Source organism: Notamacropus eugenii, chromosome 2 (genome assembly GCF_028372415.1).
Source record: "Notamacropus eugenii isolate mMacEug1 chromosome 2, mMacEug1.pri_v2, whole genome shotgun sequence".
Classification (NCBI taxonomy): domain Eukaryota; kingdom Metazoa; phylum Chordata; class Mammalia; order Diprotodontia; family Macropodidae; genus Notamacropus; species Notamacropus eugenii.
This window is the reverse complement of record NC_092873.1, coordinates 236,300,325-236,548,866: the sequence shown is the minus strand read 5'-3', so window position 1 is coordinate 236,548,866 and position 248,542 is coordinate 236,300,325. Positions and strand designations below refer to the sequence as shown.

Sequence of the window (248,542 nt, the reverse complement as noted above, 5' to 3'; positions counted from 1 at the left end):
AATTGCAACTCTATTGTGTACAACATGCTATTCCTTGTAGATACATGATCAAGTACCACATAAATTGGTTTCTTTCTTTCTTCCTCCCTCCGCCATTAAACACAAATATGTGTATATTTGTAAAATCAATCTTTATATACTGTGCTCTTTCTCTGAATGAAGATAGTATCTTCATACGTCTTTCACAGTATGGGTATCAAAGTAATCTTTCAAAAGCACAAGTCTGACCATATCACTCCCTTTCTCAAAACTCCAAAAGCGTCCTCTTGTCTCTAGGTTAAAATAATCTTTGGTGTTTGTGCTATGAGCTATGGCAATGAAGGGGATGGGGTGGGGGGTAAGTTAGGTGGAAGTGGGGAACACACAGGGCCTGGAGTCAGGAAGATTGAAGTTCCAATATGGCCTTAGCCACTTACTAGCTGTGTGACCCTGGGCAAGTCACTTGACCTTGTTTGCCTCGGTTTCCTCAGCTGTAAAATGACCTGGAGAAGAAAATGCCAAGCCACTCTAGTATATTTGTCAAGAAATCTCCAAATGGGGTCATGAAGAGTTGGATACAACTGAGACAACTTAACAACTGTTTGGCATTTGAAACACAGGCTTACTGTACAATTCTTTCATATATTCCGTCTTCCATACAAAACATTCCATCATTCCATCTTTGTACAGACTGTCCCCTATACCTGGATGTACTCCTCTCCTTATTTCTCCCTGTCTTCTTTTAAAGTTCTGCTCAGGTGAAACTTTCTACAGCTCAAGTGCCCTCCTTTCACATAACACTATATGCACATACATGCATACACATACACAAATACATACATATATACATATATAAGTATATATTTGATTACAGCTTCTGTTTTACACATTATTCTCCCCTCCCCCAATAAAACGTCCCCAAGGACCCATCATAGATCTTGCCAGATCTGGTTGAATGAATATTAGTATTATGATTCTTTGCCATCATTTTTCTAGGTCGTTTCCTACAATTTCCCAGGGGATGACATCTGGGACACATTCTCTGCTGAGTCACAGAGATGGTCACCTACCTACCTACATTGTTCCTTACCATGTCATGGGGGAATACACAGCAGGGACACATTCCCCAATTCCTCTCTCTTGTCTGGAGATTTGATTCTATCTGTGGGAACACATCTTACTCAAAGAAAGTTATATTTTATTTACTATGAATAGGTACAGGATTTAACTCATGCAAGATGGTATATCATATCTTTTAGGGTTGAGAGGAGGAAATGGATATGGAGGGAAAAAAGATGGGAAGAGGAGAATTTAGCATTATTTAGAAAGGTTCTCATAATTGACTAAAGGGGATATTTGAAATGTATTGTCTTTAAAAATAGATATTGTGATGTTGAAGGGAATGTAGGGAAAAATGAGACTTTAATGCACTGTTGGAGGAGTTGTAAACTGATTCAACCATTCTGTAGACCAATTTGGAACTATGCCCAAAGGGCTATAGTACCATGTATGTCCTTTGACTTAGCAATACCAGTAGTCAGTCTGTATTCCAAAAAAGATTTTTTAAAAAAGGAAAAGGACCTATATCCAGAAAAAATATTTATTGCAGCTATTTTCTGGAGATAAAGAATTAAAAGTTGAGGGGATGTCCATCAATTGGGGAATGACTGAACAATTTGTGGTATGCCATTATGATAAAATACTATTGTACTAAAAGAAATGATGAACAGGATGCTCCCAGAAAAATCTGGAAAGACATGTATGAGCTGATACAAAGTGAAAGATGATTAGCCATGAATGACTTAACTATTCTCAGCAATGCAACAATCCAAGACAGCTCCAAAGGACTTATGATGAAAAATGCTCTCCATCCCCAAAGAAAGAATTGATGGCATCTGAATACAGATTGAAGCATACTTTTAAACTTTATTTTTCTTGAGTTTTTTCTTTGTCTATGTTTTTTTTCATAACATGACTATTATGAATGTCTTGCATGACTGCACATGTATAACCTATATCAAATTGCTTGTCTTATCAATGAGTGACAGGGGAAAGGAGAAAATTTAGAACTCAAGGTTTTAAAAATGAATGTTAAAAATTGCTAGGGGAAAACAAAATATTAAATAAAAACTTAAAATAAAAGTAGTTATTGTGTAATGCAAATTAATGGAAATCCCTTGTGTATGATGAATCATACATTTCCACCACAGGGATCTATAGTCACTTTGCTTTTTCAGGTAGTTTCTTTTTAATCTCTGTTAGGATCTCTCAGATATCTTTAGAGTTATATTGTAGCAGATTTAAGCTTCCAAACCCCATTCTCTGAAAAACCAGACATTGGTTCCTGATACAACAGGAACAGAATTCCTCTTCAAAGCAGGCTATGACTAAGTATCAAGGTCCTCTTGTCCTGATGAGTTTTGATATATTTTATTCTTTTGACTATTTCTGTGGCTTTTTCTCACTGGCCTCTCATGGCCTCCAACTTCTGCAGGGTTCCCTAAGTTTCCAACTCCTTGGTCAGCTTTGACTTTCAGCTCTTTTTTTGAACTGCCCTATTTTATATCCTTCCTGGCTAAAAGCTGTATAAATCCTGAAGTTCTATAATGCTGTGGTTCCAGAGGGCTTTCTCAAGCTTCATTCTCAACCTCTGAATTGTCTGTCCTGATCCCAGTTTCTAGCTCAGCGATCTCAATTGACCCCTGTCAGTCATGTGGCCTGACATTCACAACGCCACCAAAAAGTTTCTTTTTCCCTTTTTGATTTTTCCTTCTTTGTAAGATACAACCTGTTCTGAAAGGAACTCTCAGATCCTCCAAGGATAAAGACAAATCAATATACAAAAGGCAGAACATCATGTAATAAATCCTAACTTTCATATTATTTGACTATCTTGCAATATGAGAGTTGGACAAGAACTTGGAATTCAACTAGCCCATATTTGCCCCATTCCTATTTTCTCTTGTGAAAAAACACTTACTCATCTGAGGTCACACAGTTACTTAATGGCAAAGGAAGGGAACGAAATAAGCATTTACACAGCACCTACCATATGTAGGTACTATGCTAAAAGCTTTGCAAATATGACTTCATTTTATCCTCATAACAACCCTATGAGGTAGGTGCTATTAATGTGCCCATTTTATAGTTAAGGAAACTAAGGCAAAAAGGTTAGGTGACTTGCCTAGGGTCACACAGCTAATAAGCGTTGAGGTCAGATATAAATTAAGGGCTTTTTTGACTTCGATGATTTATGACTCTTAATTTTCCCCAAAGCTATGAATGTGACAGGTCATAGTATTAAGCTCTGAGAGAGTCCTTGGAGCTCATCTAAGGAAGGGTGCTACAACGGAAACATAGAGTCAGAAGTGGTTATTGTTGTTGAGTCATGCCCAACTCTTTGTGACCCCATTTGGGGTTTTCTTGGCAAAGATACTGGAATGGTTTTACCATTTTCTTCCTCAGATTATTTTTACAGATAAGGAAACTGAGGCAGAGTCAAATGACTTGTATAGGGTCACATAGCTAGTAAATGCCTGAGGCCAGTTTGAATTTAGGAAGATGAGTCTTCCTGGCTCCAGGTCTGGTGCCCTATCCACTTTGCCACCTAGACCCCAGCTGTTCTGCTTATTAGCTGTGTAACCTTGGGCAAGCTATTTAATCTCTCTACACCTCCTTTTCTCCATCAGTAAAATGAGAGAATTGAGCTAGTTAATCTCTGAGATACCTCATGGCTGTGAACCTATAATCCCATGACTTAATACAACTTGCTCATTTTCAGGAAAACTGAGGCCCAGAGAAGTTCTATGAATTGCTTGAGGCAATAAAGGAATTATTATGAAGTACAGGATGATAACTGAGGTCCTCTTCCTCCAAATCCAATGCTCTTTCCACTCTAGAACACTGTCCCTACATAATCTGACTCTTAAAAAGCTCCATGAGCAACATAAAAGTGCATTCTTTTGGTTTCCATCTTACAGAGCAGAAAATTAAGGCTCAGAAAGTTTAAATGACTTAAGGTCAAAGTAAATGACAGAGTAGAGACATAAACCTAGGTTATATGATTACAAATTCAATACTATCTCCATTAGGTCTCAAAAAGAATCTTTGTACCAGGAGCAAGGTTTAGACTCACGAGGGCATGTGTCTATTGATTTTAAATTAAACTTCTTAGTATCCCCACTCATTATAGCTATTCTATTGTAGCTTGTATGGCCTGAGTCTATGTTATGAGTTCATTGTAACAATTTAATCAGCAAAGAAAGAACTGTAGGGAGTTAAATGAATCAAAATCAAATGACTTATTTGGAATATCAATATAAAGAGTGTGATGATAAAGTAAGGAGACTTGTTTTCAAAGCCAACCTACTTGAAGTTATCCCTCAAAGTCGTTGCTGTCCATCTTTCATTTTCTGAGAGGACCAGTGGTATGACAAGGGTGATGTCTTGACTAGCTTGTGAATTAGATTTAAGTGAGACAGACTCTTCCAGAGTCATCGAAGTCCAGTGACAAGACAACAGTGAAGACAACCGGGGATGGACTAGGATGCAGTGGATGACCTTGGAATCTCTGATGTCTGACCAAGCTCTAAGCATTGCATAACACCTGCTTTACCCACTTTCACCATTCTCATTTGCCCATCGCACTGGTGGAAGTCTTCCCATGCTACCCCCAAAGTAGTTGTCCTGGGGAGATGTACAGTTACCCCTCCCGGTGGTGTTATTATTACTCAGGACACAACCAGCTGAAAAGTCACACAGAAAAATGGTCTTAAAATTTTCCCCTGAAGGACAAAGTCCTTTGATATCACTAACACAACTGCTGAAGGTTATTCTAATAAAGAAGTTACAAAAACATTATGAGAGGCAAAATAATATGCTGGGAAGAAAATTGGACAAGTAGTTACTGACTCTATGACTTAGTTATATAATTATGGGCAAGAAACTTAACCTCCTTCAGTCTCAATTTACTCATCCATAAAACGGGAATAATAATTACTTGGATCATATACCATACAGAGCCACAGGAGGAAAATGATGCTTTGAAAACTGTTTAGCCATATAAGTTATTTTTGTCGTTCTAAATAAGTAAAAGCCTCCAAGGGAACACTACTCATTTGGCCATGTAAGCATCTGGTGTGTAATTTAAAAAATCAATATTGTTACCTTAGTCACCCCTCCAATGTACGTTCCACTAGTTTAGAACTTCTTGGCTTGATTTGGGAAACCAAAGATAGCCATGGACTTGCATATTTCAAAATAGAATTGGAAGCAACACTTCCTCTTGGATTCTGTCTTCTCTTGGTCTGAAGCTAAAATTAGATAAAGAGTATAGACCTATTAGAATTTCTGAAGATTTAGGAAAAAGCATTTCACAATAAGTGAACACTTAGAGATGAAAGTAATTAGATACTGCCAAGAATTCTGACTAGAGAGGGGCATTAATGAAAACATGACTCATAACTTGTTGGAAAATATTGCCCACGGATAAAGATGCAAAATAGGATGCTCAGTATAATGCCATGGGACTAGATTTTCAAAATATAGAAATAACAAAATCTCTCTCGGGTGGGTTAGCTAAATATAGCACGGGCATGATAAAAGTGAGCTGAGTGAATGAAGGACAGTACATAGTTGTGGTGCCTCCAGGGCTGCATTAAGATGTCTGTAGGCCCCAGGCACTTCTGTGCCCTAAGCATATTGGTGGTTTCTAAGTGTCTCTGATTTTGTAATAAGAAAAATCCTCTGGAGTTCATCTCCAGGATTACTAAATTTCATTCTAAGAAGGCAGTAATCAATTGAGATATCCTTGAACACTTGAGTTCAAGGTCTAGGCCGCTGGCATGTAATGGCTAGATGTCCCATAGAAAGCCATCTAACCTATTGGTGCTTTGGGGGGGTTTCTAAGAATCTAACAGTCACTTGTGGAAATATGTTGAATTTGATTGCACTTGTATAACCTCTTCAGATCGCATGCTGGGAGGGGAAAAGATTTAGAACTCAAAATCTTATAAAAGCGAATGTTGAAAACTAAAACTAAATAAATAAATGAATAAAAAATTTTTAAAAGAAACTAAATTAGCTTATTTGGCAAAAAAAAGAATCTAAGAGTCAAATATGGAAATATGTTTAATATGATTGTTCATGTATAGCCAAATCAGATTGCACTCTGGGAGGGAGAAAAATTTAGAACTTAAAATCTTTTAAAAGGAAATGTTGAAAACTAAAAATAAATAGGTATATTTAATTAAGAAAAGAAACTAGTTTATTTGCACAAAAAAAAGAATCAGAGTCAAATTGTTGACTTGAATTGGGAGAGGGAATTTCGTCACCTAGGAATATCAATGACATCATTGGCCTCTATGTTTCCCTTAACCATTTTATGAAACAGAAAAGATGACGATGATATGTCTCTGCTTCTTTATGTGCATACTGTTCCATTTATATGACTAGGAATACACCCCCCCAACACATACACACATATCTACATAACTTTATAATCCTCACATCCGTATATGCATCTATGTATGTATGCATGTATATTATATATATATATATATATACACACACACACAAATATGTACTCATATATTCAAGAAGACATCCTGGTTATTGTTTTTGGGATAATTTTTTCATTGTCAAAAGACCTGCAAATGCATAGGCCCTTTATTTTTTGAAGGCCTATTCACAGTGCCGATTATACTGATTGACTAAGATGGTCCTGGGTACCTCAGGTATCAAGGATGATCAAAATAAGGCAAAGAAGAAAAAAGGTCATGAGCTTGGCACGAGAACCCTCTGCACCCCTGACAGGTGGACTAAGGTTTGTCTGTAAGAGACAAGGTCGACATTTGCAAGTCAGTATATGTATAGATCTATGGCTTCCATGTAAAAAAAATATTTCTAATTTTTATAATCCTTAAATCAACAGGTATTTCTCCAAGGAGACAAATGAATACTATATATATGTGTGTGTGTGTGTGTATGTATGTATGTATGTATGTATATATGTATGTATATATGTGTGTATATGTGTATATGTATATATGTGTGCATGTATGTGTATGTATGTAAATGTGTGTATGTATGCATATATATGTGTGTATATATATATGTAAGAAAAAGATAGTTATAGGATCTTAAATAGGATCTTAAAAATAAAAAAACTATATTCCATATCAAGCATATGGAATATGCTTGGAGAAACATTTTAAACAATTGGTAAATGACACAAAAATTGAGTGTCCAGAAGGCGTATGAATACATACATCACTACATGTCAAGGCGCAAGTTTATGTACTATATATAATCTTGTAAATCTTGAAAAGCACATTACATACATCACTTCATTTTCTCCCCCTCGCAACGTCCCTGAGAGGCAGATGTAATTGTTGTCTTCATCTTTATGATGAGCAAACTGAGATTAAATGATTTGCCCAGGGCCACAGATCTGAACTCAGATCATCTTGGCTCCAACTCCAGTCCTCTCCCTAGGGTCACAAGCACACATGTTGTCAGTTCTGAATTCTCAATTTTCTTAAAAAGAAAAATACAGTTACATTTTAGATAGAGAAAGTTCCTGAGAGAGAATAGACAGTCAACTCTAAATGAGAAATGAAGAAGATGACTTTCTTTTTCCCATAAGCCTCTTTCTTTGATGAACCTCCAGGAGTAATGTCCCCATATGAAAATTAGGTCTCAAATTGGCTCATTTATTTCCATTTTATTGCTTGTTCCCTAAAAGAAAAATGGAAATGCAATAAATGATCTCTCCCTCAGTGTTGGCAATTTGTATTCACTGTATTTTACATCTTTTATTCAGACACAGTGATGTCCTGACCTTTTAATGTCATTATAACATTTTTTTAATCATTCTATCTCGTGTCTAGAACTTTCTGGGGCATGTTTTCTGATTGGTTATGAACACATGCATATATATTCCAGATTCCACACAGAAGGATCTAATAATGATGGCAATTAAAATTCATGCTACAGAATTGGGAGGGACTTGAGATCATTTAGGTACACACGCAATTTATACGACCACATACATAATCATAATTTCAGAATAAAATATACTCAGGACACAAGCCCCTCAATTCATAGGGAAGAAAATTGAAGATCTTACATGTGGTAAGCAGCAGAGGCAGGATTCTACACCAGATCCTCTGAATCCAAATGTAACACTTTTTACCCCACATTAGCCTGTTTTCACTGATATTCCTCATTATTAATTTGGACTTCCCAAAGTGGAGACACAGGCAGGGCAAACAAAACACAATTGTGTTGAGTTAATCTAATATGATGTTGTGCAATGAATGTTGAACAACTAACTCTGTGGAAGAAAACAAGTACACACAACACACTTTAAAGTTTAATTTACACGATTAACATCGTCTCCACCAATTTCTTAAGTCTAGAGAATGAGCAAAACAATAAACAAAACTCCAATTTGTAATGATGAACAATTTTTGAGGTATAAATGTTTACATTAAAAATTTAACAGTCAGCTCTCTGAAACTGATGTGAACTGGTTTCAGCATCCCCATTTTGCAGATAAGGAAACTGAGGGACAGAGAGGTTAAATGACTTGGCCAGAGTGACGCAGAAAGTTGTTATCTATTACAAAATTTTAACATAAGTTCTCCTGGTTCCAAACCCTGTATCCTATTCACTGTATCACCTATTTGGCTTGAAAATTATACAAAATATGGGCTTTGTTATCAAGAAACATAGAGCCCTATCCATGGTGATAAAGTCCTAGTAATTGGATGGCCCCCTCAACTTATAAGATCCTTCTCTTTCATTTGTCACCAAGTCCTAATGATTTTGTTTCCAAAATATCTGTCAAATTCTTCTCTCTGCCTCACCCTGTTCTTCAGTACCCATCTGGATTACTCCAACACAACCCTGATTGAACTGGTTCCTTTTTCCATTCAAGCTACTCTTGACTTATCAAACTTCCTCAAACAATACTTTCTCATATCATTCATTTATTCAAAACCCTATAATGACTCCTTATTGCCTAATGTGTCAAGTCAGGCTTAATCTCATTTGTCTGGCATTCAAGATCTTCCATAGTTAAACTCCAAATTATATAGCTACCCTAAGTTTCTACTACTCTCTAAAATGAATCTGATGTTTTTTCCAGGCCAGTCTCCTCAAGCTTCCTGTATAGTATAATGCTTTTTGCCTCTCCTTTGTCTTGCTATGTTTTATTTTGTTAAAATGGAATACCATCTCCTCTCCTGAACATCTATCCAAATTCTACCTCTCTTTTAAGGCCCAGCTCAAGATCTATATTTAGTTAAAACCTATATGTCAAGGCTTCCTGTAGCATTTTGGGAGACATAAATATCTCCCTCCCATAACTTCCAAACATTCGTCAACACCACAAAGCTCATTACTTTGCTATTCCCTGACTTGTGTTGTTTCTACTTGTTTGTCTCTTAATCTTATTTTCCTAGTTATATCAAAAGCTTTCTGAGGTCAGAAAATTATCATTAAGGTTTTAAAATGTGTATATATATGTATAGGTGTGTATATGCACACCTATACACACCACAAAGTTCAGCACAGAGTCAAAATTTAACCAAAACTTGTTGGTGTATCAGCAAGGACCCTAGCATGCATAGGAGGGCCTGCTGTACAGATTCTTAGATCTGATTTTCTAAAAGGAAAGCAACTTTTGAGGGGTCAACAAGCAATTTAATCAAGCACATAGATCATTGACTTAGTTCAGGGGAAAAAGTCAGCACCCTGAACTTCACAGAAAATACCAACAGAGAAATAAAGATCAACCAATAGACAGGGCTTCCAACTGTCTGCCTGAAAGCAATACATACTTCATAGATCAATAGATAGATCCAGCTGTCTGACCATTACATACATACATAGTTACCAGAGAAAGAAGCACCAACATCTGGGTTTTCAAAGGTGGGTGGGGAAGAGAGGGTGTCTTAGCGGCAGGCCAGATTCTCATCCAAGCAAGCAAACACTTCCAATGAGTAAACCCCAAAGTAAAACCTCACCTCAGAGTATTCATACACTTTTCAGAGCCAGAGGGCATCACAGTCCTTGAGAACCAGTACCTCATTAGAAATTAACAAAAGGTGTGGGCCTCCCCTAATCAAGCATCCCTTAATGGGCAAGCCCATGAATGGGTAGGGAAGATCTTTAACTCTCATCGGCATTGCAGTTGGTAATCAATCAAATTTACAAAGGACAAAACTGCAAAGCAGAAGCTCTAGTTTACCAACCAACATTGGGTTATCCAATTAAATAACTACTCATTTACACAGTAAACACATGTAGCTAAAGCATTGTAAAAGGCTGAATGAAGAAGCTAAATGAGCTATGTCGGTTCTCTACAGGAGAGATTTAATAGCTACGGTTCTCAGCAGTGGATAGTAGAGCTAGATGGAAGAACTAGTTAATAGCTCCTCTTAAATGGAGAGTTTTACTAACCACAGCTTCTTTAGTGGATGCTGGACAAAGTATTAGGTGACCGTAAAGATACCTGGATAAATGTGGGATATGATGCCAGATAATGAACCAAGGAGGACATTTGGAGGAGGGTTGGTCCTGCTGAGATCAGCATGACAGCTACATCATCATAAGAAACTCCTTCAAGTAGGTGCCATGGTGAGGATTACTAGCCACTACACCATCAGCAGATGGTAGCAAAGAATAGTAGGAGGCATCCAAAAGGGTCTGAAATATCAGCATGTGGTAGCAGAGAGTACCTTCACTACCAGAGGACATGTGGAGATGCCTAGCAGAAAAAACCAATGTGTCAAACTCTATAGGAAGTCATAGATAACTTGGTGGTTATACTGCCAGAGGACATCAGTGGCTCTGAAAGATTGAAGCTGCAAGTTGCCCTGGCTAGAAATGCATGCTGTCCATGGGTGCCTATGGAAATGCCTTCTGCTTATGTGTCATGGCCATGCTGTTTTTTGACATGTATACTTTTTTACAAGTTCCATGATCTTTTGTGTTTTATCGATGCATGTTCGCTGAACAAACAGTTTTGTGCCTTCCTTTGTAGGTATCATACCATTTTGTGGGAGAGCAGATTCCTCATTTCATCTTTCTGGGTCTCAGTTTCTGCATCTATAAAATAAGGGAATTGGAAAAGATGATCTCTGAGGTCCAGTTGGGCTCTCAATCTATGTTATTTATCCTCCCTTTAATGAGAATTAAAACCTTAATCAATCTCCTGCTTTGTCAAATGAGAGGGTTTTACTAAAGGATCATGTCTTTTTCTTTCACCTCAAAATCATACAAACTACAGCAATGAAGCTGTGAAGGAGAATTCTAGATATCAGTTAATAAGAGGAAAAGTGTGGTTCTAGAGAGCAGAGGGGGCAAATCATTCAAACCAAGTGGACTGGTTTAAAAGGAAGAATACTATAATGAATATGACCCTGGATTGGAGTCAGGAGGACCTGAGTTCAAATCCTGCCTCAAACTTGCTGCCTAAATGACCCTAGGTAAGTCACCTATTTTGTACCTCAGTTTTATCATCTGTAAAATGGGGGTGGGGTGGACTCAATCTCTCTAAGGAACTCTAAGGTCTTGCAGCTCTGAAACCATGATCCTTTCATCTACTAATCTTAGTTGGAAGGATAGCTAAACCTGAGTTTAGCCTTTATTGACCTAAAGAAAAAAGAAACAATGACTGCTATCTAATTTTTATGTTTCATTTATTATTCATTTATTAGCTGAATTATTTCAGCTAATAGGTTCATCTTTACCAGTCCCATCTTGCCTCATAAGTCAAGAAAGAAGTCTATCTATAGACATAAACTAATGGAATAGTGTGTCAAATCTGAAAATATCTCCATAGCTTCATTTGCATTTCATGTGCCTCAGCTGGATCAGAACATTTTGCATTTGCTATAGCTCTTCTCTCCTCAGGATAAAAGGTTTTTCCTGCTTGAGAAGAATATTAATTGGATATGAAGTAAAACACTCCATTATAATTAGATGTGTTACTACATCACCACTGGTGATAAGACCAACTTATCCGGTGACACTTAAGAAGTCCATATGCTGAGGAACATGTGTTTCTGCAGAGCCCAGAATGCAATGACCATTCCCAGTGTGAATCTGCATAGCACCAGAAAAATTATTTGCTAAATGTAAAATTCATAATAACATTCTTAATGTTAATGACAATCATATTATCTTTCCTAGAGGCCTATAAATATTAAAATGAGAAAATGGGAAACATTAGAGACAATACAATTTAAAATACACATTTAGTTTTAAACACATTTTTAATATCCACTATTTAGATTGATGCCACATATTGCTTTAAAGTAATTTCTCACAACTTCTAATGCTTTTTCAACTATCAAGTGAAATATATCGAGTAATATAGATTCTAAGAGAAATATGTGATTTCCATTAATAGTAGTTCTGGATTTTTTTTTACAGATACAGATTTTTCAGGCAATGCTTCATAGTCTTCAGCAGTCATTCTGTAACAAAGTGGTTGGAGATTGGTTTATTTTTTAATCTACAATGACACAAGTCTTAGCCTCTGCTGACCCAAGAATAAAGGGACCAATTTCTGATACCTTATTTTTATCATTCATTGATAAAATGAGACCTTCATCAGACCTCAGCTTGCCATGGTCCTCCATTTTCTTCTATAGAGCTAACCAGGAATAGAAAATTTTTTAAAAGAAAGAAAAAAGTTGAAACTAAATATCAAGGTTAAGGACATCTACTATATTTAAGCACACTGGGGAACATGAATGCCTTGGCCCATTTGAAGATTCTGTTTCTCTAAGGATGTAGAATCAAAATTTCAGAAATGAAATTGACCTCAGTGGCCATCTAGTCAAACCCTAAGGATAGCTAGGTGGCACAGCAGACAGAGTGCTAGGCCTAAAGACAAAAAGACTCATCTTTGTGAGTTCAAATCCAACTTCAGGCACTTACTAGATGTATGACCCTGGGCAAATCACTTAACCCTAATTACCTCAGTTTCCTCCTATGTTAAATGAGCAGGAGAAGCAAATGGCAAACCACTTCAGTATATTTACTGAGAAAACCCCAAATGGGTTCACAGAGAGCCAGAGAAGACTGGACAAAAGTCCAATCTATACATGATAAAGAGTTGGTATGGCATAAAGGACAGAAAGCTGGCTTCGCAGTCAGAAAGACCTGAGTTCCTGTTCAACCTCTGATATTCTGACTGTGTGCCTCTGAGTAACTCCAGTAACTTCTTGGTGCTTAGACAACTTGCTAAGACTACCAATCACAGAACTCATCTGAATTTGCAGATAGCTTCTCGCTGAGGGTTTCCTATATGGGTACACTTTAAAATATATGGGCCCCATTAGCACAAAATGTCTACAAATAATCCTAGACTCACACTATCCTCTCATAAATTTATAGCTGGAAGGGATCTTAAAAGTCCTCTTATCCAACCCAGTTGTTTTACAGATGAGGAAAATGAGTCCCAGAAAAGTTAAATAATTAGCCCAAGATCCCACAGGCAGTAAGTGGCAGAGAAGGGATTTGAACTCTGCCATAGGCATATAGATACTACTTACAGTGTTTGTGTTACCTAGTATATAAATGTGTTCACATCCATGTAAATACCAATATGACATATAGACATTAGGAAACAAGGACAACATTGACTTCCTTAATCTTCCATATTAGAGTTAGAAAGATTTACTGTCCATCATTATTGGAGCATGTTTTAACCCCCACTATTGACAAAGTGATGATATCATGGTAAGCTTTATGGTGAGTGCCTTCTATATGCTAGGCACTGTGATTAGCGCTGGGGATACAAGGAAAGATGAAAGTCCCTACTCTCAAGGATCCCCCAGTCTAATGTAGAAGACAACACACAAATAACTATGAAGAAACACTGGATCTACGCTGGATAAATTGGACATAATCGAGAGATGGGGGAGTGGTGAGCAGGGCATCAGAATTAAGTGGCTTCAGTAAAGGCTTCCTGTATAAGGCAAGATTGTAGGTGGGACCTGAAGAAAGCTGGGGAAACCAGGAAGTATAGATGAGGAGAGAGAATATTCTAGGTATCCCTGATAACATTCATCTGAATACTTTACTTTACTTTCACTTTATATTCACTCTCCAGTAGATAACACTCGTGACTTGAGGCTATCTCAAGAAAATACCATCCCGTGGTTACCAACTAACCTTCTTATCATGAGCTTTCTGAGATATATATATACATATGTATATATATAACTAGAATAGTCCTTTCATAGCAGATATAAAATCTATTGACAAGACCAAACTTCAAGCTTTTCCAGACTGGTACACTTTCCAGAGTTTGCACTAGATAGGTATAACTTTCAAGAACTCTTGATCCCTTGAAGGTCACAATGAGATATCTGAGGAGAACTTTTATGGAAGTTAGTGTATCAAACTTCCTTAAAATTTCACCTCCTATCAGTTAAGAGGGGCGTCATATGTATGAAAGAGGAAAACAAATAATACATTGGGAGTACTGAATACAACTTGACTCACATCAGCTAGAGTTGGAGCCAAGATGGCAGATGGTAAAAAGAGTACAGTGGAATTCCCTTCCACAAAACTCCTTCACACAGATCTAGAAAATGTACCAGGCTAAATAGTGGTGGGGAAATCCATAAAAAGTCACAGTGAGTCATTCTTCCAGCCCAGGGAGACGGATGTGGAGGTCTATAGTCAGAAGGGATAGGGTCAGGCCAGGAGCATGTCATACAGTGCTCCAACACCAAGAAAAAATCTGGACGCCGGGACAAGAGGAGGTCCAGAACCAGATTGGAACATCCCAAAATCCATACTAAACTACTGTGATGGGAAAAGGTGCCAAGTGGTAGTTTTTGCCACCTACTTGGCTTCAGATCACAGATTCAGAATTAACTGAGAAGTGCACATGATGTTCTGGGTAAGAAGGTCTTGCACAGTATACTAAGAAAAGTGAAAGTTCAGAAGACAGTAGCAAAGGTGGGGTTCAGAGCTCAGGGGCAGAACAGGATCTAATTTTCAGCATCTAGTCTGTACAGGAATAACCAGGAGAGAAATCCCAGACCAAGGGGAGGCACAAAAATGCCACTCTGAACCAACAGAGATTTTCTGGGGTTACACGTAAGGGCAGAATTCAGCATCAGCATTATTCCTGCTCAGATCCAAATGCAGTCAGGAACTTGCAAAGCTCAAACAAAAGGTGACAATAATCATATTTTGCCCTAAATTAGAGCATTCTAAGAGTACTAAAATCTTTCAGGTCTTCAGTCTGTCCCTGAGATCCTTGAACAACACAATACTCAGTACTCCAGGAAAGTATTAATCAGACCAGCCTACACCTTCCCTCCAAAAGTATGAAAGAGGCCAGCTGTAAATCAAGTGCGAAACCAAGAAGCAAACAAATGAAGGATCTCATCGTAAAGAGCTATCAAAGGGGCAGGGAGGCTTCTGGTTCTTAATGCATTTTTAAAAATAAGAAAATAACAGCAGCTATGACTTCCCTTGATGCCACACGTCAAATAAAAGGATGTTGCCGTTTTTTAGAAGCTAAGAATAAGAGAAGTGATGGATTCTAGAAGCAGAATGAGACATAAATATTGGGGCATGGACAACATGAGAATTTGTTTTGCTTAACTTCTTTGTTTTTGTTTTTTGATAAAGGATAGTGAAATGGAGAGAAAAATGCTTGCAAATTGAACAGTTTGAATACTTTAAAAATAAATTGAATATAGGAATAGCTTATCTAGATTTATGTTTTGGGAAGCCAGTTTAGAAGGCCTATTTCTAGTCAGATATTAGCTGCCTAGAAAATTCACAAGTATAACTAATTTGAGATAGTAAAGTGAGCATACAGTTATGAGCATTTGGGTTAAAACAATGTGAGCATACTCTCCAAACTTAATTTGATTTTACTAAAGAATTATAAAATTCCTTAAGAATCCTTTAAGAACTACCTTAATATGTTATCTCTCTCTTTCCAAAGTCACTTTCCTTCTCTAACCCTCTCTTCTAAAAACCAGAAGTAGGTGGGGTGGGGGAGAGAGGAAAGAATTGCGGTGAACTCACATAACTCATTTTCTGGACTGAAGCCATAACTACTATCAAATTAGCTTCTAAAGAATTTGGCATCTTAAAACTGTCTCTATTTCAAAGCATGCTGACTCAGAGTGTGTCAAGTGACAAAGGTCAATGCAGGGGATAGGAATCGAGTTGTTATTTACAGGCCAAGAAAGGTTTATGAAAACACAGTATATTCACAAGGCCAATGCATCTGAGCATGATTTTGCACAGCCACCTAAGAGGTGCCAATTCAGGAACTGGAAAGCAGCCACTGTTCCATAGGTCAGCCAAACCTGGAATCTATTTGGAAATTCTATGTGATTTAATCCCTGGTGATGATGACAGGGTAGCAAAGTAAAGGAAGTTTGATGCAATGTCAAGCTTATCTCTGGCTAATCTTGGACCATCTCAGTCAGAAGTTCAATGGCCTAACATTCACTCCTTCTTAGCTGAAGGTAAGGTAATCTGGTGCTTTTGTGGAGAGTTTTAGTAACATGTAGACTTGCGAGTTCTCTTTGAAGACATTATTCCCCCAACTGCATCTCGATCTCTTCTTGTCTCCCAGAAATCCACCTGCATACCTCACTAGTCATAGATAAAGTCTATTTTTGTGGTAGTTTTGGTGAATTCAGGGTTTCAGGATGAAAATAAAATAATTGTTTTCATTCAGTGAAATTCTGTGAAAAAGTCAAGCAGATCATTCACCTAAAAGAGTAAGTCAAATGGAGTTTAGACTGCACTGACTGACCAAAAGTTCAATTTGACTAAAATGGTCAATTAGTCCCATATCTTGAGGGGGCCTGCATGCTTTGAGTAGGGTAATTGATTGAGTGGTGAGAATATTTATACACAAAATGAAGTCTGGATGACAGGAAATTAAGTGTTTTTTTTCAGTTACAATAAATAAGTGATCCTATAGGTTCAAAGGCTAATGGAATCATAGATTGAGATTGGAAGGAATTTTAGTCATCTAATCCTAGCCCCTCATTTTTACAGATGAGGTTTTGAGGCCAAGACAAATGAAGTCAGTTGTCCAAGGTTGTACCACAGTTCAAGCTCAGGTTGCTTAACTCCAAATCGTGTTCTAAAATTAGAAGTCCAGTAAGATTCAGAGATGTACAAAAAAAGACTGAAATGGTCAAGCAAAAGTGAAACCTTATGCTTTAGCCGGGGATTGTTGAAAGGTCAAATATCAGTTTCCCTATTACAAAAACAATCTCCATCTTAATTCAAATCAACCTCTGAACCTGTTTTTAGCAGCTGCCCTCACACTTTGAGTGATTTGGCCCTAAATACCACTCATTTTTTTTCATCTATGTCATCATTTTATCTATGTCAGCAAGTGCAATGAATTATGTTTTCCATTAGACACTTGTATATTGTCAACATTCATTTGGATTCTAAGTATATTATGATACTTATATATTAAGTATATATGTTAACCTTGATGTTAACATATAGAACTGCATGTTAATTTAGCTTTAAATTTCATGAGAGAGCTTAAGGATCAATTCCAATAAACTTTTAATTCTTCTTTGTCTTTTCTGAACATATTTATGTCTAGTGGTATGTGAAAAACCTCCAAATTTTCCTGCAACTTGTTTAAACAGATGTTAAGAAATGTCCTCCAGGCATCTTCTTATATAAAACTATTGTGCAATCCTGGGAATCGGGGATCTATTATTTGAAATATTGAGCTATAAGGAAAACACTGGGTAAAGTGAAAATATAATGATATCAGCATCTGTTTAAAGAACCTAAGGATGAATCAGCAGACTGAGGGACAATCTGCCATTGGGCCAACATTTTCCCTAATGAGAAACAGTATGATTCATACTCTTCTTTAGATCTATGACCTTCTTTCTTTTCACAGTTTTACTGCCAATGGTAACAAATATGCTCTCATGTCTAGAAAACCTCAGATGAGTTCTGAAGATTACCACCATTAAGACATTTAATAAGTTTCCTCATCTGTAAAATAGAATAATGAGAGTTGGTTGCAAACTCCAAAGAATACATATAGGATAAAGATACACACACACAAATATATATATACAGAGAGAGACAGAGAAAGACAGAGAGAGACAGAGACAGAGAGACAGAGAGACAGAGAGAGACAGAGAGAGACAGAGACAGAGACAGAGACAGAGACAGAGACAGAGAGAGAGAGAGAGAGAGAGAGAGAGAGAGAGAGGAAGTACTTGTAAAAGATCAAATGTGTGAATGTGAACTAGTCTTATTAATACTATTATTAGGTAAGGGTGAGCAAGAGTAATAAGCATTTATTAAATACTTAGTGTGTGCCATGCATTGTCCTAAGCACCAGTGATACAAAAAAGAGCAAAGGACAGGGGCTGCCCCCAAGGAGTTTATGTTCTAATGGGGGAGACAACACACAAACAAATATAGACAAAGCAAGTTACATACAATTGTTTTAGTTTAGTTATTTCCATCATGTTCAACTCATCATGACCCCTTTTTGAGGTTCTCTTGGCAGATATATTGGAGGGGTTTGCCATCTCTTTCTACAGCTTGTTATACAGATGAAGAAACTGAGGCAAACAGCGTTAAGTGATTTGCCCAGGGTCATATAAGCTAGTGAGTTTCAGAGGCCAGATTTGGACTTGGGTCATCCTGACTCCAGGCACAGCCCTCTGGTCACCACACCACGTAACTGCCCATTATTTACAAGATAAATAGGAAATAATTAAAAGAGGGAAAGGCACTGAAATAAGAGGGTTTGGGGGAGGTTTCCTGTAGATAGTAGGATTTAAGTCAAGACTTAAAGGAAGCCAGGGATGATCTTATTTTATATTTGCTTGGTGCCTTTCCTGCCAAATAACCAAAAGAGTGCAAATCCTCCTCATTTCAAATAATTGCCTTAGATGATATTTCAAATTTATGTAATGTTAGAGTAGGAAACTCATTCTGTTTATATAACCTCAAGCTCTGAACTTAAGAATTATCAGCCTAAGGTAAGTACACCTTGGACCTGCCACTTACTACCTATTTGACCTTGGGGATATATAGCAACTTAGACATACTCTGTTAGAAGATCTTTATTAGTAGCTTGGCTAAAAAAACAATAAAAATAAATTTTAAAAACTCATCAGCTAGTGAACAACCTGCTCCAAAATGATCTAGGTTGATTCTTGAATGAAATACTCACTGTCTGTCACAGACCTATGCTTGAAACTTTTCCAACTTAGTAATAACTGCCAGAGCCTGGGCTCAGCTACCAAAACCTTCATACCTCAATGAGGCATGGGAAAAAAACTTTAATGGGTGATCAAAATATCATCAACACAAACGATCATAACTCTGCAAAAGTTTAGCCAAATGTAAAGCCATTGCTGTTATAGACAGGAGGTACAGAGCACTGAACTTTGACTTAGCAAGACCTGAGTTCAAATCCTACCTCAAATATTGACTCTGGGTAAGTCATTTAACCTCACTCAACCTGTTTCCCCATTGGCAAAAGAGGAATAAAAATAGCCGCTACTTCACAGAGTCGTTGTGAGAATCAAGTGACATAATAAATATAAAGTACTCTGAAAACCTTTACTCAATATATACAGTGAATGTTAACGATTTTCATTACTATCTTTGTAAAACCAAAAGAACTATGTGCCCTTTAACTTCTCTGAGGTTTGACTTTCTTAACTGTAAAATGAAAGGACTGGATAAGATGGCCTTCAAGGTCTTTTCCATAATACCCACCTTGCAGGGCTGTAGTGAGGCTCAAGTGAGAAGTATATGTGAAATATTTTACGACCCTTAAAGTGATATATAAATGTTAGCTATTATTATCAGCTATTACGATGCTATGATCTTATGTGTTTGCCTACCGGAAAACTAGCCTTCTTAGATATCTTTTTGAAATTACAAATTTATTATAAGAATGAGAAAGAAAAGAAAAAATTTCTGGGAGCTATGAATTTATAGTCTTCCCAATTATGGGAAGATTTCTAAAGTCATGGAGAGACAATAATCCACCTAAGAGCAGAGAGAAGACTGAAAAAAACCACTAAAAATACAAGGTAAAATGAACCAAGGAAGACTTATAACCATCTAGTACAAAATGACACATAATCCATTCAGCTGAGTTCTAACTATAACTCTCTCATTAAAAGTTTTTATATCTCACTCTGTTAAAGGATTTCAACCCAATCCTACACTCATGGGAATATATTTCCATTCTTATAATGGACATCAACTGGAATCTGTTTATGGCAACTTACTTTAGACAATTTGTTTTTTTAAGTCAAATTTTACATTTAATGAACAGCAGAACAAACAGCTAGATGTTGCAGTATTTAGAGCTTTACACTGTGTTTCAGGAAGATCTGAATTCAAATCTGGCCTCAGACACTTATTAATTGTGTGACCCTAAGCATCTCACTTAAATCTTTATTCACCTCAGTTTCCCCAAGTGTAAAACAGGGATAATAATGGTACTTACCTTCCAGGGCTGTTGAAAGGATGCTGTGCAAATTACGAAGTACTTAGTACATAGGAAGTGCTATTTAAATGCTAACTAATGTTATTACTATTATTATAAATCTATTTTCTCTCCTTCCAACCTCATGCCTTATTAGAGAAAAAAAGAAAAACAAAATATTTACCTAGTATATACCTAGTAAAGCAAAACAAATCCCCTCATTGGCTATGGTCATAAAACATCTTTTATATACACATATTTATGTGTGTGTATATATATGTATGCATGTGCATATATGTATGCATGTGCATATATGCATCTATATGTTTGCATGTATATATATCTAGATCCATATACATCTTATTCTGTACCCTGAGTCCACTATTTCTCCATCAGGAGGAGACTAGCAGGAGTCCACGATGGTCCTTAGGAACACTGGATGGTCACGACATTGAACAGAGTTCTGACAGCTTTCAAAATCTGTTCCTTTCATACTGTCGATGTTATAGCTTAAATAGCATCTCTGGTTCTCTTTACTTGGCTTAGCATCACTTCAAATAAACATTTCTGCGTTTCTCTGAAATGATCAACTTCCTCATTTCTTACAGTACTATAGTATTCCATTAGATTCACACACCATAAATGGTTGTCATTCCCCAGTTTTCCTGAAACAGGGTACTGTGGTGGGAAGGGCATTAGATTGAAGAAGAGCTGCACTGGACACCTGCTTCCATGCCTCAAACCTTTCTGACACTGACCAAGTCATTTAAGCCTGTACATTTTATATTTCCTCATCTGTAAAATGAGAGGATTTGACTAAATGAGCTCTAAGGTCCCTTACGGATCTAAATCTCATGAACATTTATCCCGGAAGTTAAGTGACAACTATAGAGTTTTAAGCTATTAAAGTTTGAAACTGTACTTTTGGGACATGTCATATAAATGGTATATATTCAGCTTTCCTTTAATAACAATTCCACCCATGGATAAGAGTGGTGAATGCAAATAGAAGCTATAATCCAGCACATGATTCAATTCAATTGGATCAGTATTTGTCAACTCCTATGGCATGGGGTATGTGTGTGTGTGTGTGTGTGTGTGTGTGTGTGTGTGTGTGTGTGTGTATGTGTGTGTGTGTGTGAGAGAGAGAGAGAGAGAGAGAGAGAGAGAGAGAGAGAGAGAGAGAGAGAGAGAGAGAGAGAGAGAATAAGATTTTTAATAAAATCTCTAGGGAAAGCCATTTCTCAATAAAAAATGCACACCTTGCTGTCTGAAGCCAGACATAGCCACAGCCCTGTCTTTCCATCTCTTTGCATTCAAGTTCAGTGACATATGGGGGTGGGGGAGAAGTTTATTACTAGAGGCCCTGACAATCACTGAGAAAATTTACTACAGAAAATTACCTCATAGTATTTCAGCAGGAGTCAGGAATTACCAACCCAAGATTCAGGGGCCTGAGGTAACACATCAGCTCATTTATTCAAATGCATAAGGTAGATGAAATGATGATAAAGCAGGGAACCACCTATATCTTGCTCAGTTTGACAAGTAATACTTTTTCAAAGCTCGGTGCTAAATGATTGTGTAGGGCCAGCTCTTAATCCAAGAGAAATAGATTACTATTGATTTTGGATGACATTACATACAAGTGTATATCTTAAGTTATTATTTATATTAGGGATACCAAAATCTGATCCTATAATGCCCAAGGAGGGAATGAAGATGCTGTGACTCAATTCCATTCAGTGATCTTTAAATCAAACTAGTAAAAAGCCATGCAATCAATGACACCATTAATGGCAAGAATTTGTGGCACACAAATATGCCCATGACTATGTTCTAGCAAATATGACCAAATCTGTCACAAGGTTAAATACCAAGCTAATAAGAAAGCACATACCTATGACTCATAGTCAGTGCTACTTCAGTATGTCCACAAACCTTCTCCTGTCTTCTATCATCCTTCTGTAGCCTCCTGAAGCTGATGCTAGTCACAGTAAAATCTCTCACATAGAAACCACACCTACAGACCTGTTGGCAAGCCCTTGCCCTTCTGAGCAATGCTTTATACCTGATGCCCACATTGTTGGTGTTATTATCAATCAATCAACAAGAATTTATCAAGCTCTAACTGTGTGTGAGATACTAGGTAGTAGGAATAGAAAGATAAAAATTAATCAGTTCTTGTCCTCAATTTGAAACTGCCAGGTTTGTGTCCTCATGAAAATGACTACTTCTCTCGCAGATTTTAGGCTAGCCTATAGGTGCAGACTCCTCCTAGTCCTATAGTGCGTGAGCCCCCACCAACTGGATTCTCCCAAATAGTCTGCCGAAAGATATATTAGCTCAAAGCGAACGCATTTAAAGTTTAATACCTTGTTATCTATTCTTTACTCAATATGATTACGTTTTGGGCTTTCTGGACTGGAAGATCAGTTAAAATCAATTGGTCAGAGTTTCTTAGCATACAATCCAACAAATATTTATTAAACACCTACTATATGTAAGGCACTATGGTGGGTTCAAGAGATAGAAAGACAAAAATGGAGTAATCCCTTAACTTCACTAAGCTTATTCTAATTGGAAGGGGGAATTACATAAAACAGTACATATGGGAAATTGAGGGGGAAGAATACACAAAAAGAGAAGGGAATTGGATATCAGGAGTCAGGGAAGGAAGAGTAGTAGAAGAGGACAAGAATGAGGAGAGAGAGAGAGAGAGAGAGAGAGAGAGAGAGAGAGAACAGAATGGCAGTCAAGCTGATTCTATGGTGCAGAAGGTATGCTCTTTAAATATATTGCTAAGTAAGGAGACAGTGACAGCTAATACAGAGTTAGAAAGAACAACAAAAAACAACAGTCGTCACTGAAGTACTCAAGGGTGGGGGCATTGCTGACACTGTTGACATCTTGTACTAATCCAAGTCCTGGAGCTTCACAATTACTTTTCTGTGTCATCTGTCAGGCTATTTTGAACCTACTTTACATCCAAGTGTTTCCATCATATTTAGAATTTATTCTCATCAGAAAATTTCACTTAGCCTCTTGCAAAAGTGGTAAACACTTTAGCAGTGTGAAACATGTTACATTTCCTTGCAAATATTTGGTAACACCATGAGAGCAGAATACATCCTTTGAGCAATTATCTTGTTTCCATGGTGACAGTATATCTGTCCATCCCTTAGTGGGATTCAGGGAAGCAACCAAAGAAGCTATTTAGTGATGCTAGGGAGAAAGCAGTAAATGACAAGAGTGTGCAAATTGAATGCCAGCGAGGTCACAGAAAAGAACTATTTGTGCTATTTAATTATTATTTCATAAAGTTATGCAGGATGACCACTGAAGCAAGAATCCCATTGTCAGAAAACAGCAAAAATAAAGGAAAATATGGAGAAAAATTGAAAAGGGAGAATATAGTAAACAATAAACTGAAATGTTGATAACTCTAGTCCAGTTTCTATCTCAAATGGTCCTCTGAAATGTACCAAATCTCTACTGCCTCTCAGAACCAAATCTACCAGGGGTCCTTAGATGTAGAGAATACAATAAGAAGCCTTAACGTAGAGATAGCTACTCAAATACCATAATATCCTTTCTTGGATGCTGTTACGTGACTAGCCAGAGCCTTGTTGAATTTCACATCAGGGGCCAATTCTGAGGGGGGTGTGGTGGTGAGGAATGGTTTTAGTGGGCACAGAATCATAGAACCACAGAGCTGAAAGTTGACCTCAAAGGTCAGTCAGTTCAAAAATGAATCCCCAGTTACAGCATATCTGACAAGTGGTCTTTCAACCTGTGTGGGAAGGCCATAGATGAAGTCAACTTTACTACCTCCTCAAGATAGAACATCACATTTTTGGATGACTGTAATTGGCAGGAGGTTTTTTGAGCCTAAATTTTCTTCACTGACACGTTTAATGATTGCTCCTAGTTCTGCCTTCTGGGGCCAGAAAGAGCAATCTGAAGTCCTCTTCCACATAACAGCCTTTCAGAAGAGTTCAAAATATATGACCTTGGCAACAGTGGGAAAGAGGATGCTATAACCCTGTTCTTCTGGCCAATAAAGTCTCCTTTTCAACCTAAAAAACTCAAAGGAAAATAAATCTGAAAAATAATGTCATGGACACTAAGAAACATAAAATAAACATAAACTAAACAAAAGCTAGAGTAAAGCAGAAATTTCAGGTTCACAAAAAAATATAGTAATTAAATCAAAAGTAGAAATTAATGATATATGGTTCTCAGGTAAGGGCCATGATTAAAATGACTATCTATTTTCATTACGCTTTCAGAATATCTAAAGCAAACGAATATGTTTTCAAGAAAGTCCCGTACAGGAAGGAAGAAGGAAATGGAAACTTACAAACTCAGGAGAGTAAGTAAAATTAAAATATGAAAACCAAAATACGCAAGGAATTTTCCTAATTTAGGGATTACCCTGAGAAAAATGTTTATCTTAGTCAAAATCAGCAAAAAATTCATTTGTAACAATAAGAAAGAAGCCACTGTCAAAGAAATGAATAAACAAACCTCTATACATAAATTTCAAAATATGAACTCATAATTTTGTTTACAAGAAGAAATATGGAGCAATTGATAGAGGACTGACTTCAGAGACAGGGAGACCTAAGTTAAAGCTCTGTTTCTGTCACATATGTTATCATGACTGAGTTGTTCAACATGTCAGTACCCTCCAAGCAGCTCTCTAATTAGAACATGAATCATATAACATAATATAATAATTAATATTAACAATAAACACATTACATATAAAAATAAGTATATTGTAGATAGTAACATATATTTAATAATGAATAATAAATTGTAATATAATATAGAATAATATAAAGTTATAGGGAATGTGTCCATCTGAATTAGTGAGAAGAGATTTTACACCAGAGGTTTTCTACACAAATGAAATCACAAGTCCAGAAGCCACCTTCCCTTCCAAAAGATATTACTCACAGACTCATGATCATGTTCACATTTTGTTCTATGAAAAAAACTATTAAATATTATATTGGTTTATAACAAGTCATTCAAGTTTTCAGATTAATTATGTATAAAGCTGTTACTTTGAAGAACCATGTTTTCATTGTTGCAATCACAATTCAATTCTTCATTTTACAGACAGATGTGAAGGGATTTGCCAAAGGCCACTTTGTAACAGGTGGAATAGCCAGGATTTGAAACAAGGTCTTAGGACTTCAAGAACAGTCTTCTTTTCACTTTACAAGGTGACCCAGATTTCACACCTCTGAGAATGTCATTGCTGAAAAAAAGTAATTACTTGGTGTCCCATCTGCCAGTGATGAGACTCTGAGCACTTGATAAGGCTTGTCCTTTGGAGCGTGTTGCCTCTGCCCTCACAGGACCCACACTCTGTTTTTTTGAGCTTACAAGTAGCAATTCCTCTGCCTTCCAAAGAATGGGATTTTAATGGATGGAAAAGTGATGTTCAAAGAAAATAAAAATACCCTTTTCCTATATTTATAAAACTATGTCCCTCAGAGTGTTTTTTAAAATAAATTTGTTAGGTTTTATTTAATATGTACTCACAATTTCTGGTCCAGTGCCCCAAACTCTGGGCTTACATGAATTGAATTCACTCCTCTTTTTTTTCCAGTCAGTATAGTAGGAGTTCAATAAATGATATTGTCTACATGGGAAAAAATTGGAAGCTGCCATATCCTGTTCTTTATTATCTTGGAGTTTTCTCTCTCTCCCTCCCTCCCTCTCTCCCTTCCTCTCTCTGTCTCTGTCTCCGTCTCTGTCTCTCTCTCTCTCTGTCTCTCTCTCTCTCTGTCTTCCTCCCTCCCTCCCTCTGTCTCTGTCTCTGTCTCTCTCTCCCTCTCTTTCCTTTCTTTAATTCACCCCCTCCCAAAGTTGTTTTAACCCTATCAGAGAAAAAAGAACAAAAGTGCAATAAATCGGGACTTTTTACTTGCCTAAAATAAAACATATGTAGAAATGCGTTTCCTCTGTTTACGTATACATCTCTTTATTAAATGTAAGTAATAGAGTATTTGATCTTAGAACATACAAGAGGGAAAAAAGAATTGCTCTTTTCCCCTATGCATAAAAAGGAGAAAAGGAGCATCCAAGCGATCTTCTTAAAAGTGGAAACAAACCAGTATCTGTAATTTCTTGGTAAAGTGACAATTGTTAAGGATTAACAGGAAAATTTCAAACTCACAAATGCAGTAGGATCTGCTACCCTGGCATTGTAGCCAAATAATAACTATCATTTATGTGACACTTTGAGGTTTATCAAACGCCTTACCCACAATGCATCATGGGATTCTCTGTGTAGCCATGTGATGTACTTGGTGCAAGTATTATATCTATTTTCCACATAAGAAGGCAGATATCCAGAGATTAGCTATAATGTGGCTGCACAGCTGGGAGACATAAGAGGCTGAATTCAATTCTGGTGTTTCCCGATTCTGCCATTAGAAAGCACTCTTTCCATCATACCACACTGCCACCCAAGATAATCATAATTCTAATAGAGGATTTCCACTATACCATACTGCCTCTTGAGATAAGCATAACTCTGATGGCTGCCTTCAGAGGTTGAATGGTATAGTAGATGGGGTACTGGACTTGGAGTCAGGAAAAAAATGAGTTCAAATCTCACTTTAGACAACTGCTAACTGTGATTCTGGGGAAATCACTTAACCTCTCTGAGCTTCAATATTGTTATTTGTAAATTATTTTAGGTTATTTGTATATTAAGGGGGTTAGATTGGATGGCCTCTAAGGTGTCACTTTCAGCTCTGACACGCATACAAGAAAGAGTGTTAGATGTTTATCTTGAGAGTATTACAACGGATGACAGTTGATTAAAAAGATAAACTCCATCACTGTAAGATGATGTGATTCCTATCAATAGGAAATAAAATAGCTGGAAAGCTTGGAATAGTCCAAATCCTAAAGAGCTCATGAATTTGCAAGTTAATGAACAGTGCTTGCTGGATTTATTGCAGGACTAAACTTTAGGGATTTGATGGCAAACACCCATTCCTCTGACTCCTGGGAAGTTTCACATAAGTACACATGGCCCAATTTTCCCATTCATTTGAAACTTGTAATCTGGTCCAGAATCAAATCAGTTTTCAGATCCCAGGTTTATTGCCTATACATGTTGCCAAAGCTTGTAATTGTAATTAGGAAGTGAAGTTTAACCAAAAAGAATTTATTAAGTACTAACTATCTTCCATGAGTTGACATATAAAAAAGGCAAAAACCATTCCTGACCTTAAGGAGTTAATATTTTAATGAGACAGCAATTAAGTACATACAAGATCATACACACACACACACGCATATATATAACATATATATTCATGTATGTTATATATATAAATATATATTTATATATGGATACACCCACCCCCCCACCCCCATATATATATGTACAGTCAATGGGAGATAATTGCAGAGGACAAGTATCTTGTGAGGCAGTGTGGTATGGTGGAAAGATTGCTTTCTAATGATAGAATCAAGAAACACCAAATTTGAATTCAGCCTCTTATGTTTGCCAGCTGTGTGGCCATATGGTAGCTAACCACTCTGAATATCAGTTTTCTCATCTGGAAAATAGATGTAATACCTTTAATAATACCTCCTATAGAAGATGAGATTTGACTGAAACCTGAAGGAATTATGGGAAGATAGGAGCCTTGGAGGGAGGAGGCAGGGCATTCCAGGCATAAACAGCATCTAGAAAAAGGCACAGAATCAGGAGATGGAAGCGTCAAATTAAGAGCAGCAAGGAGGCCAGTGTGGGTGTGGTATGTAAGAAAAGACTGGGAAATTTGAAGGAGTCAAGTTGTCAAGGACTTTCAGAGCCAAACAGAGGATTTTATATTTGACCCAGCCATGTTTTATATTAAGCCCAGCGTCACTTACTAGAATGGTGGTGACAAGACATTTATATATCATAGGCAAGGTTCAAAAATTGTACACAAACCACCTCTCCCACCTTAATATGCACAACAGGACATCACAAAATAAATACCTCCATGCGTTGGAGAGCAAAAGTAGCTGGCATTTCAAATATGTACATTTATGGAAAGTATCCCTGGTGATATTCCTGGCAAACCATACCTTTGGTACCTGCCTGCCTCACTTCCTCCCAGACCCAGCCCAAGTTGTGAGAATGGTTCTGGGACTTACGTAGTGAGATAGATGAGTTCTAATAAACAGATCATTAAGAGTGATAGAAAAGATCACAGATACCTCTGAGCTTTCTCTATCAAAACTTTTCGCAACCCTTTCCCCTTGTTAAACCAAAAAGAAAAAAGTATTAGACCTAAAGATCTTGTGAAATGTTCGAATTTCAACCTTCTCTAAATGAACAGTATACTTGTCTATTATGATCTACCTATCTGCTCTACTTATTTCAGAAGAATTCTATGAAGATGAATTTGATGTCACTGAAGTGTACTGAGCATATAAGAGAAAAGTTCTCTGAAAACACTAGGTATTTTTGGAAATTGAATTGAATCATTTTTTAGAAGTACAGACACTAAGGAATCCAAATTAATAAACTGTTGTACTGCAGACACTGCAGAGCAATATTTAGATATCTTCCTTTAGCCAACTTCTGAGCAGACCCAGAAATGAAAGACTAGTCTAACAGAAGTTTATTCATATACTGACTCCCTCACTTCATTCAATCAATTAAAATATCTTTAGTGCAGGAATTAACTGTTTCATACACCACGGACACCATTGGCGGTCTAGTGAAACCTACAGAACCCTTCTCAGAATGTTTTTAAATTCATAAAACAAAATACAAAGGCTACAAATGAAACCATTTAAATTGAAATACAGTTAAGAAAATATTTTTAAAAAACAATTTTAGGGACATCAGATTAAGAATCCCCGCACAGCCTAAAGTGTACATGTCTGTTTCTCTGTGCTTGTTGACTGGGATTTCTATGGAAAGATTCCCTGTACCTACCACCAGAAACATAAATTTCTATTTTTATCTGGAGATATCTATTTGGGAAAAATAATTTCTTTATTCTAATTCACTGTATTTCTCCTGTATGAAATGAGGAAAGTACCTGACTTCCATACATTGGGTCAGATTGATTTTCCTAATCTTTGCTGAAATCTTCAGCACCATGACAGCCTCTCTGCAGTAGCACATTCTCTATTTCATCAACAGTAATTAATTCCATCAAAATAATCCTCTACTCTTCATTAAATTGTTGTAGGGACGTAGGAAATAAAATATTAAAAAGTGTATGCAGAGTTTGAAGATAGTTGCACGCTTATTTTTAAATTATGACAATGTCTAATTAATATGATTAATTAGCAAAATGAAGATTTGAAATGTTACCAGAATCTCTACTTTGCTAATCCAAATAACCTTTCATACCACAAATATTCCTACTATTAAGATATGCCCATCTACAAAGTCATAACTGGAATGGTGACAAAGGTTTTGCCCTAGGGTGTTGAAATTTATTGGGTGTTTCTTGCACTTATAGTTTTTCAGAAATGTAGAAACATCTGAGTCTAACACCTAGTTATCTATAATAGCTGGTTTAAAAAAAGAAGTTATTTTTGTAGTCAACATTCAATATTGAGCCACATCATTAATTTATCATCTCACAATTTACTGAAAGATGTAGAGAATACAGGATAGTTATGCTTATTATGTGTTGATTACCAAAACAAAACAAAAATAGCATTTCATTCAGTAAAACAAAACACCACTTTGCAAACTCTTTTGCAACAAGATCCATATATCAAAATCATTCAAGATTCCTTTAAAGATGTTCCAGAAAAATCCCTGTTTAATGACTCTGATAATAAATATAAGCCAAGACATTTCCACCGTGATGGAGGAAACCAAGTACAGAGTACATATGCAGGAGGGACTGCCTGTAGATGGTGAGATCTACCAGATGCTCTTGTTTGCAGATGACATTTTGTTGACTGCACCAAGCCCTGAGATATTGAAGGACCTCCTGGAAGAAATCTGTAATCACTCAAAGGAGTCTGACATATTCATCAACACAGGAAAAAACAAATTGATGAAGAATATCTATTGCCCAGACTTTAAAATGCATTGAACATGTCCATTCAGACACCCTGTAGACTGTAGCGTATCCAATGGCTGTATATCAGAGACAGATAATAAAGAAAGACAATGTGCTGAGCCCAGAATTTAAAAAAGGCAGGAATGGACTAGATTTCTTTCAGGATGTTGCTATGGATTTTACCTGGCACAGAGCTTCCCATAAAAGCAAAGGCCTATCATTTCAATACAAATATTTTACTAATGTTGCTGCATAAATACCTGAACTAAAGGTAACAGAGGATAATGGAAAAGTGCATAATAGATGTGGGCCAACATATCATCAATGGGGCTCTATGAAAAGAACGGAAATAATGGATGTTATCTAAGAATCATGTGAGAGAAAGATAAATTGTTCACGTGGTGAGAGTAAGGCATGGCAAGCAGATAACCAGAAAGTTCCAATGTCAAACTTGCAATGAAGGAAGAAATTGAGGAAGGCACCCATCACATAGCGTGAACCCTTTGTGGCTAATTTTTGGGAAACATATCAACAAGAGTCACACAAGTTGGTACACAAATGGATAGTGTGTGATCTGTACTATTGGCAAAACTCCAAATTGGATGAGATCAAAGATTTATTTGATTATATGACTAAGTAAGTATCACATTATTTCCTTACCTTGTTAGTCACATCGCATATGAGCTCCTCACTAAATCCATTCTTGATCTTTCTTCCCTGGCAGCCTCCTCAGCAACAGTCTTGTCCCTCCTCAACTGAATTGAAGGTTTATTTTATGCCACTTGACTCAGGCACAAAAAAATGCTTTTTCCATAATGCCTTGGTCTCACTTTACTCATGCTTTTTTGTCATTCCAACTTCCTGCCTATCTGTTTCCTATATAGCTTTTCTTGTCACTCTCTTAATGTAGTCAGTCTTAGAGAAGCACACACAAAAAAAGGTTCATCTGAGAGACTTTAAAAAATAATGAATCAGTTACCCATTTGTAAATTAGAACAGACACACACATTCCCCTCATCCCCAAAGGAAACCAGCTTGACTCCTTGAAGATGCTCTAAGTTCAGTTACAGCCCTGGGTTTAGCATTGATAAGGATTGATCATTTGTCCTCAAGTGTAATATGGAGCAGTCACAGTGACCTGAGATACTACTGTGCTGCTAACTTCAGAGCCTCTCCATTACCCTCTTATCACAGAGACAGAGAGAGATTAAAGTTGTAGTAGAGACTGGTTTCAAAGCAGAAACAATGCAAAGGAATTCTGTAGAGGATACTCTAAAGCTCCTTCAAATGGCTATTTCTTACTCTTGTAAAGGGATTTTTTTAGAGAAAAGCCCTGGGACTGTGCTGGCAAGTTGGGGAGGGAGGAGGGATATGCCATTTACTGGAAGTGGTTGGACTTGTTTGGGGTGAGAAAGCACTGCAAGTCACCAATAAGCTTATTCTAGCGCTGCTCAAAAGGAAGTATGGCTCTAACAATGCTTTTGTAGTAGAGCAAAATTTCACAATGAACAGATGAGCTTTACACCAGATATTTTCTCTAGAAAGGAAACCAAGACTTATCATTTAACCCAATTCCCCATATAGAGCTAAAAGATCAGATGTTCATGTGATTTGGCCCTCTTTAGGCCCAAATGTGAAGTGATATTTGTCTTTTACCCCTCCTGTCTTTCTTTTCAACCTATTCTTTCCACTCTTTCTCCCCTTCAAATACCTCTCTTCTGCTAGAAGCCTCTACTTTGCATAGAGAATCAAATCTTTGTCCCAACTTAGCAACCAGTTTTGCATTTTATTTTAACCAAACCCTTTATTTCCTCATTATAGGAAACTTCCAAAATGTGGAAATTGCCTCTACTTAAACCAGTTTTGCAGCTTATAATCTTAGAGACCTAACCTGGTTGGCAAGAATAAATAGTTAAAAATAAAAGAAATAATTAGTTTTTAAAAGTTTGAAATACTGATACCAATATCAAATACTAGACTGGGGTGAGCCCCTTGACTAACCACTACTTTCTATTTCTTGGCCCAGGTAGAGCTTATGGTATTTATCCCAGGTACCAACATTATCATGTCATTTCTGAGCTACAATTTCATAGAGTCATTGTAGGTTAACTCTACCCTTTCCCACAGGTATTAACTGATTAAGTGCTACGGTGTTATTCTTTTCCTGAATACTTAAATGTTGTATGTTTTTGATTGAAAAGCTATCAAAACCAAAAGGAATAATGAATCCATAAAGGGTAGGATTTCAAGTAAAATGAACCTTAGTAGAGAAAGTATTCTGAGAGAGAAAATTCTTCCTCAAATTATACAACATAACTGGCCACCAATGTTATGATATTTCTAGGGGCACTGATAAATGAAATATATATATATGATCTTATGAATTTCTTTTTGCACTTAATTTTTCTTGCTTGGAATGCTTGGTAAGCTTTGCTAGATTATTTGCTAGGTTATCATGCTCTTTCCCTAGACAGTGACAGTTGGCAATAAATTTCCACATCCTTCATGTTTGCAAATCAAACTGAAAAGTATGCTTGATTCATAGGTCTAAAATAGCAGCCATTTTAAATCAATGAGACATCAAATTGCAAAAAGTTATAGCAATCTTACAACCCCAACTGACAAAACTATTCTTGGTCTCATGCATGAGAAATAAACATTCAAAAGGTTTTTGAACAATCCTTGTATAATTAAATAGAGAGTATCTTTGAAAAGTGGTGAGAAATAAAATTGGTCAGGTAGGGTAGGATTCCTACTTTAAATGGGCAATCCTCTCTTCAAGGCATTGGTACCAGTATAAAGGACTAGGTCTTTGAAATCCCAGAATCTAATCACAGAAAAGGGGCATATAAGGATGTGTTAAATTTTTAAAATGCAGGGCAAGTGGAGTAGAAGGACAGACCTCTAGAAGACCTCTCCCCATAGCCCATAAAAATCTCTGTTAAAAATGACTCTAAACAGAGCATCAGAGGCCACAAAATGACAGAGTGAAAGAGATTTCCAGCCCAAGACAGCATGGAAGGCCTACAGGAAAGGTCTATTATACCAGGCTTGGAGCAGAGTGCAGCACAGCCTTGGCTGGGGTGTGTGGCAGGGACAGGACTGGAGTAGTCTGGGACACTGAATCCCAGGCAGCAGCTGCATTTTCCAGATCCCCACAAACACCAAAGACAGCTTCAAAGGTGAGTGAGAAATCTTTTTCACCTGGGTGAGAAGGGAGTAGGCACAGGCAACCCCAGGAGTCATAGTTTCCATTTTTGGAGCCCTTGGCATAAACACCCTAGGGGAAATGAGCCACTGATATGAATCTCAGCCCTGAGTGGCAGCCCTGGGGTGAGGAGGAGCCTGATTGGGGAGCTGGAGGTAGTTGTGAAAGGGGAATCCTACTTGCAGATCTTGGGCAGAAAAGGTTGTGGTTGCTCCCAGACCACAGTACAAGCCAGGAGAGGAGTAAAGTCCTCTCTTGTGCCACCTTGGAGGAACTGAGAACTTATAGGTCTCAAGAGTATATCCTCTTCTTGACAAAGGACTCAAAAGTCAAGTAACTGGATGGGAAAATGCCTAAAAAAGGGAAAAAAATAACACTATAGCAGGCGACTTTCTTGGTGAACAAGTATTTTCTTCCATCCTTTCATGTGAGGAAGAACAATGCATACCATCAGAGGAAGACATAAAATTCAAGGCTTCTTCATCCAAAACCTTCAATATAAATACACAATGGTCTCAGGCCATGGAAGAGCTCAAAAAGGATTTTGAAAATCAAGTAAGAGAAGTGGAGAAAAAATTGGGAATAGAAATGAGAGTGATGTAAGAAAATCATGAAAAGTGAGTCAACAGCTTGCTAAAGGAGACCCAAAAAAATGCTGAAGAAAATAATACCTTTAAAAATAGACTAACTCAAACAGCAAAAGAAGTCCAAAAAGTCAATGAGGAGAAGAATGTTTTAAAAAGCAGAATCAGTCAAATGGAAAAGGAAGTTCAAAAGCTCAAGACAATAGTCCTTTAAAAATTAGAATGGAGCAGATGGAAGCTAATGACTTTATGAGAAACCAAGATATTACAAAACAAAAGCAAAAGAATGAAAAAATAAAAGACAAGGTGAAATATCTCATTGGAAAGACAACAGACCTGGAAAATAGATCCAGGAGGGACAATTTAAAAATTACAGGACTACCTGAAAGCCATAATCAAAAAAAGAGCCTAGACATCCTCTTTCATGAGATTATCAAGGAAAACTGCCCTGATATTCTAGAACCAGAGGGTAAAATAAATATTGAAAGAATCCACTGATCACCTCCTGAAAGAGATCTGAAAAGACAAACTCCTAGGAATATTGTAGCCAAATTCCAGAGTTTCTGGGTTAAAGAGAAAATATTGCAAGCAGCTAGAAAGAAACAATTTGAGTATTGTGGAAAAACAATCAGGATAACACAAGATCTAGCAGCTTCTACATTAAGGGATTGAAAGGCTTAGAATGCGATATTCCAAAAGTCAAAGGAAGTATGATTAAAACCAAGAATTACATACCCAGCAAAACTGAGTATAATACTTCATGGGGAAAAATGGTTATTCTATGAAATAGAGGAGTTTCAAGCATTGTTGATGAAAAGACCAGAGCTGAATAGAAAATTTGACTTTCAAACACAAGAATCAAGAGAAGCATGAAAAAGTAAACAGGAAAGAAAAATCATAAGGGACTTACTAAAGCTAAACTGTTTACATTCCCACATGGAAAGATAATATTTGTAACTCTTGAAACTTTTCTCAATATTTGGGTAGTTGGAGGGATTATACACATATACACAGACAGAGGGCATAGGGTGAGTTGAATACGAAGGGATGATATTTAAAAAAATAAATCTAAGGGATAAGAGAGGAGTATATTCAGAGGAGAAAGGGAGAAATGGAATGGGACAAATTATCTCTCATAAAAGAGGCATGAAAAGGCTTTTTCAATGGAAAGGGAAAGGAGGGAGGTGAGAGGGAAAAAGTGAAGCTAATCTCACCACATTTGGCTTAAAGAGTGAACAACATGCACACTCAATTTGGTATGAAAATCTATCTTAAACTACAGAAAAGTAGGAGAGAAGGAGATTAATGGGGTGGAGGATGATAGAATGGAGAGCAAATGGGAGGAGGGAGTAATTAAAAGTAAACACTTTAGGGGAGGGACAAGGACAAAGGAGAGAACAGAATAAATGGGACACAGGATAGGATGGAGGGAAATATGGTGAGTCTTTCATAGCATGACTATTATGGAAGTCTTTTGCAAAACTACCTGTATTGAACTGCTTGTATTCTCAGTGAGAATGGATGGGGAGGAAGGAAGGGAGAGAAGTTGGAACTCAAAGTTTTAGGAATGAATGTTGAGAATTGTTTTTACATGCAGCTGTGAAATAAGAAATACAGGTAAAGGGGTATAGAAATCTATCTTGCCCTACAAGAAAAGAGAGAAGATGGAGATAAGGGAAGGGAGGGGTGTGATAGAAGGGTGGACAGATTAGGGGAAGGACTAATCAGAATGCAAAGTGTTTTGGGGTGGGGGAGGGGAGAGATGGGGAGAAAATTTGAAACTCAAAATCTTGTGGAAATTAATGTTCAAAACTAAAAATAAATAAATAATTTAAAGAAATTGGCCATGATCAAAATGATTAAACATATAACCTCATGCACAAAAATGAACTATACCCTCCCAAAAAATCAAAGAACAAAAGAATCCATATGCTAAAACAAAATAAAACAAAACACTACTAATATCAGCTTTTATTTTTGGTAACAAAGTCCTCAAAGGGGTCAGGGGGTTAGGATGGTGCATTTGGGCAACGAGTGAGTGAAACATGATATATGAATGTCATGAAATATTATTGTGTTATAAGATATGATGAAAGGAAAGGTTTCAGAGGAAACAAGGAAGACATCAATCAACTTATGTAGAGTGAAGTAAGCAAAACCTGGAAGAAAAATTATAAAATAACAAAAATACTATATGAAGATTATACAACTTTGAATGATATAATGAATGGAAATCATGCAGTGAATATGTTTCAAGAGGACTGAAAATGATACATGTTCTGAATATTTTGATAAAAATATAATAGTTTCAAGAAACTAAGTAAAACCTACATTTTTTGAATTAAGAATTTGTTGCTTGACTTTGAATATTAGTTAATAAACCTTTTGTGGTGGGGAAGAGGTGGAGTCTATATGGCTGATGGCAGGGACTCTCCTAAGTACTCCTCAAAACCCTACAAGGGCCTGTAAACAAAGACTGTAAACAAATTCTAGAGTGGCATTGAATAAAGAGAGATGGAAACAATTTTCCAGCCCAAGAAAACTTGAAGGGTCTGCAGAAAAAGTCTGCTGCCCCAAGGTGATAGAAAAGTGCAGTCCAGTACAGGTTGTGCCAGTACAGCCTCAGCCTAAGCAAACCAGGACCAGGCCTTGAGAGCTAATCAGCAGCAGCAGCAGTAGGCTGTGAAGGTCAAGCAGCAGCAGCAGCAGCAGTAGGCTGTGAAGGTCAAGCAGCAGCAGCAGCAGCAGTAACAGCATCAATAGTAGCAGAATTCTGTTGCGTTGCTCATACTGGGATCTGGGTCTCAGTACTGGGTGGCAGTCCTTGGGTGAGGAGGAACACTAGCTCACTAGAGCTTGGGGCTGTAGTAGAACTGGGACTCTGGTTACAGCTCTAGGGCAGAAAAGAGTGCTTGTGGTCAGTCACTCATAGACTGGAGCACCAACTAGGAGATTAGCAAACATGTCTCTCCTTAGATCTTGCCACCTTGGAGAAACTGAACCCTTACAGGTCTCTATAGTTCTGTAAATAACCGCAAAAACTGCACAGGTTTGGGACAGTGCACCCTCCTTGCTAGAAGCAGAGCTCTCCTTAATTTTTTTATTTAAATATTATTGTATTTTTCATTAATTACATATCAAGAAAATTTCTAGCATTCACATTTACGAGATTTTAAGTTCCAATATTTTCTCCATCCCCTCTCCTCTTCTCAAAATGGTAAGCAGGTTAATATAGTTTTCACATGTGCTATTATGTAAAACATATTTCCTTGTTTGTCACAGTTGTAGAAAAAGAAACAGATCAAAAGGAAATAAAACCATGAGTACAAATAAAGTAAGTGAAAAAAATTTTTTTAAATGCAGCCTTTCAAAGTGATCACTTTGGCTAGCCCTTAAGAGCTACCACACAGATAATTTGAGGTAATTTAGGCAGGAGTCAATAGCTAGGGAAGATTCTGGGAGGAGGGAGAGATTTTTCTCTCATTATATTTTCTCCCATCCCTCATTGGCCATGGCATCTAGCAGGGTAAGTACTAACCCAGAAGGAGACAGCCTGTCCAACAGTTGTACTCTCAGTTCCAGAGAGTTTGAGGCAAAGTAAATGAAGCACAGGCACACTCCAGACAGACACCAATGTAGGGAAGCAGTCACTTGAGTCTGGAAACATATTCAAGGAGTCGGGTCTTGGACAACAAAAAGTAACTGGCTATGTACAAAAGACAGAATTAGACCCACAAGCAAAACTCAAGCTGTGAAGATGAGCAGACCATGCTGCTCACAAGGAGCCCAGCTGAGCAAATCACTCACAAAGATGCTTCTCTCAGGGGCCAACATTATGAGGACTCCACAGGAGAGAAAGGACTTCAAAGCCCTGCAGTGCCAGAGCAATGAGTTGCTTTAGCTACATGTGTTCCTTACATGTGTACTCTACTACTAATATAAGCCTATGTCTGCTCTTTCCTCAGATGTAATGTGTTTGTAGGAGAATATGCCTTAGGTTCATGAGAGGAATGTTTTGCAGTTACTGTTTTTAATATGCCAATTAGTAAATGTCTTTGCCATAATCCGGGTCTTTGTAAAGAGGAAATACATTTGTGAAGGGGTCCAGGAGTCATAATTTTAGAGATACATATCTATAAGGTATATCCTACAACTTTAAGTGGCTAAAGTAGTAGCCACTTTCTGGAGAACCAACTCATGTGTGTTGGGAACGTCCCAGAGCACCCAGTGCCATACAAAAACGTATTAAAAGTTTAGTCTCCGCTCTCAAATAGCATGCAGTTTATTAGAGGAAAGGGAAGGGAATAAGCCTTTATGTAGCACCTAATATATGTCAGGCACTCTAATTGGCTTTTTTTTTAAAACACATATCTTCACATTTGATCCTCACAATAACATTAGGAGAAATAAGACGGACACAGACACACACAAAAAAATTGTATTATAATTTAAGAAAATAGAATCAGTCACAGGGAGAAATTCAAAGGGTATTATGTTGTGAGATTATTTTTAATTAGTCAATTAGACCTATTTACACAGTTGTAAGGTTTGGAATTCCTCTCGTTGGGGAACTCTCTACTTTCCCTATAACCATTGGGTGTTCCTTTGATACCAAAAGAGAAGGTCAAGTGTCTCCAGATTGATTATAGTTTAACCAATCATTATGAATACTTAAAAACAGGGGCAATCTTCAGTCTGGGTTGGTGGCCATACCATTTAGTGGAACCTCACTAAAGAACCCCCAAAATCCCTACAGTATTTATGGAAAACAAAGGGAGTAGGATCAAGAGAGTGCATCACTACTTATTGGTGGATATATTTGGTTTTCTGCTTAGTAATGAGCTTGGGCATTAAGTCAGTGTTATGCCAGAATATGTTTATGTGTTGATCATGTCCTGGTTACATATACATCACAATATTCTTGTTACGGCTTTCATAGGTCATAGTATCTTAAGTTATGACTCAGTGTCTAAAATAAAATTCAGTATCTAAGTTATGATTGTTAACAGGTCACCATGCTCAGGCTTCTGTCTTTCACAGAATTTAAGTTTTTATGACTTTTCACTTATTACTGTATTTTATGGCTTTTTCCCAATAAGAACCCTACAGCAGTCTACGTACAGAATCATCAATTAAGCCTCAGGTGGAACTTGGAGATCATCCTGTCTTACCCTCTCATTTTTTTTTTATCAGGAAAGAGGGAAGAGGTCCAAACAAGTGAACAACAAAATGAAAACAAACACGTCGCCACTACCCACCCCCCACCACCAATTCATCTTGGAAATTCTTTCAAATATTTAGATCATAGATGTCAATTTTGGACAAGTTGGCCTTTACAATTTTCTGATGAGTCCTAGGATGAGAAACATATGATCCAAGGTCTAGCTAAAAGGTGTAAACAAATAATCCATTGCCTAAGGTAACCTTCCACAAGTTCAAAGGATTCAATAAGGATTTATCAAATGCCTCTCTGTAAAGAGTGTGGCACTAGATTAAATTAAAGGTTCAACTATCGTGGTGGACACTGAAAATGCCAACACTGACTTATAATTAATATTTAATAAATGTTTGTTGACTTGATCTGAGTGATGATGCTACATTGTAATTTCCTTATGTTGTTGAAGAAGAAATTTTTAGTGGTTGATGTGACTGCACAACTTGCAGGTAACATCTTTGATAAGGAAATAGCTAATCAATTTGAAAACTGCAACCCCTTGAGTAGTATGTTCTTCTATCACCATATCTAGGTTATTAGAATGGAAATTCCATTAGAGAAGGGATCACTTTATTTATTTTTTTGCTTTGACAGTGCCTGGCAGAGTACCTGGCATGCAGTAAGCACTTAATAAATGCTTAGAGGGACAGTATGGTATAGCAGATAGAATACCAGCCATGCAGTCAAAAAGAAGTGAGTGCAAATCTTGCCCTGATACATACTCTCTGTGACACCCTAACAAAATCACAAAAAAACTTTGTTTTTAATATTCCTTGGATGATTAAGTAGATAGTGTCTTTGAAGAGTGATGAGAAATAAAATTAGTTAGGGTCACTAAAAAGATAGGCATGTATGAATTTTGCTTCCCTGACTAGACTGTAAGTTCATTGAGGGAAGATGCTCTATCTTATCATGGTATCATATAAAGAGTATTGGACTTGGAGTTGAAAGAACTAAGATCGAATTTTAGCACTTGCTGGTTGGGAAGAGCTCTCAGTCTGAGAGTTTCCTCACCTGTAAAATGAGGACAAAAATACTTTGGCTCTCTACCTCATGGCTTGTTAAGAAAACATTCTGCAAATTTTAAATATGAGATATTATCTCCCATGTACCTATTTCATTATCTGGCACATGGGAGGTACTCAGTAATTGTTGATTCAGGAAAATATTTCCATAAATTTCTCTCTAATTCCAAAATGCCAACTGGACACAAAATAGTGATTTGAGGAAAAACTACAAAAGAGACAAAGCTCCAAGTGCTATTATAGAATGGAACTTCTAGCTTAGGATGTTTACTATTGCTTATCTTAGTTTAGTTGCTTAGCTTAGCATGGTTGCTTAATTTGAAATTAAAAGGAATGAAAATCACAAGTGGCAACTAGAAAAAATTGTCAACTCTTTCATAGGAAAAGCTATCTCAAAATTGTTAAATGGTGGACTATTCTGCTTTCCAAGGAAAAGTGTTGAAAAACATGAATCTTACAAAAGTTGACACTTCCCACAAAAGTAGGTATATTTTGGAAAACAAGTAAGGAAAGATCTGAATGCTCTCCCATGCATTCAATAAATATTTATTAAGCACAAACTGGGGAATAGTATGCCATACTTAGCACTGAGGAGATGCAATGAGGAGTAAGACAATCCATGCCCTCAGTGGACTTACAGACCTTTCTTTCTTCTGTCTTCTACCCAAGTCTTCTAGTAATCTTCTATATTTATAAAATATTCCTGGAGAAAGGAACTGATTCTAAATGTCTCCTAACAGTGAAATAAAGGTATTTGAGAGGACAAAATGACTCCTAATGACTGGGTTTTAATGAAGGCCTACTCATTGTAAAGAACTTCTTTTCTCATGTTCTCATCTATAGTATTTCAGTCATGGTACTTATTTCATGCACTGTTGTTATTGGTAAGTCATCAGAATCAAGCTCTGAAGCATTCACAGTTCTGGCTGAATAAAATTCTAGTGGGAAACAGAAAATGCACCATATTGGCAGTTGTGTCCTTTCTCTGATCCTACACCTGAGTAGGGGCAGGGTCTCACTACTATGTGTAGTTGGGACATTTGACACTCCAGCTCTCAAAGTCAATATGCAAAATGATCTAGTCCTCAACAACAAGGTGGTTGGGTGCAGTGGCCAACCTGTTTCCACTCAGTGGACTGGGAGGGATCTCTGCCTACTGCCTACAAAGTCACAAGACATACTCTAATTCATTTATGTAGGATATCACCAGATTATAAATCTGGAATCTCTTCCACATAATGAGCTGGCTTCAGAGTCAGGAAGACCTGGGTTCAAGTCTATGTCCTTACACATATTGGTTGTGTGGCCCTAGGAGAGTCACTTGACTTCTCAGTGCTCAAGACAACTTTATAGGATTATAAATTGCAGAGAACATGCTAACATGTATTAGGAGGAGTTCCCTTATTTGAGAGGTCTCTAGACCAATGAAGCCACAGATTGAGTATGTATCCCTATCTGTTTAAATACGATAAATGACAGGATTTCACAAGGCAGTCCATTCCATTTCCAGATTTTTCTAATTTTGTAAATCCATTAATTAATCCAATAATCATTTATTAAGTGCTTATTATGTCCATAGCACTGTGCTAGGCACTGGGGAAGATACAAAGATAATTAAGCAATGGCTCTTTACTTCAGTTTACAATTTACCCCCTGGCAAAAGGTCGCCTTTCAATTCAATCTAGTCAAACTTGATTCTGATAACTTTCAACAAAAAAGAATAAATGTATTAATTGTATGATGCGTCAATTTTCTTGGCACATTATGTCAAGAAAAAAGCTTTTTATATTGAGATAAAAGCTATTTTCCTGTTACTTCCACCCACCCAAACTAGCTCTACCCTTACAAAATACAAGACACAATAGCAACAAAAGAAAATATCAATTCCTTTCCCAGCGAGTGTCCATTCAAATACTTGCAGATATCTGCCATGTCTTTTTCTTTTGCAGGTTAAATATTCCCCCTTCTTCTAATGGTTCCCAAACAATTATTGCTTCTTCTTGCACATTGCCAATAGAAAGATTTGGAGATTCCTGCACCTCATGTCTCCTCTTTTGCACAACTTGATGTGAACATCAGACTCTTTCTCCTTCCTATCCATGTAGTCCTTGAAGACCATTGTTTATCTTCTGGACCAAGATGCAATTTGCCAAATTCTTGGACTTCATCTCTGCTATTCTAGACTGAGTGGACAATCCAGAGACAGATTATCCAGAGGAAGGCAATCAAGATCATGCATATTGTTCCCTATTAAGATTTGTTGAATTTACGGGAAATTTTCAGCTTGGAGAAAACAAAAGACTTAATGGAAGAACATGGTAGACTTCAAGAATTTGAATAGTTGCTGTGTACAAGAAGAATTAGTATGGTTCTACTTGGTCAGAGAGGGCAGAACTAGCAGAAAATTTGGTTTTGAAATCAAGAGAAACTTCCCAATGACTAAAGCTATTCAAAAGTAGATTGAGTTGATAGAGAAAGAAGTAGATTACTCCCAATGGAAATGTTCCAACAGGGAAAGTAGCATGACTATCTATGAGCTATATTGTACTAGGGATTCTTGTTCAGATAGTGATTGAATGTCAGGGTCTCTGAAGTCCTTTCTAGAGCTCATATTCTGTGATTCCATGAAATGCTTATACCTATGTGATCTCCAACACTTCAACTACAAGAGGTCAAACACAATCCATTGCTTTTAGTGCCTGACTATAGAGCAATCTTTATCCTTTGTCTGAATTCAGCATGCTCATGCTCTGAGCCTATAGCACAAATTAATCCTAAACCCAATTCCCTAACTTTGAAGAGGCTAGTATTGATTGACACAAAATGCAGGGAGCAACTGACTCACCTGCTCTTACTGTGGGAAAGAAAGCCTCATAGAGTAGTATGAATGGAATCATTAGCTTCAAATCTTTTTCTCTTTTGGTAACTTTCTCAGCTAGGTGAGCTTATACAACTGCCTTCAGGGAAACTTAAAATACTATTGTGGTGGTTAAAGTGGAGAAAGGAACTGATTTTAAATGTCTCCTAATAGTGAAATAAAAGAAAAGTTTGAGAGGACAAAAAGACTCCTAATGACTAGATTCTAAAAGATGAGCTTCCCACCTATTCATTGGAAAGGTCAAAGGGTTTGGTTTTCATTTTTTATTGGTTTTGTGATTGCATCTGGGGAGGGAATGTCTGGTGAATATTTTCCTCTACTAGTATGGCTTAGCAACTGCTCTTTAATTTAGTCTTAGAGAGTTGCCTAGACCACTCAGAGGTTAAATAACTTGGCCAACACCACATAGCCGGTATGTGTTAGAGATGGGACTTGAACCCATGGTATTCCTGTTCCCCAAGACCAATTCTCTATACACTTTGGCAAAAAAATCTATAAAGTATCATCCTGAACTTTTTAATGTTCCTCACCTCCCATATCCAGTCTGCTGCAACATCTCTCAAATACAACTTTCTCTCCTTTGACACTGCCACCACTCTGGTGCAAGCCCTCATCACTTCATGCCTCAAGTCTCTCCCCATTCCCATCCATTTTCCAGCCAGTCACCAAAGTGATTTTCCTATCATGCAGGTCCAACCATGTCACTGCCCTTATCAATAAACTTCATTGGCTCCCTGCTGACTCTAGGACAAATACAAAATGCTCTGTTTGCACTTTACTCCTTGACACATGATCTTTGATTCGGTGACTTTGGCCTCCATGCTAACACTTCATCTTGGCTTTGAGCAATCTGTCTGGCTGTCCCTCATGCCTGGATTGCCCTCCCTCCTCATCTTCATGTGTCACCTTCCTTGGCCTCTCTCAATGCATCTTAATTTCTTATGCCTTCCCTCTCTTTATCATTTCCTGCTCATCCTGTAAATAACTTGTGTATATATATGTGCATGTATGTGTATATGTGAATGTGTGTTCATGTGTATGTGTATGTTTGTTGCCTGCCCCATTAAACTGTGAGCTCCTTGAGGGAAGAGATTAGTTTTTGCCTTGTTTAATAACCCCAACCCTTAGCACAAAGCCTGGCACATAGCAGGTGTTTAATAAATACTGTTGATAAATTAATTAATAAATATTACTGACTGGAAAGGCTTCTATTTTTCACATTGTTAGTATTCATCTCATGACTTGCTTAAAAAATATCAATTATGAGGAAAAAATAAAGGCTATGAGATATTATAATTACTCAGCGTTTAGGCCCACTTATGCACATGTCCTAATTTGCTTACATAAGGGCAGTTTTAAGATTATTCCTTCACACATGGATGATACTTTGTGTTAATCTCCAAACCTCAAGCAAGAATTCAAGCTTTGGTTCTGGCTCCTGCCATATTATCAAATGAGTTTTAGGAGCAAAAGCACTGCTTGGTCATTTTGTACTATCTTTCATATAACCCTCGAAACATTTAAAATGATAAAATCTTCACATACTGTTTTCTCCCAGTTTGTCTTGAGTGGTAAAGTCCTTAAAATGGCAGGGTTCTAGGCTTCCTGCAGAGGATAGAGAGGTTGGGCAGCATCTGCATCAAGGGTATAAACAGGAGCCTCATGAATATTGATCAAAACTTTACTTCTTCTGGTGTCACGTCAGATAAATCAGTTCCTTTGCAGATGACAGTGATATCAACGATAAAATATCTTCTCATCTCTATGCAAAACTAAGGAATTAACAAGCTAAGTAAAATAGGTCTTTGAAAGCTAAATGGCAAGAGTTATACAATATTTCAGGAAGATGATGGTAAAGGGGCAAGAACTGTTTTAAGAGGAATTTCCCACGATCATCTTCTCTGTCTTGTCCTTTACACAGCCTTTCTTCTTGGTTTTCTCCTCTAAAACCTGTATCGTCTGCATTATTATGGTATGAGAACCATGTAGACCACTGACTTCTACTTATGAGCATTTGCTCATTTCCTCAGTTCAAGCATTTCTAACAAGGTTCATGAGAGGTGTGGATGATGCCCTGCATAAAAGCTGATTTATTTCCTCTGAGTAAGATGTAAACTCATTGAGGGAAGGAGATGTTAAGTTTTGTTAACGAAGTTAAATTCATAACAAAGTTATGGCGAGGTTATAGCTTTCTACCCCCAGAACCTAGCACAGTGCCTAGAACATAGTATGTGTTTATATTATATATTGTTTATTATTTTATAGTTATTTAATATTAATACAAGGTTATTGAACGCATTAAGATTGAAGGTTAACAGATCAGCTATCTGATATCATATATATGTGTGCGTGTGTGCATGTATGTAAATATATGTGTATATATATAGATATGTGTGTGTGTATGTGAGTATATGAACCAAAAGTTATCAGATGTGATCCAAGTTACCAGTTTCTTTGGACCCCATTTCATCACGTATAAAATGAAGAGTCTGAAATCTAGCTCTAAATCTCTGACCCAATGACCCTAAGATATTAGGTGGATATCCCATGGAGGAGACAAGAACAAGACATAAGCAAGAATCATACAGGGTGAGAAGATGTGACTGAGTTGTGATTTGTACAAGTTTAGGACAAACCCATGCTGATGAGATCACAGATCCATTTTAACATTAAAATAAGAGAAATACATGAAACCAAAGAACCCTAATATCATAGAAAAAGGAGCTCTAAATACCTGATGATTAAAATAAGGCCCCATAGAACCTTCTATTTTTATATGTCATAAAAAGTTATTTTAAAACTACCCTTAAGTTAGAAGCATTTCCCAGTGGAGTAGTGTGCCACCTACCTCTTACAATCTGCCCTCTATTGCTCTCTCTGGATTTCTAGTTCAGCAGAATGTGAACCAATCTAATAAGAGGTAATGTCCCAACTTTTACATCTTTTATTTTTAAGACTGAGGGAAGTTCTGGATCCTGGGTACTAATGAGCCAGCCTACCTAAAAAAGACCAAAAATTTTACTTAAATAAAAATACTGATTTTCAAAATACTCAGACAAATTCATAAATTGATTCTTCATTCTGTAATCATCTTAAATGAGTCATATGATGGAAGACAGACATTATGGTAGAGTGGAAAGTATGCAGGATTTGGGTTCAATTGACCTAGATCTGAATCCCAGCTCTACTGTTTAATATCTGTGTTAGTTTGGACAAGTCACTTAATCTCTCTAGGCTTCAATTTATTTTCTGTAAAATGAAGGGGTTGGATTTGACTTTTAAGGTCTCTTCCAGCTCTAAATCTGTGATCCTGTGATCTATGACTTATTCTTTACCAAGTTTACTTGATCTTACAAGTTTACTACTGAACCTATTCAGAATAAATTAGGAGTGTCAGCTTCCTCAGTTTTTTATGATGGGTCCCAAAACACTGTCCTACTAGATCCCTGAAAAGTACTCATTTTAATCACATTTACCCTTCTTTCTATCTTATGCAAAAGTAGTGGCACAATGTACAAAAACACAAAGAGAACACATGGTATGGCAGGAAGAACGTTGAAATTCGAGTCAGAGAACATGGGTAAAAACATCAGATTTCCCATCAACTATCTAACCTTGAGCAACTCACTTAACCTATATGGATTTCCCTTTGTTTTCTCATCTGTAAAATGGGGCAGAGGAATACAGAGTGGAAGTATTTGGGCTTGATCTTCTAAGTCCTATGGCCTCATGTATATGGCATGAAATCTTTCTATTATAAAATCTTAAAGCTAAGAATAAAACTGGTTCCCCCAGACTTGTAAAAGGTGAGCCCTGCTCCAGTAGAGTCAGAGGGCCTTGGCAGGCCTGCAATTGAAGGTTATATGGATAACACTAGTGAGAGTTTGAGCCTGGATCATAAATGTTATGACTACATTGTCATACTCCTTATATCCCTAGTGCCTGTCTGACATATAGTAGGTGCTCTATAGGGCAAGAGAACAAGCTTTTAAGTGCTTATATCCTAAGAACTGTGCTAAATGCTGCTATCTCATTTGATCTTCACAAGAAGCCTAGAAAGTTAGGCTCTTATCTCTATTCTTAGAGATGAGAAACCTTCAGGAAACAGAATTTAAGTGATTTTACCAGTTATACAAGAAGCAAGTGTCTGAAGCTAGATTTGAACTCAGATCTTCTTGACTCCAGGACCAGTATTCTATTCACTGACACCTAGATGCCTCTAAAACGCTTGTTGATTAATTGACCAATTAGTATGGGGTTTGGGCAAATGAGCTAGAGGTCAACATGGTTGGTAGAGGCAGGTATGTGTGTATGGAAGTTGGGGCTTGTAAAAAGGGAAAGATTCACCTTATAACAGAATAAAGAAAGGTCAATGACTGAACAGATTGAAATGGAATGAGATGGGGACCAGAATTTCTCTAAATCAAGCAAAAACTAAGCAGAAAAAAAGCAGGAGCTCACAGACAAAAATTGAAGGCATAGAGGTATTTTCAATGAGCCAAGTCACCATTGGAGACATCAAAGATCTTGGGCAAGCACAGAACAAACACTGAAATGTCTACAAGGTGGTCTTGGGAAGGAGAGGAGGGTAGAGGAGTCTTGCCAATGATCTCCCTGTGAAAATATCTTCTTTTAACAAGTAGTTCAGGATTTTCTTAGTAGCCCTATTTCAGCATTCTTTGCTGTTCTTAAAGACTCGACCTTCCAGCATCTTCTAACTGGAAAGTGGGAGACAATGCTATGGCTTCAAGATAGATAGGAAGCTATTCCAGGATCATGCAGGTTAGTACCTTTCTTTAGTTCTTGGGGCCCTTCAGGTTGGATTCATTTCCCAAGAGCAGAATAGGAGAGTTGAGAAGTGATGTTAATATGCTAAATGAACAACAAAGATATGTCTATTGCCTGTTAACTCTTCATCAAGTGTGAATGAGATTTCCCTGATGGAATGGGAGGATTAGTTGCCACTGGTTGCTTAAAGACAGCCAAGCTCCTTATGGCCGAAGGAAGAAATCAGCATGATGCTTCTGAACAGTCAGGGCAGGAAGTAGTTTCAAGGGGTAGAGTCAGGGGACAGCACCAAATGTAGCTAACTATGGATTCAGGAGAGAATTGGCATCGGCAGCTGGGAGTCAAACCACTGAGATAAGGAGTTTCAGGGAGACATATTGCATGAGGAGGACTAGAATGAGGATGCTATGAGAAGGGAAAGGACATCACTTCCCTGCAGTATTACTCATTTTCTGTGATTATATCAGCTAGACTGGGCAGAAATTGAGTGGGAGTATCTCGACCATCAACCCCACTCCCATGAAATAACCTTTAACTTCTATTACACTTTTCTAGGAGGTTGATTAATCATTAATCATTAAAACTTGGAATTTTCTGTAGGACTGTTGACCAGACATTTCACCTTCACCTTGGTTCTGCATTGTCCAAACAATTCCCGAGGGGAATATCTCAGCGCAGCCAGGTCCTGTCAGTGCTCATCTCCTCTTCTAAATATTTTAGTAGCTGCAGGGAGAACCTCCCAAAGCACTTCTAGCACCAAGTGAGGAACACAGGAAGTTCCAAAAGTAGTCACCAGGTTTGAAAAGTGTGTCTCTCAGGATCACTGTTGACTCACCTGTGCTCACAGGATGCTCAGGTATTGAGAACCAAATCACCCAGGCTAATACATGTGCTCATTGACATTTGTAAACAACGACCATTTCTGCTAGGAGGAAGGGAAGGTGAAATCACTTGTCACAGGAGAAAGCTGTATCCCAATCCATATTATTGGCAAAGAGGAAGAAGAGAGTGACTGTAAAAGTTCCCTTTAAAGTCTATGGCAGCTCTTTCTGTTTACTACCCAATCCACTTTGGGGAAAAAAAGCAAGGGAGTAGGGAGACTCACAGGGGACCAATCAAAAGTTTCTGGTTCCATATTCTTTTAACAAAGAATTGAAGCCCTTGTCCCATCTCCTATCAAGCCAAAGCACATGCTCCAATGACACCACCCATGTTAAAAACTTAACTGAATAAGGAAAAAATACTAGCAGTAGCAGCTAAGAGGTTGAGAGGCAAGAAGAATGGACCAGGAGAGGGTTTGTGCATACATACATATATCAGTTCTTGAATTGAGTCTTGAGGAAACCAACCAGGAATTGGGAATAGCCAGGACAAAGACACAGAGACACACAAGAGTTCCATAGTTAGTCCCCATTTATATCTTAATTGTCTTCAATTTTCTTTAGAAAGGCATCAGTGAAAAATATTTAATAATTCAGTTTGGTTACCATTTGGTAATGCTTTTTAAGATAGTTTAGCTAGAAAAGCTGAGAAAAAGGCATCAATGAATATTGAAATAAGTGATTTCTTTAAATTTTAACTGAGTTAAGGAAGAATCTGTTTGTTTTCCCTTCTCCATGGCAATAGCACAGATAATGATTTTCACAAGTTTGTATCATGGTTCTGAGTATTTTTTAAGTAACAAGTTTCAAAGAAAGGTAAGTACCCAGCATATTTTGTACATATCTCTCATTCCTAAGAATTCCTCTAGCTTCTTCCTATCACATCTTCTCAGAACCTGCCTGCAGTTCCTAGATGTAATGTTCAATTTTCAAGTTCATACTTGATTAAAAAAAAATCCTCAATCAACTTGCCTGAAGAAACCGAACAACTTATTTAATATTGGTTTTACATCCTGTGATTCCAGGCTGTCTATGTTGAAAAAGATAATGCTTAGCTAAGAGATCTCTTCGGGGGTTGTTGATCTTTTCTCAGCAATTTCACATTTTGCCTTTGGGTGTTCAGTGGAATAAATACGGTGATTATATTTCATCAGCAAGTTGTTTACTCATGTTTGTACCTTTAGTTGTTCCTTTATAATGAAAGATTCACTTTGTATAAAAAGTTATGGCTTGGGCATGTTGCACATACTCCACATAATGGAAACATTTAGTTTTATTTTAAATGTGGCTGATTTTGTTCGAAAGGGTAAGATAGCATCAATAGTGAAAACTGTAAGTAAAGAAAACCTTACTCTCATTATCATCTAGTTCTAGTAAGTGATACCAGGTTTAACAGGACTGAGATACTGTCTTTTTTGTCTTTCTCCATCCCTCCCTCCCCGCTCCTCTCTTCCCTGGCATAAATTTCACTGGACATAAACATAATGGTCCAGATTGGATTAAGCCTGACCACCTTATGTTCTTTTTCTTATACTCTTTGACCCTTTATACCCCTACCCTGGCACCCAGGGTGGAAATTGTAGCTTAGGTCTGGTTCATATCTAAAGTATGTTCATATCTAAAGAAGGGGGTGGGGTGGAGTGAGTAGAGAGTCACTTAGGGTGCAATATAAATAAGGTATGAGACAGATATTTATTTCCTACTCTGGAAAAAAAACATGCTTAATTAAAAAGCTTCTCACAAGCACACATTAATATAGTCTCAGAACAGGAAACAATGATTTATAACTTATAATACTATTATACTTTTCAAATATTTGATGTATAAATATCAAATCATAAAGCAGTTTATGGGAATTCTGAATGGCTATGGCTATGTATCATCTTGGCTCTCTACTCTCCCCTTCAAAGTGGATGTTTTCTGGCAACCATGCCAGGATTAAGGTTTATTCTCTAGCTGGTGGTGAACTTCTCCATGACTACTATAATAGTTACCAGGGACTCTTCTCAACATGTGGCTGATATCAACTGAGACCATCACCAGTCATCCTAATGACCCAGATGGCTCCGGAAGAGAAAGGGAGCCTGGTGTTGTTGCACAGCCCTCTCTCACTTAAATCCAATTCACTTGTATATCACTGCATCACCTCCCTGATGTCATGGTCCTCTTCAAAAACAAAGGACTAACAACACCACCATCACCAACTGAGAACTCATAGAAGAATAACTTGTTATGTCTATGGATAGGGGGATATTTCATGATGAAATGAGAGATAGAGGTCCAGAGGAAAAAAAATGAAAAATTTTGATTATATAAAATTTAAAAGTTTTTGAACAAAACTAATGCAGCTAAAATTCTAAGATTAGAAGAGAAATAGAAAACTGGGGAAAAATCTTTGCAGCAATTTTTTTCTGATGAAGGTCTCATTTCTAAGACATATAGCGAACTAATTCAAATTTATAAGAATAAGAGTCATTCTCTAATTTATAAGTGATCTAAGGATAGGAATAGGCAGTTTTTAGAGGAAGAAATTCAAACTATTAATAGTCATATAAAAAAACATTCTAAATCACTAATTAGAAAAATACAAGTTAAGTGAGTACAGTGAGGTACTACCCAATACCTATAATATTGGCAAAGTAAGTAAAGAAAGAAAATGACAAATTCTAGAGGGACCATAGGAAAATAAACACATTAATTCACTGTTGGTGGAGCTGTGAACTGGTCCTGCCTTTGTGGAAAGTAACCTGGAACTATGTTCAAAAAGATATTTAATTGTGAATATCTTTTGACCCAGTGATACAATCAATTGTTAAGCACATATATTCCAAAGAGACCAAAGAAAGAAGAATCTATATATATAAAAATATATAAAGTAGTTCTTTTGATGGTGAAACAGAATTGGAAACAGAAGGAATGTCTGTTAATTAGGGAATAGCCGAACAAGTTAGGATACACGTATGTAACGAAACACTACAGTGCTATAAGCAATGATGAAGGGAGTGGTTTTAGAAAAACCTGAGAAGACTTCTATGAATTAATGCAAAGGGAAATGAGCAAAACCAGGAGAACAATTTATACAATAAGAATAATACTGAAAAGACAAACAACCTAGAAAGATTTAGGAACTCTGATGACTCAATGGAACTGATAATAGTTCCAGAGGACTCATGATTAAATGTGCTATCTACCTCCAGATATAAAGGGGATGAACTCAGAGTGCAGACTGAAGTGTATACTTTTGATACAACTAACATGGGAATTTGTTTTGCTAGACTATACATATTTGTAGTGGGTTTTCCTTACTTGCTTTTTCAGTGAGTGGAGGAGGGTAATGTGGGTGGGAAAGAATTCAGAACTGAAAATGAAATAAAATTGAATTTAAAAAGGAATGTAATTTCCTCATTTGTCTCTCTCAACATTATCCATTTTAAATATTCCCTTATCTAAAATTATGATCAAAATTCATGCTTTTAAAAAGAATCATTTCAAACAGAACAGATTTTGTTCTATCTTCAATTTATATGTGCTTTTATGTTATAAATATATTTCTTGTTGTGAAATGAATTATTGGGCTAAGGGAACATCAGTTCTTCCATTTTAATTGGGAAATTTAATCCACATTTAGGACTATAAGGAACAAATTGTTTTCTTCTCTTATATTCTTTTGTTGCTTTATTTTTTCTCTTCTCTTATGTCAACACTTACTCTCTACTTGTTTTTCTCATAGTAATCTATAATTGACTATTGACTGACTCCCTGCCTACTCCAATAGCCAGTTGTCTATTCTAGTCAGATCTCCAGAGTTAGATAGACTCTAAGAGACTCAAGAGGTGAATGTGATCATTTGGGTTTGGTTGCAGAGAAACTCAAAGATTATTGCAGCTGTGACTATTCTCTTCTTTTTCCTCACTCCAGCCTCTTCTCAAAAGCCAATATTCTTCTATTCCTAAACCAGCAGTTGTTAGGGGATAGTCAGATTTATTGGCACAGATCTAAGAATGAGAAAGAGAATGGTTCTACAGAATAGGTCCTATCTCCACCTTTCTCTCAGTCCTTCCAACTTCTGGATTTCTCCTCTATTGCATTACATATATTTCTAATATAGTTACTCTTTTTGCCTCCTACACATTTGCCAACTTTTTCCAACGGCAGAAGAAAGTAGTCCTCTTTTCTGCCTGTGTTCTGCCCTTATTCATGGCTTTAGCCTACCTAGAAGTTGGTAAGCCTACCAAGTAAACCTTAGTAGGTATACTACCAAGAGCCTAACTCCAAAAGCTGATACATGAAACTGCAGCACTATGAGAGGCTCTGATACTGGGCACCAGTCATGAATTATTTGTGGCAGTTAAAAAGGTTTAATAGATATAATTTCTGGTAATTTAATCATTTTATTAATAATGCTAGCATTTTAATAAAAGGATGGTCATTTGTCCATCTCTCTCAGAACAAAATATAGTCATGGTCGCAAGCTCACAGGTTACACACCCTTCAAAGAGTAGGTGTTCCCCAGGGTGGGAATAACCCCTGATTGGTTAAATTAATGAGACTATTACAATGAGGGGTTAAGAGTGACATCATGTGACCCTTGGACAGAGTGATTATCTCTATACTCAGATCACCCCCAGCCTTGGGCAATTTAGAAAAAAGGTCTGTCTCCACCCAAGCTTGATTGAATGGAATTCATTAAGGACTAGAGATTCCTTATAAGGTTGAATAGGGCCAGGGAGAGAAAGATTAACTCAACTTTCAGAGACTGAGATCTTGAAAACAGAAACAGGGGGAACGCTGAACCTCCCCAAATCATTAGTTATTAATCATCATTTCTCTCATATTATAAGGGGAGTACTGGGAAGGCAAAGTGATCAATTAATTTTTCTAAAAGGATTACCTTAGGGTTAGTAGTTTCATTTCTTCTCATTGCTAATTTTGTTGCATTGCTACATTCTTTTCTTGTTTATTTGATGCGGTAAGGTAGAGGATAAGATTTGAGGTAGGGCATGGGAACTCTAGGCTACCCAGCATTCCTTCAGGACCAATTCTTTGTGAAACAGCTGCCACTTTGTGATGATTGCTTCCGTTCCTATATTTTCATTATCCATCCCTATACCCAATACCCATAATATTGGCAAAGTAAGTAAAGAAAGAAAATGACAAATACTAGAGGGACCATAGGAAAATAAACACATTAATTCACTGTTGGTGGAGCTGTGAACTGGTCCTGCCTTTGTGGAAAGTAACCTGGCACTATGTTCAAAAAGATATTTAATTGTGAATATCTTTTGACCCAGTATTTTGCTGGGAAAAAATGTCAAATTCACTGTTCCACGGTTTATACATTCCATTCTCTTCTCTCATTGGAAAATCATAACATTTTTTTCCTTTTTCCATCCTGTGGTACCTCTCCCATTCTCTGTCATCTTTCAGAGATTATCGAGTTCTCAGCAATGACATCAACCAATTTTTTGGGGGGGAGGGAAGAATGGTACCTAGGAATTCTTTTCATTTGGGGGAGGTGATATGGATACATCATGAGCAGTCAAGGTACTCTTTTACTATCTTATTTATATCAAGTATAAAAAATATCAACTTCCAATTTTCCATATTTATTCCATCATTTCCAGTCTCCATATCTTCATGCGTGGCAGAGGAAGCAGAAGTAGAATGATATTTGAGGGTCTTTTCTCTACCACCAATTATCAATGTTCCTTTCATTCCACTGTCAGCGGTCCTTTCTCTTCATTTATCCTTTTCTTTTCCCTAAATATACTGTAGTTAAGAAAACAAATAACTTTAGACTCTTTCCTACCTTTGAACCTTCATATCCACATAGACAGATCTGTCAATGTGACCTTCACAACATCTCTGACATCTCCCTGTTCCTCACTCTTCACTCACATAACCACTACCATGAGCCAGGTTCTTATGACTTCTTGGTAGACTCCAGATTTAACTTCTTAATTTGTTTCTCTTCCTCCTATATCTGATTACTTCAATCCATCAATCACATAGTTTCCTAGGTAATCTTCTTAATGCTCAGGACCGAATAAAGATAAAACAGAAATTCCATAGTCTAGCATTTAACACCTTCCACAACCTGGCTCCAACCTTCTATTCAAATATTCTTTCCCATTGCTACTCCTCCCACATTTTGCATTCTAGTCATACAGCAATACCAGCTCTCTCCCACTCCCAGCATCATGTCTCACTTCTCTACACACTTGTACAGATTGTCCTCCGTGTGGTGAATTCAGCAAGCACTTGAGCATTTTCTCCTCATCTGTCTTTCATAGTTCTTTTTTTCCTGCTTCTCTCAGCACAGATTTCCACCTGCTGCATGAAACCTTCTCTGATCCAGCTAAAAGTGTTCTTCCTCTCCTCAAATTGTTCCAGGGTTCATTTTCTATATTTAGAAATATTTCTATATATATATTTCTACATTAACCTATAATAACATTTTTGAGACTGTCCAGAGGAGGACAACCAGGAAGGGTAAAGAGCTTGAAATTTGTGCCTTGAAAGGACAGGTCAAATTTATTAGGAGATGGCGATGACAGAGATAATGATGATGATAAGCTAGCACTTACATAATGCTATAAGGTTTTAAAAACACTTTATACCCATGACTTCATTTGGTTCTCACAATACCCCTATGAAGTAGGTGCAAGTATTATGCCCATTTTGCAGATAAGCTATCTGAGGCTGAGTGATTCCCTTAAGTTCACATAGCTAATAACATCTGAGAGAGGATTGGGACTCAGATATAACTTCAAGATCAATTGCCTTAAACCTCGTCACAATCTTCCTTGAATTATAATCACCTATTAGAAACCTGTTTGCTGGCTTTAGTACCTAGGACAACGCTCTGCACAAGAAAGGCACTTAATTAGCTATTTGGGGGAATGTCCAGAAGACAACCAGGACTGTTAAGAGCCTTAAGTTCATACCTGAAATGTTTAGAATGAAGAAAAGAAACCATAATAATTGCCTTCAGGTACCTGGAGGGTTGTCATGTGGAATGGGAAATGTTTTATTTGGCCCTAGAGGGCAAAACCAGGAGCAATGATTAGACCTTGCAAAGACGCAAATTTCAGAGGAATGTCAGGGGAAAAGTTCCAAACCAATGAATCTCTGTAAAACTGAATGGGCTGCCCAGGGGTGCTGTATATCACTATGGACTTGAGATCCATCAAAGGCTGTATAACCACATGCTAGAAATGTTGAAGAAGGGATTGTTTTTCCAGTAAGGACTAGACTAGCTAGCCCCTGGGATCCCTTCCAGTTGAGATTCTGTGATTTCCTGAATTGCATGTTGTCTCTGCCCTTAGACTGAGAATAACGTAATAGGAGGAAATGCCTTTTGCCTTTCTTTCTATCTCCAGGCCTTAGCAGAGTGCCTTGCACATGGTAGGTGCTTAATAAATATCTGTAGACTTGTCTTGTGACTAGTATCACTCTTGATATGCTCCCACAGAATTGAAGATTATTGTTCCCAAAACCTTCCCCCTTGTTGTAGCTTTCTGGAATTGGAAGTAATTTAGGGGAAACTTGGATTTTTATGTCAGGAAAACATTCTAAAACATACTCTAAAAAAACTATAATCTGATTAACCATAGTAGTCATAAAGTAACATTTTAGGGACAGAAATTTAGGGCATCCAACCAAATATTTTGAAAATGGAGAATTATGTAGTAAAAAAATTACATAATTATCTGTCAAAGTTCATCCAGTATTGTCCAAGAAAGTTTCTTTGACTCCTAAATTCAAGGAAGTTTATTTAAAATGGTCTAGGACAGAGCATGCTCTAGTTGATAAGGTTATGGGCAAACCCACTACTCTGAATATTTCAGAGAGGTAACTAATGAAGATGCCTACAACACAAGAAGTTCCAGTTGGGTAATGAATAAATTGGTAGAAGAGCTATGGACTTACATGCCCCAATCTTAAACCAGCTTCTGCCCATGTAGCCTTCAACGGTAGCCAGTTAAATGAAGGCACTTGTGCATCTCGATCCTTCTTTCTCCTAACATCAAACTCTTGCAATCCAGACTTGCAACAAAGACGTTGCTTCTTGACCTCCTCCTGCTTGGATGTAGTTGTTGACTTCTGGTTTGTGTCTAACTTCTGCCCTTGGCACTACTTTCTGCCTCTGATTATTATTTCTATGTACTCAGCCTACTCCCCCCAATTCATGGTATTTACATTTTGCTTCTTGTCCTCAACCTTTATCTGCAATGGCCTTCCACCCTCCCAATAACTCTTACAACAGTATAGGGTTCAATGGAATCTATTCAGTTACAGTCCACCCAAAGCCTTAGCATTAGCCTACTAGGGTTTGGACTATATGAACCAGTAGAGAGACACTGAATCTGGCAGAGAAATGTTCCACTCACTAGAAAGAGTCTACAGTTTAACAAGGGAAAATCTCCAGGCTTTCCCCAAACCTATATGAAACATCCCAAGAGACCATCTACCTCCCTTTCCTCTGATTAGAACCTACAATCTCTGGTTACTAATTAGGTTTCCTTGATAACTTAATTTACATACAACAATGCCTTAGAGAGTCAGTGTAAGAATTCTGTCACCAGAGAATAATATTCTTCGTTATAAATTATTGAAAAAAAATCCTGGTTTATCAATCAGCCACTTCTGACTTTGATTAGTGAAAGCCAATTCAGCAGAGCCTCATCACCACTGAGTACATAGATACCATTAAATTTCTCTCCCAGCAAAGCTCTGGATAAGAGCTAGAAAACTTGCAGCTCCCAGAGCTGTAGATTGTTGTTCCCAGACCCTTCCACCCAGCCGTGGTCTTTTAGGAGTAGAAGTAATATAGATGAAACTTGGATTTTTTTCAGTGCTTCACTGATATTGACCTTGTTGAAGGCTATGGGGAAATATATTCTTTATACATGTCTTGCCTGAATATAATTTTCCCTTTGGAAACAGACCTGCTTTGCTAATAGGCCACAGCCTACTTGCCTCTCCACCCAAAGAAGCCTTTTTTCCCTTTGCCCTTCCCCACATATCACTTAGAGGTGAGTCATTCAATGTTCCACTTATACTGCTTTTCGTAATATCACTGGCATGTATTACCATAGTCCTACATGTGCTCAATACAAGCTCTTGTACATATATTGTAGGAGGTAGTTTCCTCCATTTGGAAGCAGCTAAATAGTAAAATGTATAGGAGTCAGAAAGATCTGAGTTCAAATCCCACCATAGACACTCACTGCATGACTTTGGGCAAATCACTTAACCTCTATTAAATAGAGGTAATGAAAACCCAGAGATGTTGTGATATGTCCCAAGTCACATAATGATGGGTCACATACCCAGTGCCTCAGTTAGCTCATCTGTAAAATAGAGATAACAATAACAGCAGCTACCTCAATAACAACTTGGGGTTGTTGTGAGGATTAAATGAGTTAAATACGTATAGCGCTTAGCACAACGCCTATCGTGTAGCAGGCCTCTGTTCATCACCAGAGACAGCTGAGAGCACTGAATGCCCAATGCTCCCCACTTTTAACAGCTGCGACTTGATGCCTGAGATGGCATTGCATTTCTCCTCCCTTGTTGGCACTACTTGGCACCTGGGAGCCCTACAAGTCATATCCTCTGCGTAGCCGGCTATATGAGCCGACCCTAGCCTAGGAAGACTTTTCTAATTCTCCTCTCCCCGGTTCTTCCATCTGATTCTTGATCTCTTCAGGCCCACAATGAGAATTTTACGAGCTACATTGCGACTTTTGGCCCAGCTCCCCTCTTCAAAGTGTGATTACAGGATTCTCCTCAAATAAAGCTCAGCCTGAAATCTACTCTGATGGATACCTTCTTGTCCTTCTCAGCAAGCCCAGTTGCTTTGGCTCTCTTCCATGGAGGTCATTCTCTGTCATCTGACTATTAACAGAAATGTTTTTAACATTAGGCTTTATCTGTACTAGAACCCCTTGAAATCCATATTTCAATTTGGAAAATAAAGACTCAATTTCTCCAAACAGAGAAAAAAAATGATTTCAGTTGCAGTGACATATGAGGACACCTACTTCATACCCTTAAAAACAAACAAACCTAAGAATGATCTTCACAAAATAAAAATTGCAAAGAACTCTGGAATGAGAAGGCTTTGTTTCTAGTTTCACTTATGGAACTGAATAGCTATGGGAATGGAAGAAATCCATTTAGGATTTAGTTTCTTCCTCTGTAAAGTGGAGAGGTTTGGATTAGGTCATCTCCATAGCACCTCTAAGCTCCAGTATTCTGTGACTGTCATTCTGAATCATTCCTCCCTTTGGGAGTTTACATGTAGAAGGTTTGATGCTTTAGTACATAGGGATGGATGTCCCTTAATCCATACTCTACAGATGGGGACAGTTTCAAGATTCTGGGAACACTTAGAGCTGAGTTAGATACTTAGATCAGGACTAGGGCCACCATCACAACATACACAAAAGGGAGAAAGAAAAGTATTGCACTTCAAGACCAGGAGCTTGAGTTCATCTTGCAGCCCTGGAAGATTGAAATCCCATAAGCCAATCCCTAAGTTTTAAAGTGAATCAAATAAAACCCAGAGATGTTGTGATATGTCCCAAGTCACACAATAATGTGTCGCATACCAGAATCAGGATTCAAACCGAAAACTTCTGAAAAACAAAATCAGTGCTTTGGCAGTCAACTAGGTAGCCTAGTGGATAGTGCACTTGATCTGGAATAAGGCAGTTGCTGCTGTTCAATTGTTTCAGTCATGCATGACTCTTCCAGGGTTTTCTTGGCAAAATACTGGAGTCGTTGCAAAATATTGGAATGGTTTGCCATATCTTTCTCCAGCTCAATTTACAGGTGAGGAAACTGAGGCAAACAGGGTGAAGTGACTTACCTGGGGTCACATAGTTAGTAAGTATCTGACAGATCTGAACTCAGGTCTTCCAGATTCCAAGCCCAGCACTGTATCTACTGTACCACCTGGCTGCCTGGAGCAAGGGAGGCCGAAGTACAATTCCAGCCTCAGATACTTCATAACTCTGTGACACCAGGCAAGTCAATTAAGCTCTGTCAGCTTCAGTTCCCCCAAGGGTAAATGTGGATAATAACAGCCCCTACCTTCCAAGCTTGTTGTGTAGATCAAAGGAAATAATGTTTGTAAAGTACTTAGCACATAGTAGATGCTTAATAAATGCTTATTTCTAGTCCCCAGCGCACCAAAGCTGTCAGCCTTTGCTGAGTTACTTTAGACAATTCACTTACCCTCTTCTAGGCCTCAGAATACTCCTCTATAAAATGTGGAGGGTTGGGGAATGCCGATATGTACATTATCTGTTTCATAGAACTATTGTGAAAAAAAGAGCTGGGTTAAGTCTTACAAAAGCATCATACTGCAACATCATATACTTAGAAAGGTCTAGGGCTAGAGTTCATGTTTCCTATACTAGTACACTTTCTTTTTCACCACACTAGAAGTTTCAAAATTATTCTTATGTGCTTATCTAATTGGGCAGTTGCTCCAAGGGTCTGGAGAAAGTGAAAGAATTAAAAAACCATTTCATAAGCACTTACTGTGTCTAAAACTACAGCCGCTGATCTTGAGGAGCTTACATTCTAATGGCAGGGCAGTCCCCTGTACATACAGGGCAGCAGTGGCCAGAGAAGGGAAGTCACAGGAATGGTCAACTAGACTAGACCATAGGCAATCAATTACCACAATGTTTCCAGAGACAATGGTAGTGTCAATTAGATGAGGAGATATTTAGAAGAACAGGGTAAAAAATTGTTTAGAGTGAAGAATTTTGGTCCCAAGCATGTTTCCAATATTTCTGGCCCTTTGCTTGAGCAAATTAATTATGATTCAATGAGCTAACATAGAGAATATATTTAGATACTCATTGTACAATTTCTACTCAGTAGATTAGGAACAGCATTATATTACTCATGTTGCATTTGATGAAAATAAACACAGAATTTAAGGACTCTGCTATTTTCACATGACTTTTATTTTGTATTTGTATCCCCAGCACGCAATACTGCTAGGCCATAGAAACTGCTCAATAAATGTTTGTTTAAGAGGGATGCAAGAACAGCTTAGAAGCTGGGGTTACATATTTTGCCATCTATATATAAACCAAAGTGACTTGTTCTGGATACTTTGTAAAATGACAAGAGAATTAGAGAATAAAACTCAGTCCTCTTGACTCTCATTTTATTTGGCAATACTGCCTTCATATCCCTATGTGTTTCTCAAAGGAACCTAGTTATTTCCCTAAAGTAATAAATCCCAAATCACAATTGCTTCCTAACACTGATAATTTCCCTAAATAATTGCATCATTTAATAATCACTTTAATGAAAGTGTACACACCTCTATCCTGCTGACTGATGAATTTATTTCATTCCCCTTTGACACAAAATGAATAATAATTATAGTAGAAAATGCCCTCCTTAAAAACATTCAAAAATACCATTTAAATTTCTAATGCATGAAGAAAATTTAATATTAGACTATTTATCCTTGTGCAGTTTTCTCAAAAGGAACCATCTATTTCATGACAATGGTCTGGAGTAGGCACAACTCAGATATGGTATCTCAAAGCTAAGAAGGATGGCCTAAATCTATTGCTTTCTTATAACTGAAGAACTTTCTTTATAGAACCTGAAGAAGCAATAAATGATCTCAAGCTCAGGTGTTCCTAAAAGAACAAAGTCTCGAAAGCAGATCCAGCATTTCCTCTACCATAAGTCAGCAGACACAAGTTCTCTTTGCTCTCTCTATACATACAGTACGGCAGAGCAGAGGTGGTAATGGTTATTGAACCCACTTAGGAGGCTAAATGTGGCTGAGACTGTACAGCCCTAATCTCAACTGGCCAGCTGACAGATGCATGGCATCTGATCAAAGGCAGATAAGACAAGAACACTGACCTAGTAATCAGGTGATATGAGTTCTTGTGTGAAACACTGCTGTTAACTATCCGAGTAATCTCAGAAAATGACAAAATGTTGCCAGGTTTTACTTTCATTATCTAGGTAACCCTTTGCCAACTCATTGCCAAAACAACTCGTTGGAGAATAGAGGCCCAATGCAGATATTACCCAATTAGGGAGTTCAACTACATGCTAGCTAAAGTTTTGCCCAACTCTGCATTGAAAGTAACCAAAGAATCTTAAAATTAGAAGAGACTTCCAAGATACTTTGATGCAGTGGATAGTGCAGAGCCTGAGTCAGGAAGACTCATCTTCATAAGTTCAAATCTTGCCTCAGACACTTGCTAGCTGTGAGATCCTGGGCAAGTCACTTAATCCTGCCTGCCTCAGCTTCCTCATTTGTAAAATGAGCTGGAGAAGGAAATGGCAAACTAGTCAAGTAAATTTGCTAACAAAACCCCCATATGGGTCACAGAGTCAGGACTAAAAATGACTGAACAACAACTAGAATCATGAATACCTTCTCCATTATTCTTAAAAAGAAGTTGTCCCATTTTTACATCAATGATCCCATTATGTTTCACTTCTTTAGACAGTGAAATAAAGTTGAAATCTGCTTTTCTGGAACTTCTGTTTTTTGTTTTAAATTCTCATGCTCTTATAATTTTTCAACTATCTAAAGGCAACTATCATCCCTCTCATCAATCTAGTGTTGTCTTCTAAAGATTAAAGATTTCCATTTCCTTCCACTGCCATGGAATTGAGTCTACTTACCACTGTAGGAACCCTTCTCTGGATTTATTCAAACTTCTCAGCACCCTCCTGGAAATAAGATGCCCCAGACTAAACACAAAGCTTCAAACCTTGTCTGACCTATGCAGAACACAATGAAATTCTCATTGCCTTGATTTTGAATACTATATTTCAATTTATGCCTGCTGAAATGACATTAGTTATGGAGTAATCAGGAGCTTTTTCTGGGTGCTACATCACAGAGCTGATTCATGTTTGGTTAAATCCCCAAGGCCTTTTTCATAGGACTACTTTCATGACACATCTCTCTCATCCTGTAATTGTGCAGTTGGTTTTTTGAGTCTATATGAAGAACTTTACAACTATTTTTTTCATGTTTCATTTTACTACATTTATTCTTTTGGCTTGTCAAGATTTTTCTAGACCTCTGTTTTATCATCCCGTATTCTAGCTACCCCTTCCAGTCATAGCATCTAAAACTTTGGTAAGTATGTCATCTTTGTTTTCAGCTAAAGTCATCATTAAAAAAACAAGTTGACCAGAATAGGGCCAAGGATCCTTGTGGTACCTAGGAAATCTCCCTTGAAGTTGCAAACAAGCAACATTTTGTGGGCTCAGTCAGCCAACCAATTCTAAATCCATCCAACTTTGATATCATCTAATTAATCTTTTTTCTAATTTTCCCACAAAGATTTTTGGAAAACCATACAGATGCTTTGCTGATGTCCAGGTAAATTAGACCCTTATTCCCATATTCTACAAGTCTGGTAATTTTTTTTTTTATAAAGAGTTTTTAAGATAACTTCTCAAGTTAAGCCATTCTGTCTTATGTATAGTATCCATGGCCCTCTATTCTGTCTGCTCCTAAACTATTATTTTAATAGTATGTTCTAATAAGGTAAGAACTTGCATTAAACTCAATAGCTGATCATTTGGAGAATCATCACAAATGTTTCCCTTCTATTAGGAAAACACTTCAAAATACATTTTCCACTTGTAAGATTAGGACCACCATCTTTAAAGATATTATTGTCATAATCATTGCCATCAGCAGAAACTAAAGAGATGCTATAGTGTTCTTAATAATGCAGAGTAATGATTTCTATTACAGAATAACTAGGATTAATTTTTTTTATTAATTAGCTAATAGAAACATATGGAATAACCACAATCTATTGTGTTCTTTTAATTTTGATTCATAGTTGGATCTTTATTTTTAAAGAAGGTAAACTATTATTTGTTGTTTCATTTTCTACTTGTCAGTCTTGGTTTGGAAATGATGAGGCCTGGAGAGATAGAGGTACAGGAACTCCAAGGCTGGAGTTCCCTGCATGGGCTGTCTGGGAAAGAATTCATGGACTCAAGCATTGGTGAAGGTAAGGTGGTAAAGATTTATTACACTTTTCAGTGGGCAAGAGTTCTTAGGGAATCTGTGATTTGAATGGGGTACAGGTAAAGTTTATATATGATATTCTACAATATAACATGTGCAAAATATGCTAACTAGGTGATTCAGCGAGGAAATTAGGGAGTGGATAAGGAGTGGTTAGTTCTTAAAGGAACACACACTTTTAATATCTTCTGTACAAGTATTTTAATCAGAGTTCATTGGGAAGTAGCTCAGGGGGGAGGGGTTACCTGGATGTGTCATTTTAGGCCTGAAATGTCACTAAGTCAACTAGCAGTCAGGGCTGACTGAAGAATACCAGGCTGCTCTCATCAATGTTTTGTTAGACAAGAAGAGAGTATATGTATGTCTAAGTCTAGGATACATATGATTGATCAGTGAGTAGTAAATATTGTTATGACAGTGCACAGCTGGTTCAGATTAATAAATTCTACGGGTGCAGCTGGCTACTGCATCAGGAAAAGAGATAATGGTTGCTACCGGGTCAGGCTGACCTTGTGCTGTGAAGAAATTGCCTGGGATAGTGTTTTGAGGCTAGGGAGAAATGTGATTTTTAAAGAGAAACGTGATTTTAGAATTGGGGTCCAGCCAAATATACTCAAGCACCCCATCAGAAACACAGGGCTTATTTATTCATTTTAATCATTTTTGACTGTATCATATTTCTAGTCTAAATTTGTCCCGTTTTCTCAAAATTCTTTCCTTTCGTTCATGCCCATCCCCAGTCGTATTACCCACCCAGGTGAAGCATCAGAGATTCGTTTTTTTTGTAGTGAATGTCAAGGTCACTATAATTTCTATTTTTAAACTTTGGTAAAATTTCGTTTTGCTTTACTTTGAAAAAAATAGCAGAATCCTCTATAATTTTAAATATATTGCTTTTTAGTTCAAGAATCAATTTTTTTTGGAACCAAGAACATGCTTTTCCATAAAAACCCCATTCTACATGCTCATTTAGTTCCCAAAGTAGCTTATAAATACCTATTCAAACTGAATTTGCAGCAAAAAGACCTGGAGTTGAGTCCTAGACTAGTTGCTGAAACTTTCTGAGTCTCAAATTCCTCCAATGGAGGTAAATGCACCACTTGTTACTTGAAATAAACTTTTGTAAGCATTAAAACACTTGATAAATGTGCTATTTTCGTTAATATTAATGACTATCATTTTTAATTATTAAAGAGGCAATGTGTCGTAGTGGACAAAAAGATAACCTTGTTGTCAAAAAGTCTTTGTGACATAATTGCAACTGGGCCCTCACTGTAGCAAGGCAATCTTTTTATACCTCGTATTTTAACAAAGAAACTGAAACCACACTACAAAAGTTTCATCTTCTTTCCTTTTCTTCTCACATCATTCAGATATACCTCCACTATCTTCTCCTCCTCACTTAGTCAAATAATCCTCACAGGGGATAGTATTATATCTCTCCTCTCCTTCATGGCTAAGCCCCTTGAGAAAGCTACCTCCACTTGGTACATTCACTTCTCTTGTTTGCATCAAATCACCCTTCAGTCTGGCTCCTGACTTCACGGGTCAACAAAAAATGGTCCTTCCAAACTAACCAATGATCTCTTAATTTCCAAATTTAATGACCTTCTCTCAATCCTCACCTTCAGTGACCTCTTTGCAACCTCTGACACAATCAGCCTCTTCTCTCAGTTTAGAAGTTTTTGTTTTCTCAATCCTTGTTCTCTTCCAACCTATCTGATAGGTCCTTTGGAGTTTTCTTTAGGGGAACCATCATCCACAATCCCACCCAAGTATATCCGAAGGTTGTGTACTGGACCCTCTTCTCTTTTTTCTTTTCCACACAGGTGGACTAGGGCACAGTTTTGGAGGTGACACAATTTTGAGACCATTGGGGGATCTATTCCCTAGGTATCCGAAAAGATGAAAGCTTCTAAACACGAGAAAAATCATGAACATCATTACTAATTTTTTTTTAGAAAAAGGTAATCAAGATAATATCAATCACTGACCCATATTTTTATTCCACATCACCAAAAAGTCTTTATGAGGTTTATCAATAGAGGCATCTAAGACATCTTTTATGAAAACATAAGAATGGACTATACACGTTTCTACAAACTATTGCCTGCAAGAGAGTGCACTTTTATAGCCATACAGATGAAAAATATAGAAAATACAAGGTCTTAATACATTTGTTTTGTTTTGTTTAATTAAAAATAATTTGGTTTGGTAGAGTGAAATGTCAACTTAAACATGCTTTTCTTTAAGAAAGGTAGCACACATGCATGTTAAAATCATGAAGGATTATTTAAAAATATTGTTCCTACTATTGTCAAGTAATATATAAAGAAGAGAGATGTGTACTTTGCAAAGGTGTTCATCTGGACCATGGAGAATGTCTGCACAGAACCAAGATTAGAGGAGGAATTTACTATAGATAATGATGTCCCATAAATGCTCCAGTTTGGAGATGATATGATGCTGATTATATTAATCTGTAAAGCATTTAAGACTTCTAACTTAGAAACTGTGAGACAATGTAAAGAAGGTTGTCGTTCACTTGTTTCAGTTGTGTCTCTTTGTGACCCCATTTGGGGTTTTCTTGGCAAAGATACTGGAGTGGTTTGCCACTTCCTGTTCAAGCTCATTTTACAGATGAGGAAACTGAGGCAGATAGGGTTAAGTGACTTGCTCAGGGTCACACAGCTAATAAGAGTCTGAGGCAAGATTTAAACTTGGGAAAATGAGTCTTCCTACCTTCAGGCCAGGAGCACTATCCATAGTACCACCTAGCTGTTGACTTTGGAGTAAATATCACTTGTGTCCAAGTCTCTCTTTTGAAATATACTAGTCATATGACCCTGGGCAAGTCATTTAGCTTCCCATTCCCCCAGACAACTCTCTAAGAGTATGCATTGCAGCACAGTTGTTCATCTGCATTTATAGAAGCAGTTTTTCTCATCAGGACTGACCAATGCCAATGAAATCACAGGTTCAATTTATTTTTTAAATCATAGGAAACAAGCGAAGTGCCATAGGAAAAACCAAGTCGATGAAAAATTACTGGTGTCCAAATGAGATATAAAGTTAGATGAATGGACAGCCCACAGAACTTTCCTTTAGTACATATATCTTGTACTTGGAAAGCAGAATGAACTGGAGTTTGAACTTAAAAGAAGGAAAAGAGATAGCTATTTTGCTTTTGAGAAATATCCAACTGCCTTTAATGATCCCATACTTTTCCCCTGAAACAAAGACCTATCTTTAAAAAAAAAAATCAATATTTTCCTAGAGATACTGTATGACTATGAGTCATAAAATACTGTAATCTTAGAATAAAGTTGAATATCACCTAAAGTACAATTATGAGGTACATAGTGGATACAAATAGGTTCTAACACATAGCTAACAAAGAATTGTGTAGCAGTGGCATGAAAATGTCATCAAAGAAATATATGGCCATTAAAGAATATGGGTTGGTCACATGAGATTGGGGTATAACTAAAAGGTAGTTCATGTGATCTAGTAGTAACAAAGCAACATCAGGAAGACCCTGAAGGTGTCAAGTGTTCTCCCTCCCATGGATGATTTACAAGAGGATGTAGACAAGAGTCATATAAGAAAATGAGTGTCTAGTTCAGTCTTGTAAGGGGTACTCACATTGATGAAATCATAAATTCATCAGTAAGTGAAATATAACAATTAAATAGACCCAGTCTACAAGGATGTTACATTTTACCAGGGTTATAAAACATATATGTAAATTCACAAACCCGTAAGTAGATATAAGGAGAGGGGGCCAAAAAGGGTTTCATGGAGGAAATCACAACAGAGAAGAGTGAGGAAAGAAGGCAAAGATTCTGAGATGCTGAAATGAGAAGGGAGAACATTCCAAAGTGGTAGAGGTATGTCTTGTGCAAAGGTACAGAGATGGGAAATGAAATGTCAGCCTAAGGGAATAGCTAATAATCCAGTTAGGATGAAAGATAGAGCTCTTGAAGGAAAAGAGCATGAAATTAGACTACAGAGACAAGATTGTGAGTCTATTTGCCTTAAGTATTTTTAAGCACCAAAATTTGCCTTTGGACCAAGCTTGTCACAATATCCAAAAAAACTATTTGAGTTTAAGAAGGACCAAGGCACTGGGATTATCTTTGGTATTCATGAAAAGTCCTTCCAGCTGGAAACAGTCTCTAAATCAACATTCTGGACAGTAGCTAGCAATTATTGATTCCCAGAGAAGGCTTATTATTATAATCATAGCTTTCAGAAATAATAATAATCTTGCTGATAAAATGTGTATAAGGGTTCATGTAAAATAATACTTTTCATTTATTGTATTTCAGAACATTTTACAAATGGAAATTTTATACATCTTACATAGAGGACTATGAGCCCAATAGAAGGAAATGGAGGAAAAGGAAATGGAAAACACAAACACTTAGTAATAGATCTCATCTTTACCATCTCAACTGCAAATATTCTTGTACACTACAAAGGTTTGGGACTCAATGGATCTGTGGTCAGAAATAGGAAACTTAAAAAAAATTATAAACATAAATTGAACAATCTATAAATGAACTCACAAAGAATTTTTCAAAGGGATTATATGGATTCACAGGCAAGTTCTATCAAACGTTTCGACAAAAGAGTTTTAAGTGCAGTCCTGACTGAACCAGTGTCTAACCTGTGAGTAGCCAGAGACAAACAAAGCAGGCCAGAAGCAGATGAGTCAGGAATCATATAGTGGTTTAATTAATTTCAAAAAGAAGTAAGCAGGCTTGTAGATGGAAGTCCTCCTGAGGAGGGCTTGACATGCTGAGGCAGAAGTAAGGCTTATAAGCATGAAAACCGCAAAAGGTTGGAACCCAATGCAGTCAGCCTTAGGTCTTAAATAAACAGTTCCCATGGCAGGTCCACAAGCGCAGGTATTTTGGGGACAATGCAGGTGTTCTTGAGTTCTATTGGAATAGTCCTTAAGTCATTAGAATTGTTGCATAAGGGTTGTTGAGCCTTGCGATCATTTGGTTTGATACAGAACCAGAGTTAGTGTGGAGGGAACAGGAGCACAGCATCTGGTTAGGTTCACTTAACAGTTACACAAACACAGTCAGAGTGTCTGAAGTTTTGATTTATCACTTTCTGTTGCAGTATGCTGGCTATCTCTGGCTCTCAGGTCCCTGGGAAATTATTGATTAATATGAAAATCATAAATCCCTTAAAGAATGCCTGGTGATGGTCAAAGCAATACATTTGCCAAAAGCTGAGTGCAAAGGATTGTTGTTATGCCAAGTTCAGGGCACAGACTGTGTGTTAGGCCTTAGCTCTGGAAAACATGGCATCTCTAAATATTTTGACAATTAAAGATTAATGAATTTCTATATTACATTAATTATAATAATAGAATGAATTTCTATATTACAATAATTATTTACCATAATAGAATGTGTTTCTATGAGACAATATAATCCTAGGTCTCATACTAAGGAGAACTAAAAATAAGAAATAAAAGTACAGACCAAGATTCCTTAACCTGGGCTCCATTAACTTGTTTTTTTATTTTAGATAATCATTTTAATATAATTGATTTCCTTTGTAATCCTATGTATTTTATATATTTTAAAAACATGATTCTGATAAGGGGTACATAGATTTCTTCAGACTTTCAAAGGTGTTTATGACACAAAAAAGGTTAAGAACTGCCACAACTTAATTTTACTAATGAATATTGATGAAAATATTGAATAAAATATTTATAGAAACATTCAAAAACTCTCCACTATGATCAGTTTAGGCAGGACTCATTGGAAAGTTGGGAAAGACTGAAAGCAAAAGGATAAGGCAATTACCAAGGATGAGTTGGATAGATAGTGTCATGGAATCAATGAATATAAACTTGGACAGATTTTGGGAGATAGTGTAAGATGGAAGGGACTGGTGTGCAATGGTCCAAGGGGTCATGAAGAGTTAGACATGAAGGAATGCACAACAACAACAAAATCTGGTTGGACTTATACCAAGAAGGAAATTGTGGTTCAATACTAGGAAAACTGGAAATGTAATAGATCATATTAACAAACAAACAAACTACTCAATAATTGTAACAGCAGATAATGCAAAAATGTTTTGACAAAATAAAATGCTTATTAATTAAAAAAATTAAAAGCATAGAAATAAACTCTTCTATAATATAATATAATTTTTAAAATCTCACTAAAACCAAGACCCAGCCTCATTTGTACCTTTGAAATGTCAATGGTCTTTCCGATAACATATGTTCAAGTTTTCCTAATTGTACGTAGCCCCCATACAATGGAGCAAACATCCATAATAAATTCACAGGGGTTCCACAGGAAATCTTAAATTTTGGGGGAAACACAGCAATATAAAATCTTAAGTATTTCTTTTGACCTATGGACAGCATGAAAAAAAAATTACTGAGATGGTAATGGTGCCATGAACAGAGAAACTTCTGAGATAAATAGTAAAATGATGATGTTCATTATCATCCCAATTTTTATACAGTTTCAGGAATACTAGCAACAGCAAGAAAAAGAAAATAAAGGAACAAACATGGGCAAAAGGTAAGCAAAATTATTTTACTTAAACATGAGTGGTTTACTGAGAAAATGCTGAAGATTCAATGAAATAAAAATAATAAATAAAAATAGTCATATGCAAAATAAACCAACAGTATAGTCCATTCTTGTGGATTACAGTCCTCATAGTTGCCTCTTGAGAAATTACACAAGTTGCAAAATTGCAATTAAAAAGTTGCAAAAATTGAAAAACTGACCAAAAGACTGTAGATAAAAAGACCTGGGAACAATTTGACATAGCAGCCTAGTGGTCAGTAACCTTATGTATATAAACAAAAGAACTGCTGGGGATACTAGAAAGCAGTTTGTCAGAAATTAAGAATGTCTGAACAAGCTGGGGTATTTGATTGTGATGGAACGCTCCTATGCTATAAGAGATGATGAGCTCAATGATCTTAGAAAAACATGGAAAGACTTACATGAACTGATGGTAAGTGAAATGATCAAAACCAAGAGAATGCTGCATGCAGTAACAGCAATATTGTTTTGAGAACCACTTTGAGTGAATAAGTTATTTTTACTATTATAAACACCCAAATTAACTATAAAGGACATATGAAAGAGATACTATCTACATCCAGAGAAAGAATTGATAAATAGAAGTATGTATAGAAAAATATTACATACATATATATACCTATTTGTGTCTAATGGTAGCCATCTCTACCTGGGGGGTAAAAGATGGGGGGAGAGAAAAAAAGAGAAATTTACATAATAATTTTGTTGTGTATTTGAAAGGAATATCAAGTTGTGCACAGTAGGTTTGCAGTTTCATGTGCAATCATCTTTTTTTATTGTACTATGTTATGGAAATGCTCATTTTATTCCACAAATTAAAAATAAAATAAGTTAAAATAACACTTCAAAGCATATAGCACAATAAAACCTAGATGGATTCAAAATTCAAATATAAACCTCATTTTAAAAAAATAGAGTAGAAGGAAAGGGACTACCTTGCATGGGAATGGCAAGAAGGAAAATTTATAACCAAATAAGGGATAGATTATGAAAGATAAACTAGATCATTTTGATTAAATAAAATTTAAAACCTCTACCATATACAAAATGAATTCAACTCGAACAGGGGAAAAAAAACCCTGTGCATTCTGAAAATATCTCCACAGCAAATATCTCTGATAAAGATCAAATAGCCGAGATACATGAGGAAGTAATACAAATATATTACAAAAGCTGTCCTCTTCCAATAGCTAAGTGACCAAAGTACTGAATAGGCAGTTTTCACAAGAAGATATGTAAATTGCCAACAACAATTTTAAAAAAAGTCTCAATCTTTCATAAAGAGAAATGAAGCATTGATTTTTCACCTCACCTTTATCAGATTATAAAAAATAACAAAAGACAAAATGGTAGATGTTAGTGAGGATATGGGAATATGGACACACTAAAGCACAATAGATAGAACTATGAACTGTTTCAGACATGTTGCAAGGCAATATATAATTATACTAGAAAAATCTCTAAAATCCATCTCTCTTTACAAAAGGATACTACTGTTAGACATATGCTTTCCCCAAGGAAGTTAGAAGTAGATGAAAAGGTCCAATATTTATTAAAAATAATCATAGTAGAACTATTTCATATTAAAAACCTAGAGGCAAAATAGGGACCAATCAACTGGGAAATAATTTCGTTTTCTTTGAATATAACTGAATGTGATTGCACTGTATGAGAAGACAAATATAAAGAAATCAGAGAAACTTCACCTGATACAGGGCAAAGTAAAAGTAATTGTGAACCATCTATACAATAACATAAGGAAAGCATGACTATACACAGAACTCGGATAGACTGTGACCTATATTTACTTTCAAGAGCCGATAATGATGCCTTCCTTTTCTTGGCAAAGAGGTAACAGACTAAGTTCATAGTTTAGGTTCAAATTGTCAGACATAGTGTGTAAGTTTGTTTGCTCAACTGGTTTCTTGGTTACAAAGGAGAGTTCAATGGGAACCAAGGGTGATGAGGAAAGGAAATGATTGAGAAGTTACTTTATCGAATGAAAGAAAAAAAATCAATAAAACATTTGTTTAAAGGAAAAGCAGGTAATGGGAAAATGCCCTTCAATTATCTAAGAAAGAACAAAAGGAGCACGGAAACTGATTAGGCTCACCTCCAATCCATCAAGACACAGAGAGAAATCTGGAGCTAGATAACTGCAAAAAAGTGCAGTGCTCCTCGCTGATCTTTGTCAAAGCCATAAAAGTTTAATGATGACCGTCTGACCATTATGAAGATAAACTAGAAGAGGGAAAAAAATTATTGAATACCATGTCTTGAGCTTAGTCTAATTTAAATGCTAGCCCACGTGAACTCATGTTCATCTGTGTGGCTGACTTTAACCAATGCCCTCGGGAAAACTAGTCTCATTGGGAGGTTTTAATGCTTTCCCTCTGGTTTGGGCTCTAGAGCTCTGGAACACTCCAGCAGATGGCAGTGGCTGCACCTCGCTTGCCCTGAAAATGCAAACACCTGCTCATTTATGCAAAACTGAGGTCCACATGCTGTGTAGAATTCAAAAATTGTGGACAGAGCTGGGAATGAATTACAGCAAGAAGCAGCTCAAATATATTATGTGCTAAATAAATTAAAGCATTCAGTCCTAGGACCAATGACAGAGAAGAGGGATATTGAAAAAATACAGCCAAAATAGAAACCTATAAATGTGTATCTATAGCTATGTGTATGGAGATATACATAACACATGTATATAGAGAGAGACAGAGTCTTTTCCTAAATAACCTCACAGAGAACAAGAGATAGAAGCAAAGTGCAAGTCAGCCTCATTTTGCATATATTCATCTGTTCCGCTTTTTGCTTATTCATGGGCAGATTCATGAATTCACAAGGATTTCATTATTATCCCAACCCTGCCATGCCAAGTTTATACACATTTAACATATCTTGAAAATGTGGTATAGTCAGTGAGGGGCTGGCTTTAGAGTTAGAACAGCTGAATTCAAATCCTGCTTCTCACAATACTGTACTGACTGTGTGACCCTGGGCAAATCAATAACACTGTGAGGGCCCCCTGCTGTTCTCCAAGACTATGTCTGCATTGGTGAAGGGAATTTTCACCCTGGGAGTTTCCCCACACTGATGAAATTGTAGATGAAGGCTTTTTTTTTTTTTAAGATGGCATGATTACCTTAAAAGGAGTAATGTAGAAAAGCCCTAGATTCAGTATAAAAGGTGTGAATCGGCTTTCTTTACCACCTGTATTATATTAGGCAAATCACTCAACCTCTCCTCACTTGTCAAATCAGGGAATTTGGACTAGATCTTTAAAGATCTCTTCCAGCTCTAAGTCCTATGAAATATAAGATATGAATGTGCTCTCACAGCCATCCCCTTTCTTTCTCCAAGTTTCTCTCTGTTCCCTCGTCTTCCCCAAGAGCCAAAGACCAACTCAATCAACAGCTATGTAAATTGATTCAAAGGAGTTAACAATGGGGAACCTTGGCTTAATTGTGACAGTCTTTTAAAGAGGCTCTCACACCTCTACTTGTTACTCTGTATGTTTGACAAATTATGCATTCCTTCGTGGCTTTAATAACTAGGCAACACAGGATGCTGTGGAACAGCCAGTAGAACTATCCTACCAGTGAGAAACCAGGGGGGACTCACAAGGCAATGGGAATTAATTATGTGGAGTATTTTGATACATGCTGCTTTTAAATGAGAATGCAAAGCTCTATGTGAATTGTCTATTTAACTACCGGGGTTTTATGGGAGAAGTTTCCAATAACAGATCTTTTATCAATAAAGGCTAAAATGCTCTTTTAAATAACTAAATCCTAATACATCAAATCAAAGGATTCTCAGAGGGGTTAGAGATCAATATTTCCTTCTGGAACAAGGCAGGTAAACAATAATCATTTGTTAAGTGTGAGCTGAGGCACTACATAAGGAACTGGAGATGTAAATTCAAGCAAAAAGACAATCCCTACCCTCAGAGTGCTCACAGTCCCACAAAATGGAGCTCAAAAGCTGCAAAGGGAAGGAATGAAGTTACCTGAGTGGGAGCATTGTGATGGAAGTCCAGAAAGTCAGACACACAGCTGGAGGGAAATGAAGGTTGACCAGCTTGGGCCCCTCCCCAAAATGGAGGCCTGGAGAGGAATTCACCAAAGGATCAAGAAGGAAAACATAGAAAGAGACCAGGTTCAGTGAGGAGGCCTTGTGTGCTGAAGGAGGTTCCAGGGATATACTACAACTGAAGCACAGAGTTAAAGTCAAGAAAGTCAGAGAAGGCAGGAGGAGAATGCACATCACTGTGCATGGTGACCCACTGAAATCTACTTTCACTATATTCCTAATTTAATCTAACATTGGCATTACCGATTTATTTTCTGAAATATACCTGAACTATATAAAGGTTGCATGGCATGGTGGAATGAGGGCCAGCTGCAGAGTCAAGAGGTGTTGCCTTTTACCCGTATTAGTTGAAGGACGATGGTTAAGTTCCTTAAATTCTCAGTGTCCCCAGAAAATACTCCAAGTTACAGAGGAGAGAGTTTCCACACTAGGAGTTTCTTAAAGTAACGAAATCACAGTACTACCCTCTACCTCACCACCAAAAACAGCAGTAAAGTATTGAGTAAGGTGAAACTGCATTTGAAATCTTTCTGGATATCACTATCTGCTAAAGAGGAGACATCACAATGAAAGCTGAGCCAGAATTTTTACAGAACAGCAACACTGATAATAGCATTTATGTAGATCCTACTGTATGCCAGTGTAAGCAGATAAAAGCACACAGGAGGGCTGCTGGCACAGTTTCACTCTTGATTTGGTTGGGCAGGAAAGACACTTAGAAGGGATTAATAATTCATTCTAGTCTAGTTTTGCTAGAAGAGGATTGCTGATAATGAGCACAAACTTCTTCAGCATTCCCTAATCACCTTCTCCCAGGGGCTGGCAAGCAGTGGGGGAGCAGCTATTCCATGTCTCCATAGGGTCAGCTGAGACAAACACAACTTGTGCATCCCCTAAATCCCCTCAAGTCTCAATGTGGGCCAATTGAGGCAAACACAGATTCCCCCCAAGCCTTGATGGGGGCTAATCAAGGCACAGCACTCCAGCTTATGCATTCCACCCTAAGATTCCACCTTCTATCCTCAGTGGGGACCAGTTGAGGCACACACAGCATTTGTGCATTCAACCCTCAGTGTTGCCCATTTGCTGACTAGTGACCATCTGCTTTAGAGGCCAACAGACAAAGAGGGCATATTGCCATCAATAGCTTCACCAGTTTACATCACCTCATCCTTGTATCTCACTGCACAGCTGCAGCGGTTGTTTGTATTATTTACCGTTATATAATGCTGTGTAAGCATGGTGGAGATGTTTTGAACCATAATTGTGGGAACTCATATCTAGTACCTGGAAACAGGAGATTGTTATGGCTATAGATCTTGGGAAACTGAACTCTAAGAAATAATAACAAAAATTCACTTTACACACACTAAAATCCACCTTACTCAGTAAAATTCATCTTACATAAAGCCAGTTTCCATGCTAAGCACTTTACAAATATTATCTCATTTGACCCTCATAAAAACTCTGTGAGGTAGGTGGCTGTTGTTCCCACTTTACATATAAAAAAACTGAGGCAAACAGAGGTTAAATGACTTTTGCCAGGGTTATGCAGTAAGTGCCTGAGGTTGGAGTTGAACTCAGATCTTGCTGTTTCTAGGTCTTGCACTCTTCCCATTGTGCCACCTAGATACCTCTTTAAAGGATGTACAAATTCTTCACAATGTAATTTTTAAAGCATGCAATTTGAAAGAGCATACAAGTCATCCTGTTGCTGTAAGGTCAGCAATCACTGACAAAGTTATTCATTCATGAGTAAAGATTCTGCAGGTAAGCTAAGTTTGGGCAAGGTGTCAAGCAGAACCACAATGTGTTTTCAATGCAATTTTACCATAAGGGAATGGATACACAGACTGAATCAGAAGCAAAGTTGGAAAGAAGATTTAGGGATGCTGGTCCTTTATTTATCAAAAGGATAAATGCTTTCTCTCATGCCTCTAGAAATATCGCCTTTCTTCCCTGGGTTTTGTTTTGGTATCTTTTTAGGAGAGGACAGGGAAAAGAGATGCTTCAATATTGCCTCCAAGTTTAGAGAATGAGACGAGAAAGGAGCCTAAAGAAGCTTTGAGTACAGTCTCAATATGGGAAATGTCAGGATGGTGTTACTGCTGCCTAAGTGTGTCTGGGAAGGGTACTGATGGAGGAGGGGGCACTTGCTGAGACATGCACGAGCAGGATGGAGAACAATGGCTTTAAACAAGGAAAATGAAATGTTTAGACCAAACAGCAAGAAAATGTAACAGTTCAAGGACTGTCAATTTGAGGCAGGTACTGAAAGAAAATACTTCCAAATCTGAAGTAGGCGTTCTTGAGCAGAACACTGTGTAAGAGTTTTTGGATTTGTTTTGAGGTGGTTTTTAGTAGAGGGGAGTTTTACAAGGGCACAAGAGAGAAGGAAATGCAAAGAGGAATTAAGTAATCAAAATATGTCTATTTCTACATTATTTTCAAAAAGTTTATATATTTATATTTTAATGGAGGAAAGATTCAGAGGGGTGTTATAATTTTACCCACACATTTTAATTTCACCCAAAGAATGATTGGAATTAATAAAAACCAGAAATGGAAAAAAAATAGTTTATCAGGTTCTGATAAGTAATTTAAGAAAAAGTATGTTTAATTAGGATTCTGTAATTTCTATTTATTGGCTCTACTCACTATTAATTTTGCAATCTTTTTTCAAGTACAATTTGATATTTTGATGAACGTGTGATCTCTTGGCTATGGTTACTCCCCTTTTCTTGATACAAGATGAAGATAGAGAGATAGCAAAATTGTAGGAAGAAGTACAGCTGAGTTCCTTCCTCCTGCCACCCAAAAAGAACTGTACCAAACAGATCTAAAAAATGAGCCTGATTGAATTATGATCAAGAAATTCAAGAAAAAGTAGAATCATTTTTCTAGCCCAGGTCAGCACAGGGAGACAGAGAGGACTTTAGTCACTGGGGATGATTTCTGATCAAGACTACATTGTGTGGAACTTTCCAACTCAGAGAGAGGTTACGCACCAGGACAAGAGGAGGTCCTGGATTCAGAACAGAGAGGCTTAAACTTGCATGTGGGCAACTATGTGGCACAGCGGATAGCACTGGGCTTGGAATCAGGAAAACTCATCTTCCTGAGTTCAAATCTGACCTCAGACACTTACTAGCTATGTGACCTTTGGCAAGTCACTTAAACTCTGTTTGCCTCAGTTTCCTTATCTGGAAAAGGAAATGGCAAACCGCTCCAACATTTTTGCCAAGAAAACTACAAAATAGGGTCACAAAGAGTCAGGCACAAAAGAAACAACCAAACAACAACAAACTTGTTACATAGTGTAGGAACTGCCAACTAGACCCAGTTCCAAGTTACAGATTCAGGGCAGATTGAGGAGGCGACCTGCACTTACAGATGACATTCTAGGGTAAGGAACAGTTGTGAACTCTAGATTGTGTGGAAAGAAAGGAACACATTCAGAAGCAAGCAGCAGTTGTGTGGCTCTAATGCTAGGAGCAAAGAATGGTCTCAGTTCCACCCTTTCAGCCCAATCTGAAGCCTGCAGTAGAATAACCAGGGAAAGAATCTCAGACCAAAGAGGAACCCTGCAGTTCTTTTGCTGTGAACTTGTGAAGCTTTCCAGCTGAGAGTGACTAAGAGACTGAATGACTGAGAGTGGATAAGTCTGCTGAAACTCTAAATAGGGTGAATCCACAGTCTCTGACCAAGACCATGTCAGGAACTTGTAGAACTCAAAAAAGGAGGGCAGTAATCAGACTTTGTTCTTGGATTAGACAACTTTGGCAGCAGTGAAAGCCTGCAGGTTCCCAGGTTGTCCCTAAAATCCTGTAACAACATAAGACTCAATACCCCCAATGAAACAAGAGCAGGTGGTGCAGTGGATAGATTGCCAGACCTCAAATCAGGAAGGCTTATCTTCCTGAGTCCAAATCTGGCCTCACACACTCACTAGCTATGTGACCCATGGACTTAACCATGTTTGCCTCAGTTTCCCCATCTGTAAAATAAACTAGTGAAGGAAATGGCAGACCATCCAAAGTATCTTTGTCAAGAAAAACCCATATGGAGTCATGAAGAATCGGATACGACTGAAAATGACTGAACAATAATCCAAGTACTTCATTTTACAGATGAAATTGAAATTCAGAGAGATTAAGGGTGTACCCTAAGTAACAGAACTGGATTCAATGTTGTCTCAGCTTCTCTGACTTCTTCTTACTTGGAATTCGAAATTTCATGGCTATTCCCCAACATTCCTCACTGTTATTATGTATTTACTATCTGATTCAAAGATGAAGTGATTCCTGAAAGTATATTTTCAATTGATCCCCTGCCATTCAATTATCCATTCAATCATTTAATTTTATCATATATGATTAAAGTTACAATATGTAATATATATATATTTATACACTATATAATAATATTTAATGTATAAGTCATTAACTTGATTAAATATCTTACAGAAAAGAAGAACACAATATTTAACCCCAAAAAGTTCATGGTATTAAAAAAAGTGTCAATAATATGCTTTGGTCACTTCTGCTCTGGTACTGGAGACAAACATTTATTTAGCATTCTCTCTATTTCATTATCTCTTTTTTAAAGTTAGATTTTATTTTTTAATCAGCAAAAATCTACCATCTCTTTCCCATCTCCCAACTGAAAATGAAAAAAGAACAAAACCTCTATTACAAACATGCATGGTTGCACAAAACAAATTTCCCCACTGACATTGTTTTTTTCAAAATGCATCTCATTCTGCAATCTGAATCTTTTATGTTTAGGGAGGTGGTTAACATGTTTCATCATTAGTTCTCCAGAATCATGGGTGATCATTATGATGATCAATATTACCAAGTCTTCCAAAATTGTTTGTCTCTACAAATTGTTGACAGTATATGATCTGTTCTCCTGGTTCTACTCATTTCACTCTGTATCAATTCATATAATTCTTTGCAGTTTCTCTGAAACTATCCATTTCGTCAATTGTTACAGCACTGTAGTATTCCATCACATTTATATACTATACCATACTATGACTTGTTCATCCATTCCCCAGTTTATGGGCACCCTCCCAGTTTTACATTCTTTGTCAATGCAAAAAGAACTATGAATATCTTTACATGTGCCTCTTTAGAGTTTGTTGTGCTTAAGACTAATCTCTCCCTCAATCTACTATCCACCCAATTCCTTTTTCTTCCTTTTCCTTTTTTCTTCTTCTATTCCTATTGAATGGAATGTATTTCTGTATGCCACTCTGTGTGTGTTTGTGTCCTTGAGACAAATCTACAATTTAATGTGATCAGAGGATGAATGAATGCTTTTAATGTTATTTGAATGGGATGGTAGGGTTGGCTGGCACTCCATGTATTTTTTAAAAGTCTTAAAACACAAATAAGTTAATTTCCTTGAAATATATTATGTCTTCCTCTTGTGCCCATATAAACCTCTCCTCTAGTCCAAAAAACAAATCCAAAAAACTCTTACATGGCATTCTGCTCATTTTGTATGTTCCTGTATTTTTTCCTCCTTTGACCAATTCAGATAAGAGTGAGGTTCATCAGATGCTCTTTCCCAACCCTTTGCTCTTTCTGTATAGTTTTCTCCTTGCACACCTTGATGATGTGTGATAATTTTCCTTAACTTCCCTTTTCCATAGCATATCCCTCATTCCATTCCTTTCCATTCTTAAGACCATCAAGGCATAACAAACTTTTCTACCTAGACCTTCTATCTAATAAAGCTCCTGATGAAGGAAGGCATCAGAGAGGAAAGATGTATCATTTCCCTGTATTAGAATGCAAGCTGTTCATCTTTGTTTAAGCCTTTAGCAGTGTTTGTTCAGTTTTACCTTTCTAGGTTTCTTTTAAATCCTTTGAACTTGACATTTCTACATAGCTCTGGTCTTTTCCTCAAGAATGCTGATTTCATTAAAGTCCATTTTTTCTCCTATAGGATATTCAGTTTTGATAGGTAAGGTATTTTTGGTTGTATGCCTATATCCTTTGCCTTCTGAAATATCACATTCCAGGCTTTCTGCTCCTTTATAGTGGTGACTGCTAAATTATGTGAAATTTTGACTGTGACTCCTCAGCAGTTTAATTATTTTTTTTTTGTAATATTATATCTTTTTCTGGAAGCTCTTGGTTTTGACTATAATATTATTTGGAAGTTTTTCTTTTGTGGTATCTTTCAGTAAGTGACCAGTAGATTATTTCTATGTCTACTGTGCTCTCTGATTTTCAAAGATATGGAGAGTTTTCTTGAAATACGATATCTAGGCTTTTGGGGGCAGTGATGATATTCAGGCTGTCTCAATGACTCTTAAATTTTTCTCCTCACTCATTGTTTTTGCAAGGAGATATCTTATATTTTCTTCTGTTTTTCAGTCTTTTGACTTTGTAATATCCCTTGTCTCACAGAGGCATTAGATTTTATTTGGTCCATTCTATTTTTAGATAGTTTGTTGCTTAGGCAAGATTTTGTACTTCTTGTGCCAAGCTGTCAATTCTCTTTCTGATTTTTTCTTCTACAGCACTCATTTCTATTCTAATTTCTTTTCTCTGGTGCTCTCATTTCATTTTAAAAATTATTTTTAACTTTTTAAACTCTTGCTTTGTTTTATTCCAGAACTTTGTACCTAACTGGTGTTTTTATATGAAGCTCTGTTTATAGATACTTTGAAGTCATTCTCTTATTTTGGGTTTGTGAGTTAATCATCCCTATCACCATAAAGACTTTTATGATGAGATTCATTCTTTTATTATTTGTTGTTTTTTTCTTGATTTGTTTGCTTGTTCTTCCAATTGGACTTTTCAGGCTCTATGTTAGGGCTCAACTATATACTTCTGGGAGAATGTCTGCCTTGTGCCTCTCTTCTGTAGAATGGGGATAATGCTATTTGCTCTCATAGCTATGGCTAGCAATTTCCACTCAGAGTTGGGAAGTGAGGTACAATGGAAAGAACATTGGCTCAAGGATCAGAGGATCTGGGTTCAAATAGAACTTTGATGCTTACTCTCCTTAGACAAGTCCCTTTAATTATCAGGGAATCAGTTTCCTCTGGTGTAACATGAGAGGTTGTTCTAGATGGTCTCTGAGGTCCATTCCAGCTTTAGATCTATGATTCTGTGAAGTATTCAGTAATATCAAGCACCTTAAGCCTTTTAAACTTCTCTGGAGGAAGTGGTCCCAGAATGAAACTACCACCCATAACGCTGGAGAAGGGAAGAAAGAAGTACCTTCTAGGTTCGTGCTGTCTATATGTTCTCAGTTTTCAATCCTCAGCCTTCCTACCTTAAATAAGACTGAGATTGCATCGCTTACTTCATATGACCATCATTAATAAAACACTTTGTAAATTATAAAATTCTACATTGTGAACTTATCATCATCATCATCATGATTCATATTATGAATTCAGGGCAGCCAGTTGTCTTCTGCCTCTAAAAATAATAATCATTTCCATCACAATCCAAAAGGATGAAGAGCTCTGAACCACTTAAATAACAGGCTTCACATGTATCACCAGAGAACAGACCCTATAATAACTGACCCCTCCCTCCAGAAACATTGATTTATTTCCTCTAAGGCCTTCTAGCTTGCTGATTTTCTGCTTCTCCTTACTGGTACACAAAACCGAAAAGGAAAACTAATGGCATAAAACTACGAGAGCTTCACAGAACACTAATTAAGTACCCTTTGGCTCAGTCACAGGCAGAAGAGCACAGGTGTAGGGATGCTCCAGGAGCCATCAGAAGCTGGCTGCTGGGAGAAAAACTGACTGCTGTAATTCAAGAGTAATTGGCATACAAGGAAGCATGTATAGTGGGAGCTGAGAAATTCAAAATGCTCTTTGAATCTCCACTGGCTGGAAAGTTGGGATCAAAGACCATATACCACTTGTGTTCCTGACCCTGTGTGGTTGAATGGACTCAGCTCAATTAATTCGACATTTTCTTCTTTCTCTTACTGCCTGTAAATGGAGATGTCTAAAGAAAGGCATTCTTTGCATATCATTTCTTTAGGAAATTAAATCTTTAAAATGAATGGGCATCATACTTGAACATTTTTGTTGTCCTATGAAGGACAAGTTGAAGTTAGCTTTATGAGTTTCACAAGATTAAATAGGGACAAGCTTCCTTAAAATGGCAGAAGTAGAGAAGTCTTTCTGCCTCCTCATCCAATATGCACATAATCTTTTCCCATTGAATCAGGTGTGATGCTTTCCAGAATCATTCTTGGTTTCTTCCCAGAGAAGATAGAATTCTAATAAGGACCCAACAGAACCTTACTTTGGCTAACTTGACCGTGACAAAGAAAACATTACATCAACATTCCAAGTTCATCGTGCACATTTTTCTCTCACCTATAGGCAAGCATGGGCTTAGAAAATTTGCTCATGAGAATCCCAGAGCAACTGTTTGGTGTTATGACTATCTTTGGGCTAGATTCACTTATGTTAGAGAGGTCTAAATGGATATAATTGGAATCCAGGTTTTCTAAGAGTAGATCACCAGACTCATTAGCAAGGAATAGACAAGAGATTAGTTAGCATCACAGAGACAATATGTCTACATGTCTGATTGCCTGAGCTGCCACTAGTTTCATTTCATGGATATAAAAGCCTCTTCGTCCTAGATATTGCCTGGAAATTAAGAATTTATGTAAATTCAAAACATATTGGAAATCCTAAAAGATGGCTCCCTGTGTATAGACTGACCCTCTAGCCAGAGGCTGCTTCTAGCTTAGCTCATAAATGTATTATCATTATTACTGAAGCATGACAGGGTTATTCTGTGTTATTATCCTCAGAATAGAAGACACTATTGCACCAAAGATTTACAAAATTCCATTATTAACTAAATATTTCATTTTTGTGTGCATGACACTGTAGTGCTACAAATACAGCAGTGACACAGTCCCTACCTCTCCATTTCCAGGTAACCCTCTGGTGTACACCACTAGAGTATACCTAATTGCTCCAGCTTCCTGTTTCCTTTATGTTTTCTTACCCTATTAAAATATAAGGAAGCTAGGTGCCTCAGTGCATAGAGTGCTGAGCTTGAAGCCAAAAAGGCCTGAGTTTAAATCTGGTGTCAGACACTATGTGATCCTGGGCAAGTCACTTAACCTCTGTTTGCTTTAATCCCTGGAGAAGGAAATGGAAAACCACATCAGTATTTTGCCAATGGATAATGTAGTCTATGGGGTCATGAAAAGCCGAACATGACTGAGCAACAACAACAAAATGAAATATATTCTCCTTAAGAGTAGGGATTGTCTTTCTTTCTTGTTTTTGTATACCCAGTGCTTAGTGCAGAGCCTGGCACATACTAGATAATAAATGCACTCTCTCTCATTCTGTTATTCTCCATCTATGCATTGCCCACTTTGGGATAGTTCATCCCTTAATGAGGCACACTGGATCATACAGCATATATCCTAACACCCTCCTAATTGGTTTCCTTGCCTCTAGTCTCTTCTTGACTAAACTTATAACTAGTTGTTATTCCTAAAACACAGATCTGACCTTATTTTTAATATTTTTTAATACTTAACTAATAGAACAGTATTATATAACAGTTACTACAGAACAGTAACTTACTAGGCTGAAAAATCTTATATGCAAGTTTTAGTTCATCAAATTTCTTTATCACTTTTGTTTGGAAGTCTCTGTTGGTATCAGGAATAAAGCGTACATTTTTTTAATCAGTTCTATACATGCCATTGGTTGAAAAAAATGACTGTGTACACTGACATTTCTATGGACATTCATCAAACTTATAGTACTTTGCTGGGGACTGCATCTGGGGTAGAGATAAGAGAGACAGGGAGAGGGTAAGGAGTGTGGAATATATGATATAAAAGAAATATAAATTAATGTTCTTGGCCTCATGGAGCTTAGAATTAAATGTATTGTAGTTCAATTCAATAAAAAATTTTTTAAATGACTTTTATTTGCAGGTATTATGCTAAGTCTTGGACAAAAATGAACCCGTCTCTGCTTTCCTTACATTTTACTTGTGTTCATCAAGTAGATACAAAGCCATTCCAACTCAGAGAAAATGCTAACAGGTGATTGACAGATAAATAGTATATTCATGATGGATGATTGATAGTTGATAAATAGTAGATAAATGATGAATGATTGATAGATGGATAATAGATCAGAGATAGATGAGAGATGAGGATAGGCAATATAGATAAATGATAAATAGATGATAGATAGTTATTTATCCTTCATTTTCAAAGAGAATTAATGACATGATGGGGTGATGTCTTGAATTGCAATTAAATTGGATTTAAGTAAGGTAGAGTTGCACAAAGTCATCAGCCTGACTCTATCTTCCAGAGTTTTTGAAGTCCAGTGGAAAGACAACAGTCAAAATGAGCAGCAATGGCCTGGAACATGGTGGACAACCTTGGTGTCTTTAATGCCTGACAAAGCTCTAAGCACTCCACAGCACTTGCTTCAGCTGCCTTCGTGGTTATTGGTACAAATTGTTCTCATCTGCCCATTCTGCTGGAAGAAGTCTTCACACGCTTGAAGTAGACATCCCCCTAACTCACTGATGGGTTTAAGACCTCTCAGTTATCCTCAACCTGGTTTGGCCTGTCTACCAAGAAAGTTTTAAAAGTGTGTGACTGCTGCACATGATCCAACTTCTTGGAGACCCACGTGACAGTTAGGTGAAATGTGGATATCAAAGATGGATAAGCAGACCTTAAAAGATCTTGACAAACCTTCCCACCAGAGGTGCTAATCATCTTGGAACACTTCATACAGATAGATAGATAGATAGATAGATAGATAGATAGATAGATAGATAGATAGATAGACAGACAGATCAATCATTGATCATTAGACTCATTACTGAGTAAGAGATGTTCTCTGACCTATGCCTACAGGTTCTGTATTGATCAGCTACTCATTTTCCCCTCACTAACAGTGAAAGTGGTGTGGGGTGCGATTTTTGTACACATACAGATACATACTATGTAATGCCTAGAATTTGTATAGTGCTTACTATATGCTAAGCACTTTACAAATATTACCTCATATGAGTCATTCAACAGTCCTTCCTAACTCTATGACCAGAATTCTGTTTACTGAGCTACCTAGCTACCTCTATGTATATGGGCCCATTATACACATGTGCATATACATTCTAATATGTCCCTAAATGAAAGGCCATTCTTAATTATAAAGAGGAAGCCTAAAATTGTGGGAAGTAGTCTTGGAATCAGAAGCACTGACTGCTATTCAGAAATCAAAGATTTGTTGACTGTTTACTTACAAAAAAGGAAAAGATGAATTAGGAGTAGCGCTATGTTACATTTTAGCTGTTATTAATATTGGTCTCTCTCTTAGTACCAAAGTTCCCAAAGAGCTTATTTATAATAGTTACCAGAAGCTCATTATCAGTCCTTCTAATATTTCTTATTGTCTCATGGAGTCATTGATATGTTTGATAAGACATAATTATAAAGGAGGTTGCTAGATAAATAAGGTTTTGTATCCCTGCTTAGGGTCCTTCCAATCCTTTCCTCTATATGTTTCATTTCCTTTTCCATTCTTTCCTCTAGTGCTCTCATTTAAATTATATGACTATTAAAAACAATACTCTTTCTTCATTTCTTTCAGGAATTCTAGTAGAGCTTTTGACCTATCAGAGAGGGTCTTTTTCAGACTTTGCTGCAGACTTTTTTCTTCTTTCAGTTTTGTGTCTTGAATGTTCCTAGCCATATAATAGTTTTTTCATCACTGTTTTCTTATATCTACTCATTTTTCTAGCCGTACTTGTTGTATTGGAATGTTGTGTAAGGACCAGGTTCTGCACACTCTTGGAAGAAATGGGAAAGTCTTCTTTGGTATTGATCTATAGTATATACATATAGCTATTCTCAATTAAAAAAAAAGAAAGCCTGAGTAAGGTCTGATTTAAGGGTAATGATCCTTCATCACGTGGCTTCCATCTGGCAGTTAAGAGAGACATAGTTGCAGGATCTGGGCTCCCATTTCCCTGGCATACAAGTGCAGACTTCAGGCTTCCTTGGTTCACCTCTAATTTGTGAGCTAGAAGGCTTCCATGCACTATCCTTCCAGGCCAAGATTTTCAGGCTATAACCTCTCCCGAGAGCCAGCAGACTACCAGTTGTATCTTTGTGCAGATCTGGAAGGAAAAATGCACTTACTGTTGTTTCTTCTTTTATTCTTGATCATTTTTTGGTCAAGGGTTTGTGTTCTCTGTCTCTCTGTCTTGGTCTCTGTCTGTCTGTCTTTCTCTCTGTGTGTGTTTCCCCTCCTCTTTTGCTGGAAAAAGTTGCCAAAGAGCTGTGCTTTTCTGCTTTTTTTTTTCTACTCTACTATCTTGAAGACAATTCTCAAAGTCCATCATCATTTGAACCTTACACATTTAAAAGTTAGTAAGAATATGTTCAAACAGGAAACACACTAGACTGAGAAACATGAAAACTAAGTTTTGCGTCTAGCTCAGTGCAGTGCCAATGAGATATTCACAGTGCCTATAGTGGCCATTAATATCCCGGCACAATTCTGAATTATGAAATACCACAAACTCTTCACGTGGAAGACAAAACCCAAACATTTATTCATTCACCAGAAAACCAAATCCATCATAGTAACAAAAATCTATACACAATAACAATGCAGAAAACGACACCAGCCCCAAGACTTCCTTCTGTTAGGCTTCCCACAAACCAGGTCCCTTAAACAAATCACAAACAGGCTTTCTTTGAAAAAAAAAATGCTATTCTCACACTCATAGTTAGCTGCCTGCTTTTCTCTCTCTCAGTTCTGACTGCTCTCTCACTAATTTCCTCTGAGCTCTGCCTCTTCCTGTTCCACCCATTCAACAAACTCTTCCCAACACAGGCTCCATGTGACCCAGGAAGGTCATATGAGCCTATTAATCAGTGAGAAAAATCTCCCCATTTAAATTACCACTACACTCAGTTAACTGACAATCTAAACAATAAATATATGTTGAATAAATGAATTTTAGTCACTGAGCCTAGGGTATTTGAGCTTCTTTTTCTTAAAAAGAGGTAACGATGGCTACTTCTTCCAGCCCTTATGTAAAGGTTGTGGGGACAAATGAGCTAATATACAAGAAAACATATAAGACACTTCAGAAGTTGCTGAACAAATACTAGACACTCCGGCATTATTGGTTTTGTAAAATTCCATGGTCTATGGCCAGTCCTTCATGTTAGTGTTAAATCTGCCCTATAGGCTTCATGTCTCCTGACCTTTCTCATATGGATATGCTTCTAATATAGCTAGAGAACAATCATGTTACAAAAATATTTTACTATTCTCAAAAAGCTCAGTATAATATACCAAAAACAATATGACCTTCCAGCTCTAATAAAAGCAAGAGAAAAGGCCATTTTTATAGGGCAGTAGAAACACAATGTCACAAATTTATGAGTAATGAAAGAATTCAAGGACATTTTATTTTCAGTGGCACAGTGTACTCTTTCTCTCTGCTCTAGCAAAGACCTACCACTTATCACTCTAATAGAGTAAGTGAATTATTCCCTAAGATTGGACTTCAGATCGACAGCCCCAGAGGCTGCAAAATGCACAGACTTAAAAAAAAACAAAAACAGGGAAGGTCCTCCTTTCCAGGGAGTTTGGCATCACAATTTACTTTAGGGCTTGTTCTAAAAGCCACCTTGACAATAATTGTAAGATATATTTAGGAACCTAATGTAGCCTCTATCATGTTTTTCATTTTATCAAGATTCCCCCTGTCTCTTCCACCCCCGAAAAGAGCATCATTCTTGTAATTTTTTAAAGTATTCAGTTTTGAAAAGTCTCTCATTCTCAAAGGATAATGCGTATTTTTTTAAGGGCTAAGTAATGCATACCTGTTTTTAGAGCAAGAGGGCAGCACTGGCCCAGAACTTTAAACAGGAAAGTTTGTGCCTGGGGCAAGCTGAATGAAATATATGGGATTGTGAGTGTGATGGAGAAACACAGAATGGGACCAACATCACTGAGAGAGGTAGAGTAGAACTGAGGAGGAGATCACTAGGTAATCAATGCTGGGCAGGGGCAGAAGGAAGAAAGCGTACTCCAGAATCCTACAAGTTTCCTCTGCTCCTGAAGGACTACGATTCAGTTTACCAACTTCTCCTATTAACAGTCATTTCATCTATCTCTATTCCTTCCTATTTGTCTGCAAAATTTCAAGAAACATATTTTCCCATCTAGTTCCCATGTCTGCTCCCAGGAAAGATGAACATTTTCAAATAAATTTCCATTACAGCATAGCGATTGTTCATCAATCCTAAGGCAAAGTCTTGGCTACCCAGATTTAGTAATGACTCTGTATTGGCTCCATCATTAGAACCAAGAAAATGTTATACACAGTATAACTTTTATACAGTTATATATGTTATATATGTATATATAAAACTGCATGTGTTATATAGAGTAACAGCAATAACTTTGAGTGACTAAGTTTTTTATAAGTATTACAGATACCCAAATTAACTACAAAGAATATATAAAAGAAGATGCTTTCTCCATCCAGAGAAAGAATTGATAAATAGAAATATATATTGAATGGTTTTACACACACACACACACACACACACACACACACACACACATATTTGTGTCTAATGGTAGTCATCTCTAGGGGGGAGGAAAGAAAAAAAGGAAAAAGGGTATGTTACATGATACCTTTATCATATATTAAAAAGGAATATCAAGTTGAATATAATAGTTTTGCAGTTGCATGTCCAATCATCTTTTTTCTTTTCTGTTATGGAAATACTTGTTTTATTTCTTAAATTCAGAATAAAATAAATAATATTTTTAAAAGAAATTTTATTGTTGTTATTATTTTTAAAAAGCAAAGTTAGCATTCATTAGATGTAAAACAAGCCATACAGAAGAAGTAATGGAACTTTCAGTGCATAACAGTGCAAGATCACTATGAACAATCATGGTAAATGATCAGAACCTCTTTCTATCCCATAGGAACAGAAGTTAGCATATATGAACTATTTCTAATTCCACCTCAATGAAGAAAAAAATGGAATAAAAACTGTAAAGCAAATAAATTGAGGGGACCATTCTAAAAAGAGGATATTGGAAGCAAATCAATCTCATGAATCTGAGCTACCTAAGACCACAATGCTCACATAAACTAAAGGGTCCTAAGACAGAAATTGATCACTCAGGGGAAAAGAGTAAGAAGACAGATTACTAATCAGCCAAGTCTATGAAGTAGAGTAATTCAATTGAGGAAAAGGAGAGATAAAATTTAAGTAACTGAAACCCAGATAAATGATACCTCTGCCAAGAATATGTTACTTTCCATATCAGCAAACCCACAATGTAGAAAAGAAACCCATACCGATCAACAACAAAATAAGTAAGGATGGAATGAGATCAAATTCTACCTGCTCCCTAGTACTAAAACAAATTGAAGAGAACAAGCATTTAGAGAAAGTTTATTTTTCTTCTGATAAAACCAAAAGGGTTAATAAGAGTCAAACTATGAAAACTTTGGTTGACAATCCAAGGGCATACTATAAACAAAAATTTTCTACCCAGTAGGAAAGAATTTTTTTTTAAAGTCCATACCACTGATTCAATCTGCATCTAAAGAAACAGCACAAATAAGACTGCCTCATAGCTGTTTGCAAAGTTTTCTCCATGATGCATGGCACTTACAAAATCATTATTCTTCTGGCAAGAAACCGAATCTGATTATATATCTTTTACCTTGCTTCTGTCTGGAGGTATCCTAATTACATACATAGTCTAATGCAATCACTCAATTTCCTAACCACAAATAATTAGACCATTTAAGACCTATTTTGGATCTGTGTAAACTTTAATAATTTTGGTCCTGAAATACTTCATTTTTGGTTAACGGAATTTGCATCAAATTATATTTAGAAAGGAAGGGAGTACTTTATCTCAGTCAAATATTAGAAGCACATCTACTTGTTATTTTTTAAAACGGTGACAGCAAAATCAATTCTGAGGGGGAAAAAGAAAATGAGATTGTGAATTCTTCACTACACCTATCAGTTCCTCTTGACACACCAATTAGTCCCCATTGTCTTTTCTCCTGCTCATAGAATGTATACAGGATGCAAAAAAAAATGAAACTGGCATAACAGAAAAGTAACAGAGACTAATGAAAAGGACAATAAAGTAGTGACATTTTCTTTGAGTAGAGCCATTAGTTACATGCTGTTTTCATGTCTCTAGGCCTCTGACATGCTAGTAATTTCTCTTGTCTATAATAATTCCTATGGTGAACTGAATACTGTATGTGGTTTCCCCACTCACTGAGGGTGTAGTGTTTATATAGTTTGTTTTAGTATTTCCTGTATTCTATTTTCCCTTTCTAGATCATTATTAATTACCCTCTCATTGAGTATCAATGTGAGATTGTTGAAACAGCCACTGAATCAACTCACTGGCTAGAAGAAAATCTTTCAAAAATTTGAATATAATCTATAGAATAATTTATGTAAGTCATTAAAGACTTTGAAAAAAATAGGCATTTGCAAAGAGATGAATTATTTGAGTTTCTGAAATGAAAGGGGTTTTATGTGAAATACATAGTTTTGAAGGGGAAAATGGATGGAAAATTATTATAATGTACATTAAAATATTTGATCTGAACATCCCAATTCTTCTGTTCTCTGTAGAGAATGATATTCCTTCAATAGGAGTCTCCTAACTTTAAGATGTCTGTGATTTTAACTAGCCCTCATGAAACTGAAAAAACTAGTCCATGAGAAATGAGAAAACTGTCTCATTGGGTGACGATTTTATTTCAAGCACATTTATAGCATGAATTTTTATTTGAAAGGGGTCTGTTCTACCCTTGAAAAAGAAAAGGGGAAAAAAGATAAAGATGTAATAGAAAAAACAACTAAGCAATTGTCCTTCAAGCTCCTCATTTTTATCTTCTGCAGCATCCTCTAAAGTTGATTGAAGACCTAATCATTTATTTATGTTTTCATGGCAATGAGGTCTGCGGCTATTTATGCTGCTTAGAATACTGAAAAAGTTATAAATGTTATTAGCATTATCTAAGATATGATTTTAGAGTTTGAGTTATGCCTTCATATTGGCATTATTGGACTTAAAGTCAAGAAAATATTCTGTTGCTGTGGAAACCAGTATAGTTGAAGCCTCTAAAGACCCTCCTCATCTTTGCATCTAAAGGACAGAATTTGATTCAGACTATTGAAAGTCTATATGTCTATGTATGTAGATGTACATATATACACAAATGCATGTACACACACCTGCTCATTAGTAATATATACAGATACAGTGCTTTGAACAAAATATTAAGGATATGGATGTTGAATGGATTGAGCAAACCATTATCAATCCATCTGTCTCCATATCTAAATTTTCTTTTTCTAGAAACATTCTACCAAAAACCTCAGTACCTGAGTTACTTTGCACATTTAAAATGGTCTAAAATCATCACTCAAATGGATCAGAGACTGTGAATACAGTTTTTAGCTCTCTCTGTCTCTTCCTTTTATGTATCTCTCATCAGGAAGGATTTATTGCAGTAGAATTAGTTGTGGTGGTAAAGGAAAGATCAGTGCCCACCTGAACCACTGCTTGAACTTTCCCTTGCTCTTTTCCTATGCCCTGTTCCTTGGCTCTGGGAAGCAGAGGATCAGGTGAGCAGTAGGCAGAAAGCAATTCCATGTGTGATCAAGGAGGCTGAGGGCAAAAACTAATAATAGAATCCAACTTCCATGAGAGCAGTGAGTGGCAGGTGAGCTCATTATGCGACTCAATTTACCAACTTCTCCTATTAATAGTCACTTCATCTCTCTGTTCCTCCCTATTTGTCTGCAAAATTTGGAGAAACATATTTTCCCACCTAGTTCCCATGTCTGCTCCCAGGAAAGATGAATATTTTAAAATAAATTTCCATCACAGCATAGAGATTGCTTATTAAAATCAGTACTAGTTACAAATAATTCTATATTACAGCAGCTGAGGCAGCTGAAGCTTAAGCATCCTTTTTCTTTACTTGAGGAAATGTCTGGAGATTAAGTAAATCAATAATTATTAAGTAACTATTTTGATTTTGAAATATTAAATTGAAAGTATTTTTTGGATTGATAAAATGCTTTTTATTCTGTGTTTAAGGTATCTTTCTACCTCAATAAATCCCAAGCTTTATTCCCTTAAGCTTACCTTTTCAGACTATTCACATTTTTTTCTCTTTGGATTGTCTATATCAAGTCCAACCCATCTACTTGCCTTTCCCAGAACTCCTCAGTGCCCACATCACATAGGCTACAGCCTATTTATAACTGGAATGTACTCCCTCCTCATGTCTATTTTTTAAACATTTTATTTATTTCATTTTTAATTTCTTAAATTAAACAAGCATTTCCAAAGCACAGTAGAATAAAAAAAAGATGATTACATGTGAAAGTACAAATCAGTTATGTACCACTTGCTATTCCCTTTAAATGTATAATAGTCATCATGAAAATGCCTTTTTTCTTCCTTTCCCCAGCCTACCCTAGAGATGGCTGCCATTAGACACAAATATGTATATGTGTGTATATATGTGTATATGTATGTATGTGTATGTGTGTGTGTGTGTATATACATATATAAAATCATTCTATACACATCTATTTATCAGTTCTTTCTCTGGATGCAAAAAATATCTTCGTTCATATGCTCTTTGTAGTTAATTTGCCATAAAGGCAGATGAAGCAGGCGATGTGGAGTGCTTAGAGTTTGGTTAGATACCTAAGACACCAAGGTCATCCGCTGCATCCTGAGCCATTGCCAGCCATCTTGACTCTGTCTAGCCACTGGACTATGATGACTCTGGAGGAGAGAGTGAGACTGACGACTTCATGCAACTCTGCCTCACTTAAATTCAATTTAAGCACGAATCAAAAGACATCACCTGTACCATTTCATTATTGTGCCTCAAAGTCCTGTGGCAACAGGCAAGTGATGAAGCAGCAGGTGTGGATACACTGGGAGCTGTAGGCACAACTCTGCCCACAGGCAGCCTAGGACATAGGGTCGTTTCTCACTGGAAGCAGCAGTGAAACTCAGCAGCCCCCTGGGTGTCTGAGCAGCCTTTTAAGAATCAGATGGCTCACCTCCTGGTGTGAGGAAGGGGGCTAGAAAAGGTGCCCTAAACATTGTCTGCTTACCCAACCCTGGCCTGATTACCGTGGCAGGCAGACAATCCCACTATGTGGTTGAAACACAAGAAAAATGTACAAAATGTACAAAAACATCTGCAAATATGGTTCCACTTACTATTGGCACATGAAACGTGCATACGCTAATAGAAAATACAAAATTCAGTAGACCTGAAAGAAGAACTCCTCTTGTTGCAAGAGAAATCAACAGGTATTGCATCCAAATAGCAGCCCTGAGTGAAACAAGGTTGGCAAATAAAGGTCAGCCTACTGAAGTGGGAGCTGGATACACATATTTCTGGAGTGGCCAGAGTGAAGGGAGGTGCCATGAAGTTGGTGTGGGTTTTGCAATCAAAACTATTCTAGTCAGCAAGCTGGTATGCCTACCAAAAGGAGTGAACATGATGAAACCTGATGAGGTCAAAGAAAAATTTTATGAAGACCTAGAGACACTTACCATCAATGTGCCAAAAGAGGACAAGCTTATAATTCTGGGTGATTTTAATGGTAGAGTAGGCTCAGACTACCAGACTTGGCAGGGAGTCCTTGGGAGGAATGGAGTTGGAAACAGCAACAGCAATGGTCATTTACTGCTGAAGACTTGTGTATTTCATGACCTTCTCATCACCAACACTGTTTTCCGTTTACCTAAATGCAATACAACATCATGGATGCACCCTTGCAGCAAACATTGGCATCTAATAGATTATGTGATTATAAGGAGAAGAAACAGACAAGATGTGAGAGTGACAAAGGCAATGTGTGGTGCAGAGTGCTGGACTGATCATAGACCTATCCTTTCCAAGCTAAATATTCACATTCATCAAAAGTGTCGCCCTCAAGGCAAAATGACGACCAGAAGAATTAACATCAACAAATTAGAGCTCTTCTCTGAGCATGAACTGTTTGTTGCTAACTTGGAGGGAAACTTGAACCAACACACAGCTGGCAACAGTGGAGCAGAAAAGGAGTGGGCAGCTTTCAGAGATTTGGTATACAGCACTACATTTGCTCATCTGGGTCAAAACACTCACAAACACCAAGACTGGTTTGATGAAAATGATGGGGAAATTCAGAAGCTGCTAAATGAAAATGAGAACTCCATAGGATTTACCAGCAGGATAGTTCATCCACCTCTAAGAAGGCAGCATTTAATTCCACCAAAAGCAAAGTACAAGCAAAGCACAAGCAAAGCTTGGAAAGATGCAGGATTCCTGGCTCAGTAAGAAGGCAGATGAAATTCAGTTTCATGCTAATAGTAACAATCCAAAGTGCTTTTATGATTCCCTCAAAATGCGTTATGCACCAAAAACCTATGGTGCTTCACAAATACTCAGTGCTGATGGAGTCACATTGATTAGTGATAAGGACATGATCCTAGGGAGATAGACTGAACACTTTCATAATATTCTCAACAGACCATCATCAATCAATGATGAGGTCACTGACTGTTTACCTCAGGTTGAAGTCAGTCCCTCCTTAGCTGAACTTCCAATGAAGAAGAGGTTTTGAGGGCCACTAGGCTCCTTTAATGTGGCAAAGCACCTAGTGCTGATTTTATTCCAGCTGAGATTTACAAGGTAGGGGGACCACTGGTCATACAAAAGGTGACTGAAATTTTCCAGATTCTATGGCAAGAGGAGGTTATCCCCCAGGAGTTCAAGGATGCCTTCATTATCCATTTCTATAAGGGTAAAGGTAATAGATTGTCCTGTGACAATCATGGCGGGGAGGGGGGGGTCTCTCTCTTACTCATTGCTGGCAAAATTCTTGCTAGAGTTCTCCTTAATAGGCTGATCCTTCACCTGGAAAATGGTCATATACCTGAGAGTCAGTATGGCTTCAGAAAGGGCCCAGGAATAGTCAATATGGTGTTTGCTGCCCAACAACTCCAGGACAAATGTCAGGAGCAGAACAGAGGTCTGTTTTGTAGATCTGGCCAAGAACTTTGACACTGTTAGTATGAGGACTTATGGAAAATTATGTCAAAATGTGGTTGCCCAGAGAAGTTCATCAATATTGTAGGTTAATTTCATGATGACATGTTTGCTTGGGTTCTGGATAATGGACAGAGCTCTCACGCCTTCCCAGTCACCAGTAGAGTGAAACAGTGCTGTGTGCTTGCTCTCATGCTTTTTATTGTGATGTTTTTAGCCATATTATCAAATGCTTTCAAAGAAGATGGACATGGCATCAAGGTCAACTACTGTACTAATGGTAAGTTCTTCAATTTGAAAAGGCTACAAGCCAAGACCAAAGTGGAGGGAGTGTTAGTGCATGATTTTCTGTTTGCAGATGATTGTGCACTCAATGCAGTCTCTGAAGCTGAGATACAACAAAGTATGGAGCAATTCTCTGCTGCCTGTGCTAATTTTGGTCTAATAATTAATACCAAGAAAACACAGGTGCTCCATCAGCCACCACCATATCATCCATACATGGAACCATCAGTTACAACAAATGGAAAAGTTTTGAATGCTGTGGATAAGTTCAACTACCTTGGTAGTATACTTTCCAGGGATGTACACATTGACAATGAGATTGATGCACACATTGCCAGAGCTAGCTCAGTGTTTGGGAGGCTCCGAAGAAAAGTATGGGAGAGAAGAGGTATTAGACTGACTACCAAACTGAAGGTCTACAGAGTTGGTGTGCTGATCTCATTGTTATATGCCTGGGAAACATGGACAGTCTACCAGCACCATGCCAGGACATTGAATCGCTTCCATTTGAACTGTCTTAGGAAGATTCTGAGAATCACCTGGCAGGATAAGGTACCAGACACTGAAATCCTAGCCTGAGCTGACCTGCCAAGTATTCAAACTATGCTTCAGGGAGTGCAACTTCGATGGACTGGCCACATTGTTCAAATTCAAAATGTATGCTTGCCAAAAGGGATATTTTATGGAGAACTTGCATGGGGCAGGTGATCGCATGGTGGCCAGAGGAAGCAATACAAGGATACCCTCAAGGTCTCTCTCAATAACTTTGGATTTGACTGTGCAACATGGGAGACACTGGCACAGGACTGCTCAGCATGGTGTGCCCACATCAGAAAGGGTGCTGTGCTCTATGAGCAAAGCAGAATTGAGACAGCACAAAGTAAACGCAGGATGTGTAAATTTTGGATATCCACCCAAATATTCAAATGGACTATCTGTGCCCAACCTGTGGTAGAGCACTCTGAGCTCATATTGGTCTGATCAGCCACAGTCGTACACACTGAAATTTCACTTTATCATGGTGATGTCATTTTGGTTCTCTTCAAAGACAAAGGACAACAACCAACCAATCAAACAATAGCTAATTTGGATATTTGTAATAATCAAAATTACTTAGTCACTCAAAGTCATTCTTAAAGCAATATCGGTGTTACTATAAACATTATTTTCTTGGTCCTCCTCATTTTACTCCATTATTTCATGCAAACCTATCCCTGTTTTTCTAAGATCATTGAGTTCATCATTTCTTATTGCATAGTAGTATTCCATCACAACTGTATATCACAGCTTGCTCAGTCATTCCCCAAATGATATGGCATCCCTGCAAATTTCAGTTCTTTGTCACCACAAAGAGAGTTGCTATAAATATTTTAGAACATATAGATTCTTTTCCTCTTTTTCTCTAGTCATCTTTGGAAATAAACATATAGTGCTATTTCTTAAAATCTTAGCATCCCTTAATTAAAGCTCAATTCAGTTTCTAGCTCATACTTTCCCACAGCCTCTACCAATCCTCCTAGTAATTAGTGCTCTCTCCTTCTTCAAATTTTCTATTTACATGTTTCATTCCTCCAATAGAAGGTAAGTTCCTTGAATTTCCTTCCCTTGTTTGTTCCTTGAACTGATTTTAGTTTCTGCCTTCAATTTCCCCAACACTTACAATGGTACTATGCACATGATGAGTATGTAAGTAATGGGTTTTTTCATTGCAGCTGAAAGCCATTGCTTCAATATATGAACATTGGTTTATCCTATTAAAAATTACTCAACAGAGCCATACCTCTTAACCTCTCAATATCCAAATTTCCAAATATATCTGTAAGAAGGAAGTGAATACTCAAATGTTTTGATTCAGTTAGATTCTGATTTTATCCATTCCTTTTTCTTCTTTTGAACCTTGGTTATATTTTATTTATCAGTGTTTTTTGGATAGCCCTTGAACCAACAGAATATTTAAAGTCTTTAAAAAAGGTGTTTAGGACAATAGTTCTGAAAATATATGTAGGGAATTCCAGGAAAAGAATCATTTGGGAGGAGAAGGTATAGAAGGGTTATGATCTGCACCAATCAAAAGAACTGATTAGGTTTTGGTATATGATTGTGATGGAACACTATTGCGTTATAAGAAATGATGAGCTCATTGATTTTAGAAAAAACATGGTAGACTTGCATGAAATAAGGAACAGTGAAATGAACAGAACCAGGAGAACACTGTATACAGTAACTGCAACATTGTGTTAAAAACAACTTTGAGTGTTTCGTGTCATTTTGACTATTATAACTACCCAAATTAATTACAAAGGACTTATGAAGGAAGAGGCTTTCCATATCCAGAGAAAGAACTAAAACATAGAAATATGCATAAAATTTTACACATGTATGTATATATTTTTTGTGTCTAATGGTAACCATCTCTAGAACTGGGGGGAGGGGAATTGACAAAAAAGAAAAAAGTTATATGATAACTTTATTATATTTTATAAAGGAATAAGAGGTTGCACATAATAGATTTGCAGTTTCATGTGCAATCATCTTTTTAAAATTCTACTATGTTATGGAAATGCTTGTTTAATTCCATAAATTAAAAATAAAATAAAAAAGAACGACCACATGTATGAGACAAACTATTAAAACAACAATTCTCAAAATGCGGTCTCCAAGAGCCTTTCAAGGGGTCCATAAGGTCAAAACTAGTCTCATAATAAGAATTTCTAATTTCTAATTCAGTAAGTATCAATATATACAAGTCACATAAAGGTTCTTTGTGGAGTTCTCAATAATTTTTAAGAGGACAAAGGGATCTAGAGAGCAAGTAGTTTGAGAACTACTGAATTTAAATATTCTAGTATGTCTTCTTGCCTGTCTATTTTTCTAAAGAATGAAAGAAGATAGACATACTTTAAAAAATAATCATAACAATCTTCATTTTAATACATTTTGGTAGTTTTTTTCATTTTTTTCCATTTTGGTACAGTTGCTAATTATTGTCACTCAGTGACTTAAACATTCACATTTCAAAAAATGAGTTTTATTACTCTCTGTGCTAACTGGAGACAATATTATCAGCCTGTCACTAGTATGATCTGTTCTTTGAAGAATTTTTCCCAGCAATGATAAAGCAGTGTGTTTAGTTGTATACATTTATTTGCCTAATCACATTTGTGACTCATATTTATAGGATAATAGAATTAAAACTGGAAGGATCTTAGAGATCACTAGCCCAACTCCCTCATTTTATAGATGAGAAAACAAGATCTAGAGGAGTGAAGTTTCTTGCTCAATATCACATGTGTAGTAAGTATAAGAAGTGGAATTTGAACTCATGTTTTCTGGCACCAAATCCAGTGTTCATTCCATTAGACCACACTTTTCATTTGTGTGACTTTTAGAAAAGAAAACATTAATTCACTAACGGCGACTGGTCCATGAGTAGACTGAACCTCTAATATCGTCATTATGCTTTTACCAATGGACTTAATTGATAGGTAGACTTACCATAGCAATTGCCATCTGTTTGGCCATTTTCACCTTTAATTGCTCTGATAATCAGTGTCAATCATGAAGATGATAGAAATGACCTTTTTGACCAAGCCGTGGTCCAATTTGGAAGCCCACAATAAATAGCAACCTGTCTTAGATTTTTAGATTTAGCATACTAATTTACTGGTAAAAAATTAACGGAAGTATAGGAGGTAAAATAGTTTGGGTAGGACTTAATGGAGTCAATAGGACTTTAAATGAGCCTAGAAGAACAAACAAAAAATTAAGCTGGCATTCTAGGCTGTGGCACAGTGTGAACAAAAATAAAGAGGAAGCAATAAAAATGTTAAATAATGTGAGTAATGGCCAACTAAAGTTTAGGATTCATATTTGAGGGTAGTTTGATCAATAATGTCAGAAAAAGTTTTGTAGGGGCTTATCAATCAATCAATCGAGAACTATTTATTAAGCATGTACTAAGTGCCAGGCATTGTGCTTGATGCTGGGCCACCAGCACAAAGAATAAAATAATTCCTACTGGCAATAAGATGACATTCTAATGGAAGCAATAATAAGAATGTGTAAAAATATATACTCCACAAATTTAAAGTTAGTGTATAGGTATATATAAGTATATATTAAATGTTTAACATATATTCAGGCACTACACTAAGCATTCAGAATATGAAGAAAAGTGAAAACAAAAGCTGTTGCCTTCAAGGAGCTCACCTTCTAATAAGGGAGGTAATATATAGATAACTATTTACATATAAGATAAATGCAATGCACGAAATGCTGTTTGACATTCAAAGCTCTTTATGCCCAGCTGCCGCCTACCTTTCCAGTCTTCATATACCTTGCTCCATCTTTTACAGGAAGCCTTTGCCCACCTTTCCCTTTCCCTTTCTTAGTTACAAATACTTTGTCTGCTAATTATTTCCTTTATTTCCTGTATGTATTTTTTTGTGTATATTGTTCTTAGCTTGTTGTTCCACCCTTTAGACCGTGAGCTGCTCCAGAGCAGGGCCTGTGTTTTGCTTCTCTTTATTTCACCCGTACTTAGCACAATGCCTGGCACATAATGTTGTTGTTATGTCATGTCTACCTTTTTAAATCCCATTTAGGGTTTTCTTGGAAAAGATATTGGAGTGATTTGCCATTTCCTTCTCCAGCTCATTCCACACACAACAAAACTGAGGCAAACTAGACTAAGTGGCTTACCCAGGATTACACAGATAGAAATGTCTGAAGCCAGATTTGAAGTCTTCCTGACTATTGGTCCAATGTTGCCCCATAGCTGGCACATAGTAGGTGCTTAATAAATATGTGTTGATTGATTTATAGAAGGCCTTTGTTAAACTTATATCTTTCATTAAAATTTTGACTGTACAAGGTGTAAAGATTTCTGTTCTTATATGTCTTTCTTTGGGAAAAGCTCATTTGTCACTTCACTTTTTCTATGCCATCGTCATCGATCCCTTATTCCCTCAGGACAGTATGGACAGGAGGACACCAGCTTTTTCTTCATTATTGTCTTTGTCCTATAGATGAATCCTAGATTATTCAAATAGGCTCATTTCATCATGGTTCTGTTGTATTTTTTAATAGGGAAGAAATTTTTCCCTAGAATTAAAACTGAATGGTTTTTCAGTGTGTTTTAACAAAAAAAAATAAAATATACATTTACACTTAAAAAACAATCCCTCTTTATATTAGCTCCAGTTACTAAAATGCAATGAGAGAAAAAAAAAGCTATGGATTTATTTTTAGATTCTAGTTTCTATTTTTAAAATACACATTCATGTTTCATAAATCAATTAGGTAATTTTGTATTCCACATTTGATGGAAATTCTGCATTGGTAATGTTCATCTATGTATAGTTTGTATTGACAAGATTGATATGCACAGATGGGCCTGTGGCAAAATGTGGGACATTGGTGGCTCAGAATCTCCAAGGTAACTAAGTAGTGAGGAAGTTAATAAAATACTGATACTTTTTCCCACAGTAGCACAACACGAAGCCTAGACAACTGGGGGGAAAATTGTGTCATTGATTCCTCATCAATCAAAGTGTAAGTTGGAGACTAAAATCGAACCTATGTGCAGCTTTTGTTTACCAACAACAAATCATGTCCAAATTGCAATTGCAATAAAACAAAATGGTTTGGGGTAGAATAACAGAGAGAAATTGTGAGACTGGTCATGTCAGACAGAGGGATAAATATCAATTGAATGTTCTATTTACTTCAGCTTGCTTTGTGTTCTTATACTTCTGAGCATTTATTTCTGTCTTTGCTAGTGAAAGTATAGTTCAGGTTCAGTGGTCTCAGTTTCATAGGATCTCTAGGTCAACAATCGCCCTGAACTTCAACTCTTTTAGAATTTTTGAGCACATTTTTACAGGTCATCTGCTGCAAGGTATGAAGTTCAATTGTTTCTTGACAGAACTAGTCTTTTTTTTCTTCATTAAAGTCAAATTCTGAAAACCTTTAGGACTGTCTCCTTTCCCAACAAATAAAAGAAAATATTAGGTCTTTTGTAAGTAGAGATGCTACCCTTGACCCAATAACACTTTGCCTTTGTTGTTTTTCTTATGTAAATCCATCCTCATGGATTTACACTGTTGGGAGTTATCCACAGAGAGGTGATAGTTGAAGCCTAGATAGCAGATGAAATCACTGAGGTGAAAAGTGGTATCAATAAAAGAGAAGGCCATGACGTGAGTCTTGGGGAATGTCAATATTTACACAGTGAGAGCAGAAAGAGGGATCGGTAAAGGAAACAGAGGAGAAGTGGGGGAAGACTTAGAGAAGGATACTGGATTGATGATTACAAAATAATTTATAACTGATGGGACATGTACAGATGGAGGTGGGGGAGAGGAGAGGAGGAGAAGCAAAACTGCAATTATCTGACGAGTGAAAAATAATGGTAGTGAGTGTATCAGCTCAGTTTTTTCTGAGAAAAGAAGGAAAGGGGAAAAAAGTTTGGAGGGAAAGGATGTGTGTGTGTGTGTGTGTGTGTGTGTGTGTGTGTGTGTGTGTGTGTGTGGTGGTGGTGGTGGTGGTGCTCTTACCTATCTGAAACCTGAGCACAGTGATTGAAGATTCATGAGAGTTAGAGGAAAATTAATGAAGCGAAGTACTGAAGGAGGCAAGATTACAAGGAAGGAGGCAAGAAGCACATAGGAAGAGGAATTAATTAGCCTTGGAAAGAATAAAAAAGATGCTTCCTGCTCTGAAACAGCAGAGAAGGGAGAGATAGGACGGGTGAAAATGTGGAGAAGTTTGGAAGTGAAAATTGAGGATCAAAAGACCACAGATTAGAGCCAGAAGGGACCCCAAAAGTCATTGAGCCTGTACTCCTCATTTTACAGATAGGGAAATGGAGACCTAGAGCCTTAAGTGATATGTGCTAGGTCACACAACTAGAAAGTTCTTGAAGCAGGATTCAAATTCAGGTCTTCAACTAGTTCTCTATCTACTCCACCATGAGGCAGCTCAAAGGATTTTGGAGGGAGAGAGGCAGTTTGAGCTGGTTGGATTTGATATTGTCAATAAAGATCAATAGGAGGCAAACTCGTATGTTTGGAATAAGAAGGGTAGGGGTAAGGGTCTTTGCTTGTGTTTTTGTTTTTAGCAATTACATCAAAACTAAATGTAGTTTCCAATTTTCCAAAGCCAAGAAATACGCAGCTACATGGACGCAGATGCCTGGGTTTAGATGTAGAGAAGACAAACCTGGACTCATTTGGGATGACAAGAAAACCTATAATTGGCATATAAATCCGCTTAATGGATTTTTTATCTCTTATATGGAGATACTGTAGCTAGGAAGTCTGCCACTGAGAGGAAAGGTTGATGGCTTAAAATATCCTGATAGGAATTCAATATCCTGCACTGACAATTTCACTTCTTACAAGACTCCCTGCAGTGAGATCTGCATTTTATACTAAGCCTGTTCCAAAATTTGAGCTCAGTTTTCCTCTCCTATCAGGGAAGATTTTGGTGACATAACTTTTTGGACATAAATAAGAAGGATAGGGGAATGGGCAGAGGAGATAATTTTCCTGTGGCCCTCTCCTCTGCTATAGTCGTGCCTGAAGATAAAACCTGCCACTGGAAGAGAGGAACATTTCTGCCTCCATGTCTAACACTCCCCCCAACCCCCCAGTGCTAACACCACCACCATCCATCAATTAATTCCTAAGAGCAAAATAATCAGGCTTCCAAATAAAGTGTGATGCATATTTCTGAAACTTGGAGAAAAATTTCATTGTCTGGGTTATTAGCACGTATAACACAGCTGGAAACTTACATTAGTACGTAGTCATTATGAAACTTTAGGGGGGAATTTTACTAGCACAACATTACTACTATTGAAGATAAAGTATTGGAGCAGAAACTTTCATTAATTATTGGAGAAATTTCATGTTAGTAATTATTCAGCAAATCCTGTATGAGATTATGTTGTCTATATATAAATTGAAGTCAGAGTGAAAATAGAAGTAGAAGGCCTACCTCATTCATAACTTCCAAAAAATGAACCTACCCTATTTGGCCTCAGAAAACTGGAGAACCATGTGTAGAAAAAGTCATTTTAGCATCTTTCACTAATAAGAACAATCCATTTGAACGCATTTAATAAAATGTAGCAATGATCTAATTAGCATGACTGCCTGCTAGCTTGAGAGGAACCAGTTCAAAAGCTTCATTGACTTGATAGCCATCACTAGAACTTGGAGATGCTGGAGAGATTTGCTGATAAACATTTTTTACTTCTCTAGGTGGTAGCAGCAACCCCAGAAAGCTCTGTCTCATAGTAACATCAAAGCCAGCCTTGATTTGGTTAAGAGGAGCAGAAAGGGAGAATTTTAGTACCCTCTCCAGTGGAAGGAATTGCCCACATCCACATCTGAGTCATTGGCCTTTGATTCTATTGTGTTAGTTTATTTCAGTTATTTATTATTATTATAATCATTGGTGAGGCCTTTGTTGTTTAGTGAACAGTTCACTGCAAGCTGATTTCTATGTATCCAGTGATTGTGGAGGTAACCATGTGTTTTCAAAAGCTCCTCCAGTAGATTGTCAGTTTTGTGAAATCCTCCTAATTGGTAAGAGCTTTGAGTACAGGCCATAGAGCTTGTGTGTCTGTCATGAAAGTGCCTGTCTAACCTAAATTGGCACAACAGCATCCTACAAGATGCTAGTCATTGGAGCGTTAGTTATCAGGTGATGAATATTTTTGGTCACAATAGCTGATGAAGACTTTCTACCATGGAGCAGATGTTTGTCATAAAGTGTCTACATTTAGAAATCATCACCCATGAGTAATGATTTCTTTACGTCAATGATATTCAAATTAAAAAAAAAATTCACACTATTTCTCCCCTTTCTTCTCCCATTCCCTCCCCTCTGCTCCTCTCCTTTTCCCTCTCCCTGCTCTCCCTTCCTCCCCTACTCTCCTATCCCCATCCTTCCCTCCATCCTCTTTCCTTCCTCCCTTCCCCAGCCTAGACAATGCTGTGATGGAGAAGGCCATGGAGACCCAGAGCTCGCCAAGGTGAACAACATGAGTCTGTGCCAAAACACATTCTCCAAAGTAGCTACATACCTGGCAGGTGAGCTGATAGACACCAGTGAAGACTATAAACTTCTGGAAAATATGAACAAACTGACTAGTTTGAAGTATCTAGTAAATATAAGGAGAAACCTAAAGGACTTAAACCAGAAATATGCAGCACTTCAGCCTTATGTGGATCAGATCACTTTAAAAGAGGAAAAAGTAGCAACTCTTGAGCAGGCAGCCTACAAGTTGAATGCATATTCAAAGAAACTAGAAGCAAAGTACAAAAACTTAGAGAGGCGATGAAAGAATTCTTCAACACAAAGACTTTAACTACAAGAATATTTCATAAAAACTGAAATAAGTGGGATGGAACTTATCTCTAAGCTTCAGTTCCTAAAAGGAAATGGTGCTGCTGATCCAAGCAGAATCCCAGCCCCCACCTTTGGTTGGATTTGTAACTTTGGCCACCCCTTTGATGTTTCCTAAACCTATACCCCCTGGAACCCCATCTTATTGTGTGCTTTATTATGTGACCTGAAATCAGGATGAATCCCATCTAGAGCAGACACAGATGAGTGTTCTCTTCTCCCCGTCTTCTCTCTCCTCCGCCTCCCCTAGGCTCTCTGTTCTGAATGTACACCTCATGCCCTTCATAACCTGTTCTTGAACTTAAATAATAAATGCCAATTTATGACCCTCAAAAAGCTTTTCTTTTCTTATCCCTTTCTACTGGTACCCAGTGTCAACATCAGAGATTCCTATGGCACAAAGGACCTGGGTAACTTTGTAAAGTGTCACATTTTCCTTCAGCCAAGTCCCTGCCTGGTAACCTTTCCATTGGGAGAGTCTTTCAAGCAAATAGTCCAACCCCAGGGTCAAACTCTCCCTTTATAAACATTCCTATCCCAAAGAAAACCAACAAACATATTGTGCGACAAGAACTGTGTGCCACAGACTGTAGAGAACCAGCCTTCAAGATAGCCTTCATGAGTTATTGTACACACATCTATTACCTAAAGGCTAACTTTCCCATGCTAATTAACCAACTGCCTGGTCAGGATTTTGCACACACTGCCAGATTCAGTAACTGTGTTGGAAGCTTTGCTTAACAGTTCCCCTTTGTTTACATGGGAGAGCTGATAGGGAGGAGGCAGAGATTATACCTGGCAATGATTATGATAGAAAAACAAAAGGCACTGATACAAATGATTTTACAAAGAAAAAAAGTGACTTTAATGAAGTATGTGGGCAGCACATTATTTGACAACTGTTTGGCAGTTTTGCATAGGGATATACTAGGTTGAACTATCTGAAAGACACTTCTATGTTACTCTGCCAACTTCCTGGAGCAATGACATAATTACTGTGAATATTTTAATTTTCAGGTTCTGTAGAGTTATAGAAAACTTCAAGGGAAATAGGAATTATTTTTGTGGCTAATTTAAGTGACCATACAAAGATCATGTAAGTGGTTTATCCCTTTAACTAACTTATCACTAGAGGTTCTCAATAGGTTGCACATTTACAAAGACAAGATATTCCTTAAGGTGGATATGAGAGTTTTAGGTGAGACTTTTCATTCTGTTTTGGCACTCATTTTTCTTTTAGCTGGAACACATCTTCAAACTATAATGGGAATCAGTAGAAAATATGAATATATACATTTACCTTGTATATAGCATTTGCAAAATACATATAACTCATCGAGAAAAATTAACTTTTGGCTGCATAAGAGGATTTTAAAATAAACTTTTCATAAATTATTTCTAATATATAAGTGACTTACACAACTCTAACTAGTCCATTAAGTCTAGGTAAAAAAGAAGGTGCAAAAAATGGGAATGAGAAAAATAAAACACAAAGGCTAAGACTCACCATTTGTCAAATTAAAGAGGTTTGCCTACTGTCCTTCATAGACAGATAAGAAATATTGATGTGGAGATCTACTGTATGGAACGCTGGCCAAGCAGTCAGGATACAGTCCTATTCTCGGCTCCATATCAAATGAGGTGCCTGTCCTTGAAAAGTCACTTAACTGTCTTGTGTTTTTCCATCTCTTCTAAACAAAAAGTACTGAGTTTGTTTTCCTTGTGTTGAGACACTCTGTGTTTGGTTCAAAACTCAGGACTTACATCTGTATTATTTAGTTCAAATGTACACATCAGATCCAAGAGGCCCTGCACAAAATGATACAAAATTAATTATACAGATCATTGGGTCTCACAGTTTGAAGGGACCAAGTTGAATGCTCTGATTTTATAGATTTGGAAAGAGGCTCACAGACATATCTAAGGTCATGTAGGTAGTAACAGGGCCTCTCCTGGAACCCAAACTACAGTTCCAGTACTCTATCTCCTGCTATATAAATTCTAGTGGACATTGTAGAGGACTTTGATATTTGCAAAATGCTTTACTTACGTGATCTGATTTTATCTTCATAACAGCCCTGCAAGACTGTTAATAGGGGTCGTATTATACTCAATATACAACTGAGAAAACTGAGACTCAGAGACGTTAAGCGACTTATCCTTAGGTGTCTTATACTCAAAGATTAACTTTTTCTAACTTAAAAAACTTAAAAGAACTTGGTGGTGCAGTGGATAGAATGTTAGTCCTCCAGTCAGGAAGACTCATCTTCCTAAGTTCAAGTCTGGCCTTAGACACTTACTAGCTGTGTGACCCTGGACTAGTCACTTAACTCAGTTTGCCTCTACTTCCTTATCTGTAAAATGAGCTGGAGAAGGAAATGGCAAACCACTCCAGTATCCTTGCCAAGAAAATCCCAAATGGGGTCACAAAAGGTTGACACAATTGAAAATGAATGAACAACAACAATTGGTATGGTGGATTAGAGCAATGGTCTTGAATTCAGGAAAGCCTCAGTTTAAATCCAGTCTCAAACATTCACTAGCTATGTGACCCTATGCAAGTCCCTTAACTGCTATTTGTCTTAGTTTCTCCAGTTGTAAAATGAGGATAACAAGAGAGCCTCTCTCACATGTGCTATGAGAACCAAATGGAATAATATTTATCAAGCTCTTGTCGCATTTCCCAGTAAACAGTGGGCATCTGACAATGAGTGCTCCCTTTCCTTCTCTGCTGTCTATAGTAACATAGTTAATGAACCTGTGAGGTAGATTTAGTCACTGCTACTAACTACAAGTATATTCTAAAATTATAGAATTAACGACTGTTTTAATCAATTAATTTGGGTCCAACTTGGTGATCAACTTGGTGATAAATAACAACAATAGATAGCATTTATATAGCAGCATAAATGTTTGAAGTACAGAGTAGGAAAACTAACTGTCTAGCTACATAGAGAGTGCCTACAGCATATACAGAATAGCAGATGTGCCCAAAAAGTAAAAAAAAAAATTCATAAAAGAAGCTAGCCATAAAATACATGGCCTTGAACTCACAATTGTACAAAGTATGGTCAATAAGTGATATTCTAAGGAAAGTGGAAATATTAATCCAAAGAGGCCTCATACATATCACTAAGACTAATGAGATGAGATTAATAACTAAAATGACATAAAAGAGATGAAAAAGAATGGGGCTAGAGTAAAGAAGGTCTAATCCCATAAGAAATGCAGATGGGGAAATCATTTGGGGGAAGATAAAAGCAAGAAGAAACAGCAGTGATATTGTAATTGTAAGCAAGAGGATATGAATCAGGATTCTGGAAAATAGATCACAAGCCTGGCATGGTGCAGTGGTGATAATATCAGACTGCAGTGATCCATACATATGTGAGATCGAGATCTCTCTCTCTCTGTGCCTGTCTGTCCATCTCTCTGTGTCTGTCTGTCCATCTCTGTGTGTGTGTGTCTGTCTCTGTCTGTCTCTGTGCCTGTCTGTCTCTGTGCCTGTCTGTCTCTGTCTCTGTCTCTCTCTGTCTCTATCTGAATCTCTCTGTTTCTGTCTCTGTCTGTCTCTCTGTCTCTCTCTGTGTCTCTCTCTGTCTCTGTCTGTCTGTCTCTCTCCCCCACCCCAAACAGAAGCAGAGTGTCTTAAAAATTTCTCAGTTTTCCCCAATGCTACTTCTATTCTTCAAAAATTAAAGGAACCAACTAAGAAAATTTCTGTTCTTTCTCTGATCATCACAAAACAAGAAGAACCAGTTGCTGGGATGGAATCTATGAAAGAGAAGAGAAAAGCAAGGCCTGATGATGGGCACCCTTAATCTGAGGAAAGCAGATTTCACAGGATTTTGGGAAATGATGCTGTGGAAAATTTTTCAAGGGAAGTCAATCCTTAAGTAATAAAGATCTTTCAAAAGTGAAATTCTGCAACTGAAAAAGAAACCTGTTGAAATTAGGAAAAAGGGGACAATTGTCTAAAGAAAATATTATGGAAGCAGAGGGAGCTCACTAATCGCATTAGTCTTATAAAGTTTTGTATAGGAGATTAGAAAAAGGTAATAGACAAAGAACATGTAAGATCGTGATTCTGTGACAGCTGCATCTAGAGTACTAATGCTCAGGATGAGCTGAAGTTGATGAGGAAAGCGGAGAACAAAATGGGGTTGTTTGTTTTTTAAACTATCTTGAAAACTGAAAATGCAAAAAGCTATATTGAAAAAACAGCTTGCAGTAAAGATAGTAATGATAACTGACAACCCAGAGAAGGAAGAGATGTTGAGCTTTTCTTTCGCCTCTGTTTTCTCAGTCACAAAGAATTATCGTTGGCCTGAAAAGGACAGAATAGAAATGACTATTAGGAAGCTAAGAAGGCAATAAGAGGACAGGATTTTTGACAAGAGTCCTAGATTGTTGGTAGCTGTGGGCAATGCTGTAAATACAGTTTAGTTATGGTTTAGAAAAATGTTGGACAGTCTCTTGTGCTATTCCAGTAGAATAGATAAAAGGTAAGTGCTATTCAGTTGTACAATTAGGTGTCTTTGGAATTAGATGAAGAGTCATTATTAATGGGTTGATGTCAATTTGGAAAGATGTCACTGGGGTCCCTCAGGCTAAGCAGCTGCTTTGTGCTGTGCTAGTTAATACTTTTGTCAGTGGCTTTAAGGCATAAATGGAACTCAACACATATGCAAATGACACAAAGCCTGGAGGAATATTTAACACACTGAATGGGAATCAGAATCTGAAAATATCATGATAGCCTAGAACACTGAGACAAATTTAATATGATGAAATATAATAGTAAATATAAACAAATAAGTAAATAAAAATAATAGCAAAATAACTGTAAAGGTTTACAATTTCACAAGTATAAGATGAGGGAAATATGACTATAATAATCATTTGAAAGATTTGGTAATATTGTTAGACTAACAGTTCCATATGAAACTACTTTTTGATCTGGCAGTGAACTGATATGACCTTAGAGTAGCTTTGTTAAGCAAAATATAGCATCCAGGAGTGATGAAGGGATAGTCCCTGATCAGGCTATATTGATACATAGGTACCACATTTCAGGAAGGAGAACCTCCAAAGAACCTTCAAAGAGCAAAGATGATAAAGAGCTTCAGAACTAGGCTATACATATTAAATGAAAGAAAGAAAGATGTTTAGCCTGGAGGAAAAAAAAGCCTTTAAGGAGACATAATAGTGGATTTTCTAGAATATGAAAAACCCATCATTGGGAGGAGGGATTACATTTATTTTCCTTGACCCCAGAAAACAGAAATGTAATAATAGGTTGAACCTGTTAAATGGCAAGTATAGGCTTAACATAATGATAAAATTTGTAACATTAAAGCTATCCAAAAGTAGAATTGGGATACCACTGAGCTTGGGATACAATGAATTGTGGGCTTGACTTCACCAGGGGTCTTCAAGCAAAGGCTAGATGACCATAGAGAGGATTTTTGTACAGGTATCGGTTGGACTTCTGAGGTTTTGTAATATATTAGTAGAGATAGACTGTAAGATAAACAACAAAAGAGAAAAAGGGAAAACCCAGAGGCACTGACAGATATACGATCTTGATTAACAAGGATAGTAGGTACGATCTTGATTAACAAGGATAGTAGGTAGACAAGACAGTATTTTAAGGACAAAGAGAAATGGGATGTTAAAGCTCAGAGAATTTAGAAATTAACTAGATCATTGTATATTTTAGGGAAGAAATAACTAAGGCTTCAAGAAGTTAAGTCTATTGCCCAAGGTCTTTCAGCGAATAAGTGTTGTTATGGTTCACCCCTCATTTTCAGAGGACCAGTGACATAGTGGGTGATGTTTTGACTTGCATGTGAATTGGATTTAAGTGAAACGGATGCACAAAGTCACCAGCCTCACTCTCTCTTCTAGGGTCATCAAAGCGATGCCCCACAATGCAGTGTGATGTCTGACCAAGCTCTAAGCACTTCACACTGCCTGTTTCAGTCACTTCCATGGCTCTTGGAGCAAATTGTTCTTATCTACCCATTCTGCTGGAGGAGTCTTCACACGCTTGAGGTAAACACCTCTCTAACCAACTAGTGCGTATGAGGCCTGTCAGTTACCCTCAGCCTGGTTTAGCCTGTCTGCTGAGATAGTTTTACCAGCATATGGCCATTGTACATGATACAGCTCTTGGAGCCACCCGTGAGAGTTGGGTTAAAAGTGGACACTAAAGGTGGATGAGCAGCCCTACAAAAGATTTGGCAATCTCTCACACCAGAGGTGCCAGCTCTCCCTGAACATCCCCAGCAAGTGGCCATGTGATAATTACCATCCACATAATCTTTTCTTTTCTGCAATGCCACCTTCAACCTTAAGGTTGAAGGGCCGAGGATGAGCCCATTTTTTAGGATTGTAGAAGATTCTGTGATATCAGAAATACAAAAGCCAATACTCCTCTAGTCTTTGGATCTCATTATTGAGTATGAGTACTTCTTGTTTTGAATTATGTTTCTTTGAACAGATTTTACAAAATCATAACACAGAAGCCATGGAGGGGAGTTTTTCAAATCTTCTAATAGATCTTCACTTAAAAATGAGGAAATTAAGGTAGAGAGAAGTTGATTAGCTTTCTTGCAGTCATATAGTTAACTTATCGCTTTGACTTGAGACCCAGTGCTATTTTCTGTACTATACTGTGACACCACAAAATGTTGTCTAAACAATGAGACAAAGAAGCAAATAGCCACTCAATTGCCGTGTTATTCGTACTGAATATAAACTCCACTAGGGTTGAGATTATTTTCACTTTTCTTGGAATTCCTAGTGCTTAGCCCAATGTCTGGTACAGAGTACAGGCTTAATAAATGCTTATTGATTAATTGATTAAACAGAATTGCTCATTTTAGCAGAGCAGCCTGGGATATTTCTGAGAAAGTACAAGGTTCATCGTAAGGGCCATGCTGTTCAGTCATCTTTCAGTTGTGTCCAACCTTTTATGATCCTATTTAGAGCTTTCTTGGCAAAGATACTGGAGTGCTTTGCCATTTCCTTCTCCAGCTTATTTCACAGATGAGGAAACTGAGGCAAACATGGTCAAGTGATATGCCCAGGGTCACATAGCTGGTAAGTATCTGAGGTCAGATTTGAACTCAGAAAAATGAATCTTCCCGACTCCAGGCCCAGTGCTCTATCCACTGAGCCACCAAGCTGCCCCATAAGGGCCATAAAGTATAGTAAAACTAGGTAAGAACAAGGTAGAAGAGTCCAAGTTTTCATGGGATTATTGGAGACTCAGTCCTACCCACCACACTCCCACTTGTGGTAAATGGTAAGAAAATATCATTTTCTTTCTCCTCCCACATCTGTTTTTTTATCATGTTCCATCTCATGAAGTCTAGCACCATAACACAGCTCCCATTAGTTCGTTCCTTTTTCTCCAGCACAGAGTCCCAGTGCTGGATTGGGCCTTCTCAACAAAAGTACTCTGTAAAACTCTGTAAAACTACTCCTTCCCCTCTCTGTATATTCACATATTCACATAAGCTATGACTCATTCCTACTACTGAGAGAACTACCCATTCTCTCAGCATCTCAGAATCCTTCCTCCCTTGCAAAGACTTTCCTGACCCCTGAACCTTCACCCAGTTGCTGGTGCACTCTTCCTTCTTAATTTGCCTTGCAATTACTTATCTGTGTACAAAGGGGTTGTAGTAAGTAGAATATAAATTAAAAGTGCAAAGAAAGGGGCTATTTTTATCTTTGGATGCCTAATGCCTCATAAGAGCTTAACAAGCATTTATTTAATTGTTATTACTGCCATGATTTGTTCTGAGAGTATAATGCTATATGTATATCAAATGATCCTTCTTTTGTTTATTGCCTATCATTTCACATATTGGGGCAGCTAGGTGGTTCAGTGGATAGAGCACCAGTCAGGAGTCAGGAGTCAGGAGGACCCGAGTTCAAATCTCACCTCAGACCTTGACACTCACTAATTGTGTGACCTTGAGCAAGTCACTTAACCCCAGTTGCCTCATCCTGGGCCATCTCCAGTCATCCTGATGAATATCTGGTCACTGGATTCAGATGGCTCTGGAGGAGAAGTGAGGCTGGTGACCTGCACAGCCCTTCCTCACTCAAAAAAACAAAGTCAAGTGCAAGTCATGTCATTATTTCTCTGATGGCATGGTTGTCTTTGGCAACGAAGGAAGAACACACACACACACACACACACATCACTTCACATAGGTTCAAAACCTGGCTCTGTTGCTTACTACTTATAAAATCTGGGGCAAATCACACTGTGTCTCATTTTCTTCCTCTCTAAATGTAGGGGAATAAACAAAATGAGTAATTAAGTTCCTTTAGCTCTAAATCTTTTTGAGGTGTTATCTCCATACTAGTCAATGGAAATTCTTTTGCAGAATTGTCTGCAAAACCACTGGATTCAGTTCTGTCTAGAGGGCAACCACCTCCAAAAGTGAAATAAACTCCCAAATGTGGAGATAAACAGGTACAGACAATGGCACTAGTCATAACTCAGCCCACATATTTATTGAGTTTGTTTATAAAATTAAGAAAACTGAATCAATAAGAATCAAATCCAAAGTATTCATTACCTTTGGAAACTAAAACCCATCATGAGGCTGGAAGACCACTCAGCAGGAGAGGGAATTCCTATTCAATTTGTACTATATTGCCTCTCTAGTCCCTTCCAACAGAGACTCTGGGATTTTGTTATCATCATGACAAAGGCTTGGAAACAAATGATCCTTTCATATACTCCATCAACATTTATTGAATACCTACTATATACGTGTCCTTAGCTATTTGCTGGAAACGACTCAAGATAAACATGACACAGTCCAGGACCTCACTTAACTTCTATCCTAGAAAGAGAGTTGATACATATAAACAACTATACTATTAGACAAAGTGTGAAAATGAAATGAGAATTCTAACTAAAATGACAACATGAAAATTTCTAGCCAAATACACTCCTCCTAAGGAATAAGTATTTAAAATTATTATGATCACTACATGTAATGACAAAACCAAATTAAACACCCCTGAGCTCTACTGCCCAATAAATTTTGGCACAATGTGATAAGACCTGAAGCAAGAGTTGCCCCAGGGGCTATCAGAAACATTTAATCAAGAAAAATAGGACAAGTAGAGATAACTTAAGAAGCAAAAGATAACCTGAAACCCATTAACAAACAAAATATCTAAATATCATACATCAAGAAATATTAAAATAAGACTCCCCAAATTTATTAGAACCTATAGGACAAAGTGAAAATAGAGTCTACTGGTCACTTCCTGAAAGAAATCACAAATTAAATAAACCAACCAGCATCATGTTTTAAAATTCAGAATTTTGGAGTCAAGGAAAAAAGTATTTCAAAGAGGCAAGTATAAAGAGATCAAATAACAGAGAACTACAGTAAGGGTTGAACAAGACTTAGCAACAACTGCTGTAAAAGAAAAGTAGTCTAAAAGATTACTTACCAAGAAGCAAGAGAAAAGGGTTACAAATATGAACATGCTTTGCAACACAGAGCATAATTCCACAAGGAGGGGAATAGAATTTTAATATAATTAAGGCCTTTCAGGCATAATTGTCAGGAAAAGAACTGGTTAGAATCTTTGAAATTTAAACAGAAATATAGAGAGACAAATATATTAAAACTTCAAGGGAGTAATTGATCATCAAATGTTTATATGTTTATGGTGGGGGAGGTTTGAGACAGTTGTCCTTTCATAATGCCATATCATTAACAGTTAAAAAGGCGAGCTAAAAAGACAAGCTAAGGATCCAGATCACATTTTGTGTTATTTTACTTGATAGAAGAGATTAAAGTATAGGGAGAAAAAAAGAATGCATTGTCAAAGAAGCAAAGACAAAGAGGAAAAAACTTCCTATTTCTTTTAATTGAAACATGTCAAAAGAAGAATATATGCACTTGAAGAAAGTAGTAGGGTTAGTGAATATCTCACATATCTTAGTTTTCTCTGAACCAGAAAAAGAAAGACAAATATTTTGGGGGTAAAAACATATTAAAAACAACAAGGAAATAGGTAAGAAGAAGGAAGATAAAGGTTTAACAGAGAAAGGATAGAAGTGAGAAGAATATAATACAGGTAAACAATAAAGTTGAATAAATGAGTGATGAATTACAAAGAAGCAATTAAAAGAAAAAGAAAGGGTAATTCACAATATTGTAGTTGGGGGATGAGTAAAGAGAGGAAAGATAAAATAATAGGTTCCATTATAGATTACTGGTAACCTTTTTATTTTTCCACTTTACTTTTATTTATTAAAGAAAGGGCTATTAGATGGATAGATACACAGATAAGTAGAAATTATAATCGGATATAGATGATATAAAATTATAGTGAAACAACAAAATTATGGTAATAAGATGACAAAACTCATGAGATGCAATGAAAACTGATGTTAGTGATTTTTATATCTTCAGATACCTCATCACCAAAACAGACAAAGAAGAGATCACTGGAGTGATTATGAAAATTAAAAAAAAAAACATAAAAAGCACAAAATAATTAAAAACATAAAATTAAAATTATGAAAGACAAAATTGAAAATGAAAAGAATAAATAAAACTAGTTTTAAAATATTAATAAAATGTACAAGTCATTAGCTGATTTGATTTTTTAAGAAGAAATGTACTAATATCAAAAAGAAAAACAATCTCAGATAGGAAAAGGAAATAATGGAACTTTTTTAGAAACTATTTTGCCCAGTTATACCAACAAAACTTATAACTTAAAAGAAATAGATAAATATAAAAATATAAAATACCCAGGTTAATACAACAGATAATTTAGCAACCCAATCGCCAAAAATTATTTTAAGTGAAAAAAAAAAAACAGCAAAACCACTCAATACATTGAGTAAAATCTGCCAATATGTACAATATTCCAAAGTTGTAGATTCCCTTCACATACACTACCTCTACTAAGGAATAAGAGGACACATTTTATCATCAGTCTTAAGGGTAAGATTGTTTTTATAATTTTTCAACATTCACTTTTATCTGTTTTGTAGTTGTTATCCTTTCCGTTTACTTTGTTATAGTCACTGTCTATTGCATTTACCATTTTCTTGGTTCTGTATACTTCATTTTGCATGAATTTATGTCCTGCCATGCTTCTGTCTATTGTTTCTTACAACACAGTAATATTTTATTACATTAATAGACCACAATTTATTTAAACATTCTCCAATCAATGTATATCTAATGTGTTTGTAGCTCTTTGCAACCACAGAAAGTACTTCTATAAAAACTTTGGTATTCCTGAGGACTTAGGACATATGCCAAAAAGAAGAAATTTCATCAAAAGGGATCAATATTTTAACCAATTCCTTCCCATAATTCCAAATTGCTTCCCAAAATGTGTAACAATTAGTAATTCTAAAAATAGCACATTAGTGTAACTATCTTTCCTTAAGACCTCCAACACTGACTTTTCCCATCTTTGTCAATTTATTGGGTCTGAAGCGAAACTTCAGTGTTTCCTTGATTTGCATTTCTCTTATAATACATGATTTGGGGCATTAATAATTTTTCATTCTTCTTTTAATAACTATTTGTTCATATCTTTTGATCATTTATGTTTTCTAGATTTTAGGGGGAATGGCTTTTGGTCTTATACATTTCTGTTGGTTGTCTATACATACACACTCATACACACACACACACACACACACACACTGTTAGTTAAGAATTTTTATATTTGTCCACTTTCCTTCTTACTCTAGATACATTAATTTAACTTGTACAGAAACTTTTCAGTTCCACATAATCAAAATGATGTATTTTATCATTTGTAACTTTCTATATAATTTCTTTGGGAAAGAATATATCTCCTACACATATCTGTGAAATGTAGAATGTTGAATATTAAGGTCATATATCCCTTTTTAGTTTATTGTGAAAATTCATATAAAATTCTACTTGATCTGTCTCTAGATTTTTTAACATTTCTTTACAAAAAGAGGACTATTTCGTAAGTCATTTATGTTTTCAGATATGTCAAATGCTTACTTATAGAATTTATTGTTTGAAGCTATTTTTTAATTTTTCCTTGTCTGGGCTGTTCCACTGATATACTCTCTCTTTTGCAATGAATACAAAATAGTTTTAATGATTACTGCTTTATAATATACTCTGAGTCCCATAAGTGCTATTCCCCCTTTATTCCTACCTTTTCCCATTATCTCCCATATATTTTAGGTGTTTTTTCTTCCTCCAGATGAATTTTGCTATTATTATGTGAGTTCTATAAAGTATCCATTTAATTTTTGATTGGCAAAGAATTAAATATAATTTATAGTATTATATATAGGTATATATATATATAGGTATATATATATATATATATATATATATATATGGCATTGAAACAGTTTAGCCATTAGTATTGACAGTTACTTTAGCTATTTAAATTATTCTTTCTTGGGGGGTGGAGCCAAGATGGCAGACTAAAAAGACACATTTATGCAGGGTCTCCCCCCACAGCCCATAAAATACCTGTAGAGAGGGACTCTCAACAAATTTTGGAGCAGCAGAAGTGGAAAACAACAGAGTGGAGCAGATTTCCAGCCCGCGGTGACCTGAAAGGCCCACAGAAATGTCGGTTGCACTGGACACGGAGCCGAGCACGAGCATGGAGCCCAGCCCAGCCTTGGCCAAACAGCGTAGTGCCGCACAAGAGACTCTGGGAGGAGGACACCTTGGGGGTGGAATCTTCAGTTGCAGCAGCAAGTCCTCAGATCCCTCAACCCACAGGTGCCAAAGGTCAGTGATGGGGATTTATCAGCTGGCCGGGAAGGGAGAAGGGCCTTCCCATAGCTCTGGCAGCAGTGAGAGGCCACAGAGCCTGCACAGCAACCCATTTGGAGCTCCATTGTTGGAGCATAAAAACCCCTGGGGGCACTGAAGAGTTGAGTCTTACCTCAGCTCTGGGTGGAGGCCTTGGGCAAGCTGGTCTTGCTCATCCAGCTTATCTGAAAATCAGCCCCCAGTGCTGACTTGGCAGAACTGGAGGACAGGTGGCTGTGGAGAGGTAACTGCTAAAATTCTGGGCATAAAAATCCCTTTCTGCGTCCAGACCAGTACACGCTTGATTGTGCCACCTTAGAAGAACTGAGATCTCACAGATTCTCAGAGTATACTCTACTCTTGACAAAGGACCCAAAAGTCAAGTAACTGGTTGGGAAAATGCCCAAAAAAGGGAAAAAAAATAAGACCACAGAAGGTTACTTTCTTGGAGAACAGATATCTCCTCCCATCCTTTCTGATGAGGAAGAACAATGCTTACCATCAGGAAAAGACATAGAATTCAAGGCTTCTATATCCCAAACATCCAAAATAAATATTCAATGGGCTCAGGCCATGGAAAAGCTCAAAAAGGATTTTGAAAAAATTATTCTTTCTTTCTTTATGGAACATTTTATAATTGAATCTCTATAGATATTTAGTGTGCTTTGGTACACTGATTTCCACATATTTTATGTATTTTTAGTTATTTTTGAATGAGATTTCCCTTTGTATTATTGTCTCCTCAATATTTTTATTATTACATAGAAGTATTGGTTGATATGGATTTATTTTGAAATCTACAATTTCCCTATAAATCATCTCAGTTTCTTAGATGATTCCCTGAATATTTCTTAGTTACAAAATACATTTTACCGAAACGAAAGTCAAATATCTGGAGAGAAACAATTTAATATAATAGAGTACTATTTGATAAAGTCAAGAACACTAACTGTTGAGGTGAAATCTCCCTATCTGAACAAAAGTCTCTGAGGAAGCTAGAAAACAGTTTGAAGGAAACTAAGGTCAAATATATCTTATGCCATAATTTGCATTTTTCTGATTATTAGTGATTTAGAGAATTTATCAGTTGACCATTGATAGGTTGAATTTCTTCACTTGAGAATTCCTTTGACCATTCCTATGACCAAAGGATTCATATCCTTTGACCACTTTTCAACTGAGGAATGGCTTACTTCATAAATTATAGTAAGTTTTATTTACAGTCAATCCTCAACTTTTGCAGGAGCAAAATTCCTAGAAAATGTAGTGTGAATCAAAAATGCAAATGTTGATACATCGTACTTAAGGGTAATATGGAATTAGATTCCTGTGACTATCAGAAACTATAATCTCTTGCTGAAGGTTGCTAAAAATACACTTTCCTGAATACAGTACTTTATAACAAAATATTAATTCTGATAATATGCACCTTTCCTAATATAATAACCATGAAATAATTCATAAAATGCAGAACAAAAAATAAAATTGTTAATGTGCCAAAGATTTTTCACACTAATAGTTGTCTCAAATTCTGTGACCTTTTGTGCTAAAATCTCAATAAAAAAAAGACACATTGATTTCAGATACTATTCACTTTTGATAACCTATGGTACCATAAATGCTGTACAGAAAACAAAATTCTCAAACTAAAACATTATTTAAACTGAATCTTATGTCAGTTGGTAGTGTGAGGGTGTTTTACTGTACACTGCTGTAAACCTCTCTGCCTTGGTTGCTCTCTGCAAACCAAGGGAAAGGTTGCTGGGACTTCAGTCACTGCTATGTGGACATTACCTTAGAGCCCAAAGGACTTGCTCTACACTCTGGGGAAGTAATTCCAACATAAAACTTGAGTTTTAAAGGCAAACAATGATAATATGCAACAAATGCATGGGGAACTCTTCACAGTGGAAGGGTGAACAAGACCAGTGAAGCGCCTTGTAGGATAACAACCACTCCATAAATTTGCATGCATTATACCTCTTTTTTTTTCTACTGTGGACAGTTGCTCGTACATTTTAGGGTTACTATGCCTGGTTGCCAGTACAAAAGTGAAAGTGGGGTTACGAATAAAATCACAGGAATGCTTGAAGTTGAGAAAGATAAACATGCAAATGTTGAGAATTAACTGTATATACATATGTATGTATGTACATAAATATGCACACATATTAAATGAGATCTATTAAAAAACCTTTCTGCAAAGATTTTTTTCCCTAATGAGCTATTTACCTTTTAATCTTTTAATCCTTTTCATTTTAATCTAGCTACCTTGCATTTGTTTGTATTGAAAACTTTTAAATTCTATTTAATCAGAATTGACAATTTTAACTTGTTAATCATTTTATCCCTCTTACTTGATCATGAATTCTTCCCCTAACCACAGATCAGAAAGGTAGTTTCTTTCTTCTTTCTCTAATATGTGTGTGATATGACACTTAAAATCTAAGTCATATATCTGTTGAAACTTATTGAGGTATGTGGTGTAAAGTTTCGATCTAAGCCTAATTTCTGTTGGATTACTTTCAAGTTTTTCCAGGGGTTTTTCAAGTTTCCCAAGCTACTTGAATAACAAGTCCTTCACCACTATCTGGGGTCTTTGGGGTTTATCAAATATTGTACCACTGAGTACATTTGCTTCTATATGTTGTATACCTAATATGTTCCACAGACTGACCATTCTTTTTTTTGATCATTACCAAATCTTTTTAATGATTACTGCTCTGTAGCACAGTTTGAAATAACACAGTAAATTTCTAATGCATCTATGACCTAAATTTCTAAAGATCAAATCTTTAGAATAAGAAGATAAAGGAATTTTGCAACTATGGCTAGAGATAGAATTCTTACGTCCACAAAATTTTGAGATGATCGTAAAAGATAAAAGAGACAATACTAATTATAGACAGATGATAGATGATAGATAGGTAGACAGATAGATCGATAGACAGATAGACAGATAGATTTGATAAGCTTCACAAGTAAAAATAAATGGAGTTAGAATCAGGAGGGAAAAAACTAGTTTAAAAATATTCAATGTCTACCCATGCTCCTAGTTCTATCTCTATGCTACCAAAGAAAGAAAGTTCTGATCTCTCTTTCATATGAGTCTTTTCCAAATACTTGAAGACAACTATCTGTCCATAGTAAGTATTCTTTTCCTCAGGTTAAACATCCCCACTTCTATCAATGAATTCATATAAAGTATGGAAACTAGTCACTTCACCATCTTGGTCACCCTCTATGCACATTAGTCAATATCTTTTCTATACTGTGATGCCCAGAACTGAAAACAATAGTCTATTTTGTTTCTGACCAATACAGAGCATATAATGGAGCTATCACGTTCCTTTTTCTGAATGCACAGCTTCTATTAATGTACCTTAAGAGAGGTAGTATGGCATGTGGAAAGAGGGCTAACCTAGAACTCAGAAAGATTTGAGTTTAAGTCCTGCCTGTTGCATATTACCTGTGTGACCACAGGCAAATCACTTAGCCTCTCAGAACCCTGGATAACTTTCTAAGACTATAAATTGCTCAGTTGTTAATCTACATTGGTAGAGGAAATTTCCATACTGACAATCCGCTACACTGATTGAATCACAGGTCCAGACCAGAAAAAAACCCCACCATACTTTTTTGATCACCAAGTCACATTACCAATTCATATTGAACCTACTTCCCACTAAAACGACTGTTTGTTGAATTAGTGAATGACTGAATAAATGAATGCAGAATAAGATCAGTGGTCAAAAGTCCTCTTAGAAATGAAGAGAACCTTTCAGGAAAGGCTAAGACAACAATCTTGGAAGTATTCTATCAATAGATAGAATATAAGGTCTTTGAGGGCAGGAAAATGATCCCTTTTTGTCTTTGTATCTCTGATATCAAGTGCAGGTGCTTAGCACATAGGAGGCATTTAGCAAATGCTTCTTAATTGTCCGAAGAGTAGAGACCTGCCAGATTTGCCTTCAGCACATTTTCTGATCCTACTTGAATGAAACAGGTAGTGACGACAAGGGCAAGGGAAATGTCAAGGTCAAAAGAAAACCTGAGTAGGAGACAATCAGAAAATGATCAATTACACTCACATACTCATTTCATACCTATATGATTCCGAGTACATTAACACAAACTTTACATCAATAAAAAGGAATCTCTGCTATCCTTTCTGTGACTATAGGACTCCAAAACTCTTGGTAAAGAAAGTGGGGCAAAAAAGTCACCCAGCTTGTTGACAACATATCCAAATGATTGACTGCTTTTTTCCCATTTACATCAGAATGTTTTGGTGTCACGAAGGCATAGCTCTGTTTTATGCTTCAAAAATTTGAAAAGCCTTGAAAATATATTAAACATTTTTCATCTGGCAAAGTTCCCAGTTATTTCAAATATACTTTATTTACTAGCACCAGAGCTTAGAATGGGGCTGCCATTCAGTCATTTCTTTCTTCTCTTCTCAACCAAACTGCTGTTTGAAAAGTTCATTTTTTCTCTGTCCCATGACCACACTAATGCATTCACCCCTCCTCCTGTCACCAATACATGACAAAGTAATAACAATTCATTTATATTTGCAAAATATTTTCCTCACAGAAACCAAGTATGTTGTATACAGAACAACTGACTTTATTTTACAAATGGGCAAACTGAGCCTCAGATAGTTTGAGTGACTTCTCTAGGGTGAGACAGCTAGTAAGTGTCTGATATAGGACTTGAACCAAAATGCTTTGACAATAGAAATCAGTTTGCCTTCCCCATGTGTGGCCATGCTGCTCATATATGTCAGGAATAAATTATAACAGAAACTAGTTTGCCATGCATTCTATCACCAAGAAAGATTTATAAGTGAGTTATCATGACTTGATCATTATTGTCTCAATAATAATACAAGAAAATATACTAGCTTTTCCATAGCACTTCAACGTTTGCGAAGCACTTTGCAAATATCATATCATTCTATCCTCACAGCAATAGGTGGTATTATCATCTGCATTTTACTAATAAGGAAACTGAAAACAGACAGAAATATCTTCTGATCTCATAGCATCTTCTGAATCATCAAAGAATTCTTGGTTCTCTGTTTTTCAAGACAGCATATATAGGAAAACAGTGAGAAGGGAGGGTAGCGTTAATCTGGGAGTGATAGGGCTGATGTACAGGACAGTCAACTAACATGCCCTTTCCAGAAGCAATGATATCACTGATTTGACTATTGTGTCCACAAAAATAAGAGATTAAAATCATGGGTGAAGTGGGGAGAGAATTCCTTCCTTTCTTGGCTTATTGCCACTCATACCTTACCAAACACCCTCTCTAGATTATTGAAACTATCCCCTGCCTAGTCTTATTCACTGTGTGCTGGTCAGCTTTGTTGGGAGAAGGAGTACAACCTTGCCGACTGGATGCATTACAAATTTTTGTTATCAAATCTCAACTTGTCTTCCCTCTTAATTGCCTCTTAATTGACTTTTATTTGACTTAGGAATACATAGGTTTGAATTCCACCTCAGATACTTACTAGCTTTGTGACTCTAGACTGGTCACTTAATCACCCTGGACCTCAGATTCCACATCTAGATAATAAAATAATTGGACTCCATTACCTCTAATAGTTCCTCCAGCCCCAAATCTATTCATTCATTCATTCATGCAGCCATTTATTAAGTATCTGGTACATACAAGTAACTATACTAAGGTCTTAGAAAATAGGATAATTAACACAGTGCACCAGTCTCATAGAGCTCCAAATTGCTCTGAAAACCAATGATAAAAATGAAACACCTTGCTGTGGAGCTGAAACACCACCTCCCTGCATTTACAGCATTGTCAAAGATGTAAGTTTAAAATTCCCCGTGTGAATCATCTTAACATTTTATTTCTGGTAAGCATCTACTTGACCTTGAATTTCCCTGGTAGTATTTTTTTTAATTGCAATGCATAGATTTTTTTTTTCCTAGGAGGAATAAGCCCTCCTTCTTCAACCAAGAAATTAAAAGTATTTACTTGTAATGAAATGAGAAACGGTCAGGGAGTCAGGAAACCAAGGTCCTCATCTTGGCTTTTCTCTAGGTCAAATTCCATCAAATACGATTTATGATCACAGTTCTGAGAAATTTTTACCTACAGTCACAATTGTATGGAATAAGTTCAGATATCCCCTGCTTCTTTTTGGCTGACCCCATATATAACTTAGCCTTTGGGCACTCACTAGTTGCTTCCAGCCAAGTGGTGGTGATTCAGCACTAAAAAAATTAGTACATTAGTATGACCTTGAAAACCAAAAGCAATCAATTGGTCCTTAGAGCCACCTCTCCCTGCAACCAGCCTGCCCCAGCAGCAGGAAGGCAGGGACTGCCTCTGTTAAAAGAGTCACCTCCCGGTTTAATGCTCTTCCTTAGCATAGGTAGCTATGAGAATTGCAATAAGAGGTGGAGAAGGGGTGACCTTTCCCTTCACCTGCATCATGGAGACATTGACTGCTTAGCAGCTAGTGGAGAGGTGATTCCACAAAGCACCTGTGCCACTGGCTCCCTTTTTCACTTTTATGTTTGTTGTTTCATAGTCTTAGGTGGACTAGAATCGATTCCAAGATATACGTATCCAAGTTGGAGGCAACCCCATTAGTCGGAGAGGTCTGGAGGTGCTGAATCCTTTTGGTCGGAGATGAATAACATCAAGGGCAAGAGTCTTTTGGAACTACTCAATCATGCCAAGAGAAGGCCACCATCAAGAGAAATCATCCAAACATGACCAATTTTACCAGAAGATACATACTGGGAGTTACTTGGATGATATTGGTTTATGTTAGTAAAGTTTTATGTATTGTTCTCCAAGGGAGGTATAATAGTAGTTAGAACTGGCAGGTTTTTTTTTTTTTAATTTTATTGATGTGTTTTACTTTTCTATTAGTTTGCCCTCATTCTGTAAGAGAGCTCTTGTAACAAAGTAAAACAGTTCAGTAAAACTAACAATATGGTGACTTCATCTGAGAGTATAGCTATCCCTTTACGTATCCATGATCTGGAAAATGTGCATAAAATTTTTTGGCCTTCCCTTCATATCAGAAAAGAAGGCTGAATTGTTGCGGTTTTAAAAGATAAAATATGTTGATATTATATAATACGATGTGTGTGTGTTGTGTGTGTGTGTCTGGGTGTGTCTAATTTCTGAGCTTCTAAACTTTTTCTGTGTCATTTGCTGTCTTTTGCATGCCATCTGTGACTTTTGCAAAACTCCCCCCAAATTTCCATTTAATTTCCTACGCTGACTTGTGATATGTCAAAATCACAATGGGGAAAGTTGTAATATGGAAGAGATAATTGTACATGCAATATTCAACATCTAAAAGCACCACTCCCTAATCTATTTAGCTCTTTTAATTCACAGAAATCTATTTTTACTCCCTCACAACTGCTACCCCACTGAAGAAAAATAGAGAAAAGAAAAAAACAAATTCTGGATAACAAATATGTGTAGTCGAACAAAACAAATTGCTTCACTATGTTTCAAAAAATACACGTCTTGTTCTGTACTCCAAATCTATCACCACTCTGTCAGGGGGTAGACAGTATTTTTTCATCATCAGTCTACTGGAATCATAGATGGTCATTATAGTGATCATAGTTCTTACAGATTTCAAAGTTGTTTTTTGTTTCATTGTTATATAAATTGTTCTATTGATTCTTCTCTTTTCATTCATCCTGAGTTTGGGCAGCTAGGTGGTACCGTGGATAGAGCACCAGTGCAGGAGTCAGGAGGACCTGAGTTCAAACCTCACCTCAGACACGACACTCACTGTCTGTGTGACCTTGCGCAAATCACTTTACCCCAATTACCTCATCCTGGGTCATCTCCAGTCATCCTGATGAATATCTGGTCACTGGATTCAGATGGTTCTGGAGGACAAGTGAGGCTGGTGACCTGCTCAGCCCTCCCTCACTCGAAACAAAGTCAAGTGCAAGTCAAGTGCAAGTCACGTCATTATTTCTCTGATGGCATGGTCTTCTTCGGCAGTGAAGGATGAACACATATCCTGAGTTTATGTCTTCAAAACTGTTCATTTTATGATATAGATATTATAGTATAGATTGCTTTTCTGGTTCTGATTACTTTACTCTGCATCAGTTCATATAACACTTTTCATGTCACTTTGAAATAATTTTTTCCCTTTATTACCTCACCATAGTATTCAGCATGTTAATATAACACAAGTTATCCAGCCATTCTTCAATTAATGGACATCCTTTTAATTTCCAAAGCTTTTTTCTTTTACCACCACAAAAAAACATAAATGTTTGAGAGGAAATTTTCCTTTTTCTTTAATCTCTTTTAGGTTTAAAGTCTAGCAGTGGTACAGTTAAGTGAAAGGGCATAGACTGTATAATAACTTTTGTGTGTAATTCTAAATTGTTTTTGAGAATGGTTTTATCCATTCACAGGTCTAACCAATAATGAATCAATGTGCCTCTTTTTCCATAGCCCCTCTAACATTTATCTTTTTCATCTGTGTCATCTTTGTTAATATGTCACCACATTATGATGGATGTGAATTTCAAAATTGCTTTAATGTGCATTTATTTTATTAGCAGTAATTTGGAGCATTTTTGTACATGACTATGGATAACTTGGGTTTCTACCCTTGAGATTTGCCTCTTCCTATACTAGAATAATTCATTCATGTACTCTCTAATATTTTGAATATAAATAATTGTTTTATTTTGTCAAAAGTTTTTTCTACAACTTTTATTATAAAGAAAATTACTTTTTGTTGATTTTAATATTAATGTGATTGAGTTTACTGTTTTCCTAATATTAAACTAACCTGAATTCCTGGTACAAATTCAACTCAGTTGTTTTTGCCTCTTTGTTAATATTTTATTTAAATTTTTTAATCTAAATTCATGAGGGATATTGGTCTATGGTTTTTTTTCTTCTTGGATTCTCCTTGGATTATATATCAAAGTCATATATGTGTTACAGAAGGAATTTGATAAAATCCCTTCTTTTCCTATTCTTACAAACAATTTATATAATATTAAAATAATTGTTCTTTGAATGTTTGTTGGAATTTACTTGTGAATTCATCTATTCTTGGAGTTCTCTCCCCCACTTCCTCACACACCTTGGAATTCTACCCTGATAAAGGAAAAAAAACACTGTAAGCCACCAGGGTGATACATAACATACCATGGAATTGTCGATCAGAATCACACAGTACATGAATTATGAGAAAAGAAAGAAAAAACAGGAAGAAGAAATATTAAAAGGCAAATGAAAGTAGACTTCAATGAAAAATAACTTATCTTTCAAAGCTGATTCTACAGGGGAAAAAACATAGGCAATGTTTCTAAGTTCATATAGAGATCCAGAGCTAGGCAGAGATTTCAAAAGCAAATGTAATGCTCTAAGCAAACTTTAAAAAGGAAAACAAATTTGGACAACTTGAAAAGGCTGTAGGTGCGTATGCCCTGAAAAGTAGAGAAAATATTATATCTAAGGGTTAATGAGAAAACAAAGTAGGACAAACTCTGGATTTGGATGTCCAAGGCAGGGTGGGGGAGTTAGAAGAAATAACCTAGGAAAAGAAGGGAAAGATGAATGACTAATTTACTATTTGTTTTGTCATTACAGTGCTACAAATTGGAGGGAGTGATCAGATTGGCCAAATTTATCAAAAAAGGAAAATTACAAATGCTCAAAAGACAGGTAAGAACTATGAAATGGTCCAGCCATTCTGGAAAGCAATTTGGAAATATGTGCCAAAAATGTTAAACTTGACCTAGTGAAACTACCACTAAGTCTATACCCTCAAAGAGATTTTTAAAAAAGAGGGAAAAGACACAGATATACAAAAATATTTATAGCAATTCTTTTTATGGTAGCAATAAATTGGAAACTAAGGGGGTGCCCATTAATTGGGGAATTCCTGAATGAATATGTGAGTGAAAAGGTATTATTAAACTGCAAGAAATGACAAAAGGGATGGTTTCAGAGAAACCTGGGAAAACTTGTATGAACTAATCCAGAGTCAAGTGAGCAGAAACAAGGCAACAATTTATACAGTAAGAGCAATACTGTGAAGGAAAACAACTCTGAAGGGCTGAGGATCTCTGATTAACGCCATGACCAACTGCAATCCCAGAGGACACATGATGGCACATATTATCCACCTCCTGATAGAGAAGTGATGGACTAAGAACACAGGCTGAGACCTTTCTTCTGGTGACAACTAATGCAAGAACGAGTTTGCTTATATACACATTTTCGTAAAAGGGATTTTGTTTTACTCACTTTCTTAAAGTATAAGGGGAGAAGAAAGAGAGAACGGAGGAAAGAGAAGTAATATCTTTGTGAAGACAAGAGGAAATAACTTAGAAAACCTGAACCTACATTTTATTGGGACCAGTGAAGGGAAATTTGAAAAAAAACATTTTTAAAATAAATATAAAGAACATAGTAGCAGAAATATAATGAAGTAATAAAGGAATTGGATGGGACATATAGAGAATACCATTTGAGAATGGTATTGTGGAAGAGAAGAAAAAAATTTCTAACATAGTTCCAACATTACAAATATAACTGGTATTGATAAGAAAAGGAAATTCATTTGTAACTTGTTTGATCTTTTTTCTTTGAAACAGGGTTGTTTAAAATTTTTGTTTCATATTCCTTATTTTCATATTCTTATTTTTTGGGAAGTATTTTATTTAAGGTTTTGGTTTTGTTGGCATATCATTGGACACAATAGTTTCTAAAGTATCTTTTATAGCATTCATTTAATGTGAAATCTCCTTTTTCATTTTTTATATTGGGAAATTGGCTTTCCTATTTCTAATCAGATTAGCTAATGGTCATTACTGTATTTTTTTTAAAGCTCATATTTTTATTTTTTTAATTCAGTGGGGGTTTTTTTGCTTTTAAATTTGTTGATTTCTTCTTTGGTTTCCAGTGTTTCTATTTCAGTGTTTAATTGAGTTTTTTAATTTGTTGATTTATTGGTATTTTTAGTTGCATCCCCAATTCAGTAATCTATTCTTTCTCTTTTTTAAAAAAATACTTAGAATGTAAAATTTCCCCTAAGGATTACTTTGACTGCTTTCTAAATTTCTTTTTGGTTTATTGTCTCATTGTTGTCATTAACTTTAATAAAATTGTCTCACATCTATGGTCAATAAAGAATATGTATAATATTTCTGCTTTTGTGTTTTTCTTTGTGATGTTTTTATGTCCTAGGAAAGGGTAAATTTTTACAAAGATGTCATGCATTGCTAAAAAAAAACTTTATTCAAGGCATAACCAAGATGATGGAATAGCAGGAAGAAATAAAGTGAGCTCATCCCCCTCAACTCCACCCCCCCAAATCTCCTCCAAACAGATGCAGAAAATGCACCAGATTGAAATCTGATGGGGAAATCCAAGAAAAAAGTCACAAGAAGTTGGGTTTCTTTTCCCGTAATCGATTTGGCCTAGAAGTGACAGACAGAAATTTTTGTAGGAACTGAGAATGGGTTCTGGACATAAACAACTGTGCAAAGCACTCCAGTGCCATGGAAAAGCTATATAACTGAGAGCACAAGGTAGTCCCAAGACTACCTGGTACTGGGACACATCAATGGAGACAGGTAGAAAATAGCAGCTTTGTTGATCGCTACCCAATTCTTGATCACCTGTTGATATGAGAGTGGCTTGAGAAGGGGATCTGTTCCCATGGGATGATGTTCTGAAGTTAGGAGCTATGATAAGGTCTAGGTGGTGTACTCAGAAAGTAGCAAGCTCAGAGGTAAGTAGCAGCATTATGGCCCAGATTTCAAGAGTAGAACAGTGTCTCATTCTAGCTTCTACACTAATCTGAAGTCCCGAAGAGATATAACAAGGGAAAGAAATTTAGACCAAAAGGGAAACTCCAGTTCTGTCATTCTGAAACATTAGAATTTCCCAGCTGGCTGATAGGGATTGATCTAGCAGCAGTATACTGTTGCTTACGCTGAAACCTAGGTCAAAATGTTGCAAAGTTTAGAAGGAAGCAATCTGACTTCACTCTAGATCAGACCACTTTGTGAGCACCTAAGTCTTATGGGTCCCCAATCTGAACTGTCCCTGAGGTCTTGGAACAACACATCATTCAATACCCTCAGAAAAGCAGCAGTAGGAATAGCTCAGACATATCCTGTAGAAGAATGCAGAGTCCAGCCCTAATATCAAGTCTAAAGCCAGGAAGTGTACTGGAGGAATGAGCAAAAATATTTCAAAAACCATCATAAAAAGCTATTCCAATGAGAAGGATTGTCAAGACACAAGCACAGAAGAGAATGGCTCAAAAATACCTATGAGCAAAGCCTCAAAGAAAAATATAGCTCGGGCATGAATTCAAGTAAAATTCTTGAGAGAGGTGAAACAAGAATTTTTAAGAGTTAAATATATTGTTCATCAATGAAATGGGAGCAGGGGGAGGAAAACTGGAAAAGAAATGAAAGTCATGAAAAAAAGAATTGGAAAGGGAATTAACTGACTGGCACAAATGGTACAAAGTGTTGCCCAAGTAACAAACTCCCTGAAAATTTTAATTAACTAAAGAGGAGCCAATGACTGCATGAAGCAACAAGAAATATTAAAACAAAGTAAAAAAGACTAAAAAGATACAGAAAACACAAAGCCACATAGCAACAACAACAGATGGGGAAAACAGATTCAGGATAAATTTAAGAATCATTGGACTACTTGAAAAGCATGATCAAAAATAAAATGTAGACATCATATTTCAAGAAACCTTAAAAGAAAACTGATCAGATGTTTAAGAACCAGGGGAAATTGGAAATGGAAAGAATCTACTGATAACTTTCTAAAAGAAACCCCAAAGTGAAAATTCCCTATATCCAAGGTTCAGAGTTCCCAGATCAAAAGTAAAAAGCTGCAAACAGACAGAAACAAAGAAAGAAGTTATCAAAGAGCCATATCAAGATCACATAAGACTTAGTAGCCACTCTTACAGAACAGGAGACAATGTGGAGTAAGATATTCAGGAAGAAAAAGGTTATGGACTTATAGTCAAGAATAGCTCCCCTAGAAAAACTGAGTATAATCCAATAGGAGAAAAAAAAAAATGAATCTTTAATGAAGTAAATGACCTCCAAGCATTTTTGATGAAGAAACCAAAGCTGTGCAGAAATGTTAAAGTTCAAAAATGAATGAAGAGAAACATTAAAAAGTAAACTTGAATGAACAATCATAGAGGACTAAACAGAGTTAAATTACTTTAATTCTAAAATGTGGAGATGATACTTATATCCCCTCTGAAATCTATTATCAGGAGTCATACAGGAAGTTCAATTAGACAGAAGGTCTGGGAATGGTTCTAGCAGATCTTCATGATCTTAAGTGAAGAATGGAAAAGTGAAGATAAGTGAGATGTTAAGATAAATCATCTTACCCAGATAATTATCAAATTATCTGGGTGCACATATAGACTTCTATACAAAGAAGGAGGGGAATGAAGGAATGCTAATGAAACTTGAAACTTATTCTCATCTGAACAGATCAAAGGAGGGAGGAATACATATACAAAGTAAGGTACAGAAATACATTTCACTCAACACGGAAATAGAAAAGGGGACAAGGGAAAAGGGGGGAATTAGACGGAAGTTAGAACAACAAAAGGATTAGTCCTAAGCAAAATATCCTTACATTTAAGGATGTAAAAAAAAGTATAGCTTTTTTTTTGAAGTGGCAAATAATGGAAATCTAAAGGGGTGTCCATAAATTGAGGAATGGCTGAACAGGCTATGCTACATAAGTATGATACAATATTATTGAGCAGTAAGAAGTGATGAAAGCAATGGTTTCAGAGAAACGAGGGAGACTTAAATGAAGCGCTAGAGGGAATAAGACCAAGAGGACAATTTATAAAACATTACAACAGTTTATTCAAAATGTTTTAAAAAATGGTAATAAGACAAACAACTTTGAAAGAATTAGGAAATCTCATCTGTATAATGACAAATCATGATTCCAGAGGAATATATAATGAAACGTGTTACTCATCTCTTGATAGATGAAGGACTCAGAGTGTATAATGACATAATTTTTTTGAACATGGTCAACTCAGAAATTTGTTTTACCTTACTATACGTGTTTGTAGAGGGGTTTGGTTGATATTGTTCTCAGTTGGAGAGGGGGAGGTTTGGAGGGAAAGTGGAAGAAGTTTTGATGATTGAAAAAAACACATAATCTTAAAAATGTTTAATCCTTTCTATTTTCATTAAATAATCACTAGGGATCTATCATATGTAATTTTCTCTAATTATATTCAAGTACTACACTTTTTTTTTGTTTATTTTCTGCTTAGATTTATTTAGGACTGATTGGGAATTAATTGAGATTCTCTTCAATTACATGTTTATTTTCTATTTCTATTTTTAATTAGTTTTTCCTTTAAGTACACAGAAGCTATCCAATTTAGCGTACATATATTAAATACTGAAATAAATTTATAGTCTATGCTATCTTTCAGCAGAAGCTTCCCTCTTTATCTGTTTGGATTGTCTCTGGTTTTTATTTTTGCTGTTGCCTTGTCTGAAATTAGAAGCAAATATATGATGTGGTGGATAGAGCACTGGTCTGGAATCAGGAATATCTGAGTTCAAATCTAGTCATAGACGCTTACTTGTTGTATGACCTTTGGTAAGTCACTTGACCTCTGATTTTCTCAGTTATCTCAACTGAAAAATGCAGATAGTAAATAGCACTTACCTCCTTGGGTTGTTTTGCCTGTCAAATGAGATAATGTTCATAAACTGCTTAGCAGAGTGCTTGGCATAATGCCTGGCACTTAATAAATACTTTTTCCATTCATTCCATATTTTCTGTTACTGCTTTTTTGTGTGTGTTCAGCTGGCTTTAACCCCTTATTTGAATTCTGTGCAAGTCTTTATGTTTAAAGTGTGTTTCTTATAATAAACTTATTGCTTGATTTCCTTATTTCTAATCTAGTTGGCTAACTTTTTCCATTTTGTGGATAGTCTCTTCTCATTCACATTTATAGTTATGAGGGTTAGCTGTGTATTCCCTTTTAATTTTTTCTTTTCCATAATCACTGCCAATTTATGTCAAGTTGTTACTCTTTCTTTTTTTTCCCCTTTTAACTAGCTCTTCATTATCCCTTCACTAAGCTCAGGTCTAGTTTAGTTTCTGACTAATTCCTCTCTGATTCTACCCTTTGCTCCTCAAATGTTATCATTTGTGTCCCTGTTGAGTTGAATGTATTCTTACGCAAAACTTTGCGCATGTTTACATGTGTGTGTTCTACACTCTTTTGACCAGCTATGTAAAAGAAAATTTTGAGTGACACCCAATTTTCTCCCACTTTTTCCATTTATTATATAGTTTTATTTGTACAACTTGTGTTAATACATTCTCCCATCTTTCTTCCATTTTTCCTCTCATGTATCCTATCCAATTCCCTTTTCTTGCAGCGTCTTCCAAACATAACAAAACTATTATGTCTCATGTATCAATTGACTAACTTTATGATCCCTTTTGAAATTAAGATTCTGAAAGAGTATTCTAACTTTTTCCCTCCATTATTATGCAAACAGTTTACCTTTATAAAATCCCTTTTGATTGTTTGCCTTTATTTACTTTTTTATTTTTCTCTTGACTCCCAATTTTATTTCAAAGTTCTTCAGATTTTTTTCAAATACAGAATATTTAGAAGTTCTCTGTTTCATTGAGGATCCATTTTTTTTTCTTCATAGGACTATAACTCAATTTTTCTGGGTAAGTTATTCTTGGTTTTAGACCCTTTTCTCTAGCCTTTTGGAATGTCTCATTACCTGTTCTCCACTCCTTTATAGAAACAGTTGGTAAATCTTGTGCAATCATGACTATTCCTTGGTGTTTGAACTATTTCTTTCAATTTGTTTGGAGTTTGTTTTTGGGTTTTTTTTTTTGTGTGTGTGGGGTTTGATCTGGATTTTGCAGCAGCATTCCTGGGAGTTTCCATTTTGATATTTCTTTCCAGTGATCGGTGGATTGTTTTTATTTTCACTTTGTCCTCTTACTGTGCTTGGGAAATTTTCTTTAATGATTTCTTGAAATAAGATATCAAAGCTCTTTTTTTTGGTCATGGATATCAAGTGATACTATGATTCTTAAGTTGGTTCTTCTAGGTCCATTTCCTAGGTCAGTTGTTTTATATGAGATAGTTTATATTTTCTTCAGTTTTCTCATTCTTTTGATTTTATTTTCAGAATTCTTGTTGTTTCCTGGACTTATTGATTTCTATTCAATCCATTGTGATTTTTAGAGATTTTTTTTTTTACTACAATAAGGTTTTGTCCCTCTTCTGTTAGTTATTGGTACTTTTCTCCAAGCCATTCTTTCATAGCTCTCATTTCTTTTATAATATATTTTTTATATCAACACTATGATAAGGTCCTTTTCTTCCACAAAAATCTAGGCTTTGCACCTATTTTTTTCTTTGTTTTCCTCTAAAAGCAAAAGGTAGCCTACTCAGAGTCTTTTTTTCTTCACAATGATTTTTTTTCTCTCCAAATGTAGGGTGATGGGTTTTTTGTTTTGTTTTGTTTTTAACCTTAGCACTGTTCAGTTTCATTATAGATCCTAGAGTTCTCACTAAGGCTATATTCCTTTTTAAAGAGCTGATCTTTTACTTCCATTTTAGATGTAGTCCCTAAGGGGAAAACTTTCTTTTTTTTCTTTTCATGGACCTTTTTCCTTTTACCCCTAAGGAGGTCTGGACCATGTTTACTTCTTGTGTAGTGGTGGCACAATGCTGCTCTCTACTATTTTCTTCTTCTCTGCCCTCTTGATTTTGCTGCTAATGCTCTCTTAAAAGAATATTTTGTGTTTTAGCATTTCTTTTGTATGTAGGAAAAAATACCTCTCCCATACCTGATTCATACTGTTCATGGAGTACATTTTTCCTCCTCCTTTCAGGAAAATCCTAGACATGAGCCTAAATCTAAGCTAAATGTTAACTGTCTTTGTACAATTTAGAAGTACAATGGATGGGAAGGTTTAATGAGTATGGAAAAAAAGAGCAAGGTTCCCACAGGATTAATCCTAGTGCATTCTGTATGATTGGGTCAAGAGAAGATAGGAACCTTCAGAAAGAGAATGGGTGCTATGCTCCATCCTGTGGGATCCAGCAATAAGTTCTTATTAGATCAAAAAAGGTTAATTCCCTGTTAAGTTTAGAGCTATGAGAAAGATTAGCAGTTCAAGGGAAGAATAAAACATATTCAGGAAGTAATCTGAGAAAATGCATGTGGATAATAAACAGCAAGGAAAACTGGTAAACTAATCCACAGAAATTTAACAGATGCTTCTGGTTTGAAAGAAAATTAAGTCTTCAATAGCCTTTATTGACAAGGGTTGCAGACCAGCAGCAGCATCACAACATAAAATGATGCAACAATATCATAATATAAAAATTAGATACATGATGCCAGCTACTCTGAAAAATTCAAAGGCTGAATTGACATAATATTTCCTTGTGCCAAGGAAAGAGAGATACTATTTAAAGGGCTTTTTGCTTTATTTCTGAATTTACTAACTACTACAGCCAATTTAGAGAAACTGGCAGTTGGAAAGACATAATCAAACCACTGTGGTGATAAGGCATGTCTAAGTGGGGAGGACAGGAAGAAGAGGGATAAATCCATCTTTTCAAGAATCATAAAGGACAGCTTCATCATTGGTATATATTAAATAGTTCATTTTCTTTCCTTCATTATGGAAACTAAGCAAAAAAAAATGCCTCTTTGGCTTCTTCCTGTAAACTCTCAGATTGCCACGTTAAATTCATGGATTCCAGGCAGTCACTTTTCTCTCTTAGTCACTCACAGTTCCTGGTACTTCAATCTCATTAATTCTGTGGGCTGATTTCAAATTCTTTGTAATATTTTCTGCATGTCCAGAAAGAGTAGACAATAGCTGTAGAACAGGCACAGGCAAAATGTATTCTGTTTCTCAATGCTTTAAAACTTAGAATGTAAGTTCCTTGAGGGTAGCAATTATTTCATTCTTTGTATTTGTATCTCCATTTTGTAACACGGTGCCTGGATTCTTGCTGTTTGTTCTTCCTTTTGAAGGTAACCGATGACATCGAGGGATAAAGACTTGACTTGCATGTGAATTGGATTTAAGTGAGGCAGAGTTTCATAGTCATCAGTCTCACTCTCTCTTCCAGAGTCCTTGAAGTCCAGTGGCAGGACAAAAGTCAGGATGACTGGTGATGGCCTGGGATGCAAAGGATGACCTTTGTGTCTTCAGTCCCCCATCTGATCACTGGACCCATATGGCTCCAGAGGAGAAAGTGAGGCTGGTGACTTTGCACAGCCCTCCCTCATCTAAATCCAATTTACTTGCATGTGATGGCATCACTTTCCTGATGTCATGGTGCTCTTTGAGAACAAAGGACAAATAACAGCGATGCCTGACAAAGCTCTACATGTGCCACAGCACCTGTTTCAGCTGCCTTCGTGGCCACTGAATAAATCGTTCTCATTTGCCCATTCCACTGGGGGTGGTCTTCACATGCTTGGGGTAGACACTCCCCTGATTTACTGATGGGTTTGAGGCCTCTCAGTTACCCTCAGCCTCATTTGGCCTGTCTGCTGAGAAGCGTGTGTTTATGGTGCATGCTCCAGCTTCTTATTTCACAGGTGAGAGTTGGGTGAAAGATAGACAGCAAAGATAGATGAGCAGCCCTGAAAAGGGCTCAGCCAACCTCATATCAGAAGTGCCAGTCCTCTCTGAAGGCCTCATACCCCCCTGCCTAGAATGTAATAAACATTTGAAAAAAGGTTTATTGACTAACTCAAATCTCCATTCAAGCATTCTCTATAGTAATTTAATAGGAATGAAGTATACTTCATTTTCTTTCCCTCTTACAAAAAAATTACTTTCTTCAAGATTTCTCCCAGTCTCACAGATCAGAGTCAAAGTACCCATTCTCATCCTGCATCTCTGTTAGGTATAAAGACAGAGAGAAGGATAAAGGAAAGAGATGGAATTTCAGTCATGAAAAACTTGGAATTGAATTTTGTCTGATACTTACTAATTGGACAAATCACCTATTCTCTTTGTAGATTTCATATTCCTTCAACTGCAAAATGGAGTTAATACCTATAGTGCGTATATAAACAGCTGCTTTGCAAACCTTAAAGTGCTCTATGGTCATCGGTTATTTATTACCACTAGAGAAAAATGTAGATTTCAAGCACTGCTGCTCCTACCTAGAGCAAGTCACTTCAATGCTCTGAATTTCAGTTTCTCATCAGTAAACTAGGAATGACAGTACTTGCCCTGCCCACTTTACCAGCTTGTTATGAAGAAAGTACTTCACAAAACTTAGAGCCCTGGATATATATTAATTATTACTATTGTCACCCTGTTCTTTTTCATCTTTTTGATGGTGTTCAGATAGAAATGGTCTGAGGACAAGTTATTACTGTTTATTATTATCAATTACTGTGGGGAGATACTTTCTGATAGTTAGACACACTATAAATATAAATTATTATCATTAGGCTGCTGGTAAAGCCATCAATGCAAATAACAATAACTGCTCATATTATTATAGCAATTCAGTGTTTAGAAAGCATGTTCTTCACAGCAAACCTATTAGGTATGAAACACAATGATTGCTAGCTCCATTTTATTATGGAGGAAGGTAAGGCTCAGAAAAACTGGGCATCATCCTCAAGGTCATATATTTAGTAAATATAAAAGCTAAGGTTTATACTCAGTTATTTTGACTGTTTTTTCCCCATGAATAATAAACTAAATTCAGAAAACTCAAAGATGTTTCTTAATTTCATGACAGTACACTACAGGCATAGTTAATAAATATGATGCTTCTTATACAAACCAGGAAACTGAAGCAAGTCTCATCTACATGAAAGCTAATAAACTTTTGGAGGGTGGCATCATACCATCAAAATAACAGAATTTGAATTAAAAATAACCTCAGGAACCATATAGTCCAAACCAAATCTAAATAAGAATCACATACATATACATACATACACACACACACACACACACACACACACACACACACACACATATCTAGCTTTGCTCAACAAATGACCAGTCTTTTCTTAAAGACATCCAGGAAGAAGAGCTCACTGCCTCCTCAAGTATCTCATTCCACTTTGAGAGGGCTTTACCTGTTAGGAAGCTTTTTTTTTCAAAGTGAGCTCAACTCTGTAACACCTAACCAATATACATAATTCTGACCTCTAGGGTCTAACTGCTCAAATCAGATTTGTTTTCTATGACAGTCCTTTGAATATTTAAGACAAACATCATCATGTTTCCCTTAGGTTTGCTCATTGCTTGGCTAAACATCACCAGTTCCTCTTACTAATCCTTATAATATTTCAAGACCCTCACCAGTTCCTTCAGGCACTGCTGTGTGATAGTCAACTTATTAATGTTCTTCCTAATATGTGGTACCCAGATCTGAATACACTGCCACAATATGATCTGACAGATCAGGGCAGAAAACAATGAAAATATTACTTTCCTAGTCCAATACACTATGTCTATTTCAATGCAACCTAAACCACACATGATTAGTGTGTGTGTGTCTGTGTGTGTGCATAAAAATATGTTATATATATTTGTAAATACGTCATATTTATAGGTATTTTAAGAAAAAATTGACTAGGTAAAGAAGCCATTCTTTGCCTCATTTCTTACCTAGCCTTAATCACTGAATGGGTGTTGCCTCAGTCATTCTGAAATGTGTTAAAGACCTTAGCTTAAAAAGGCCAAGGTCTCCCACTGCATCCAGGTCCATCTCCAGTTATCCTGATCCATATCTGGCCATTGGACCCAGATGGCTCTGGAGGAGAAAGTGCGGCTGGTTACTTTGCACAGCCCTGCCTCACTTAAATCCAATTCACTTGCATCCCATGACATCATCTCCCTGATGTCATGGTCCTCTTCAAGAAACAAAGGAAAAATAACAACACGTATATGTACATGCACACACTTGTATAACATATATACAAATATGTGTGTATATGCAAGTTTTATACACCTATACACATACATATACATGCATGCATACACACATATACATATATATAATCTCAGTTGATCCATTAATCCTCATGCCAACCCTTGGTCCACTAAAACCCCAGGATCATTTTTAAAAAATATATAAATGGCTACCTAGCCACATCTCCCTGACCTTATAATTGTGAAGATGATTTTTTAAATCCCACTATAAAATATTCCATTTAACTAACAAGCATGTAGAGTATAGATACTGGTTTCCTAATTGATGAATAATTTTTATTAACTAAAATGTTCCATGAAAACAGTGATTTCAAGTCAGTGTTTGTATTGAAAGAAGTTTTCTATGTATGATCTTGTTTATTTACAATGATTAGTAAGATTAACCACTTTCTCCCCCTGCCCTCCTTCTAATGCCTTACCCAGCTCTTTGGAAACAAGGAGGGGGGCGGGTGGAGAAGCTCTCAGGAAGAGGTAACACAGCATTATTGGAAAACACTTGCTTTCATTAGACATGGACTATAAATGTTTGGTCTGCATCAGTAAGTGGAGCATCAAAGTGACCTCTTTGATAAATGTCTTTGTGTCAGGCCAGGTATAAAGAAACCATTTCCTGTCCTGGCAGTTGGCCCATTGTGCTTTCCAGCTTTGCTTATAGCGATTAAACACAAATCTATTAACCAATGCTTTAACTAGTTCCTACCTATACAGAAATCAGTCTTTATAATCAAGACGTTGTTTGTATTGGGATTTATCTTTTATGACCTAACTACTGGAATGCAAGGAAATATAGAGCAGATTTACCAAAATTCTGCTTAGGACTTTCAAGGCTGTTTTGACTATGTTTTATATTTCTAAAATTTTTTGGTTTGCAGGTTATGGATGGAGGGTGGGGGGGAGTTGAAGGACTGGTAGTTAATAGAGTAATTAATATATTCAATTAGAGGAGAAATGAAAATGGAACTGATCCTAAGGTAAGATTGTGGAAAAACCTTCTTCTCCAATCCATGTTACTTATTGTATAATAAGCTGAGTTTTCCTCTAGATTAAAAAAAAAGAAATGTTATGGAATATACAAGTCTGCTTTAGAAATGCTAATGCTGTGATAAGTTTGACAGCTATAGGGATTAGTGCTCAGGGGAGATGACAAGGCCACTAAACGCCAAGGGAGCTATTTAAAGAATATGGGTTCCCATAAGGTGACCTGAGCTACAGCTATTAGACAAGGCCTTCCGATGGAGGGACACTATGAAAAGAAATTTGTCTAAGCAAAAATAGAAGGCCAACAGAAAATTGTTTAAGTTCCAGGTGAAATTTGGATGAGAGTAAGATCCAATGTGTAAAGGTTCAGGAACTAGAGAAAAAGAAATTTCCATCCAAAACTAGGGGATAATACCTGGAATCTAGCAAAAGGAAACAATGTCTCCCAGAGTTCTGGTAGTTATGAGCTGGCCAGCCTAGCACTAAACTGCAGGCAACTGTAAAAATCTGCTCCTTGTGTTAAGCTGGGATTCTCCATGCTTTTCTCTCTCTGTGCCTTGATTTGCACATCAATCTCTCCCTTTACAGCACATCTCACATTGGTTTCCTTCCCGCACTGATGTAGTCCCCACCATACTCCTGGCCCTAATCAGTTCTCACCTGCTAGTGCCCTCTCTTTCCAAAATTTCTTTGTATTTATTTTGTTCCTGTCATATCCATTTCTCCCACACACAATGAAAGCACATTGAAGGCAAGGACTATTCCTTTGTCTTTCCATCCTTAGCAAAAGAGGCAGCCAGGTGGCACAAGGTTTAAAGCACTAGACCTAGTCAGGAAGTTGTTGTTTTCTGTTCAGTCATTTCAGCTGTGTCTGTCTTTGTGACCCCGTTTGGAGTTTTCTTGGCAAAGATACTAGAGTGGTGTGCCATTTCCTTCTCCAGCTCATTTCACAGATGAAGAAACCAAGGCAAATGGGGTTAAGTGACTTGTCCAGGGTCATACAGCTAATACATATCTGAGGGCAGATTTGAACTCAGGAAGATAGTCTTCCTGACTCCAGGCCCACTGCTTTATCTACTATATTACCTAGCTGCCCACAGTCAGGAAGACCAAAGTTTAAATCTGACCTCAGACAGTTACTAGCTCTGTGATGCTAGACAAGTGACTTAACCTCTATTTGCCTCAGTTTCCCCAACTGTACAGTGGGGATAATAACAGCACTTAGTTCCTAGGATTTTTGTGAGGATCATTTGAGATGATATTTGTAAAATGCTTAGTACAGTGCCTGTTGTTTGGTAAGCTTAATAAATGCTTGTTGCCTTCTCCTTCAGTACCTAGCACAATTTCTGACACATAATTGGCATTTCATAAATGCTTGTTGTATTTACCAGTATTGAGCCAACTGCTAATTGGATTCCTAGCTACTAGTTCCCCACCCCTTCCAATCCATTAGCCACATACCTGACAAAATAATCACCTGAAAAGTCTTACCATATCCATCCTTAACTCAAGAATCTTCAGTGGCTTCCTATTACTACTACAATAAAATCCACCCTCCTCAGCCTAGCATTTAAAGAATTTTATCATTCAGTTCCTGTCTGTGTTTCTAGGCTCACTGCACAGAAGAAGGGCTTCATGCACTTTATGTTTCAATCACACCAGCCTAATTGCTGTTTTTTGAACTCCACATTCCATCTTCCTCTTCTCTGCCATTGCTAAGGCTGCCCCTCAGGCTTTGAATCTTCTCTTTCCCTATCTCCACCTCTTTCCTTCTCCCTCTAATGACCATTTGTGTTTTTAACTGTTTCATGCTCTCTGTCCCACAATAGAAGTTAAACTCCTGAAGACAGGCCAGTTTATTTGTCATTGTACAGCACCTAGCACAGGATTTTGAACAAAAAAAATAGTTGCATGGATTGAAAAGGATTGCCTTAAGAGATACAGGAGCTAGCTGGATAATCAAGGACTCACAAATATAATGAATTTTTAAACTATTACAAGTACCAAAGGAAAAATACCAGAATAAAGGAACTCCAATTTCTGATAATAAGCCAAAACCAAGTTCCTGGAATTAGAAATTACTTCACAGGCCAACTAGTCCAACCTATACTTAATAGAAATCCTCTTTCCAACATTCCTTGACAGACAGAGACCTGAGAAAAAACTTAATTTAAAAAAGCCACAGTCATCCAGGACCATGGCCAGTCTTCTTGACTCCTGTCTTTCCATCAGACCGTAGTAACACTGAGGAGAAAGTGAGGCCGATGACTTTGCACAGTTTTGCTGCAATTAAATCCAATTCACTCGCAAGTCAAGACATCACCCTCATGATACAGCTGGTCCTTTTCAAGAAGGAAAGATGAACAACTTGTGGTTCATCATGAGCAAATGGTCATTGAGTTTCTCCTACAGTGACTGGAAAATCCTACTCCTTCTCAAGACAGGAGGCATCTGGCCTTTTTCTTGGATCATTGACAGAGGGTCAAGATTCAGTTGATGACAGAGGGATAAAAACACTTTCTATACTCACATCTATAAATTTATGCAGTCCCTCTCAAATGCTAACGTTGTCACCCCATGTGGCAAATTCATACATAGAAAATGGTCAAACTCTTTCTGAATAAAGTTTTCTTTAAAAAGTCGATCTAGTCATTTTAGCCATGTAGCTATCCTTGTGAATAATCAATGGGAAATTGATTCATCCCTTGACATCAGCATGGATGGGATAGTCAATGAAATAATCCCATCTATCTCTTCAATACCTTTGTTGTATCAGGAGAGATTTGATGCAGAGGGAGAAAAATCTATCCTTTTTGAAGTGAATAAAAATGATTTTTTCAGCAACACATATGCTCCTGCTGATATTTATTCGACTTCTCCTCTCCCTACCCTGAGGTCCTTCTAGGGACTGTCATTTTGTGGTGCCTTTTATTTCTCTGTGACCTCTTTTGCTGGTTAAGAGTCTTAGGAAGATTCTGAGGATCACCTGGCAGGATAAAACGTACCAGACACTGAAGTCCTTGCTAGAGCTGAACTGTCAAGCATTCAAACTATGCTTCAGAGAGTGCAACTCCAACGGGCTGGTCACATTGTTCAAATGCAGAATGTGCACTTGCCAAAAAGACTATTTTATAGAGAACTCGCATGGGGCAGGCAATCACAGGGTGGTCAGAAGAAGTGATACAAGGACACTTTCAAGGTCTCTCTCAAGAACTTTGCATTTGACTATGCCACATGGGAGATACTGGCACAGGACCACTCAGCGTGGCATGCCCACATCAGAAAGGGTGCTGTGCTCTTTGAGCAAAGCAGAATTGAGACAGCACAAAATAAACATAGGATGAGCAAATTTGGGATATCCACCCCAAATATTCATCCAGACTATCTGTGCCCAACCTGTGGTAGAGCATTCTGAGCTCGTATTGGTCTGATCAACCACAGTCAGACACAGTGAAATTTCACTTTACAATGGTGATGTCATTTTGGTCCTCTTCGAAGATGAAGGACGACAAACAACCAAACAAGTAAACTTCCACTGTGGCATCCGTAGGGTGCTCTCATGTCACTGTGGAAATGACATCCAATTCATCCTTGAAAATGCACAAAGTAATATTTGGGGGAAGTCTAGGAATGAAGAAGTAATAAGGTCTGAAAAAGAGCCCAGTGAGGGCCGTCAAGGCAAGACAAACCCTCTTCCTTTTTAATCAACACCCCCCAACAGGAGAGGGAAAAGCCAATGGGACTTGTTTGATGTTTTGTTTCTGCAGTGACTGAAGGCAAGTTTGGGAGCTGGGCGCACTTTGTGGCTGGCGTTGGGGACCTTGTTTCAATCCACAGCATTAGAGGCCCCGAGAAGATCTGAGTCTTTGTCATTGTTTTGGAGATATTCCTCCTCCTAACACCTCCTAGAAAAGCAGGCTCCCCTAATTAGCTAGCGGCTAATTCATAAACAGGGTCAAACGTGCTTTTGAAATGACCTTCTGTGAGTGACAGCACCCCAGGTGATACATTTTGCACCTTTATTTCCTCCACAAAGCAATGTGTACAGATGACATGAAAGGACTTTTTAGAAATCATAGGAATATTTGCAAAGGAATTAGCACCAATTTTCTCTGGGCTAATAATAAATGCACCCAGAGGAAAATGAGTTCTGTCCAGAATTCTAACAGACAGATGAGGGGTCTGAGAAGGGAGAAAGTCACTGTCCTTTTTGGAATTTCATTAACTCTTTCCATGTTGTAAGAAAATGAACAAGTTGGTAAGATGTATCTGTACTCTGAAAATTACTTCTTCTACAATAAAATAGCCCTTGTGAACTGGAAATCCTATAGGACTAAAGATACTTTCCCCTCTAAAGAGAATCGTACAAGCCACCCTCTCTATGGAATGTATAGTTCTTTCTGCACTGTGGTACCAATGGTTAGATTGTCCGCTGAGTTACCACCTCCCTGCCCCACCAACCACATAGGACCTTCAGTGCTACCCCCACCATCCCATCTCCACCAACTGTTTTTGTCCCAGGTGAAAAAAAATGCCCCACTTACTGCTTTGTCAGAGCATTCTACCCTTTTCTGTTTCTGCAAGATGCAAAAACGCAACAAAAATAAAAAACAAGCAAAACCCAGACTGGTAGAACTAACTAGGGGAGAAACTAGAATCCTACCACTACAGCAGCAAGTCAAAGCTTTTGTTTGAAACGCCTCATATTTGTATGCTGTTTTAATCCTCTCAAATACTAAAACACTTCCAAATTCCATTAGCTCAGTTGACATTCCAACAACCATAGGAAGTAGGCAAGATAGGCATCATTAGTCTCAATTTTAAAGACCAAGAAATTTAAACACAGAAGGTCAGTGATCTCCTCACCAGAATCAGGACAAGAAATCTGTCTCCTGAGTTCTGGTCTAAAGCTCTTTCCACTCCACCCTGCTGATGGTGCCTGGGGAAAGAGGAGGATCCTCTTAGCCATCAAGGATTATGGCTACAGCCCTGGACTGACATAAGCTTCTGAGCAGAACTGAGTCTCTTAGCAACTAGTGCATGTGTTAGAGGAGTAGCTGCTTTAGAAAACCTGGGGATTGATGTGCTGCCCACCCCCATACTCACTCTATCCATAATCTGAACTTTAGTCACACGTCTGTATACCTGAGCAGTGCCTCTACAGTAAGGAACACTCATAACCTCCCAGAAACCTTCACATTGGCTTTCTCCCTTTAGGATTATAAAACCCTCATTTATATACTACAGCTCAGAAAACAAGAAGACAAAGGTCTCAGATGAAGAGAATGCTCCAGATTTTGAAATGAGTTGTAAAAAATGTTATATATGCCCTCCTCGTCCACACATGCCATTTTCTAAAGACAGGAAACAAGAAGACCACACTATCTTTTCTATCTGTCCCAAGAGTGCATGCCATGTTTGTGCTTGATAGTAACACAACCATTTAACCGACAATAATTTATTATTTTTTGTTACTGTTGTTGAGTCTTTCAGCCATATACGACTCTCTGTGACCCTATTTAGTGTAGTTTACCATTTCCTTCTCTAGTTTATAGAGGAGAAACTAAGGCAAACAGAGTTAAGGGACTTGCCCAAGGTCACTCAGCTAGTAAGTATCTGAGGCTGGATTTGAATTCAGGTCCTCCTGACTCTACTGCACCACATAGCTGCCCATATTAAACATCAACTAAGTGCCAGACATTGTGTTAAGCCTAGGGAATATAGAGATAAAAGTGGGGGGTAAAAACACCTCTGTTCTCCATGAGCTTACATTCTATAAGAGAGACATGTACATATAAAGCTAACTACAGAAGTGTCATGAGGCTCAGATCAGACAATAGCTAAAGCACTTAGCAAATCTTATAGTGCTTGGAAAAGGCCAGCTGGTACCCTCATTATTATTCATCACCAGGTCGCTCATCTGGTGACCACCTCAAACTGGCGATGTCTTCTGCTATACTGCCTATCGCACTCAAGGAATGATTATATAGTAAATCTAAGTCATGTTGGGAAGAATTTGGCAACTAAGCTTTCCAGGAAAAAATGTATGGACCTACATTTTTGTCTGATCTGCGTTACTAACATTTTCTTAAGTCTAGACAAACACAAGAATAAAGCCCTGATTTGTAACGTAAGCTTCTTAGAGGGTGAGGATTGTTGTTTTTATTTTTATATCCAGCATGCCTCCAAAAGGGAGCTGGATGTGGTAGGCATTTGATAAATATTTATTGAATTGAATCCCTCCCTACCAGTTTTATCTTACATACCCAATCACCCCAGAGGGAACACGCACTTTACATAATAATAACAGCTTATGTATAATAGTCCTTTACACACATTATCCTCAAAACAACATAATTGGCCTCCCTGCTTCCAAGCTTTCCCTTCTCCAAAATAAGCTTCCTAAAGTAAAGTCTGAAATAGGATATTCCAGGCTACACTAGACTGAACTGATTAAATAATTACCAACAGCATATCAAACTGTTACCATACCATGGTAGGAACACTATCTACTTGGGTAATTCTCTTATGGTCATATCTTGGAGCTAGGCTTGTGCAGATCCCTAAATTTTCCTGAAAAGATTTTAACACCATCCTCCAGACTCAATTGGCCCAGAGGACTAAAGATCAGGCCTGGTGGCCTAAGTACAAAAGTAAGAACAGAGGCATCAGAAGCCAATACTTTATTAGGCTTGATGTCTTTAAAAAACAAAACATTTATTCAGCTCCTACAGCGTGCCAGGCAGTTCATAAATATTATCTCATTTGGGCCTTATGACAACAACCTCATGCTGTTATTAACCCTAAGTGACATTTGAGGAAATGGAGATAGAGGTAGAGTGACGTTCCCAGACTCACAAAGCCACAGAAGTCAGATCTGAATTTGGGTCTTCCTGACTCCAGGCCCACCACTCTGTTCGTTGAACCACCTAGATTCCAGTGATATAGGTAGAATTGCCAAATGCAGAATAAGGGAAGCTGTTCCTACCTGATAAAATGCTATATCCTTATGGAACAGCTTTTCCATACTTTCACCAAGTAAACTCTTTTGTTAACACTTGGATAGTCTTGTCTCATTTTCTTCCACTTCTGAACCTGAACTACTATGTGCACCTGAAGTTTTCAATATACTTCCCAATGTATGAATAAAGTACTAAGTTATGTAAAATCAGATCAAATCAAGATGTGCTTCGTATCTGGTACAAGATATAAAGAAAGTATGAAACATAGTCTTGACCTCATAGACGTTATTTTCAAAATCTAAATGCAATATAAAGAGTTCTAGGCTTGGAGTCAAAAGACATCTGAGTTTGAATCCTGAATCTGTCACTAGCTAGCTGTGTGAAAACAGGTCAAGCCAAGGTTATCATTAAACAAGAGAAGATCTGTTTCTGCTTCCTCAGATGTTATAAGACCTGTATGAAGCCGTTTTTTCATATGTAAAATAGGGATAAAACCTGCACTATAGTATACAGGGTTGTTGTGAGTAAACCTTAATGCACTAAACAAATAGGAGTTATTCTGATTGTGTAACTATTAAAATTTTTATTTTTCAGTTATTAACCCATTAAGAGGTTGTCCCAATGACCCCATCAACAGAAAAGACCAACTTAATCTGTTCTACCCAGTCATTCACCAATTTGAATCAGCTGTGGCCTACATTTCATGTCTAGCTTCTCCATGACCTTGATTCAGGCAATCTTTAGCTTTAGTTTCCCTGTTCATTTCCCCTTCTTTATTATATCATCTGTTCTCCATCTCAGACAGTTGATCTGACTTAGATTCTTGATTTGATTGCACTTGTTTCCACCTTTCAGATGTGACACATCACTTCCCTTTATCTTCCTCTTCTTGGCCAGATCTCCTAATGAGTCCAGCTCACGAAATTATCTCATTTTTCAGGCTTGGCACTTAACCCAGCAGGCATATCACTCACCTTGTAATGGACCCTGTTCAGTCTAGACATGCTTGAACTCTGCAGATCTCTGGGACAGTGGGTGAACAGGTTAATCCTTCGCCTCCTGTCACTTTCTAGATAGATTCAAACATTTACAATTTGACATATAACACAGATGCAAGGTTTTTTTAAAGCATTTTTATTTAAAATTTTGAGTTCCAAGTTATTTCCCTTCCTCCTTCCTAAGCCTCCCCCCTCCCTGAGACAGTAGCAATCAGACACAGGCTATCACATGCAATTGTGTAAAACATTTCTATTTTGCTCATTTTGTACAAGAGACTTAAAAAATGAAAAAAATTAAAGAAAAACAGAGAAAAATAATATGCTTCAGTCTGTATTTAATCAATATCAGTTCTTTCTTTGGAGATAAGTAGCATGCATCATCATTAGTCCTTTGAAATTGTCTTAGGTCATCGTATTACTGAGAAGAGCTAAGTCATTCACAGTTCTTCATCAAACAATATTGCTGTTACTGTGTGCAATGTTCTCTTGGCTCTGTTCACTTCACTTTGCATCAGTTCATGTAAGTCTTTCCAGGTTTTTCTGAAACCATCCTATTTGTCATTTCTTATAGCACAATAATATTTCATTACAATCATATACCGCAACTTGATGTAATCTCTTTGCTAGTATTTTATTTAAAACTTTTGTACCAATATTCACTAGAGAAACTGGTCTGTAATTTTCTTTCTCTGTTTTGACTCTTTCTGGTTTGGGTATCAGCACCATACTTGTGTCATAAAAGGAATTTGGTAGGACTCCTACATCTTCTGTTTTTCCAAATAGTTTATGTAGTATTGGGATTCATTGTTCTTTAAATGTTTGGTAGAATTCACTTGTTAATCTGTTGGTCCTGGAGATTTTTTTCTTAGGAAGCTTATTGATGACTGGTTTAATTTATTTTCCAACATTGGGTTAAGTGTTTTGTTTCTTCTTCTGCTAATCTGGGTAATTTATACTTTTGTAGATATTCATCTATTTCATTTTGACTGTCAAATTTATTGGCATATAATTAGCAAAATAACTCCTAACAATTGTCTTAATTTTCTCTTCATTGGTGATGAGTTCAGCCCTTTCATTTTTGATGTTAGTAATTTGGTTTTCTTCTTTCCTTTTTTAAATCAAATTAACTAATGGTTTGTCTATGTTATTGGTTTTCTTCATAAAACCAGCTTCTAGTTTTAGATATTCAATAGTTTTCTTATTTTCAATTTTATTAACTTCTCCTTTTACTGGGCTTCAAGGCTTAGTTGTTTGCAGTCTCTGGAGAGTAGGCTTCCCTTAAGGATTGTATTGGGGGTGGAGCCTCCCTGTTGACCTCCCCAGGGTACAGGGTTTAGCTGCTGGCCTGTTCTTGGAGTTGGGGCCTTGCTGCTGAATTGCTATGGTAACAGAGTCTTTCTGGTGGCAGGCCCTGGAGTAGAAATCTTATTTCTAGCCTGCCCCAAGGGTGGGGTCCCACTACTGGGTCTCTCTGCTGATAGGTCCCAGCAGCAGGATCTTGCTGCTGGCCCCTTGGAGCTCAAGGTCTTCCTGGTAGCTTATGCTGGGGGGTGGGGTTGCTAAGGTAGAGCCTTGCTGTGCACTTACTGCTCACTTACCTGGGGGCCTGTTGGTTTGCAGGGCCACAGGAGGTTGATGTTGGATTGCCCCAGGCTTGGAGCCTTGCTGCAACCCCCAACTGTGAGGCTGGCTGCTCCCCTTGAACCTCACTCCCCTCCCACCCCAGTGAGACAGATCTTTCTTGCGAGTCTGGTAAGCTGCTTCCCTGCTCCTAGATCAATTCTGAGGCAATTTGCTAGCCATTTGGAGGGAGATTTTGGAGGGTTTCAAAGGGTTTCTTCGCATACCACCATCTTGGCAGCAGAAGTCTAGATTCAAGATTAGGCATCTAAAATGAGGGATGTGAAGGGAAGAAAGGGAAAAAAAATCCATCCCAGTTCCCTTAAGTCTGGCTGATGTATAGAGACGACTTTAGGAACCAAGCATGCTACTACTGCATTTGCTCAAATGGTATTATTTAAAGGAAAATGCCCACAGAGTTTGGCTACTGATTCTTCTGGGGAACATAAGGGCATAAAGAATTAAGTACAATTTGCAAGGAGTAAATCAGAGCCTCCCCAGGGCTTCCAAAACAAAATAAGTGACATTTTCTGATGCTTTGGTTTTAAAGAACACATTATATACAAGATCCTCAAAACCACCCTATGAAACAGGGTGTGCAAGTATTATTTTCCCCATTTTGCTGAAGAGAAAACTGAGCCTTAGGCAGTTTAACTCAGATGAAGAAATCAGCTAATATTTATAAACTATCTACCATGTGCCTGGCACTGTGCTAAGCACTGGATATACAAAGAGGCAAAAATAGTTCCTTTCTCAGGGAGTTCACGGTGTAAGAGCAGAAACAACGGACAAAAAACTATTCACAAACAAGCTGTATAGGGTAAATTGGAGATGACATCAGGTGGTAGACACTAAGGCTAAAGGAGGGTGAGAAAAGGCCTCTTGAAGAAGATAGGACTTGAGATGAGACTTGAAGGAAGCCAGGAAATGAAAATGAGGAGGGAAAAAATTCCAGTCATGGGGGACACAGTCAGCAGAAATGAGAAGGAGTTAGGAGATGGAGTCTTGTGCAAAAAATTATAGAGTTCAGTGTCATTGGATGGCAGAGTACTTCAATGGGGGAAAGGTATAAGAAACCTGGGAAGGTAGGAAGCATCCAGGTTATAAAGGATTGTAAAAGCCCAAAGATTTTATTTTTGATCTTGGAGGTAATAGGGAGCTATAGAGGTAACTGAATAATGGGATGACATGTCAGCTTAAGAGTACCACTTTGATAGTTGTAAAGAGGTTGAATAGTGCGGTGGGGAGACCCTGGAGGCAAGCAGAACAACCAGCAGGTTACTGTGATAGTCTAGAAGTGAGGGTGATAAGGGCCTGAACTAAGGTGGTGGCAGTATCAAAGATGAGATGTAGAGGCAAAAAAGACAAACTGATTAGATGTAGTTCAGGAAAGGGGATGGAGTAAGGGAGAGTGAGAAGTCAAGGATGACACTTAGGTTTTGAGCTTGGGGGTCCAGCAGAATGACAAGAATAGGGGAGTTAGGAAGAAGAGAGAGTTTGGGGGAGAAAGACAATGGAGTCTGCTTCAGTCATGTTGAGTTTTAAGATCTCTACAGTACATCTAGTGAGAGATGTCCAGAAGACATTGAGAGATGTGAGACTGTCTCAGGTCATAGAGTTAACAAGTGGTGGATCAGGAACCCTGTACCAGACACTGTCTTCCTCATTATACAGTGATGCCTCTCAAGTAAAGTTGAACTCCTGCAGATCTGTCATGCTTGGAATTGAATCAATACCTCCTGGCATGTAGGTGAGAGAGAATTTTAAAATCAAAAGCTTAGATTTTTGAGATTGCCACAAAATAGTGTCATAACTGCTTACTTGTTCATTCTTGATATTTTACTATTTGAAAGAACCTATCTAATGAGCATCTCTAATAACCCTGAATTCATCAATCATTACATGTGAATTTCACTACAGTAAAGCATCACTGAACTCCAGGTTCATGACACAGGATTGATTTGTATGAAAACCACCTTATAATGAGGTCCTTTGGGTACCCTAGTAAACAAATCCCTTAGATTAGCATGCTGGAAGGATTTGCTTTAATATGACTTCTACTCACTAATAAATAGTGTTATATAGCAAGGTTCCAGTATCTATTAGATGAATTTATTTTCATTTTTAGATTTGTATTTCTATTAAGTAAGTGGTGGTGCATTATAATGGATAGAAATTTTGTATGAGTCAGGAAGACTTGAGTTAAAGTCCTTCCTTTGATACATACTGACTGTTTGACCCTGGATAAACTTTTGGTTTCTCAAGGTAACTCTCTAAGACCATAAATTTCAGAGCATGCCCTGATCTGCACTGATAAAGAGAATTCTTCATTGCAAGCTACTAGCATTAACAAAATCACAGTTCTGATTTAAAAAAGAAACAAAGCTATTCATCTAAATCAATTAATCAATCAATTAATTAATGAAAAAACCCAGAGGAATGCAATTCATCCATTATGCATGGATTTCAGTAAGTCAATTGACAAAGGATCTCATGTACTTGGTGAAATGGAGACAGATGAATTATTGCACTAAGATGCATTTAGAAGTGATTGGTTGATGATGAGAAGTTATTAATGAGTTGAGAACAACCTAGAGGGAAGTCTCCAAGAGAATGGCCCTGAAATTTGTCCTTGGCCCTACTCCATTCAGTATTTTTAGCAAGTAATTGTATTAAGATGTAGATGGCATATTTGTCAAATTTGCAAGTGACATAGATTTGAGAGGTATCATTAACATGTTGGATGTCGCAATCAGAACCTACTCTTAACAGGCTAGAGCAAAAGGGCAACTATAACAAGGAAAAACTGAAGATGGATAAGTGTAAAGTAAGAAGTCATGTGATACAGAAATATGGGGTCAGTCTTACAGTTATGGAAACATAGGTTCAACTTTTGCCTGATCATTCATTCATTTATATGATCATTGTCAAGTCACTATCTCAGGATCCCAAACAACCCTCTAAGATAATGTATAGAAGAGTTGCCAGTCTGCATTTGGGTCCACACCCCTAAAATAAATAAAATCCAACATCAAGTTTAAAAAGCCAGCTTCACAGAGATATGGCAAAAACCCTGCGAATTTTAATGGGCAGTGATCTGAATGTGAGTAGATAGTATAATGTGACAGCTGCAAAAATTAATGCAGTTTTAGGATGACCATAATGTAGTATATTAGAGCTCTGCTGTGCTCTGTCCTATTAAGACAATTTTCGGAAGATTGTGCACAGTTCTAAAAGGCACATTTTAGGAGTACATTGACAAGCCAGAGCATGTCCAAAGTAGAATGATTCTGGTGGTCAGGAGACCGGAACCTATACCATAGAAGGATCATTTAAAGAAGACAGGATGTTTAACATTAAGAAGATAAACCTTAGGTATGAATATGACAACTGTCTTCAGATGTTTGAAGGGAAAGACATTCAAACAAGTTTTGCTTGGCCCCAGAGGGTAAAAATCTACCCTTTCCGAGACAATACTGAGAAAGAAGAAAATTAGGGTTTGAGATGAGAAAACAATTAATGCTCTCTGCAAGTAAAATGGGCTGCTATAGCAGCTGATGAATTTCCCCTCCCTAATAGTCTTTCAAGAGAGGATGAATTTTTACTTGGCAAGGATATTGATGGTCAGTAAACAGGTGCTTATTAAATACCTACTATGTGGACGGTGCTAAGTCCTGGTGGATGCCCCTCTCCCAACAAAAGGTCAAAAACTAAGAGGAGAAAAGATGCAAACAACAATGCGCAAACGATATTCACATTGAAAAATTGCAGATAATCTCGAAGAAAAGCACTAAGGCACACAAGGAAGGACTTCTTGGAGAAAATGGGACTTCAGCTGGAATTCGAAGAAATCCATGGAAGCCATGAGAAGGAGATAAGGAGGAAAGAGTTCCAGGAATGGGAGATGGCTGGTGAAAATGTCCACAGTCAGCAAATGGAACTTTTATGAAGTTCCAGCAAGGAACTATAAGTTCCTTGTAAAGAGCATCAAGGAAACTATATTGGGAATAAGTGTGTTAACACAGGATAAGAACTCCCTTCTATTTTAAGCCTCAAATTGGTGAAATTATACTTTAGCTTATCTTGCTATAATAGGAAAAAAACTTAAGTATTATAGTTTGACAATGACATGTCCGTCTCCTAAATTTGACAAATCACTACTAATAATGTGTCCCTGTATCAGCAAGGACCCTGACATTCACAGGAGGGCCTGCATACAGGTTCTTAGATCTGCTTTTCTAAAAGGAAAGATAACTTTTGAGGGGTCCACAATCTACTTTAATCAAGCACATATATCATTCACTTAGTTCAGGGGAAAAAGTCACCACCCTGAACTTCAGAGAAAATACAGAGACATAGAGATCAGCAAATAGTTCTTCCAGCTGTCTGACCATAAGCATTACAGACATCACAGATCAACAGACAGATCCACCTGTATGATCATACATACGTAGTTATCAGAGAGCGAATCACCAACATCTGGGTTTTCAAGGAAGGGAGGCCTGGCTCCTTAGAGGCTGCTCAAAATCTCACCTGGCCAAACAAACACTTCCAATGAGTAAGCCCCAAAGTAAAACCGCACCTCAGAGTATTTATACACTTTTTGGAGCCAGAGGGCAGGACCCTCTGACCCAGTGCCTCAGTAGAAAAGTACATGAGGCCTATTAATGGGTGAGGAAGATCTAGTTAACATTACAGTTCCCCAAATTTGATAAACAACTAATTATGTTAATATATGTCCCAAATCTGGTTTAAAAAGAAAAACCGGTTAAATGCTTTCTAATAATGTTAGGAAACTAAAGTTCTGACTGGGGTTTCTAAGGTATGGCAGTAGATGAGAGTTCAGAGCCTGAAACGCAGAAAACCTGAGTTCAAATCTGACCTCAGATACTTACTAGCTCTTTAATCCTAAGCAAGTCTTTTAACCTCTGTTTGCCTCAATTTCCTCAACTGCAGAAAGAGGAAAATAATACCACGTGCCTCTCAGGCTTGTTGTGAGGATGACATGAGGTGATACTTGTAAAGCACTTAGCACAGTGCCTGATGCATAGTAAACATTATATAAATGTTAATTTTCCTCCCTTTGTCATTTCCCCATTGATAGTTTCCTTTCATCATAACCTCAGGTAATTCAGAATTTAGATGCAGTCTGTAAAAGTCTTTAGTCAAAGCCACAAGAACCTACCAGAGGCCCTAGCTATCAGTCTGCTTCAGAACTGATTCCTGCATCCCCTATCCTTGGAGATTTGAGAATTCTGTATTTTCTCAAGAACAGTGCTAACTAAGAGGGACTTGCTAGAAAAGCATTTCAGAGGGAGACACATGGCTTTGACTGGACAGCGACGGAACCTAGTCACGAACACCCATATGAAACACATTTACCAGGACCTCTAGAAATCAGGTTGGCAGTTTGTTCCTATAGGGGTCATGTCTGCATACGTTGATTAATAAAGTTCAATTGCATTCATTGAGAAGTGTAAGTCTAATTGGTGTTTCTGTCACACTAATTAGTATACTTAACTGATATGTAATTGGTAAATTAGTTTTAAGTGTGTTCCATGGGTTACCAAAGTCAGTGCTACTATTTTGCAAAGTACAAGGAGAAAATAAGGTCTATAAAAACTGAAAAGGTAGAAAGGGGGAAGGTTATGAAGAGATTTTTTTTTTAATTTTCTATTTTTATCTTGGAAGTAATAGGGGGCCACTAAAATGCATTGAGTAGTAGGGTAATTTTGGGAAAAAGTACTCCACCAAGCAATGAAGGAAGTCTGGGTTTGAATCCCATTTAACTTTAACAAGTCTTAATAATTAACTTAAATGAGTCTTGATTTCCTTATTTATAAAATGAGGATAAAGAATAATTGTTCTACCTTTCACAAATTGGTTATGAGGGATGATGGAAAATAACATACACAATGCTCATTATAAATGTTAAATTAACATATAAATTTCAATTATTGTTATATCAGTAAATCTCTAGCCACAGACCTCAGCCTCAAGTTATCAGGCCCCATCCCAACCTGGGGACGAGTTGTTCCATTCACTTTTGGGGTTATTCCCCAGGGCTGAGGAATCCTACTGATAGGCGACAGTGAACACTTACCTAGTCCACTCCATCTATCTGGTCCCAGCCAGTATTTTGCATCCCATCCAGCCATCTACCAGAACAAGAGGGCTCTATTGAAAGCAAGCACCTTGCCACCTACTCTATCATAAAGACTCAGTTCTTTTCTTGAGCCACTTGCTCTGGGAACAATGATCAAGTGAATACTACGATTGTTACTAGAGCAGGCATGACAAGCTACTGCCCTATGGTTCTACTCACATTTCATAGCACTGCTCTAGTCCAGAGCTCCCTCACCTGACCACCCCTCTTCAGTACCTGTTGTATCCCCCATTAGAATGTAAGAGCCTTGAGGGCAGACACTGCTTTAGTATCTATATTCCCAACAGCTAGCACAGTGCATTGTACATAGTGGGTATTTAATAAGCTAGGATTGATTGATAGTAAGAAAGAGATTTCTTTTTGGGAACAGAGGGCACACATGATTTCTGAGGTCTTCAGATGCTAAGATTCTCTGATGAAGCTGCTCTCCAGGTAGATATCAGTGACAGAGAAGAGTAGGAAGAAAAGATGAGATGGTCATCAGATAACACCCAAAACACAGGGCTTTACTTGACCTCCATGCAATCCAAAAAAGACCACACATTAAGCACTAATTTTTTCAGCTACATATCTACACAATCAACCTCAGTATCTATTTTTTAATACAAATAATAAACATGTAGGCCATGCCTATTTTGTAGGGACAGAAACTATCATCTATATCTACAAATGGAGATTTGAGAGGCTAGGGAGGGGGGAACATGAAAGTTTTATTCTATTTACTACTTATTCTTATTATTCTAATTCAATCTTTTCAGTGTAAACTTGAAACTAATCCTCTCATATATAAAAATTCACACATCACTCTATTTCTTTTTTCAACTGACTCACACTCAAGCTCATACATTTTTCCAACCCTCAATTCTTCCCCATCCAAACTGACATTTATTAAGCATTTTCTGTGTGCCAGGAATATGCATAAGAGTAAAAAGAGTAAATCCCTACCCTCAAGGAGCTTTTATTACAAGGGGCAGGGGAGACAAGTTATTAGAAGAAGCTGAAGTGGGGGTGGGGGGGGGAGGAAGAAAAAGTACCCAGTGTGCGAACATGGTACAGAAATTCCAGAGTACAACCTAGAGTAAAATGAGACATTGCTTGCCTGAGCATCCTCCTAAAATGGAGGTTCTAAGAGGAATCATCCAGTCAGAGAGAGAAGCAGCAAGGATAGCAGATCCTTCCAATGTGTAAATTCTAGGGCTGGAGTGAGGCTTCAGAAGGAGGAGCCAGAGCTTGATAGAGAAGATCCCTTCAGGTCTCATCCGGAACAATCTGTAGAGAAATGAAGGGACCACCCAGCCTCAAATAATTGCACTAGCCATGTGACCCTTGCAAGTTATTTTTCTCTGTGCCTCAGTTTCTTCATATAAAATGAAGAGTTTAGATTCAATTGTGACTAAAACTCCTTCTAGGATCTTTTATTTATTTATAAATAAATCTAATTTTAATTTAGTCCAATCCCTTTACTTTACAGTTGAGGAAACTGAGACCCAAAGAGGTTAAGAGACTTGCTTAGGGTCATGTCAGAGTCAAGATTTAAACCTGATGGGGTCATGGGACCTGAACCCCTATAAGGAAAAGATCATATCTTTGAAAGCAACCCAATCCCTGGTGGTTGATGTGAGGTATCTGGTCCACCCCAGCCCAACTTGATTACTTAATTAGTTTATTCAATATTCCTTAATCCCATCACCTGGCCCACCATAGGCTACCTGCCACTGCTTAATCCCATCCAGAACTTCTTACAGTCTTTTTCTGCATAAAAGTACCAATCCTACCCCCATTAAATTTCACAGATTCTTAGAATCTCAGTCCTTTCTATTGGCATCACAAATACTACAGATTTACTAGAAATCTTGTCTGCCCACCCAGTGTCATAATAAAATCTCTGACTGGAAGAAGGCTTGAGTGACCAAATTCTTTTGAGGCAGACTCACCCTGTACCCTTGTATTTTGGGGTTCTCAGCACTCCAAATGACAACAAACCCAAGTCCACTGACTCCAAAGAAAGTCCCTCCCCCCGCCATGCTATACTACCACCCTATAAATTTATGCCTCCCATGAATTCAAATTTATAGGAGATTGAAAATCAGCACACCTGTTTTCTTCAAACAAATGTTATATAGGTGCATATTGCATAGGATTTTACACAAGTAAAGGTGATAGAGGAGTATGCTGACTTCAGAACGGAATCCCCACCTCCATTTTTTCAGCACCACCTCCCCTTTAGAATTTCTCTTGTAGGTAAGACTCTATCTAAAACATCTTATCTCAAGAATTGCGATTTTAATAAGATAGAACTGAAAAGGATAAAGCACAATGTGAGGGGATTTCAGACACATCCTCTCACCACCTTTCAGGAATAGGATGTTGTACAACCTTGTAACACTGACAATTCAGAGATGATGAGGGAGAATTATCCAGGGAAGTCTAACTGGGGCTCTGGCATCAGAAGATCTGTTGTAGCTAAACAGTGACAGATATTCCAGATGGGATTTAGATAGTGCCACTTCCCCATCAATCTTGAGCTGTATACTCAGAGAAAGGGGAGAGAGGGGGAGGAATGAAAAGTTCATCTGTTCACCTGCAAAGGAGAAATGGTATATTCACCTGTCCAAGATGCCTAGAAGACTCCAACAGAATGGGAATCCTTCCCAATTGTTTTAGCTTGAGTTTTGGCCTCTTAGGAACTGAGTAACACAACAGACAGGCCTCCACTTCCCATCAATCAATCTGATGGGACTGTCTGGGCAGCTCTTTCTAGAGTCTAAATTCCACAAAACATCTACTTCACAGCAATCCATTTCTTCTACTCCAAAAGAAAGGGATCCCTCCCTTTGCTCAAATCTCTGACATCCTTAACACAACCTAAAGAGTTTTTTTTTCAAATGCTACCATTCCATTTGGTGAAGTAGCAGACACAGTAAGCATCTTTATTGGAAATCACGATGCATTGTTACTACATGGGAGGGTGGTGAGGATGAGAAAAATGGAAGAAAGAGTTTTAAACAAAATGGAATGGGTAATAATGGCTCTGTGAGTATGAGAGAGAAAAACTTGAGTTGATTGATTCTTTGTAGATGACAAGGGAGCCAATATTTCAGGAAGACAAATATTGTCCTATCCCATATTATGATTGCAACATGGGCAAATGGGGCCACAAGTCACAGCATTACACCATCACAACTATCAATAATGCCAAGGCTGTTGGGACATTCAGACTCATGTTTCAAATGCTAAATGAGCACTAAACCAAATAGGAAACACCATTTAGAACAAGTGCTCAGGCTGTGATGGTACCATACTCAGTAGACGCAGACACAGTCCATTACTCAGAGGGCATACATGATAATGGCAGTCTTAATGCAAATGGAGGCGCACTGAGCTCCATTGGAGATTCAGATGTCCTCATCCTCAGAATTGAAAAACCATGCCAGATCCTTGCTGTTCCTTCAGCTCAAATGTCACCTGTTTGCCCTACCTCTGACAGTGTTCCTGTTTGGTTTGGAATAAGGACAACAGGTTTAAAAAATGCATGTTTTTTACTTCATTCTAAAATATAGTACTCTTTCCCCTTCTCCTCCCATCCCCTCCCCAAAAGGCTTGGATGGAAATTTTGTATGTATGCTAAAATAACCTAGCAGAGTCTAAGTACTTGGGTGACAGACACGTAGTATGGTCAAAGGAAGACAAAGATACAGAATGGCATCTAAACTCCACTGATTAGCAAGTCATTCACTTCTCATTTGTCAGCTCCACTGTATGCAGATTAATACTGGAGGGGTTTCTAGGCTCAGAGCCAATTCAGGTCAAGACAGAAATTACAGTATGTGACTCCTTCAAAGGCAAAACGAAAGGTTGAGTTAGTAATGTACTACTCTTTTAAAAAACAATAAAATCAACCATGACTCACAGGAAATAAGATTATGGGCACCAATTAAGAGATGAAGATAAGACAGCAACACCAATTTCCCCCCTCCCAACACCCTTGTTTTAGTCTAGGTGCTTCTCACCACAATGAGACAAACAAGGGGTAAAGCGTGGATAATACAGCTGCTTTTTTGGGTTATAAAGACAAACAACAGAGATGAGAAAATTAGGCTGGCAAGATATGGCTTTCAAAAAGGAAAAGAGACAAGGATGAGCTGAAGTAATTACTTGTTCTCCCAAAATGATCCCTGCAGGAACAATTACCTTCTCATTCAAAGAAATGAATACGAAATTTTAAAACTTACATCAATAGCCATCTACACCTGAATGGCAGCCTTTATCCAAGGCAAAGGAAAGAATTTGCATACCAGCACCCAACAGTACAGCTTGTGGTGGGAGAAAAAACCAACACCTGTTACCTGAGCTAATTGTTCTCATAATTGAAGAGGAAATGAAAACCACTCTAAAGAGAACTAACAGAAAAAGAGCTTAGTCTAGGGTGGGCTGGCTAGTTTGCTGACTTCACAAAGTCTTCCACGTTGTGTAAAATACTAGTGCCTGCTGAGTGCCCCATTTTGATGACCTATCTCACACAGTAAAAGGATGCTGAAGTATTTGCTCATTAAATAAAGTTGGCCTCAGAAGTCCCTGTGCTGCACAGTTTCTTTCTCTACCAAGGAATGGATGTGAAAAATACTTGGTAGGGAAAAGTGAGTCACATTGGCAACTGCCAAGGATCCATCTACCTTTGTGTGGAATGGAGTGTGCTTTATGATGAGCTTAATTTAATTCAGTGCAAGATAAAAACAGGCATATTGTACCTAGACTTTTTTGGAGGGAGGGGGCACAGAACAAAGCTAAGAACACAACAACCTCTATTGCTGCCAGCTCCAAAAAATGTCTTGGGCAAGACCAAATGAGATCTGTGAAGTTGGGTTTGCATGACTCACCAGTCTAAGAGATGTATTAATGATGGGGGGGAATCTGGACCCCAGAAAGAAAAGTCCTTGAGCTTTCCCACAGATTTCTGGAGCCTGTCCTGGCATTCACCTGAGACATCCAGCCCACCCCCAGCCCACCTTGATCATTTAATTAGCTTACTAGTCACTCCTTAATCCCATCCAGGCCCCTTTCTCTGTTACCTCCGGCCACTCCCCCCAGATCTTCCCACAATCTTTTTTTCTGTATAAGTGTCAGTCCTTCCAACCATTCTGGAGAGCATTTTAGAACTATGCCCAAAGGGCTATAAAAATGTGCATACCCTTTGACCCTGTAATACCACTTCTAGGGCTTTATCTCAAAGAGATCATACAAATGGGAAAAGAATTCACATGTACAAAAATATTTATAGCAGCTCCTTTTGTTGTGTCTAAGAACTGAAAATCGAGAGAATGCACATCAACTGGGGAATGGCTGAACAAGTTGTGGTATATGAATGTAATGGAATACTATTGTGCTAGAAGAAATGATGAGCAGGCAGACTTCAGAAAAACTTGGAAAGACTTAAATGAACTGAAGCTGCATGAGGGGAGCAGAACCAGGAGAATATGGTACACAGTTATAGCCATGTGGTATGATGACTAACTTTGATAGACCTGACTCTTCTCAGCAATGCAAGGTTCTAAGACAACTCCAAAAGGTTCATGATGGAAAACACTGTCCACATCTAGAGAAAGAGTTACAGAGTGTGAATGCAGATCAAAGCATACTACTTGCTCTCCTTCTTTTTTGTTTTGTTTTGTTTCTTCTTTCTCATGGTTTATTCCATTGGTTATAATTCTTCTTTGCAATGGGACTAATGGGAAAATACGTTTAATGTGGATGTATATGTAGAGCCTATATCAGATCGCATGCCGTCTTGGAGAGGGGGAGGAAAGAGAAGGGGAGAAAATTTAGAACTCTAAGGCTTATGGAACTGAATGTGGTAAACTAAAAATAAATTTAAAAAAACATTTTATAGGGGAAAAATAAAATTGAAAAAGTATCAGTCTAATCCTTATCAAATGCACAGACTCACTAGGAATCTCACCCACTCCAACCAGAGTCTTAATAAATTTGATGCTTGGTCTGAAAGAAGGCTTGAGTGAAAATTCTTTCAAGGCAGACCCCCTTCCTGCACCCTTGTATTTCAGGGTTCCTAGCATCTCTAGACCACAACATTATTATTGACCTTGTTAGTCCATCCTAAGGACCATTGGGCTTTTCCATTTGACTTAAAATTGGAATATTTTGTGTCCCTCTGTTGACATATGATCTCTTTTAGAGCAAAGATTGACTTGCTCTTTTGCATGTATCTACAGGCCTTAACATTGCTTTCCATATAATAAGCGTTTAACAAATGGTCTTTTATTTATTCATTCATAGGAGTTCAGAGTTAACCCTGGATCCTTGTCCCATTTCTGCTACTAACTTGCTGCTTGAGAGTAGGCAAGCTCATCGCATCTTCTAGTTTTTTTCATATGTAAAATAAGAGGTACCTAGATACTAGATAATCTATAAGGTCTTTCCTGGGTCTAACATCTCATTAACATAAGAGCAGTGTGTCTGTTAAGCTACATATTATTGACTTTCATATCTGAAAGTAAAACTATCTCCATGTGTAAAGTTGCAAAGATCTGTGGATGGCCAGCAGATCTTTCCACTTAATATTCTTTAAGGGTCGACTTGATGTTTCCTCACTGAACTGGCTTCCTGATAACAGTTCAAAATACCCATTTGGAATACATGATAGATCATACAACTGTAGTTCACACAATGTTAGAGCTAGAAAGGAGCTATAGGATCACTCGATCATTTTACAGCTGAGGAAAACTGAAGCCTGCAGGTGACCATGTCACACAGAGGAAGGACAGCTAGATCTGGAGTCTGGGGACCTAGGCTGGAATACTACCTGGCTCTCCCTACCCATGTGGCTTTGAGCAAGTCTTCCTCAGCTACAAAATGAAGTTTGAATTAGATGATGTCTAAGACTCTTCCCAATTCCAAAACTATCTCAATAACAGAGATAGGTTTAAATAAAAGCGTTCTGATGCCAAGCATAGGAAATCCAACTCTTAATTAACCAACTAGCATTTATTAAGTGCCTACTGTGTGCCAGGTACTGTGCTAGGCACTTGAGATTAAAGAAAGAAACAAAGATATCCTTTCTCACCATTAGCATTCATTCTAACGGAGTAGGGAGGAGGAGAGGAATACTTACATACATAAATCTAAATATAAAAGAACAAATAAAACATTATAAGGTAGTATGGGAGGGAGGGCACTAGCTATAGAAAAAATGAAGATCAACACGATGTGTATTATTTATCATACAGGCTTTCTAGAAATGAACATTTATTCTTACATATTTTGAATCCTCTCATGTTCTGCTCTGCACATGACCTGCTTTTTGTCTTTCTTACTTTGTATTTGAGTTCCAATATTTATGCTTATGGTATGTTTTTGTTTCTTTTCTCTATTCTGTATTTGTGTTATGGGCTTTGAGTTTAAAACAAATTTTAAAAAAAGAATAAAGAAAGATTTCACAGAAAAGATGGTATTTAAACTGTATCTTAAAGAAAGAGAAGTACTCAACAAGGCAGAGGTAAAGAGGGAGTGAATTCCAGGCACAGGGGAGAGCCATTGTGTGAGGAACAAAGAGAAAGTCAGTTGGACTAGAGAGAAGGTTGTGGGAAGGGAAGTGATGTCCAATGAAGCAAGATCATACAAGGGTGAGGAACCTGTGGCTTCAAGGCTACAGATGGCTTTCTAGGTCCTTGGGTGAGGCCCTTTGACAGAGTCCAAGTTTTACAGAAAAAATCCTTTTACTAAGGGGATTTGTTCTATGAAATTTGAATTCAGTCAAAAGGCTGCACTTGAAGACCTAGAGGACCCCATGTGGCCTTGAGGCTGCAGGTTTTCTATCCTTGCTAGAAAGCTGAGTTAGGGTCAGTTGTGTAGAGTTTTAAAAGCTAAATTGGGAATTTTCTATTTCTTCTTCTAAGCAATAGCGAGGTATAGGGGTGGGGTGCATTTCTTCCTCTAGGGAAAATAGAGCCATTGGAGTTCATTCAGTAAGGGAATTATTTGATCAACTCTGCACTTAAGAAAAACTGGGATTTTTGTGTGTATAGGATAAACTGGAGATGTTGCAATAATCTAAAAGAGAAATGAGAGGAGCCTGAACTCAGGTGGTAGTTATGGATGAGTGGAGAAAAGGGGTTGAATGCAAGAGATAGTGTAGAAACAGCAAGATTTGGCGACTGACTGGATATGTTACACAAGAGGGAGTTCAGAATCATAGTAAGGTTACAAATCTAGGAGACTAGAATTTTACTGGTGCTTTTGACAAAAATAAGAACATTTGGAAGAACGAAGATAGGACCGCATTTTACTGATCTCTGTGCCCACAGAGACTTCTTGTAGAGTGGTTACTGAATGAAACTGAGTTACTATGTTTCCCACTGTTCAGACTTGTGATTCTGTGTTTCCTTGGGTATTTTCACTCTCTTGGACTTGTAGTGACTTATTTCTTCTTAACCACTCCCTCTCCTTAGACCTATACCTCTCCCCTCCCCCCCACTCAAGTCCATCATGAGGGAGATAATCTAAATATCCTCTTCCAGTCTTTATACAATAGGACATTTTATTATTTATATTTTTATTATCCTCTATATTATATCATATCCTGTATAATCCTTACATCATCCTCTAAACTATGGTGCAAAAAGAGGTCTAAAAGACCTGTATTTCTATTTTGTCCAATGGCTTTTAGTGAACCCAGTCTGGTTAGGGCTCCGAAAGGTAAAACCAGAGAGGGAGATCTTGTAGAGAAAGCAAAGGATTGAATGGCCCACCAAGAACTTTTCAATACTTGAATCACCTTGCATTCAAATTCAATCTGTAATTGTTTTTAGTGTCGAGAAAGAAGAAGTATTATGAGTATCACAGTGGGCACTGCCTAGGAGCCTGCTGCTCATTGATTTCAAAATCCCACATATTTGTCCCATCCCATTTGGTCTGAAATTCCAGCCTTAGACATGGAGCTGTAGAATGTTAAAGTTCAAAGAGACCTTGGAAATCATCTTATACTAGAGAAAAAAAGTGTGGGCATTGTTTCAAGAAGGCCATATCTATTTTTAATGCTGATAAGAACTGAAAGCATTCTCACGCTCAAGTTTTTCCAGATCATTATGGTGATTTCTCCTTCACTTACATTGTAACACTTATGTGTACACATATTGTAAGTCTGACTACTTTCACTCACTAATATTTGTTGGAAAATAAGTTGATTGAGGTTAAAGACTGAGTCAGATTTTATCTTTGCATCCCTAATGCTTTGCCTAACTTGCTGACTTGTGCATTAATTGATTGATTGAACTCTTTGAGAAAAAACTCCCTCCACCAAGGCAAATCAACATTTTCTCTGCAAATTATGTTACCTGGGAGCTGTCTGAATACTAAGAGGTTAAGTGACTTAACCAAGTTCACATGGCTAATATGTGTCAGACATAAGACTTGAATTCAGATCTTCCTCCTTGGGAGGTTTGTCTTCTGTTCAGCACATCAAGCTGCTTCTCACCTATGCCCTAAAGTTTGACTGAATTGAAATTTATTGGGAAAAGGATGGGAGGGTCATAAATTGATTTGTCAGGTAAGCTAGGGTTTTGGATACTTCTGAAAGCAAAGGAAGTCTTGAAGGATGAGCTGTAGAATGATTTGACTTCAGTATTGTAACTAGGAATTCATCTATGGCAAGTACCACAAAACCTGCTAGAGTCAATTGGCATTAAACATATTCTCAGCTGGTTGACAGGGGTGGGAGACAGACAAGACATGGATGGAGAAGATGACTGTATCCTGCCATGTGGTGGTTTCTTAGTTTAACTAATTGTTCTTGTTAACTAGGTGGTAAACTCTGTTCTTTCTGCACTTCATAAGGACTGCAAGTGGGTCTACAATCTCTAAATGTGGTATCTTGGAGGAATTGCCCTCTGGGGTTATAATTCTGATCATTTCAATGATGAGGGAAAAAATGGGACAACAGTAATCTTAAGTCTGGTCCAGCCAAGGTGCCATGATAAGTAGAGGAGCTCCAACTGTTTCACAGGTTTCCCCTCTGACTTAGCTTTGACTAGCCCTGCCTGAATAGCAAAGACTTGCAAACCAGAGAAAGTCAGGTTATTTTCCTAACTGCCCTGGGAATTATCCCCTGTAGAAAACAATAAGAAAAGACAGGAGCTAGTACTTGTGGCTTTCTATTCTCCTGGGGTTTTTTCTCCCTTAGTGCCTGCTAAATAACTTACGATTCACATAAATACCAAGTTAACATGTTGGTTAATGACATGGATTCTAATAAAAGAGAACTAGACACAGAGGCAGTAGACCTGAACTTGAATCCAATGACACTTTCATTGAATTTCAGAATCTCTGATTTGAAAGGAACCTCAGAAGTTATCTGGTCCAACCTATAATGGAATATAAATCCCTTCTACACATCCCTAACAAATGACCATCCACCCTCCACTTAACAACTCCAGCAATAGGGAGCCCACTACCTTCCGAAATGGCTTGTTAATTTTACTTTGGGACAGTTTAGAATGTCTTTCCTTACCTCAGGTCTGAATCTGTCTTTCTCCAGCTTTTCTTCAGCATTCCTACGTCTGCTGCTGAGGGCTAATTAAATAAGCAATAAACAAGCAAGCAAGAAGCACCTTTTTAAGCATTTTCCATGTTCCAGGCACCAGAGTAAGTGTTAAGGACAGAAAGAAACAGAAAATCACGATCCCTGCACCCAAGGAGTTCACATGATTCTAGGAAAGACAATATGTAAATAACAAGATACATACTTTTCTTGGATTTCTGATATCTGGAGTGTTTGAAAAGCAAGTGATTTCCTTGGCTTTATTTTTCTTTTTTAGGAGCATTCCAAATACTTTTTTTGAATGAACATCCATCTTTTTCTACTAATAGTTAGGCTCAGATTTCCAGGGCAGGTTGCCTTCCATTGTATTTTGAGCTCTTCTGTTCTTTGGATCACATTCCATTCCTACTTTCATTTTTCCAGTGGGTACCAAATAATCTTGTGTTATTCAAATTTCTTTTATATTTGAAGTCTTTTTTTCTGGTTGTTTGCAGAATTTGCTGTTTATCAGTAGAATTATTCAATTTAACAACTATGTGTTTGCAACCTTGGGATTCTTTTTTTTTCTGAAACTGATCTAAGAATTTTTTCACTTGACATTTTGTCTTTCATGTTCAGAAGTTCTACACTGTCTTCTTGTATTATTTCCTTCATTATGGTGTACAGGATTTTTGTGTTCTTCAAGAGATTCATAATCCTTAAATTTTCTCTACACATCCTGAGTTCAAGATCATATGTTTTGCTTAAATGGAGATAGTACTTTTTAAAATTATTCCTTTTTCTTTTTTTGCTTCTCTACTTCCAGATTGTCCTTCTTTTCTACTCTTGGAACTTGATATTTGCACTCCCTAGGAATTATTTTCTCTTTTGTTTCTTTGGTGAGACTTCTGACTGGAGATTAAAATTTTTGTAGTCTGCAAATATTTCTGCTTTGCAGGAAGTAAATTTTACTCTAACAATTCTTATTTCTCCATTAAATCCTTCAGGAATATTATGCTTTGCTTCCCTGCTCTTGTCAGAATTCATAGGGTCCTTGGCTTTATTCCATGTTGATTCTTTTCCTTTGTCTTGCAATATTTATTTGCATCTATCTGAACTCTTTTCTCCTGTCATCTTCCTTTCTGTTATTAGTATCTGCCCTGTGGGTTTATCTGATTATGCTCAAGATTTTTATTCAATTTTTCTTCTTCCTGAGAACTTTGGTAATTTTAGTCTTTTTTCCCCTCTATTTTCCACTTTTACTTATGTTCATCTCCCCTTTGATGGCAGCTTCCCTAAGGACTGAATGTCAAAGCTTTCTCAGCCACCTCCCAAACTGGGCATTTCATGGTTCATCAGTCTAGGTATCCATCCATCCCAAGTAAATTCTGGGTTAAAAGAACTGGTCACAGCAGGATGTCGGGTTCTTTACCTCAAATTTAGTGGAGTGCCACCCAGTCAGACCCATACCTGCCCCAGTCTCTTCTGTTTCTCAATTCTCTGCTGAGCTATGTTACCCTGAAGGGCACTACTGATCCTTGATTTGCTACCTGAACAAATTGCCACCATTTTGATCTCCCAGACATTGGGAGAAGGGAATGGGGGTTTGTAGAGTTCTGCTACAAGCTTGTGGGTCAACTTCTGTAGCCCTACCACCATAGCGTGGTAGACAACTTGGGGAGATAGCAGGGTACCAAAAGTGAGCTTGTTAGTTTATCAAAATTTTGGGTTCTTGTGTTCTAGACAATAAAGGCAGCTGAAATATTTTTTATCATTTGTGCATAGTTCCTATTTTTAGAAGGGTTCAAGGTGTCATGAGAATCAGAGAAAACACTTAGTCTTCTATCTTATTAGTCACATGACTTGGAAGTCTAACTGTGTACATGCAAGATATATACAGTGTGAATGAAAAGTAATCTCAGAGGAAAGGCACTAGGAGCAGATTTGGAAAGACCTCTGGAAGTTTTAAGGAAGCCAAGAGACACAGGTGAGGAGAGAGAGTCTTCAAGGTATTAGGTATAAGGAATGGCCAGTGGAAAACCAAGGTATTGAGAGCTAGAGTTTCACAGAAGTCTAATCCTTCTTCCCCAAAATAATCTGGCAACTGTTTGTAGGCAACTAGTAGATCCCCTACCCTACCACGGAGGTAAAAATCCATAGTTCATCAAACCAGTCCTCTTATGGTATTGCCCCCCAGTTCTCTCATTGCCCTGGTCACCCTTTGCCAGTAAGGCTTTGGTTGTTTCTCTCTTCTGGCATTGACAGTTTGCTTGTATTATTTCTATCTCTGTTCATGTCTTTTCTCTTCTACTAAATCATAAAATTCAAGAAGGTGGGGACTCAGGTACAAATTCATTGTACCTAGAATGTGGCCTTACATAGATTACTTGGCTTTCATCCTATATTCTACATTGCCTATCTGTCTATAGGCAAATCATTTCACAAGCATCTCAGCCTCAGTTTCTTTATATGTAAAATGAAGATGATAATACTTGCAAGATCAATCACCCAAGGCTTTTTGGCGATGAGGTCTGTAAGCCTTAAAATGGAGATTTTTGTATAATATAGATCACAATCTATATTATAATATATTATATATTATAGTATATGTAGTACATATACTATAATATATAATAATATACTGTGTATCCTTTCTGTAGCATTACCCTGGAAATAACCTGGACTTGTGAATCCTATGGACCCCTTCTCAGAATAATGCTTTTGAATGAATAAAATACACAACTGACATAGTTATCAAATTTTTTGTAAAGTTCACAGATAACAAGGTAAGAATTTTTATTATAGAAGAATTTAATATTTTTCATCTGTGACATGGATGATGGAAAATGAATCATACTTAAGGTTTCGGGAAGCAATTAATCTATCCACTGTTTTTCTTCTCTGACAGGAGGAATTTACTTTCTTTAAGACCAGTGTGTTGGAGCTACAAGGAAAATTCAAGTGATATCACCTGAATGCAGAATATGATAATGGGTACCCAAAGAGACAGGGCCACCTTACGGTAGGTAGTAACTAACACAGTATGAGTTGAAAGCAGCAGGCCCATTGCCTGCCCAAATTACTCTCCACATGCCTAAAATTCTGGGATGCATGATTTCTTTCTTTGGGCTAAGCATTGCTCTCTCCTTGGGGTCTTCTTTTAAAATGCAAATAAAAGAGAGAATCTAATACCTAGAGTCTTTAGCACCTCAATATGAAATAGTTGATCAGAATGACTTTTACTTTGAACGCAAAAATCTGCTCCTTCCTCAGCACACTAGTTAGCTAGAGGCAAAGAGAATAAGGAAAGAAGGAAAAGACTACAAAAATCAGGGCCTTATGCTATCAAACTCCAACTTCATCTACTTATAACTTTGCCTAGAGGTGGACTTTGATCCAGACTAGCTAGAAATGGAAGTACCAGATCAACTTACTTTTCTCCTGAGGATTCTGTATGTGGGTCAAGAAGCAACAGTTAGAACTGAACATGGAACAACTGGTCTAAGATTGGAGGGGTATATATTGTCACTTTATTTATTTAATTTATACGCAGAGTGCATCATGAGAAATGCCAGGCTGGATGAATCAAAGATCAGAACTGAGGTTGCTGGGAGAAATATCAGCAATCCTAGAGATGCAGATGATGTCACTCATAACAAAAAATGAGGGAGAACTAAGAAATTGGTGAATGAGGGTGAAAGAGGAAAGTGTAAATGCTGGCTGGAAACAACATTTAAAAAATGAAGATCATGCCAACTGGTCCTATCACTTCTTGGCAAAAAGAGGGATAAAAAACAGTGTCAAATTTTATATTCTTGGACTCAAAGATCACTGTAGATGGCAACTGCAGCCATGAAATTCAAAGATACTTGCTCCGTGGAAGGAAAGCTATGGCAAATCTGGATAGTACACTAAAAAGCAGAGACAACACTTTGTTGACAAGGATTCATATAATAAAAGTTATGGTTTTTCCAGTAGAAATGCATGACTGTGGGATTTGGAAGATATGGAAAACGGAGGGCCACAGAGTAGATACTTTTGAATTGTGGAGCTGGAGAAGAATTTTGAGAGTCCTTTGGACAACAAGATACTTAAAGAAGCAAATTCAGACTATTCATTGGAAGGACAAATACCAGAGCTGAAGCTTAAATACATTGGCCACTTAATGAGAAGACAGGACTCATTGGGAAAGACCCTGATGTTGGGAAAGATTGAAGGCAAAAGAAGGGGATGGCAGAGGATGAGATTGATCGATAGTGTCATGGAAACAATAAACATTATCTTGAACAGACTTCAGGAGATAGTAGAAGACAGAAGGGGCCTGGTGTCCTATGGTCCATGGTATATGGGTCATGAAGAGTTAGACATGGCAATGAATGGATAATGATAATAGACTTGTACTAAATGTTCATCTATGGATACTTGGAGGGAACTAAAATCAAAACATTTTGTATGGAATACACTGCCTATTCCATCTCAGAGGAGCTCCACTTTACTGAACTTCAGTATGTATAGTAGACTTATCATTTTAAATTGGCATATCCCACTGTGAAGATAAGTTGCAATAGCAGTGATTTTAAAAACAGTTCAGTTATCTCTTTGTGGTTCTCTCTTGCTGTTTTTAATGTTGCTCTTGGATAGTTTAAAGTGTTTTAATTAGCTATATTTTTAGCTGTTTCACTTGTTTCTTGAGGTTGTTCGTGGATGGACACTTATTCAAAAGAGTCAAATTAATAAATAAATAAATTGCTCAGAGTAACCATATGTCATAAAATCGCTGCCACATTTCACCTGCATCCAGGGTGTTTTTTGGTTAAATGATTTCTTGCCAGATAGACTGAAAGTTAAACTAAAGTTCTGAAACTGTCTGCCTATAACAGAACATATTTTATTTCAGTTCCAGCTCTAAGTGAATATTTGGGAGTCCCTGGTACCATGACTAATTCACCAACTTAAACTCTGACCTGGAAAATCAAAGCTGAAATTGAAGTTCTTAGCCAAGTACTGTCTGGTAAAACCTATGGCAACTGACCTGTTTTCGGGTTGATATCCCTCAGCTGGTAGAGAACCTCCCAGAAGCACAGAAGAATGTAATTGCCTCACTGTAATATTCTGCAGTGCCATCTCAGCCCCTTCCCTCCTGTAGTTCATCTCCATCTGGCTGCCATGTTCCCCGAGGGCCTTTTGCACCAGTTATTTCAGTCTGAGTCACAGCTCAGGCTTTGCCTCATGGTTATAATTCAAAGTTACAAGCCCCCATGGATCTTCATCCTCAATTTAATGTGTTAGTTCTTCTGTGAATAAACACTCTGTCTTGGGAAATTTCTTATGAAACTCTAGGAGTAGCTACTAAGTCCCAACTCATTCAGAACACCCCAGAACTAACAAATCTCGGATTGAATAATTAAATCTTCCCAATGGACTAAATAATCCTGTGTGTTTTCCAACAGAAATGAGAGGGGTATAAAAGTTTTCTAGGAAATATAGAAGTTGAACATTTCTTTTTCTTTCCCAAACAGGCAAAAAAAAGTTCTATATTTTCTTGAAGTGATAATGATTGACCACATTCATGAAGTGCTTTATATTTCAAAAAGGATATTCTGCATAATTACTCTAGGTCAGTATTTTTACGCCCATTTTACAGATAAGGTAATTGGGGTTGGGAGGTAACGTTACAGTTTAGAATCACACAACATGTATGTCCTAGATCTGTACATTAAACTGGTTGCTTTTTCCATTATGCCATACCAAAGCAAGGGACATCTTCCTCCACGTATTTTGTTTATTTTTATCTATTTGTTTTAAAATATGGATCATTAGGATAGTTAAAATGTATAGAATAAGTACTTTAGGTTAAGGTTACATTTATGTATATTAGGTTAATTTACTTCTCAATATAAGAAGTCTGATCATATAATCATAGATGTAGAGCTGCAAGGGACCTTGGAGGCCATCAGGTCTAAGTCCCCTTCTTACAAAAGTAGAAAATGAGAGTTAAGAGGTTGAATGTCTTGTTCTGGGTCAAACACCTTAGTATGTGTTGTTGTTGGTCATGTCAGTCATGTTTGACTCTTTGTGGCCCCATTTGGGGCTTTCTTGGCAAAAATACTGGAGTGGTTTGCCTTTTCTTTCTCCACCTTATTTTACAGATGAGGAAACTGAGGCAAACAATTAAGTGACTTGCTTAGAGTCACGTAGCTAGGAAGGGTCTGAGGTCAGATTTGAACCCAAGAAGATGAGTCTTCCTACTCTAGGCCTGGCACTCTGTCCATTGTACCTGCCCACAAGTAATAGTCCAAATCAGGTCAATAAGCATTTCTTAAGCACCTGTCATATGCCAAGAACTGTGTTGAATACTAGGGAAATGGGGAAAAAAGAGGCAAAAAGTTTCTGCCCTCAAGGAGCTCACAATCTAACAGGGAAGACAATAGACAGTTGTGTACAAACAAGCTACACACAAGATGAACTGGAGATAACTATAGAGGAGAAGCACTAGCATTAAAGGAGATCGAGAAAGGCATTTTGCTGAAGGTAGGACTTTAACTGAGATTTGAAGAAAGCAGAGATTCCAGGAAATGGAGCCAAAGGGAGAAAAAAATAGCACATATGGGAACAGGGATAGGATTCAAGGCATGAGTGACTGTCAATGAAAATGCAAGGAGTCAGGAGATAGAGTATCATGTGCAAGGAACAGCAAAGGAGGCCCATCACGCTGGATTGGAGATTTGGCGAATAAGAATAAGATGTAAGAATACTGGAAAGGTAGAAAGGGGCCAGGTTATAAAAGACTTTAACCAACAAAACAAAGGTTTTCTATTTGATCCTGGAGATTATGGGAAGTCACAGGACTTTACTAAATAGATATTGGAGAAGAGCTTCCAGTTTTAAGATATAAAAGAAATGACTATGAATATAACCTAGTTACCCCAAATTTTGACCTTGTCCACAATTTTGACCTTGTCCACAATATCACAGAGGAATTATTGAATGGTGAAAGATGAACTAAAGGTTTGTGAGACTTGATGATGTAGAACTGAAATGGTTTCCCAATTTAAGAGAGAAAAAGAAAAAGTCTGAGTATCAATTATGACAAAGATGTCAGTGAATATGAGTTAAAGTGAGACAATCATGATGTCCTAGATTCACAGGTTTAAGAACACAATGTGTGTGTGGGTGGGGGGAAGGACTTTGTAATCACTGCCTCTTTATCCACTGACCTTAATTTATTCAAGCTTTGTTCTATTAGTGGAGAAATGACAAACCAGTAATTCTTAAGACTCCTTACCAACTCTCTCCCTACCCATACCAGAGATGATGCTCTGGATGATTTTTTCCCTGGCATCCTTCTCTCCTGATTGATGACTGCCTCTCCCAGAATGTTATTTCAGAATAGCCCAGACATGGTTCACTTCTCCCAGGAAAAGAATGAAAGTAGGCTGACCTGGATACCCCTTCCCCCGCACCCCCCCCAAAAAAATGAAGGCCCTTGGAGAAACTCCCCAGACAATGACCACAACAGAATCCAGACAATGACCACAACAGTGCAAATCAAAAGTAACACCATGGGGATGGACCATGCTGAAACCCTGTTGTTAAAAAGGACTGGAAAGCTATCACCCAGGATTGCTTAGGACAATGGAAGCAGATGAGCACACAAACATTCTCAAAAATTTTCCACCGCAGGGGAAACATTGGAAGGAGCTCATTAAAGAAGAAATGAATTAATTGCATTTTCAGACTGTTCACAATTGAGGCACATTATTAACTAAATTGTGTGTATGCAGGAGTTCCTCGTTAGAGCTCCTGATTCATTTAATTCAAGTTCACTGACTTGTCATAAATTCTAGACCCCTAAAGGTATTGCAAATGCCTTGCTGAATTGCTTTTTGCTACAGTAACCTTTTATTTCACTGCTTAAGGCATATATTTTTATGATGCTGGTTTATCCAGGATAAATCCAAGTGATTCAGAAAAAATGCCATTCAATGACAGTTTCTGAGTTTGGAAGAACACAGGCACTTTCCCCAACCCCATATCTTTTTCTGTTCTCATTTCCTCCAAAACCATTCCTCCGTTTCTGTCCTTCCATCTTCTACTTTCCTTTCTTTCCTACTATTTTTAACCACACAAAATCTTCCAGGAAAATGGTACTTGGCTTATAGTGTTGAACAGGGCAGAGGACTACCTACCAACTTATGTAATAATTAAAAATTAATTGAGGCAGTCCTTTCATATTTTGCAAATCTCTTGCCTCACAACAATTTTGTAAGATAATAATCCTTTGAGCAAGGATTATTATTAGAGATGAAGAAACAAGTTCAGAGAAGTTAAGTCATACGGGTAGTAATGATTCCAGTGCATATTGCCCAACTCTGGATCCAGTGATCCTTTTTTTCGTTGTTCAGTCATTTCAGTTGTGTCCAACTCTTAATGACCCAATTTGAGGTTTTCTTGGCAAAGATACTGGAATGGTTTGCCATTTCCTTCTCCAGCTCACTTTCCAGGTGGAGAAACTGAGGGAAGTGACTTGCACAGATTCACAGAGGTAGTAAGTGTCTGAGACCAGATTTGGACTTAGGAAGAGTTTCCATTTATTTGCTACAATAAAAAAAGCCCAACACTCTATCCACTGTGCTACCTATCTCCCCAGTCTTTCTTCAGGATCTCTAAATGCATCATGAACATTTACTGCTTAACACTTATGATCCCATAGGACAGGCAAAATGTGTCCATATTTAGTATGATATAAAAGAGAATGAAGATCAAACTTGTATCAGGCAACCTGAGTTTGAATAAAATTTTTGAAATTTATGAGTTACGTGACCCTAGCCAAGTCACTTAACTTCCCTGCACCCAATTTCCTTATTGATATAGATAGCACCTGAAAATGCTTACAGGAGTGAAATTCTGTGATATCTTTATTACAAGACTATTCTGAAGAAACTGCTTTATAAGCCTAAAAGCACTGCATTAATGTGAGTTGTTACTGTTATCATCATCCTTATCATCATTACATACATGAATGAGCCACAGGGAATATGATTTGCTCAAACAACATTAAATAACTTGGTTAAATAGCATTTCAAGGTCACAATATAAATCAAAGGTAGCTCTGAGGCAAGGAGATGACACAAAGCTAGGAGGCCTAGTAAATTCATTGGGCAACAGAGGAATATTACGAAATATATCACCAAGCTGGAATATTGAGCCAAATTGAATAAATTTTGATCATTATAATTTCAGAGGACTGGTGATAAATATACTCTCCACCTCCTAGCAGAGAAGTGATAGGGATGAGTACAGATAGAGACATATATGTTTTTGCATACAATAAGTGAAGAATTTTTTTCCTGACTATATTTTTGTTATAAGGCATTCTCTCTCTCTTTTTTCCTCAATGGAGTGGGAGGAGCTAGAAAGAGAAAAGAGATTGTTAATTAAAAACCAATTAAAAATAGAGTGTTGGGGAGGGGGGGTTGTTACGGATGTGGAATATTACATGATTTTTCAGAGGACATTACAATATTATTAGTTTTTTTGTCTTATTATTTTATGAGACGTCTCAAGCAGTTGGGGAAGAGGGGTGGAGTCAAGAGGGTGGAGTACAGGCAGCAAAACAGCCAAACTCTCCCAAAGATCCCCTCCAAACAACTTTAAAATAATCCATCAAATCAAATTCTGAAGTGGTGTAGCCAATAAAGTGCTGAGATGAGACATTTTTCTAGCCCAGGACCACTTAGGAAGTTGGAAGGTGATATTTGTGACACCAGAGTGGGGGACAGCCTGGCAAGCACATGGAACAATACTAGTGGTGGACCTTAAAGGCAACTGTGAGAGAAGTAGCAGTAGCTGCAGCAGCTTTAGGAGCCCTCAGCCCATAAGTGGTAAAGGAAATAGGCAAGTGGTTAGAAAGAGATTACAGGAGACCCCTGGGCTGTCACTGAGTGCAGGACTGGATGGTGTTTGGCATCTCCATTGCCCATACAGAGCTCTGTTGATGGTGTGATTTGAGATACAATAGCCAAGGCAAAATACCCAGAGATCCCTCTTCTAATGCCTTTTTAAGGCTTTTAATTTTAAGTTGTTCTCAACTTGACAAACATCAACAAATATTTCCATATACAAAGAATAGAAAAAGAACATTATATATGAAAGCACAAATCTTATGTATAACTTGTTTTATATAAATTATATAATAATTGCAAGATATTTTCAAAGCTGTTTTGCTTCTGTCTCCTGAATTTCCCTCTGTTGTCTTCCATGCATTATTTTAAATGTTTCTCTGATTCTCTTTTTTTATTATCTTTATTTCAGCATCACACTATTATCATCACTTTCCCCCTCCCCATCAAAAAGAAGAAAAAGCCTTCTCTCACAACAAATAAATTAAATATATTCACACTTTGGTCAATGTTGCAAAATATGTCTTTATATGCGTCTATTTCAATGCCTCTCTGTCAAGAGTTGGAAAGCTTGCTTCATCATCAGTCTTATAGAGTTGTGGCTGGTCATTACATTCATTGATCAATATGTGCAAGTCTTTCAAAGTTATTTTTCTTTACAGTATTATATAATCATTCTCTAAAATTTCCCCATTTCTGCTCACTTCACTCTGCATCAGTACATAGAAATCCTCTTAGGTTTCTCGAGATCATTTCCTTTTGTCATTCTTTATCATGCAATAAAATAGACTTCTTAGAATTTGCTTAGCTATTTATGGGAAACCCCGTAGTTATCACTTATTTGCTACAACAAAAAAATGCTATAATATTTTTTTCAGCATATGGGGTCTGTCCCTCTTTCTTTGATCTCTTTGGATTATATGCCTTGTAGTGGGATTGCTGAGTCAAAAGCAGGCAGCTTAGTGATTTTTTTGGACAAAGTTAGAAGCTGTTTTTCAAAATAGCTCGACCAATTTAAATTTACCATTTTAAATTTACCTATACTTCCAAATTCTCTCTAACACCTGCTTTCTTTTTTTTTGACATTTTTGCCACTCCTACTGTTAAAAGGCAGACCTTCAGAGTTATTTTAATTTGCATTTCTCTTAGTAGTGATTTAGAATATTTTTAATGTGATTATTGATAGTTTATATTTAGTCTTAGATAATTTCTTTTTCTAGAACAATATCAAAGAGTGGAAGTATTGACATTTCCATGTTTTATCTCTGACCTTACTGGAAAGGTTTCTGGCATTTTTCCATAACAAATGATACTGACTCTTCATTTTAGATAGATATTATTAAGAAAACAACTATTTATATCCATGTTTTTTAATGTCTTTAGTAAGAATGGGTACTATATTTTGACAAAAGTTTTTCCCCTGCATGCATTGATATAATCTTGTGATTTTAAAATTTGTTTTTGTTATTAATATAGTATATCATACGTTTTTAGTTTTCCTAATATTAGATCAACCCTTCCTTTCTAGGATAAGTCCAAGCTTGATATAATGTATAATCTTTTAATCTGGTTTTGTAATCTCTTTGCTAACATTTACTCAGTAATTTTATATTGATATTAATTAGGGATATTAGTCTAGAGTTTTCTTTCTCTGTCCTATCTTTCTTCATTTAGTTTCACAGTAGGAACTTGGTAGTGATAGGAGCAGGCCTGTCACCAGGGCCCTCTTCATTCAGATTCAATGTTAAAGCGAAATGAAGTGCTCATAGATCATTAAACAGTTAACAAAAGATTGATTTAGCCCTAACACAGTGAGGATATACTGTGGCACTTAACTCAGGTAGATAAGGCCTCTCTTAATTCCATACAGAAATCATCTGGTCAACAGGACCAAGTATAGTGACTCATGTGGTCTTCAATCATCCATCTACTTTAAATTCTCTATTTTTGTTGTTAATTTGAGTACCTAATAATTTTCTAAAACTTTATCTAATTCACTTGTTATTTGTTAGTATATTTGTTAGTGTATATAATTGGCGAAATAGTTTCTCATATTTTTCTTTATTTTACATTCATTTCTCGTAAGTTTTCCTTTTTGGTATTGGTAACTTTGTAAAAATCAGAGTAGATAAGTTTTTTTAAATTTTTTTAAAAACTAATTTTGAAATTTGGTTTTGTCAATTCAAGGAGGATTGCTTTTAGTTTTCTCAATCTCTCTTTTGATTTTCAACATTTTTAATATTAAGTTGAGGGGTTTTGATTTTATTTTCCTAGTTTTGTTCTTTTTGTTGCATACACAGGTCACTGATTTGTTTTTTCTCTCATTTATTGATGAAAGTGTTTAGATAAATAGATTTTCCTCTGAGGAGTGCTTTGGATGCAAACCAAAAGTTAAAATTTGCTGTCTCACTGTTGTCATTTTCTTTGATGATTCTATATTTCAATGTATTGTTTCTATTATTTATTCTTTGACCCATTAGTTCTTTAGGATTCAATTATTCAGTGTATTTTTTAAGTTTGAATCCTTTCTTCTTAGCCCTTTATTAAAATATTTATTGCAGTGTAGTCAATAAATGATGTGTTTGTTTTCTAATTTTCTGAATTATCTCACTTAAAAAAGACAAGAAAGAGCTTTTACAATGGAGGGGAAGAAGAGGAAGGTGAGAGGGAATAAGTGAGCCTTCCTTTAATTGGATCTGGTTTCAGGAGGGAATAACATTCACACTCAATTTGGTATGGAAGTGTATCTTACCCTCCAGAAAAGCAGGGGGGGAGGGGATAAGAGAGGATGGATAATAGAAGGGATGGCAGATTGGGGAAAATTGTAAATTTGGCACTAGATGTGCCAAATAGATAAGTAATCTAAATACAAGAGGCTGCCTTGATTTTTTACAAAGAAACCTTTCAGGACTGTGATTAGATAAACATTTCACAACAACAAAAAAAGGATAGAGGTGAATAAAATAGATATTTGGTTGCTCAGTTATTTTGGTCATGTCCAGCTTTCTGTGACCTCATTTGGAAGTGATATTGGAGTGGTACCTTTGGTAGAGAGACAGGTCAAAGGAGAGAATAGAATAAATGGAGGATGGATCAGAATAGAGGGAAATATAGTTAGTTTCTCACAACATGACTGTTATGGAAGTGTTTTGCATGACTACATATGTATACCCTATGCTGGATTACTTGCCTTCTCAATGACGGGGGGTGGGGGGAGGTGGCGGGGGTGGGAGGGGGAAGGGAGAGAGTGTGAACTCAAAGCTTTAAAAATGAATGTTAAAAATTGTTTTTACATGCAACTAGGAAATAAGATATATAGGCAATGGGGTATAGAAATCTATCTTACTCTACAGGAAAATTGAAGGGAAGGGGATAAGGGGGAAAGGAGTGATAGAAAGGAGGGAAGACTGGAGGAAAAGGTAATCAGAATACACAGTGTCCTGGGGTGGTGGGAGGGGAAGATGGAGAGAAAATTTGAAATTGAAAATTATGTCGAAGTGAACGTTGAAAACTGAAAATAATTTTTTTTAAAAGAGTAGCAAAAAAAAGAAGTCTATCAGTCATTTCACTGAGTAAGTCATTTTGCCTACTTCTGCCCACTTTTCTCATCTGTAAAATGGGGATAATAGCATCTACCACAAAGTGCTACTATGAGGATCAAATTAGATAACGTGTATAACACTTTGAAAACTTCAAAATGCTATGTACATGTTAATTATTATTGTTGTTGCTGTTGTTGTTATTATTGTCCATCTGTATTGGAGGAGGGAGTTTCCATTCTGAGAGTCCTTTACCTAGAAGAAATTATGTTGCAATAACATCAAAAAAAAAATTTAAGATGGTAAAAAGAATCATTGAGAACAATTAGATCAATAATGGAGGCCTTGGAATGACTCCATGTGCACAGATTAAATTGGTAGTTTTGACCTTATACTGGAAGACAGTTATTAAAACTTTAATATTTACATCTATCATAAAATATTTTATATTGCAGTTACCTTGACTTACAATTGCTCTGCACCTTAAAACATTGGTAATTGTTGCAAAGATTATGTTCCCCATTTTATAGAAATTTTCACTTATTTTACTCCTTATTTTTTGTTCTTTGTTCATTTTTAATATGAGAAGGACCAATGAATTTGTCACCATGCTTAGGACAACTGATGATACCAACATTTGTTACTGTTGCTAAAGACTGACTGGAGAGAGTTATTATGGGCAGGAAAGGACCTGGAAAAAGTGTTTGGAATAGGAAAAAAATAAGATAGAGAAAGGGATTCTGGAAGAGGAGCAAAGGACACTGAAAGGGAAATAAAATGTCACCCTTCCCCCCTGCCCTCAAATGTTCATATTGTTCATAATTTTGCTTCAACCTGGCCTGGGACTTGTTTTAGACTGTTCTGACAAGAATGTTTATCAAGAGTTGCTACTACCAATGCCTTCCATAGCTATATTTAAGAAAACAAAGTATGTACATCAATATATATTCTAATTAACCAACCAATAAGAATTTACTAATGGCTACTTTGTGGCAAGTGTCATGGTGGCATTGAAAATACAGACAAAAGTGAGTTAGTCCATTCTCTCAAAAAGTTTACATTTTAGTGTGGGAAACAACACACACTTTCATATACCCATATCTGTGTGTGTATACACAAGTGGATGTATAATATAAATGAAATATTTATAAAATAAATATAAGGTAATTGAGGGTGAAAGTCACCAACTCCCCCAACCCTTAGCACAGTGCCTGGAATATGTAGGCACCTAATAAATGTTTTCTTTGATTGATTAACATTTTATTACTAACTTTCTACTTGAAGGAACTGTCCATTCTGCAACAAACACAGCAGCAAAAAAAAGAGAAATATCTTTTTCAAGATCAGTTAACTCCAGAAGCCAGAGGAAAACACTGATCAATAGCTTCTCTATCTCCTCTCTGATGTACTTCTATGAAAGGTTTCATTCATAAGCCTCCTGGCCTTGAACTATGGTATCATGTGACCTTCATGATGGCATTGGTCCTGCTTTTAGGATGACTAAGACTGTCTGGTTAGAAAATGAACTCACAGGTGGTGTTTTTTCCAATAGCATTTGTACCCCTAGAAAAAATAGTTCAGTGACTTTAAAAATAATATCAAAATAAATGAGGGTGCAGTTTAGTTAACATGTCTTTTCTAACTCATCCATTTATATTTTCTCCTTACACACTTGCCCCATTTCTAAGAGAAAAGAACTGGTACCATTCTGCGCCCAGGACCATTATTTGTTATCTCTAAGTACATTGTCATATTCTTAATAGATGAAAACCCTTAAGACTATATTGTTTTCATCGTTTACCTGATAAATTGCTTCTATCATATTCCAGCAGCATAGCCAATTCTTTGTATAATTGTACTATTACAAAGGGGACAATTTAAACATTTGCAGCACAGGACAAGAATACACTTCAATGACTAAATTTATTCTTTAATAAGATATGAAGTGAAATTCTGAAATGTCACCTGGTTTTCAGCCTCAGCAGAAGTGATCACATCTGATTAATGTGATATGCTATTCTGTCCTGTGCTCAAAGCAAGAGACAAAACTGTGCACGCATTTACCTTGTTCTTGAAAATGAGTTGTGAGATTTTGCTACTCTCTTGCAGCTCTGTCTTACTTGATATCTGCTATCCAAAGAGGAGTGAATTTGACACCAGTTCCATTCTGTAGCATCAGCCTGGACTTTTAGAACTCTGGTAAGAAGTAAGTGTATACCAAGAAGATGAGGAGACAGCAGTGCTCCTGTGGATAGAAAGCTGGCCTCAGAGTCACCAAAAATGTGCCCAGGTTCAAGCTCTGACCCTTATTGCCTGGAGAACCCTAGGCAATCTACCTAATTGCTTTAGTGCTCCCAGCAATTATCTAAAGCTAGAAGTTTCAGAGAAGGTGCCAACTTTCATCAACAGCAGAAATTTCTCATTGGGAATTTCCTATTCCAATGAATAGTCCTTTCTCCAAAACCATCAAAAAGATGAATATACAATAGAAACAGGTTTACATATCTTTTTTAAGAATCACCAAACCCTAAGTTAATCCAGTGAAATAATTTCTATAGTAGTTTATTTAAATAATTTACAAGTAGCTTTAAAAAAGTCTCTTCAATAGAAAAATCTCAAAAAACTAATTATTTAGGATAATCAAGTTCATTTGTACCCAAGGTCTCTAAAACACCTTCAGTAAGGTCAATTATTCTGTAAATGCTTAGGGTATATATTATACCCGTATGTGTAGAGAACAGAGAGAGCAAGCTTTGATGGGACTGGGGATTGCAGAGTGAAGGAGAAGTAGTGGAATAAAGGTGATCAGCCTTTTAAGTTTTGACAACTAATGCAGAACAAAGAACCATGATTTGGAATGTCCCAACACCAATTTCACTCATTCTCCTATTCATTTGAGGAAGTAGAGATTTTTGCCCCATTTAGAGAATGAAATAGGTTTCTGATCTTAAATCAGATGAAAATTTAACTGAAATACTCACGGCAGATATTAGGAGAAAGAACAGTTCAACAAAGAGTCCACAGAGTAAACATAATGCTAGCCTGAGTATCTGCTGTTTCCTAGAAGCAGTCTCTCTGAAGAAAAGAGTTTTAGAGTAACTGGCAAAAGGGAGGTACTGGATGGAATAGCTGAGTCACTGATTAAGGAAAGTTGGACCCTTCCCCTATAAAAGGGTCGTATTAGACTCCCTACCAGGGAGTGGAATACAGAGTAGGGGTGATCATGGAGACAGTACCTCAGCTGAAGTCCAAGTGGAGGGTGAAAGAGATGTAGTCCTTCTCTGGAAGGGAAAGGCTTGCTCACACCAGCACCTTCCTCCTGCCCCAGAGGATTGTGAAGGTAACTGAAATAGCAGACCAACAAAGCTATAGTTCTCCAAATGTAGGGCAAAGTCTTAATAACAAGAGCATCCTTGGTGGATGATGGCCAAAGTATTAGGTGACCCTGTGGACAGCTGGAGATAGGAAGACCAGTTGTACTGTATACAAAGCAACAGAGAAATGCCACCCATCAACAAGGAGGTTTAGCAGATGACTCTCTTAAGAAGATGCTTATAGCTCTGTAGCATTGGAAGATTAAGTGACTTCTCTATTTGTGTGCCTTGCTACCATGTGTTCCCTATGTGCTCCACTCCATGCATTGTCCTGATTACACATGTTCTTTGCATGTGTGTACTCCACACATAATTCCTATATATTTCTATGTTTCCCTCTGAGAACGTGTATATTTGTGGGAAAGTGACCTCAAAGATTATGGGAGCAGTAATTACTATGATGTCTTGTTAAAAACCTATACTTTGAATTAAGTGGTTGACTTATAAAACTAAACACAGAGAGACAAAACCAAGATGGCAGAGTAGAGAAACACTCAGCCAAGCTTTCCCAAATTTCCCTACAAAGAACTCTAAAACAATACCTCAAATTGATTTCTGGAGCCACAGAACCAAGAGAAGGTTGGTTTTCCAGCCCAAGGCAATATAGAAAGTCAGCAGTAAAGGTCTCACTGGGGTGGTGGTTGGGTGGCCCTGGATCACCAGGCAGACTGTACAGTACAGGCTGTTTCAAGAAGGAGACAATTCAAAAGGAGATTGCAGGGACTCTTTGCTGACATTGGATTCAGGACCTTGTTGCATCATCCATATGCTGTTCTAGGGGTTATAGCCCCAGAGACAAAAGGAGCAACAGCACATGGGTCACAGGGAGCAGGAACCCTGGTTGTGGTTCTATCCTGGAGAGGAGTGCTCATGGTCACTTACAGTGGAGTAGTGACCCTGGTCTCAACTCCAAGACAGAGAAACAGAAGCAATTATGGCCATAGGAGAGGAGGGAGCTTGGTCAAAATCCCAGGACCAGGAGAGTGCCAACGTTGGTGGCTACAAGGTAAAAAAAAAAATCACTTCCTGGGTAAAGACAAGAACTCAGACCAGTACAGCAGTGACCACACCTCTCCCCTAGACCATATTACCTTGGAAGTGTCAAAAACCTACAGATCCCCAGAGATAGCTCTGAAAAGAGCAGCAAAAAGGACCTGAAGCTCAGGATAGAGACCTCTCCATCCTAGGAATAGAGCCAACTTTAACACAAAGATGCAAGCCAAGAAATAGGCTGAAAACATAAGCAAACAACAAACAAAGAACCTGACCACAACAAGTTACTGTAGTGACAGGGAAGATCAAGACACAAACCTAGGAGAAAATAATGTCAAAGTAAGTATAAGCAAAGCCTCCAGAAAAAAATATGAAGTGATTACAAGTCCAAGAACTCCTCGAAGAGTTCAGAAAAGATTTTAAAAACCAAATAGGAGAGGTAGAGGAAAAATTGAAAAAAGAAATGAAAGTGATGCAAGAAAATTAAGAGAACCTACAGATTGGTAAAAGAGGCACAAAAAATATTGAAGAAAACAATATCTTAAAAACAGAATCAGTCTAATAGTAAAAGAGGCATAAAAATTCCTGAAGAAAATAAGTCCTTAAAAAGCAGAATTTGTCAAATGGAAAAAGAACTAAAAAACTCACTAAAGAAAATTGTTTTTAAAAATTATAATGGGACAAGTGAAAGCTAATGACTCCATTAAACAGCCAGAAACAATAAAACATAATCAAAAGAATGAAAAAAATAAGAGGAAATGTGAACTATCTTATAGGAAACACAACGGACTTGGAAAATAGATCAAGGAGAGGTAATTTAAGAATTATTAGTCTACCTGAAAGCCATGATTTTTTTTTAAAGAAAACTGCCCCAATATCTGAGATCCAGAGGGTAAAATAGAAATTGAAAGAATCTACTGATTACCCCCTGAAAGAGATTCTAAAATGAACACTCTCAGGAATATTTTTAGCTAAATTCCAGACTTTCTGAGTGAAGGAGAAAATATTTCAAAAGGAATCAGAAAGAAACTTCATATATCATAGTCAGGATCACACAAGATTTAGCAGCTTCCAAATCAGAGGGTTTAGAATATTACATTCCAGAAGGTAAAGGAGCTAGGATTAAAACCAAGAATCACCTACCCAGCAAAATTGAATATGATCTGTCAGGAGGAAAAATTACTCTAATAAAAGAGAAAATTTCCAAGCATTCCTGATGAAAAGATCAGTGCTAAATAGAAAATTTAAAAACCAGAAAGAAGACTCAAAGGGATCATAAAAAGATAAACATGAAAGAGTAATCCTAAGAGACTCAATAGCATTAAACTGTTTATATTCCTATATGAGAATTTGATACAGGTAACTCCTAGGAACTTCAAGGCAGTTAGAAGGAATGTACATAAACAGGATATGAGTGTGAGTTGATTATGTTGGGATGATCTCTAGGAGAAAAAATGTAGGCTTGAGAAAGAAAGGTTCAATGGGAGAAGGTAGAAGGAGGAGACACAATGGGGAAAATCTCACATAAAGGAAATGTTTTTATAGTGGAAGAGAAAATAGGGAGTGGGGTGGCAATGCTTGACCATTACTCTCATCAGAACACGTTGAGGGAAGTACACTTTTCTTTTGCTTTGTTTTGAGATTTGGCTAGTATGGAAATGTTCTACATTATTTCACACGTGTAATTTATATGTTATTTGTTTTCTAACTGGGTGGGAGAGGTACAGGAGGAGGAAGAGAATCTGGAACTCCAAATTTTAAAAAATATTAAAAAGAAAGAAAAGTAAAAATTAAAAAGGTTTATTACCTTTTGATAAGCAAAAGAAACAAATGATGATGCCCATAAGTAGCTACATTAAATGACTTAGGACATAGTCATTCTTTTTTGCCCAGGGGTTTATTTGTCCTACTATCTGAAGTCAGTGATAATAGGTGGGAGCTGTGGAAAGAGTAGTGGACTTAGAGATAGAGAAGCTAGGTTCAAATGCTGGCTCTGCTCCTATGTTAGCTTGGGCCGATCATTTCATTAGTTTAGTTTAATCTTCTAATTGTAAAATGAGTGGTCTGGAAGATGGAGTCAAGATGGCAAAGTGAAAGGTCACAACTGCCAAACATCCTGCAAACCCTCTCCTACAAAATGACTACAGAAAACACCAAATAGAATACTAAGCAGGCAAACCTGAAGTCATAATGAGTAATTTTCCAGCCCAGGGAAGCTTAGGAAGACAGAAAGAGAGATCTGTGGACATTAGGGTGAGGTCTAGCCCTGAGTGTGTGACAAAGATAGAATTTGGGAAACTGCACCAGTTGTGGCTATGGAGCAGCAGCAAGGGGACTGAACATCTGGTCAGGAAGAGGTCTCAGAGGACCTCTGTAATAGCACTGGGTATAGGATCTAATTTCGTTTGGCAGTTACTTTACCCATTACACCATTCCAGGTTGCTGTTCCAAGGTCAAAAGGAGCAGTTACAAGGGAGACTACCTAGAGACATCCTACCTGAATAAGGACCAGAGCATAGACCAGAAGGGCAATGACCAGATCTCTCCCCATATCAAACCACATTGAAGCACTAAAAACTTATAGACCCCCCAGATCAAGGTGTGAAAACAGAAGGACATAAAAGACCAAAGCTCAGATCAAGCATTACCAACACTCCCCCCACCAGAGGAGCAGAGCCCAACTCTAACACAAAACTCAAAGTCAAGAAATGAGCTAGGAAAAAGAGCAAACGACAAAAAAGAACCTGATCATAAAATATTACTAAGGTGACAGGGAACCTTAAGGCACAAACTCATAAGACAATGTCTTGAAAATATCTACAAGCAAAGCCTCAAAAAAAAAAAAAGTGGTCTGTATAACACTATCTCTAAGGTGCCCTCCAATTCTAAACTCTATAAAACCTTAACAGAACTAACCCTTATATAAATATGGGGGAGTAAATGACTTATTTCCAAGTTCAAGAATCTGTTACACATTACCATAACTAAAGAGAGGTAGCTAGGTGGTTCAGTGGATAGAACACTGGGCCTGGGGTCAGGAAGAACTGTTCAAATCTGGCTTCTGACACTAGCTGTGTGAACCTAGGCAAATCATTTACCCTTTCTTTGCCTTAATCCATTGGAGAAGGAAATAGCAAACCTCTCCAGTATCTTTACCAAGAAAACCCCATGGACAGAATTGGCATGAAGGGATCCTAAAGAGTCAGACTCAACTGAATGACTGGACAACAAAATAGCAAAATCAGATAATATAAGCAGAAGAGATTTTGTTCTTGTTTTTGTTTTGTTTTCCATAAAATAACACTTAACCTATCAGTGACTGAGCAACTCTTAACTCCCACCCCCACTCCAACCCTCACCAAGGTTTTTCAACTAAATCCCCAAACAGTTGACTCATCTCTGGAAGACATTCACTCCCAACTGTCTTAACTGATTTCAAAGTCACTGAAACAGAAGAAACCATACTCTTTTAACCATGTAATCTCTTCCAATCTGAACCTATTCTTTGGGTCTCCAAGGACAGAGGAAATTTAGATTTCAAATAGGAAGGTAATGTATCTAAACCCTAAAGACCCAGGTCAACCTCAGCCACAGTGTTGAATAATCCATTGTTCGTTTGAGGGTTGTTTTTTTTTAAATGCATTCTCTCCCACCACAAAGGATAGAACTTCCCCAGAGCAGTTGCTTATATTGTTGCTTCTCCTGTCTTTATTTTCCTGCATTGTATCTACCTACCTCTGACACTAGCTTTTCAGTGTAAATAAAAAGTTTTGAATTCTCCTTTTAATTAAATTGTACCAAACAATGCCAGCTCTGACACGGATTCCTGCCAACCATCAATGCTGATTTATGCCTGTAATTTATCATCTGAGTCACTTGCTAACAGGGACAGGTGTCCCTGAAGCCGACCTCTCTTCAGCCAAGTTTGGAAAATTGTGATTTATCTTGTCCTCCCAAGAGTGAGGAAAATTTTTTTTTAAAGCATGGCTATTATAAAAAGAAAAAAGGATGAATCTATAGGGTATTTCCATAAGCTTCCACTAGGCAAGATGCTTTCATTTTTGGAAGCAATTAGAAAACAAGTGCTGCAGGACAGTGATAACAGAAGTTTCTTCCATACAACTTTTACCAGGTCTGGTTAATATGAGGTGCTCCAAAAGAACCCAGATGTGGGGAAGGGGAAAGAACCTGGATGTCACTGATCATCTGGATTATAAAAGCCTCCTGTTTCATCCCTTCCCTCAAGTCTCTCCCTAGGTCAATTTATCTTCTATATTGTAACCAAAGAAATCTTCTTGAAGTGAAATTATGACTGTCTCTATTTCTCTATCTCCTTCTGTGTCTCTCTGTCTCTGTCTATCTGTGTCTCTGAGTGTGTCTGTCTCTCTCAGTCTCTCTCTGTCTCTTCATTTTCTTCTAGATTCAATTCAACCTCTGTGCTAGAGCCTTGCTCACAAAAGGCTACATTACTTTTCCATCTTGTGCATACCTATGTGTCCTAGGGCTCAAGGCTAGGGCATTTTTTATGAGACTCTCCTCATTAATGGAGCAGGGAATTTCCCCAAAGTTTCCTCTACCTCTCTGAAGTCTTTTCCTTCTCTTCTAAAGGATTTCTTCCTGAAGAGAGCCTAGAACTATGGGTGCTTACACTAGAAGCCAAAAACAAGACAAAAATCTCTCATCTTTCAAGCTCTCATACCAAAAACAACCCTCACACAGTCACCTGGCATCAAGTAATCATTCTTTTCACTAATGAGGAGCCTTAGGAAAATGCAAGATGCCTATTTATGTAAAAGTTGGCTCCCCCTTTGGAACTTAAGATCCTTGATGGCAGTGATTGTCTTGTGTTTGTATTTGTCTCCCCATTGCTCTGCATAGTGACTGGTACCTAATAAGCACTAGGTAAATGCTTGTTTGTGTTTTGGTATTTTATTTCTGTAGTAGTTCTGATTTGACTTTACTGACCTAAGTGCCTTAGCTCTATTAGACCAGGCCCCCCAGACTTCTGACTTCATCTTATTTTTAATCAGACAATCTCTACTGAACTGAGCTTTGGGCTTCCATCAGCTAATTCTGTATATAACCTTCCTTTCTTCAGCTTATCTCTTGCCTGTTTCTCCTATAATAAGCACTGCTCTGAATCAATCGATAGAGTCACCAAGAGAAGATAACAGGAAAGACAATTTAATGTTCCATGGAAACTGCCACAGGCTACTCCTGTCATTACATGCATGCTCCTATCCATTCTCTTGTGGTGGTGATTCCCTGATCCTTTCTTTCCTTCCTTTTTTCCTTCCTTCTTTCCTTCCTTTTTTCCTTCCTTCTTTCCTTCCTTCCTTTCCAAAAGGCTCCTTTTCTCCATAAAAACTTGTGTCATATGTAAAGTTTGCTTGAAGCTTTGGTGGAAAAGGTAGATTCCTACCCAACTGTAGGCTTACTGAAAACAAGAATGGTTTTATACATTCTATTTATACCCTCAATGCTTAGCACAGTGCCTGGTCTATAACAGGTACTTCATAAATGTGTGTTAATAAATTGATTGATTGCCTATACCCTATTCAAATTATGTATTAGTAATCAACCAAAGAGTACTGAGTTAAACTAAGAGACTCCACTCAGTTCCTAAACTGCATACTACTACCTACACTACAGACCCTGCTCAAAGTCTGGTGTTATCTTAGGATATATTATACTCCACCCCATCTTCCTACACAGTCACACCAGGGTGCTGAAAACTCAGCCTAGAGCTTTCCTCTTCCCAGTGATGACCTCATCCAGGGTCACACTTCTCCTCCCCACCATGGTTAAACTCCAAGTAAGCCTTTCCTCTCCCAACCCTATCGTACCCCCAGTAATTTGCTTACTTAGTAATAATATTGGACTGCTTCACTGACCTTTTTTTCATTTCCTTGGAACAAAGCTCTAATGGCTCCTCCCTAGTTACAGCCCTGGCCCTACCATTCATATCCTTAAGTTCAAACATTCCCTTATTGACTTGTCCTCTGCTTTTGTTTAGTCTAAGTTCTTGGATTCTGACTCTACTTAATGTTGCTTGTATCTGGCCTAGTCCTAGAGGTCTACATCCCTGATTTATAAGCTTTAACTTCTGGCTGGCTTGGTTCTATTTGGTAGAGACCAGGGCCTCTCATTTTGATCAAACTCTACTATACCTATCCTAGTCTTAAAAATAAGATAAAACTACCTATTACACATAGTAAACAATTACAGTAATAATGATATTTCAAAAAAGCTTTCTCCCTTGTTGAGAGCCTGGGGAAATGGTAAGTGCTATGAACATTCCATGATGTGAAAACTAAATTGAATATCCTAAAGCTAGATAACAGGGTCACTTTAGAAAGGAACACTATTCAGCAAACAGGATTTAAAAGGCCGGATGAAGATTAGCCTTTCCATTCTCATCAGAAAAGGAAAGAGTTAAGCTGTTAAAATATGTGATCCCATGCTACAGTGTGCTATGAGAGTAAAAACACTGGAATCTAGAGAAAGGAGCTTTGCACACTATTCCTGGCTTGTCCACTTACTAGGTTTATGATCTTGGGTTTTAGTTTCTGGGCCGCAGTTTCCTCATTAAAAAAAAAATATTTATCACTCAAGCAGCTGGGTTAGTCACGCAAGCAGTCAGTAAAAATTTGTCAGGTGTCTACTGTATACTAGGGACTAGACAAAGTGCATGGGGTACAAAGAAAGACAAAAGACAGTCTCAACCCTCATGAAGTTCATGATCTAATAGGAGAAACAAAATATAAACATGTACCAACAAGCTATACACAGGATAAATCAGAAATAATCAACAGAAGGAAAACTAACTGACATTAATAACGCCAGTATAGTAATAAATTAAATATTAATAATAGTAACTAAACTAAATAGTAACTAAATAGTAATATACAATATACTAAATAGTAATAAAATTTCTGGAAATAATCAACAGAAGGAAAACTAATGGGCATTAAGGAAGATTGGGAAAAGGCTTCTTATAGAAGGCGAGATTTTAACTGAGACTTAAAGGAAACCAGGCAAACTAGGAGGCAGAAATAAGTAGCAAATTTCAGGCATAAGGGGCAGCCATTGAGAATGCCCCAAGCCAAGAGATGGAGTGTCTTTTTCAGGAAATAGCAAGGAAGTCAATGTCATTGGATTGAAGAATAAAGCTGGGGTGAGGTATACAAGGTATTAGAATATTGGAAAGATGGGGAAGGAGGTTAGGTTATGAAGGGTTTTAAAGTCCAAATAGAGGAATTTGTGCTTGATCCTTGGGGTGATAAGGAGCCACTGAAGTTTATTGAGTAGGAGGTGGCTTGGAGAAGAAAGGGTGACAGTCATACCTCTCCTTTAGGAAAATCACTTTGGTGGTTGAATAGAACATGGACTTGAGTAAGAAGAGACTTGTGGAATGCAGTCTAGCCAGCAGGCTACTATAATTCTTCAGACTGAATGGAAAGGTCAGAAATTAGACTGAAGGAAGTTAAAAGAGAATGAGATAAAAGGAAGTGGAGGTGTCTATTGTAAATGGCCTTCTCAAGTAGTTGAAATGCAACGGAAGGAGATAAATGAATGATTCCTTTCAGGGAAAGGTGGATTAAGTGAGGGCTCTTTGAGGATGGGGGAGACATGGACAAATTTGTAGGCAATAGGGAAGTAGTCAATGGACATAAAAAGATCAAAGAAAAGTGAGAGAGTATAGAAGATAGAGGAGAAAAGAAATGGGATGGTATTGGATCACTTATGAATGTACAGAAGTTTGCCTTGACAAGAAGAAGGGCTACTTCATCATATGAGTCAGGAGTAAAGGAAGAGACACACAGAGATGGCATTTGGGTGATGTGAGAGGAGTAGAAAGGGAGAAAAGAGAGCTCACAGCAAATGGTCTCAAATCTAGGTGGAGTTGGAGTCAAGAGACCTGAGTTTGAATTTTACCTCAGTCACTTATGGTCTGCGTGACTCTAAACAAGTCACTTAACCTCTCTTTGCCTCAGTTTCCCTAATCTATAAGGTGGGGATAATAAAAGTTCCTACCTCACAGGATTGTTGTGAGGAACAAACAAAATGATATGGTAAAGCACTTTACAAACCATGAAATGTTATGTAAATGTGGATATTCATATTATTATCAACCATAAACCATAGAATCATAGAGCTAGAAGGTATTTCAGAGACCATCTAAACCAATCCTTTTTTATAGATGAGAAAACAGGACCAAGGAGGCTAGGTGACTCCTTCAAAGTCATACAGTTAACTGGAATAAATAATCTCTGTTTCCTCCCATTTCTAATATCCTGTACATGAGAAATTCAAGAGGACTTAAAACTTTAGGATTTGTTAATGATTTTTAAATTTCATAAGATTCTCAAATGACACTACACCCTTTGGTCAGCCTTCCCCACAGAGAAGAGAAAGTACTTTCACCTTCAAAATTCATCTCATTAATCTATAATCAATAACGCAATCTTTTCACATCCAAAGTAGATGTGAAATTTTCTGTTTTTCCTAAATAAAAGAAAACAAGCCACCTATCATCCCTTTGCCCTCAATTGGTTGTAGACAATAAGGCTCTGAGAAAGCCAGATCCATATTCACATCTTCTATTTCTTTGAATCCTTCACAGCACCTAACATGTTGGACACATAATTTGTACCCTAGAAATGCTCAGTACTGTAGAATATTTCATTGGGAAGGACATTAGAGATGTCCCAGTTCAATTCTCTCATTTTATATATGGGAAATAGCCCCATAGAGTAGAAGCAGCTTGCCAAAGGCCAGACATCCTGTGACAAGTGCACATCAATGGTATTTACAAACTGGGTTATTTTCAGTCAGTGGTTAGAATAAGATGTGAAAATTGAATAGTAACAAGGATAAAAGGCTATATTCAGAGATAAATAGTATAAATGGGTCCAGGATAAAATCTTGCCTAAAACTATACTTGTGACATTTGGAGTGGCATTCTGGACACAGGTTCATTTTCAAATACTTGGACATAATCTATCAGTTTATAGATACATTTCATCTCTCTGATATACCAGGCAGACTGATTCACCCTACCCTCCTGGGTGATAATAGCATTCTGGGAAACCATAATGCTTTACCTTGACAGAAGCTACTCAATTCTCAGTTCTAGGTTTCAAATGATTATTTATTTTTCAAACAAAAAGAAGAAATATTCTATTGGCATTCTAGTACTGGCTTATAGGGATGCTAGAGCCCCTGCTAAGTAGGTGATGAAAGGCTCTTGTTAATTTATCATTGTGTATTATTGTTCCCTAAATTTTCCCAGTTCTGCTGGATGTCTTTTTTTGTACCTCAAACACTCGGCACATTTTCCTCTCTGTGCAATCACAAGTTTAAGCATATGTCACCTTCATGTTTAGAGAAGAGGATACAGACAGAAGGAGCAACCAACAGATCTCACAAGCAATGTAGTTTCCACATGTCAGTTGTCAGCACTCTTTAGAAGTGAGGATTGAGGTCAACATTTCCAGTCTTCTTTCACATTCCTCCTTTCTTCCCACTCAGAAATCCATTCATACAGACCTACTCAGTATTCTATTCACATGATGCTTCATATTCTTTTTTTTTTTTATATTTGCACTGCTTCTTTTCCATGCTTGAAATATCCTTTCTCCTTATTTCCAACTCTTGGATTCCACAGCTTCCTCTATGATTTAGCTCAAGCTTTATCTGCAGGAAGCCTTTCCTGGTCCATCCTCCTTACATGCCCCTATTACTACTCTCCCCAAACTGCTTTTCATTAATTATATATAAAATATGTATGTATATGTATAGATACAGGGTGTCCCAAAAGTAGAAGTATAGTTTTAGGCTTTAATAGCATCAGAAGCATAATTGCTATAAACTTACAAAATTTATTCAAAAGTTTAAATTATTTAAATTTCTTTTGTCCTTATATAGTCTTGAATTGTCAAGAAAAAATGTTTTTTATTTTAATTTAACAAGACAGAGACTTTTGTCATTATGTTCACATGTATAATGTTTTCTGAATGATGTTGTCTTAGAGCAATAAAATCCAATTCCAATGCTATAAATATTTTGTAAGTACCACCATTTGCCAGGCACTGTGATAACTGCTGGGGACCCAATTAACAAAATGATTGGGAGGTGGAGCCAAGATGGCTGAGTAGAAAGATACATATACTCTAGCACTACTACAGCCCACAAAATACCTGTAAAAAATGACTCTCAATCAATTCTAGAGCAAAGAAGCCATATAACAATGGAGTGAAAGAGATTTCCAGCCAAAAGTAACATGGAAGGCTGAAAGGTCTATCCCACAGGATGCTGAGCAGAGTGGAGACCAGCCCTGGCCACACGACACTGGGAGAAACAAGACCTGAACAGGCCTCTGGGGCAGAATTCCAAGCAGGGAGAGTCCCAGATCCCTCAACACACAAGCATCAAAGAAAGCTTCAAAGGTCAGTGTGGGAGGGCTTTTCCAGCTGGGTGAGAGGAGAGTGGGGTCCCCCCAGCACTGGTCCCAGATGGTGGCAGAGGCCATGGCAGCAGCAGCAGTAGTGGGGAGCTATGGTGGCCCAGAAGAAGCCTGGGTTCATTGTCCAAGTGGCTCACTTAAAACCTCTGGGGGAATTGGGCAGGGGATCTGAACCTCAACCCTCAGTGGTGGCCCCATCCCAGCCTAAAGCCCCTGGGGGAATTGAGCAGCTGATCAGAATTTCAGCCCTGAGCATGGTCCCGGGAGGAAGAGGAGCACTAGGATCCTTCTCTTGACAAAAGATTCAGAAGTCAAGTAACTGACTGGAAAAATGGCCAAAAAAGGGGGAAAAAATAAAGCCATGGAAGGTTACTTTGCTGGTGAACAGGCATCTCCTTCCATCCCTTCAGATGAGGAAGAACAATGCATAGTCAGAGGAATTCCAAGCTTCTGCCTCCAGTGCCTCCAAAATGAATATGAAATGGACTCAGGCCATAGAAGAGCTGGAAAAGCAAGTTGGCAGCTTGCTAAAGGAGAACCAAAAAATGCTGAGGAAAATAACACTTTTAAAAAGAGGCTAACTCAATTGGAAAAAGAAGCCCAAAAACCCAATGAGGAGAAGAAGGCTTTATAAAAGGAGGTTCAAAAGCTCATTGAACAAAATAGTTCTTTAAAAATGAGAGTGGAGTTCAGGGAAGCTAATGACTATACAATAAACCAAGAAGTTACAAAACAAAACCAAAAGATTGAACAAACAGAAGATAATGTAAAATATCTCATTGGAAAAATAACAGACCTGGAGAAAAGATCCAGGAGAGAAAATTTAAAAATTATGGGACTACCTGAAAGCCATGATCAAAAAAAGAGCCTAGACACTATCTGTCATGAAATTATCAAGGAAAACTGCCCTGATATTATAGAACCAGAGGGCAAAATAAATATTGAAAGAATCCACCAATCACTTCCTGAAAGAAACCTGAAAAGAGAAACTCCTAGGAACATTGTGACCAAATTCTAGAGTTCCCTGGTCAAGGAGAAAATATTGCAAGAAGCTAGAAAAAAACAATGCAAGTATTGTGGAAATACAATCAGGATAACACAGGGTCTGGTAGCTTCTACATTAAGGGATTGAAGGGCTTGGAATAGGATATTCCAGAAGTCAAAGGAACTGGGATTAAAACCAAGAATCACCTACCCAGAAAAATTGAGTATAATACTTCAAGGTAAAAAATGGTCATTCGATTGTATAGAGGACTTTCAAGCATTCATGATGAAAAGACAAGAATTGAATAGAAAATTTGACTTTCAAACACAAGATTCAGGAGAAGCATCAAAAGGTAAACAGGAAAGAGAAATCATAAAAGACTTTCTAAAGCTGAACTGCTTACAATCCTACATGGAAAGATAGTATTTGTAACTCTTGAGACTTTTTTCAGTATCTGGATAGTTGGTGGGATTACACACACACATACACACACACACACACACACACACACACACACACACACACATAGACAAAGAGTACAAGTTGAGTTGAATCAGAAATAATGATATCCATAAAAAAATAAAATTAAGGGGTGGGAGAGGAAAATATTGGGAGGAGAAAGGGAGAAATGGAATGGGGCAGACTATCACTCATAAGAGAGATATGAAAAATCTTTTTCAATGGAGGATAAAAGGGAGGAGGTGAGAGGGGAAAAGTGAAGCTTAATTTCTTCACATATGGCTTAAGGAGGGAATAACATGTTCACTAAATTTGGTATAAAAATCTATCTTACACTACAGGAAAGTAGGGGAGAAGGGGACAAGTGGGGTGAAGGGGATGATAGAAGGGAGGGCAAATGGGAGAAGGGAATAACTAGAAGAAAACACTTTTGGGAAGGAACAAGGTCAAATGAGAGAATAGAAAAAAAGAAAGGGAGGGACAGGGTAGGATGGAGGGCAATATAGTTAGTCTTACACAACATGACTATTATGCAAGTCTTTTGCAAAATGACTTATATAGCCTGTGTTGAATTGCCTGCCTTCTCAGTGGGGATGGGTGGGGAGGGAGGAAGGGAGAGAAATTGGAATTCAAAGTTTTAGAAATGAATGTTGAGAATTGTTATTGCATGTAACTGGGAAATAAGAAATATGGTATAAGATAATACAGTATAGAAATTTACCTTGCCCTAAAAGAAAAGAGAGAAGATGGGGATAAGGGAAGGGTGGGGTGTGATAGAAGGGAGGGTACACTGAGGGAAAGGGTGATCAGAACACAAGGTGATATGGGGTGGGGGAGGGGAGAGATGGGGAGAAAAATTGGAACTCAAAATTTTGTGGAAATGAATGTCGAAATCTAAAAATAAATAAATAAAGCTATTTTTAAAAATAATAAAAAGATTGTTCCTGTCCTCAAGAGGCTTACAATCTAAGGGGAAGACAGCACATAAAAGGAGGTGGGAAAGTGAGGTAGAAATATTGGGGAAGGTACTGGCATTAGGTCTTCTTGTTCCATGGAGTTGAAACCAGACAGCAGCAAATGAGTTCAGTCTGGTTTCTGCCCTTAAGAAAGAAGACATTGGAAAGAGTTTGTTACGCTACCCATTCACCCTCCAATCAGAAGGAAGAGGAGGCTGAGGGAGGTAATGTCAATCAAGGTTTGAGCTTAGAGTTTAGAAGTAGTGACTTTAGAAACCATGAGCTAATTATAGAATAAGACAGTGGAATGATAGAGGATGTCCTCCTCCTTGACCACCTCAGTAATATCTACATTAGACTTTTTCTTGTGGAGGCAAACCAGAACTATCAAGTACACAGCAAAATCTTGTTCTTTGGACTATCTTACAGCTAGGATTATAGGATTCTTTCAGTCACAGAGTAGTAGCTGATGAAAGATTTTACAAAGTTCAAAAGTCAGTAATATATAGCATAAGGCAATTGTTCTGTTGAATTTTAATAAGAAATATACCAATATTTTTAAAAATGTATATAATTAGGCTTTTAAAAATTGTTTAAGTTTGTTATTGCATTTATATTTCTGAAGTTTTTAAAGGTTAAAATTACATAAAGACTCTTAGAATAGTTTACACAATACATACACACATGCATGCATGCATACATACATATGTATGCATATATGTATTTGTGTTGTATCCCCCCATTAGAATATAAGCACCATAAAGACAGTTACTATTTCACTTTTGTTTTTGTATTTCAAGACTTTAGCACAATGTCTGGCACACAGTGTTTAATAAGTGCCTAAGGACTGATTAATCAATCTGTTAAAAAGATTGATTCCACAGCTTGAGGAGGAAAAGTCTCTATATTAAAACACCCCTTGTTTTTGCTGTGTGAGTCTTCAGTATATCATAAGAAAAGGATATTTACTAAAGCTGAAAAAAATCCTGGTTTCAGGAAAGCTAGACTATAGTTGTAACTAAAAGTTAAAAGAGTTGCCTTAACAAAGCTATACGGCAAAGAGATGACTTAACCAGGATCTCTTTATTCAAGCCTATGCTTTAATATTCCAAGGATCTATGATTCCCTCATTGTGGGGCATCTCTTTGCCAATACAGACCACAACCCTTTCCATGCCTTAATAGACCATCTTCATAGGTTGCTGAGAGTAAAATAAAAACTAATTATCCAGTGACTAATCTGCTGATAATGAATCTGTTGACACTTACCCAACTGGTTTTCTGAAAACAGTCAAGGAGTATCATGTCAGGTTTATGTTCAAAGCCTTTCTTACTTGGGCTGGTAACTGCCAGAGCTTACACTTTGCTAGTCTAGACTTTAAGAACTCAGGGTCACCTCTGGGTTGCAATGAGGTTCTGGAACAGGACTCCAGTGGAGGCACTTCAGCCTAGATGGTAATGTTAGTAAATGACTGGTAAGTAGTAATCACATTCATTGTGTGACTGGGAACCGTTATTGTGAGTGGGTAGCAAACCTTTATCCAGGAGTTGGATAATTATGTCTCCAGGGGGTAATTACAGGAAATATATACAAAGCATCACCAAGAACCTCAATTGATTCTGCCAAGACAAATGGATGGGAGTCTTATTGATATGCTGTATAGGATACAAAGTCTTAGTGATAACTAGCTCAGGATTCAAGATCACAATGGTAGCCCAGGGTAGCAGCAGGTTCTGAGACTTTATTTACCCTCAATATGAATATGTAGCTCTCTATTCTCCCCTCATGGATCAAAACTGCAAAGAGTGAGTCTCTATCTTTTCTGGGTACAATATATCTCCTGAAAGACTAGGATTCTCTGAGAAAAAAGACTGCTGGTATGACAGATGGAGATAATCAGCTGACTAGCACATTCCTGATCTTGTATTTTCTTTCCTCAGAGCACAGTTAGACAATAATTTATTAAGCATCTACATCTACCATGTGCAAAGTGCACAAGGATGACAACTTTATTTTGGCCTTCTATTATTTGTTTTTTTATAGTGATCATACTGAATTTTGTCTACCTAGAAACAAAACCACTCAGTTAAAAATGAAAAAAAGAGCCACTCAACCAATTATTATTGTTTTTTCCACAACATTTATTTGTTCAACTCTTCCAGTTCTCTCTTTGAGGAATTGCTGTTTTTCTAAAAGGCACAGATGAATTGACCAGATATTTTCCGATTGCTAAACTCTCCCCATTCCCAATAAAGCCTATGCATCCAACAAATTTCTGGATTCTCATTCAGGGCCTGTAGCTTATATTACTTTTGACACTTTTGATCTTACTCATAATTCCCAGAGGCATTCTTGGGTGTTTTCCTTTGATGGTGTTCTATTGACGAATACTTTGAGAATGAAGTAGTCTTACAGAATTGAGCCACTATTTCTAACCAAGCAATTGCTGTATATTTGGTCACCAAGACAATTAAAGAAAAGAATTGGAATGTATTGACCAAAATGAAATATATAACCATGGTATAAATAGTCATACAACAATCAATAAAACTTTTAAAATATCAAATGAAATGGCACTTGCAGAAAGCGTCTCCAGAGTCAAGAGGATTTCTCTTGTGCTGAAAGAGATGTTCTATTTAACATCAGTAAATTCTATGCTTTTTCTCACTGTGCCTCATCTCCTATTCCATTAGAGTCTGAATGCACATTCATTCAGAATATTATTTTAGGCATTTGAAAATAATGTCAAAATGGCCCACGTACATGGAGCAGGCTGAACAGCTCAATTTAAGACTTTAGATGGCCTCAAATAGACAAAACCACTGTTTCAGAGTGAACTGACATCCAATTGAGTCATTTTATTGTCTTCAGGAACAAGTAAGTAGTGACCAAAATATTGAACATGTGTGGTGAAAGCCAAGGAAGAAATTCTAATGAAAGCTATACTTAAAGCTAATGGATTAATTGTTTTTGTCTGGATTTGTGTTTTCACTGATGTAGAGAACTCTCTGGTTTGAAAACTTTCCTCTCAATTACAGATCAGTAACTTATTTATTGCTCTTTGAGAGCTAACCATCATACTTAGAGTTAAGTGACTTATATAGCATGTGTAAGGGCAGGAATTGAACCCAAGTGGACCTGACTCCCAGGTCATCCTTCAGCCATTAAACTAGACTGCTAACTCTTTGGAGGCTTTTAAGAGATTAATACCATAGCAAAATTGAAAATACTCCTTTTTGCCAAATGTAGTCAGTCAACACAAAGGACTCAGTGAATCAACTAATGGGTCTGGGAGTAGGTCCATTAAGAGACAAAAATACCATCCTATCTTATCCAAAGATAAGATAAATGAAATGACTAATTTGAAACAACAATAATATAACGTAATGTGGTTTTTAAAAGGATCTACTTCAAACAAGTTACAGAATAATGTTTCTATGGTCAGGATGTAAAAGACAAATAACTAAAAGCATTATGACCCAAAATCTTCTCATTCCATTTTAATTCCAAAGGAGTGGGGCAAAATTAAAGTCATTTGCTCTTCATGAAACGTTTTGAAAGTTTTGATTATTAGTTGTAATCAAATCAGTTATGCATTCCCAATTTCCATTTACCTAGCTTTGTTGTTGTTTTTCAGTTGTTTCAGTCATGTCTAATTTTTCATAACCCCATTTGGGGTTTTCTTGGCAAAGATGCTGCAGTGGTTTGCTGCTTCCTTCTCCGATCATTTCACAGAGGAGGAAAATGAGGCAAACAGGGTTAAGTGACTTGCCCAGGGCTGCACATCTTATAAGTGTCTGAGAACACGTTTGAATTCTGGAAAATGAGTCTTTCTGACTCCAGGCCTGGTTCTCTATTCTATACACTGTATCACCCACCTGCCCAATTAACTAGCTTACTCATTCTTAAGTAATTTATTATCCTGTGATATTCCAAGAGAAAGAAACTTGTGACTAATTTGATTTCCGTGAAATATGACACTAAAATAGTAACTTCTGCTCTCTAAAACTGATCATTTGTTAACATTGGAAATGTACAAGGATTTATAAACTTGACTCAATCCAATCGATATAGGTACTATCCTGAGAAAAGTTTTCTGGTGTGCATTTATAGTTCCAGCATTAGTATCCAAAAATTATGAATGTCTAGTAGAGTCATTACAAACCTAATCATAATTTTGACAGAGATATTATTTGATTTTATATCTAGTTTCACATTTCAATGCACTGTCCTATTTTCAGATTAATTAGATATTCATTAAAGTATTGAAAAAAAGGATTAAAAATATACTATGATATTTCAATGTGGGTGTTGATTCTAACAATGTAAAGTCAAACCCATTAATGCTTTCTAATCCTGTACAACTCTCATCTATAAATTAACCACAAAGGTTTCATATCGCAAGCTAGAACACTTCTTTTAGAGTTTTTTTGAAATCTCATATGTACCAGTTTCACTCAGGATGTCCATCTGTTAACATTCATTCTCATTAAATGAATATCTCCTTTTCCAATCATAAATTTCATAGATAACCATTTCTTGCACAAAAATCAACACTGGTAATATGGTACACTGAACATCTGTTTCTCTGTTGTCCTTTTGATCCTTCTGAGAATGTGTTGCTCCATAATTCACAGTCATAAATCACCAATAGAAGAATCAATAAGTCAATGGGTCAAGAATGTGTTATTCCACTGATGTGGGAATTCCCTCCACCAACATGGATGGCAACCCATCTAAAAATTATAGTATTAGATTCACAGTGATTAAGTGACTTGCCATGGTCACAACAGCCAGTAGGTGTAAGAGTCAAGATTTGAATGCAGGTTTTCCTGATCCTTTTCTACTCCATCATTTTATCCATTATGTCACTCTAACTCTCACCAAATGCATTGGGAAAATACTGGTGTTTGGGGTATATTTTGTGTGTTTGCAAGAAGCTTTAAATCACTAAAAATGATAAACATGCTAAACAAAATGCTAAACAATAAATGCAGTCTAGTTCAGTTTTTCTCCCTGTTTAATTCTAGGTCTAATTCATTGTCTGTTTGCAATATAAATCCAAAGCTTACATACCTATGGATGAGCTCAACATCATAAGCATGTCATAAGTGAGATTAGCATTATCCCTGTATTTGCCTTTTACTGTGTGGTTTACTCTGATCTCCTTTGAATGAGCATAGATATCATTGAAGAGTCTTTGTAGCAATCTGGAACTGATGCACTAAGCACAAAATCAACCATGAACAGAAACAGTTCAAGGACCTCACAATCTGTAAGGAATTCCATTTCTATTTCAGTTTTGTGAAGGACATTTTCCTCTGAAGATGACAAAATTTGATTCAAACTAATAGTTATAAAATCATTCGGTAAATTTACCTCTCTCGTCATATCTGTCAAAAAATCTCTTATGATCTTATGAACACATAATATATGCTGGAGGATAGTCTTTTAAGATTCCATTTTGCTCTTCCAAATAAAATGCTCATCTTTTCATAATCAATAAATATTTCATATACTTTAATGGAATTGCATTGGCTATGCCTTCCAGTCAATCAAGAAGCAACATGAAATAATGGATAGAACACTGAACTTGGAATCCAAAAGATACATGTTCAAATCTTACCTCAGACACTTACTAGCTGGGTGGTCCTGGGGAAGTCATCTAACTTCTCTGTGTCTCAGTTTCCTCATCTCTAAAATGAAGAAGCTATTCCTTTCCAATTCTGAATCTATTATCTATGAACTGTGTGAACTGCCATGTGTGACAGCATGGATTGCTTGGGTTGAGACATGGTCAGAACAAACAGCACTGTGAAGAAACTACTGCCCTTAGGCTAACATAAACATAAGGATTCTGCTAAACCAGAGGGGTATAGATGAAGATGCCTTGACACAGTTATCAGTGCCTTGCCTCTTATAGAAAAGAGAAATAATGATGTATAAAAATAACCAATATCTTTACAATACTTTATCTTCTCCTAGGCCCCTTCAAGAATTCAGCACAGTGCCTGGCACATAGTAGTCACTTAATAAATGCTTATTGGTTGAAAAGTTTATTGATCTATGATCCTATTATCTATTCCAATGCCTTCATTTTCCATATGATGTAAATGAAAATCAAAGAACCTAAAGAACATCACCAAATCCATACAGCCAGGTAGTAACAAAGATGAAACTAGATCTTCAGACTCAATCTTATGCTCTTTCTCTACCTTCTTCTATAAAATTTCTAGGCACACTGAGCAACTACCATGGAGTATTTTTTCCCAAAATTTATTCATTTATTTGTTTTCAGTTTTCAACAATCACTTCCATAAATACCAAATTTTCTCCCCCTCCCTCCCCAAGATAACATGGAATCTTATATGAGCTCTACACATACATTCCTATTAAACACATTTTAGCATTAGTCATATTGCACAGAAGAATTAAAATGAATGGGAGAAAACATGAAAAAGCAAAACAAAACTTAACAAAGGAGAACATAGTCACTTCATTCTATATTCCAGCTCCATAGTTCTTTCTCTGTATGTGTATAGCATTTTGCATTATGAGTCCTTTGGAAATGCTTTAGGTCCTTAAATTGCTATGAAGCATTTTTCTAGTTTCTTTTTCTTCTTGGAATATTTCAATGTGCACATTTTAAATAATATGTGCATGTGGTTTTTCAGTTCTGTGCAATCATTCACCTAAACTATGAAAAGAAAGCTGCAGTCTGCACTACAGCTGATGATGAGAAACAAATGGCCTCATTCCCAGTGTTTATTATTAATGACCACAGCATTTGTGCAACGATTAGTGGAAGCTTCCTTCCCTGAATTCTAATGACAGCAATTATCTCATCCTAACAGGTATTGTGATAAGCATGGTGTTTTTATAAGTGTAATCTCCCTCTGATTATTATATTGTAGTACATGAGTGATTGTCCTCCATCATTTTGTATACTGCTTTTGTAGGAGTGGATAGCCATTGCCTTGATGAAGACTTCTTAAGTAAAGCAAAATGAAATTTTAACATCTGACAAGCTTTTGGTTAAATAAAATGACTCATTTACAGCATGGTGCTCATATATGATCATTATGCAGAGCAAGTCAGGAGAACTGGAAAGAATGCCAAATTAAATCATTTATCTTTGTAAAAATGCATTTTTGGAAAAATCAACAAAAAAAAGTAATTATGCAAAAACCCATAAGCATGGGCTTTGTAAGTTTTGAGCACAGACACAAGAATGGTCTCGTATGACTTACATTTTCAATGTCGTGTTTATTTTTTTTTTAACAGCAACAGTCTGGAACCTTTGTCAACCTTCATGGTGTTAACAATGAATTTCTGGCCAATTTCCACTTACTACTCTGTCTTTTCTCCTAACTCCCCACATTGCCATCCTAATAGAGGCTCTGGTATGAAGGAGGATGGATTATAGATATAACTAGGAATTTTTGCACCTTACATGCAGAGTAAGGAGCTCAACTGAGCTGCAGTGAATGGTGAGAAAGAAGTACAACCTAGGGAAAAAATAATATAAAACTATACAAAAGGGAAATAGATCATATAATATGGTATTAAAAGAAAGCATCTTCTGAATTTTGGGACCCTGGAGTAAAGCTCCAGCTGCCCTACCATAAATAAGGCAGTAGAGTAGGACCCCTGCTTTAGGTTGTCATGAAGCCCTTTGGCATATTGATGAAGCCTATGGACTCCTCAGAATAATGTTTTTAAATGCATAAAATAAAATACACAAGCTTGCAAAGGAAATCTATTTTACTGAAATAGTTATCAAAATATTTTTAAATATAAGTTCACAAATGCCGAATTAAGAACTCTGCCTCTAAAAGGTAGCAGAAGGTAGGTTCAATAAGTCAAAAATCATACAGTAAGCACTGTGAATATGCAGGTCTGTGATAGAAGGCTGTAGATCTTAAGAGGCAGAGACCACCTGTGACAGGAGTAATATTACTAAGGTCAGTGCCATGTAGTCCAAACTAATTTTTCCATAAAAGGTAGTGAAACCTTCCTCGAGATTTAATTGGTTCATGGGACTAAGGTTCAAAGCATTGATATAGCTTTCTGATTTCCTAAGTACAAGAACCCAGAAATAGGAGATGGGGCTTATCCTCAGGGCTTATACATCCTTCTGACAAGGCATAGCATCATGGCAAAGTGTAATGGCAGGAGAGTTGTGCCCATCAGAATCAATGCTGAATCCTTACTCAATATTCTTTCTATGTTCTTACTGAGTAATGCCCTTTTTAATAAATCTTAGGTGGTCTATAAAGGTCTCATTTCATTCTAATCCCAGTCCTGAATTACCAGCTCATCCTAAGCCAAATCTAGGCCAGAATACTATTATCTACCCACATAGAGCATATTAAGGGAAGAGTAGGAGGACAGAAACTAAAGAACATCTAATTGTTCCTTCAAGCCACATCAACACCAGAAATCTGACCTTAAGAACTGAATGCTAAAAAGGGAATGATGAAAAATTAAATTTGTTACGACATTAGTACTCTCAAGAACAATAAATGATATTCTTCATACTCTCCTACATACTCCTATCTATATTCTCCTATTACTCAAACTAATCAAGGGACTTTTCCTCCCTGCTATTTTTTTGCATAATTCTGGAAATACAAACAATAATAACAAGAGAATAAAATGAAAGGTAAGATAGATAAAGAAGAGATAAAACTATCCCTCTTTGATTTTGATATGATAGTTTATTTAGAAAACCCTAAAGAATAAACAAAAATACTCATTGAAGAATCAATAGCTATAGCAAAATTGCAGGCAATAAAATAAACTCTCAAAAATCAACTTCATTTATATAGAATAAGAACAAAATCCAAGGGGTAATAATAGGGAAGTCTCATTCCAAATAATTCCGCATAAAAGGTTTGGGGATCAATTTACCAAAGTACAGAAAATAGTCACATAAATTCAGTTACAAAGTGGTCCTTAAAGAAATTAACAACTTAAATCACTGGAGAAATAAATGTTCATTGTGCATGGCTGAGCTGGCCTCATATAAAAAATGACAATGCAACCAAATTTATTTTGTATTTTTAATGCTATATGAACCATATTATCAAAGGGAATTTTTCTTAAACCTTGGGCAGATTCCTTTTCTACTCCTTATATGCCAGGCTGCTTTTTACCAAGAATAATTGCTAACATGGGCTAGAAACACAGTCCCATTTGGCATACCTTGCTGAGTCTTGAAATCTTGGATAAGGATAGAACAATAGGACTATGATTTCATTGGTACAGGATGCTACCATATGAGAAAACTATCTCCATTAATGTAGGCTGGCACTTTCTCTGCAACTTATAGTCTTAGAGAGTTGCCTAGAGCACTCCAAAGTTAAGTGACTTCCCCAGGGTTACACAGCCAGCATGTGTCAGAAGTGATATTTGAACCAGGATTCCTCATTCCAAGACCAGCTCTCTGTCCTCTATGCTGTGCTGAAGCTAGCAAAAGATCCAGCAGTCTTTCTCCATGAGACTTAAAAAAATAAATCAAAAAGTTTAAATCCCTGATTGTTCAGTTCTGTAATCCCACTATCCCTGTCCTGGTTCAGAGGATCTAGAAGAGAGAGAAAAGACACTTACTCCCATTTTGGTCTATCCCCATCAGAAAGGTTAGCTTCCTTTGGGTCAGTCACCAAAAATCAAAACAAAACAAAATTAATCCTCTGTTCTTTTCCTGTCAATAGATTATAGCTAAAGAGCAATGGAAAAGGGTGAGGTTGAATTTTGCACTTGAATTTATCTCAGAGAATTTAGAAACAATGTGCTTTTCAAGGCCAGCTCACTGTTTATGATACATGACACTCTATCTTCTGACTTCAAGTCTTTGTACTGGCCATCTGCCAAGCCTAGGATTCTCTCCCTTATCTCCTCTGCCTCTAAGAATCCTTAGATTCCTTCAAGATTCAACTCAACCATCTTCTTCAGGGAGTCTTTCCTACATCCCCCAGCTAATAGTCCCTTCCCCTCTGATGTTACACATTTCATCTACTCTGTATCATGTATGTACCTATTTTCGTACATGTTTTCTTCCCCATTAAAATGTAAACTTCTTGAAGGCAAGGACTTTTTTGTTTTTTATTTTTATTTTCAACTCTGCCTGGCACTTACTAACTGATTGACTGGGTTAGCAAACTTCCCTGTGTTCTCTGATCCTTTGCTAAAGGAGTGATCTAGTGGCTAAGTATGTGTAAGATTCAAATTCAGTAAAGGACACCCTAAGCTTCCAAGGTGCTTAAAGATAATGATTTTTGTTGAGAAGTTACTGATGTCACACTGCCTAATTAAATTATTTTCATTGGTGAAGTCACCATCCTTTTCTAGATATGTGATTCCATCTTGCAGGGTCCTGGAAAAACATCTCCAAGGTCTATAGGGACCCACAGATACATAATCCATGCAAACATATTAACAACATCAGGTCATCAGCATTAGCAGCGTTAATGTATTTAAGAGTGTAAGGTACATTATCTTGTCATATGTTGTCTTATTCTTCCTTTTCCTGTTCCCAACTAGAAATATGTTTTTTTTCCTTCTTTGGGACTCTCATAGCTTATTAGGTATCCCTCTAAGTGTGTGCTTATGTTTTGTTTTCTATAGGAAGTAGTGGACATGTCATTTATTCCAATTTAATAAACGTTTATTAAATACCTTGTATGTACAAGGTCTTGTCAAGTACGCCTCCTAAACAATAAACACCAAGGACAGGGATCATGTCTCTACCATCTTTTTATTTCAGTAACTAACATAATGTTTTGCATGCATTAAGTGCTCAATAAACATTCGCTGTTGTTATCATTGTCTGAAGATAAGAGAACTAGATTAGCAGTCAGGGAACCTGGGCTTAAATCTCATTTTGGGCATTAGTTTTATGACCTAAGACAAATAACTTTACCTCAGTTTCCTCATCTGTAAAACAAAGACTTTGGGATATGTTTTCATATACTACTAATTCTTATGATCCTTGGTTAAACCCTAACCCTAAGAATCTAGCCTTAATAGCTAACTGGAATGCTGGGGGAAATTAAGATAGGCTACTATAAAAGGTATGTTAATATCTGCATTTATTACATATAGCCTGGGCTGATTTCTCTTTAAGATGGCAAGAAGACCATTCTCAGGATTTTATTTAGTCTGTAGGATCAGGGCTTTCAACATTGGCATGGCTCCCTGAGGTATAAAAAGCCCAGTCTATGAGGAATGGGGGCTTCTTAAGCTTCATAGAATTCCCTGTTGGGAATTGACCCTGCTGGTCAATATAACTCTCCAACTGGGCATTAACAGCATGGCAGATGAGAAGTAGAGGGAGTTGTATCTACCTGGAGCAACACTGTATCCTTACTGATCCTTTTTATGACTGAGTAAACTTCTTTTATGCCTACCAGCATTATATTGTATTATAACCCAGAGTCCAAACTCCTGGACTTACCCAAATTACGCCTCCTCAAGACGTGAAGAATCACAGAAACACAAACTTAACAAACAATAATACATCAGACAAAAATATGGGTTCAAGGTATCAGCTTGATCAGCTCCCTATATTTTGTATGGACCATGCCATACAAGCATTCTCATGGGCATAGATACGTCAGCAATTCAGCGAGAATGGACATAGCCATGTTGGAAGTTTTATGCCTCAGAAATGACGTCCACACTTACAATAAAATCATATTTGTTGAACTTCAATGGAAAACTCTGAACAACTACTTTCATATCTGATACTGAGCTGTGATGTCAACAGTATAAAAAAAAAAAAGGTCTAGGAAGCAAGGAGAGAAAGTGATTGAGAGTGAACCTGACTTCCTAAATGACTAAATCCTGGAGGTGGAAACACAGAGAAAAAGGGAAAGACTAATGACAGTTAATCTAGAAAGAACAAACGTTAAAAGAGGCAGAGATACATAGAACTGAGAGAGAGAGAGAGAGAGAGAGAGAGAGAGAGAGAGAGAGAGAGAGAGAGAGAGAGAGAGAGAGAGAGAAATAAGTAAAATGTGAAGGATGATTTAAAGAATCAATTTTGATGCTAAATGAAAAGACAGAAAATAAGAAACTAAGAAGGCATGAGAGCCCTACAGAAAGCTATGATTGAGTCCCTCATCCACAAAAAACATATTTAATTATATCATAAAGCATTTAGAATCATATTCTAGAAGATTCTATTTCATAGTAATTTAAGGTAAAGTTTTGAACTGAAAATGTGCCTATAACAGGAATTCCTTTTGCAGGCTTGGTTTCAGGGCTATCATACTAATGAAGCTGCCCAGCTGGTGCTCCCTACTCCTTCTGCCTGCAGTCATTAGAAAAATGATCCATTTTTAAAAATTTCAGCCTCATTTTCACTTTCTCCTCACCCTATTTCCTGGAACAGAGCTCAGGAGGTTTTCGTGCTCTAGGATTCATCAGATGTTAGGGTCACAACTAATGTTCAAGTACATAAGGAACCTTCTGTGAAGTTATTAGGGAAGCATTTCCTTGCTTTTGCTATAAGGGAGATTCTTGGTGAGCATGTCTGAATGGAATGTAGCAGTAGCCAGAGAAAATATGTCCTGGAGAGAGATAGGATGGAAACCATGGAAAAAGTACTGCTGTTGGACTTGAAAGACTGAGTTTCAAATTATGGCTCTGGTGTTTAGCAGCTGTGTAACAGCAAACAAGTCACTGTAGCTCTCCAGGCCTCAGTTTCCATACCTGTAAATCTTTGCAGTACTTTGTATGTCTTAAAGCACTTAGATAGCTAGGTATCAATATAGATATTCCCTAACATATTAAACATACATGTGTGTATGTATGTATGTAAGTATATGCATATACATATAACACATATTAATTATGCAGGAGATTGGATGAAACTTCCAAGATTCCTTCCAACTCTACAATTCTGCACCATATAATTCATATTCTCATAACTTATGATATTAAAGCTGGAAAAGACCACAATATTCAACATTTTACAAATGGGAAAATTGAAGCCAGAGAGGTTGAGAATTACCTAAGGTCAATCAAATAGGCAGTGAGTAGCAGGGCTGGAATTCGAATTTAGATCCCCCTCCTCTAAACCCTGGGGTTTATATCACTGAGACAATCTGAAAAACTTTGATTGAAGTGTGTATGTTTGTGTGTGTGACAAGGGTGGAGGCAGGATAGGGGAGAATGGGAGGAGTGTATGTTTGAATTATTAGTCAATGTGTGGCTTGTTAGAAAATAAATTCTATTTTAAAAATAGCCTGTAGTTCCTTCTTTTCAAACCTTTGTGTAGTCTATCTCTTTTTTCCCTCAGAGGTTCATTGCAAACAAACGATCTTATTTGCATTCATTTTAAGAGAAACAAAACAAGTCTCATCTTTGTTTGGATGACTCCGTCACAATTATAATCAAGACCTGTGCAGAACTGAATGCCTGCCCAGGGTCAAAATATTGAATATTTGTTCTCCAAGTCCTGTCCCCTATCAACAAGGAAGCACTGGGCAATTGAAAATAGAAATAATACTGTAGTGACTAAAATGGTCTATGGGAATCAAACTACTGGAAAAAAAATCAGAAATTATCTTTGGCCTATGTACAAAGTGCTTAGCTTGTGTGTTTTCAAAGTAAAGGGTAGGAGAAAGTTCATGTGTAGCTGATACAGGTTTTCAGGACTTCAAGATGTGTATGGTTCTTCAAGGTGTGTATGGATAAAACTGAGAGACAGAGTTTTGGGGCAATTAATAATCAACAAATTGATGGTCAGTGATTTCTCTCAATAACCAAAGACAAAATCATGGATATCTAGAAAGTCTTAAATATTCTTTGAAAGGAAATGGCTTTATGAAAAAACCAACAATAAAACAGATAAACTTTAGGTTAATTTGATTTTTTTAAAAAAGAAGAAAACCAAATTACCACTATCAAAAATGAAAAGGGTGAATTCACCACCAATGAAGAGGGAATCAAAACAATAATTAGGAGCTATTTTGCCCAACTGTATACCAAAAAATTTGACAATCCTAGTTAAAAGGATGAGTATTTACAAAAATATAAATTGGTCAGATTAATAGAAAAAGAAATAAAATACTTAAATAACTCCACCTCAGGAAAAGAAATTGAACAAGGCATCAATGAAATCCCTAAGAAAAAAATCTACAGGAAGGGCCAGATGGATACACAAGTGAATTCTATCCATATTTAAAGAATAATTGATTCCAATACTATATATACTATTTGGGAAAATAGGAGAAGGAGTCTTACCAAAATTCTTTTTATGATACATATATGGTGCTGATACCTAAACCGGGAAGAGTCAAAACAGAGAAAGAAAATTGTAGACCAATTTTCCTAATGAATATAGATGCAAAAATTTTAAATAAAATATAGCAAAATGATTACAGCAACTTATCTTGAGCATAATACACTGTGACCAGGTAAGATTTATACCAGGAATGCAAGGTTATTTCAATATTAGGAAGACTATCAACATAATTGACTGTATTGACAACAAAACTAACAGAAATCATATGATTATCTCAATAGATGAAGAAAAGGCATTTGACAAAGTACAACACCCATTCCTATTAAAAATACTAAGAAGCATAGAAATAAATGGAGTCTTCCTTAACGTGATAGGCAACATCTATCTAAAAAAACCATCAGTAAACATTACATGTAATGTGGATAAGCTAAAAACATTTCCAATAAGATCAGAGGTGAAATAAGGATGTCCATTATCACCACTGTTATTCAATATTGTATTAGAAATGTTGGTTTTAGCATTAAGAGAAGAAAAAATTGAAGGAATTAGAATAGGAAAATAAGAAACAAAGCTATTACTCTTTGCAGATGATATCATGGTATACTTACAGAATCCTAGGGAATCAAGTAAAAAATACTTGAAATAATAAACAAATTTAGCAAAGTAGTGGGATATAAAATTAACTGACACAAATCATTAGCATTTCTATATATTACCAACAAAGCCAAAATCAAGAGATAGAGAAATTTCATTTAAAGTTACTGCAGACATTATAAAATATTTGGGAGTCTACGTGCCAAAAAACACCCCAGGAATTATATGAACACAATAACAAAACACTTTCCACACAGATAAAGTCAGATGAAAATAACTGGAAAAATATCAGTTTTTCATGAGTAGGTTGAGCTAATATAATAAAAATGACAATTCTACCTAAATTAAATTACTTATTCAATGCCATACCAATGAAGCTAAGCAAAAAGTTATTTTATAAAGCTACGAAAAGCAATAACAACATTCATATGGAAGAACAAAAGGTCCAGAATATCAAGGGAATTCATGAAAGAAATGCAAGGGAAGGTGGCCTAGCTATACCAGACCTAAAATTGTATTATAAAGCAGCAATCATCAAAGCTACTTGGTACTGGCTAAGAAATAGTGCAGTGGATCAGTGGATAGGTTACATATGCAAGACAAAGTTCTTTCTCTGGATGTGGATAGCTTTTTCCATCATGAGTCTTGGAGTTGTCTTAGATCCTTGAATTATACTGCTAAGAAGAGCTAAGTCTTTCAAAGTCAGTCATTGTACAATGTGGCTGTTATTGTGTACAGTGTCCTCCTGGTTCTGCTCACTTTTCTAGGTTTTCCTGAAGTCTACCTGCTCATCACTTCTTATAGCACTATAATGAGCTTTGGAGTCTGAATACAGATGGAAGCATTCTATTTGCTCTCCTTTTCTTTTGTTGTTTTGTTTTGTTTCTTCTTTCTTGTGGTTCCTTCCATTATTTCTAATTCTTCTTTACATCATGACTAATATGAAAATATAATTAATATGAATATATAAGTAAAGCCTATATCATATTGCACACCCTCTAGGGGAGGGGGAAAGAGAAGGAGGGGAGAAAAATTCAAAACTCAAAATCTTACAGAAGTGAATTTTGAAAACTAAAAATTAATTAACTAATTGTAAAAAATTAAATTAGAAAAGATACCAATTTTTTTTTTAAAAAAAGGGAATACTCCTCACAAGTAAAAATTAACCCTGATTAATGGACACTTAATGAGGAGGTGAGGTAGAAGTCTTCTGCTCCTTCCTGCTGAGAATCAGTGGCTTGGTCAAGAGACCCAGCCTCCTCCAGCAATCTGGACAGGGGGAATCCATCTCCATTCAGACCACTCTTGTTGGTTTTCTCCTTCATGAGCTGGGTCACCCTAAACTCTAATGGAGGCATACAAGGACAGGGGCTCATTTCCTTACCTTCATTTCACTGGGGCAAGAACTCACCTAGACTGGATTTACACTCTAAACAAAAGTAAGATTTCTCAGTTGGATGGGGTCCCATCCAAAACTGAGGAGCATGTACCTTAAACTTGAGTGCCTCCTTTGTTCTAAAGCCTTTTTTTGTACATTAGACTCAAAAAGTTCAGGCCTCACATATCAGAGGTCCTTAGGAACTATCAGAATCATCTCCCCTACTTTACAAAAAGATTTCACTCCTAACTCCTTGTATATTCTTGGCAGCTTATTATCAGGTGATATTCTCTCTCCTAGCACTTGAGCAGTGTTATTTTCTGTTTAAGTTAGCACTTCCTGATTGGTCTAGGTATTCAAGAGGAGAGCCTCACCATCCCTATTCAATTCCTGGTCTTGAATACATTTCCCACACATCCTCCTGAACAGCTAGGTGGAATTAATTCAATCACCACAGGCTGCTTTTTGTAAGACATTAGCTCTCTAGGCCTCACTTTCTCCTAGGTAAAGAGCAGTTGGACTAGATGATTCCTAAAGTCTCTCCCAAATCTATATCAATGATCCTATGAACATCTAGAAAAGAGAAGGGGAAATGGGGTTATTCCTCCTACTCACAGCTATGTGCTAAGGGAGAAAAATTTGCAATACCTATGATAAAAAGTTAGGTGAGATTAGCTACCATAACAGCATGCCTCTTAAACGTAATAGTCATTCAAATATTTAGAAAAATGTTCTTTTGTCATTCCTTTTTTCAACCCAATACAAAATATCCTCTTTATATCAGGTTCTAACTACATGGAAAGGCACACTAATTAATCACTGAGAATCTGAAAAGGTAATGATGCTCCAGTGCCAGAGGTCTTCCAGTGGTTGTAGCTGATGACCAGAAAGTGAACATTTACTATCAATTAGTTAATGAACAATTACCAAGCACCTACTGTGTATACCAGGTACTGTGCTAAACACTAGGGATAAAAAGAAAGGCAAAAGACAGTGCTGTCCTCAAGAAGCTCACTATCTAATGACTAGCCTACTTATCTAGGATTTGATAGAGGAGATTCTTGTCCAGTTATGAGTATTACTAGATGACCTCTGAATTCTTTCCCAACTCTGAAATTCTGACATCCTATTAAATAAATTTTAGTTGAAAGTTACCTTTCAAAAAACAGAATTAAGATGAAAACTACAATTTTTCAGAATCATTTCACTTGTACACCTCCCCCTTCTAATAGTGCAGAGTATAATGTCTTAGTATATGGTTTCCATAAATTTTGGGGACATAAAAAAAAAACGTTATCTGATGGCCAGCCTTCTAATAAGAAGTTTTTCTACCCTTGGCCATGGCAGCCCTTGATCATCTCACAAACACAAAGTCTGTCATTGAACTTGTACTTAAAATCCAACTAGCTTGAAAGGACACAAGAGAGTTAATACTCTGATGTTATCCCCTTCAAGAACTGAAGTCCTTTCCCACTCTAGAAAGAGGCATCTGATGATGTAATAGATTAGATAGTTAATACCATTAGTTATTACTATTAAAGTTAGTGCTATTAACTATTATTAGTTCTCACTTCTACAGATGAGAGGTTGAAATGAATAATAAACACAAAAGAAAAAATGGAATATACCTGAAGAACTTAATTTTATGCCTAATTGTATTCAGTTAGTCACTTTCTTTTCTTCAGGCAATGCTAAGAGGCTTTGGTACTAAAAGATTGTAGTGACTACATTTTTTTATATTTCAATTAATGCTGGTGATTAATTAACACATTATCTTGCCATTAATGGATTAGCAGTTTGTGGCATGCTGAAGACATAATGGTTTCCACCACTTCTTTTGTGTTAATGAATGTTTGCACTTTAATAATAATATTTCTCCTGCGTTGTCAGGGACAGAAGCAAATCACTTGTTAAGTAAGTGATAATTAGGAAAGAGATGTGAACATAACCATTTTAAGAATAAAAAAATACTCACTGATTTAAGGAAGAAGGAAAAGGAAACAGATGATATAGTCAATGGTCTTGGTATTCCCTTTTTGGCATGAACCTCAGACTGATGATTTTCACTTTCTGGCTTACTGCAATTATCTATCATTAGCTTGTGTGGGAGGAAAAAGATTTAAGTAACTCAGCAGGTCATGAAAATATATTTAGACTCTCTGACCTAAGTTTATTTTCCTCCTAATTTCCAATAGGAATGTATTCAGAAAGTAATTCTCATTAAAAGCATGTAATTAGGCAATTACAATATTTAACCAAAAATGGACCTGTAAGCATCATCATCCATTCATACTACTAACTATCTGCAGGCTGCATGATTCTGAATAATAGGTGTTGTCATTAAAGGTACAATTCTTATTTAGTCCTCCTATTGACTGACTTTTGTCCTTTCTAATCTTTCCCTCCAAGCTGCCCTCTTGGGAGTGACTGGGCTGTGTAAAGCTTAGTGGCTGCCATGAACTTTCTGCAGCTGAGGAAATACTGCAGAGTACAATGGAATCTGAATTCAATCTTGTCTGACAACCTAATGAGAACTAAGGCAATTAGTCACAAATTTGAGTCAAGAAAAGCCAAACCACCTAGGTTAACTCAAGGGTAGATAGATGCTATTATATAAATACAGCATACAATAGGAGATGATATTAAAGATATATCTTAAATATAAAATATTATTATAAATAAATTTATAAATAAAAAATATTCTTTTTTAATATAAAAAAGTTAGGTAAGTCATTGAAGAGCTGCATTTATATAAAATTACATTATTATATATTATATGATTATTACATAACAATCTCTATTAATTTTAAGATTTGTAAGGTACTTCATATGCATTACTTTATTTAATATTCACATCAGCTGTAAAAGTTAAGTGTTAGAGGTATTATTATTCCCATTTTAAAGATAAGGACACTGAGATAGAGAGACAGATTGATTAGGGGCTGGCTTTGAACTCCTACCCTCTTGTGACTCTCAGTTCAGCTTCCCTTCTACTCCATCAAACTGACTCTATGAAAGACTCATGGAAAGACAGGGTGGATAAGCTTCATATAGAAGTTTAGATGAGTTTCAGTCTGCAGAAGGAAAGGGATTACCCATGCTAATGAGATTGATGTCCCATTAAAATATTGACTGTGGTAGAGTCTTAGTAACTGTATATAAATGAAGTAAATATTATTTCCTATAATGGTAGAAATGAAGGAGGAATAGAGGAGAACTGAGAGAGTAGTTATCTTGGACCCACCATTACAACAAGGGTATATGAAGGTATGGCCCTAAAACTAGACCATGACTCATAAAGCTAACAATGTCTAGATAATTCAATTTAATTCAATAAAAGATTTATTCATATAATAGAAGGAAAGGGATTTGTTTCCTTATCCTATCCCTAAGTTGGCTAATGTAGTCATAGAAAGTAAGATCCTGATAGCATAAGTAATTAGGTATTAATACACCAAAAAATTACAAACTTTGTCTACACCTGTCATCCATTTATGAAATGTGAAAAGGGACTGTGACTGAATTGAAAGGTAAAGTTGGCCATTGGTTGGGGAAAAAATTGGATCTAGCCCAACTGACTCTTAAAGTTAAGCCTGCCAAGCTTTAGCAGTATTTCAGACTGCCTGAGAGTTTGAGACATCCAAGTCAGGTAGCAGCTCCATGGAAAGTGAGCCCCTTGCAATTCCACCAGAAGATGGCAAGAAAACCTCAACCATCTTCAATCAACTATGGTCTCTGGTAGCAGCAAGAGACACCAAATACAGCAAAGAGAGTCAAGCAATTCAAGACAGCAAGCAGGAATACACAATCTTCAGGTAAACATAAAAAATAAAGATAATATTCAAGACACAAAGTTTTGAGGAATGTGACCTCTGTGAGTCAGGTAATAAACATTTATTAAATGCCTAATATGTTCCAAATGCTGTGCCACATTCAGGGGATATAAAAGCAAAAATAAAGACAGCCTTTGCCTTCAAGGAACTTACAATCTAATGAGAGAAAATAGACAAAATGAAGCTGAAAAATGGGTGGAGGATAGGGAAAGGAACATCATGGAGAAGTCCAAAGGAGTGTATTGAGTGGGAATAAAGAGATAGTAGCCCTAAGTACCCTCCTTAAATGGGGGTGGGAGGGAGAGCTAGCCACTTTACCCTCCATTCAGAAGAGCCGCGATGGTAAGGGAATTGATGAGATGTGAGCACCAAGACTAATTTAATCTCAAAAAACAATGAGATTCCTGTGAGAATGATTGAGAAGTCCAAAGGAGGACAGTCAAGTGAGAAATGAAGGGAAGATGGCAATAAAGAAGAGGATCAACTATGAATCCAAGGGAAAATGAACCCTGGCATTTGGCAGCTTACCTGTGAAGAGCAGGTACAGGGAGCTAGCTGAGTGACCCACTCAGCAGCAATGCTGTAACATTAGCAGGCGAGGTTGTAATGTGAAGACCCTACAATTAAAAAAAAAGGGACATTGGAGCTCTGTTGGAGTGAAAACATGAGTCACCCTGGCCACATGTGTTCACTATATTTGGGCTTCAGAATCAATGTACTCATTGTTCACGCTCACTCTCCCTACTAAGTACTGTTTCTTTTTATGGGAGAGGACACCCAAGCTTTTGAGGAGAACGTTTCGTACCTTAGTATATCTTTACAATCATGGTGTCTATAGGCTGACTGTTAAAGGCACTAATATGGGCACTTGACCTTCAATGTTTTAGAAATGAGGACCCATAGAAGTATGCTAGAAATCCTCAACATGAGGAACAACTTGCTCCTAATTAGAATTATCTCAAAATATAAAAAGCTATCTCAGGGCATGAGGAAGACCAGAAGTCTTCAAGTGAAAATTGCTGGACTTATTGGTGGATTCCTGATTTGGGTAGACACTGGCCTAAATGACCTCCAACGTCTCTTCCAAATCTTAAAAATCTATGATTTGATGAATAAAGTAGTAGACAGGATGTCTTTACTCAGAGTTTAGAGTCTAAATCTGGGAGATTCTGAGCAGGATATTGTATATAGTCATAATACAAGTTCATGGAGCCTCTCAGGACATACTTCTGTATTTCTCTCTCTTTTTGTTGTCTCTGCCCTTGATGCTCGTAGACAATCAGGTTGTCCTCCAGTCCAGAGCAATCATTCTCCTGCCTGATTCTGTTCACTATTTTTGTCAGCAGCTTGGATTTAAGCATAGATAAGATGTACCACACTTACAAATGTCACAAAACTGAAAGGGGTAGATAATACATTGGATGACAGACATGAGATACAAAAGATCTTAACGGGATACAATTATGGGCCGAATCTAGCAAGATTCAATTCAAAAAGCTAAACAAATGTTACTATGCCCATTTTACAAATAAAGCAACTGAGGCACAGAATAATTGCTTTCATCCAGACCATGATTTGCTGGAGGGAGCCACAGGACTAGTAGTAGTAGGTAGGATTTTTCCTGGAGAATGTAATTTCTTCACAGTTGTCCTGAGAGTAGGAAGGGAAAACTGGGAAATAGTCAAGCTGACCTACTTACTGTTTGTTGGGTCCAAAAACTATTCCTGTCTTGCTCAAAAAAGGGGAGGGGGACAGCGGATTTGTCCTTTCTCCAAATGTCAAAGGGGAAAAATATATAAATGACATAACCAAGTATAAATGACAAAACAGATTATAGCTATGAACTTCTTATAAATTCAGTTGTCTTAAATATGAAAAGGAAAATTTTTGTTTATTAAAAAAAGTTGTACTTTGAGACAGGAGAAAAGATAGCAGGAGGAAAAAGAGACCATTTAGTTCACACTGTTTCACCTACTTTTATAAGCCCAAGAAGTCAAATGGAGTGATACTGAACACATTTGCATAGAGAACTGTCTACAGGTTGACATAATTAAGAGCGATTTACCTATCTGGCCAATTCAAATTTCCATCCAATTCCATTGTGTATCTAAAATAGCTCAGACTCCTTTCTTTGCATTAATGAGAAAGTAGGTATGAAAGATCTTTTTAAAAAGATAAAAGCACTACACACATATAAAAGTGTTACAATGCTTCTTATTATTAAGACGAATGGAGCAATGAGTATGTCACCAAGTTTCTCCACTAGTCAGTTGACTGAATATTTCCAGGTACTTTGTACGTCTCAAAAGCAAATGCACACAGAACTGTAAAATGACTTAGATGAACTGAAAGCCCAGAAGTATATTAATCAATTAAGTCATACACACAGAAATCTTTCTCTCGCTTCTCCATGTAAACGCATTCCAAAATATTCATGATGCTCAACAGTGGTGCAGTAGTTATTGGTTTAGTCAGAGAATGGCTGATTCCCACATTCATCCTTAAGTTTTCTGCATTGAATTCTGTCCTCCATGCCTCACTTCAACCCTGTGGATTTTCTTTTTAGAACTGAGTAGTACTGGTTTATAAATAGAGACTTCTAATAGGTATTGCCTTTCTTTTGCAGTCTCTCCTTCCCCAGTTCTACTCCTCTAACAAGCAAAGCAGGATAGAGCTCTAATAGCAAAGGACTCAAGGACTATCATCACAATTTGTAGCTGAGCCTAGAAGCTGCCACCAACAGAAATGTTTCAGTGACTCTTTCAAGTCATTTTCTCTGCTTACAGGTTTTGCCCTCTAGCACAAAACACAGGGGCATATGTATGCACATACGCACAATTGTATGCAAATGGTAATTCTGTATTTACTGATATGTTTTTGGGTTTTGACATTCGTTTTTGAAGAAAACAAATGATATCAAAGGGTGATGTCTTGACTCTTGTGTGAATAGGATTTAAGTGAGGCAGAATTGCACATAGTTATCAGCCTCACTCTCTCTTCCAGAGTTACTGAAGTCAAGTGGTAGGACAAAAATCAGGAAGATTGGCAATGACCCAGAATGTAGCAGATGACCTTGACTTCTTCAATGTCTGACCAAGCTCTAAGTGCCCCACAGCACCTGATTCAGCCACCTTCCTGGTTGCTGGAACAAACTGTTCTCATCCACCCATTGTGCTGGGAGAAGTTTTTACACTTGCTTGGGGTAGACATCCCCCTAACTCACCAATGGGTCTGAGATCCCTCAGTTACCCTCAACCTGGTTTAACCCTTCTTTTGAGACAGTTTACTGGGGTGTGGTCATTGCACATTCTACAACTTCTTAGAACCATAGATGGGAGTTGAGAGCCAAGTGGATGAACAGCACTGAAAAGGGCTTAGTAAACTCTCACACCAGAAGTGCCAGTCCTCCTTGAACACCACATACCCAACACTTACATGTATCATTCAGCTGTACATGTAGGAGGAGGATTCAATTTCTTCTTGTTGTTCCAAAGGGTTCAACTTGGAGAAACAGGTGGTGGTTACAGAGAATCAGATTTAGGCTCAATGTAGGAAAAAAAAACAAAAACAAATGAAAAACGTCCTTTCTCCTAGAAGATTTCAAAAATGAAATGTGATGAGTCAGTAGATAGAGGATTGCCCATCACTAAACCTCTTCAAGTGGAGGCCAGATGATCGCTTTTCATAGATGTTAAAAAGGAGATGTTACAATCAACTTAAACTAGGCAGTATGTGAGATTCTTTCCAGTTCTAACTTTCTAAGGTCCTGTGAAGTCTCCTTTGACTCTAATTAAGAAATATACCATAGGAAAGTGTATTTTTTTCAAGATATAGCACAATAAATGAATTATTAGATTTAAAGGTTTTAGAAGTCACCTGCCACTCTGGAAATAGCAGCCAACAAATTACACATTCTGCTAAGCACAAGATCTTATTGGAAATGAACCATTCACGGCAATGTGTCCAGAGTCCAAGTTGTCAAACTCACTTGGCTCTTGGCATCTGCAGGAGCACTAAGCAGTGTGAAGCTCACATGCATGAAGAAGACCATTTGCTTTGTGGTGGTGATAGATGGGCAGAACTGGATCCAAAAGGGTCCATTTTCAGGAAGGGTAACTTGCCCAAAACTATAACATCTGTTCCTACTAGGGCCAGGATTTCTTTGGCACTATCCAACCACTGCTTTTATTCTGAGGGGCTAGTGTATTCAACCATTTAACTGCTCCCAGAAACAATCAACTCTGGGGGAAAGAGATTTGGGCAGGAAGAGCTTTGACAGAAGTTTCTGTTTTCAACACTAGCTTTTTCATGATTGCTTAAACACCTACAGCAGGAGGCAAGAGAAGGGAGAAAACGTTTATATAGTATCACTACGTGCCAGGAACTGTGCTCAACACTTTACAAATATTACCTCAGTGGAGATTCACAACAATTCTGGGAGGAAGGTGCTGTCATTATCTTCAATTAACACATAAGTAAATTGAGGAAAATAAAGTGACTTGCCCAGGTTCAGAGAATGAACAAGTGTCTGTGGTCACATCTGAACTCAGGTCTTCCTGACTCCAGGCCCAGCACTCTATCCATTGCACCAGATGGCTGCCCCCAAAGGTTTTTTATATTGCAATTCTATGGGTAAAAACTTGAGATATGGAAGGAAAAGTAATTCAGAGTCAAAGCATTAAAGAAATATAGAAGACGCTATGCTTTTATGAGTAACACATTAGTATGAGTTGTTTATTAGTTTAATCTATTTAGAGGAATCTAAAAAGTTAATTTTTATATTAAGGAGATGTATCATAATAGTATCTGGTTGTCATGGGAATGCAAAGACAGGAAAGAAGCATTTTTTAGGTTCTAAACATGCTCATAAAGGCTAAATACTACCTACAAGTTTAAGTCAAGGAATAGTAGAGATGTACATTCTGGAAGCCATGTTTTGCATCTAAAACCATGTGGAAGAGGTCTGTTTATATATATATATATATATATATATATATATATATATATATATATAATTTATAACCTGAGTTATAAATTATTGATTATACTCTGTTGTAGACCAGGGTCCTTCTTGAAAAGCCCCCGTACAACATAGTCAATTTTACATTACTAGAATCACAAATTGGCTTAGGACAGAGAGAGGAGGAAAAAATTGCCCAGATTTGGTTTTTTGTTTTGTTTTTTTCTTATGTTTTTAAAGACAGGGACAGTGTTGCATAATAAATACCTAACCATGAAGCCAGGAAGACCTGGGATCAAGTCCCTTCTCTGACACATATTCGTTCTGTGACCCTTGGTGTTCTAGGCAACACTCCAAAACTAAAAATTTCAGAGAAGCTGCTAACCTACATTGATAGAGGGAATTTCTTCATCTGAGATTTTCCTATGCTAGCAAAAGTTTATGTTTAATCTCTATTCCTGTCCTGGATCTGGAATTAGAATACTTGGATGTGAGTCGTGGTTTTGTCATTTAAATGACCATATAAAAATATAAAATAAAATATAAAGTTAAGGTCATTTAACTTTCTCTGTGCCTCAGTTTTTCCATTTATAAGAATCAACTGATGATGGTAGGGAATGGAGAAAGAGAAGAGAGAATGATCATCTTAAAATATCTGAAATGTGTTATCATGTTGGATGAGGAAATAATCTGATTCTGCCAAGCTCTAGAGGGCAAGACTAAGACCAGTGAATGAAGTTACAAAGAGGCTGATTTGGCATCAATATAAAGAAATAATTCCTAAGGAATTCTCATTTGTAAAATAGAGGTAGTTGGGTTGCTCCTGGGTAATTTGGTTGACATAGAACTATAAATCTGAGAAATAAATCCAGTATTCTCCTAGAGATTGTTCTATATGATTTTCAGTAATGGAACATTATGATCCCAAAGGAATCAAAGTTGAAAGTGGCACAAAGTGCATTGGAAAGATACATAATAGATAGGTTATAGCATATTACCTATAATAACTCTTAAACTAGAAGCAACATAGAAGATATAATCATAGATAAAAGAGCATAGATTTAGAGCTAGAAAAATAGAAGTTCTGTTAGTACAAGCTTCTCATCTGATAGATGAGGAAGCCAGAATCTTGAGATTTTATGTGACCTACCTGAGATACTAGCAGAACTCAAATTTCAATATGATTCCTTCAATTCAAAATTAACTGCTCTTTCAAATACACCAGCGCTAGAAAACTAGGGCTCACAACTTGCCATGGTATAATCAATAAGCCAAGAACTTTTTTTTAATTATTAGACAAAATTTTATTGTGTTTAAAAATGTGAAAACTATTCTTAATGTACAGGCCTACAAAAGTAGGCAGCAGGATGGATGTGGCCCTTGGGCCGCAGTTTGACAAGCCCACCATGATTTATGGATATTTCCAGAAAAGGATTAGATTTTCCACTTTGAAAGAATAAAGGATTAAAGATGGTCAGGCAAAGTGTTGTACATTTTCCATAAAATACTAAAAGAATCTGAAAGAAGTCTCTGGTGAACTTGGGTCCACATAGTCTCATACCAGTCCAATCCTATTTTCATCACATCTGCAAAACTGACATTTCTAAAAAACAAAGCCACATTTCAAGGAGGAAGGGGGGAGGTGGAGCTAAGATGGTGGAGTAGAAGGAGGTCCTGCTCTAGCTCTCCTCCCATAGTCCATAAAATACCTGTAAAAAAATGACTAAACAAATTCTAGAGCAGCAGAAGCCACAAATTGACAAAGTGAAACAGATTTCCAGCCCAAGACAGCCAGGAAGGCCAACAGGAAATATCTATTGCACCAGGCTTGGAGAGGAGCACAGCTCAGCCTGGCCACGCAGCATGGACAGGAATGGAATAGGCTTCAGGGCATGGAATCATGGGTAGCAACTGTGGTTTACAGATTTCTCAACACACAAACACCAAAAACAGCTTCAAAGGTCAGTAAGAAAACTCTTTCACCTGGGTGAGAGGGGAGGGCCCCAGACCTGACCTCAGGTAGCAGCAGTATCCACTTTTGGAGCCCTCTGCCTAAAGACCCTGGGAGAATCAAGCAGGTGATCTGGATCTCATCCTTGATTGGAGGTCCTGGGATGAGGAGGAGGGCTGACTGGCTTCATGGAGCTGGTGGTGGCTATGGAATGGGAATCCTACTCATAGTTTCAGGACAGAAAAGAGTGCTTGTGGTTGCTCACACACCAGAGCACAGGGCAGAAGAGGAGTAAACTCCTCTCCCTTGATTGTACCACCTTGGAGGAACTGAGAACTTACAGGTCCCAAGAGTATACCCTCCACTTGACAAAGGACTCAAAAGTCAAGTAACTGGCTGGGGAAGTGCCCAAAAGAGGAAAAAAAATAAAACTATAGAAGGTTACTTTCTCAGTGAAAAGATATTTTCTTCCATCCTTTCAGATGAGGAAGAACAAAGCATACCACCAGAGGAAGACATCAAAGTCAAGGTTTCTACATCCAAAACCTCCAAAACAAATATGCAGTGGTCTCAGGCCATGGAAGAGCTCAAAAAGAATTTTGAAAATCAAGTAAGAGAGGTGGAGGAAAAATTGGGAAGAGAAATGAGAGTGATACAAGAAAATTGTGAAAAGCAAGTCAACAGCCTGCTAAAGGAGACCCCCAAAAAAATGCTGAAGAAAATAACACCTTTAAAAATAGACTATCCCAAATGGCACAAAAGGTCCAAAAAGCCGATGAGGAGAAGAACGCTTTAAAAAGCAGAATTGGCCAAATGGAAAAGGAGGTTCTAAAGCTCACTGAAGAAAATAGTTCTTTAAAAATTAGAATGGAGTAGATGGAAGTTAATGACTTTATGAGAAAACAAGAAATTGCAAAACAAAACCAAAAGAATGAAAAAATAGAAGACAATGTGAAATGTCTCTTTGGAAAAACAACTGACCTGGAGAATAGATCCAGGACAGATAATTTTAAAATTACTGGTCTACCTGAAAGCCATGATTTTTAAAAAGATCTTAGACACCATCATCCAAGAAATTATCAGGGAAAACTGCCCTGATATTCTAAACCCAAAGGGTAAAATAGAAATGGAAAGAATTCATCGATCACCTCCTGAAAGAGATCCCCAGAAGAAAACTCCTAGCAATATTGTAGACAAATTCCAAAGTTTCCAAGTCAAGGAGAAAATATTACAAGCAGTCAGAAAGAAACAATTCAAGTATTGTGGAGATGCAATCAGAATAACACATGATCTAGTAGCTTCCACAGTAAGGAACTGGAGGGCTTGGAATATGATAGTCCAGAGGTCAAAGGAGAAAGGATTAAAACCAAGAATCACCAACCCAGAAAAACTGAGTATAATATTTCAGGGGAAAAAATGGAATTTCAGTGAAATAGAGGACTTCCAAGCATTCTTGTTGAAAAGACCAGAGCTGAACAGAAAATTTGACTTTCAAATACAAGAATCAAGAGAAATATGAAAAGGTAAATAGGAAAGAGAAGACTTAAGGAACTCATTAAAGTTGAACTGTTTACATTCCTACATAGAAAAATGTTATTTGTAACTCATGAGACCTTTTTCAGTATTAGGGTAATTAGAGGGAATATATATATGTAGATATGTATGGGTATGTATATATGTGTATATTATATAAGTGTAAGTGTGTATATGTACATGGGTATATGTACACACACACACACACACACACACACACACACACAGAAGGCACAGGGTGAGCTGAATATGAAGGGAGAATACCTAAAAAAAATAAAGTTTGTTGTTGAATGGAATGTACTAGGAATAAGAAAAAGGGAGAGGTAGTATGCAGCAAATCATCTCACATAAAAGAGGGAAGAAAGAATTTTTACAACGAAAGGGAAGAGTGGGGGAGATGAAAGGGAATAACTGAACCTTACTCTCATGGGATTTGGCTTAAGGAGGGAATAACACACACTCCATTGGATATGGAAATCTATTTTACCCTGCAGGAAGGCAAGGGGAAAGAGAGGGAAGATAATAGAAGGGATAGCAAATTGGGGAAAGGGATAATCAGAAGCAAACACTATTGTGGGAGGATAGGACAAGGGAGAGAATGGAATAAATGAAGGGCTGGATAGGACAGAGGGAAATGTGGTTAGTCTTTTACAACATAACTATTATGTAAGTGCTTTGCATTGTTACTCACACATGTACGACCTATATTGAATTGCTTGTTTTCTCAATGAGAGTAGGTGGGGAGGAAGGGAGACAATATGGAACTCAAAGCTTTAAGAATGAATGTTAAAAATTGTTTTAGCATGCAACTGGAAATTAAGATATACAGGCAATGGAGTATAGAAATCTATTTTGCCTTACAGGAAAATAGAGGGGAAGGGAAATGGAAGAAGGGTGGGTAATAGAAGTGAGGACAGACTGAAAGAAGGGGTAGATGGGGTGTACATTGTCCTGGGGTGGGGGGTGAAGAGAGATGGGGTGAAAATTTTGAATTCAAATTCTTGTGGAAGTGAATGTTGAGAACTGAAAAATAAACAAATTATATATTTAAAAAAACATATTCCATCCCCATCCCTACTCAAAAATCTTCAACACCTCCCTGGTATTGCTAGGATAAACTACAGAATCCTTTGGCAGTGAAAGTCCTCCACAATCCAGCTTCCACCTAAATTTCAATCAATATTTGTATTACTCCTTTTCATACACTCTCTTTTGAAATAAAATTTGCTCATTAGATATTCTCCGTATATAACATTCAATATCCCACTTCCATGTCTTTGAACTAGCCACATCATGCCCACTTCCCATGCCTGAGACACATTCCCTCATCGCTTTCACTTCTTAGAATTGCTACTTTCCTTCAAAGTGCTGGTCAATAACCATGTCCTAATGGAGGACATTACTCATCCCTTTTGATCTGAATGCTGTTCTTCTTGAAACTACTTTTATTAACTTATAACAATCAGGCACATGTTATATACCCCTGGCAGAATGCTAGGTCCTTGCAGACAGGGACTGTTTTATTTTTGCATCTAATCCTGGTGCCTAATACATGGTAAGCACAAAGAAAATGTTTGTTAAATTGAAATAACTGAATTCTAAGACTCTCCTCCTAAGATCTGATAGTTGTGTAAAAGTGTAGAGGACTCCATTCAAGCTATTTTCTTTCTTCAATGGAGTGATGATGGAAACAAAAGGAAAAAAATGCTAAATTTAGAATCAAAGGACCTTAGCCCAAACATTATCCTTGCTTCAAATCCGCTACTGACATTTGCTACCCATATGCAACTTTGGGCATGTTGCTTAAACTCTCTAAATTCCAGTGTCCTTGTTGATAAAATCAAGAGATTTAAATCTGTGATCCATTAGATGTTTAGATCCTATTACTATACAGTCAGTTAAGTCTTACTGAATGTGTCATATGCTGCCAGTACCCAGTGATAAATCATGAACTAAAATATATAAATAAAACAGAAATCAAATACTATTTTCCAACATCTTTGAACCTTGTATCTAAGATCTTCCTATTCAAAGTTGAATCCTAATATAAAGGGGCCAAGAATTTGATGATCTTTGGTCTGAGGAGGTGAAGACATAAGTTTCATGGTCACTATATTCAAATATCTAAAGGACTGTCTTATGGGAAATGGATCAGATTTATTTTGTATTTCTCTACAAGATAGAACTAGGACCAATGAAATAAATATTCAGGGAAGCAAATACTGGTTCAGTAAGAGGGAAGACTTCCTAATAACAAAAACTATTTTTTATAAATTGATCTATCTATTAAGAAAGTAAGTTTCCCATGACCCAAGATGTTCAAGAGACAGCTAGATGGCATTGTGGAGAACTGGACAAGGACTTGGGGAGACCCAAGTTCAAATTTGGCCACAAACACCCAAATCCATACACAATCCTGGGCAAATCATTTAACACATCTGCCTCACTTTCCTTATCTGTAAAATGGGAATAATAACATAAGCTATCTTATAGGGTTATTGTGAGGATAAAATGAGTTCATATTTTTAAAGCATTGTGAAATCTTTACAGCATCATATAAATGCTAGCTATTTTCAAGCAGAATTATATGACCATTTGTCAGGGATATTATAGAAGGAATGCTTACACTGGGAAGGAAATTGAACTAGATGACTTCTAATGTCCTTTCCAGCTACATTTCAAATGATTCTTTCTGGGGTCATTCTTTCATGCATTCATTCACTCACTTGCTCACTCATTGAGGAAAATCACTATTTGCAGAAGTGACCCCCTTCCATTCCTTCTTCTTTGGCAGATTGTTCCCCCTAATATGTTCACTCTCTTACTTATCTTCAATCTCTCCTTATCTATGAGCTACCTCTCTATGGCCTATAAATGTGCTCGTGTCTCATTCTCATTTGATCCAGCCATCCCTGTTAGATATTGTCCCATTTCTCACCTCCCTTTTGTGGCCTAAACTCTTACAGTAGGCCATTTATGATAGGTGCCTCCACTTACTTTCTTCTTACTCTCTTTTTAATTCCTGACTTCTGACCTCCTGATTCAATCACAAGTGCTCTCTCCAAAGTTACTAATGATCTCTTAATTGCCAAATTTGATGGCCTTTTCTCAGTCATCATTCTTGAATCTCTGAACCTTTAATACATTAATCATTGTATACTCCCAGATATTTTCTTCTTTCAAGATTTTCTTGATAGTACTCTTCCCCTGTTCTCCTCCTACTTAATCACTCCTAGGTCTCCTTTGCTAGACCTTCATTCATATCATGCCTGATGTCTTGGACCCTCTTCTCTCTTCTCTCTGTACTATTTCACTTGGTGAGTTCATCAGTTTCCATAAATTCAATTATTATTTCTATGCTGACAATTCTCAAATCTACTTATGCAATCTTAACCCTTCTGCTAATTTCCAGTTTCACATTCCTATCTATTGCGTGTTTCAAATTGATCCCAGAGACATTTTAAACTCAATATGTCCAAAACTGAACTCAATGTCTTCCTTTCCAGATCTTCCCCTCTTCCAAATCCCCATATTACTATTGAGGATACCATCATCCTTCTAGACACCCAGGCTCAGAACCTAGGTGTCATCCTCAAGTCTTCACCCTCTCTATTCCCATATATCCAATCTGTTGTCAAGGTCTATCAATTTTACATCCACAACATCTCTTTTGCATGTTCCTTTTTCTTCTCTAATATTTCCACACCCACCCTGGTGTAGGTCCCCATCCTCTCATTTCTGGACTACTGCAATAATTTTCTGGGTGCTATGGCTGCCTCAACTTTCTCCCCACTCCAGTCCAGCCTCCACTCAGCTGCCAAAGTGATATTCTTAAAGTGTAGATCCAACTATGTCATTCCTCTCAATATACTCCAATGGTTCCCTCTCATTTCCAAGATCTAAATTTTTAAAAAATCCTCACTTTGATGTTTAAAACCCATTATTAGCTCCTACTTCCTTACCTGTTCAATTTTCTTATGCCTTCCACTCCTACTCTCACCTCTCCTGTAAGCCAGTGATAATGGATTCCTTGCTCTTCCTTGAACAAGATGTTCCATTTCTTTATCTAGGAATTTTCGCTGGTGGTCCTCCAACTCTGGAATGCTCTCTTTCTTCATTTCTGCTTCCTGTCTTCTGTCAAGTCCCAGTTAAAATAAATCTTGTTGATTTCCCCTTAATTCTAATGCCTTTCTTCTGTCAAATATCTCCAATTTATCCTGTATATAGCTTATTTGTACATCTGTATTGTCTCTCCCATCAGGCTGGTAGCTCCTTGAGATTAGGGATTGTCTTTTGCCTTTCTCCATATCCCCAGTGCCTGGCTTATAGTAGGTGATTAATTTTTTGGTTTATTGTTTATTATTTCTTTATTGTTCATTAACTGACTATTGACTTACTGAGTTTTTCAAATGTGTAAGACTGTGAAAAAGGAATTATTTACATTTACATAGGGTTAACCCCAATTCTGTGAACTCCAGCAACCTCATTCTCACACACTGGAGCATGTGCAAAGCGAATAAAGAATTTATATTCAACATAATACTGAATATTACCAATGAGTCAGTGTGGGCTTAAGTCATGTCCCAGTCTAGACCAGAGAAACCTGGGAAGCAGCCAAAAACGTTCATCAGTAGTGCAAAGGTGAAAGTCATTCCAAAACTTTGTCTCAGGGCTTCATACTGTCCAGTCAGATGCTGCTATGCAAAAAGTGGAAAACTGAATTAAGAAGGTCAGCATGTCCTTTGGGAAACTGGAAACTTGATACGGCATGATGTAATACTATTGTCTCGTCTTCAGACAAAACTCAATTTGTCACGGGGGTCCTCTGAACACTACATACCAAGTTAATTTGAAAGTCCTCTGTACCTCTAAAATACTGCAATCCTCTGACTGCAAGGTCTTGCAGCCAACAATAATTTCCTGGATCATCCATTTACTTATTTATTTCATTCTTTTATTCATGCAACAACTTACTGAAGGCCTACTATGTGCTAGTTATTTTCCATTTCCATGGAACTTGAGTATACAAAGCACTTTCATATACAGTATCTCAAGCCTTTTGACACATAAGAAAGACAGGCAAAGAGGTTAACTGACTTTCCCCAAGTCAGGATTTAGATCTAAAAGGGACTTTATACATAAGTATTCAGCCCATTCATTGTGCAGATGAGGAAATCAGCTGAGAGATGTAGGATAATTATTCAAGGTCATGTAGTTACCTGGTAAGTATGTGAGCTTAGGTTTATACTCAAGTTTCTTCTGACTACAAATCCAGTACCCTTTTCATGCCATACCATATTACTACTAACTTAGTTACGAAATGGTAAAGTCAACCAAGAATCCAAATCTTTTCATATCCTCACCCAGCAATCTTTCTACTGAACCCTGTGAAATGACCAAGCAATAAGGAGTGCTTGCTTCAGCCCATATTTACTAGGCTGAGTTTAGGTACAAAATGGGCAACAAAAAGCAGACCCCTTTATTCACCTATCTTAGTTCTGACTCATCTTTGAAATTATATCTTAAATCAGGGAAGCCTTTTCTAGCTGGAAATAATTTCTTTCTCTTCTAAGTTATTTATTTCAGCATAGATTATCTGTAACAACCATTAACAAATATTCACTGAGCATATAATATGTGCAAATCACCATACTGAGAGCTGGGGGAGATACAAATACAAATAAGACATGACCCCTTCCCTCACTGACAGGGAAGACAGGACCTATACATAAATAAAGACTGGACAACATAATATGTGACACATATCCTAACAGAACTAAAAACTAAGTACTATAGGAAATTAGAGGAGAAAAAAATCACTTCTAGAGGAAGGCAATTAAGTAAGACTTCATGGAAGAGGTGGTATTTGAATTGACTACTGTAGAATGGGTAAGATATATAGGAGAGGTCACTTAACTGTAAATCCTCCATATAAGTCAAAATCAGATGTTGAGAGTCAATCTAGGTCGAGGGAACAACATGAACAAAGACATGGAGACAGGAAAGAGTAAGGCCTGAAACAGTGAATTGTCCCTTGTTTACTGTATGTATTCAGTTGTTTCAGTCGTGTTTAACTCTTCATGACCCCATGTGGAGTTTTCTTGGCAAAGATGCTGGAGTGATTTGCTGTTGCTCATTTCAAAATGAAGAAACTGAGGCAAAGAATGATTGGCGATTTGCCAAGGGTAACACAGCTAGTAAGTGTCTGAGGTCAGATTTGAACTCAGGAAGATGAGTGTTCTTGACTTCAGGCCCAGAATGCTATCCACTGTTTCACCTAGCTGACTGCATATGGCTTTCAATACAAGGGTTTGGTTTTTTTTTTCCCTATTTGAATGTATCTTCTCTCCTCTACTAGACTGTAAGCTCTTTATGGGCAAGAACTTCTGTGTTTTCCTTTCTCCAATGCTAGAGAAGGAAGAAACACTCACCTTTGGACACATGACTTATAAGTAACAAAAAAGTGCATCCTCTTATTCACCCACTCTGTAAAAGTAGAAAAGATCCAGGTGATTGCCATGGCAACAATAATAATTCAGGCAAGCAGAGGAGGCCACGCTCATCATGGAAAGGCTAAGAAGGAAGGCAAGTGCTAAAAATGCCAGCATAGAAATAGCTCCAACACACAGAACATGAGGTTTCACGATCCACATACAGGGCAATCTTTATGTATTTGCCACAAAAAAAGGAATGACTGAGGATGGTACATGTGAACTTTTCAGCTACCCCATACCTAAAAGGTTAGAGGGTTAGCAGCCTTGGGAATGGATAAACCACTGTAGACTCTGAAAAGTATTTATTGTATTCAAGAGTCACTGTTACAGATGAGAGGCAGATTAGAAATATTAAAAACCATAATAAGAGCTAACATTTAGCACTTACTACATGCTAGGTGATATAATCATGTCTTTACTTTGGGAAAACCAGAAAAGGCACTTCTCCAATGAATCTTCAAATTCTGGAGGTATGCCTTGTTTAAAGTTTGCATGCTTCTATCCACTATGACTACATTCTTCAGATCAATAATTTGTCATATTAATAAAACAATATATTTGTGAGATAAGGTCCCTGAAAGTTCTTGGCACCACTGTCCTTCTAATTACCCCAGTTCAAAATCTGTGTCATCTTCAATTCCTCATTCTCAATCATACTATATATTCAATTGGTGATAAATCCTGTCTTTTCTAACTCCACCATTTCTTTCACAGCTGTCCTCCTCTCTCTACTCACAGAGCCACCATCTTTGTTTAGGCACTCCTAAGTTCTTTCCCCTACTGTTGCAATCATTCATCTCCTAGTCTCAAGTCTCTCTCTACCCATATCTATCCTCTAGACAACTAGCACAGTGATGTTTCTACAATGAAGATTTGATTATATTATCTACCCTCCTCTGGTGGTATTACCCCAAGTATCAAATATAAACTCCTCTGACATTTAACTTCGTTCATTTTTACCTTTCCAGTCTTTTTATATCTTGTTCCCTTCCAGACTCTCTATAGTCTAGCCATACTGGCTCCCTTGCTGTCCTCATACTCAAAAAAGCTCCATCTCTTGACTCATGCCTTTGCACGGTCAATGCCCTCCCTCATTACTTCTGTCTCTTGGACTTCCTGCTTTCCTGCAAGGCCTTACTGAAGTATCATTCTATAGGAGGCACTTCCAAATTGACTCGAAGCTGTTGTTGCCTTCTTCTTCAAGATTACCTTGTATACCATCCTTAAATTGTAAGATCTTGAGGACAGGAAGTACTATACTTCTATATTTGTATCCTCAGTTATTAGCACAGCTCCTGGATTATAGAAAGTACTTAATAAGGCTTATTGACTGATTGAGACATGCAATATTATTCTAGAAAAAATTATAATTAGACTGGAATTGTGGGAAGGAAACTAAGACTTAATTTGGACAAATTAATGGAAATTTTTTCTGTTCAGTCCATACTAAAATGCTTAGGCACCAACATTCATAGAAACTGTAGACATGAGATTTGGGAATAACTGATGTCATGCATATGGGCCTTTGAAAGCCAACCCTTTAAAACAATGACAAATAATAGCTCACATGTCTGTAGCATTTAGATGTCTGTATAGTACTTTAAGGGAACATAGGATGACACTGTCATTACAGAGCTGATCCTGGATAAAGGAAGACCTTGACTCAAATTCCATCCTAAAATCTACTAGCTTTTTATAGCCATGCATAAGTCATTCAACTTCACTGAGACTCAGTTTCATCATCTGTAAAATGAGGATAATAAGATCTATTTCATGTACTTGATATGATTCAGAATCATATTGGTTAAGTGTCTTGCAAACTTTAAATCACCATGTAAGTATCAGTTATTATTTACAAAATACTTTCTTCACAACAATCTTTTTGAAGTTTGTAGTGCTGATCTCATCATCCACCATTTTACAGATGAGGAAACTGAGGCTCATGATATGCTTAATGGTAGAATTCAGACCCAGGTATCTTGGCTGCAGGTTTAAAATTCTTTCTGCTATAACATTTTGTCTCTATCACAATACATAGAAGTAGGACTAGGAATAAAACAAAGTGAGCCATACTCAGGGATTCTCTCTCAAAATGGAGTAGCACAGAGAATTCAAAACATATTATTTTTTAATAAATTCATATATTCAAAGAGTTCTTCTCTCCATGACATGTAAGTATTTTCTTGAAAAAAAAATGGCTTGTGTTAAATAAAAGCTCAAATTCTCCATTAGACAGAAACTAGAAGAAAATTTATTTAGGATGCACAAATCCGTTGCCCAAATTCTGATAAGATAATGTCATCGTTTTGGGATAATACAACTTAGGTCTTGTCTCAAGGACAAGAGAATGGAACAGCTGTAAGAGGAGGAAATGGAATGGAATTATTAGCCCTGACTCCTCTACTTATTAGGTATGTTCTACTGGGAAAGTCACAATCTCTCTGTTTTCATTTTCTTCTCTGAAAAGTGAGCACTCATTCACTTCAAAATTTATGAAGCCCCTACAAAGTGACATGCATCCGAATCACTAGGGTAGATGCAAAAATAATAGAGACAATGTCCCTGTCCTCAAGGAGCTTATGAAGATGAAGAAATGGAATACTAAATCTACCTAGCTCACAGTGTTACAATAACAGAATTATGTATATGTTATTATTGATTTAGCATCTCTCTAAAAATTTTATGTCCTTTCCTTTTCCATTAATGTAAGTATCTTTATAGACATATACTGCTATACCTCTGTTCATTATTGCTGGGAAAACTGTCTAGAAAACATATCAAAGAAGTATTGCATATCTACTAGAGAAAACAGGGTCAAGTCAGTGAGCCACTTGATGAACACCCACACAATTCTCATCACAAAACCAGACACCATGTAGAGCTCCTATACACATGAGCAGACCTAAAGGAACTGGCTGTTAGTTATTCAAAATATCCTCATATCTACAAAACTTCCACTGATTTTGAAAACAAGTTGATGTTCTTATTAGACTAAGAGAGAGAGAGAGAGAGAGAGAGAGAGAAAAGGAGACTTTGGTGAGAAAGTTTAAAATGTTCAGTTAAGTTATCTCTAAAAGGTAGCAAAGCAATGCATGATGGGTGGGGGGGGGTGCCAACATTCCAGAGGTTTAGTGGATTCTATCAAACCAAGTGTCAATCCATTTGGCTCTTTGAAACAAAGAACAACCCTGAAAAATGAGTTCTTTCCTTTAGCAATCACAGTTGATGAAAGAAAATATTCTCCCTCTCCCCATCCCAACCCCTTGAAGGGGCTTATTATTTCTCTCTCTCTTGAAATTAGCAATCATTTTGAAATACAAAGGAAAAAATATTTTTTTTAAATAACTACTATTAACTCTTCCAGAAGCCTGCTTTCTAATTCATTATGCCATTGTCTTTCTTTTAATTGGAGAGTTTAATCCATTCACATTTAAGATTACATTTGTTTTCATTTTCTTCTACTAATTTATTTTGTATTGATATCCTAGATCTTTCTTCTCTGAGCTAACACTTTTCCCCTGAAGTTATATTGACTTACACTAATATGATTTTCATCTTTTTGTTCCACTACTCTCATTTACTTATTCATATTTCAAGTTCCTTGAGTTTATTTAAACTGTTAGTTTTTCTTTCTTCCTGCCTGTACTCCCAACACAGATGTGGGGTAGTTCCAGGGAGCCCAGATACCACCTCACTTGAAAGTGGGGTAAAATTCTGGGAAAGTCTTGCCATTTCCCCCATATAAAACCCATTAGGAGGTATCATTCACTTGCCTAACCCATAGGAATGTGCTTCAATGGCAAACCCTTGTTTCTCCTTCTAGGGAGACATCAGCCTCCCACTCTACCCCACAGGACCAAACCTGGACCCTGCCCTCTTTTCTCCTTTTTTCCTCTCTTACAGTCTTCAATACCTTAATCCTGGTTGTAACTGAATAGATGACTATCCCCTGTCTGTTCACATCCTGATTTGTTGGGAGTTTATGTATGTATGTATATGTGTATATAGATATAGATATATATAGATACAAACACACATATAAAAACATATACGTATTTCTAGCTATAGTAATATATCTATATCTAGATAGATAGATGGATAATCTATCTCTTACCTCTTGCTCTCTGTTCAATGTGCTCTCCTCAATTTTAAGTCTCCCCATGAAGAAAATACTGATTCACTTATGGGGGAATGTAATATTTAATATCTGGAATGATAATATTAAATAGCATTCAGTTCTTCTGTCCTTATCATGAACTTTTGTTTTTTTTAAATCTTCAGCTGTTTAGGTCATTTTGGTCCTTTTTAGTTCTTTCATTTAAAATCCTATACATACACATGTATAAACAATAGCACTGTCTTGATCGAGAAGCTATAAATTTATTTCATTGCTTAGTCTTTTCTGGATAACTATACTCAAATTTCTTTTGTTTCTCTGACTTAGAGTAGTGTGTCAAACATTTTGCTCACCCCTGGTTTCTTTTGGCATTAAGATTCAAATGCTTTTTTTAAAAAATGAATATCTATCTTTCATTTTTGGTGACCATGATCAGGTTTATAAGATATTCTATTCTGGGTGTACTTCCTGATCACCTTTTATTTCTGTAATATTATTACAATCACTTCTCTGATTCCTTATAGATGTAGATTAGTTTTTGGCCGACTTTTCTTCATAGCCAAAGGCCTTTCTTCTTGATGATTATAATTTAATTGATAATCTGAAATTTAACAATTATATATTTTGGAGTTTCAAGTTTAGAACTTTTCTGTCAATAAGTGCTCTGCTCTCTGTTCTCAAAACTTGTGGAAATTTCATGTTGTTTCCCATAGTATTTTATCTAGACTTTTAAATCTTATCATGTTTTTCTGAGACATGTATAATCCTTAAATTATCTTAGTGCATCCTGTATTTAATGTCAATTATTTGACTTGTATAGAATTTAAATGTACTTTAACCTTGTCCTTTCTTCAGCTGAATTTTTTCCACTTCTGTATTTCTGAGTTCCAAATCTGTGATTCTCTTTTTAAAAGACTTCTACTTTGTAGAGCTTTTTCATATTATTCTAAATTGCCTTCTTTATTGTTTGTCTTATTTATTACTTCTATGAAAACTCTTATTTCTTATCTACTTTGCATCAACATGTCTTCTTTTAAAACTCTTCAGTTTCATTCTGGAATTTCCCACTATTGATCTTTTTTATCTGGGGAATCTATTGAATTTATTATCTCTTTTTTTTTTCCCATTGGGAGTTTTTAGTTTATTTCTCTTCAAAACATAAAACTTATTCACTGTACTGTGAACTTTTGGGAATATTTCTTCATTTTAACATCTTTCCTTTTACTCCTTTACTCTTCTGTGGGCCCCAATCTTGAACAGATTCTGTTCTACACTATGATCCTTCAGCCTTCTCACCTGAGAAGAGCATTTTATTCCTGTAGCCCCTTCTTCTGATTGGTCAAAATACTTTCTCCTTTACTCCTTCAACTTTTCAGCATCCAGTATTCTCTATTTTCATTAGAATAGAAACTCCTTGAAGGCAAGAGTTACCTTTCCTTTTTCCTTCTATTTGTATTCCCAGCACTTAGTACAGTACAAGTGCTTAACAAATCTTTGTTGACTTGTTGACTGACAAGTTCATGTGCTTCTCTCATATACCTGTTTGTTTTTCATATTTAAATGTTTCCCTTGTCTTCTAGGTTTTATCCCCTAAAGAATCTTTTATTGACCAGAGCACAGTTACTAACTATTGTGAGGGAGGGAAAAGGGGAGAAGAAGGGAGTGGTGGAGAGAAGGGGAGAGAGAGAGAGAGAGAGAGAGAGAGAGAGAGAGAGAGAGAGAGAGAGAGATGGGGAGAGAGAAGAAGAAGAAGAAGAAGAAGAAGAAGAAGAAGAAGAAGAAGAAGAAGAAGAAGAAGAAGAAGAAGAAGAAGAAGAAGAAGGAGGAGGAGGAGGAGGAGGAGGAGGAGGAGGAGGAGGAAGAAGAGGAGGGGGAGGAGGGGGAGGAGGAGGAGGAGGAAGGAGGGTGGGAGGGAGAAGGAAGGAAGGAAGGAAGGAAGGAAGGAAGGAAGGAAGGAAGGAAGGAAGGAAGGAAGGAGAATAAAAAAACCACTTGCCAAGAAAGATGAGAAACCAAATGACATGGTTCTGGTGGAAGAGGAAAGGGGGTCGCATGATTGTCATCTGTGGTATTTAGCATTTTCCTTTCTCTATAGTATTGAGGGATTCCCAGACCCACCCCACTCACACAGTCCTGTACTCTGTCCTTCACTGCTGGACAGCAGTTGGATGGCAGTGGCATGCAGGCCATTTCAGGGTACTGAATACTTATTTTTATTCCTGTCCATATGTAATTGTCTTCCTCCCTGGAAGGTCTATCGCCATGGATTATTTTAAGGGGACTAGATGTCCCTAGGCATGTTGACAGTTCTGGTTTTTTCATGTTGGTTTGCTGGCTCTTGGGAATTCCTAGGAGAGAAAAAATTCTTGGTCTCCATCAAAAAAAAGTGCATAACTTTGGGAAAATGTCTGAGACTGTCCCAGAAGAACTGTGAGGAAAAAAAGGAGTCACTCAGAAAGTGAGAGGAAGTACAGTAGGTAGAATAATTCTCCTCTGGACATTGAACCTGTCATAGAAGCTGGAATTTGCTGTTACATGTTTAACAACCAGCTCTCTGGTAAAGAGTATATAAGTAGGATGCACAGTTTAATCTTCATTATGAACATTTTCTCCATTACTTTATTAAGTCTAGATAATAAACAAAACAAATCAAGCCCTGATCTGGAGCTTTTGCCAATTCCTGAGGTATAAATACTTACACTGAAAATTTAATACAATCTGACTCCAGTATAAAACCTTTACTCTCATACTTACCTGCCCTGTCAGTATGGGCAAGTTATTTCCAGGTCTCACTTTCTTCATCTGTAAAATTGGAGCGACACTTGCCCTTTATTGTTTCATTGTTGTTCTCGTGTCTGACTCTCCATGACCCCATTTGGGGTGTCCTTGGCAAAGATACTGGAATGGTTTGCTATTTCCTTCTCCAACTCATTTTACAGATGAGGAAATTGAGGCAAACAGGATTAAATGACTTGCCCAGGGTCACATAGCTAGTAAGTGAGGCCAGATTTGAACTCAAGAAGATAGTCTTCCTGGCTTCATTGCAATGCAAGGACTTAAAAAAATTCTCAGTGGTCTTTTAAGGCAAAATGTCTTCCTCATCCAGAGAAAGAACTATGGAATTCAGTTGCAGAATGTAGCAGATCATTTCCTTTTATATTACATTTAGGCTTGTTATATGATTTCTCCCATTCATTTTAATTCTACTACACAACATGAATATAGTGAAAATGTATTTAATAGGAATGTATGTGTAGAACCTGTATAAAATTGTATGCCATCTCCAGGATGGAGGGGGGAGGTAGGGGGAAAAAATCTAAGTTATATGGTAGTGATTGTAGAACACCGAAAATGAATAAAATTAATAAAATTTTAAAAAACACAGTCTTCCTGACTCCAGACCCAGAAGACTATGCACTGTGTCACCTGCCTGAAACTTGCACTACATACCTTGAGTTTTTGGAAAAAAAGTCTTTTATAAAGATAAAAAGATCAAATAGAAATATACATACACATAGATAGAGATATGGACACAGATATAGAGAGAAATTATATAAACACAGCTTTGATAAGATATATAAACTATACAAGTATTGTGTAAACATAAACAAATTATACAAATATAATAAAAGATAAACATATCATGTAAGTATATAAATACATTAGATGTGTATGTATATGTATACTGTATACACTCAGATATGTACATATATCTATGCTATTATTGTGTATCAGAAAAGACGTGATTCATTCTTGGTTGCAGCTGCTAGAGCCTTCGTAAACATAAAAACCAAAAAGCTCTCAAACTGTTGCTTTAAATAGTCATTATATTGGTAGCAGAGTCTTCTCTACCCCAGGTTCTTCATGCTGCTGTCTCACAATAACCCAAGGTCCTTATCCCTTCTCCACACACGAGATTTCCTATAATCAATCTGGCAATCGATTGATTGATGTACGTGTTATGGAGAGGAAAGAAGTAGTCTTCTGTTTACTTGCTAGTTTCTTTCTGTCATCACTCAATGATGACAAATGGTGGAAAAGGCAGTACTGGAGCGTTGGGCGGAAACTGAGCAGGGACAGGTTTGGCCTTGCTGTAAGGAACAAACTGCGTAAGTGTTAGAACTGCCGCAAGATAGAACTGGCCACCTGGAGAAGCCCTGGGCCCTGAGGTGTTCAGATGCAGCCTGGATGTCAGCTCTGTTGTGGAGGGGATAAACATCCCCACATCTCACTTCCAGCTCTGACATTCTGCGATTCTGTGGAAGCAATGGGTAGGGGCCATTCCTGACTTTGTGATCTTAAATTCTTGGCAATAGTAGATGATGACAAACTTCTTCTAGGCTTCTCTGTTTTTTGTTTGTTTTCATTGAGAACATGACCCAAACAACATAGTCCTGAGGGTCTAGGTGAAAGTCTAAAATAACTTTCTCATCCTCTTTTTGGTAAGAAGTTTAACATCCTATCAGAGACTCAGATCTGAGCCCTTGTACTTTCTCCACTCAGCTGTTTCAAATCTGTCATAAGTTACTATGGAACTGAGATGTAGGAAAGCTGTTTTCACAGTCTTTACAAACTGTAAAGCTTTTTTTTTTTTTACAAGCTTTCCAGAAGTTTGCTTTCAGACACTTGGGGTCATCTTTTAATTTTTCAGCATTGGGGTTATAGCTTTTTTATTTTCCCATCAAAGTTGTTTGTTTTGTAATTTAGATGATTTCCTGTGAATTTCTATAAGTTTTAGACCTTACATATGAAGCAATGAGTTTGGGCATTAAGGAATCTATCTCAAGAAATGGAAATATCTTCCATTTTAATTCATATCTATTAGGTGATAAGACTCCAGTATCTTTGGAAAGCTGTGTATTTCATAAAAGTAAGAATCTTAATGTTGCAAAAACATTCAGAGGCCAATACAAAATTAATTTATGTGTGGGTTTTTTAAAAACTCTATTTAAATCTTGCATCAGAAAGGCAGCATGGTGTGCTTAACATTTTCTTTTCTGAGGGAGCATGGAATAAGACAGGACATAAGTAATTTTATATACTATCCAAAGTGGATAGAGAGGGCCAGGCCTGGAAACAAGAAGATTTGAGTTCAAATCTGGCCTCAGACATTTATTAGCTGTGTGACTCTGGGCAACTCACTTATCCTCTGCTTGCCTCAGTTTCCTCATTTGTAAAATGGAGCTACTAATAGTGCCAAACACCCAGGGTTGTTCTGAGGATCAAAGTAGATAATAATTGTAAAGTGTGCTTATTAAATTAAATTAATTGTGCTTAGCACAGCACCTAGCACAAAGTAAGTGCTATATAAATGTTAGTTATTTTTAATGTCCACTGAGTTGATCATCTGCTTCCAAATACAAAGTTTACCATTGTTTCATGCTATATTACCTCTAAAAAAGGAATTAAACATGAGGGAAAGAAGAGAGATTTTTATGGGAACATGGAATAAGTTAAAATCAAGTGAAAATATCAGAGAAAAATCAATGGACACTCAAAGAAACAAGGGAGGAACTTATACTCAAGTCAGTCTTTTTGATTTCTGATGGAGAGCAAAATGGCATTGCTATCTCTTTCATCACAGTAATTACTTGTGCCTTTTCTAACCTTAATGACTTAGTATAGTACTAGTTTTTACCAGGAATGTTATTAGAGCAGTGTTAGTCAATGGCACAATAAGAAAAAGAGAGCTTGTCCCCACCTTGGATGTATACTGTGTGACTCTCTCCAAGTTACTTGACTTCTCTGTGCCCCTAGGCAATTCTCTTAGTTTAGAATTTGTAATGTAGTTGAAGATCTGCATTGGTTGAATGAATTTCCTTAAGGGATGGTGGGGGCCCTCCCTATACAAACATATTGCCAGACTAAACATCCCTGAATCAAGCTTACATTTACAACTGGACAGATCCAATTTGCCAATTTACAGAATGACAGACCTTTCTGCAGAGAAGATAGTCTTTAGATATGAGAAAGAACAAATAACGCTTTTCAGACAACCAACCTCTCAAAACCAAAGTATATGATGTGCAAATATAAAAGAAGACTGAATTGGTACATGGCAGATATTTCAAATTGCAGACCCAGTTATATCACAATTCAATTTTCAATTATTCTAATTTTCAGAGAATTTATATATTTTTTCCCAAGTTTTAGTCTTTGCTTCATTTCTCTTTTTTGGGGTAAACAGTGTGAAGTGCTGGTTGTTTAAATACAGTGGCATCCCAAAACGCTTCTCTGGTTTTCTAGGCTTAGCCTTCCTTATGATAGCTTATCTCTGTGCTAGATATCTGCTTCCTCCTTCTCTTGCTACCTATCCTTCCCTTTCTCCTTTTTCTGGAACTCCTCTACCCATATCTGAAATTTTCCACATTGGAAAATTCTCCTAGTGAATCCTTAAAGCTCCATAGCTGTAATATCAGAGATGGAAAACTAATCAGACGAGTTTGTTAGACACCCTGACCCTAACTAAAGAACATCTAGCCTTCTGCCACATCCCTGAGTAGAACTGTGGGATAAAGCAATAGAGTACTGTACCAAACTCTGAGGAAGGGCAAGAGTCTAATCTAAACTGTTTGGTAGACCAGAACTGCCTCTCGTAGCCTCACTGAACTCTTTCATCTTTCTGCTATGGTCTGAAGATCATCTCCCATGAGATCTCCTTTCTGCTGGCTGGATCCCAGATATAGCCTATCCCTTCTAGGGATCCAGTTACAGATTTGCCTCTCCAATGATTATATTCTAGAAATAACCTTGTCACCTCTTTCTTTAATGCCTAATTTCCGATGCCCTTGTTAATACCATATTAAGTCTTTGTCTCAACTTAGACGACTTAAAATGAACTGCATAAAGGATTGTTGTTCCTGGTATCATTGACAAGTCAACCACTCATAGAAGTCTCTAGCTACCAAAAAGTAGCTTCAATGGACTAGGACAAAGAAAAAGAACCCCAAATGGGATGAGAGTTGTAAAAGTTTTCATTTGCTACTAACTTCCTATAGATCTCTTTTAGTATCTCACTCATTTCACAATTTGTTATTTTTCCATCAATTATATTGGAATAAAAGAACTGATAATATTTTTGTACAAGTACTAGGAAGCAGCATGGTGGACTGGGTAGAGAGTCAAGTCTCAGAGTCAAGTCCTGTTTCTGACCTATATTAGATTTTGACCCTTGGTTAATTAGGTGCTTGGTTTACTGGATACATAGCAAGTATGTGTGTGCCAGGCATTGTGCTAAGTATAGGGAAATACAAGGAAAGGCAAAAGACAGGTCCTACTCTCAAGGAGATCATGGTCTAGTGAGGGAGACAACAGGCAAATTCCTATGTTCAAACAAGAATATATCAGATAAACTGGATCATTACAAATGGGGGGCACTAACATTGAAGACTAGGAAAGGGCTTTTTATAAAAGGTGAAACTTTAGGTGAGATTTAAAATAAATCAGGGAACTCATGAGGCTAAAACAAGGAGGGACAGAAGATAACCAGTGAAAACATTTAGAGTTAGAAGATGGGGTGTCACTGGATCACAGAGTACTGGGTGATGCATAAGGTGTGAGAAGAGTGGAAAGGAGGGGATCAGGTCATAAAGAGTTTTAAAAGACAAATAGAAGATTTTATATTTTATCCTGGAGGCAATAAGGAACCAATGAAGTTTAATGAAACAGGGGATGATATGGTCAGGGGAGGAGGAGGAGAATGATGAGGAAGAGAGGGAGAAAGAGAGAAAGAGAGAGGAGGGGAAGGGAAAGAAAGAGAGAGATTCAGGTGCAGAGATAGAAATAGAGATAGAGATGACTGAAATGTTAGAGATATAGAAATAGAGATAAATTTTGTTTGAATGTTGTCCACCTCCTTTCCCATTGGAACACGAGCTCCTTGAGGGCAGAACTGTATTTTGTCTTTTTTTGTATCCCAATTATAACTCAGTGTCTGACATAGAGTAAGTGTTTAATACATATTGGACTCTCTGCTTTCTTTAAACCAGATTGCTGTTGAAATTCCCACATGAAAAATTGCATATTCTGTCCCCAGATGAGTTAGAATTGTTCTCTAACCAGGACAAGTTTGAAATGTAAATTGGAAGCTCTTTCTCCCCCAGACAACTTTAGAGCACTCCATTAAAAAAGCATTCATGGGAGGCTAATGTCGTAATAGTCCATCAATCACCCAGTATTTATTGAACATGTATTATGTGTTCAGCCCTGTGTGCACAGCACATCTGGAGGTCATGATTATTGGTATGACCCTGGGCAAAAATTCTCAAGTAAAGTCGGTAAGCATACAATGAAGATGGTTAACATTTGCAAATGAGTTCAAACACTGATGTACCATGAGGGATGCTAAATTACTGTACTCTGAGAGTGACTTCTATTGAATACAGCTAAATAAGCTCAAACCTGCCTTGGGTTTTACTCTGATAAACCAATAAACACCATGAGCAACTCAGTGGTCCAGAATAAAATTATAATTGTTGCTACTGCTACTATTATCGATATGATGATTTCATGTGAAAGAAATGGTCCTTCTTTTTCAATTCCAACCTTCATAAGTCCTGTTGTATTGCAGCAAGAAATAGAATAAAATAAAATCAAAAGAATTTAAAATTAATAAAATTAACTGTAAAATTAATACCACACAGAGGTAATACCATACAGGCACATAAGGGTAAAGGAGGACAATTAGACTGCCATGGAGCTCCAATGGTACCATCAGAATAAAGGGAAGAAGGCATCTGACATATTGGGAACTCAGAGGAGAATATGAACATGACTCACACAAGATGGGCAGGCATGGGTGGAATCTGATCTTCATCATAACAAGTAAACCTAGAATCAATGAGATTGCATGTTCATTTGAGTGCTATATACAGATAGCACTCCAATCAATCAACATTTATTAAACACCTATTTTGTGCCAAGCACTGTGCTCAGTAAGCACTGTGAACACAAAAAGAAGCAAAAGAGAGTTCTTACCCTCAAGGACCTTATGATTTAATGGTGGAGACAATATGAAAACAAATACATACAACTCAAGCTATGTACAGGATAATAGAGAAAAATTATCAGAGAGGAGGCACTGGAATAAAGAAGGGTTGGGGAAGATTTCCTATAGAAGGTGGGATTTTAGTTGGGACTTAAAATAAGCTAGAGAGATCAGTAGTTAGAGCAGAGGAGGGAGAACATTCCAGGCATGGGGGACAGTCAAAGAAAATGTCCACAGCCAAGAAGTGGAGTATCTTATTTGTGGAACAGTCAGGAGCTCAGTGTCACTAGATCAATGAGTACATTTTGGGGAACAAAGTATAAAAAGACTAGAAAGGAAAGTTATGAAGAGCTTTGAATACCAAACAGAGCATGTTGTGTTTGGTTCTGGAGACAATAGGAAACCACTGGAGTTTATTAAGTAAGAGAATAACATAATTGGACCTGTATTTTAAGAAAATCATTGTAATGGTTGAATAGAGGATGGATCAAAGTGAGGAGAAACTTTTACATTCTTTAGCTGATTTTATGTTCATGACAACTCTGTGAAGTAAAGGCAGGGTGGCAGATTATTATCTCCATTTTGAGGATGAAGAAAGAAAGACTTGAACTGAGAGTGAAGTGACTTGCCCAAGGACCCAGTTAGTAAGTGGAGGATCCGGAACCACACCTCAATTATTTAGACTTCCATATCAGTTTGCTACAACACTACAATAACACTCATAACTGGTTAAAACTCTAGCTCGAAAAAAATCACTGAAAATGTATCTAGAGAAAAGTGTCAAAACAAATTTTCTCATTCCTTTTCTTTCTTAAGTCCACTGGAAAAATACCAGCTTGTTTAGAAATATAAATCCACATAAATCTTGCAGTCACAGAATCATAGGGAAGCTTCTCAGCTAAATCTTAAACAGCAAAATATATATGTTCAACATCATAAATTCTATATTTTGCACAAAATAAGTCCTAGAATTCACACAAAATCAGTCCTAGAATTTGCACACAATAACATGAAACAGTCCATGGAAAGCATTTGCATTAATAATGGAAGTAATTCTTGGTGAATTATTTAATTTGCTGAATAAGTGTTAGACAAGAGATGGGAAAATAAGAAAATGAGATCTAAGACCAGAAGAAATTATTCAGAAGACAATATTGGTCCCTTTAGGGAACCAAAATTTCCTTAATGATTAAAGTTAAGGTGATTTGGTTGTCTAAACCAATCAGAGGCAATCACATTCTGATTTTTTAAAAAACTTACTTAAAAACTGAATGGCAAATTTTTCCTCCCAAACTAGATATCTATGATATCATTTTCAGAAGTATGTCCCCACTCCATTTATTTAGACCATATACTTCTGACTGAAGAGTGACTTTTATCTTTCCCAATTTAGTCTATGATAAACTTAGAAACATAGGATGGTTCACTTCAGAATACTGTAATTCAATATCCCTCAGAATCTGTCACTGGTTGAATTCATCTGCAAATGGTAGCCATCTTCATTCTATGCTGCTGACTTTACTGAGAATTTTTGACCAAGATCATATTACTAACTATGTTCTAGTGATATGTTTTACACACAGGTCTGCAGGGGAATGTGTTAATTAATTATAGATAATTGATCTCTATTACTTTAGCTCTCAATAAAATATTTTTTTCCGTGGAATACTCTTAACACTAGAGGAGAAAAAGTTTTCAGTTTTCAACTCAAACATGTCCTGGTTAGAGAACAATTCTAACTCATCTGTGGTCATAACACAGAATTTTTGTGTGGGAATTCCAAAAGCCTTCTGGGTAAAAGAAAGCAGAAAAATAGTTACTTAGTCAACAAGCATTTGTTCAGTGACTATTTCTCTAGGACTAGCATCAAATTAGACTGGATTTAATTTGTTTAACTACTAGATAGGACAGCTAGCTACTGTTGACCTGAAAGTCTGATTAAAAGAGGCAAACAAGATAAATTCATTTTGTTTGTTTTCCTTAAAGCTAGCAGATACATGATCATGGAGCCAGAAGGAAACTTCTGACTGTCTGATACAAGAATGACTATGCTTAAATACACTTTACCATGACAAAGGAATTTTCTTAGTTGATTAACTTGTAAATACAATAAGACAAGAGAGTTGACAAAGTTTCAGTTGACCCAGGATACGTGTGTCTTCCTTACCATTAGCATGCCATAACATAGTATATGTCCACAAAATATTAACATAAGGAAAAAGTTCCATTATTCAAGATAGCGTCTCAAGTTAAGGGTCTCATAAAGAATGTTAAGTCAGCCTCATCTGACCTTGTTGACATAGGAAGAGGTATCCTCTGAGTTTACTTCAGAGAACAAAGAAGCTGTTAGATCCAGGCTCTTCTGATTAATTCAGGCTCTGGCTCTTATTAAAGTCCAAAAATGATATTAAATCATTATCGCTACCAACCTGCTCCTATTGACCAAAAGGAGCACGCGTAGGGAGTCTGACACCATGGCAGTTATATGCCATCCACCATCCTCTGACAGGAATCCCAGGCAAATTCCAAACTCTAACTGTCTCAGAGAGTAGGTGGTTCTTAAAAGGGTAGGTGACTTTCTATATACTCCTCTGACTGGAATACCTCTGAGGCTCGATGTGCTGTAGAAATCTGCCCCTCTCCCTGAACTGTATATGTCTCTGAGTCCTGGTCATGTAACTTTGGTATAATGAAGTTGGCTACCCACATATATAGCAAACAGCCATGATTAATGCTATAGAGGGTTGGTTTGGGTTGTTTTTTTTGTTTTTTTACATACTATCAATATGTAACCCAAGCAATCTGGACATATTCCAAAGGGTGCCTTTATGTTAAGATAACTGAACATACCCAGACATGGCCAGGTTACAAATAAAAG

At 37.1% G+C, this 248,542-nt stretch overlaps 1 long non-coding RNA gene across 1 annotated transcript; it reads right to left on the bottom strand.

Moving 5' to 3' along the window:
- Positions 1-5,095: 5,095 nt before the first annotated feature.
- On the bottom strand, positions 5,096-221,339 carry LOC140523845 (uncharacterized). The gene is made up of 6 exons (XR_011973489.1): positions 221,059-221,339; positions 218,152-218,240; positions 215,766-215,888; positions 11,039-11,094; positions 7,320-7,469; positions 5,096-5,291 (listed from the first exon to the last, which is right to left on the bottom strand). It is a non-coding gene; the product is annotated as an uncharacterized lncRNA (long non-coding RNA).
- Positions 221,340-248,542: the final 27,203 nt, after the last annotated feature.